We start from the raw sequence: 288,358 nt of genomic DNA on the forward strand, positions 1-288,358 counted from the left end.
TGGTGTTGCTCTGCTGCTGCTGCACTGCTGCTCTGGTGCTGGGAAAGCCTGGAGGAAAGGAGGCTCCAGGGAGAGCTCAGAGCCCTTCCAATGCCTAAAGGGGTTCCAGGAGAGCTGAAAGGGACTGGGGACAAGGGATGGAGGGACAGGACACAGGGAATGGCTTCCCACTGCCAGAGGGCAGGGATGGGTGGGAGATTGGGCAGGAATTCCTGGCTGTGAGGGTAGGCAGGCCCTGGCACAGGGTGCCCAGAGCAGCTGGGGCTGCCCCTGGATCCCTGAGTGTCCCAGGCTAGGTTGGTTTGGAGCACCCAGGGACAGTGGAAGGTGTCCCTGCCCATGGGGGTGGATTGGGATGATTTTTAAGGTCTCTTCCAACCCAAACCATTCTGGGATGATTCTGTGATGAATCCTGAGCTTCAGCCTGGCTGGGGCACTGCTAAATCCTGAAAAGAGCCAGAACAAGCTGCAGTTTTTAGGCCCAAGATGCTCAGGCACCATCTGAGCTGACCTCTCTGGTTTTCTGGGTTCCTGTGCCCATTTCCAGAAGGAGCATTTGGCCCTTTGAGTGTTTGCAGACACAAAACCCCACAGACCCTGGGCTACCCTTTATGGGAGGAGCTTTCCTCCTCCCTCCAGTAAAAACTTCTGGGAGATGGGCAGAGGGTGGAGGGGGCAGCAGAGACCCCAAGACTCCCTTTGGGACAAAATCTGGATCTCAGTGTACTGCTGGAAATCTCCCAATTTTTAACAAGGAGGGGGAATTTTCTCCTCTGCTTTACTTTCCTTGCAGCCAGAGAAGGTTGAGCATTAACTCTGTGCAGGGGGGAAGGGGAAGGTGAGAAAATTCAGCTCAAGGAAAATTCATCTCAAGGACCACTCAGCTCAAGATCTCCCTGGGATCTTTTAATTCCTCTTAGCCTTTCCCTTGTCTGAGGTAACCTTATTTTCCTGCTCATAATTCCAAGGTTTGCTCTATGTTTTAATTCTTCTCAGTCTTCACCTTGCCTGGTGCATCCTTATTTTCCTGCTCCTGATTCCAAGGTTTGCTGTGGATCAGGACCAAAGCACCAGCTCCTGGGACAACCACAGACTCCTCCTGGCATCAGTGCAGCAATCTCAGATACAAACCTCAGGAAAACTGGCTGAACAAGGAGGTTAAATAAACATGTGCAGACTTATTCATGTATCTTCCACTGCTTGCTCTGGGGAACAAGCAGAAAGAAATTAAGGAATTAGGAGTGACTTATCCACCAGGAAGGCTCTTTAGTCTTGTATCTGTATTCCTCATAGGTGCTGTTTTCATATTAATATGAAGACTGTATATACATAGGAAGCACATAGGAGATAGAAAGGGCATTGGATAAATTGGAGATAATTTAGCTTTTATATGTACACAAATATAAATACACACACCATTACCATTTGATTTATGCGGGTGTGTTTACACATACAGATCTTATATTTACATATTTATAGAAATGCTGAATGTATTGGGTCCTGTCAGAGACAGCTTTCAGATAAAGGAAACCCAGGGAGCCAAAAGGATGTAAAAAAGGAGCAAACAAATAGAAACTAATGATAAATCAATAGCCTCACCTTTCTCTTCTGTTACTAAAAGTAAATTACATTGCTGAACAAATACACTTTTTACCCCACAGGCTACTGTGGTCACAAACAGCCTTCCCTCTTGACTGGTTTCTATTTTTCAAGCAAAATAAAAAAAATCACAATTTCCCTTGGAAACTAAGCCAAGGGTATCACTTTGCCCCAAAATCCACTTTTCCACCTCATTATCCCCCTTGGAGCTGTGGTTTGATGCCCTGGAGGCAGAGCCCTGCCTTGGCAGGCTGTGATGGGAATTGGAGAGGGGATATCGTGGAATTGGGATTGGATCAGAGCAGCTTTCACCAAATCTTGCTTCCCAGTGGAACCAAAAGGTTTTGCCCAGGAAAGCGCACCCAGATCAAACATCACCCACTGCTCCTCCCCTCAGTGTGCTCATGGAAGAGGCTGGAGAATTGGAAAGAGGAAATGTTAGCCCTGAAGTGGAATTTCATGCCTTTTCTGAGATAATATTTCAGTTCCTGCTTCCCCCCCCCCCCGCCCCTTTTTTCCTGCTAATGGTTCTTGGTGTTTCTAAACTGAATCAAACATGAGCTTTAAACCCTGGATGGTCTCCTGAGGAGCAGGGTCTGGCACCCCAAGGATTTGGCAAAATAAATGTGAAATCCCTTAGTCTGTGCAGGTGAAACCCTCCCAAGTGCTGCTCAGACACTGCTTTTTGGAGTGGCTTCTCTTCTCCAGACAAGACAATGAGAGATGGTGTTTGGAGACAAAAATATCATGACAAGAGCAAAAGCCAGCCCTTGTTGGGGCTGCCTGTGCCCTCTCTGCAGCAGATGGTGCCTCTCGGCTCCCTTTGAATTGCTCTCAGTGCATTACTTGGTTTTCAATTTCATTCCCTATCCTAGGAGCAAGCTCAGCTTTATGTTTCCCTTTTAAGCTGATTGAAATAAAGTATTTGAACAAATGTCATGGGCACTTAGAAATCTCTCTTCTGTTTACTCTCCTTTGCTTTCACTCTGTCCACCCTCTGCAGCACTGGCTCTTAAAGCCTTGAGTGCTGTCTATTGAAATTAATGTGTCTTGCAGGCAGGAGACCGGACAAATTCATTAATTTTTTTGTATATTGGAAATGTGCCTTTATGAAGCCTCTGCTCATGTTTTCCTGGTGGTTGAATAGCTGAGCTTTACGAGCCCACAGCAAAGAGATGGTGGCTCCTTGAGAGCCATTAGGTCCATACCTCCGGGAGCGTGGTCTTCATCCAACAAACACTTAGAGTCAGTACAGAAAACAGGCCCCAAAAAGGGAGTTTTGTGTTCTTCCCAACTCCCTTCAAACATCCATCACTGCCTGTATAACTCCTGGAGTTCCAGGGGGGCAAATCCCGGGGTGATTTCCACTTCAGGGGGGGTGTTTCTGCTGTTCCAGCTCCCCTGAAGGCTGCACAGTGTCTGGAAAGCCTCTTCCTTCCTTCCTTCCTTCCTTCCTTCCTTCCTTCCTTCCTTCCTTCCTTCCTTCCTTCCTTCCTTCCTTCCTTCCTTCCTTCCTTCCTTCCTTCCTTCCTTCCTTCCTTCCTTCCTTCCTTCCTTCCTTCCTTCCTTCCTTCCTTCCTTCCTTCCTTCCTTCCTTCCTTCCTTCCTTCCTTCCTTCCTTCCTTCCTTCCTTCCTTCCTTCCTTCCTTCCTTCCTTCCTTCCTTCCTTCCTTCCTTCCTTCCTTCCTTCCTTCCTTCCTTCCCTCCTTCCTTCCTTCCTTCCCTCCTTACCTCCTTCCTTCCTTCCCTCCTTCCTTCCTGGCACCCATGGAGAATGTGTCATCACGTTTCTCCAAACAGAAAAGTCCATAAGTCTTTGGTTGAAACCTTTGGTTGATTCTCCAGGGCAATGGGAGCAGTTCCAGGAGTTATCCTCTTCCAAGAGGACCATCAGAGCTCTGAGGTCACTCCAAAGCCCATCCAACCTGGCCTTGGGCACTTCCAGAGATCCAATGGCAGCCACAGCTGCTCTGGGCACTCTGTGCCAGGGTTCTACCACTCTCTGAGTGAAGAATTTCTTCCTAACATCCAATCTGAACCCACTCTGTGTCATTGTGAAGCCATCCCCTCTTGTCCTGTCCCTGCAGGCCCCTGTCAAGAGTCTCTGTCTTTCTTGCAGGCTCCCTTCAGGCACAGGAAGATCACAATTAGGTTACCCCAAAATCTCTTTTCCAAGCTGACCCACTTCAATCCCCTCAGCCTTTCTTCACAGCAATCCCTCTAATCAATTTTGTGGCCTCCTCTGGGTCACTCCAACTGCTCCATGTCCTGCTCACGCTGGGGACCAGAGCTGGAGGCAGCCCTGTCTCACCAGAGGGAATCCCATCTGATTAGGGTTGGGATTATCACTTGCTGTGGGTGTGATGTCCTCAAGCCCCTCCGCAGCTGGAGCTCTGGACTCTGCCAGCCCCCTGGTTTCCCCTGGGAGTCGCCCACCCTGTGTTTGCAGGGCTCTGAGCACAGATGTGTTTATTTAACTGATTTTCATAGGTTCCTTCCACTGATGCAAAGAGAGAGAGAGAGAGCTGTGTACATTAAATGAAGGCAGTGTAAAAAAATCAATTTAACTCCCATCTGAGCTGCACAGAGAAGGGAATAAATTGGAAATGATTTTTTAGATGACAATTTGGATTGTTCCCACTGCCAGCTGGACCAGTTCCTTCTGCTGCGTGAACTGCAGGCCTGGATGGAAGTGCTGGAGGCTCAAACAGCTTCAGAGAACACAAAGACCAGCAAAAAATAGTTGGAAAGTGCACCCAGGAACGCTGGTTTCAGGCAGGAATGAGGAGCACTGGCTGTCCAAGCCCTTGGCTTGCAGGATGTAGCTACACATCAAATCCTTCCTTTGCCTTTGGAGCCCTGGGATGGGCCCATGGAGGGGAGGTTGGTGCTCAGCTGATGCCACTTTCCAGTCCTGGTCTGTTTGCTGCTTTAAGATGAACTTTCTTGGTTTCAAAAGCTCTTGAATGTGCTTTTTTTTTTCTGCTTCTGCTGCTGAAAAGATCAATGAAAACACCACTCTTTCATTTGAAAGAAATGGCTCATTTTAACAAAAGCTTTTGAATTCTTTTCTTTGCAGTTTATTGCAAAATGTCACGTGTGATTATTTGTAAGGGAAACAGGTGAGTGGCTAAAATGGATGCAGGGATCAGACTCAAAAACCTGGATGTGGCACCTGTGGCACCAGATCTGAGCTCTTGAACTACCAGGGGTGTCAGGAGGTGTCCCTGTCACCGTGGGATCCCATGGAGGAGCTGCTCCCCAGGGGCACATGAAAAGGAAGGAGTGGGTGAAGGGTTCCTCTTATGGAAACTTGGGACTGAATAAGAGAACCTGGGTGTCACCATCCCAGCAGAAGATGGAGGACAAGAAGAAGAAGAAGAAGAAGAAGAAGAAGAAGAAGAAGAAGAAGAAGAAGAAGAAGAGGAAGAGGACACGCCCAGATTCCTCCATCTTGCCTCTTGAACCCCCATTCTAAATCCCCAAAATTCTACATTTTCACCCTGTGACAAATTCACTGTCATTCTACCCAAACCCTTGTGGCTTGTAACTCTTCACACAAAGTTGGTAAATGTTTCCATGGCTAAAATGGAAGGCACAGGTGTCTTTGACTCCATGCCAAGGTCTCTGAGCCCCTGCCAGGGTCTGGAATCACCCCGGGCAGCCAGAGGAATGTCCTGGGTCCCGACACCTGGGCATTGTCCAAGGGCCAAAGGAGGTGAAAAGGTCAAAATAGAAGATGGGAAAGAAGATGGGACAGCAGCAGCTGGTGTTGGGGAAGGTGATCCTGTCCTGTGGAGTAGGACAGAGGTCCAACAGGACCATGGGCCAGGGAGGGCAGATCTGGGCTGTGGATGTGCACCCTGTAGCCCATCCTGCCCACTGCATGCCACAGTCATGGAGCCACCCATGTGGGCAAAGCCCTCCAAAGTCATCCAGTCCAAGCACTGACCCAGCAGGACTGTGTTCAGCACTAACCCACGTCCCCAGGGCCACATCTATACATCTTCTGAGCACCTCCAGGATTGGGGTCTCCACTCCACCACTGCCCTGTGCAGCTCTTCCACTGCCTGACCACCCTTTCCATGAAGAAATGTTCCCTAATCTCCAGTCTAAACCTCCCCTGGCCCAGCCTGAGGCCATTCCCTCTCCTCCTGTCCCTGTTCCCTGGGAGCAGAGCCCGATCCCCCCCTGCTGTCCCCTCCTGTCAGGAGTTGTGCAGAGCCACAAGGTCCCCCCTGAGCCTCCTTTTCTCCAGGCTGAGCCCCTTCCCAGCTCCTTCAGTGCCTCCTGATGCTCCCTTCCCTTCCCTGGCCACACTCCAACCCCTCAATTTCCTTTTTGTAGCCAAGGGAGGCCCTACTGCATCCAGGTCAGCCCTGCTGCACTGGGCACATCCCTGGGCCCACTTTCTCACTGCTCAGTGACCCTCAAGGCCCTGGTTTAAAACCAGCAGTTTTAGGCAGAGCTTGGTACCCTGGAGCTGATAAATGTTCAGAAATCCTCACTTGTGACACCCATAGTGTGAGTGACAAGAAAAGCCTGTGTTTGCAGTCACACTTCTTCAGTTCTGGGTGCTGGTTTTGCTTTCTGAGCATGCAGCATTTCCATTTTCAGCCTTCTCTTCAAAACCAAAGGCTTATTTTTTGCCTCACAGAAGTAAGGGGCCACTGGCCAGAGGAGAAACTTCACAGCTGCTTGGAAAAAGAAAGTGCTGAGCCCTGTAAGGCAGAGGGAGCAGCAGCCCCTCTGTGTTCAGGGATGGGTTTAATGCCTTGTGAGGGCTGCCCTAGAGCAGAGGCTGGACAGAGCTAAAGAATAAAGCAGGGATTTATCAAAAGGCCTCCATGGATCCACCTTGGGCAGCACCAGAGCCCAGCCAGGGCTGCACCCAAGATGACCCAAAATGGCCCCAAAATGCACGGCCGGGCACGGGGTCTCTCCCTGGGATCAGCTCTGCTCCATTTGCACCTTGCAGTTCATTGTCCCAGCCCAGCTTTAGCCCAGGCACTCCCACCCTGCTTGTTTTTCTCTCTCCAGCCCACGGGGTTTGTGCTCCTGGGCTGAGATTTGGATCATTTGTCCTTGGTGCCCAGCTGGAGCAGGAATTGTTTTGTCTCCCTGCTCTGTGCACAGAGCTCACCATCCCCTGATATGGAGCCCAGACCCACACACTAAAGCAGCACAGAATGTGAGAAATAGAAAAGCTGAACCTGAGGCATCAGGTTCAACTCAGCCCTCTCCCCTTGCAGGGCTCAGCTCTGCAGCCTCTGGGAACCTTTTTGCCCCCAGCTGCTGATTTTGGGGTGCCAGCTGCTCCTGGGGCTGCCAGGGAGGCTGCAGTGGGATGGGGTGACAGGGGGACTTCTCTGAGGAGATGCCAGAGGCTGCAGTTCCCTCCAGACCTGGGATGCCTTAGGACAGGAGATGCTTTAGTGCCAGAACGTTCAGCCCCAAGCTGAGGGTTAACTCTCTGCTGGCTGGGAGAGGGGAAGGGTTAAGCTTTCAAAACCAGAACATTTTATTTTTGCAAGCAGAACTTCACACTCTCCACCCAAACCAACATTGGAGACCAGGGTATATTTGAGCTTGTCAGCTCTGCTTTGCTCTCTGCTGTTAAAAACCCCAGTGCTCCCCGCCTGAAAAAATGTCCGAGGGAAATTGAAAAATAACATTTTCCCCTTCTCCCGCTGCCACACCTGCTTTCCTTCCACAGCAACTGGCATTGCTCCAGCGTCCTGACAATGTCTGAGCCAGTGGGTGCTGCTGGAGCTGGGTACAAGTGCCTGGGTGGGATCCTGGGAGCTCCTGGCTGCTGCATCATCCCACTGCAGCCTCCCTGGCTGCCCCAGGAGCAGCTGGCACCCCAAAATCAGCAGCTGGGCGCAAAAAGGTTCCCAAAAGCAGCAGAGCTGAGCCCTGCAAGGGGAAAGGGCTGAGCTGGACCTGCCCCACTCCAGCTGCAAAGGCTGAACCTGAGGCCTCAGGTTTTGGCTTTTATATTTTTCACATTCTGTGCTGCTTCAGTGTGTGGGTCTGGGCTCCATATCAGGGGATGGTGAGCTCTGTGCACAGAGCAGGGAGACAAAACAATTCCTGCTCCAGCTGGGCACCAAGGACAAATGAGCCAAATCTCAGCCCAGGAGCACAAACCCCGTGGGCTGGAGAGAGAAAAACAAGCAGGGTGGGAGTGCCTGGGCTAAAGCTGGGCTGGGACAATGAACTGCAAGGTGCAAATGGAGCAGAGCTGATCCCAGGGAGAGACCCCGTGCCCGGCCGTGCATTTTGGGACAGGGACTCCAACTCTGGGAGTTCTTCCTCTGTAAAGGGAGGGCACGAGGAAAAGGAAGGGAAGGGTGTAGCTCAGGTGTTATAAAGATTGAAACACTCAGACACGAGCCATAGGAGTCCCAAAAGCACTGGGATGTCATCACTGTGACCCCGAGAGCAGCACGGAGGGTGGCTGGGTGCAGTTGCAGTGGCTTCACCTACTCAGCAGCTTGAAAGCACGGAAAGAAGTTAAAAGCCCATTTTAACCCCCATTTTTTATCACCTCGTTAACAGCTGTGCTACAGGTGCTGCCTCCTCCCTGCTGCCTGCAGGGACAGCAGCTCCAGGTTGCCTTGGTTTTGTCACTTGGCTGACAAATCAGGGACACACAACCCACCTGAACATGCCCCTGATAGAGGTGGGGAGAGGCACTGCCAGCCTGAGCACCCAAACCTTGCTGGGTTCTGCCCACCCACCTGGCATCTCCTGCCAGCTCAGAGCCAGAGCAGAATCATGGAATGGTTGGGTTGGGAGGGACCTTAAAGCTCATTCCAACCCTCACCATGGGCAGAGACATCTTCCACTGTTCCAAGCCCTGTCCAGCCTGGCCTTGGGCACTGCCAGGGATCCATGGGCAGCCACAGCTGCTCTGGGCAAGCAGCATTCAGGCTGGAAAGGCTCTGAGCCATTCTGCTGGTGCTGGTGGCTCCTGTGCTCTCCAGCAGAGTTCCCTTACCGTGGGCACCAGCACCAGGCCCAGCCAGAGCTCTTCCCCACACCCTGGGGCTGAGTTCACCCAGGCAGGACCAAGGAAGGGCTTTGCCAGCCCAGGGACACAACATCACTCTGACAGCAGGGGCAGCAAAGGTGTCTTGGCAATTACCTCAGCCTGAGCCTGCAAGTCTGCTGGTTTTGTTCGTGCTCATCTGAAAGCCTTTGACACATTCGAGCTGCATGTTTCTTTTATGAATATGCAAATCAAAGCAGTGAAATTACAGATAATGATATGTAGTCAAAACTTTTCAGAAGTTAATGCATATTCCTTATTTTGCAGATTTCTATCACATTTGTATTTGCAAAATAGATGAGATAACAGCGCTCAAGAGAACAGCTTTGCTGTCACTGCAGCAGCCACACACCTTTCACATCCCTCTCTGGATTGCTGCCAGCTCCCTTCCCAGAGCCAGGGGCACCCCGGGATGCCCAGGCAGAGCTGAGCTGCCCCCTGGTTCCCAGGGCTGTGTGCTGGCCCCAGGCACTGCAGGTGTCCCGTGGCTCTGCTCTGTAGGAATGTGCCCCTTGGGATGGAGTGACAAAATCATCCTTTGTCCCCTCAAAAAGGAAATGAGCCCAGAAGTTTCTCTCCTTGATTAGGTGAAAAGACACCTCATAGGACCTGGGGGACTTCACCTCAAACTTAAGGATAGCCAACTGGACAGGAGCCAAAAAGTCCTGCCTGGGCCTTTTATTAGAAAAAGAAGAGAACAAGAAGCTCTTGCACCTGGATCAGTTTTTCTTTGTAAAGAGATTTGTTATTTTGCCTTTTATTAAAACCATTTGGTTTCTAGCACAGCAACAGAAGCCATCCTGCTGATTTTTTTGTCTCCAAAGGTAGCTGAGCTATCTGGGGTGAGAAACAGACCTCCAAGAGTTTAGGAGACCTGGCTGGAGGAGGCTCCTATGGCTCTGCTCTGGGGCTGTGATCCTGCTGTAGGGCTGGGGCAAAACCCTCTGCAGAAACCCAGACTGGGGTCAGCTCTCCCAGGCAGGGGGCACAGGGGCTGCCTGCATGGCGTGCCTGGCACTTTGGGGATCAGCCACAGTGGCCTGTGCACTCCAGAAGGGCTTCCATGGGAAAAAATTACTCATTTGCTCTTTTGTTGCTGTCTTGCTACAAGCCCAAGTTTAGATATGATAGTAACATGGTGCCAATGCCATTAAATACTTTGAAAATGAGGGTATCTTTCCACAAAGCAATTCAGTACTTTTCCAAAGTGAAGTTTTCAAAATAACACTGGTCTGGTGTGGTTTCTTCTTGTACACAAAATGTACAACCCCAAATATTTGGCTTTATTCTTGTTGTGGTTTAGCCCCAGCTGGTAACTTAGCACCACACAGCTGCTGCTTATTCCCCCACACCCCTGGGATGGGGAGGGGAACCAGAAAAAAAACCACCCAGGCGTTGAGATAAAAAGAGTTTAATAATTGAAATAAAGTAAAATAATAATGTAACAACAACAATTAAAATGGAAATAATAAAAACAGAGACAAGAATGAACCCCAAGAAAGACAAGTGATGCCCACTATAACCACTCACCAGCCCCTGACTGATGCCCAGCCCATTCCCCAGCAGGGATTGCCCCTCCTGGCCAGTCCCTCCCCAGTTTCTGTACTGGCCATGATGGTCTATGGTATGGAACATCCTTCTGGCCACTTGGGATCAGCTGTCCTGGCCATGCTCCCTCCTGGCTTCTCCTGCCCGCTGGCAGAGCATGAGACACTGCAGAGCCCTTGATTTAGGGCAAGCACTCCTAGCAACAACTAAAACATCAGTGTGTTATCAGCATTATTCTCATACCCAGCCCAAAACACAGCACTGACCAGCTCCTGAGAGGGAAATTAACTCCATCCCAGCTGGAGGCAGGACAATTCTGCTTTAGGAGGGATGTCAGAGCTGTATATGGGAAATACAGCATGCTCCTGCTTCCCTCCCCTTTGCTGCTGTTCCTCGATGTGCTCTGCTGCCAGGTGAGGTGCAGTGCTCACATCTGCCTGCTCCTCAGAACCTTCTGGAGTGCCCAGGGCAGACACAGCTCCCTGGGACCCGTGTGGGCTGCATGAGCCAGGTCCATCCATCCCTTCGTCATCAAATATTCCACGGTAATTCCATGGGGGCTGGCCTGCAGGAGCTGAGCTCCTGTCAGCCTCTTGCCCAGGCTCTCTGCACACTGCTGGGCCTCCTACAGACCTTGGGGGCTGCCTGCACCTCATCCTGCTCCCAGCTCTTTAATTAGAGCCACAGAGCCATCCTCACTTTCATCCTGTCTGCTGCATTCCCAGTACATCCCCTCCAGCAGAGGAATGAACTGGAGGGTTTCATGAGGTGCCATGAGGTCCCCATTGTGGGATTCACATTCTCTGAACCTGAGAGGAGCAGTGAGAGAAGCAGAGAGGAGAATGATCAAAACAATTCTTATCTCATTGGCTGCTCCTGTGTTGTGCCAAAGCAGAATGCAATGTGGAGGTTGTTTGCCCAGAGTGAGGGTGTTTGGTTTCCTTGGCCTGTCAGTGCAGACTGTGGGTCAGCAGGCACTCACGAGATTCTGGGCAGCTGGGTTGGGTGCTTGTGCAGATTCAGCTTAGATGTAGTGTAATATAACATAGAATAATATAGAATAAAGGAATTAATTAGCCTTCTGATATCAATGGAGTCAGATGCATCATTCCTCCCAGGCAAGAATATCACGGATAACCCACCCCCGTGGGTGACACAGGAGGGCACCTCTGCCCCTCCCAGCTCAGCTCGGCTGGGAACCTGACCCTTTACTGAGGGTTCTCAGAAAACAGTTCTTGTTCTGTTCTGCCCCAAATTAATGTCACCCCCTGGAGCAGCGTGTGTGGGTGAGCGCTCTGAGCAGAGCAGCCCGGCCGTGGCTCTGGAGCCTGCCTCCCTCCCTTCCCCCTCCTCCTCCTCCTCCTCCTCTTCTTGCAAACACCTACATCCTTCCTGTATTGTTTCAAACCGCAAGATAATGAACTGAGCAGCCGAGCTGGGAGTGCAAAGGTCTGCGGGGGGAGGCGGACCCTGCACCCCGGGCACTGCAAATATCACCGGAAACCTCTGACCCCTGCTTGCATAACCGGGCTGGGCTGCTCGCCCCCAGGGCAGGGCTGGCCCCAGCCCCTGAACCTGGCCAGCCTATTTTGGTCATCTGGCCCTCGCTGTGGGACCCGTGGTGTGGGGCTGCTCTGCTTCTGGGAGCTCCTCGCCGTGTTCTCACCAGCCTTTATTTTAGTAAAGAGGGTTTTTTTGAGTTTCTGAAAGTCTTGTCTCTCCCCCAGGTGTTGGTGGCCACCTCTGACCCAGCTCTGGAATGGTTTGGGTTGAAAGGAACACTAAAGCTCAGCTCGTTTCTCCCCCTGCCATGGGCAGGAACACCTTGCACCAGGCCAGGTTGTTCCAAGACCCATCCATCCTGGCCTTGGACACCTTTATGGATGGGACATTGGCAGTTTTCACGTGTTCTGCCACAGCATTTTGTCTCTGTGTTCCCTGCTCCCTCTCCATCCTCTGTGGAAGGAAGAGCATTAACAAGAGCCTCACAAACTCCTCAGGGTTTTCACAGAGACAAGGCCCAAACAGAAGAGCTAAATGCATCTCCCAGCCTTCATCCTGAGAGTGTTGCAGATGTGCACAGATGTGGTTCAGCACAGCTCTGCTCTCCCAGCCCCAACACTCTGCGGCCTGGACAGCCACCAGACAGGGGTGGTCATTGACAGGGATGGTCACTGACAGGGGTGGTCACTGACAGGGGTGGTCACTGACAGGGATGGTCACTGACAGGGATGGTCACTGACAGGGATGGTCATTGACAGGGATGGTCACTGACAGGGATGGTCATTGACAGGGGTGGTCACTGACAGGGGTGGCCACTGACAGGGATGGTCACTGACAGGGATGGTCATTGACAGGGGTGGTCACTGACAGGGGTGGTCACTGACAGGGGTGGCCACTGACAGGGGTGGTCACTGACAGGGGTGGTCACTGACAGGGATGGTCACTGACAGGGGTGGTCACTGACAGGGGTGGTCACTGACAGGGGTGGCCACTGACAGGGATGGTCACTGACAGGGATGGTCATTGACAGGGGTGGTCACTGACAGGGATGGTCACTGACAGGGGTGGTCACAGACAGGGGTGGACACTGACAGGGGTGGACACTGACAGGGGTGGTCACTGACAGGGGTGGCCACTGACAGGGATGGCCCCTCTTGTGCTTGGAGCACCCTGGGATAGAGGAAGGTGTCCCTGCCCACGGCAGGGATGGGATCAGCTGAGCTTTAAGGTCCTTCCAAGCCAAACCCTTCTGTGGTTGTGTGACATGGTTCTATTAATACACAACAAACCCTGCTGTGGTCGCTCCAGGTGCTCTGGGGTGTCTCCACATGCACTGCTGGGGTTTGGAAATGTACCTCTGCCCCACCATCAGCAAGGAAGGGACGTGGGGATAAAACATCTACTTGGGCTGTGCTGCCCAAAGCTCCTGTGACAGCCCTGTCCCACGTGTCCCCCAGCCCTGTCCTGCTGTGCATTCAGTGTCATGCTGGCAGTGGATGATACTCACTGCTGCTTCAAACCCCAGAGCAGATTTCATGCCTAAAACACCATAATTAGGAGGAATGGTGAAAAGCTGCAGGAACAGAAGGCTCTCGTGGCTCTCCAGGAACTGCCAGCTGAGCTTTGTATCATTCAGCTTCGAGGAAAACCTTCACTCCCATTGGGTTTTCACAGCCAAACTCTTCCCCTGTGCCTGGCAAAGTCAAACCAGCTCCCAGACAGGCAGCTGTTAATGGGATTTGGTCCTTGGAGGTTATCCCAGGGCAAACACTTAGGTGCTGATAAGACAAAGGGACTCCCAAGGAGCCTGGAGTGCCCCTGGAGCTCTCTGCAGCTGTGCAGGGTCAGGGCCATGGGCTGTCTCCAGGGGCAGTGCTGGGTGATGTCACCATCATATTTTCTGAAAAATCCTTTGCCCAAGATTCTTCTCCTGGGAAGCTGAGAAGCCTCAGAGAAAAATGAAAATAATAATTATCTCATTTGCTTCTCCTGTGTTTTGCTGCTTTGGAATGTGGTTGGAGATTGTTTATCCAATATGTGAATTGTTTTAACTTAATGACCAATCACAGCCAGCTGTGGCAGGACTCTGGAGAGTCACGAGTTTTTCATTGATATCTTGCTAAGCCTTCTGTCTGTACCCTTTCTCTATTCTTTAGTATAGTTTTAGTATAGCATTCTTTAATATAATATAATTATAATATAATACCATAAAATAATAAATTAGCCTTCTAAGAACATGGAGTCACATTCACCAATTCCTCCTTCATCCTGGGGACCCGAAAAGACCACAGGGTGATGCTGCTTTGGGACAGCCTGGCTGTGGGCCTGGCTGGACCCTGCAGTCCCCAGCAGCAGTGCTGAGCATAGATGTGGGGATGTGGTTCTCCTCTCAGCCTGGGTTATGGGGTGCTGTCCAGGAATGCCTTTAAACCATTTTTAACCCTGCTATGGTACCACCACCACACCAGCTCCCTCCTGGGGACACAGAATTCAGGGGGAGCTGTCAGCCCAGCTGCCAGTTTGACAAGACAAACTCCTTCTGCTCCCCAGACATACTGGTTCTCCTCAAGGGCTGTGCAGAAATGCCAAGGGGAGCTGCAGAACTCAGCCCTGGGCACTGAGGCCAAACAGCATCCCATGCCATGGGCTGCCCTCAGCGCTGGGATGAGCTGATGCTGAGCACTGCTCAGTTCCAGGACCCAGAACTGCCACGAAACCAAGCCCAGACACCCTCAAGCACCAGTGGGCTTTGCTGGGTTGAGTGTGGGTTGATCATGGGTTGACCCACTCTGTGACCAGGTGAATAAACCTGTGGCAGCAGCTCTCTGGCCACAGAGAGAAAACACAACTTGCCCAGGCACTGTCCTGGGGAAGACTGAGAGAAGATCAGAGAAAAGAATGAGAAACCATTCTTATTTCCACTTGCTGCACCTATTGTGCACATGTGGAATGTGTTATGGAGATTTGTTTGTCAAAGGGTGGTTTCTTAATTGGACACTGGTGATGGTGTTTGGATTCATTGACCAATTGGATCCATCTGTATTGGACTGTCTGTTGGGGGATGAGTTTCTTAATGCTATAGTAGTATAATATATTATAATAGTATAATAATTATACTATTATAATAATATATAATAGTATAATATGTAGAATATAATAATATATGTATGTATAGTGTCTGTATATATAATATAATATAATATAATATAATATAATATAATATAATATAATATAATATAATATAATATAATATAATATAATATAATATAATATAATATAATATAATATAATATAATATAATATAATATAATATAATATAATATAATATAATATAACAATTCATCAGCCTTCTGGAATCATGGAGTCAGTGCTAATTATTACGTGGCTGGGGGCCTGTGGTAAAATAATCCTGCCTGGTGGTTTGAAAACCAGAGTTAAACAACACCTCATCATGCTACAAGATAAATCTGGCTTGATGTAAGCCCTCCAGAAGCATTAAGGATCAGCTGTTCTTTCTGGGGCACTTTGATAAAACCCTCACTTGCTTTTGATGGTCCTGCAAAGGCTGAGAGAGCTGGAGTGGCTCAGCACAGAGCACAGAAGACTCTGGGGACACCATGGTGCAGCCTGGAAGAGGGCTTGGGGAAAAGAGGGAGAGCAGCTCCTTACACCAGCAGGGACAGGAGGAGTTTTAAACTACAGGAGGGGAGGTTTAGGTTAGCAGTTAGGAGGGAATTCTTTACTCACAGGGTGTTCAGTGGCACAGGATGGCTGCCCCTGGATCCCTGGCAGTGCCCAAGGCCAGGCTGGCAGGGCTGGGAGCACCCTGGGACAGGGGAAGGTGTCCCTGCCATGGCAGGGGTGGAATGGGATGGGCTTTAAGGTCCCTCCCAACCCAAACCATTCTCTGTGCTAAACCCTTCAGGAACACATCTTTCTGCTCTGACCTCCAGCAGAACCTGGCTATTCCCACCTCCAAAAGGAAACACTCCACAGCTCACTCCAGTGCAGCCAGGTGTCCCCAGGGAGAACATCCAGGCATGGAAGAAATGACCCATTTTGTGCTCACCACACCCTCACAGGGCTCCACTGATTGATTATTTGCATGGCTCTACCTGGAACATCCTGCAAAGCCCAGATCTCCAGGGTGCTGCTGTCTCTGCCAACCCAGAGACCCTCCCAAGGGGTTTTGGTCACTCCCCTGGGAAGCCAAATATTCCCCTGCCTTCCTGCACACAGGGATTTGTGTGACAGAGGAGCTGAAGAAAAGGGTGCAGTGGAGGTGTGTTATTATCTTTTCATGGGAAATTCCGAGATGAAAGAAAGAAATTTAAAGTTTATGTCTCATTCTGTATTCCTTTCATTTTGGGTTTTGAGAAAGAAGAAATTATTCATGTCTCCAGTTCCTGCCCTCGCTCTCTCTCGTTTCTCTCTTGCTCTTCCTCTGTGCCAAAAATGAGAATACAAAGGGATGGATGGCAAATGTTTATAGGGAAGAGGAGATGCACTCTCTCAGGTTTTTGAAACTCTATAGCTCTAAATAATGCCTGAAACTGTGTAAAAATGGCAACTTGAAAGGGAAAAAGTGAAGTGTTGAGACATTTCAGTGTACAGGAAAGAAAAGAAATCAATTCTTGGGCATTTCTTGCTTTAATGAATTCAGTGTTTTGAAGGGGTCAAAGGAAATGGAAAACAACATAAACCCATGAAACTTTTGATTGAGAGTTTGAATTGCTGGGGGTGGAGTGTGTCAAGAAATCAAACTTTTCTCATCTGTAAAATGGGAACCATGCATTTGTTTTGCAACATGACTTTTGATTGCTTTTCAATTATTCAAAATAAGATATTTAGCTGCTTTATATTTGGAGTCCAAACCTGGTGTAGATTTTGTGAGTGTTCCCAATGGAATTACTGAGTACTGAGAGAGGCCCTGAGTGCCTGTGGTGTTTTGGCAGAAATACCCTCAAAAATTTAGGGTGTTTTTGTGGCTGGGTTTTATTTCCCTCTGGTTTCCATGGAAGGAGACAGTCCCTGTGGGCACTGCTGCAGCTCCAGGAGGAAGCTGGGACTTGCCCACCTGGGTGACATCAGCAAGGGGGACAATCCATGAGAGAGGTGAAAGGAGGAACTCCCAGGAGATGAGATCTGAGGGTGGAAATGACCTTCAAATCCATCCTGCCCCACCTTTTTCCTTGGATAATTTTAGAAGCTGGAAGAGGCCCCCATGGGCCATTTCCAGAGTGTTGGTAGGAAAACTGGGGGAGTGCCTGTGGCCTTTTCCCCTCTGTATCCCACATTCACTGAGGTGAGTGGGAGATAGGATCAGCTTCCTGGAGGGTAGGACTACTCAAAAGACCAGCCACAATTAAAGCACTCAAATAAAACCCTAATTATAAAAACTCCTCTGCATAACTACTGAAATATTTGGTGTAAATTGCTTGAGAAATAAAATTAGTATCAACTGTGCTCCAAGCCAATAAATCTCCTTGCAGTGTAATGCTCCTACACTGAGATGGTATCTCGTGTTCTGACAGTCTGTGCACTCCAGAAAGAGAAAAAAAGGGTTCAATATGGTCTGAAATTCCTTCATCCTGTTTCTGTGCGCTCCAGAAAGAGGAAAAAAAGGGTTCAGTATGGTCTGAAATGCCTTTATCCTGTTTTTCTGCTAACTTCCTCCAAGCCAGTCTGTCTCCTGGAGAAATCCCAAATCCCTGGGACTTCTTCCAGGCCTCCTCTGGATTGTGGGAGCTACAAGCTCCTACTCAGGAGACAGAAATGATGACATGTTCCATGTGCCCAAGGGGATGGAGAGAGGCAGTCTGACTCTGGGTGTTCCTGCTGCACGGAGCCCAAAGGGGTGTTGGATGAAGCTGGCTGCAGTTGAGGTGGCCCAGGTGGCTCTCTCCAGCCAGCCTTCCCTGCTCCCCTTTGCTCCCATCAGATGCAGGGTGCATCCAGTGGTCCTGCTGCTCCCCATGGAGCTGAAGTGCAGGATTAAATCAGGGATGGAGGGATTAAATCAGGGGCTGTCTTGTGTTGGAAATGCAAGATGTGGCTGGGGCTGTGCATTCTGTCCCCATCTGTCAGAGCTGGGCAGTTCTCTGCTGTCCATGGGGCAGTTTTCTTTCTCTCTCCCACAGCCCATCCTCCCTCCAGGAGATCTCTGCTGTCCATGGCCACTGAGTGTCCCTGCAGGGCTGATCAAATTCCAGCATCCCATGGGGAGATGCTCCGCCCAGGGCAGGAGCCAAGCTTTCCTACCTGGATCCAATCTGCCCTGGGAACAGCCCAGCAGCCTTTGCCCACTGCATTCCCAGAGGAGCAGCTTTCTCCTGCCCTGCATTCCCAGAGGGAGAGCAGGCCCATCTCCAGCAGCCCTGGAGCTCCAGAGGAAAACTCCCCCCTTGTGCAGGATCCCTGCTCCAGCAGAACCACAGCTGGCACTGCAGGAGGGCTGAGCCCCCCTGGGATGGGACTGTGCCACCAGCCTGAGCCCCCCTGGGATGGGACTGTGCCACCACCCTGAGCCCCCCTGGGATGGGACTGTGCCACCACCCTGAGCCCCCCTGGGATGGGACTGTGCCACCACCCTGAGCCCCCCTGGGATGGGACTGTGCCACCACCCTGACACACAGGGGCCAGGGCCTGCTCTGACTCTGGCTGTGGTTTGTTTTTGTGCTATTGCATTTGTATTTTTAATTTCCCTAGTAAAGAACTGTTATTCCTGTTCCCATATCTTTGCCTGAGAGCCCCTTATCTTCAAAATCATAATAATCAGAGGGAGGGGGTTTGCATTTTCCATTTCAGGGTAAGTTCCTGCCTCCCTTAGCAGACACCTGTCTGTTCAAACCAAGGCAGGGAGCAAGAGCCACATCACCAGACGTGCCCACAGCAAGCTATGACCAGCCTGTGGGTGATCAGGAGGGAATCCAGAGGGGATTTATTGGTTTTGGCTGGGATTTTCTCAGAGACCAACAGGATTTTCAGCTTGTTTATTACTACAGGTGGCATTTTTAATTTCCCCCTTTGCCAGGAGCCACGGGAAGGGTTGAGGAGCTGGAGGAACCTGGTTGTGGAACAGTTGCTCACTTGAAGGGTGTCCTGATGGCAATGTGGACAGGGATGCTCAGCCATGGGCCAGGGAGGTGTAAGAGGAAGGTGAAGTCACACCAGACTCCAGCAGACCCTCTAGGACAGATGGATCCACATTTTCCATCTGCCTCCCCTCCACAAGCAGCAGCTCTGAGCGAGATGGATGGCCCAGGGCACACATGGCTCTCCTGGCTTTGCACAAGGCACTGACCTTTGGTCTGCATCCCATCTAAAATAAGTGTCATTTTATAGCCATGCCCACCTCCCGTGACCAAAAATTCATCTGGGAAGCAATGAAATGTGCATTAATTACACATTGAAGAGCAGTGGAAGTGTTACTCTCTCCCACAGACTTGCAGTACAAGAGGCTTCATTCACCATAAAATTTTAATGGGATCACAGGCTGAGGAATTGCATTTTGCCTCTGTAACTGAGTGCTGGCACTGACTTCAGGCAGCTGCAGGTCCCCACCTGGCTGGCCTTAAAGGCCATGAGGAGGGACAGCACTGCAGCATCTCCCAGTCCTTGCTGCTGTCTCTGGGTGAGGCTTCCTGTGTGTTCCCAGATTTTGGTGCCTCAGAGCCACAATGGGAGCATGAACACAGGGAGAAGAGCAAGGCAGGGTGGGGGCAGGAGCCTTGGAGGTGGGGAGGGGCAGGCTGAGCTCTGCTGAAGGCACTCAGCTGCACAAACACCTGAAACGAGCTCACCAGTCTCATCTGCACAAACACAACTCCTAAGCCCTGCTTTATCTGACCCCTGTCCCCACAATAATAATGGCAGAGCAACTGAAAGTTCTCTAATGTGCTTGCAGCTGTAATAAAGTAACCCCACTAGGAATAAAATGTCCAGCAATTACTGTGCCAGGTATTGTGCTGATTTATCAAATTGCAGTTGAAAGTCAAGAAGAGTTGAGGAGACAGTGATAAAACATCTGATCTCAGCTCTGACTCTCAATTACCCTCCTGGCCAGCACAGTATTTCATCCAGAGCAATTGTTATTCCTCTCTTCATCTTCAAAAATCATCACTCAAACTGGGAATTTTGCACTCCTCGTGTTCTGCCTGCACTCTGTGACGAGCTGCCAAGGGGATGCTGAGTTTTTGGGACTCAGGCTCACAAACCTCCTGCTGCAGGGTGGAGCACATGGAGTGAAAGCAAACTGCCTGTGCTTCATCCCCGAGAGACACAGGCTCCTTTTTGGGCTCTCCAGTCTGCAGAAGGATGGCAAAGGTGCCTCTTGTCATGTTTGCTTGGAGGGCAGAGCCCTTCCAGCCCCTGGGGACAGCAGTGGGCAGAGGGCAGGAGAAGCACAGCTGGTCCTGCTGAGGAGGTTCCCATCCCAGCCCTTGTTCCATGCAGCACAGAGCCCAGCTGGAGCACTGGGTGCACCTCAGGTGCCTGGATAAGGAGGATGTGGAACTGTTTGAGCAAGTCCAGAGGAGACCATGGAGTTGCTGGGGGCACTGGAGCACCTCCCCTGTGGAGAGAAGCTGAGAGAGCTGGGGCTGTTCACCCTGGAGAAGAGAAGGTTGTGTGGAGACCTCCCAGCACCTTCCCAGAGTGTGGAGGAGCTACAGGGAAGGGGAGAGTGACTCATCCTCAGGAACTGCAGGGACAGGACAAGGGGAACGGGATCAAACTGAAAGAGTGGAAATTTAGATGATATGTTAGGAAGGAATTCCTCCCTGTGAGGGTGGGCAGGCCCTGGCACAGGGTGCCCAGAGCAGCTGTGGCTGCCCCTGGATCCATGGCAGTGCCCAAGGCCAGGCTGGACAGGGCTTGGAGCAGCCTGGGACAGTGGGAGGTGTCCCTGCCATGCAGGGCTGGGATGAGATGGGCTGTAAAGTCCCTCCCAGCCCCAACCATTCAGTGATTCTATGATCCCATGCTTGTCTCTGTGGGCTGGGCCATGCCACGGGGGCAGTGTGCATGTTCTGGTGGCCCCACCTTGGCGAGGCACAGGAGGAGGAGGAGGAGGAGCTGGAGGTGCAGTGCAGCCTGTGCTGGGTCTGACACCCAAGCTGTGCCTGGCACTGCCAGCCTGAGGGTCCTGGTGCCCAGAGCCAGCTCCCAGGGCTACAGCTCATGTCCTTCACCAGGGACTCGCTCTGCATCCAGACTCCAGCACCTTTGGGAACAGGGACACTGTTCAGGTCTGCCCTGGGTGGGGACCAGGACCTCACCAAGGCTGGCACAAAGCTCCTGCCCCCAGCACGTGCTGCAGCTGTCAGGGACCTACCTGGGGTTTGTCCTTTCCTTTCCTTTGATCCTTCTCTCAGTATTGTTGGTCAGGGCTGTTTTCCATCCCATCACCTCAGCAATGATAACACAGATGTAGCAAAGTGTCCTCCCAGCCCTGCCGGGGCGTTGGTGCCCACACAGCTCAGGGTGGTGCCACAGGAGGATCCACAGGTGGGGAGCAGACTCTCTCCACACACCCTGGCCGTGTCCTGGTGGGGCAGTGGGATGTTGGTGGATATTCCCCATTTCTGTGGGAGCCACCTGGGGCAGTGCTTGAAGGGTTAACAGCAACGAGATGCTGCTGCTGAGCTTTGTTAAACCCCTTATTACACCCCGCAGCACTGCTAATTATGTGTTAATAAACCAAAGTCAATTAGCCAGGGCTCTCCCTGCTCCTGCCTCTTCACATCCCTGTCCATCACTAGCTCAAAGTCTGGGAATGCCTGCCTTGGTCCTGCCCCCTGCCCTGCAAACCCTGCCCCAAAGCTGTTCCAGAGCCCTTTGAGGACCCAGCCAGTGCTCTCTGACTTGAACCGGGAGCTCCACAGCCCATCCTGCCCCAGAACACCACCCTGCCTTGGGGCAGCTGGAGAGGAGGTGAAGGGGAGCCAATATCCTTCTTCAAATATGGAAAAAATTACCGCAGCAAGGAAAGCAATAAATTCTTCCCCACGTTCAAAAGCAAGGGATTTGCTTTGTAGGGAGAGAGATTTAGGTTATCTGCCTGGAATTTAAAGGTTTTTAAAGGGAGGTTAGGCACACGGGCAGGGTTTAGAGAGAGCTCACCCTGCCCTGAGGCTTCTGGAGACCCAGCTACTGAATTTTCCAGTGCTGTTAATTACAGACCAAGGGTTCAGAGCTCCCCCAGCCACACCAGCCCTGCCTGGCCCGGGGCCCCAGGTCCTGACCCTCCAGGCTGGGCTGAACCCTCTTGTTGAACTGGATGTGTCCTCCCAGCACTTAACAGGCAGGTAAAAATGGAGAACAGCTAATTGCAAAGGCAGAGAGTGACAGAACAAGTGGGAATGGATTTAAACTGAAAGAGAAGAAATTTAGGTTGGCTATTGGGAAGGATTTTTTCCTTGTGAGGGTAGGCAGGCCCTGGCACCGGGTGCCCAGAGAAGCTGTGGCTGCCCCTGGATCCCTGGCAGTGCCCAAGGCCAGGTTGAAGCACCCTGGGCTAGTGGAAGGTGTCCCTGCCCATGGAATGGGGTGGGATGGGATGAGCTTTAAGGTCCCTTCAACCCAAACCACTCTGTCTCTGTGATGGTGGATGGCAGGCTCAGCTCCCAGTCGCTTCCCTGGAGCAATTCCAGCTCCATGACAATTAGCCAACAGCTGGAATACCATTTAAGCACAGCTGCCATCATGCAAATTTAGAGATTAGTAGGGATTAAATTGTTTTGGAAAGCCCCACAATTTCTCATTAATGCTCTGGGCTCTCTAATAGCCAAGTGCCCTCCATTCCCCAGATGGCTCCACATGCCCAGGGCTGGAGATGGGTCACTGTGCCCTCCGTGGTGCCCCAGAGCAGCCACCAGCCCTTGGAGAGAAGCAGAGGCACCCTGCAGAAATGTAGGGAGGTGGCCAGAAAGCTGTCAAAATGTGGTTATTGCTTTGCACAGTTGCCCCAATTTAGGGGCAGCTTTCAGTGGCTCCCTGCACTGCTGCCCCACAAACCTCCTCAGGGGAGGCCCCCAAAGCGCTCCAAACCCACGGCCACAGTGACCCAAAGCTGCCAGAGCTGGGGTTGGACATCAGGGGGATGGACATCATGGGTGGCACCTTCCTTCAGAGGGGACAAACCACAGGCACCTGGTGGCACCAAAACCCCCTGCGTTGATCCCTTGCAGACCCTCTCCCAAGGCTGGAAACCTCCTCCCTGTGATTTCAGAGTCTCAGGGTCACTGACCTGCTGTCACCGACATGTTTCATGAAAAATCCTTTCCTTAGGATTTTTTCCTCCTGAGTTGCTGAGAGGCCTCAGGAACAAAATGCAAACAATTCCTCTCTGCTGCTGTGGGATGCACCAGGTGGATCTGGGATTGGTCTCACCTGGTTGTTTCTAATTAATGGCCAATCCCAGTCCAGCTGTCCAGACTGTCTCTGTCAGAGACAAACCTTTGTTATTCATTCCTTTTCTGTTCTTAGCTTAGCCTTCTGATGAAATCCTTTCTTCTGTTCTTTTAGTATAGTTTTTAATATAATATATATAATAAAATATTAAATCAGCCTTCTGAAACATGGAGTCAACTTTCTCATCTCTTCCCTCATCCTGGGACCCCTGTGAACACCGTCACAAACTGCCACACACACAAAAAATTAACATCTCAGAAGCTCTCCCTGGAGGAAATCCTCTCTCCTTGCCATGATAACTCCAGGAAGGTTTTTATAATATTCTATTTTTCCTCCTTATTTTAATCATTGCTTATTTATTATGAAATTAATTACTTTGATATTGCAGAATGAGAAGAGGGCAGCCAGGTGAGGATGTGGTGGGAGAGGAGAGAGGGTTGGAAGGCTGAGGAGGATGAGGCAGAGGCCACATCCAGGATGTCCCCCAGAAAAAGGAGAGACTGCTTCAGCTCTACTTTTCATATGTTTTATTATAAAGAAAGGTAAGATAAGCATTGTGAACCGAATGTGCCAGGTGCTGCCAAAGCAGCGCCCTCAAACAAAATAAAAAATAAAAAAAACCCCGAAAATGCACCTTATGAGAAACTGTAATTATGCTCTCTAATTTTTTCATAAATAGACAAAAATCATTGTCAGCAATTTTTTAAATAGATGGACATATGGCCAGAAAAAAATAATGATGCCATACAACATGGATATAAATTGTCCATTTCTTGCTGTACAAATAATAGAAACAAGTTTGGCAGGCTTTTTTTGTTGTTTTTTTATACACATCTCCCTTCTATGTATAACTAAAAAATGTGCTACAATAATATAAAATGCTTTTACTATAAAGTAAACTACTAATTTCTTTCACAAAAAAATCTTAAAGATGTCTTTAGCACAGCTCTAAAACACTTAGTAAACTACTTACAACTATCCAACAAATTATATTTTCATGATCTCTTTCACATTTGTCCTCTCATAGTTTGCCTTCTGCTCTCTCCCCCACCTACCTAGCAATAGTTTTTATTTATTTTTGTAATTTTTTTTTTTGCCAGACCGTCCAAGGCCTTTGCATGTACAATATTCACACAAACTTCACATTTTCTTGCACAAAGTTTAGTGCTGTTAGCAAGTCAAAAGAGTGCATCCTCCTACTGAGCTGGCCTAATGCTGCAGGACACCAGACCTGGGTTTATGCTGCGTCTAAAAGCAGTTCACTAGGAAAATAGTCCATAGCTAAGCTGATGGCAAGCAGGAAAACGGTGTCCTTAGTTTAACTTCATCATTTTTTTGTTGGTTTTGCGCTTATTTTATTATTTTTATTTGAATTTTCTCTCTTTATTGATTTTTTTGTTCTTTGTGATTTACGAGGTGGGGTATTTTTTTTGTTGTTGTTTTTTGGGGTGGGGGGGGGGTGGGAAACTTCCACAGAAAGTAGACTTATTTTTTTTTTAGAGTTCAAAAAGAAAAGGAAAAAAAAAAAAAAAAAAGAAAACTGCTCTTAGAGCCTGGAAACGAAGCCAGCGCCGAGGTGCGGCGGCAGCCGCGCCGCCCGTCCGACCCGCTCGTGCCTCCCACGGGGCTGGAGCATTGACCCTCTCAAGTGTCCTTCTTCTGAGCCTCCTCCCAAAGGGGTGCTGAGCCTTAGGTGAGGTAGAGTGCCTTGTCCCTTGGCAGCATGCTGTAAGAGAAAGCAGAGGCAGTGAGACAGCAGGGAAGGGGCTGGCACAGCTGGCACAGCTGGCACATGGTTTGTGCCCACGCCGTCACTTTCAGGGGGATGCCCTTTTCATTTTTGCCCTTTTTTCTTTCATATTGATGCCTGAAGTTTTTAGCTTTTATATTTTCCAGGTCCTGCATTAGTGTCTAACTCTGAACTCCATGTGGAGTGTCAGTAAGCTCTCTTCACATTTCGGTCAGACAGAACAATGCCAGATGGGAACCAAGGGCATCATTGCAGCCTCAGGCCCAAAAAGTATGAACAAAAGTGAACTGGGGATATTGGGAAGGATTTTTGGGGATTTTGGGGAAATGTGACTTCATTACCTGAAGCTGTAATTGGACAATTAACCCCTGATATGCAATTAGACCAAACTTATATCTGTGTGAAAAACTCATGACCATCATCCATCTTGGGTCTAGCCTCAGCCAGGCTCTTGCACTGCCCAAGGTGTGTCCTTTGAAGGCCTTCAATAAATACCTACTTTGTTCTTGTAACTCTGTCTAGCCTCTGTTCTAGGTAGCCTCTCCAAGGCATCACTGTTCTCTGTATTCCTTACACATGTATTGGTAACCTGCTGTGTTAGTGGCTAGTTTTCCCTGTAGTTTTCCAAGCCCTTTCCCTAGGTAGAAAGACAAAACATATTCCAAAGCTCCTGTCCTATCTTGGTTCCCCCTGGCAACCAAGGTGGAAAAACAGCTTTTCAGACACATTTTCATCAACAAAGTACCAATCCCATGTGAGGGAGGGGGAGACTTTGAAGGGGATTGACCCATGGGTGGGAATTGCATCACCACTTGTGCTCCTAATTGGTGCTTCTTGTCAATTGTGCTAATTAACCAAACATATAAAACTGCCTGCACCCCCATGGGGGTGGGTGTTTGTGGTCATTTTTCCATAACTGCCCTGAAGGCCTCCCACACAGACCAGCTTTCATATCTCCTGTTATACTAATATTATCTCAAATGTGAGTGTTGTTTCATGTGCAGGTTGGAAAAGGGCACAAAACACTGAGGGACCACAGCAGGATCATTCAGGTTGGAAAACTCCTCTAAGATCAAGTCCAACCATTCTCCCAGCACTGCCAAACCATGTCCCCAAGTGTCACATCCACATGGCTTTTAAAACCCCCCAGGGATGGTGTCTCCACCACTGCCCTGGGCAGCTCTTCCAACGCTTGACCACTCTTTCCCTGCAGATTTTTTTACAAATACCCAATCTTATGAGGGTACCCAATACTCTGGTGCAACTTGAGGCAGTTTCATCTTGTCCTGTCCCTTGTCACCTGGGAGTAGAGCCCAACCCTCACCTGGCTACACCCTCTATCAGGGGTGGCCCTGACCTAGCCCTAACCCTGGGGGGTAACCCTAACTCCAACCCTAAATTTCAGGCTGTAGAGAGTGAGGAGGTCCCCCTGAGAGTGAGAGTTGGATGCAATTTTATTTCTTCCTGAATTTCTGCTATAAGGGCTGCAACATCAGTTTCTTCCTCTGGCTTGGTGGGGCTGCAGGGCAGGGCCAGCTCTGGGGGGCCCTGCAGATCCCACCAGCAGGATGTTGGAATGCTCTGCCTGGGAACAGCCCCAGGGCCACCATCCCCTGCTTCACCACACCTGAGGCCGAGCCAAGGAGGTTTAGAGAGTTAATTTTGGATCAAATGAGCTCATTATCACACTACAGAAGGAGAGCCCAAAGATGGAGCCCAGACACTCTTTTTTTTTTGGGACATATTAGAGAGAGAAGGGGATGAAGTCCCCCTCCCCTGGCTCATGATCTGTGGAGGTTTTGCTCTGAGATTCAGGACTTTCAATGGGGTTTATCACCTGCACATACACAATGGAAACCTCACCAGCTCCATAAAGACATCTAGGCCTTAAAAAGTGTTAAAAGTTAAAGTTAAAAGTCTTGGGAGGCTCTGATGTGGGTGTGTTTGTGAGTGAAATAATAGGGAAGGGGCAGACAGCAGAGCAGGGCTGGTGTTGATAGAGCTGTCTTCTGATAGAGTCTAGAGCCCACCCTCTGCTAATCTCCACATTTTATAATCTGCATTTAAAATGCACAGTCTTCCCTCCTGCACTCAGAAAAGATTTAATGCCACTGAGCAGCAGCGAAGTATTCCAGTCCTAAAACTTCATTAATTTTACACAGCACGCTGCAGAGTATTTCCCAGTTCATTACAAAGTATTACCATAAATAATTGAACCCAAACTAAGTGCAGTTGTGATGGGTTGTCTTTGCCTTTTCATAGTGTTTGCTCATTTAGCTGCTGATTTGGAAAATTCCCCCCTTTGGAGAGGTTCAGTTCATTGTTGGAAGGAATTAGGGAGGTTATAAATGTCTGGGTCTAGTGGCTGTACATGGGTTTTTGTGCCTGGACAAGGTGTAATGGACAGTGCCCCATCTTTTAGCCTAAATCAGAGTGGGAAGAGGGGGGAAAAGTTGCTAAAGGATGACAAAAAGAACCTAATCCATGCCTTAAAGCAAGAGGAAATTCATAGAAAGATGAATCCAGTTCAGTGGTATCCCAAAAATACCTAAGTGTGAGGAGACAAAGGTAAATCATAGAATGTTTTAGGATGGAAAGGACACAACCCCCAGAGAAAGTTTTTTTTGGAGAGATTTGTAATCAGAGAACAAGGCAGGAAAAACAAGGGAGGTGCTTTGAGGAGTTAAAATTGAATTAGGGATTATGAAAGGTTTGCACGTGATTGTAAACCAAGCTGCACCTCTGGTGGAGGTGAGGCAGCTCCTTGGAGAAAACCACTGTGGAACAGAGGAATTCAGTGCCTGGGAAAGAGCAAGTGCCAGAATCAGGCTGTCAGGTGAGGGAGACAGGGGACTAGGAAAGGAGTTTGTGATGTGGTGGCAAAAAAGCATTGAAATTGTGTGCTGCAGTCACTTGTGGGAAGTGATAGTCAAACAGCAAGCAGGAGCTGAGAAATGCTCCCCCATGTCTTTGCTCACTATCTAGGACAGCTTGGGCTTCAGCCCAGAAAGAGCCAGGAAAATTGGATGGAAGTCAGTAAGCACAAAGTCATTAAGAATAGGAAGAGCAGGAGGGAAGGAACATTTAAAACTCTCTCTCCAGCACAGCTGAGTTATGAATTAAGGAGTGTCTGCTCACAGGATCCCAGAATTTGCAGGGCATGAGGGAAGAAGTATCATTTGATGGCATTTTAACTAGCAAGCATAGGCTGGGAAACAAAAATCCCTGCAGCAGTTCCCTTATTAGATAGAGAAGGACAGAGAGAAAGACAACCTTGTCAGTTTTTCAGAAGTTATCTGGATGACAAACACAAAAGAAAACGAGGCTTGGGAGGTTTTACCCCAGCTAACCCAGTGCCAACAGATGTTGGAAGATAAAAAAATATCAAGATTAGACATGAAATAAAATTCATAACCCACCAGGGCTGTCTGTGTGCTGGGGAGGTTGGGATGATCCTCTCTTCCAGGAATCTGGGGCTCTGCAGCTGAGTCACACCCCACCAAGGAACAATCCCTTCTCTTTCCAGACAGGTTTTGCTCCTCACAGGGCTGCTTTAATTGCCATTAAGCTGAATGTACCTCTGAGGTTGAAATGGGCCATTACATGGTCCAGAGACTTCCCAAATATACCTAGGGCAGCACTGATGGACCAAACCCATGGAGACAACATCCCTTCATCACTGCTGTGCCCAAGAACTGCTGAGGGTTGGACCCACCCAGCTAATGAAAGGTGCTGTGGAGGAGCCCAGTGACAACTTTGAATGTCACTTGGAAATCAGTGCAAAGTGCACTGGAGAAAGGAGAAGAATCAGGGAGATCATGGAATCCTAGAGTGGATTGGGTGGGAATGGGCCTTAAATCTCATCTCGTTCCCATGGACACCTTCCACTGTCCCAGGCTGCTCCAAGCCCTGGTCAGCCTGGCCTGGGACACTGCCAGGGGTCCAGGGGCAGCCACAGCTGCTCTGGGCACCTGTGCCAGGGCCCAACATCCCATCTAACCCTGCCCTGGCAGTGGGAAGCCATCCCCCCTTGCCCAGGGTGAGGAGATCCAGATCATCTCTTCTCTTGGCTTGTGAGCAGCCTTGAGGCACAGGAGCTGCAGCTGTCCCCCTGCAGAGGGGACACTGAGGCTGCAAACCCCAGGGCAGCAGAAGCAGGAGGGGAGGGCACTGCTGGCACACCAGGCTTTACAATAAATGAGAACAATCCAGCTTTGGGCCCTGGCTGCCAGCAGCTGCTGTGCCTTTGGTCACAGGAGATGGCTCCTTCCTCAGCAGACACTCTGACATTTTCAGTGCACTAAGCACTTTCTGCAGGACTGATCTCTATCCATCTGAGTTCCTTGCTATTATCTACTCTAGTAATTATCTGGAATCTCTGCATAATCTGTCTGGTTTTAGAATGGCTTCTTTTTTTCCAGGAAGCTGTGATAAACCCATGAAATTTGATATTTCTGCTGTGACAAAGGCATGAAATGCATGAGCTTTGATCATGAATTGCATGGGCCCTCTGCTTACAGTGTGGCACTCCAGCCAGATGTCACAGAGCTTGTTTTAGCAACAGAGGACTCGGTCCCCACAGCTGTGGGAACATTTCACCTGTTTCTGGAGTGCCCTGGGCTTTCTGCATGGGACCCAGGCAGTGGGATTTGCAGAGGGAATCAGATGTTTTCCCAGCTGATCCCTTAGAAGTGATGCTTATTTCTAGGGGAGTTCATTCCTGGGGTCTGCCCAGCACCAGAAATTGGGATCCATGTGCCACAGCCCTCCAAGCACCTTCAGCATTTTGCCCATGACATGTGAAGTGACTTTTACAATCAGGTCCTGGTCATGTTCCCTCTTCCAGGCTGTCTGCAGAGACTTCAGGAAGGAGCATGCAGAGGTCAGACCTATCCATGTCCCTGAGCCCCTGGGGCAGGCAGACAGCAGGGATATCCTAATGGATCAGGCAGTTATTTATTGTCCTGGAAGAAATAAATGTCTGTACACTCTGTGCCCAGCCCAGAAGTTGTGAGTGCTCTGCTGGCACAGACAGAGCTGTGCTCTGAAAAGCCTGGGAGCTGGTTATTATTTCTGGTGAAAGCACTGTGTTCCAGCACTTGAAGGAAATCAATACTCCAACCACATCCAGCCTCCTTCCCAGCCTGCTCCCACAGAGAACCCCAGGAATGTTCTAGAGAGCACAACAGAGCCTCCAAACCATTCGAGCTGAGCCAAGAGCAGGGGGCTGGGCTGAGGTTGGAAATGGCTTCCACACACTCTCTGTTCCCCAGCTTTAAGACTACCCTGATATTTTCATTTACTGGGGATTTCCAGAGGACCTTCATGCTGGCACATCCATCCCAGAGCTTGTAGGGCATAGGGAGAAGATGTGTGCAGATGTCAGTGGGGCTTCCCTGCACGGTGCAGGGGGACAGAGCATTGTGTGGCTCTGGGGAGGATGGAGGATTTGTACACCAACCCCAGGAATGGTAAGGGTCCTGCTGGTAGAGACAATTCCGGGAGGTTGTGGCCTCAGTGATAAGAGCAATTGCTTTAGGAACAGAAGAACATTGCTTATCATAGAACCACAGAATAGTCTGGGTTGGAAGGAGACTTAAAGCTCATCTCAATCCACCCCCTGCCATGGACAAGGACACTTTCCACTGTCCCAGGGTGCTCCAAGCCCTTTCCAGCCTGTCCTTGGGCACTGCCATGGATCCAGGGGCAGCCACAGCTGCTCTGGGCACCCTGTGCCAGGGCCTGCCCACCTTCATAGAGAAGAATTCCTTCCTCACATATGATCTAAATTTCTTCTCTTTCAGTTTAAAGCCATTCCCCCTTGTCCTATAACTATCTGCCTTTGCAATTAGTTCTCTCCAGCTTCTTAATAAGACTCTTTAAGAACTGGAAGGCCACATTGAGGCCTGCCCTTATGGACATGGCTGCTTTCAAACTTCCAGGAACTCTGCTGGGGGACTGCTCCAGAAAGAAATGTGTCTAATTCTCCCATGGAATGGAAATAAATAAAAAAAGGGGGAAAAAAGACAACTTTTCATATCCAATGAAGAATTTATCCATGATTTTTAAGCTACCTGCTTCCATAGCATCACTTCAGTGAGCCTACAGAGCTGAGGGAGCCTTGAGCTTCCCTGGGCACAACTGGCCACACATTTTAGGGCAGGCAGTGAGCTGTTGGGCACTGTCACTGTCACAGCCCAGGTGTGCACGAGCAATGAGCTGTTTTGTCTACTGGCCTGCAGTGGTTGACCCCACAGTCCCTGCTGGGGTAGTCGTTGTCCCACTCAGTGCTTCCTGGGGGGTTTGATGCACCAGGAGAACGGGGTCCAACACTGTTCTGAAACTCAGACGAAATATGGGAGAAGTCCTGCAGGGTGGAGAGGAAAAGGAGGGTTACAGGGGCATACAGAGCAGGAGAAGTGCAGATTTAATGATAGTGCACAATCACAGTTACAGGCATTGTCCCCAGAACCTGTCAGTTCAGAGCACAGGAGGAGCCCCAGGGCAGAGGGAGGTCCAAGTCCAGACATGGTGGCAGTGCAGCAGCACATCTGACATCCCTTTTCCCTGCTCTTTTTGTCAGGGCCCCCCTCCTCGGGGCTGGCAATAGCTGTGGAGGGCACACAGCCACAAAAGCCTTTGGGTTTTTTGCAGCCTGGCCACCAAAGCAGTGCCCAGTGCAGTGCTGAGTTCCCACCCCAGTGCTCAGGAACAAGGGACTGCCACACAGGCAACACTGTCCCCACGAGCTGCCACCACTGGCAACTCTGCAAAGACACTGAGGGGCTGCTCCAGCTGAAAGCTGATCAACTTTCCCCATTTTTTTGGGTGGATGTAATTAAATTTATATCCATTATGTATATAAACCAGATTCATGATAGTTACCTGGCAAAGAACTTGATTTTTTCCAAAATACCCAAATTAGGGCAATGGGGGGTATTTTTTATTTTTTTTTAATATGTTATTCACAAACTATGTGGAATGAAGTTTCACAAAATGCTGCCCTCAGCAACAGCTCCCTCCCCAATGAGTGAGTGTGAGGATCCCCTAAAACGCTCTCACCAAATCACAGAAGCCACTTTGGCTGTGCAGAGCTAGAGCCCAGTCCCTGTCCTGGAGAAATCAGGATCATTTAGGCTGCAGAAGACTCCAAGATCATTGAGGGCAGCCATTAACCCAGCACTGCCACCCCACCACTGAGCCCCATCCCCAGTGCCACATCTACACATTGTTTGAATGCTTTCAGGAATGGTGATTCCACCCCTTCTCCGGGCAGCTGTTCCACTGCCTGGTAACCCTTTCAACAAAGACATTTTGTTTCATTTTCAATCTAAGCATTCTCTGGCACAACTTGAGGCCATTTCTTCTTTGTGCTGTCCCTGTTTCCTGCAAGCAGAGCCCGACCTGGGGCTGTCCCCTCCTGTCAGGGAGTTGTGCAGAGCCACAATGTGAAAAATGGATATTTTATGATTGGCTTTTTGCAAATATTAAAATGAATATTATATGTGTTATGTTAGAAAGGTATGCTGCATTAATTCTTTTTGTAGTGTGTTAAATATAGTTTTAGGTTATAACAAAATCTTAAAATAGAAACTATGTATGTGGGATATTTTTTTAAAAGAAAAGGCTCGCACAGAGAGCAGCCACAGGACATCTGAATCTTTCAGAGAAAGAGAATTTATTGCTCCATTATCAGAAGAAATGAACTTCTTCCTGCCTCCTCAGTCCTGAAGACAGTCAGGATTCAGAGGAAGAAGCTGACACTGCCCAGACAGAATCCTGTGTTTGAATGGAATTTACTCATCATGGATGAGGTGTGTGAAAATGCAACAGGCTGTTGCTTTTAAGGGTTAATCCTTATTTTGCCCAGAAAAAGGTACCCAGACTGTCCATAACTCTTTGTTTTTATTGTCTGGTATTGTCCTAGTCCAAATTTTCCAAATTATTATTACTCTAATCGTATTACTATTTTAATAACCATTTTATTATCATTAAACATATAAAATTTTAAAAACCAAGTGATTGATGTTTTTCACACACAAGCTCCCTCCTGAGCCTCCTATTCTCCAGGCTGAGCCCCTTTCCCAGCTCCCTCCTCCCCTCCCTTGGGGCCACCCCCCCAGCCCAAGGGAGCCCCAGCACTGACCTGCTGGCCGGGCGGCGAGGCGTTCATGGGGGGCTGTACCTGTAGTGCCATGGGGGGGGACAGGAGGGGCTGCTGGGGGACCTGCTGCATGCTGAGGGGCTGGGGCAGGAGCGAGCTCTGCGGGTGGTGCAAGGACAGCTGCTGGTGGAGCGGGGGGCTGATCTGGAAGGCGGGCGGGGGGGAGGCACTGATGCTGGGCAGCAGGGGCTTGGAGGGCAGCGTGCGGGGCAGCCCCGCGTGGGGGTGCCCACGGTAGCTCTGCAGCTCTGATGGGGACAGGAAGGAGCCCAGGCCGGGATAGGGAGAGGATGCCTGAGGAGGCATGGGGTACATGGGCTGCTTGGGGGGGATCATCTTGGAAGGGGGGTTGCTCTGGGTGCTTTTCGTCTCCCCCTGGTCGGCAGAGCTCTGTGGAGAAACAGAGTGGGAGGTGGTGAGGAAGGGAAAGAGGAAACATTGATATGCATCCCCAGATATCCATCAGTGCAGATAGCCCCCCATGGATCCTGCCCCTCTCCTACCTGCCCCATGAACTGCCAGCCCTGCAGCAGCTGGGTGCTCACAGCCTGGGTGCAGCATCCATAGCTGGAAAATTAACCCCAGTAACTCAACTGTGCCTTTGGCAGAGCCTGGAGCATCCGGGGGAAGGAATCCAATGCTTCAGGTTTAGCTTTTCTATTTCTCACATTCTGTGCTGCTTTAGTGTGTGGGTCTGGGCTCCATATCAGGGGATGGTGAGCTCTGTGCTCAGAGCAGGGAGACAAAACAATTCCTGCTCCAGCTGGGCACCAAGGACAAATGAGCCAAATCTCAGCCCAGGAGCACAAACCCCGTGGGCTGGAGAGAGAAAAACAAGCAGGGTGGGACTGCCTGGGCTAAAGCTGGGCTGGGACAATGAACTGCAAGGTGCAAATGGAGCAGAGCTGATCCCAGGGAGAGACCCCGTGCCCGGCCGTGCATTTTGGGGCCATTTTGGGTCATCCTGGGTGCAGCCCTGGCTGGGCTCTGGTGCTGCCCAAGGTGCATCCATGGAGGCCTTTTGATAAATCCCTGCTTTATTCTTTAGCTCTGTCCAGCCTCTGCTCTAGGGCAGCCCTCACAAGGCATCAGCACGTGCAGAGGCAAACTGCCCCCCAGCAGCTCACTGCTCTGGGTGGCTGACAAACCCCTCCTGCCTCCAGCAGAGTACAAATGGGTCTATAAACCCTCTGCTTTCCCTATCCTGTGCATCCCTGGAGCCCTGGTGGGTCTATAATGAACAGGACAATCTTTTTGGCAGGAAGGAGAGAAGGACAAGGGTTTTGTCCTGTGATGAGCCCTGTGATGACAGTCCTGATCCTTTCTCACCCAGCAGCCAGGACCACACTGTGTTGCTTTGCTCAAAACCAAGTTTTGCAGAAGAGCCAATTGGAGAAATTGGGAAAAACCCCAAGCCATAGAGCACATGCCTCCATGACTTCCATGCCTTCCCTGGCTGCTGCCCCACACTGCTGAGAGGCACGTTCAAGACAAGACCCTCAGAGGCTTCCAGAGGAACCAACAAGAGTTTTAAATCCTCAGCAAGCCCTTCCCATCCCATTTTTCTGTCCTTGCTGCTGTTCTGTTGAGAAGTTGGCAGCTCCTGGTCTGCACAGGAGCTCTGAGCCTTTCCAGCTCCCCATCAGCACACGGATCCTGCAGCTGAGGGGTGGTTTGGGGATCACTTTATTTCCCAAGGCAGCTGGGTGTGATGATTAGGCCCTGAGGATGTGGTGTAGTACCAAGGAGTAGCTTTAAGGGGAACCACTCACTACCCAAGGGCAGCATTACCCCTGAGCCTGGAAGATTTTGAGCTCCACAGGAGCCCCCCCAAACTCCCAGGCAGCAAATGCTGTGTCCCCTCTCTGGAGGAGTGGAGGAGGGTGAGGTGTGAGGTCCCTTGGGATGGGCACCCCATCGAGGAGGCTGGGCCCATCACTGCTCCCCAGGGTGGTCTTGCAGCTCTGGGAGCTGCTGTCTGAGCCTGAAATGCCCTGAAATGTCACTGTGAGGCACTGGAACGGGCTCCTGGGTTAGGCCTGGCTGCAGTGTGGTAAGCACCCACGTGCCCACATCTCATCAACCCACAGTTATGGGGTTGATAAACTCCATAAAACTCTCTAAAAACTCCCTAAAACTCCCCTAAAAATCTGGTCTAGGCTGGAGAAGCAACACCTGGGGTTCTGAGCAGGTGAGACAGCCCAAGTGCATGGAGCAGGGTGCAGCAGCATGCTGCCACCAGTGAGCCCAGTACTGGGTGTCACCCTCCCCTGGGCCAGTCCCTGGTGCCACCTTGTCCTCCTGACCCCTTTGCTGCACTCACACCCCAAGAGCAGGCAAGGCACAGTGGGGACAAGCAGCAGGAGCCCCTTCTCCCCACACAGGGCCACTGATGAAACCTCCCTGCTGCTGAGCCCATCCAAAGTGGGGTCTCACTGCAGGGCTCTAAAGGCAGATGACAGCCCAGCTCCTGCCCTAACTGTGCCACAGAGCCCTTCTTCCAGCCCTTGGGAAGGTGCTAATGCTGGCATCAGCTCTGATCTCATAGTTAGACAGCATTTCTGATAAATGTGCTCCTCCCTGGAGGCTGCTGTGAGTTGTACCCTGTCTGTGAGCATGGCTGTACCTTGGAGACGAGGCTGGCCCGGTATGCAGCCAGGGCTTTCAGGTACTCCTTCTTGGCAGCTTCTGTTTTCCTCTTGTATGCCTGGAAGGACCAAGGGATGGAAAATCATTAGCAGAGGGAACAGGGGGCTGCTGGGCTTGGCTGCACCCCACCTGCTCAGCTGGAACCCCATTCAGTGGGGCTGTGTGCATGAAAAACTCAATTCTGCTGCAGAGGAAATGATACAAAACCAAGAAAATGAAGCCCCTGAATTGGACCATGCTGGGAGTTTTGATCTGATCCTGTGCTGGGATCTCTGGTCAGAGTGGTTTGTGTGTTTAGACAGGTAAGAGACACAGTCTGATTTTATAAGGTGAACACAGTGAACTCCCTTCCCAACAGGAAGCAGAGTAAAGAGTGATCCAGGCTCTTGGGAGAGCAAAACAAAAGCCCAAATCCTAAATGACAGGACTATCTTTAAAGTTCCTTCCAACTCAATCCATTCTACGATTCTGTGATGATGACCACCTTAAAAACATGTGAGACAGTCAGAATTCCTAAATTATCCATTTGTTTTCTTGGCTTTCCCAATATTAATCCTTTAGAGCTCAAAACCCCAGCTCTTCCCTGCAGTCTGGACAGCTGGGAACTGCTTTCTGATCTTACAAAAACTGAGATTTTTGCCTCGTCTTATCACTTGGTGAGCTGGAGCTTGCAGGGAAGCAGCAAGTACCAGGAGAGTTTGCTTCCCTAAGGAAAAAAAAAAAAGATTTGGAAGAGTGAATTATGGTTTATTTTTCCATTTTCCCCCATAATGAGAGATGCCTCTTGATCATGTCAGTGCTGGTCCCCTTCCTGCCTGGATCCTGGTTCTCCACATGGAGGTGAAGACCTTCACTAAATAATGGTGTGATCCAGTCTGCCCCCAGCAGTGAGTCCCCATGGGATTACACAGATTAAACATGCAAAGGAGTATTTTAAAACTGAATAAATATTTCAGGATAAAGGCAGGAACCCCCAGGAAAAATACCCCCCAACCTTCTTCTCCACTGGAAACCCAAAGCCTTCCTCAAGTGATGCACTGAAAGTTGATTTCAATTAGAACAGATTTACATGTATTTAATTCAGCTTTAAAACCAACAACAGCTTTCAGCAGCTGAAATGCTGAAGCCTGGTGGGCACATTCTCTGCTCAGGATGATTTAGGTTGGATACTGGGAAGAATTTCTCCATGGAAAGGGTTGCCCAGCCTTGGAGCAGGTTGCCCAGGGAGGTGGTGGAGTCACCATTCCTGGAGGTGTATGAAAGACCTACGGATGTGGCACTTGGGGACGTGGTTGCTGTGGCATTCACATTTTCTAAAAAATTCCTTCACCCAGTGTTTTTCTCCTGGGAAGCTGAGGAGCCTCAGAGAAAAGGAAAACAATTCTTATCCCATTTGCTTCTCCTGTGCTGTGCTCACATGTGCAATGTGTTTGGAGATTGTTCACCCACAGGTGATTGTTCCATTGCATTCTGTGTGAGTTGTTTTCACTCTTTGGCCAATCAGGGCCAAGCTGTGTCAGGGCTCTGGAGAGAGTCACCAGTTTTCATTGTTATCTTTTTAGCATTCAGTGAGTATTCTTTCTGTATTCTTGAGTATAGAATAGTATTCTTTAATAGAATAGAGTATCATAAAGTAATAAATGAGCCTTCTGAGAACATGGAGTCAGATTCATCATTCCTGCCTTCGTCTGGGGGGAACCCAAATACCATTGGTGGCCATGGCAGTGCTGGGCTGACAGTTGGACAGGATGATCCTGAAGGTATTTTCCAACCAAAACAATCCCACAATTCTATGATTAACTTATTCCCCCTGCAAAATTCCATGGCCATGGCAGACTCCCTCCCATGGCTGACCTCTGAAGGGAGAGTAACCTTCCAGCAGTTGAACTGAATGTGAGTTTAAAATCAGTACAGATAAATTCTATTAAAAATGGATTGAAAGCCTTATTTTCATTGCTAAATCACAGTGAGTCCTGTAATGAAACGTTTTGACTTGACACACTGGAGGTCTCAGATGGCAATTTTCTGAAATGGAGCATTTCTCTACGTTTGTCTTTGGCTTTATGGCATTCAGGAAATATTACATTTGCTCCATTCAGAACAAAATTACTTTTCAAAATGTCAGCCTGAAGAAGAGTTTGCCTGTGAAAAGTAACTATTTCTTCAAACAGTATCAGTTCCCTTAATAAAAGCTATTACCTTTCTCCACAATCTCCAGATCTTTTATTATAGACTCAAAGAGTGGTTTGAGTTGGAAGGGACCTTAAAGCTCCTCCAGTTCCATCCCCCTACCATGGGCAGGGACACCTTCCACTGGAGCAGGTTTGTGCCCATCACAGCACCACAGAATTTATTGTGTTCAGCTGCAGAGCTGGTGGATGCTCTTAAATGTGGTACCTGATGCCCTCACAGCAATGAAATAGGAATTCCTGTATCTCAGTGTTTAGGAGAGGCCACAGCTGGATGATGCCCTATGGAGAACATTTTAAATTATTTTTCCTCTACAACAGCAAAATAAGAGTGATTTTACCTTTTCTTTTCCCCAGTATGGTGGGAAAACAAAGTATTCAGAGCTATGCAGAGATAAATTTAATTATGGCTAGACTTGCCTGGAGCAAAACCTGCAATTTCTGGACAGTGAGAGGACAGGTAAATGAGACTTCGTAAAACTAAATGCAAATAAATAAATAACCAATAAAGTCTGTGCCTATCTTCATCCCCATCACTTGCTTTTCCTGCTGAAGTCTTTTTTTTTTATGCCCCTCTTCATCTGTCCCTGTCTCTTTTAGAGATCTGGTATTGGGAGGTGCTGCTGGGTGGGGTCTGGGGCAGGACTGGGCAGGGGCAGCCAGCGGCTCATTCTGCTGCAGGGAGGGGGGATTGCTCCAGGCAGGAGCCTCTGTGCTCCCTGGGCCAGCCCTGGCTCAGGCCTGGCCACCACAAGGGTGAGCTCAGGGATTGTGCTCTCTGATGTTTCTCTGGTGAACTGGAAGTTCTGGAAGATTCCTGGTGGATTATCTGGGTTTTGATCATAGAATCCCAGAATGGTTTGGGTTGAAGGCACAGTTTTGATCCACCCCTGCCATGGCAGGGACACCTTCCACTGTCCCACGGTGCTCCAAGCCCCATCCAGCCTGGCCTTGGACACTTCCAGAGATCCAGGGGCAGCCACAGCTGCTCTGGGTGACCTGTGCCACCACCCTCATTACAAAGAACCATCCCCAAGGGTCTCCTGTTGGGAATTTTGCAGTCCTGGCCTGCACCCACACAGGGCTCCATCAAGGACACTGAGCTGCCTGTCCCCAGGAATCACCACGCTGACGTGGGATCTGAACAAAGCTCCTCACAAATCCTCTGTGTAAAGGCAGCTCTAGTGTAGCATTTATAACCTTTAAAATTTTAATTTAAACATTGACAAAACCACGTTACTTTCTAATTAAATCCCATTTTCTCCCAGGGATTTTAATTTTGAAGTAATTTATCAGATTTAAGGATCCTCAAAACATTTTGCATGTTTTTCTTCCTAACCTGCCATGCCCACTGATTTATTTTCCTTATTCATTAGCAGGAGGATTCATTAGTCATTAAGTGAGTGGGTGGGTTGGAGGGAAGGAGGGGGGGAGGAAATAAAATTGGTTAGTGATTATGAAAACAAAAAAATCAGAGCTGTAAGAAGCATATGTCGGGATCGTAATCCTGACACCTCTGTGTCTCAGCAAAGCAGCCAGTAATTGTGCCATAATGAAATGTTCTTGTTTGATAACAAGGTAATTAGAGAAGACAATTAATGCAAACCCCGCTGACGCCCACGAGCGGCTCCGTGTCGCGCAGGCACTGAGTGACAGCCGGAGCTCTCCTCTGTCACCTCTGCATCCCAGCCCTCCTGCTCCAGCAGGAATCCTGCTTCCCAAGCCTGGGGAATGAGGGGAAGGGCTCAAACTCTCCCCCAAAGAATCGAGGGGTGCACTGAGCCCAAGTGGGAGGGTCTCTGCTACAATCCCTGGTGGGGTTTGGGGCGTTTTGCTTCATGAAAAAGGTGGAACGTCAGGAGAGGAGAGATGGGAAGTGCAGGAAAGGTGTCCAGGAGGAAAGCTGGGGGGGAAAGACCAAGAGGAGCCATCATGATGTAGCAAAGGAGGCACGGGGTGATGCTCTGCATGTAGGAAAAGAGGCAAAATAGGCTTAAATTGCACCAAGGGAAATATTGGGTAAGCACTGGGAAGCCTTGGGTGCAGTAAGGATAATTAAGCACGGGAAGACATTGCCTGGGGAGATGTGTAATCTCCACCACTGAGGGTTTAAGAACAGATTAGGAACACATCCATCAGGAATGGCTTAAATAGAGATGATCCTGACTTCAGGCATCACTATGGTCTGGCTGACCTCTTAAGTCTCTCCTTGCCCTTCTTTCTATGATTCCACAACTGGTTTTTTCTTCTCCTAAATGTGTAAATTTGGTTTTTATTCTGCTTGTAAGTCTGCAGGGTTTTTCTTGTAACTATTATACACTTTCCTGCATGATATGTTTTCAGATCACCTTAACTTATGGCTTATGCACAAGATGTCTCAAAGCACCTCCTCCCTTTCTCTCCACACATCCTTACCACAGCCACTGGAGAGGCAAATAGAAACATGGACAGGTTATCCTTACTTCTTCCCAGATCTTCCTTTCCTTCTTGCATCCCATTCTGTATGCTCTTCAAGACTTATTCTGTCCCTCCCACCATTAAAACCAACTAACTCAACCTGCTTTTAAAGAATAAAGCCTGTGGTGTGCTTTGTAACTCTTGAGGTCAACATCCCTGAGGGTACCTCCAGGGAAGACCCTGGCTGTGGGAGCTATTTGCATGGTTTCAGGAAAACTCCTGCTTTACCCTGGTGGAGACACGGTGCTGGGAAGCAATTCCTTTGGAGAGTAAATGGAAGAGCCTGCAATGAAGCAGGAGTTGCCATTGTTTAAAGATGAGAGAGATTCCTGCTCTCCACTGCCTCAACTTCATGGGGTGCTTGTGGCATTCACATTCTGTGGAAAAATCCCCTTGCCCAGGATTTTTCTCCCAGGAAGCTGAGAAGCCTCAGAGAAAAGGAAAACAATTCTGATCTCATTTGCTTCTCCTGTGCTGTGCTCACATGTGGAATGTGTTTGGAGATTGTTCACCCACAGGTGATTGTTCCATTGCATTCTGTGTGAGTTGTTTTCACTCTTTGGCCAATCAGGGCCAAGCTGTGTCAGGGCTCTGGAGAGAGTCACCAGTTTTCATTGTTATCTTTTTAGCATTCAGTGAGTATCCTTTCTGTATTCCTTAGTATAGTATAGCATTCTTTAATAGAATAGAGTATCATAAAGTAATAAATGAGCCTTCTGATAAGATGGAGTCAGATTCATCATTCCTGCCTTTGTCGGGGCACCCCACAAATACAACAGGGTAGAAGTCATCCCCCACTCCATGTGAGGGCACAAGAGTATTCCCAGGACAATCCACTGAAGATTCCAAAGGGAACAGGAGGTGACTAATCCAAACCTGAACCTCCAATGAAAACCACACACCGTTCGCCTTCCAAACCCCTGACCTTGCTCTCCAGGAAGGACAGTAACACTTGTGGAGCTGTTAAAAGCAGATCTGACCTTTCCCATGCTCCCCATCGTTACCCTGCTCTCCACCAGACCTCTCTTGAAGCCTTGTTTGGGGTTGGTGCTTTGATCCCTCTCTGGTGCATGGCTTTCCTCGATGTCCAGAAGATGCTGTAACCTCCTTCCAGGCCAGGGTAACTGCCTGGACCCTTCCAGCCCTCACTGCCAGGGCTTTGGGGCTGCAGGAGGAAAATGCATCCTGCTGTGGCTCTGGCTCTGACAGCTCGGTGCAAAGCTGGAGTTGGGCAGTTTGTAGCATGGCTGTTCCTGTAGGATCTCTCCCCTCTGGTGGCTCTTCCATGAAACAACTTTACAGCTGGTCCTCAATGCTTCTGTCCCACCACAGACCCTGCAGTGTCCTGTCAGCACCTGAGGGATCAGGTTCAATGAGCAGAGGGATCTGATTAAATGGGTGATCTATTACTTTCTGCTGAGCAATTCTTCTGCTGGGTAGTTTACCCCTGGAGTGTGATGATCCCTGGAGCTGTGTTGTTCTCCAGGCTGTACATTCGTGTCAGAAAATTCCATTTGTGTTTGGCCATGGAGTCACCCAGCATTACCAAACTGGTCCTGGTGAAGCATGAGCAAGAACTTATCTCTGGTACCTTTGTGTCCCAGACTCAAAAACTCAACTGAAAATGCTGGGTTTGCCCAATCTCTGCTCATTTCAGATGGGAAGCTCTGGGTCAGCCTGGGGATCACCCAGCAGATTGCTTGGGAGTTCCTTGGTTCCTCTGCTCTCAGTTCCCAGGGCCTATGGAAACACCTGCCCAGGGCTTTGACTTTGTGGCTGGATTTGCTGACAAAAAGAGTCTGGAGACTCCTGCAACTGCCACCTTGGCATTGATCTCTGTGGTCTCCACCACTGCTTGCCTCCAATCCAACCTCCTCCTCACCAAAATACTGCAGGGAACAGGGAGGTGCTTGGAGAGGGAAGAGCAGAAATTGGCAGAGGGGAGTGAATTCCCACCAGGGACTTCTCTGCAGTCTCCAGGCTTATCACCCCCAGGAGATCCCCCTGAGGGAGGCAGTCACCAGGGCTGCTGTCACCTGCTCTTGAGCAGATGTGGCCCATGGTGGCCCTGTGGAAACAGAGGAAGGGCTGTGGGTGGCACAGACTGGGACTGGGCTGTCCGTGCCAGGGGAAAATCCTCCTGGGGAATTAGCAGAGCTTGCTCCAATCTAGAGCTCAATTTCTTCTAATTTCTGTCAAATCAGGCAGCCCTTTTAAACCTTGCTGGGGAACGCTGCTTGAGATCTGCTAATAGAAAAAACTCCCACCGAGGCACAGGATTCTGGAGCTGGGACCTGGAGGATTCCTCTGACAGGTACCCCATTGGATGCTAATGGCTGAATTAGCATTTCACTCTGCAGCAAAGTCGGAGCTATCTCGGCAGGAACAGCTGCTAAACTATTTGCAAAGTTCAAAGAGGATGTATTCATTTTTAATTTTTTTTTTTTTCCTCGAGTCACATTCTTCAGATTCCCGTGTAAGCTCCTTAGGAAGGGCCACGGCAGCTGTTGAAGAATGAAGATTACAACGTCCTGCCAACGCAGCACTGGGGATATTTAGGGTATTGTTATTTATTCCTATTCTACAGCCACACTGGAAGGGGTTAAAATGGGGAAGAAAATGGTGCTTTGCCGAACAGGTGTCCTTGAGCAGTACCCAAGGACACGGAGATTGCTAATCCTGTATTCCACAGCATGATCAAATCACCAGGCAACAGATATAAATAAAAAAAGGCAGGAAATAAGGAAATTTAGATACAAGTGTGTCAGAGGGAAAATGAAGATTCATTGTGAAGAGGCTGAGAAGAGAAGAAGAAGAAGGAACAAAATGACAAAGCCACAAATGATAAACCAGTAAGAACAAAAGAAAGGGGGGAGAAAAAAGCCTCTCTGTGAAATGCATGTCTGTGACAGCAGCAGCCAAATCAAAGATGCTGCTAGATTATATGGTTTCTTGCATAATATGCATTCTGGTTCCCTTTCTGTGTTTGTCTTTCAGCTGGTGCACAGGGAAAAAAAAAACGTATCTGAAATGGGACGTGAGCAACCTTTATTTTCCTTGTTTCATCAGGAGGAGAAAGCAAATTTGCTTTGTGGGAGCAGCAGCACCTGCTCAATGGCAAATAAATAGCTCCAGCTTTGATATTACAGTGCATATAATCATTAGCAGCACAAATGGCAGAGGATTAACCCCCTGTGTGCTGGCCAGGACTACCTGGCAAAGGGCTGGCATGTCACTGCTGCCAGCAGAAAAGCTCCAGGAGGTGTCTGTGGAGAGGGGCTGGGGCTCTGGAGGGCCACAGGACCACCCTTCCCTGTCTGGCAAGGCTACAAGCCACCAGCACTGGCTTCCCTCAGCCCTTTGGCCCTGGCACGGGGGCCAGCCCAGCTCTGTGCACCCCAGATCTGTGTGCAGGATGGAGCTGGGCATGGATGGACACGGGGCAGGCACAGCAGGAACGTGTCAGGGGCTGCTCACACGTGGGGGAATCACAAAATGCTCTGAGTTTATGGAGCAGCTCCCCTGGAACCCCCTCCCTGCTGCTTTCCCACAAGGTGGGAACCAAAACACCCCCAGAACTGGGCCCACTGGAGGGCAGGGGGAAAGGTTTGTAAACCTTCTCTGAAGAGAAACCCCGGGGATGTAAAGAACTGCTCAGTGACACCTTGGGGCTGGGCTCTGCTCCTCTGGGGATCCAAGTGTGGGACCAGCTCCAGAGCAGATCCTACAGCCTCACATCCACCCCTTCTCGAGCCAGGGAGAGGGAAACTGTTCTCTAACTAAACCTTTGGTCATAATTTAGCCAAAATACCCAGATTTGGCTCTTGCTTGCCTGCTATGCCACCTCTGTGTTGGCTTTTCCCCAGGTTGCTTTCTGCAGTGAGGACATGAAGCCACAGTTGTCCACAAAGCTAGAAGCAGTGTCCTTGGTGAAACACTTCCCTTCTCCAGCTTTTCCACCCCTTCCCAGGGTACAATCCTGCCTGATGACGTGCTGGTGCAGCCATGTGGCAGGCTGGACCCCCAGGCTGCAGCAGGATTTTGGCCAGTGATGCTGGCTGTGCTGCTTGGACACCATCCCCTCTCCAGATGTGCCAGGAGAGCCCCTGGAATGCCTGCTTGCCTTCATCACAGGGAATGTGTGCACCACATCCTGCAGGAAACACCTACAGGACAGCCCAGGCACTTGTTTTCACTCGTTTAAAGGCATTTCAAAATTTTCTTTTCCTTTTCCCCTTTCCATTGCGCTGCCTCGTGAATCTAAAAAAAGCTTCACCAGGGGTGTTGGCAGAGGAAAGCAAACAGGGGCTAAATAAACTCTCCTCCAGCCAGACACTTCCCGAGCGAACGTGCCACATCACACAAACCAGCCCCGGGCTGCCAGAGCCAAAGAGAAATCGTGTCCCTGCAGCCAGAGTCCCGAGCTAACTGTTGTGGGAGAGAAGTATCCAGCTGGAGACAAAGCCAGGAAGTTAATATTTAAGCATTCAGACAAGGAACAAATGACTTAATTAAATCAATTACAGCGGGAGAAATGGAGCCACTTAGAAAGCGTGTGTAAAGAGACGGGAGGCTGCTGCGAGCTCATGAAAGAGAGGGAGGAGGGAGAGTTAGCAGGGAAGATAAACGGGCTGGTTTAATCCCTGCTGTTAATTAAGAGCTGAGCGTTTGCACTGAGCTGAGTCAGGGTGGCAGCAGCGCTCCCCGAGCTGTGCTGGTATTTGTTACCAGCTGCAGTAGAGGCTGAGATGCTGGGGGGATGCAGGCAGAGGAAAGGGGTGGCACAAAGCTTTTCCACACTCCTGAACCTCCCACACCCTGAAGCAAGAGCAGAAACCAAGCCCCTGTCCTGCAACTTGCCAGGGCTGGGGTCGCACTCCTGACCTTCCTCCCCTTTCAGATTTCTCTTTCTCTTTCAGATCCTGCCTGCACGATCCTACAGTGATCCCCCCGAAGAGGAGAAAAGGGAGCAGCAAAAGGGCTTTCATCCCTGGGGATCCTCTGCTCTTACTCCTGACTCAGTGTGGGGTGGAAATCAAGGTTCTATCCCAGCAGAACTTCAGTTAAATATTTTTTTCCCTCCCTGCTGCTCTCTCCCCAGATGAAGCTGCTCCCATGCTGGCCAGGGACACCCAGTGACACAAAGCTTTCTCACACTCCTGAACCTCCCACAGCCTGAAGCAACAGCAGAAACCAGGCCCCCATCCTGCAGCTTGCCAGGGCTGGGGTCCCCCTCCTGACCTTCTTCCCCTCTTCAGATGGGGAATTTCTGCCTGCATGATCCTACAGGGATCCCCCCAAAGAGGAGAAAAGGGAGCAGCAAAAGAGCTCTCATCCCTGGAGATCCCTGTGGAGTGGAAATCAAGGTTCTCTCCCAGCAGAACTTCCAGTTAAATGCTTTTTTCCTCCCTGCTGCTCTCTCCCCAGATGAAGCTGCTCCCATGCTGGCCAGGGACACCCAGCTGGAGCTGTGGCCAGGCTCCAGGAGAAGAGCTCCCAGCTAAAGCCTGTTTGGGTGCAGGACACATCACACACCGTGTCAGGTCTCACCCTGCCTGACAAACAGCCCTCCTTGTTCCCTGAGGTTCTCTCCATAGGAAATGAGCAATTACAGGCTTTTGTAACTGACTCAGCAGCAGGCAAAGAGGGAAAGCAGGACCTGGAATTCTCCACGTGAAGCAGACAAAGTGGCTGACAGCTTTGGGGCAGCAAGGTTTCCTCTGGGAGGCCACTTCAGACATCTCCTTCTGAAGCTTTTAAAGCCTGACTGCTGAGTTTGAAGCCAGCAGCACAGGGAGTTAATAGTGTTTAGCCTGTTGGCTGTCACTCCTTGTAAGTAAATAAGCAAATACAAACCCATCTCCCATCTCAAGCTGTAAAGCCCCACGTCAGGGAAAGGCCACTGATGGCTGTGCAGAGTATGAGCTTATCAAGAATAATTAGTTGTCATAAAAATTTGCTCTTCCCCATGCAACAACAGCAATTTTGCACAGTGGGCACTTCAGCACTGCTCCTAAAAACAGCTTTTCAGCTGCACTCCAGCCTGTGGAAGCCCCTGGCCATGCCCTGAACAGGCCTGCACTGTGGAAATACACACTTCAACAGCTGAAAGGCAAAAATAAATAACTCAGTAACTCACTTGCTTTTGTTCTTCTCCCAGGCTGTCCCACATGGATGCCACGATTTTCGACACGTCCCCGAAGGTGGCGTTGGGGTTTTGCCCTTTGATGGCTGCTTGTGTGTCTCTGAAAAACAGGGCATAGGCTGACACGGGCTTCTGGGGCTCATTGGGGTCCTTCTTCTTCTTCTTCTTTTGGCTTTTGGGCTTTTTGCCCAGGTCTGTCGAGGGTCTTTTCTCTCCAGTAGCCTGCAAAACCAAGAGATGAAGCTTAGCTAAGGTCTGATGCCAGCCCCTGCTACAGCTACTGAGCCAAGGAGATGAGAGGGAATGGGAAGTGGAGATGTCCCAGTGTGGAGAGGGGGGCAGCAGCTCTGGGGGTGTCTTTGTCCCCCAGGAGCCTCTTGGATCGTTGCACAAACTGCTGGTGGGTGCCTGAGCCTGCTTTGGTGCCTCATAGTGAAGGAAAACCTAAATACACCAGATGGTAGAGAATGAAAGCTCTGGCTGGATCTCTGCATCCTGGAGGGCAAAGAGCACACCAGCCCCTCCACCTGCAGCCCTGAGCTCAAGGCACCACCATCAGCTGCACAGGTTGTTGAATTACTTGGAAAGACACAGCTCTAAACATCAAGATCTTTGGAAAACAATGCCTCCAGCTGAGCTGGGGACAAACAGCCTCTTCTCCTGATGGATTGGTCAATTTGAGCATGTGCCTTGGCCATTTTGGTCAATTTGAGCATGTGCTTGGCAGTGCCAGGATTTAAGAGGCTTCCCTTCAGCTGGCAGAGGCCAGACATGGGGAGGAAAAGGGCAGCAGTGTTCCTGCTCTGCACTCTGTAGCTCTTGACTGATCATTAATTTCAGTACCAGCGCAGTGACATTTGTCAAACAGACAGTGACCATTAGTGAATGAACAGAGAGACCACAAAAATTGCATTTAATTTAAAATTGCCCAATTGGGCTTGAATGGGAGGCCTGGAGGTGAAAGGCCAGCTTATTAGGAGGAAAAAAAAAAATGCATGACAGGGCTTCAGCCCATTAGGAAGTGAGATGGTATTTTAACTAACTGTGACTCAGTGGAGTGCTGTGGGGAACCTGCTCCCACACAGCCACTGACCAAACCAAGGAGCTGGAACAGCAGCAGCACAACCTCAGCTGCATTTACAGCTCAGGCAGCACCAAAGAGCACATGGAATTTAAGGAAAACAGCAGCAGGGAGCAGAGCAGGATTTGGTATTCATGGGGTTTTCCAGGTGTGACACACCTGGGATGAGACAACAGCCTGGGTTTGGACCTCAGAAGGATTTTAACCAACCCAAACCATGTTCATGGCTGAAGTCAACCCCCAGGGAGCCAGTGCCTCACTGCCCAGAGCATCTGCAGCCCCAAGGGTCATCCCCATGGTCAAGGGGACCAGGGAGCCTGGCCAGGGGGATGAAGACTTGGCCACCTGCCCATGGTGGCCACTGGCATTGGACCTGCCCTGGAGAGGCAGCAGAAGGTCTGTTTGGTGGCAGATGTGGACTGGGGCAAGGATGTGGTCCCAAAACTTGGTGCCTTCTTAGATGTTGAACCCAGGAAGAGCTGAAACCTCATGGACACTGTGATTTTAATAACTGTGGAGAGTGGCCACTAATCCAGCTGGAATTTGGGCTGTACCCTCCTGTCCCTCCCATTCATGTGCACCCACCCCCAAGCCATGAAGCAGGTAAATACACCAGTGAGGCTCAGAGACCTCTGAAATTCAAAAGCTCCCTGGCCCAAAGGACCTGAAGGACTCATTTCTTTAACCTGTGACCTTCTAGCTCACAAGATTATTTTCTGCTTGTTAGATGTTGTTTTGCTGCAGAAAAGCCCTTAATGGTCAGGTGGAAAAGTGACTGATGGGTGAAGGCAGCAGCTGTGCAGACAGAGAAAGCAAACAGAAACCTGCAGGCCACAGCATGGGTCTGCTGCTTTCCTCACACTCAGCATCTCCTCCTCCCTCAAACATCACTCCCACCTGCCTGGAGGGTTTACAGGGCAGAACAATGAGAGGGATTGCCCTAAGGATAGGAAAAATTCTAATCTCTGCAAGCTGTCATCATCTGGACATCTCCAAATATCCTACCCCGTGGGCATCACTGGATCAGGAAAGCAAAAGATCCTACCCCAAAGCTGTGCCCTGCTCAGGGACTCCTGGGGGCTGACAGGAAAGCTGGGTGATGCAGGTGGAGGCAGAGAGACAGAAGCTGGTGTGTCACTACACTGAAACTCATTTTCTCCTGACATGAAAGATTTCAGCTCCCAGGTGCACAAAGCCTGGAGCTTTGTGACGCAGGCTTTGGGAGACGGCAGGCTGTGGGATCCAGCAGCACAACCCCTCCCACAGTGTTCCCTGAACATGGAATCACAGAGTTTGAAAAATTCCATTTGTTTTTAACCTCATGTATCCCTTCTTTTTACAGTTTTATCCACTGAAGCTGTGTTTCCACCCACACGAGCTCTCTGCTTTGAAATGCCCAATCTGAAGTGAAATCTGCCAATGGATGAAAAAACTACAGGATTGATGGGAATCCATTTTCCTGGATTTCCATGAAGAGAGAAAGGTTTTTGCTCAGTCCTATCATTTTCCTAGTTTTCCAGCCTGTGCACTGTTTGCTGCTCTGGTTTTACACTCAGACCCTGCCACAACATCTGTTTGGGTGGGACAAGGACCAGTGCCTTCAGGAGAGGGTTCTCCATGGAAGGCTTTAACCAAAGTCCCCAGGGAGCCCAGTAATTCACCTGCAGGCACAGAGGCACTCTGTTTGCAGTTTGCCCTCAGTAAATAACAGCCACAGATTCCTGGAACATGGCACATGTTGTTTGGCTTTGCTGGTGCACTTGGAGAGAGATGGACAAAAACCAAGGTGTGCCCAAATCCCCAGGAATTCCTCGGCTTTGTTGGTGCCACACTCAGCAGCAGTTGTGTTGGCTGTAAAGACCATTTGGGCCACTGCTGACTACTGAAAACACCACCTTGGTGAACTAAAAGGCAGAAGATTCTTTGAATTCCTGCTTGCTTTCCTTAGCACATCCAATAAGATCAGTTAAATCCCACCATGAGTTATTTTCCTTCCCTGTTTCAGTCTCCTCTAACCACCACCAGAAATCTAATTTAGCTCCAAGCATTTGCAGACTCTTAGCCCTGAAGCTGCTTTGCTCATTGTGATCTTCACCCCAGGAAATCCTGTGGCCTGATGGGACTGGTAAAACGTGGGGGCAGAAGAACAGCTCTGACCTCCAAACCTGCTGTGTGAGTGCCAGCCTGCCATGCAGGACTCACCCTAGGCTGGCAACAGTGTCCTCATCCTTGGGAAAGTCTCCCACTATAAATGTCAAAACAAGACTGTGTGGGTCCCAGCTGTGGGTTTCTCTGGGTCTGGACTGAAGGCACTTAAGACAGCAGTTCATGTTCAGACTCAGATATTTATTATTTCTTATCAGTGAAACAGACACACTACTGTGAGTTCAGCAGCTTTTCATTAGAAGGCACAAAATGGCCAACAGTCTCTTGTTCCAAGGTCTTTTAAGACTAAACTATCCAATTAAGAACGGACTCCTGGATTATTTCCCTTTTAACCCAATAACTGATCCCACAGAGCTGCAATGGGGACTTTTCTGCCCAATTACAAAATGTCACCCAAACCCATGGAGAAGGAGGAAGAAGAAGCATGAAGGAGAAGCCCAGGATGACACCCTGTGCCCTCCACTTTGCTTCCAGCCACAACACACTAAAAATCCCAAACCCTCAATTTCTCACCCAGTGACACACCTGCACTGCTCTCTACAATCCATTTCACACTTTTGTGGATTCCAGTCTGTCTTGAAGTCTGGGAAACTTTTTCCATGGATGAGGGTCAAAGTCAGCGCTGCCCTGGGGGTCAGGGCACCCCAGAGCAGACACAGAAATATTCCCAGTGCCCTGTGTTTCCACACAAGACCAGAAGTCTGTGGTTTTATTTAGCACAATTTACCCCTCCCTGAAAAGCGCCAAACGACCGCGCGTACCTTGTAATGCGACTCGGTCTCCTCTTCCTGAGTGGAGCTGGAGGGAGATGGCGTGGCAGACTTGCTTCCCGGGGGTGAGGGGGAGCCATGGGTGACCCCGCTCCGGATGCCCATCTGGGAGATGAGCTGGGACTGGCTGAGGGCACCCATGGGGCCGCCCAGCATGCCGGGCCGGTTGAGCAGCGGCACTTGGCGGTTGGACTCGTAGGACGCGGCGTCCGAGTGCACCATCTCCTGGATCTGAGAGAGGAGGGGATCATTGTCACTACAAAATTCATTCATTTATTTGCCATACTGTCAAATCACTTTTAGGCTGATTTATTGTTTAAATTGCTCCACATGGCTGGGAAAGTCTTCCTTGAGCTTGCTCCCAAACGAGGCGAGGGCTGAGCACTGTGCACCCCTTGCTGTGGCCATGAGCCCAACACAGAGGGGCTAAATCAGCTTGGTGTGGGGGGCTGTGTGCCCAGAAGGTGCCCCTGACTGCCTCAGGGACCAATGGTGGCTGGCACCTATCAGGGATCTGAAAAAAAGGTTCACAAAGAAGTGATTTATGGCAAAATGACCAGGAGAAGGGAAGCACTTCCAAGCCTCATCCAACCTGGCCTTGGACACTTCCAGGAATCCACGGGCAGCCACAGCTTCTCTGGGTGACCTGTGCCAGGGCCTCAGCACCTTCACAGAGAAGAATTTCTTTCTAACATCCCATCTAAACCTACCCTTCTATAAATTAAAATGACTCCCTCTTGTCCTGTCCCTCCATCTCTCGTCCCAAGTCCCTCTCCAGCTCTCCTGGAGCTCCTTAGGCACAGGAAGGGGCTCTAATGTTTCCCCAGAGGCTTCTCTCCCCAGGTGAACACCCCCAGCTCTCCCAGCCTGGCTCCAGACCAGAGGGGATCCAGCTTTTGGAGCACCTTCATGGCCTCCTCTGGACTCATTCCAGCATGTCCAGCACCTCTACACCAAGAAGCAAATGAGATGAGATGATGAGATGAGATGAGATGAGATGAGATGAGATGAGATGAGATGAGATGAGATGAGATGAGATGAGATGAGGACAAACCCTGCTGTTTTCTGCATAAAGACCCCATTCCCAGTTTGAATCATTTTCCCCATAAACCCCATTTTCCCCCAGGGTCCATCCTTGCTGATCTAGTAGAGCTTGGTTCCTGCACAGCCTCATCCAGCCATGGAGTGAGAGGGAGGCAAACCCTGCCTGAAACACTTGCCAGACTTTTCCCTTTTACATTGATCTGATTAATGCTAGCACAAGTTTAAAGACCTGAGCTCCTGATCAGCCCACTGAGGTGCAATCCCTTGTTATCAGGGAAGCTTTGCCAGCTCCATCAGCAGCACGCACAGAAGGAAACCCGGGGAAGACCTGTGAGGCCTCCAAAGGCTTCAGAGGACATAAATCCAAACACAAACCCAGATTTACTGCTGCAGGTCAGGAATCAAGAGCTTTACACCACACCTCTACACAGACAGAATGTTCTGCTCTCCTTAAGACTCTCCAGCAGAAGAGAAGCAGTGTCAGCAGAGCAGCTTTCCCTGGATCTGCCCTTTTCCTGTATTAATTGTGAAGGGAAGGGATTGAACTCACAGGAATTAAATATATTCCTGCATTTCAAGAGCACAAGTCAGACTGAGGCTGATTTAGGGGCCACACTGAATTGCTGCCCTTGGCTTTGGTGGTGTCAAGGAGGCAGCAGGGCCGGCTTTGCTTAGAGGCAGAGGGGCACAGAGCTTAATTATGCTTTGGTTAGGGGCACAGAGATTAACTATGGCAAGTGTTGTGTGCCCTTAAAACCTTATAATGTGCCCTTGAAGCCTTATTGTGTGTCTTACTGCAGAGCTCTGGCTATCCTGGTCATAAAGACATCGAGGATGATGCAGCCATGGAGACAGACACCAGGCTTGGCCAGCACAGGAGGCACCAGAGATGCAAATTTTGCATTTAAACCGAATTTGCAAAAGTCATGGGAATGGCCTGGGTGAGACAGGCAGTGACAGGGACTGTGCAACGTAGGGACACAGCTCCCATCTGCTGAGCAGCCAGCCATTCCCAAATTTCAGCCAAAAAAACGTACATTTGTCTTGGGTTTTGTCAGTTTAATCCAGACCTTTCATGTTGGAGAAGATCTGCCAGCTGCTAAGGAAAAGAATAATTTATTGTCCTTATTTTAAATTTAAATGAAGGGAAAGTTTAGAAGACGGGTGTTGGAGAAATGGGGCAGGCTATGAGATGTGGCTTAAAAAATTCTAAAATTTAAAATAGCTCGCTCACGTTTCAGCCACAGTAGTCTCCTGAGGAAATACTGTATTAAGACAATTTTTTTGAAACTTTTATTATGTGGTCAATGGACCACAACAGCTCTGTTTATCCATTAAATATGTAATCACACATTTTTCTTTGCAGTGCATGTTATTTATGCATCAGAGCAGAACAAGTCCAGGAGTGCAATTATGGATATGGGCCACATGCTGTAAATGCCTCTGAAAATTTGTAGAAAAAAACAGGAACCTGAGCCTGGCTCAGAGAGCCCCCCCAGAAGCCCCATGCTCACAACAATCCCATCAGAGAACCCTTTTAAGTAGCAGAGACACAGCATTTTTCCTGGGACATTCTTCTCCAAGGATATCTTGGCCCAGATGCCTCCTCCCAACTTCTTTACATCACTGAAGGGAGCCCAGAAGAAGGATGGGGACAGACCTTTATTCAGGTGATAGGACAAGGGACAATGGTTTTAGACTAAAAGAGGGCTGGTTTAGGTTAGATATAATGTAGGAGGTTTTTTCAATGGAGCTGGTAAAACACTGGCACAGGGTGCCCAGAGCAGCTGGGGCTGCCCTTGGATCCCTGGAAGTGTCCAAGCCAGCAGGGACAGGGCTTGGAGCAGCCTGGGACAGAGGATGGTGTCCCTGCCATGGCAGGGGTGGCACTGAATGGCCTTTAAAGATCCCTCCCAACCCAAAGCATTCTACTATTGTATGATATAAAAGTGGTTTTAATTGAATACTGTTGGTCCTTTTCTCCCTCTCCCACATCTCCATCTCTTCTCCACCAGTCCAGGAGGTTCTGCAGGACATGCACAGCTCCTCACATGCACCCTGCTGGCCAGGAACTGCCCCCACCATTTGGCACTCACTGCATTTCTCTCCATTTCCCGTTTTTTTCTTTTTTTTTAATGCAATTTTGGAAGCCAGGCTGCCACCTCCCCATCCTGGTGATGGCTCCTGGTGTCCCCAGGAGTGGTGGAAAAGCCACCTGAGTTTTCCAGCTGTGAAATATTTGGAGTGAAAATGAAGGTGAGTTGTTTGTGTGCAGCACTGGAGCTTCTTAGACAGGATTAAGGCTGAGGATGGCTCTCACTCAAGGCAGGGAAAGGGTTATTCCTGCTTCCCACTGTGGGATCCTGCTGACACTGAGCTATTTCAGGGGCACCCAAAGCAGGTGATCAATCCCCCCCAAAAAAAGACCCAAGGAAAGAGAGACCTCCAGGAGCAGGATTTTGAGATGATTCCCTGCAGCAAACAGCCTAATTAGGCAAGGAAATGATGAATGAAACTGTGATCACGGCAAACCAAAGTGAAAGGAGGTAATGAATGCTGTGTGGAAGAAAACAACCTGCTCCTGTGGGATGCAGTGCCAGCCCTGGGCTCAGTGGGGCTGTGCCATGCCTTTCCCTGCCCCAAAGCACTCAGCAGACCCACAGGTGGAAACACAGTGGAATTAAACACCCCCAAAAACGTGATCAGCTCCTTCCCCAGGAGCAGAGGCTGGGAGAGGCAGGTCAGATCCCCCTCCATCCCAGGAATTCAGCACTGCCAGCTCACCACGAGGTGCTGCAAAAGGCCCAGGATGGGTTTGCAGCCTGTGCTGGAAAGATGTTTTGCATCTCAGAGGAAACCCAGAGTGCAATGTGATGTAGTCATAGCTGAAGTAATTAAGTGCATCTTACTTAGCAGATTCCCAAAGGCTGTGCTAACTCAAAGACAGCTCCTTTTTCCCACAATATTTCAATTCTTTTAATGAATATGCATATCAGGCCCATAAATGCTCCAGCTAATCCAGAGAAGGAGAGAAAAACAGGCAGACAAAGAGCACATGGCCCATGTTCCCTGTTCTGGGGAGAAGGGGAATTCAGGAGTGACAAATGCCATGAGGAAGAGCCCAGCTGGGGACTGGGGTGCTCTGCTAACACAGGTCATGCCTCAAATGTGTCAAGACCGGCTTCAAGTGCACTGTTCCCCAGAATTCTGATGGAAAAAGCAGCTCTTGGGGCAGAGCCCCAGCCAGCAGGGCTCAGCTCCCAGGGCCTGGCAGGGATGGCTGTGCCATGGAATGGCCTCCTGCTAATTCCTGACTCCCAACTGCAGCCTCCAGGCAGGTCCCACCCCTAAAATCACCTTCTGCTTTCCATGGGGTTTTTCTCCTCCTCTGTGGGAAATGGATTTGTAAAGAATGCTTAAATTTTGATAGAAAGATTATATAGCATGTATTTGTATGTAAGCTTTGACATAAGAAATGTTAACTTAGAAATATTATAGAAAAAGGTATATATTGTTAAAAGAGAACTAGAACTAGAAATAAATTTTGAAAGATAGCTTTATAAATAAGATTAGATAATTTAGAGAAATATAATTGTAAATATAACTTTAATATAATTGAAATTATATTTATAAAATAGAACTATAATATTAAATAGTTAAAATATAAAAAATAAAATAAATTATTATATAATTATAAATATTAAAATAGTATAAATATTACAATTTATTATTTAACTATCATTATAAATATTGAAAGAGTATAAATATTATAAATTATTATATAATTATAATTACAAAATTTTACATTATAATATAATTATATAGTAGAAGGATTTATAAAAAGTAATTTAGATGTTAGATGATCAAAAGATCATAAAGCAAGAAATGCCTATAGTGTATTGTAATTAATATATAATGAGCTTCTGAGTGTGATGGTGTGAGTTATAACATCTGTATTGTCACACCCTTCACACGAGACTGAAAATAGAATAAAAGGTTTTTAAACACCTCTCAGTTGTCCCATCTCTGGGTCAGAAAAGGGCTTCACCAGACACTCCTCCTCCTCCTCCTCCTCCTCCTCCTCCTCCTCCTCTCCCCTTCCTTGCTCTCAGGCACACCCTGATCAAGCCCCGTGCTCAGGAGGCAGAAGCACAAGCGCAGAGGTTCTGTGTGACTCCCCGTGGTGTGCTCTGCCCTGGGAGCAGGGATGCCCCAAATTCCCCAACTCTGCTTGCCTGGCTGGGATCCGTGCCAAACCACGGGTGCTGTTACCCAAGGGGCAGCAAAAGGAGGAATCTGGCTGGAGTTTGGCACACAGCACTGCACTGCATCCCCCTGAGATAAAGAGGGACGTGCAAAAGACAGTGGCCAAGACGAGCAGGAGTGGGCAGGAGGGGCAGGAGGGGCATCGCTCCATGTGCCAGGCCCAGCACCTGGGCACCACCAGGCTTCCCTGTGGAGAAGGACCTTGGGGTGAGGGGCATGACCTGGGGATGGGCACTGGCAGCCCAGAAATCCAGCCCTGTCCTGGGCTCAGCCCCCAGCGTGGGCAGCAGCACAGGGGGTCCTGCCCCTCTGCCCCACTCAGGTGAGACCCCACCTGCAGAGCTGCCCAGCCTGGGGGCTCCCAGCTTCAGAAGGATGTGGAGCTGCTGGAGTGGGTCCAGAAGCCACAGAGATGCTCCAAGGGCTGCAGCATCTCTGTTATTGAGACAGGCTGGGGGTGCTCACCTGGAAAAGAGAAGGGTCCAGGGAGACCTGAGAGCTCTTTCCAGAGCCCCTCCATCTAAAGGAGGGTATCAGGAAGATGGAGAGAGGCTTTTTAGCAGGGCCTGTTGTGACAGGACAAAGGGTGATGGTTTTTAAACTAAAAGAGATGATTCAGAGTAGATAATACAGAATAAACTTTTTATGGTGAGGGTGTTAAACACTGGCACAGGGTGCCCAGAGCAGCTGTGGCTGCCCCTGGATCCTTGGGACTGTCCAAGGCCAGGTTGGATGGGGCTGGGAGCAGCCTGAGACAGTGGAAGGTGTCCCTGCATGGCAGGGGGTTGGAAGGGGATGTCTTTAGGCCCCTTCCAACCCAACTCATTCCATGATTCCATGACTCCCACCCTGTGGCATTCAGATTCTCTGCAAAAATCGCTTCACCCAGAATTTTTCTCCTGGGAAGCTGAGAAGCCTCAGAGAAGAGGAAAACAATTCTTATCTCATTTGCTTCTCCTGTGCTGTGCTCACATGTGCCATGTGTTTGGAGATTGTTCACCCACAGGTGATTGTTCCATTGCATTCTGCTGGGAGTTGTTTTCACTCTTTGGCCAGTCAGGGCCAAGCTGTGTCAGGACTCTGGAGAGAGTCACCAGTTTTCATTGTTATCTTTTTAGCCTTCTGTCTGTATCCTTTCTGTATTCTTTAGTGTAGTATAGAATTCTTTAATATAATATAGTATCATAAAGTAATAAATGAGCCTTCTGAGAACATGGAGTCAGATTCACCATTCCTGCCTTTGTTGGGGCATCCCTGCAAATACAATACCACCCTTCCCAGGGTCAGATAACACAGGTGGGCTGAGCTGTCAGAGCCTTCCTTACCCAGGGTCTTCCTCTCCAGGCGAGGCAAACAGCTACTCCAGGGGCAGCCACCAGGCTCATCCCCAGCACAGCTTCCCTCTCCTTGGTTTGTTCCCAAGAACAAGCCATTGTAATCACAGCCAGGGAGAGGAATTATCTGCTCAACAGCTTTGAAGCAAAGTTTTCCCAGCAGGCTTTTTCTGTATTGAAGTTTCAATGTAAGAGCATCACCATAGCTGAAATACTTAAAGATGATTTACTTAAAAAAAGAGAGAGAGAGAGCAGGAGAGAGAGGAGCTGATAAGAAAATATATCCCCAATTACCACCCCTCCTCTTCCCGATTTGTAACTGCTCCTAATAAACTTTCATGGTCTGTGTAAAATGCTTTAGTGCAGTGACAAATTTCTGCTGGAATTTGAGATGTCTTGTTCAGAGTAATAGCTATCTCACACAGGTGCCCAGCTGCTATTGTAAAATCAGTAAGCATTTAATTGAAACAAATGACTATAATAATAGTACATTATCCCTGCAGGCTCATAGCCATAACAGTTTTAATTATTGAGTTAAGAGTCAAACTAATTTATCCTTTAAAGTAACAGCCACATCTTTGGTTCCACTGATCATCCTATTATGAACACGAGGGGAACAGTTGGAAAGGATTTAAAAAGGAAGTAATTTATTTTGGAGGAGGTGGGGGGCATTTATCACATGGCAGAGGATTTCCCTGTGCACTGGCATTCCCAGCTGTGGTTGTCACTTCCCTCCTGGGTGTGTCCAGCTCCCAGAGGGACCAAGCACCCCTCTGCCAGCTCCTGGGGACCTGTACCCCCACCAGAATGCCATGGGGGGGGTGCTTTGCTGGCCCAGCAGCAGCACAGGAGCCCATGGGAACTGCTGGTGCCAGCTTAGGGGGTTTGGGCACACAGACATTTTTTGGATCTATTTTGAAATTACAGTTTGTCTTCATTGAACACAGTGGAAAAAAAAGGTTTTACAGCTTCAAGCTTGCAAACACGACCTGGAGGAGCATCTCTGAACTCAGAGCCAGGCAGCAAAGAGGAAGAATCCACATCCATGGCTTTAAAAAAGCACTTCTGAGGCACAGACACGCCCTGGGGCAGGTTTGAAGGCACAGCTTCCCCTGCCCTTGGTTTAATGAACCTTCCTACTTTTATTGTGGTGGCTGTGACATGGGGGAGCTAAAGCACCTCTGAGAACCCTCCACACAGGGAGGGGATGGGGAGAGGAGGGTGGCAAGGAGGTGGGGAACCCCTCCCTGTGGGGTTCAGAACCTGCCCAGGGGGGTGGATTCACTTGTCACATCCCCCTGTGGGTGATCCCTGGAGCAAGCCCAGAATGCAGCCTCTATGGAGCTCCATGGCCCAGCCTGGAGCTCACAGCCCTGGAGCTCACAGCCCATCCCTGGAGCTCACAGCCCATCCCTGGAGCTCACAGCCCTGGAGCTCACAGCCCTGGAGCTCACTGCCCATCCCTGGAGCTCACAGCCCAGCCCTGGAGCTCACAGCCCATCCCTGGAGCTCACTGCCCATCCCTGGAGCTCACAGCCCAGCCCTGGAGCTCACAGCCCATCCCTGGAGCTCACAGCCCAGCCTGGAGCTCACAGCCCATCCCTGGAGCTCACAGCCCATCCCTGGAGCTCACAGCCCTGGAGCTCCCAGCACTGTGGCTCACAGCCCTGGAGCTCACAGCCCAGCCTGGAGCTCACAGCCCATCCCTGGAGCTCACAGCCCAGCCCTGGAGCTCACAGCCCTGGAGCTCACTGCCCATCCCTGGAGCTCACAGCCCAGCCCTGGAGCTCACAGCCCAGCCCTGGAGCTCACAGCCCATCCCTGGAGCTCACAGCCCATCCCTGGAGCTCACAGCCCAGCCTGGAGCTCACAGCCCATCCCTGGAGCTCACAGCCCTGGAGCTCACAGTCCAGCCCTGGAGCTCACAGCCCTGGAGCTCACAGATCTGTGGCTCACAGCCCTGGAGCTCACAGCCCATCCCTGGAGCTCACATCCCTGGAGCTCACAGCCCTGGAGCTCACAGCCCATCCCTGGAGCTCACAGCCCATCCCTGGAGCTCACAGCCCATCCCTGGAGCTCACAGCCCATCCCTGGAGCTCACAGCCCAGCCTGGAGCTCACAGCCCAGCCTGGAGCTCACAGCCCATCCCTGGAGCTCACAGCCCAGCCCTGGAGCTCACAGCCCTGGAGCTCACTGCCCATCCCTGGAGCTCACAGCCCAGCCTGGAGCTCACAGCCCATCCCTGGAGCTCACAGCCCTGGAGCTCACAGCCCTGGAGCTCACAGCCCAGCCTGGAGCTCACAGCCCATCCCTGGAGCTCCCAGCCCATCCCTGGAGCTCACAGCCCATCCCTGGAGCTCACAGCCCTGGAGCTCACAGCCCAGCCCTGGAGCTCACAGCCCTGGAGCTCACAGCCCTGGAGCTCACAGCCCTGGAGCTCCCAGCCCATCCCTGGAGCTCACAGCCCATCCCTGGAGCTCACAGCCCTGGAGCTCACAGCCCAGCCCTGGAGCTCACAGCCCTGGAGCTCACAGCCCTGGAGCTCACAGCCCTGGAGCTCACAGCCCAGCCTGGAGCTCACAGCCCATCCCTGGAGCTCACAGCCCTGGAGCTCCCAGCACTGTGGCTCACAGCCCTGGAGCTCACAGCCCATCCCTGGAGCTCACAGCCCTGGAGCTCACAGCCCTGGAGCTCCCAGCCCAGCCCTGGAGCTCCCAGCCCAGCCCTGGAGCTCCCAGCCCAGCCCTGGCCAGGCTGGAGGGCTCTCACAGTTTCTCCTTCCCCAGAGCACTTGCAGAGCAGCATATCTTCCTGCCCTGGCCAAAGACACAGAGCTCTGCCCTCTCTGAAGTTCCCCACCCTGCTCACTGCTCTGGATGCTTTTTGCACATCTCCCTCAGCAGCACCCACCCAAAGCATCTCCCAGCTCTTTTCCAGAGCCACCATCTCTAAGGAGAGGAGTCCTCACCTTGAAAGACCTTTTTTGCTCCTGCAAAGGGGGCAATACTGTTTTCCCAAACACACTTTCTTCACTGGGGGCAGCTTACCAGGCCATGCCAAAAGCTCTGCATCTCTGCCCTGTGCCACCTTCCTGCTTCCTGCAGCATCTCCTGCCAGCTCCACTGGCAGTTATTTAATGTTTCCTTTGGCAGAAACATAAAATACCCTCCAGCAAGACAGAGTGACAACCAGCCCACCAGACCTGTGCAACACTGGGTTTGTAGTGCTCAACTTCCTCAAAGGATTTTGTGCTTCCAAGTCAAAAGTCTTGCAGATGTCTGGGTGTGTTATGCTAACACTGTTACCTCTATCACCCAAACCTGTAATCTCATCAAAAAAGATATCAAGTTAGTTTGACAAGATTTGTTTTCCATCAGCCCATGTTGATTGGCATTAATTATATTACCTTCCCTTAATTCTTTATTAATTGAGGCCTGGATCTGCCACTCCATTATTTTGCTGAGGATTGATGACAGACTGACAGGTCTGTAATTACCAGGGCTGTTCTGTTTCCCTTTTTAAATATTTGCACATTAGCTCTTTTCTAGTCCCCCAGAGCTTCCCCAATATTCCAGGAATTATTAAATACCAGCATTAGCAGAGCTCCTCAGTTATCAGAAGCCATGCACAGACAAGCTCAGCCTGATGGCTTACAGGGAACCTGAGCAGACAAATTTGAGAAAAGAAACTTTTCAGCTTGAAGTGCTTTAAATAAAACCCAGATATTTCCAATGAGTGTTGGCAGTTTCAAATGCAATGCTCTCAAACATGAAGCTTCACCTTAAAGCCACCCAGTGTCCCCAGACAGGGCTCCCAGGGCTTCTCCCAGTTGTGTTTATGTGGGAATGGACTGAGAGCAGCCCTGAGGAGGACGTGGGTGGATGAGAAGCTGAGCCTGACCTGTCCATGAGCACTGGCAGCCCAGAAGCACAACTGCATCCTGGGGTGATCCCACAGGGAGGGCAGCAGCACAGGGGGGAGTCCTGTCCCTCTGCTCTGGTGACCCCAGAGAAGGAAGGATGTGGAGCCTGAAGTGATCCAGGAGGCCACAGAGATGCTCCAAGGGCTGGAGGCTCGTGGCTCTGGAGCCAGGCTGGGAGAGCTGGGGGTGCTCACCTGGAGGAGAGAAGGATCCAGGGGGAGCTCAGAGCCCCTTGCTTGGCCCAAGGGGCTCCAGGAGAGCTGAGAGGGACTGGGGACAAGGGATGGAGGCACAGGACACAGGGAATGGCTTCTCACTGCCAGAGGGCAGGGATGGGTGGGACATTGGGAAGGAATTGCTGTGAGGGTGGGCAGGCCCTGGCACAGGGTGCCCAGAGCAGCTGGGGCTGCCCCTGGATCCCTGGCAGTGCCCAAGGCCAGGTTGGACAGGGCTTGGAGCAGCCTGGGACAGTGGCAGGTGTCCCTGCCCATGGCAGGGGCTGCAAGTGGACAGTTTTTAAGTCCCTTCTAAGCCCAACCATTGCAGGATCCAGTGATCTGGAGGAGCAGGGGTGCCCCTGGCACTGGGAGAGCAGCTGGGCTGTGCATGTGCCCCGTCAGTGCTCCTGCAGCTCCCAGCTGGAGAACTGTCTGTAAATAACATCTTCAATAAACTCCACGTTTTTTTAAAGTACATTATTTTACGGATAAAGAACAAGCCTGATAACTCAGTGAACATGTTTGCAAATAATCTATCCCATTAATTTCCAGCCTGTTTTCTGAACACATTATTTAGCAATTTTGCAAAACCCATTTGTAAGAGGAAGGGAATTGATACTCATCCAGGCAGAACACCATAACACCACCACCAAAAGCTGGGGCAGAATTCCCTGGAATGGGCACTGGGAGGTAATTAAACAGCAGCAGACCCTGACCCCCCTTTTTTTTATAGCCCATGGGGGGAATAAAATGTAATAAAATTGTCACAGCCCATTCTTGTCTATTGGAAAGACAGGGAGAAGCAGCTGTGGAGGGGAATGGAAGCAAAAGGGGCAGATGATAAAAACTTCATGGGTGAAGGTGAGGGGCTGAGGGGGCCAAGAGGGAGCTGAGAAGGGTCTGCACCAGCCCTGAAACCCATCCAGAATGATTTCCTTAATCTGGATTTCTGTGTCCCCACTCGAGGTGGATGGAGGAGCAGACAAACTGATCATGGAGTATTTTTGTTGCATTATTTGAGTGTAATGGTGAAGCAAAACCATCCCAAGCAAGGGGGAAATATCTTTCAGTGTCAGACCTGTTTATCCATCAGATTTTCTTTCATTTTTGTTGTTCACCTCTGCTTCCCAAAGACACTGGTGAAACATGGAGTCAGTGTTAAAACCTTCTGCAGTAAGTACCCCTATAACAGAACTTACTGCTTCCAAGGCTGGGGTGAGACTCCACAGGTGGTGTGGGGCTAGAGATGGTCCCTGGCCACAAGTTTGAGGTGCCCTTTTGCTCAGGAATGGGAATTTAGGATCCTGCTGAGCTGTGCACTCCATGGGACCATCACCTGCCCTGCAAAGCCATCCCACAGGTCAAGGACAGGATGTGAGACACAAATAAACTCCTGAGAAGCAGAGATCTGGTGTCATGTAAATAGCCTTAGGCATTAAAAAAGAAAAGGGAAAGGAGGAAAACACTAGAGAAAGAAAGCTTTCCCCATCTTCAGCTCAACAGACATTCTTTGGGGGGTTTGCTTTTCCTGGTGAGTTGCCACATCCTTGGTGTTATTAGATATTTAACATCCTGTGTTACAGCTCAGCCTCCTCACAAGACTTTGAACTGCTGGGATGGACTAAAGTTCTGCTCCAGGTGGGTTGGGGGCCAATGATTTAATTTAATTTCTGTGGAAGCAGCATGGGCAGGGCCAGAGTGTGCTCTGCTGGGTGTCCTTGCCAAGGCAGGATCACACCCAGCCCTTCCCCAGGGAGAGCACCCTGGCACACCCCTGGGCACCCCTTGGTGATCACCATGGAACTCTGCCCAGCCTGGCAGGGCAGCAAGAAGCTTCACTTTGGCTGCAGAAGATGCTGGATTCTGTAAATCCAGGTGTTTCCTTCTCAGGGGGATAAGAACTCCCATTGGCAAGAGCACCTCCAGCTGCCATGGGACCCATCTCCCCACAGCAGCACAAACACTCCCCCATCCCAACGCTGGCCCCCTCATCTCCCCCAGCATTTACTGCCTTCTCCCTGGGCTTGTGCAGCTGATTGAAGCCTTCCTGCACTCCCAGCTTCCCTTTGCTTTATGTCTCTCCTGGCTCTTTTCACACATTTTAGATATTGCATTCACATAAAGCAATAGACCCACAGGTAATGAGAGACGTCCACGTTTTATTGCATGGAGCATTAAAAAAAAGGAGAAGGAGAAGAAGGCAAAAAGAAGCAATTTTAGAACACAACAGGAAACTAGGAAGACTAGATAGAAAACTCATCCCAGTGGGATTAAACTCTGGGAATGAATTTTAATAGGATTTTTTTGATTGCAAAGTCTCACAGCCCGCTTTTCAAGCACCATAAGAAATGCTGCAGCATTAGAAAGAGTTGGGTCCCCAGTGCTGATCCCACACAAACCACAGCTCCTCTTCACATCTGCAAGGAGCTGCTCCCTTTTTGCCCCCACTCAGTTTCCCTCTGCAGCAGATATTGCTGGGATTATTGTGTTAGTTTGGGATAAGTGTTTCATAAGGGCCTCTTAATACCAGGAGTACCAGCGTGCAGGGAAGGAGCATGGCTCTGTGGCTGAATATGAGTTGGGAAACTGTGAGATTTTCAAAACCCAGCTCTGCTGGAGCAATTTGAGACAAAACTGAACCTCCAGCCCACCAGTTGTCCACCAGCACAGTGATGCTCCTGCCCTGCAGGAGGGAACCTCAGAACTGCAGGATGTGCCAGGACCTTGCTGCAACACACAAACTGCTGCCAGGAGGCACAGTCAGCTATCTCCCTGCCTTTAATTACAGCAAATGCTGAGCACTCTTAAATTAGGTGTGAAAAGCCCAAATGACTCTGTACATACAAAATTAATTGCAGGAGGGAAGAGGGAAAGGAAACTCCAGTTCTGACCCCACCACAAGAGCCAGATGCTGTAACTTCTGTTCTGACTCCTGACAATGGCAAACCCAGCTCATTTCTTAGCCAGCCAATGCAACTGCAGCTGCTCTTCCAAGTTACAGACAGGCCAAAATCTACATCAATGCAGAACTGAAGCCATACAGGTTTAGGAAGTGCTCCCTTAGGTTACAGCACAGCATTAACCTGAGCTGCTGCTCTGCCTGCCCTGTGCAGTGCAGTTTATTAGATTAAAGGAAGTGTATTAAGGGAGACCAGGGGAAGAATATTCAGTCCAGCAGCATCTCTGTCCTCTTGGGCTTCCTCACAATGGATAACAAACATCTCAGAGATTCATTTATTTCCTTCTAACACCCAGACAGGCACTCAGTTCCTGGAGGTGAGATATGCCATGTTAAATGAGGTTTGGGTCTGCCCAGGACTGGGTTGCCACAATAACAAGTGTTCCTGCTGCCAGTCCTCATTTAATCCTGGTAACAGCAGGGATTCCGGCCATCACAAACACTTCCTTCCCTCCCAAAACACATAACCCCAAGTGGTAAACCAAGAGTAAAGCATGACCACATTACAGGCTTGATTCTTTCCCCTGGGATTACACAGCAGCACTGGGGAGCTTGATCAATTGAGCCTTGAGGTTTAATCAATACGTGCCAACAACAACATTACTGCATTCCAGCCATGCTCTCCATTCATCACCTTAAGTAACTCCAGTCACCCAGAAGACAGAGGCACTAAAGCAGCAATTAAAGTCTTGGGGGAAGTTTGAGTGTGTGGTGGTGTTTGAGGGTCCCCAGGACGAGGGAAGAGATGAGAATCTTGACTCCATGTTTCAGAAGGCTGATTTATTATTTTATGATATATGTTATATTAAAAGAAAATGATATACTAAAGCTGTACTAAAGAATAGAAAGAAGGGAGACATCAGAAGTTTGAAAAAGAATTAATAATAAAATCTTGTGACTGACTAGAGAGTCTGACACAGCTGGACTGGGATTGGCCATTGTTAAGTAAAAACAATTTACATGAGATTAATTAAAGATGCACTTGCTACATTTTACAGTAGCAGATAATTATTGTTTACATTTCATTTCTGAGGCCTCTCAGCTTCTCAGGAGAAAAATCCTGGCAAAGGTATTTTTCAGAAAATATCACAGTGACACGAGCGCAGCCGGCGGCTCCTGGGACAGCCCTGGCTGTTCCCTGCTCCTGAAGGAGCTTCCACCTCCAGCTCAGGCACATCCCCCTCAGTGCCAGGCTGTTGATTAGATGGATATGGCAGGACTCAAATGCAACAGAAGACATTTCAATTAAAAAAAAAGTGATGGTTATTTTGTCTTGCACGTTGTGGCACCAAAACATTTTGGATGGCGCGCCACGCTCGGCGCCGCATTTGCATTTCCATCTGATCAGACACCGAGGACACGCGCCAGGCTCGTGTTTACATTCCAGATAAAGTCACAAATCCCAGCAATCTCATTAACCTGCTGCCCTGGAATTAAACAAAACCACCTGGAAAGGCAGTGCTTTCCTCCCCCACGTGCACCACAAGACACCTTTGGAGCTTCCCAGACAGGCTTTGAGCATGGGTGGCTGCACGGAGGTGTGAGGATTTGTGCTCCTTGGAATACTTCCCAAGTTTTTTCTGGCCAGGGAGTTTCAGCACAAGTGTTGAGGTTCTGCAAGAGCTAAACTGTGCCTGTCCATATGGACAGGCTTTGGGGACAGCCAGCAAGGTGAAGGGATGGCTTAGGGAGAGCACATGGAGGGGAAAGCACAAGAAATATTCACACTTTCTAGGGGCTGAGCATCAGCTGATGAGGAGCTCTGGCCTCTCTGCTGCTGAGGACATTGCTGTCCCCTCGTTACCCAAGGTCAAAGCCACGTTGTCAGTGCAGCCCCCAGCCCCTCACCCTGGATGTGGACAAATGGCAGCCCTGTCCCTATGGGCAAAAGGGCCAATGTCCCCCAGGAAAAAGCCCTTTATGGACTTGCCAAAAAGAGACAAAACCATCCCTGCTTGGCTCTGAAGAATGCAGCAATCTCAGCTCCAGCTCTGAGGTTTACACTTGTTATCTACACACATCCTCCTTTCTGAAACAAAACCCTAAAGCTGCTTATAGGAGACAACTGCCAAAAACTTCCATCACTGTCACAGACTTGTTTGCCAGGAGCAGACAATATTGCCCAAGTAGCCAGGAGTGGATCAGAGAGGATGTGCAGCAGCACACAGATCTGGGAGAAGCTCCAGCAGGATTCTGGAATCCTTGTAGGAAGGGATTTGATCTCATTGGTCTCAGCCTCCACAGCTGGAAATGGAAAAAAGGAATTGCTCCAGACCTGAGATGGGCAGGTACAAATGCTGTGTCATGATGGATGAGATTTGCAAAAATTAAGTCATTCCATCCTTGCAATTCTCTCTTCTTGAGATGCAGAAGGTGAAGAAGAGCCAAATATACTATCTTGGAAGAAAGGGTTACTTTTCAATCGAAAATTAATGCACTGAATTCTGAATTAACATGTGGGATAATTAAAACCATCTTTCCAATGAATTTATTATAGGATATACAAAGCTAATTATAAATTCTCTGTTGCTTAATCCCTTGCAGTTTGCTAATGCAGCGTTGAAATCTCTTTGGCCACACTTGTTTAAATTATTCATTAGACACAGCAACAGTTGTGAACTGTAATTTAAATTGGCATCTCATGAATATTCAATCAATACAATAAACACTGGAATGTTTTACTGCACACTGCTCGATAGTTTGTGCTGGAGCTTGTGTTGACACATTTTTATTAACTCTTTATAAAGGTGTTACCTATTTATGTCACTGATTACAATGAGAATTAAAAGTCCCACTCATAAATATTTGTGTCGTTTTCTTAAGAGAGACAATGTAATTAGGCAAAGCTTCAAAAGTCATAATTAATGTTGGGTGGCTCTTTCCCTCCTGGTTGCTCTGAGCACGTGGACTGGCAGGATTTCAAAGCCTGGCACGTGTGGCCACGTCACAGCTTTGGCACCACAGCCCTCCCAACTGCCCAGAACAAATCTGGGTGTGTGAAAAATGCCTAGTTTATGATTGGCTCTTAGCAAATATTTAAATGAATATTATATGTGTTGTGTTAGAAAGTTATGCTGTATTAATTTTCTTAAGTAGTGTGTTAAATATAGTTTTAGGTTATAACATAAGGTTAAAATAGGAACTATGCTATGTGGGATACATTTTTTAAGAGAGGACTCACACCAAGATAGCAGCAACAGGACACCTGAATCTTTCAGAGAAAGAGAATTTATTGCCCCATTATCAGGAGAAATGAACTTCTTCCTGCCTCCTCAGCCCTGAAGATGCTGTCAGTATTAAGAGGAAGAAGCTGACACTGCCCAGACAGAATCCTGTGTGTGAATGGAATTGATGCATCATGGATGAGGTGTATGAATATGTAACAGGCTGTTGCTTTTAAGGGTTAATCCTCTGTTAATGTGGGTTCTTTTTCAGGCTTGTGCTGCCCAGAAAGAGGTACCAGGACTGTCCATAACTCTTTGTTTCTATTGCCTCATATTGTCCTAATCCAAATTGTCCAAATTATTATTACTCTAATTTTATTGCTATTTTTATAACCATTTTATTATCATTAAACATTTAAAATTTTAAAAACAAGCGACTGGCATTTTTCACAGGTGGCACTGTGGGGTGGCCTGAGTCTGAGCTGGCACCCCAGCAGTGCCTGCCCTGCTCCCACTGCACAGGGGATGGAAACACAGGGATAACTGGAGATGTTGTGAATATTTGCTCTCTGCTCGCCAGCCTTTGGCCCATCAAAATGAGGAAATAATTGCAGCCACCATAAAATCCCTACATGTGGCAGCCTGATGGCTCTGCAGCACCTTATAGACTCTTAATGGGGCATTTTTAGCAGCAGCCCTAAAAAGCCATTCTCAAGAGGCTGAACAGTTCTGTGTGGGTTTCTATTTTAAGCCTGAACATTTTAATTTCAAAGTGAGATCCTGCTCTGACCAGAGACTGTAAAAATGACATCGTGGGACTCGGTGGCTGTGGCTTCTCAGCAGCACCACATAACACACCAGGTTAGCTTAGAAACTGAAATATTCCCTCCTCCTGCCAACGGGGGGAATATTCCCTCCTTGCAAACAGGGCTGGTGACATGAGCCCGAAGGTATCGGAGGTTCAGGCTCTCCCAGTGCTCCCAGCAGTGTGGTGAGCTCCAGGAAAACCCCCAGACTCAAATGTTCCCTCCTGTGCACTGATTCCACCCTCTCAGATCAGAGCTGCCAGCAGGGAAATGGCAGCAGCCACTGCCTTCTTTCCAGAAAAAACCAGGAATTTTCTTCTGGAGCGAACGCCGGCCAGGACTTTCTCTGGGACACACCAAACCCTGCTGCCTTGCTCAATATCGCTGTCCCTGAGTGCTGTGGAGTGGTCTCATTAGCACGAGGGTGAAGGAAGGACCACAGGCCAAGCAGTTGATCCCAGTAGGAGATGTGGCTGATGCTGCTGTGCCCAGGAGCTGCTGAGAGGAGCACAGGGAGAGGCACGGGAGGGTCCCCAGCAGCTCCCTCCAGACACCCCTGGCAGGGGATATCCCTGATCCCAGATATCCCTGCCTTGACCCCCGGCCCCTCCTGGATGCCAGGAGTGATTTTCCTCTGCCAGGAGGGTTGGCAAAGCTAATGAATATTCACAGAGTGTTTAAACACTAATTACCGATGGCTCAGCTGAATGAACAACTTGAAAACAGCAGAAGTTTAACGAAACAATGTTTTTGCAAAGTTGTTTCTGCATTTTTGTGGCTTGGGATCATTTGAAGGATTTCAGACCCAGTTTCACGGAAAGTGAGGTCCACAGGTGTTTTTTCTCCTCCAGCACTGTGTTTGGATGTTCCTAACCCTGAAATGCATTCATGGTACCTCCTGCAGACACTGAGAGGTATTTTACACACAGTTTTACTTCCACCACTGGAGACAGTGGGTTGTTGCTGACCACCCACGGCTCCACTGGCAGTACTTACACTGCCTAATTTACACTCCACCACTGATCCTACTAAAAGATTTCAGGCATGGAGGTGATTTTGTATCTGCTCCTTTCCCCATGTTATGCATCTGCCATCTCAAGGTTCTGTGCAGCATTTGCCTGCTGGAATCTGAATGTGACCCCTCGTGGGGAAGATTATTCCCTCCTCTATTCCCCTGAGTGCACGGCAGGAACCACCATCTCCTCTGTGATCTCTGCCTTCCATTTCCCCACCCCCTTGGAGGACAAAAGGCTGTTTTGGCATCTCTTAATTACGGCTTTGTGGCTGGCTGGCAGATCATCTGTTCACCTCAGCCTTTATTTCCAGTGACAGAAAGCATCCGACTGTTCCTCTCCTCTGTTGTGATCCCTCTTGTTCCAGATCAGCCGCCTGTGAGTCAGCTCAGGGCTCTGCACCCGCTGTACTTCCCCATAAATTAGTAAGTGATACCTTGGCTTCAGTTGCAAGGGTCTTTCAAGACTAATCTGTGCATTTTTTGTTGGTGTTTCTTCCAGCTGTTTCTCATGTACCACAGCTGGATCTCGTTTCAGCCCCGCCGTGGAACACAGACAATGCTGACACTTTGTACAGCTAATGCCTTTCCCTTTTTTGATCCATGAATAATTTTCTCTGCCACAGCAGCAGCAGCTCTCCCAGAATACCAAAAGCCACACACTCTGCTGTAACCATATCAATCCAGCTCTGACGTGAGTCGCTCCCAGTGATGTCAATGCATGATTCAGACATGTTTTCCTTTATGCTCCCAGACCCAGGGCTCCTTCTGCTTCCCTGAAATTGGGGAGCTGGCTGGGCTCCTACAGACTCTGCCATCACTCACCCAGCCTTGCAATCTACACTGGGAAAAGGCACTTTGCTCAGCTGGAAGCCCTGAGGATTGGGAGTGGGTAGATCCTTGTATCCAGCACCCTAAATGGGGTGGGTCATTCCTGTGTTCCCTCTGCATCTCCTCATCTCGTGGCCCAAGTGAGACTGATGGCTTTAAGAGCTGCCTCCATCCCAGAAGCAGAGTCTGCAGAGGCAGGAAGGACAGTCCATTGAAAGTAAAATCTGCCAGGTTTTAAATGTAGGAGAAAGTGGGAAGGAAACTCCCAGTCCAGGGATGAATTTTGCTCTTGAAATTTTAGTGAACACGAGTGTCAATGTTTGCCTCCAAAAGTCTCCCTCAGCTGGATGGGATTGATGCACAGCTCCAGGCACACCTGGCACACCCAGCTCACCCAGGAGGGCTGGCCTGCTGCACCATGGTATGGACGAGGCTCTTGGCTGTCCCAGCCCTTGAGAAACACGAGGTGAATTCAGGAAACCCCCTTGCTGCACAGCTGCAGGCTCGTGTCCTGCTGCTTTGCCTTTGCTGCAGGGAATGATGCACCAAGGACTGTCCCTCAGGTGACACCAGCAGGAATGCTGCCAAGATGTTTCAACTCTATTAATGGCAAAAGGCAGGGCAGAAATCAAGTCAGTGGATTCCAGGATGGGGAGGATGATGTCCCCTCCCAAGCAGGGACATGGACAAGGCAGAGGTGTTTCATGCATTCTTTGCCTCTGTCTTCAACACAGATTCAACACTGAGACCAAGGGGGTCTTGGTGCCTGGAGCTGGAGGATCAGGACTGTGAGAATGATCAGCTTCCAGCTGATCTGGAATTGTGCAGGATTGGCTGCTCCAGCTTAATCCCTACCAATCCATGGGGCCTGCTGAAATTCACGGGAGAATCCTCAAATTGCTGCTGATGTCATCACAAAACCTCTCTCACTGATTTTTGAGCACTCTTGGGAATCCAGAGAGATGCCAGCTGACTGGAAGCTGGCAAATGTCACCCTGATTTTCCATGATTCTATGAAGTTTCTTTCTTGTGTATCAGGTGAAGAGGCTGCAAATCAGAGCTATCCTCTGTCCCTTCAGCCCCTTCCCTCCTGCAACTCAGCCCCTGCTCATCCCACCCCACCACTGCCTTGCCCTCTGAGGACCAGGATTTCAGTCCCAGCTCCACCTGTTCCTTGCCATGTTCATGTCTACTCACATCTCTTCAGTGTGCTGCCAAGGCAAAATGTGAATTTTTTACTAACCTTCAGTTCCAACATGAAACTCTTCCTGGAAAAGTTACCATGTGTGCAAACAGAGCCACCCAAAATGTGGGTTAATGTGCCAGAGCTGGGTGGGGGTCTGGTCCTCCTCGAATCCCTGCAGGGACATTTGCTCCATCCCAGGGAAGGGATTTCAGACAGTTCAATGAATCACACTCCAGGAGAGCTTCTTACTGTGAAGGAAACCTGGGGGACTCATTCAGGCCCACCCTGGATACCACTCCACAAAGCTGGCTTATTTATGTGGTGTTTTACACCTCTGGAATGCTTCTAACAAAATACCCAGGCTCAGTACTTAGTATTTTTATAGTCTATAGTAAACACTGACAATGCCCTGCACTTGGGAGTCCTGACTTTGGCTGGAAAGCTGTTTATTCAGTGTGATTTTTTTTTTTCCTAAGGACTCTGTAAGCTGCTGTCTCTTAGAGATTTCTCATAACTAAGGAAGGGCCCTGTCTGTACTCAGTGCCTCTGGCCCAATTTCCACCAGGGCAGGGGATTTCTCCTTCTTTCCTCTCTATTTCTTGTTTTGGCACTGAAGAAATCCCCTAAATGCACAGTGACCAGGTGGCCTCAGTTCCCCATGGTGAAGAAACATCCTCAAGCACTAGGGGAGGTACAGGTTGGACAGCAGGAAGAATTTCTTCTCTGAAAGGGAGGTCAAGCATGAGAACAAGCTGTCCAGGGAAATGCTGGAATCACCATCCCTGCAAGTGTTCAAAACCAGATAGATGAGGGGCTTTGGGATGTGGGTTAGTGGTGGGCGTGGCAGTGTCAGGTTAATGATTGGACTCGATGATCTTAGGAGTCTTTTCCAACCCAAGTGATTCTATGATTATCTATATGTGGAAAATGGGAGGGACTTCCCAATTGCAGATTTCCATGGGCAGCTGCTACTCGTGAAAAAACTGACAGCCACAAGAGAACTGTTTTCTTCTTGTGGAGAAGTCTCCACGACATTAACAAGAGGAACTTCTCTCCCTAAGTGAACTGAAGAAAGACTATTCTAGAGGTAATAAAGTGACTGAAGTTTTAGGTTTTGTTTCTTTACCTTGTCAATGGGAAAGAAAAGGTTTTGAAGGAAGGAGAAGGGTTCTGAAGGTTTTGTTCTGATTCTTATTAATCTTTTAGTTACTGTTAAGACATTTTTATTTATACCCTTTTAAAGTTTTTGAGCCTGCTTTGCCTTTCTCCTAATCCTATCTCACAGGAGGAAGTGAGTGCACAGCAGCACTGAACCCACCACACTCTTTGGTGCATTGGCCAGGAAATCTCAAAATCTGCAAAATCTCAAATTGGCGAACTAAAACCACTACAGTGAAACACTTGCATTCCTATTCAGTGATAAACACAGGGAAAAAGGGAACTAGGAAAAGGTTTCTTAGAGGAAAGAGTAAGTCCAACCTTCCCTGTGTCCTGTAACTTTGGCTGCCAGCTTTGACAGGACTGACACGTCTGTGAGAGCTCCTAAGGTCTGCTTGCAACATGTATTGATTTTAATGATCCACGATTTTAAATTACTGTAGATGATGGACTACAAAGAAGCCATCTTGCTACAGCCATAATTGCAGTTATTCCTCTAATTTGTCCCTGGTGAACCTTCAGTGTGAGCTGTAACTGAGGGCCAGTTGTTATTATTCATGGTGTACATGGCATCTGAGTGTGCCAAGTGATTGATTGGGTGCTAAAAATGTCACTGGTTGTTTCCTCACACCTATTTATAGTGATCATGTGGCAACAACAACACAAGCACTGCAGGAGTGTAAATACAATGGAACATGATTAAAAATCACTGCAAGAACCCCAGTCCCAAATTGCAGTAACCTCCAGCCAGATCCACTTCCACCCATGCATCCTCCAAGCACAGCTGGATAACTGAGTCCAGCATCACCCAGGGAACACCACAGCAAAAAACACAACTGGTTGTAACAGCTAAAACCTTTGACCACTCATGGGCAAGAGTAAAAAATCAACATGAAATCCACGGGCACCAGCACTTCCAGAGCAGGGCAGAACTTCTCGGTGAATGGCTCAAATAAATCAGCATGGCTGAAATGCTGCTGACTGCACTAAAGTCATTGTACTGTTCATGACTTTTCTACTTCAGTGAGAAAGCAAAGCAAAAGGGAATGAAGCAAACTGTCACTCAGGAGAATTCCAGCTCCCATCAACCATTATGGATCAGGAAATCCAAATTGTCAAAGGGGCCTCAATTTAGTCCAGGATTTTTGAGGCGTAAGATGCAAAGCATAAAGTCAAAAGGCAGGATTGGCACAGAGAGAAATTCTTCTGTGCATGCCTGAAATCAGTGCACAACAGCCACGTGCACAGGCAGGCACACACAAACCAGCCCTGAGCACAGCTGTGTGTGATCCTGGCAGATCCAGGCTCTTTTCCACCAAATTCCTTGGAAATCCACATCAGGGAGGCTCTATCAGGTCTCATTTCACCAATGCTCTGAAACTATGAGAAGCCAGAGAAAAACCACGTTTAAAAAGTCCCACTTACTGGAATTGCTGGCAGAATTCCACACGGGAGCCCTTCCACAAGCAGATGAATTTTACAGATCTTGACTGTAAAACAAGGAGCCACGGGGTGAGCAGGGGAAATGTTCACCTCATGCTGCTCAGCAGTGGAACTGCTCTTGCACTTGGCATCAATAGAGTCTCCTCACCAGGGCAGAATGCTTTGTGCTGAACTTGGGCTCCCAGCCCTCCAGGAACTGCATTTCTGCCTTGTAAACCAGCACAGCCATGGCAGAACTACATAGAAAAGGACACTCAAAATCAGCCATACCCAGGTGGGACAGGGATGTCTAATCCACCCTGTGATGTTCTTGGAATGAGTTGTAGGGACTCCTGGCACAAGCAGGACTCCACCAATTCAGTCTTTGTTTTGCTGTAAGGATTTAACCTCTTTTTTTCTGTCTTGGTCTCTGCTCTTTGGGTTTAATTCTTAGGACAACTCTCAGATTCTCTGTAGATGCTGTAGAGCATCTCCTGGCCTCCGTGAGGGGGCTGAAATTCTGGTGGAACAGTCAGATGATGAACCCCCTGAAGAGGACAAAGCTGAGCAAGAAGTGCTGGGTCCTCTTGGCGAGCTGGTGGGATGGAGGCAATAAGGGGATCCATAAGCACAGATCTTTCTGTCCTTCAGCCTGCAGTGTGGAGGCCTTAAAATCAACCTTCTTCTTCACTTACAGCTGCCTGGCATCTAAGGCACCCAGGAGAGCCCTGGAGTAACTTCTCAGGCCATGAAGACATTTCTGTCACCAGCAAATATTTGCTGAATGTCCACAGAAGTTCTGATCTCCACAATGTGGTTTATTTCTGGATCTGTCACCTCCCACATCCCACAGAAGGGCCTTATTGTACCCTCAGCTCTGTTAGGGGAAAACAACCCCAAATGTATTTCCTTATGGGGCAGTTGTCAGGGCAGCGAGGCTGTGGTAGCCACAAATCCCACCACAGAATATCCTGAGCTGGAAGGGAGCCACAAGGATCACTGAAGTCCAGCTCCTGGCACTGCACAGGACAGCCCCAAGAATCCCACCCAGTGCCACCATGAGACATGAGCTTAAAAAGGAGCAGATTTCCCAACAGAGAGAATCAGCCAACACCACCAACCAAGCTGGCCTCAGCTGGCTGTGGAGGCTGAGCAGTGACCTGCCCCTGCCTCACCATGCTGGGTGAGGGGGCAGGCACCTCCACCTCAGCAAGGATTTCCAAGCCATGGAAATCAATGCAAAGCTCAACTTCAGTTACTGATCCCAGCTTTGGGTTGTGCAGGGGACAGCTGGGCAGGGACTGTGTCCCAGCTATCCCATTTTCTTCTCTCACCAGAACTGGATGTTGTTGGTTCAGCTCAACAGGAACACGAAAGTTGACAGGACTCATTTTGCAAGGGAAGTGATTTTCCTGCAGGTAAACGTGCCTCCTCCTCCCCCAGATTACTGCCAACTGCCTGCAGACTGCTGCTACAAAACACAGACTGAAATAATCTGAGAGCCTCTAGGAGAGACACAGAGAATTGATTTAGAACTGGAAATGTGCCATGAAAATCCCAACCAGCGTGAAACCTGGAACTGTGTGCAGGATTGTCTGCAGCACTGGGCAGAAACCCTCTGTGGTGGAGCAGGTGGGTTGGCAGTGGCAGATGGATGTGTTGCACCAAGAGCACAAAACTTGTGCTAACAACTAGAGCTGGGCTCTTCCAGAGACCCATCCTGCACGTGCTGATGCCTTGTGAGGGCTGCCCTAGAGCAGAGGCTGGACAGAGCTAAAGAATAAAGCAGGGATTTATCAAAAGGCCTCCATGGACCCACCTTGGGCAGCATCAGAGCCCAGCCAGGGCTGCACCCAAGATGAACCAAAATGGCCCCAAAATGCACGGCCGGGCACGGGGTCTCTCCCTGGGATCAGCTCTGCTCCATTTGCCCCTTGCAGTTCATTGTCCCAGCCCAGCTTTAGCCCAGGCACTCCCACCCTGCTTGTTTTTCTCTCTCCAGCCCACGGGGTTTGTGATCCTGGGCTGAGCTTTGGGTCATTTGTCCTTGGTGCCCAGCTGGAGCAGGAATTGTTTTGTCTCCCTGCTCTGTGCACAGAGCTCACCATCCCATAATATGAAGCTCAGCCCCACACACTAGAGCAGCACAGAATGTGAAAAATAGAAAAGCCAAAACCTGAGGCATCAGTGCAAGCCAGGCCCATGTGGAAAGTGCACCTTCAAAGAGGTGGTTCAGGAAGGCTGCTCTGTCCCAAGGGGTTGGCAGCAGTGGGAATTGGAGAAAAGGTATTGGGACAGACCTTCTCTCTATGTTAGAGAAGGTGATGTTGATGAGATTTATTAAAAATGTTTTGAGTAATAAGGAGTTATTAATACTATGAGGTTTGATTTGGGAATGCACCCCTACCCTGTTAGGGAAAAGAGGATCCAGGGTTTGGATGCACAGGGAAACAGCACATTGCTTGCACTTCTGTGTAACACTGGTGCCAGAGTTGATTCAGCCACTGGTTTTTAACAATATCCCCTGGCAAAACCAGGACATATAAGGTGCTCCCAGCAGCCCAAAGCAGAGATAGTCCCATTCCAGCACCTTCCCATTCCAGCACCTTCCCTGGAATGAGACACAATACAGGTGAGATGGGACCTGGTGCTCACAGCTTCAGATTAACTCCAGCCAGAAATCAGCTCTGGATTTATTGTGAATAACAACTACCTCCACCTCTCCTCCAACACACATTTTAACATCTGCTACAGCACCTCCCCATGTGTTTGGTAGATCCATAGGCATTTTCAAAATATCTTTTTGGCATTTTCATTTTCACCCTTAACTCAGCAAGTCACAGTGTTTATCCTTGCCTGTGTGGACAAAAGTATTCCCTTTTATTGCTCTGAAATTCCAAATCTCAATTCCCATGAAGTTTCCTGATGGAGCTGCTTTCACCTGTGTATTCCATGCCCTTTTATGCTTTCAATTACTTTATTTGCCTCCCTCTTAAACTGAGCATCTGCCCATAATAATTTCTGTTTCTATTCTTTGAGCCTCTTTTTGCTCCCTCTTGCCTGAGAGGGGATGACCAACACAGTACAGAGTGTACAGCTCTCCAAACCACCCCTCTCCCTGAGTTTCTCCTGTCCTCTATCCCTGCACAAGGTTTTCTGAGGTTCTTCCTGGCAGTCAATCCAGAGCACTGCAAGCTTTATGAATAGTGAATATTTTTCTCCTCAAGATGCATGAATTCCACATTTATCAACGCTGAACAAACTGCCTTTGCAATCTTGCAGTCCATTTCCCTCCTATGCTTACATCTCCATGAGTTTCCTTTCTCCTGTCCCAAATATGTCCAATTTCTTTGTGTCACCCTCCAGTTTCATCCCTCACTGCCTACATTCAGCATCATTAATGCAAAACCAAAAACAACAGAGCATCCAGGGTAATGACAAAACCTGGAGAGACCCCCACAAATCATGAGGTGCACGAGTCTTTAATCACTGCTTTTTCTAGTGTTTGCAAATAACAATCCATCAAGAGTGGAAGAGATTGGCAAAAACCACTTCTCCTCTACAGAAAATGTCCTGGTTCAGGGCAGACACTCCCTGACACTTTGCTAGTCCCTTTTTTGGTGGCAACATCTCAAAGTGCCCTGATTTCATCCACCTCTGCCTCAGGAGGAGCACAAGGAGAAGGAACATTCCTCCCAGTTTGCCACTTCCACTTCCATCAGCTCCACTTGCCCTGCTGCCCATTTCCACAGGGACCAGACAGGTGTCCATGGGGGGAACCAGGTCCAGCAGGTGGTGGGACAGGTGGGACATTCTGGTGGGACAGAACTGCCCACATTGGTCACTAATACCCACCTCTGGGCTCTTTAACTCCAAACTGGTACCCAGGCTTTGGACAAAAACAAACGCATGGGGGCCAGCCCTGGGAAAAGGGAGCAGATCCCACTCCCTCCAACAGCACCCTGGTGTCCCCCAGCTGCCTGCTGCAGGTTCCAGGACAGCTGGGTCCCTGGTGAGGAATGCCCAGAGCAGCAGGGATGAGTGAGAAGTACAGCTGAGATCGCTGTGGGTGGTGAAGGATTGCAGCAATACCCGGCTCCCTCCTGGTGCTGCCCTCAGCAGAGACCAAACAACTGCCACGGTGTAAACTGAAGGTTCCTAATGGGATCCTGCAGGGCTGGGAGACAAATGGAACAGCCAGGCAGAGCATTAAGGAATGTTTTCCTGCCAGCAGAGCCCGAGTGGAACACTCGGACATATAACATTACCAGCTGGCTCGCTGCCATGCATCAGATGCAGAAATATTTTTCTCTTTCTTTGACAAGCTGCATCTGTAGCAATCATTATAATTTCTCTCGACATTGCATCCCACACCTCTTCACAGAGGCAGGACTCAAGTAGCACTCTTCATTTAAATGATAACTTTGATTTCTCAGGGCTACGGGGATGTGAAGTGGTTTAGCCTGTACCACTCAGAAGCAGGGGCTGCCAGGGCTTTTCCCAGGGTGTGCTTCCCACACTCAGAGCTTTCAGTCCTCTGGGGTGGGGTCCGAACTTGGCAGCTGGACCTGGCCAGGTTCACACCCAAAAGGCAGGTAGAGATGGGGAGTGCTTGTTGAAGAAAGGGAAATCTGCCTCAGGATTGCTGTTTGTGCTCTCCCTCCTTCTGCACCATCACTCACACACAGCAAACCCACCGAGGCCACTGGCAGGGGAAAACTCCTCTGAAAGGCCTGGGATTACCATTTCTATTTACCAGCTGAGGAAACGTTACCTACCAATTAGGGACCATTCCTCCTGTCACTCCGGGCTCAGCCGAGTGGCTGATGTGGCTCTTTGATCTCCTCATTGCATAACAAAGCCTGTTACAGCCCATTATTTTTATTGTAAGCCCTTTCTGTTATTTGCCTCTAAAAACGGCTCCCATTGAAATAATACAAAGAGACTCACTCAACGTGCACACACCTACAGCAGTGAACAGTCATCATAACTTCTACAGCTGAAACAAAAGCCGTGGAAATTTCCATCCTTTTGTGCTCTCCTGCCCCAGGCAGGACAGGAATGGAAACAACCCCAGTCACTGCAAGGCCATTGGGGGCTGAAACTTCTGGAAAATGGAAAGCAAAGCACGTGTGGGATGGGGAGTGAACCTCAAAGTTCCACAGCCCCTCCTTGTGTGGGGCAGTGAGTGATTGTGGAGCAGGTTAGTGCACCCTGGTAACGTGCAAAGGGGAGGCCAGTGACAGCTGTGAGCTAAATATGATTGATCTAAGGGATAAGGGCAATTAAAGATGGGCTGCAACATTGATCAAAATGCACAAGATAGATGGCACAGAGTTGCCAGACACGCTACTTTGGTTTTTCTTGTGTCAGAGGTGACGCTGGTTAAAAAGTGGCAAAAAATTGTTCTGTTTACAGCTGCCTGATCACTTCAAGGAAGACTTTATGTCACATTCTGATGTGGGGTGTGAGCACACATGGGAATGTGAACACTTGATGGTGTGGCAGAGGTTAGGATGAGAATTAAAACCCTTCACTTGTCTTTTGGAGGCTCTTTGCATTGGCACTGACTCACAGCCACCCCATCTTGCTATTCCCATGGAAATGAGAAAAGAGGGGAGAAATGTGGGGCAGAAGGGACAGCAAACCAAGGGGGGCAGGTGGTGCAAGCTCCAGGAGGATGCAGGAGCTCCCTCTCCTTGGCAGAACCACCTTCCTGACATTAGGGCCCTGCTGTCAGCCCAGAGGTGGCACTGACAGCCCAGCTGTGTTGCCACAGTCAGGGAGCAGGGTGGGAGGCAGGAGAAGGTGCGGGGACACGTGCCTGGGGATTATTCCTGCCTGGAAATGCCTCTGTTTTCCTTTGTGTGACCCAAACAAAACCAAGTCCTGGGATGACCTGTGCCATTGGGTCACATGTACAAAATAAGGCACAAAGGCAGCATTTTGGGGAGGCTGAAGCAGCTTCTGGTTAATCAGCTGAGAGAGGGCTGAGTACATTCAGCAAGAGGCAAAGGAACCACAGAATGGCTGGGGCTGGAAAGGACCTTAAAGCTCATGTTTCACTCTCCTGACATGGGCAGGGACACTTTCCACCAGACAAGGTTGCTCCAAGCCTTCAAGGAAGGAGGAAGATCCTGCCTGCAGGTCTCACAGGAACCTTTTGCAGTTCCTGGCTGCTGCTGAAACCCATGTCCTGGTAAGCAGAGAGCCCCTGGAAACACATAGTTTTTCACTTTAGCTACTGCTCCCAAAGGGATTGGGATCCCTGAGGTTCAAACACACCTTAAATTGTTGCATCAAATAGAACCAATCTTAAGCAGAGATGACCTGGCATCATTTAGCTCATGCTGCAACTAAAGGCAAGACATTCCACAATGCCCCAGATTAGTCAGCATGAACAAGGGTAATCCCAACACTTTCTGACCATTATTTGCCTATTCAATTTGTTTATCTTTCCTCATGACTATTTTTGACATAATTTTCTGTGTTTTTATAAATTATGATATGGAGATGGTCCCACAGTGCACCAGAGCCCAAGTGGCTGCAGAAAAACTCATCCAGACATCAACCCCAGCTCCTGGGGCTGAGTTGGCAAATCCTCCACCAGGAAATGGAGAATTGCCCATGCTGGGACACTCTTTCCCCAAAACCACATCATTGATTCCACAGAAACTCTCTTCCAGATTTCAGTTTTGCAAAGAATGTTGCATGTTCTCATTTGCAGGATTTTTTTGATGGGGGCAAAATGGATTTTTAACCTCACCCAGGAAAATTGCTGAAGTGGGATTTTTTGCTAAGAAGGAGGAAGGAGTTTCACCCCAAAGGTGGACACGGCCTAAACCTAAAGGGTTAAAACTGGGCTAAGAACAGACATCCACCTGCATGTCTCTGCACTAGAGACAAACACACCTGAGATCAGAATCAGATCTTAAAAAAGATCCATGCCATCCCTTGAGCATATTTACTGGAGTTATTTGATATTGTTCTGCAAACCTCCTTCAAGCTGCATTCATCTCATCTGCTCCCGTAATTCAGAGATTTTATTTTCCACTATATTTTTAATTTATATCATGTTTTATTTATACCACTGTCTTTCATGAAACCCCAAATTTCAAAACTGACACAGGCATTACGCACATAAAATAGACTTCTTATTATCAACATGGCAGAGGAGACAAAAAAATGACAGGAATAAATCTCAGGTTTTATCCTGGCGAGACGTTCTGCAAAGTAAGTGACATTTCTCAGCAATACAAATCGTACATTAAAAGATAATTTCCAGAACATGATACCAGCTCTGGAGCACGGCACCATTGCACAAAGTAATATCTCAGCCGTGCTTTAGCAAGGCTGGGCTCGTGTTGTGTTTGGCACCACGACTGAGTCAGGCCTTGTGAGGAGACTTTGGAGTGATGAAGTTTAGTGCACACACCAGAGGCAGTTCTTTGGCGCCCTGTCAACACGGTGTAATTGATATTTTAATTACACTGCTGATACACAGGCGCTGCTCACAGAGAGCCTCCTCCTCCTCCTCCTCCTCCTCCTCCTCCTCCTCCTCCTCCTCCTCCTCCTCCTCCTCCTCCTCCTCCTCCTCCTCCTCCTCCTCCTCCTCCTCCTCCTCCTCCTCCTCCTCCTCCTCCTCCTCCTCCTCCTCCTCCTCCTCCTCCTCCCCGGCCTCACAAGACCTGATGCAATTGTCCTATTGCTATCTAAAAGTGTTGTATTATGATTTCAGGGTTTAACTCAGAACCTCAGATCCCTCCCCTGATAATTCCCTCCCAGGTGTGTCAGACACCTCTCCTTTCCCTTCCCTGACCCCTCCCAGCACTGTCTGTCAGTCCTGCCATTCCAGAAGGTGTCAGTGATTGGCAGATCCAAAGGATGCCCTCTACCCCTGGGGGGCATTGGGCCATCCAGGTGTCCTCTGTCCCTTGAGACCTCCCCTCCTGTACCTGGCTGGTGGCTCCCTACCCCTTCCCTCCCCTCTCCCCAGGGTTAAAAGGAACAGCACCCACGTGGGTCAGGAGTTCTGGTGGAGCTGGTGCTGGGTTCAGAGGCCTGAGGGACAGAACAAAGCTCTGGATCCAAACCCTCCATCAGAACCGACTCCTTTCCTTCCCCATCACCTTAAAGCTTCTCCACAGAGGGAAACCTGAGGAGCAGCCCCTCCACGGGAGGAAGCTCCATCCTGCAGCCACCTGAGCTCCTGCACACCTGGACTTGTCCCCACGTGCCCAGCTGGAGCCCCCAACCAGCCAAAAGTGTCCCTGGGGTGAAACACCACACACCCAGCCAGCCAAAAGTGTCCCTGGGGTGAAACACCACACACCCATGGCCAAAAGTGTCTCTGGGTGAAACACCACACACCCATGGCCAAAAGTGTCCCTGGGGTGAAACACCACACACCCAGCCAGCCCAAAGTGTCTCTGGGCTGAAACACCACACAGCCATGGCCAAAAGTGTCTATGGGGTGAAACACCACACACCCATGGCCAAAAGTGTCCCTGGGGTGAAACACCACACACCCAGCCAGCCAAAAGTGTCCCTGGGGTGAAACACCACACACCCATGGCCAAAAGTGTCCCTGGGGTGAAACACCACAGTGCTGCTGTTGGGTTCAGCACCAAGGGCCAGACAAGCTCCCATCTGGCTCTATTGGTATTATTCCAATATAAAAGTCTAAAAGTCTAAGCCCATATTAATAATAGGCTCCTTTAGGTCCTCAAAGGGGCTCTGAGGTCTTTTGGATCCTTCTCCTCTCCAGGCGAGCACTCCCAGCTCTCCCAGCCTGGCTCCAGAGCAGAGGGACTCCAGCTCCTGGGGCTGAGTTGGCAAATCCTCCACCAGGAAATAGGGAATTGCCCATGCTGGGACAATCTTTCCCCAAAGCCACATTCCAGACTCCAGAGAAACTCACTTCCAAATCTCTAGTTCATTTGCAAAGCATGTTACACAATCTCATTTGCAGGATTTTTTTTGATGGGGGCAAAATGGATTTTTAACCTCACCCAGGAAAATTGCTGAAGTGGGATTTTTTGCTAAGAAGGAGGAAGGAGTTTCACCCCAAAGGTGGACACGGCCTAAACCTAAAAACTGGGCTAAGAACAGACATCCACCTGCATGTCTGTGCACTAGAGACAAACACACCTGAGATCAGAATCAGATCTCAAAAAAGATCCATGCCATGCCTTGAACATATTTACTGGAGTTATTTGAGCTCCACGTGAGTTTACTTGAGCGCAGCTTTAAGTGCAGCCAGGGCTATCTGAAAGTGCTGTGAAAGCAAAGCAAATGGTGTCACCAGGGCTTAATGACAGCTGTGGCAGGTACAGGAGGGACAAGAGGGACTGTCCCACTCTGTGCTCTCCCTGAGGGTTGTAGGGCTGATCAGGGACTTTCCCTGCTGGGACCGTCCCCAGGGCACTGCTTATCAGAGAGTGACCAACTCAAGGAGAGGAAAGTTTAGGAGGGTGAATTTTCATGGAATAGTTAAAAGGGGGAGTGCAAACGGTGAAGAAGAAGAGCTGCTGGTTCATTGGGAGCAGCAGATGCACCTCGGGATGGGACCTGCTGGCTTCTGGCCCAGAGATGAGTAGGGGAGATAAGGACCCAGCTGGCAGCCTAAAAGCAAAGGGACACAGGCAGCAGAGACCATTCTGCAGCCAGGCTTGCACACATAGACACACGTTGGTTCACTGAGCAGGTGATGCCTCAGGTTTAGCTTTTCTATTTCTCACATTCTGTGCTGCTTTAGTGTGTGGGTCTGGGCTCCATATTATGGGATGGTGAGCTCTGTGCACAGAGCAGGGAGACAAAACAATTCCTGCTCCAGCTGGGCACCAAGGACAAATGATCCCAATCTCAGCCCAAGAGCACAAACCCCGTGGGCTGGAGAGAGAAAAACAAGCAGGGTGGGAGTGCCTGGGCTAAAGCTGGGCTGGGACAATGAACTGCAAGGTGCAAATGGAGCAGAGCTGATCCCAGGGAGAGACCCCGTGCCCGGCCGTGCATTTTGGGGCCATTTTGGTTCATCTTGGGTGCAGCCCTGGCTGGGCTCTGGTGCTGCCCAAGGTGGGTCCATGGAGGCCTTTTGATAAATCCCTGCTTTATTCTTTAGCTCTGTCCAGCCTCTGCTCTAGGGCAGCCCTCACAAGGCATCACAGGGCCCTTCCTGCAGGTAAGATGTGGTGCTGGGGGTGAGAGCACAGCTGAAGGCTCTCCTGCATCCCCCTGCTCTGGGACACAGACTCCTGGGATGGTTTGGGTTGGAAGGGATCTCCTGCTGAGGAGTTCTGCAGGGAGGTGGCTATGAGGGGTTTCCAGGAAAAAAGGCAGATTCCCATGTGAGATTCCCACCCTGGCAGGTGACAGTCACCCCCTGCCAGTTCAAGTGACACCTTGTCTTCTTCCTTTCCCTTGGCTGGGGAGAAATTCTTTCATTACCAAGCAAAGCCCACATCTGCTTTGCTTCTCAGCTGTCACAACAGTTCCCTTGTGTGAAAAGTGTATCATGACACCCAGGTTACTCAGATCTCAGAAATGGGATACCCACGAGTGAACCTAAAGTCCAACCACCCAACCAGCCAGGTTGCTCAGGTTCCCAGCCCTCCTGCACAGCCCAGTCCTCACGAGCTCTGCTGTTCTCTGAGCACTCACAGAGCCACGTCCTGAGAGCGACCCACACCCCCCCCCTTGGCAAGGGACCAGGCAGAAGCTGCCTCAGCCATGTGAAAAGAGGGGCTGCTGCTCCACAGGGAGCCTCTGCTGCCGTCCAGGATGACTGGGAAACTCAGGGAGGAGCTCTCCCACAGAGCAGGACCTGTGTTCATAGAATTGCAGAATTGTTTGGGCTGGAATGGGCCTTTAAAGCCCATCCAGTCCAACCCCCTGCCATGGGCAGGGACACCTGCCACTGTCCCAGGCTGCTCCAAGCTCCATCCAACCTGGCCTGGGACACTTCCAGGGATCCAGGGGCAGCCCCAGCTGCTCTGGGCACCCTGTGCCAGGGCCTGCCCACCCTCAGTGTAAAAAACTTCTTCCTTGTATCTAATTTAAACCAACTCTCAGCTTGAAATCTTTCCCACTTGTCCTATTGCTACAAGCCCAGACAGAAATTCATCCCCATATTTTTTATAGGCTCCTTTAGGCTCTGGAAGGAGCTCTGAGGTCTTTTGGCTCCTTCTCCAGGTGAGCACCCCCAGCTCTCCCAGCCTGGTTCCAGAGGGATTCCAGCCCTTGGAGCATCTCTGGTGCCTCCTCTGGACTCATTCCAGCAGCTCCAGCTCCTCCCTGTGCTGGGCCAGGGCTGGGGCAGCTCTGCAGGTGGGGTCTCACCTGGGCACAGGGGCACAGGGGCAGAGCCCCCCTGCCCTGCTGCCCACACTGGGGATCAGCCCAGGGCTTGGGGGTTTCTGGGCACACACACCTGTCCAGCTCTCACCCACCAGCACCCCCAAATCCTCCTCCCAGGGCTGTCTTTGATCTGTTCTTTCCCAGCCCCAGCAGTGGCTCCTGCTCTCCCTGGCTGTCCTGAGCACAGACAGCCCAGCCACCACACCTCAAACTTCAGAAAACAGCTCTCCACACCAGCCCCTTGCTCTGAGCAAGCGAGTTCTGAACACACACAAGAACAATTTACTCTTTGATTGGGGATCTTGTCTCCCAAGCTCCGACCTGGAGTGAAATTTTATGACCAAGCCCTCCAGCTCAGGGGGAGGCAAGGAGGGAAGGGGCTTCCAAGTGAAAATGCCAACAGATACTTAGAGCCAGAAGTGTGTGTGGGTGTTGCTAAATTAAGCTCACAAGTAGGTGGGGCAAATGCCTTAAACGAGTTTGTGAAGGTAAAATAATGTTCATTAAAAATAGAAAAACAACTGAAAAAATACCCTTTGTATTCAACTTCACACTCGTACATCATAATGTTCCAGTAAAAGCCCATTTTCCCTTGAGATAATAAAAGAATTGAATTTTTCCTTATCGGTCATCTATTTTTCTAGCTAAAGCTATTACTCCCTCTCAGTGGTTGCCAGGCAACAAGAAATATTAATAGCAGCTTTTATTAGCTTAGCTTTAGCAGTGGAGTACCAGAATGAGAAAATGGAAAACATAAATGTGTTACATAAATCTTTCAACCTTTCAGGGTTTGTGTTAGTCTCTGTTTTCATAATGATTTATTGAAGTGATGGTTCATTTATGAGAAAAAGGAGTGTGAAATAAGAAAACGGAACATTACCCTGAAGGACTGTTTGAAAATAAATAATTATAGAAGGTGAAGAAAAGCTGTTTAAAACCATTTTTCTGAGTTTTATAAAATTTAAAAAGACATATTTCTTTCATTTATTGCCTCTGAGAAAAACACTAGCAGGGAATTGCAAACAGGGCTCTGCTTAATACAAAGAACCCTTCATGTAGGGTTGTGTTATTACTGTTTTCCACCTCATGTTTGGGAGTTTAGTTTTTAAATACTAAACCATTAATAAACAGAAAGCCAAATTAGTTAAAACCTTGAAGCTCACAACACAAAATTGCCAGAGAAAACTCATCCAGGTCTGAAACAAGGGGAACTCAGGGAAGTTTTTGCTGCTGGTGACACGAGCAGTGCTCTTGTTGGTTTGTTTATTTATAAAGGCTCTTCTGAAGAACAGGAACTTGCTTTGAAGGGCAATGCTGCCTGTACACTGCACTTGGGTATGGATTATTTTAAATAACTTATTTTAGCAGGTAGTGACTCAAAATTATTGAAATATTGATGCATTGGAGGGATTTGCCCACAGCATGTAAACCACTCTGCCTGCTGGGATCGTGGATTTCCAGAGGCCTGCAGGGAAGGCTGGCACAGTTCCTTGGTTTTTGTGACAATATTTAATTGACGAGTAATTAAAATAACGAGTGTTTTACAATGAGGGTGGTAAAATCTGCCACAGGTTGCCCAGAGCAGCTGTGACTGCCCCATCCCTGAAGTGTCCCAGGCCAGTGTGGATGGGGTTTGGAGCAACCTGGGTCCTGGCCTTGCAATATTCCTGCAGGACTGTGGTGTTTGTGAGGGTCCTCAGGACAAGGTGAGAGATGAGAATTTGACTCCTTGCTCACAGAAGGCTGATTTATTATTTTATGATATTATATTAAAAGAATGCTACACTAAAACTATATTAAAGAAAGAGAAAGGATACATCAGAAGTCTAGAAAAGAATGATAAAGAAAACCCCATGACTCCTCAGAGCCTCGACCCAGCTGGACCATGACTGGTCATTAAATTAAAACAATTCACGTGGAACCAATCAAACATTCACCTGTAGGTAAAGGATGCCCAAGCCACATTCCAAAGCAGCAAACACAGGGGCAGCAATCAGATCATTGTTTTCATTCCTCTCTGAGGCTTCTCAGCTTCCCAGGAGAAAGTCCTGGGCAAAGAGGATTTTTCAGAAAATATCATGGTGCCACAGGACAACCTCACTCTAGGCTGCTGAGCACCAAGCTTGTCCTTGGAGCCTACAGCATCCCAGGAATGCCCATCCCAGCTCTGGCAGAGGGCTACATTTCCTTTCCATTTCTCACCTGGGACACAGGCAGCTGGGGTCCTGCTGGTTTATTTTACTGCTCTCCTCTCTGTTCCACACCAAAGCCCCGTTGTGTTGGGAAGCAGCTGTTCAAAGTCAACTGAAACCTTGGCAATTCAAACTGAAACCTCTGGAATTTCTGGGGGGCACTCACCTTTCTTCTACAATTCACCCCCATTCACCATTTCACTCTCACCTCTACCTAAACAGGCTCCCCAGCTCACTGGAAATGTGACATGTTACACCATGGATGTTCCTTTTTGCCTTGGAGGATTTTCAGTATTTTTCAAATAATTCCCTTCCACTCAACAAACTGAAACGAAACCTTTCAGGCTGTGGCTGAAGCCTTTCTGCCCTTGCACCAGCTGGCTGTGAGCATGAAAAGGCACCCCAGTGTGCTGAAGGAAACGTTAGTGCCTTTAGAGGAGTCACAAAAATCTCTCATCCTGAGAAGCAATGGGAAGAGGGAGACACAGGGAGAGGTGTCAGTCTCTCCAACCAACACCATACACCTGCAAAGCTCATGTTGGCTCACAGGAGCAGCCATGCCCAAAGGATGCAGCCACATGCCCAAAGGATGCAGCCACATGCCCAAAGGGGTGCTAGCCACATGCCCAAAGGATGCAGCCACATGCCCAAAGGGGTGCTAGCCACATGCCCAAAGGGATGCTGGGCACATGCCCTAAAGGATGCAGCCACATGCCCAAAGGGGTGCTAGCCACATGCCCAAAGAGATGCTAGCCACATGCCCAAAGGATGCAGCCACATGCCCAAGGGGTGCAGCCACATGCCCAAAGGGGTGCTAGCCACATGCCCAAAGAGATGCTAGCCACATGCCCAAAGGGGTGCTAGCCACATGCCCAAAGAGATGCTAGCCACATGCCCAAAGGATGCTAGCCACATGCCCAAAGGATGCAGCCACATGCCCAAAGGGGTGCTAGCCACATGCCCAAAGGGGTGCTAGCCACATGCCCAAAGGGATGCAGCCACATGCCCAAAGGATGCAGCCACATGCCCAAAGGATGCAGCCACATGCCCAAAGGGTGCAGCCACATGCCCAAAGGGATGCAGCCACATGCCCAAAGGATGCTAGCCACATGCCCAAAGGATGCTAGCCACATGCCCAAAGGGGTGCTAGCCACATGCCCAAAGGGTGCAGCCACATGCCCAAAGGGGTGCTAGCCACATGCCCAAAGGGTGCAGCCACATGCCCAAAGGATGCAGCCACATGCCCAAAGGGTGCAGCCACATGCCCAAAGGATGCAGCCACATGCCCAAAGGGGTGCTAGCCACATGCCCAAAGGATGCAGCCACATGCCCAAAGGGGTGCTAGCCACATGCCCAAAGGATGCAGCCACATGCCCAAAGGATGCAGCCACATGCCCAAAGGATGCAGCCACATGCCCAAAGGGGTGCTAGCCACATGCCCAAAGGGTGCAGCCACATGCCCAAAGGGTGCTAGCCACATGCCCAAAGGGTGCAGCCACATGCCCAAAGGGTGCAGCCACATGCCCAAAGGGGTGCTAGCCCCCTGCAGAAATGCATGGCTGTGCCCACACTGCCCCTGGCCAGGGCAGAGCAGGAGGAAGCAGGGTGGCTGTTTCTTGGTGCATCCTGTGGCCAGGCTTGGGGGAGCACAGTTTTGGGGTCCTGGAGCAGTGCTGGAGGGCTCTGGGCAGTGCTGTCCCCCCAGTCAGGGGCTCCTGGCTCCCCCCAGCCCAGCACAGTCCCACCTGATAAGCAGAGGCACCCCCAGCCCTCTTGGCTGCTATCCAATATTTATGGAAATATTTTTGTGCTGCATTGGAGATTCCTGGGCTCTGACCTTGATCGCCCTTTGTTTCTGTCAAAAATGTTCTGCCAAATCCACTCTGAAATCTCATTTATTCCCAGCAGCTCCTTAACCCAGAGCTCACCCACCTCCCCACTGATCCACAGCACATCTCTGCCCCCTCCCCTGCTTTCCCCACAGCCCCACATCCCAGCCCAGTGTGATCCCAGCCCAGCAGGACTCCCTGTGGATCCCTGGGAGGCTCAGCTGCTGCAGGGATGTTCACAGTGAGCAAAGTTATTCTCTTCCCAAGGAAAACATGTTTTTTTTCCCTCTTTGATTATTTTTCCCTAATTACTCCCATTTCTCAGTGACAGTCACACCTCTCCTATTTTCCCTCCCTCCTGCCATTCCTCCTCTTTCCCTTCCCTTCCCTTCCTTTTTTCCCCACAGGAAAAGAGAGATCACTAGAAAACTCCACTGCAGTAAGAATTTTCTGTTTGTTTCTTGTCATCAGCACAAAAAACCCCCCAAACTTTCCCCAAACAAGCCAGCTCTGCCTCCTCCCCAGCCCACCCCCACCCTTCCAGCAGTTCTTCACTCCTCACATCCTGTGCCAACTCTTTGCCTACTCTTGTCCATCCATCCCTGCTTCCCTGCTCTGCAGCTCCCTGTGCCCCATTCAGGGATTGAAAACTCCTTTAACTTCTAAAAACTCATGGGTGGGGGGAAAAAAGGGGGAAATGAAGTGACAGAAAGAGCAGTGAAGAGCCATGACATGGAAATGTGGAGCTGGTCCACGGGCAGATCCAAGTGGTGGTGTGTGTGTTTGTGAGGGTCCCCAGGATCAGGGAGGAGATGAGAATCTGACTCCAAGTTCTCAGAAGGTTGATTTATAATAATATGATATGATATGATATAATATGATATGATATAATATGATATGGTATAATATGATATAATATGATATGATATAATATAATATAATATAATATAATATAATATAATATAATATAATATAATATAATATAATATAATATAATATAATATAATATAATATAATATAATATAATATAATATAATATAATATATAAATTCTATACTAAAACTATACTAAGGAAAGAGAAAAGGATCCATCAGGAGGTTTAACAAGAATGATAAAGAAAAACCCATGATTCCTCAGAGCCTCAACACAGCTGGACCACGATTGGTCATTAAATTAAAACAATTCACATGCTGGGTAAACAATCACCAAATCACATTCCAAAGCAACAGAATAAAGAGAAGCTGAAGCTTCCCAGCTTCCCAGGAGAAGAAATCCTGCCAAAGGGATTTTTCACAAAATATCATGGTGACAGTGGTGTGGATGGTGCTCTGGGTGGTGCTGCTGCAGGGATGAGCAATCAGAAGGGATGCTGGATTTGGGGTTTCCAGGGTCTCCCTCTGGCAGCCCACGGGTGAGCTGGAGCCAGGAGCAGGGGCTGGCACACAGCAAATCCTCCTTCACCCCCAGCTCCTGTCCTGCCATGGGAATTTCTGTGCTGATTGACCTCCCTTGGGGCTGGTCACCTGCACATGGGAGCAGTAGGGTAACCCTTGAGAGGCACTGGGAGGTTTGATGCAGTCTGAGGGTAATGTAGGACATCCCAGCACAAGAGACACACCCAGGGGACAGCAACCTGCAGCTGGATTTTCTTTATTCTGAGCTTTCAGGAAAAAACACCAATCCTATGGCACTCGGTGAGTCCTGGCTCATGTCTTATCAGCAGTTAGAGATTTGTTCATTTCTTTATTTCTTTTTGACTTAAAAAAATCCTAAAGCTCAAGTTACATTTTTAGAGCAAAAGTCTGGCCAATGACTAAACATTTTACCATGAATTGCTTGTTGTTTCTCATTGTATTCAAACATACAGGCAGGACAAAGCTGTGTGTGCAAAAACCTGTGTGAGCTACAGCAGGGAGCAGCAGGGAGGAGAGAGGCTCCAGCTCCAGCATTTGTGTCAGCAGTGCTGGTCCTGGAACAAACCCAAACCCCCTGCATGCTGAGCCACCTCCTCTGAGCTCTGAGCAGGCAAGGCTCACTCCCAGACTGGCCTCCCATCACTGCCTGGGTGAAATCATCCCTCTTTTTCTGGAAGTGTTGGCAAACAAGGCCCAGAATGGTTTGGGTCAGAAGGGACATTAAAGATCATCTCATTCCACCCCCCTGCCATGGCAGGGACACCTGCCACTGTCCCAGGGTGCTCCAAGCCCTGTCCAGCCTGGCCTTGGACACCTCCAGGGGCAGCCACAGCTGCTCTGGGCACCCTGTGCCAGGGCCTGCCCATCCTCACAGGGAACAATCCCTTCCCAATATCCCATCCAGCCCTGCCCTGTGGCACTGGGAGCCTTTCCCTGTGTCCTGTCCCTCCATCCCTTGTCCCCAGCCCCTCTCCAGCTCTCCTGGAGCCCCTGTAGGCACTGGCAGGTGCTGTTAGGTGTTAACCAGCTGAGTTTACAGTGTGCTTTCTCTCCAGGACTCTTCTGTGCCCTGATGTGCACGTGCTGCTCCCTCAGCCCCCCCAGGAGCTGCAGGTGTGCTCTGGGATCAGCACTGCCATTGTGGGCTGCTGCTGATTCCCCACCAAAAGGCACAAAAGGTGTCACCCTTCAGTGGAAATGAGGCTGTGATGGGAGCATAAGGCAGGATTTAATTCTGACCTAAAACTGAGCACAGCTCCCTCCCTGACCCCTTTGCTGCTGGGACCTCTGCAGATGTATCATAGCTCCGAGGGCCTCCAAAACTGACCAGCTTCAGTTCACTCTCACCTGGGAAATTCAGGGTTCACTGGACTTCTTTTATTTTTGTGGGAAGGGGCAAACAAATCTTAATCTCTCTATTCTACATTTACAGCCCAGTAAGTCCTGTTCTTATCTTCTGTGGCTCAGCCCTGATTTATCATCACCGAGCTGCATTTGTAAAACAGTACCATAAAGTAAGAAAGAGAACATTTCCCAAGGACTACTCCAAAATAAATTATTTCAGACACAGAGAAGCTGCTTAATAAATCCCCCTCTTCTTTTTTTCTTTAGGTATTTTAGAAAGTGATTTATAAGTGCAATATCACCTCTCAAAAATGAGACAATCAACATGGGATAAAATTATCGTGTTATGAAAATAGGGGTCAGGCAAAGGGGCTGTGCTTTAAATTAAACCAGGGAAAAATATTTCATCTGAAATTGACTCTTTCTGTCTCAGAAATGAATGTTTTAATCACCCAAGAACCTAAAAGGTAACACAGAGCCCTCAGTAATATTTAATTCCATAGAAACATGCCTCTGTTCAATATTGATGGGCAGAACATGATATTTCTCTTAAACACACTAACAATGAAACTCAGAGACTCATCAGGACTTCAGAAAGCCTTGGGATTTTCCTAGACTAAGAGATAATATCCCATTTAAATATTTAAATGTCACTACCTTTCAGACCCTTATCTATTGAAGCAATCAACACCAAGCCTTCCCCAGCCAGGCAGGGCCAGGCTCCCAGCCAGGCTCTTTAAGTAAAATTAACTCTGTTTGATATCAATGGCATTCAAAATCAATGATCTTAGAGAGAAACCACGTCAAAAACCAACCACGGGGCTGAAGCTGCTGGAGAGGAAAATGGTATTAAACAGCAGCAGTATGAATTCAATATCACTGTCAAAACCAAGCCACAGCCTTTCCTCAGTGCTGCTGATGCAGAAGCACTGTGAGCTCTAATTAGCCCTGGAGTTTCTTCCCAGAGCTTCACTTTACTTCATTATCCCTGCCTTGTTTATCCCTGCACGAGTCATTTGAAACTTTGCAAGGTATCCCCTTCCCACGGCGTGAGGCACTTTGCCAGGGCAGGGAGGGATCCTGTTCCCCCTGGAATCAATAGCAGAGCTTCCCCTTCATCCCTGCTCCTCCTGCTGGTGCCACCCTGCCGTGGGACAGGGTGACAGGGAGGAAAAGAAAGGGCACTGGGGCTTTGGCTGGCCACCCTGCCACGGGGGATGGGGCACGTGTACTGTGCTTGGTTCAGGGAGTGATGCTGCTTTGGTTTTGCCTTTTTTCCTTCTGTATTCTCTAAACTCTTCACACATCTATGTCACCATGATGTTTTCTGAAAAACCCCTTCACCAGGATTTCTTCTCCTGGCAAGATGAGAAACCTCAGCTTCTCCCGGTTTTGCTGCTTTGGAATGTGATTTGGAGAATTGTTTACCCAGCATGTGAATTGTTTTAACTTAATGACCAATCCCAGTCCAGCTGTGTCAGGACTCACGAGTTTTTATTATTCATTCTTGTCTAGCTTCTGATATCTCATTTCTTCTATTCTTTAGTATAGTTTTAGTATAGCATATAATAGAATAGAATAGAATAGAATAGAATAGAATAGAATAGAATAGAATAGAATAGAATATAATACAATATAATATAATATAATATAATATAATATAATATAATATAATATAATATAATATAATATAATATAATATAATATAATATAATATAATATATTAGCCTTCTGAGAACTTGGAGTCAGATTCTCATCTCTCACCTCGTCCTGGGGACCCTCACAACACCACAACACATATATTCATAGCTCTGTAGCCCATTGTATTAGTGACTAGTTTTCCCAGTGCTTTTCCAAGGCCTTTCCCCAGGCAGAAAACCAAAACAAATTCCAGAGCTCCAAGCCCCAAGGGATACAGGACCCCAGTGCTGCCTTGGTTCTTCCTGGGAACCAAGGCTGAGAACAACTCTTGGAGATCCATTCCATGGACAGAGCACAGCCAGTGCCAAAGGGGGACTCCAGAGAAGGGGCTTGACCTGGGGGGGAGTTGCCTCACCACCTGTGCTCCTAATTGGTGCTTTTTGTCAATTATGCTAATTTCCTAAAACCTATAAAAATGTACTCACCCCTGGGGGGGTGGGCTTTTGTGGACATCTTTCCATACCTTAAAATAAAAATCCACTTTTATGTTCACAGAATTCCCAGAATGGCCAGGTTGGGAGAGACCTCCAAGATCATTGAGTCCAACCCAGCCCCAAGCCCTCAACTCAACCCTGGCACCCAGTGCCACATCCAGGCTTTGTTAAACACACCCAGGGATGGGGACTCCACCACCTCCCCAGGTAGCCATTCCACAACTTTATCACTCTTGCTGTGAAAACCTTTTCCTGATATCCAGCCTGTATTTCCCTTGGTGCAGCCTGAGGCTGTGTGCTCTGGTTGTGTCAGTGCTGCTGGAGAAACAGCCCAGTCCCAAATTATTACCTCCTTACTAAAATTATCTCGAGCTTCATTTCCAAACTGGTGGAAAAGGCAACAGGAGGATGTTCCACACAGGGAGGGAAAATCCCTTTGCCCTGATCCTGAGTGGTTGATGAGGCTCAGGAGGACACCAAAGGAAGCATGAAACTGCCACCATGAGCACAGTGACCACACTGACAGCCCAGCTCCTCCCACCCCTCATGGCAAACAGCTCATCACCGACAGTGATGGGCTCAGCTCACTGCTGGAAACACAGAGTGCTTGGGATGGAAGGCAGAGGGAGGGGAGAGGCACTGACCGTGGGCAGCTGGCTGGAGAGGAGGTGCCCATCCTGGCTCAGCATGTTGGACACCATGATGGCCGGCAGGTCCATGTTCTGGTAGGGATAGGCTGGGATCAGGCTGTTGGGAGGGAGGCTGTGGCACAGAGAGTGGTATCCAGTTTCATGGTCCACCAAGTGCAGGAGGGATGGGTCGGGGAGGTTGGGAGGTGTTATGGGAGGGATCTCGTAGTCCTCGTTGTTCTCACTCTGACTGCTGTACGTCTGAAACACCAAAGAGACAGTTTGCAACATGTCACTGACATGTATGAAAATTCAGAATTTTCTAATGTACATAGGCAGGTGGAGGAAAACACAAATATATTGAAATAACAGAAATATATTTCACAAATTCATTTAACAAATTTGCTTATTTAACAAATCTGCAAAAGTACAGAAGACAGTTTGCAACATGAATGTAACTTGCTAGGTAGAGACAACTTGTAAAAGAACACATATTTAGTTGCTTGGTAAAGGCCATAAATATAAGAAGACTCAGTAAAGCAAGACTTGGGTATTGTTGAAACCCATAAAGCAGAACCTTTTGCTTAAGGAGCTAGCAAGAACCAGGCTCCTGATTTTGGCCAGCACAAACTGACCTGAGAGAAAGCCAAACCTCCACTGTGCCTGCCCAGAAGAAAGGGTCAAGCAGAGAACATTGAGGAAGATGATGTTACTTCATCAAAGACACCCAGCCATGACCACCAGGAGGTGTGGCACCACCCAAGACTCTGGGCAGCGAATGGGTGAGCAGGGAGGTGTGGGCTTGGGTGATCAATGTGTATTTAAACCTGAAATTTGTCTCACCAGGCATGCATGTCCTTGGTGGAAATACCCCCATGTCCTTGGTGGAAATATCCCCATGTCCTTGGTGGAAATATCCCCATGTCCTTGGTGGAAATACCCCCATGTCCTTGGTGGAAATACCCCCATGTCCTTGGTGGAAATATCCCCATGTCCTTGGTGGAAATACCCCCATGTCCTTGGTGGAAATACCCCCATGTCCTTGGTGGAAATACCCCCATGTCCTTGGTGGAAATACCCCCATGTCCTTGGTGGAAATATCCCCCATCTGTCCCAGCTGGAATAAAACATACCTGCTTTACAATTTTTAATTGTAAAGTCCTTACTCCTCAAATCATCACTGCCTCACTGCTTCGGCAAAGAAACATGACTGTTTCTCTAAGAAATACAGATTCCAGTGGAAATGGGTTTGTTGTGATAAAAAGGCTCCTCCAGTCCTGCACACCAGGTTGTAATGAGGTAGGAGCCAGGGTGCAAGTGTGGCAGCACTGCTCCATCCATCAGGAGCACACCATGGAGCCCCTGGAGGCATCCCCTTGCTCCCCCCTCCCTCACTGCATCCCTGTTCATCTCTGAGTCCCAAAGACCTCAGCAGAAACCCCCACACCTGGATCAAAGCCATGGAAGGGCAGGGCTGCCTCCTGACCAGCTGCTGCCCTCCTAGGCCAAAGTCTCTCTCTGGGCACCCAGCTCAGCTCTCAACCTACTGCTGGCATTTTAAAGAGCTTTTCTGAGAATTAGAGCTGTAGAAATAACAATTACTTAGGATCAAAATTCACAGAATTATGAAAGATGTAACCCAAATTATGAAAATTTGGGTTACAAGGGGTGTTAAAGGCCTTAAAGCCCTTCCTGTACTCTCCCTGGGATGGCAGGGACACCTTCCACTGTCCCAGGCTGCTCCAAGCCCTGTCCAGCCTGGCCTTGGGCACTGCCAGGGATCCAGGGGCAGCCCCAGCTGCTCTGGGCACCCTGTGCCAGGGCCTTAGCACCCTCACAGTAAAGCATTTTCCCCTAATATCTAATCTAACCCTGCCCTCTGTCAGGTTAAAGCTGTTCTCTCTCATCCTAACTCCCTGAGAATCCTCAAAAACTCCAGCACAGGAGCTACAACCAGGGAGGGGGATTTAGAAACACAGCCATCACTTTTAAAAAACCCTTTAAAGAAAGCCTCTGTGACTCTACCACACATGGAGATTTGTCCTTCCTCACATCCCCTCCCAAATTTCATCTGGAAAAGCATTCCCTCACCTCCCTACTAACACCCTCGAGGTGACACAAACATGCAGAGATGCTGGAACTCTGTCTGCTCCCCATGTTTTCTCATGGCTTGTTTACTGCTAAGCATTCCCATTTATATAAAAACATGTTACTGCACCTGTGCAATCATTTTCATTTCAGACAAAACCAGTTTTTCTTCATAACATGTGATTCTATCCAAAATTATTAATTATCAACACAGAATGTAATGAGTCTCTGGCAGAGGAGGCTTATTTTAAACATCTACTGTTTCACCCATTATTATAGCATATGAAATTCTGATTAGCTATAGCATTACACACATGCTAAAGCTAAATTTCCCAGATCACCTCGTTTCATGGTTGGATTTGGACTTAATACTTGATTTAAGAGCAAAACCCCAGATGTTAAAAAACCAGTTAAGCACTGTAGGCTTTAATAATGCATTGTCCCAGAGCTCAGCCCCAGATTCGTGCTCTTCATCACCACACACTGTGGGGAGAAAGTCCTTAATGAAATAAAATAAAGCCTGTGTTTAGCTGGAGCACAGCAGCCAGTGGGAGAGGGATCTGTGGATTGGTGAAAGGGCACTGCCAGGGAGAACCATGGGGTGCCAGAGCAGGGGGCACTCCTGCCTCACCCCACAGCTGGGGCTGGAAGAGGCTCATCCTCTGCTGAGCTGAGCCCACACCTCTCACCTCCTGCTGCAGAATGGAACTGATAGAGCAGAAGGACAGGCTGACATCCAGGGGACCTGGACAAGCTGGCCTGTGGCCACAGGAACTTAACCAGGTTCAACAAGTCCAAGTCCAAGGAGCTGCTCCTGAGCCAGGGCAATCCAGGCAGTACAGACCAGGAGAGGCAAACACTGAGAACAGCCCTGTGAGAGAAGGAATGGTGGATTCTGCTGGAGGAAAGGCTGGACAGGAGCCAGCCCTGTGCCCTGGCAGCCAGAGCCCCCCCTGTGCCAGGCTCACCCCCCACGTGGGCAGCGAGGGGACCCTGCCTCTCTGCCCCCCTCAGCACAGCCCACCCTGGGGCTGCCTGCAGCTCTGGGGCTCCCACGGGAGAAGCACAGGGAACTCTTGGAGCTCCAGGAGGCCATGGAGATGCTCCAAGGGCTGGAGCCCCTCTGCTCTGGAGAACTGTGGTTTTCCAGCCTGGAGAAGGCTCCAGAGAGAGCTCAGAGCCCCTTCCAGTGCCTAAAGGGACTCCAGGAGCTGGAGAGACAGGAAGAAGGGCAGTGGCTTCCCACTGAAAGAGGGCAGGGGTAGATATTGGGAAGAAATCCTTTCCTGTGAGGGTGCTGAGGCCCTGGCCCAGGGTGCCCAGAGCAGCTGTGGCTGCCCCTGGATGCCTGGGAGTGTCCAAGGCCAGGCTGAACAGGATTTGAAACAATCTGGGATAGTGCCCATGGCAGGGAATTGGAATGAGGTGAACCTCTAGATCCCTTCCAACCCAAGCCATTTGATGATTCTGTGATTGAAGAGCAGGTTCTGCATATCTGAGCCAAACCTTTACATTTACCTGAGGTTCCCACTGGCTGTGGGGGAACAGGAGCACGACAGAAACACAAGAGAGAGCCTGAACCATGACAGCTCTCTACCCACTGTCACTGTTCAGGGGAAATTCAAGCCCAGCTCTTTTCCCAGGCAGCTTCTGTCATTGTTATGACACAGGGAAGGCAGTGGGCTGAGGGGATGTACTCAGGGCAGACAGACAGATCCCATTTAATACATCTCGTAGCTGGGTTTCCATTTGGGCTCTGCTCCTTGAGGTACACTGACTCTTTCCCAGTTATTTAAGAGGATTTCTCTCCATGCTTTACAGCAAGGGATTTAAATAAATCAGCTCACAGCAAACTTGTTCCTCCAACTGGTTTATTTTGGTATCAGGTATATAAGCAAGTGGCTTTGCTGCACTTAACTAAATTATGTAAAACCCACTCTAAGTTTCCTAAAGCTCTCTTCAAAACTACGAGTCCCCTGTGTTGCTGCAGAGCAGCTCACCCAAGGGCTTTGAGGTGGTTTTGTACAGGTGCCAAAGCCCCAGCACTCTGCTCACCCCCGGGCACGTTTCTGCCTCTGTTCTATTCAACCCAGGGGGGAAAAAAAAAAAGAGAGAAAAGAAAAAAAAGACCTGTTTAAATCACAAAGCTTTCTGTACAGCTACAGCATTTTGCAGACGTATCAAAATTACAATCAAAGCTGTACACAATCAAAATCAGATTAGACAATATCCAATCAACATAATCAGCGTTGGTGCCTGCCAGCTTTCACCCCCTGTGCTACCCAGAGCAGGCTGCCCTCACTCCAGTCTGCTTGAAATAGATGGTCAGAGAGGTAAGGGAGGGAGATGAGGCACAAGACACTCAGAAGGCTGGGAAAGGGGTGGTTTATTGTCACACACAGCACGTGTTGATGTGTCCACAGTGACACCTCTGTCCCCACAAGGAGCGGCCTCACACGGGTGCACAGAGCCATCCCTCAACCCCTCTGCAGCAACACCCAGCTCCTCTCCACCACCGTGTGGGCTCCGTGGCAGATTATATTTCCTATTCTTATGTTAATTTGAATTAAATTAAACAGCCAATTATAGGTTCTAAGGATACATTACAAATTAGATTAGCGGGCTGGTCTGAAGCCATTCATCCCACCAGGACTCCGAGCGTGGAGCAGCTCGTGCTGCTGAATGGCTGCCCATTTACTGTGCACAAAAAAGGATCCAGGATTTTCCACTGTCAAACAGATGACAGTTGTTGTGATTGCACATTATTCCTCTTCGAATTAAAACACTGAAATCAGCTGAAACAACAAGGCTCTTCTTGCAAACCCTCTCGTGGCTGGGGCTGCTGGGCGGATGCCAGGGGCTGCTGGGAGCAGGGGAGCCCTGCAGTGGGGTGGGGATACAGGATGGAGCCTGGCCCTGCCCCAGAGGGGACACTGCCCCTCCTCTGAGTGCCCCCCTTGCCCTCAGCCCCACAGGTATCCCTGAGCACCAGCTGTAGGGGCTGTATAGGATCAAACTGCCCTGTGCTGGGCCCCAGGGTTATCACAGAATCATAAAACAGTCTGGGAAGAGACCTAAAAGATCATCTCATTCCAAACCTCCTGCCATGGCAGGGACACCTTCCACTGTCCCAGGGTGCTCCCAGCCCCATCCAGCCTGGCCTTGGGCACTGCCAGGGATCCAGGGGCAGCCCCAGCTGCTCTGGGCACCCTGTGCCAGGGCCTCAGCACCTCATAAACCTGCTTCTGCCCCATGCTTGCACAGGATGGCATCATACCCGGTACCACCAACCTCCAACAGCAACAAAATTGTGTTTAAAACACTTTTTCCATCTTGAAATCCAAGTCTGAGCAGGGGTCGCTGCATCATCTCCATCCAACAGCAGATTCAGGGTCAGAAGACAGAGAACTGGAGGGGAGGTGATGGTGGGGGGCTGTGATGGGAGAGAGGCTCTGGTTCCTGGCAAGGTGACACCCAGGCCATGTCCAGGACACCCAGGCCATGTCCAGGACCAAGAGTAGTCAGAACTGGCTGCTCCCTCTCAGCTCACAGCACAGGGTGGGACATGATATTTGGAATGATTTGAGAGGAAAGGCAGAATTCCTGAAGCCCTGGCAAGAGCAGGGGCTGGCCTGCCCAGCCAGGCCCCACTGCTGAGCTGCCAAGAGCACCTGCAGCTCTTGGAGACACCCCAGCGTGGTCTCCTGCCAGTGCTGCTCCCCACCACAGGGACAACCTGCCCAGATCTCCCAGACTTGCTGCACTCCCTGCTGCTTTTCAGGAGAGGGAGGCAGAGATGGACAGCAGGCATGTCCAGGACCTGCAGGAGAGGGCTCTCAGGTGGGAGGCAGCTCTGGGGACATGTCTGTCCATGGCAGGTGGCTCCTCTGCTGCAAACACAGAGCACATCTGGGGCTTGTGGCCTGATGGGCACAGTGACCCTGCTCACCCTCTGCCATGGACCCAAAGCCACCCTTGATGCTGCTGCTGCTTCACCTTTTGCTCCTGTGCTGCACCTCCTCCTGGACTGTAAATGAAGCCAAACCCCAGCAAGCTCCCAGCAGCCATCCCAGAACAGAACCCCCTGAGCCTGGGGAGCATTCCCAGCACTGCAGCAAAGAGGAGGATGGGCCAAGGGACATCCAGGTGTGTGAATGCCACACAGCTCTTGGGGACCAGCTGTGAGCCAGCCAAGGGACATCCAGGTGTGTGAATGTCACACAGCTCTTGGGGACCAGCTGTGAGCCAGCCAAGGGACATCCAGGTGTGTGAATGTCACACAGCTCTTGGGGACCAGCTGTGAGCCAGCCAAGGGACATCCAGGTGTGTGAATGTCACACAGCTCTTGGGGACCAGCTGTGAGCCAGCCAAGGGACATCCAGGTGTGTGAATGTCACACAGCTCTTGGGGACCAGCTGTGAGCCAGCCAAAGCCATGGCAGAGCCATGTTCCAAAGGACACTGCAGATCCTCCTGCAGGTGACTCAGGAGGGAGGGACAAGTGCTGGGCATGTCTATAAATGATGCCTTCAGCTTCCTCCTGCCTTTCCCCTCCTGTCCTCCTTCCCAAACCACCCCACAGCCAGGCAGCACCATCTCTGCACTGCATGTTGGTGTGAACCACAGAGGACATGGCTTGACCAAGCACCAGGGAAACCTTTCTCCTCCTTGGCAGCATGGCAAATGTCCAGTGACCCCAATTCTCCACTGAGCCATGTTCTGTGTGATTATCCCTGAGGATCCAGGAGTTGCAGCCAAGCATTGATTCAGAGAAATGTTCTTCACAGTGAGAGGGATAAAGATTTGTAGTATTATTGCAGGTAAATATTTGCCCTGTCAAAAAGCATTCAACAGTAAATGTGAGCCTGAGAGAGAACATTTGTTCTTGGGAAGGTACAAGGAAGCAGGGAGGCTGCTGCAATCTATCCAGGTGACACAAACCACCCCGGACTCTGTGCCATCCCTCATCTAACTGGGCTCTTCCTGAAGCTAATGCAAAAGCTCAGTGACACTCCTGACACTTTAGAGATGGGTCTAAAGAGACCCAAACCAGCCTGGCAAGTCTGCAAGTGAGGAAAACATTGATATTTGTGAGGCAGCTGAGAGGTGCTGCAGCTTGGGCTCCTGGTGTGCACAAGGAGCACGGGGAGGTTTTGGGGGGCCCACCCCATCCCACGAGCTGTGATGACAATCTCCCCAGCCCACTCCCAGCAGGACCCCAGTCCCAGGGACAGCACTCTGCCACCAGCACCACACAGGGAGGGAGCTGCAGACAAGCAGCCAGGTGGTTTTGGGGGTATCTTGATTTATCCAAAGCTGGATGATGTGTCAGAGGGAGTCAGGAGACAGAGAAGCACACGGATGGATTTGCCATACACACACATTCCCTGTTCCCTACACACATCTCAAATGTGCCTCTGGGCACAGCAACTGCAAGGATCACCAGGCTGAGAGAACACCTTGAGAGCCACAGAAAGAGTCCAAACACAAGGAAAAAGGTAAAATCCAAGCTTCCTGAGGACCAGCTGCCCGTATTTCCTCAAAAGCCTTTGGTCTCCTCTCCCACTGCACCCATTACTCCCACAGGCACAATCCTATTTGCAGGAAGGGGATTTTGGTACATTTCTCCAGCACAGAAACCAGAGGGGTTTTCTGCTCATCTCATGGCACTGAAGCCACAGGGACAGAAATGTCAGCTGAGATGGCAGGAGAAAGTGGAAGTCCCTTGGGACATTGCAAACTCCAGAGAAATGCTCTGGGGCCAGCACAGAATGGATGGGTGCTTGCTGTGGGGTGGCCAGGGGAAGTTGTCCCTTCCATCACCCCTTCTGCAGGCAGGGATGGCAGAGGGCTCCTGTTCACACCTGGAATCCCCCAAATCTGGGGATTCTTGCCAAGAAGTGAAGCAGGGCTGATTTTCTGCATCAGCAGCTCTGGGTCTTAGGAATGGAAATTGATTTGCCTCATCCTCACACTCAGAGATCTGAGTGAATACCAGGGTCAATGAATTATGTGGGGAGAGGTGGATAAATACTGGAAAGAAGTATTTATTAACAGTCAGTCACATACAATCTACAAATTGTCTTTGAAGTGTTCCCAGCCCCTGCTACAGTAATTTTCACATGCTCAGGTTTTTTACTAGGGGAATGCTGTTGAAAAGGGAAAATGAGTTCTTGCCCGAACAGAAATGTGCCCTGGAAGTGTCTGCACAATATTCAGCAAGAAGCTGGGGGCACAGCAGAGCTGCAGGGAACCCGTGGGAAAGTGGGCTCTTCCTCCTGTGTGTTCTCCTCTTCCAGATCCAGAGTAGAGGGGTTTAAAATCATTGAATCACTGAATGGTTTGGGTTGGAAAGGACCTCAAAGTTCATCTTTTTCCAAACCCCCTGCCATGGCAGGGACACTTCCCACTGTCCCAGGCTGCTCCCAGCCCTGTCCAGCCTGGCCTTGGGCACTGCCAGGGATCCAGGGGCAGCCACAGCTGCTCTGGGCACCCTGTGCCAGGGTCTGCCCACCCTCACAGGGAGCAATTCCATCCCAATCTCCCATCCATCCCTGCCCTCTGCAGTGAGAAGCCATTCCCCCTTGACCTGTCCCTCCATCCCTTGTCCCCAGTCCCTCTCCAGCTCTCCTGGAGCTGCTTTAGGCCCTGGAAGGGGCTCTGAGCTCTCTCTGGAGCCTTCTCCTCTCCAGGTGAGCACCCCCAGCTCTCCCAGCCTGTCCCCAGAGCAAAGGACATTCTCTTCAAAAACCCCAAGCAAGTGCTGGTTGTCCCAAAGATCAAACCCCCCCCTCCCCACTCCGTGGGCACTGCTCTGATGCAGACTCTACACTGTAACTGCAGCCCAAACCCATTCCCAGCTCAATCCCAGCTCTTCTGGATGGCTTCACCTTTGAATCAGGAGCATGTTTATACCTTTAAACTTTCCATGAGTGGAACCTCTCCATCTCCTGTAGATCCCATGCAGTCCTGGAGCCACAGCTCTTCCCAAAGCCTGGATGGTTTCAACCAAATCTGACAGCTCAGAAAGGTCTCTCTTGCAGACATTTTACAAAAATGTCTGTTTCATAAAACCCTGTGTCCACAGAGGGTCCTAAACATCCTTGCTTGTCCTAATAACCTTGGGTGTCCTTGGGAAGTTGCCACAGTGGCAAAGGGAAGGCTGTGGTGTGTGGTGTGGTGCTCAGCAGGAGGGGGCTATGAAGGGAAAAATATCCACAGGGAGTAGAAAATCTCAGTTCACACCAAAATGAAATAAAAAATGTGGAGGCTTCATTCAATTCTGCATTTTGGGGGGTTATTTTACATGCTACTGAGGCCAGAAACAACATTGTCAGAACCCTCTGGCCTCAACCTGGCTGTTGTGTGGGTGGGAAATGAAGAATAAGGTACCAATTATTTATAATTATCTGAAGGATGGAAAATCCCTGAGATTCAGCCTGGCCATTCTGCTGCATCCCCTCCCTCTGCACCACAAGCTCACAGTCAGGTTTGATATTGTCCAAACTGCTCTTGACCTGCATCACCACTTCACCAAAAAAAGCTAAAAATAATGGAGTTCTATGAACAATTTACAGCAAAAGAAATCAGCCTTATTGTAGGCTTTTAAAAAGGCTCCCAACTCTCTCTCTCTCCTCCTCTATTTTTTTTTTTTAATCAGTATCTTATCCAGAACTGGAATCCTGTCAAGAATAGTGGATAGCAGGGAACTATAACTTCTTATTATGTGTATAGTGATTTTATGAATTCAGTGGGGAATGAAATGCAATTTTGTCAGACTTGTCTGTGTTCATAATGACCAAGTCAAATTAATCATCATGGATAATACTCCTGTGTCAGCCATTCAAGAGATTTTTTAATAGAATTTTTCTGATTCATGTCTTGCAGTACATCAGATCTGTAGTAATGCAGGCACTTCTAAAAATCAGTGCAATTATGGCTTCTTGTTGGCCTGTCATTTTCCTGGAATAAAAATGTCTCTGCAGAAGTCATATACTGTACATAAACCAAAATGGAAAACAAAAATATAGTTACAATTAGGCTTGATTTTTTCTAAAGATTTAATATCTTTTTGAGGCCATTATTTATAGGCAGTCCATAAAGCTCCAGAGCACGACGTGAAGATGGACGGGTTTATCACAACACAGACCAATTTTATCCTGCTTGTCATTCCTCCTTTGATTGCCCTGTGAGTTAGTGGCTTTTGCAGGCATGGAAATGACTATCCCATAGAACAAACAGGGGATAGGTAATGGGTTTGCAGTCAAATTATTGTGTTTATTAAAAATGTATCCAGGAAAGCCCACTCAGATCCCAAAGGGCTCTTGTTCAGGAAAATCTCTGGTTCAAGCAAAGGTTACGGTTTCCATAGAGGCAGATGTGGATGGAAGGGGCAGCAGTGCAGCAGGCAGGGGTGCAGAAAGGATTAGGAGTGCTGTGTTTATCCTCCTGAGGAAACAGAGACAGACAGAGCCCTAATTCCCTGGTGACACAGACAAAAATGAGTTTTGGTAGTAGATACCCCCAGGAATAAAGAGGAAGGAAAATGTAATCACCCATCTCAGCCTTTCCTGCCTGCATGGCAAGGCAGCAGCTGCCTCGTAGGAGAGAGCAGGGCAGGACCCTGCCAGCACCCCACGTGTCCCAGAGGCAGCTCCACGAGGGCCAGCTGTCCCTCCAGAGCCACCTCCCCATGCCACCAGGTGCCACCTCTGTATGGCAGCACAGAGACCTGCAACTGCTGGACACAGAGATCCTGGAATCACCGAGGGGTTTGGGCTGGGACAGACCTGAGAGCTCACCCAGCCCTGCTCCCTGCCACAGGCAGGGACACCCCCTGGTACCCCAGGCTGCTCCAAGCCCTGTCCAGATGGGACATGAAGGCTCAATTCCTGCTGACAGCGTTTGCAGAAGAATTCAGGGTTGGTTTACACAAACATCAGCAATACCCAGGGCTCTGCAAACCCTGGGTTGTGCTCCACGTGCAGGGCTGGGCTGGGGGGCACCTTTGGTGCACAGTTGCTCCAGGGTGACCCAGAGCAGCAGCTCAGCTCACCTGTGTTTCCCTTACCTCCCCAGGCTGCTGAGGGAGCTGTTTCCTTTCCCTGCCTGTTTCCTTTCCCTGCCTGTTTCCGTGGCTGTTCTTCCCCAGGCTCTCAGAGCCAACGTGGCAGTGCTCCAGGCAAAGCCAGGAGATGTGCAAGCTCTGCTCCACCTTGGCAAAGAGCAGCCTCTGTCATCTGCCTCACAATCAGCCTCCTTAAAATTGTTTATAATGATTTTTGCCTGGTTTTAAAATGTATTAAAGGCGCTGTACATCCAGTGAGGCAGCAGCCAATGGGATCCAAAATTAGACTGACTAGGCCAGACAAATCTAAACCCATTTTTTTCTTTCCTAGGATCTCTCCTGGAAGTGAACACAAGGAATATCATATTCTACTCAAGAACATCACACATTTCAGGGAATTATTTGAGTACAGGTTTTACATAATTGGCTTTTTTGTCTCATGGCATACTGAACTTGCATAATGAGCTCAGTGCACTCACAGCAATCCATTGTTGGGCTGGATGGATTTGGTGGAGGGTGCTGAGCCCGGGCTGTGTTACACAAGGGTGGATAATGCACTGTAAGCAGGTCAGGAGATAAGGCAGCCCAAAACCAGGCACAGGCAAGGAAGAATTAGCAAAAAGCACTCTAAGAAATTAATTCAACCTGGCTTCAGCTGAGCCAGAAGGACGCAGAGCAGGAAGGAAACTACACTCTGTACCCTTTCAGATTTTGTCTTGGAGTATTTCCCTTGTGCTCAAAACTGAAGGAGTGGAGTTTAGGGATTAAACAAATCCTTTGTGCCACACTTCACATGGATGATTTTTTTGCACCACATTTTCCAGAGTTTCATCTCAAAAGACACGTCCTACATGTGGCACGTGGCATTCACAGCCATGCTCTGCTCTGGGGTGTTGTGGGCTGCAGCAAGGCCCCTCAGCAAAGCCACAATGGCAACACAACCCATCTGTGGGGGTTCTTTCCTCACTCGGGGCCACCATTTGTGATGGTGTTCACAGGGGTCCCACGATGAAGGAAGAGACAAAGTTGACTCCATGTTCAGAAGGCTTGATTTGTTATTTTATGATATTTATTATATTAAAAACTATACTAAAAGAACAGAAGAAAGGATTTCAGCAGAAGGCTTAGCTAAGAATAGAAAAGGAATGAATAACAAAGGTTTGTCTCTGACTGAGACAGTCTGGACAGCTGGACTGGGATTGGCCATTAATGAGAAACAACCAGATGAGACCAATCCCAGATCCACCTGCTGCATCCCACAGCAGCAGAGAATCATTGTTTGCATTTTGTTCCTGAGGCCTCTCAGCAACTCAGGAGGAAAAATTCCTAAGGAAAGGATTTTTCATAAAACATGTCGGTGACACCCATCTGCAACCCAGACTTTTTTCCCCCCAGACATACCCTGTTTGGGTTTTTTCTCTCATCAGCAAAGAGGCATTTTCCAAAGAAGCCCTGCATGACCTTCACCACCCAGGGCACACCAGAAGTGCTGTGGGCAAGGCACCAGAGACACCACCAAGAGCACATCAGCAGTGCTGAGGATCCCATGCTGGAGGTAAAGGGACAGTCACAATTTTTTCCTAAATCCCCCATACTACCCCTTGCTTTGCTCCTTCCCACACAGAACCAAAGTCTTTAAGCCCAGGCTCTGTTTCTAGTGTGGGAACTCCACAGCACTCGGGATGTTGGTCCTGCTCATGGTCCCAGTCCTGTAACAGCAGAGCAAAGAGCAGGAACAGCTCTTGGTACCCTTTCCTTCCCAGTGTGAGTATCAGCCAGATGAAATCATCACCAACTGGGCCAGACCTGGTACTTTTGCTAAATCTCTTGTTATTTCCTGTTGCCAACACTTTTGAAGTACAAAGCATCATCACAAACCCACTCAGATTTGAGCTCTCACCCTTCCCAAGCCAGGCTTGGGACCCCAAAGCAAATTGACTAGAAAACTGTAGATATTAAAAAAATCCAAAAGCAATAAACCCCAGCAGAAGCAGTGCCCCCCTTGCCACCAGCCAGATCTGATGTGTGTGATTAGCACGAGGAAGGCAGGGATGTGGGGATGGCTTGCATAATGTGGTGCAATCTAGCACCTCCCCCAGGGTGCCCAGCTGCTGCAGAAGCAATTTCACAGCTCATCATCCATTATGAGATTAAAATAATTTTTTTTTTCATCCCGTGAAGTATTAATAAATTGTGCAGGCAGACCAGAGTTAGTGCCATTTACACAAATGGTACTGAATCACCCACCTAGTTATTTCTTAATGGATTGAGTATCTGTGTTCCTCCTTAGCCTGTAATTTAAAAACCTAAATACACAAACCTGTTTATTTGTCTCATCAGGCCCCTAGCCAGCACTTAGTAAGCCTGGGGACAGAGGGACAAAGGCAGAGCTGCTGCCTCCCCTGGACCTGCCCCAGCCCTTTACAAGGGAAACAAAACATCCACATCCATGGATGGGAAAAGGGAAATGCACCACAAGAAAAGCCCAAGCCCACCCTGAAATCCCTCCCTTCTGGGGGCAAAGCTCACTGAGGCATTGCTGATGCAGAGCAGGTTCTCTGGTACACGAGTGAAGATGTAAAGCTGCAGTCAGAGCACCACTAATGGCTCTTTGAACATCCCTGCTTTATTATGGTATCAGACGAAGAAGGCATGTTTAATGTTTAAACTTCCAACAACAAATGCCTTCAGCAAATATGTTTTATGTATTTATTCAGTGCTTCTTAAGTGCCTGTCACCTCAGCAGCTGAGGTGCTGCTTACCTTTTTTTGTTTTAACATTTATTTTATTGAAATTAAGAATGTACCACAGCTTTGTAAAACGCCACCTTCTTCCCTCCCTTCTCTACACTTTACCCCCAAGAACAGCTTGAAATTCTTCACCCACCCATCCACTGCCAAACATTTCAGGCTGCCAGGAAGTTGCTGAAATGGGGAAAGGAAATGAACTGAAATCACCAGGGTGATAAATCAGCTTCCCACGTTATCTCAAAGACCCTCAGCCCCCGAATCTGGCTCTGGCATGTGGGACATGTGCCAAAGCCAAACACTCCTGAGTCAGCTCTGCCAAAGCAAACCCTGAGGGGGGACAGACAGAGCATGGACCCAGTGGCAGTGATAGGGTGTGGGTGGCCAAGGGAGGTCTGTGACAGATTAACCACGGGGCTGGGATGTCTCACCCTGTGCAGATCCTAAATATGCACAACTCAGCACAGAATCACAGGGTCACAGAGTCACTGAGGTTGGAAAAGACCTCCGAGACCATCAAGCCCAACCTCGGGCTGCCCATAGCCCTTGAACCCAGTACTCCCAGTCCTCCCAGTCCTCCCAGTACTCCCAGTCCTCCCAGTACTCCCCGTCCACGTGATGTCAAGGTAAGAGCAGCTGGGGCTGCCCCTGAATCCCTGGCAGTGCCCAAGGCCAGGCTGAACAGGGCTTGGAGCAGCCTGGGATGGTGGAAGGTGTCCCTGTGCATGGCAGGGCTGGAACTTCAAGGTGAACTTCAATGTCCCTTCCCACCCAAAGCATTCCATGATAATCACACAGGATCTCTCTGTACCTCCTTTGCATTTGCTGAGAGCCACAATTATGACTCTTCCTTCACAACCACAGCTCCAAGAATTTTGTTCTTTCCCTCCCTTACCCAAAGCAGAAGCTGTCATGTCACAGGAGCACAAAGGTGCTGGGGCTGTTAGGGAAAGCAGGAAGCACCAAGAGACTCGTGACAGAGCTGTGAGAACTGGAACGTGGTGCATGGCCAAGTATCCAAATCCCCAGAGTAGGTGTGAAAATCTCAGCCCTAAGCCTCCAATATGTGAATTTTGGGAAACAAACAGATTTTATCTTTAACAATTTTAACAACTTTTTTTTTTTCTTTAATAAAGCCAGGCTTATATATGGTATCTAAAAAAAGGCAGGAACACACACATGGCTGGGAGAGGCTCATCTGTGCCCTCAATCAGACACTCATCAAATTCCTTCTAAGGCATTAAACAACCTGGACGAAATGAGCAGTGAGAGTAGGAATCATCCTTTCAAGAGGAAGGCAAAAAGGAAAACCACCACATTAATAATCAAAATAGCAATGTTTCCCTAAAGTGAGGACAGCTGTCCATCTAGGAGGTCAGCCAGGACATCAGTCTGCTGCTCACAGCCAGAAGCCTGCACCAAGGACCAACTCCAGCTCTGGCAGATCCAGAGGCCATGGGCAACATTTGTGCACACAGGGAATGGCTGTGCAGAGGAAACAAAGGTGCAGGAGGGCTCACATCCACACCAGCCCAACCCTCATCACACGACCAGAAGGCCCAGCCAAACACCCAAGGTCAGAAGAGAAACCCAGCCCCAGCTCCCCAGAGGCCAAACCACCTGAAACTCTCCATTCACTGAGCAGCTTCAGAGATGTTTCTGTTCTTTTCACTGGTTTAGAAACACCAGGTAGAACCTGAACTGATCTAAAAGACAGGGCAGGAGTGGAAGAGTCAAAATGAGAGGGAGAGATGCTGATGGAGAGGAGGGGGAGGCTCTGAGCACAACAGGGCTGCACATAACAAAGCCAAAACATCAACCCCATGGTAAAAATTCACATTTTCCTGGTGTACTCAAGGGCTGCAGCTGCTATCTGTCAAACCCAAGCCCACACAAGGCCTAGATATTTCCACAAACCTGGGATGACTCAGAGCCAAGTGCTTCTGTTGCCAGTTCTAGCACCAAACTGGGCACCTCGAGTCCCACTTGGTGTTACCAAAAAGCATCAGCCCAGTCTGACCCCAAAAACAACCAAAAATGGACACATTGTCTGCAAGCTAAGCTGCATCAGCTTTCACCAATTCTTCTGTCATCCCTATTCTTGATATCAAATAACAGGAATCTCTTTCCAGACCAAAACAGAGGGAGAAAGAAGTCAAAAATCAAGGATTGCATGGACAGAAGGGGAGGAAAGCAGGTGTCTCTAACAGAGATATTGCAGCACTCCTCCATGCACAAGTCTGGAAATCAGGACAGCAGAATTCCACTGCATGTTCCACTCGCTGTGTTTCAAAAATTAAACACCATCACATGAGCTGCTCAGAGCACTCCAGTTTCCTGCACTTTACAGAGCATCTTTCCTTTTTTATTTTTTAAATTGTTTTTGGATCTCCAGCATCTCTGAGCATGGTAAGATCCTTCCTCGAGTTGCATTCAAGTGCATTCAGTAACTTGCTCTCAGTACCAGTGTGGGTTCCCAGCCTTGCAGCACCTTGGCTTGTACCCAAAAAATGTGACCTGTTGCTCCATCTGCTTGCAGAAGTGATGGGCATTGTCCTGCAGCTGGATCCAGCCTGGAAACAAGCACCTTTTGGATATTTGCTTCCAAAATGCACTAGGAATTCATGAAGCCTGGGAAAGAAAGCTTCTCAGGAGAAAAGCAGCTCCCATGGGGAGCCTGAGCTCTCAGCACCATGTAGGTGTGTGGTTTTGTTTAGAAGTCATCTGGAATTCTTAAAATAAATTTGCTAAATTGTCTTCCAGAGACTGATGGCTTTTTTTTTTTTCTTTCTTTTTTCCCCCTCCTTAATAAACTTTCAGGGGTATCTTTATTGTTATGTCTAATTTTAGCGAAAACTAACATTTCCTGAGATTCAATTTCTCTCATAATTGTTGGAAGGAAACTAAACTGTCTGCTGTAAACATTCACTGTATTGTGTGAAAAGTATCTTTATTACAGCCCACTGGGAATACTGATAAAATTCCCAATCCTAGCCTTTCCTCACTTTTTTCTTCTTGGAGCTCACTCTTTTCTCTTACATACCCATTAGTGTCAGTTCAAACATTCTGCAGGCGAGATATGAGAACTTAAAATATATTATTTAACAATCAAGGGTGGAATAAAGACTTGTGAGCAGTGAGATCCTTTCTACCTTCCCTTTTGGTGCTTTCTATTATAGAAAATGAGGATGGCTATTCCATTTGTCTGCGTTCGTGCTCAGAGTTGATGTAAAAAATCTCATTAGTTTAGTCTGACATATATTCAATACAGTCTATGTACATATTTTTTTTCATTCTATTCTACAGCTGCAAAATGATACTAAATTTCATCAGATTGGAATGAAAACTGTGGTCTTGGAACATTTCCCTTTAAGGGCCTTATATTTATTCAGAATTCATGAATCATTTTCCAGTAATACAACTATAATTATTCTTAAAGTGTTATGTTTGAAGGTTTAATATGAAATACTTGCAAAAAGCTCTTTTTCACTTTGATAGTTTGTAATCTTCATGGTAATCAGATCAGTTAGCTCCTTCCCACAGCAGCCAGGAAAATACAATTTAATATGAATCTCATACTCTTCACTCATGTTTTAATTAAAGTAATAAAAGCCAAGTCATATTTTGCCCTTTACGGTGTACACAGATGTATAGACCTGAGCTAGACAGCCTCAGACCCAGCACTCTTGATGGCAGCTGATGGATTTGCTGCTTTGAGATAAGTTTAATTCAGGCTGGCTCAGAGGCTGCTGATTGTGGTGGCAGTGATGGGTGAGACCCAGCTCAGCCCCTGGCAGAACTGCCCAACAGGTGATGGAACGTGGGCCAAACGTGGAGCTCATGGAGCTGCTGTGACCACCATCACTCAGCTGGGTCCCGTGTCACAGCTCAGCTCCCTAGGAAAGCTGCCTGCCCTGATTTTTGGTTCCCACCATGGCTCTGACCAGCCTGGCCTGGTGTGTCACCTGAGAGGGAAGATCTGAACCTCCTCCCAAAGGAGCAGGAGCACAAGGACTGGTGGCATTCTCTCCCCAGCCAGCTTAGGTCCCTGATTTTTGGTTCTCACCATGGCTCTGACCAACGTGGTGTGTCACCTGAGAGGAAACATCCCAGCCTTCCCCAAACACCCAGTGCAAACACCTAAATAACTATTTAGTGCAATACAACATTCCCCAGAGGAGCAGGAGCACAAGGGCTGGTGGCATTCTCTCCCCAGCCAGCTCATGTCCCCTGCCCTGACTTTTGGTTCCCACCATGGCTGTGACCAGCCTGGCCTGGTGTGTCACCTGAGAGGGAGAGATCCCAGCCTTCCCCAGAGGAGCAGGAGCACAAGGGCTGGTGGCATTCTCTCCCAGCCAGCTCATGTCCCTGCTCTGCCCAGCCTCGTGAGCGAGGGGAGGTCGGAGTGAACCAGAGCCTGGCTCTGAGCAGAAGGAGCTGGATGGCTGCACTTGGGATCCACAGCCCTCATCATCCTCCAGGGCCTGCAGGGCCCTGACATCATGGAATCCTCCAGGGTGGAAAAGCCCTCCAATAACATCAAGTCCAACCTTTCATCACCACCTTTTCCCCAGCCCAGAGCACTGAGTGCCATGGCCAGGTGTTCCTTGGACACCTCCAGGGATGGGGACCCCAAACCTCCCTGGGCAGCCCCTGCCAATGTCTGAGCACCCTTTCAGTGAAGAAATTCCTCCTGATATCCACTCTAAATCTCCCATGGCACAGTATGAGGCCATTTCCTCTTGTTCTATTGATATTTGCCTGGAAGAAGAGCCCAACCCACACCTGGCTGTCCCCTCCTGTCAGGAGCTGTGCAGAGCCACAAGGTCCCCCTGAGCCTCCTTTTCTCCAGGCTGAGCCCCTCCCCAGCTCCCTCAGCCCCTCCTGGTGCTCCAGCCCCTTCCCAGCTCCGTTCCCATCTCTGGACACTCCAGCCCCTCAATGCCTTTCCATGGGGCCCAGAATGGGGCACAGCACTCGAGGTGCCCCAGCAGTGCCAGCACAGGGGACAATCACTGTCCTAGTCCTGCTGGCCACTCTGTTTTGGGTACAGATGCTCTGCTGATGGTCCTGCCCTCGTGGGGCTGGAATGGAGCCCAACCCTGCAGGTGCCCAGGGCAGCCTCAGAGCTGGCACAGAGAGAAGGGCTCATTCTGTCACCAGCCAAGGCAGCAGAGGGGCTTTCCTTTCTGCCCAGGCCTTCATCCAAATGATGAAGTGGAAAATAACATTTTCCTGCTGGAAGTAAGTGGCTCCTCAGTTAATCACTGTGTTGTGACAGCAGAGCCAAACACCAGCTCGGGATGGGTCTCTGATGAGGAGGGAAGAAGTAATCAATCAGCTGGGAAAGGAAATCCCAAGAGCAATGGGCTGGGTATTTTCTTCCACACTGCTGCAGCCCACAGAGCTGCATTTCCACAAACAAACAGAGTTTTCCAGAGCAACTCCCCAGAGGTCCATTAGAGAAGCAAACCACCCTGTGCAGGAGCCAAACCCAGCCCCCCAACAGGACACGGGCCTAGGAGAGTCGGGGGTAGGAGGGTTGGAACAGACGGACACGAGAGATCTCTGAAGGCAGGTCAGGAACTTGGGGTTTATTGCAAAGGGCCTGGGGGCAGGGACCTGCTGGGAGCTGCCAGCCACAGCTCAGAGCAGTAAAGAGAAGTAAAGAGAGTGGGAAAGAGGATGAGAGAGCGAGGTTCCTGTTACAATGCCATAAATCTTCTTCTGTGTTGAATATTCTAATTCTCACCAACCAATCTAATACAAGATACAAATCCTACAGCATTTACATACAGCCTGTAAGAATCATTACATCACCACACTGTGTTACATTTTAAACCCCAAAAACTCCTCTTTGGGCCCTTCTGCCAAGCCAGCAGGGTCTGCTCTGACCCTTGGAGCTGCCTGCAAGCAGAGGGTGTTGTTTGATCACAAGGGGATTGCCTTCAGCTGGCCATGCCATTGTTTTCCAGTTGTTCAGTAACTGAGGGATCTCAAAGCTGCTTTCATTTCAATCTCGCTTATATTTCCATATTCTCAAAATCTTTTGCCAGGCAATCATATTTATAAGGCTTTCCTGTTTCATCTTCCCCAAGACACAGGAGGAAATCCTTGCTGATCACAGCTCCCCGAGAGCGCTGGGGCTGTGCTGTCAGAGCTCAGCATCAGTCCCTGGCAGGCACAGGGCTCCTGTCACGCTGTGTCACAGCAGGAATTGGGGACACACACTGAGGAATCAGCTCAGCACAAGGAGCTGCAGGATCCAAAGGCACAAACAGCTTGTGGATGAAAGCTCTGGGATTGCCTTTGACTGCCACCACCCCAGGCCAGCCCAGGAGCAGCAGGAGTGGCCCTGGTGAGGGTTTAAAGCACACATAAGCACCATACCAACCTGAGAGCTGTGCTTTAAGGGGGGTCTGCTCTCTCCAGGGCTGCTCCAGGCTGTCCCCCATGCAGGTCTCCACCTTGCCCTGGGCCATGCTGACCATCAAGGACAGTGGCTCTCCTTACACCGTGTGCAGCCCCTTCACAGCAGTAAAAGCACACGGGAAATCCTTGATAAAGTGGCACTTTCTTGCCTAAAGCACATCACCTTCCTCTACCATTTGCTGCTCTTTTAGGAACCATTGGCTTTACAAGCCCAGCAGCATTGCTGGACAGCCAGGCCACTGTCCTCATGCCACAGGAGCCACCCTGCACTCCAGCAGATCCTGTTCAATCTGACTGGACCTCAGCTGTGCCCCACAGTGCTCTGAAGCTCTGAAGCTGTCCCAGCCACTCCATCTCCTTCACCCTCCAGCACACAGGGAGCACTCCTGGACTCTGGGATACACCTTTCCTGCAGCCCCACTGGTGGGCAGGGTGGAACTTGGGCACCAAGAACCAGCCATGTCCAATCCTCTATCAGAACTCATCTTGGTTCCAGTATTTTCTATGTGGAACCCTTCAGATCAAGATGCAGCAGCAGCAAAGGCTGTTTCTCAGGGGATGGACATGGTCCTGCTGCTCCTTCTCTGCCACCCCCAGGTTCCCACCACCTCCCCAGCCCTTGGGGTTCCACCACCTCCCCAGCTCTGCTGCCTCCAGCCCTGGGCCAATCTCCTGCACAGACTGGATTTTTATTATTAACTTTTAAATGTTTCACTGCTTACAGACCTTTTCACTGCAAAAGAAATCCCAGCTCTGGCTGAGGATCCTTAGGCATGTTTTGATTCCACATCTCACAGAACAAGGGCTGCAGCCAGATGTGCTGCTTAACACAGACACTCTTTTTTGGGTCAAAAACATTCTCTGAGCTGATTCATATCCCAGAAAACCTTGGAAAGACACAGGAAAGACAGGGAAAGGTAACTGCTGGGGCTGGCCAGAGCTGGCTATGGTCTCCAGGGGACCTTGGATGCTGTGGCCAGCCCTCAGGCTGTCAGGTGTGGTGTGTATCCTTTAGTGAGGATCTCCTGCTCCCTCCTTCCTTTGGCCCTAAACCTAAACCTCTCAGCAATCTCCTTGATGAAATATCTGCACTTGAAATCCAGCCACCACAACAGTTTCAGTGTTTCCCATCCCTACCAGGAGCTCTGTGCCACCTGACAGGTGACCTCAGCTGTTTGAGATGTTATTTCTTTTTCTCTTTTTCCCCTGAGTGAGTGCAGTAGAAGCAGACACCATCCATTTTGGTCTAGCAATGGCTCAACTGCATTAGTTTTTCACTCTGGGATGCTCGGTGGCTATTTTTCAAACACCCTATTGCTAAAAACTTAGGAGTCCCTTCAAGACCAAGGGTTGAAGATGATGTTCACTCTGCTTGTAATACAAAGGGAATTTTATTATTATTTTATTTAAACACTATAGCTGGCCTTGCACCAGCAGTAAACCCTCCTCTTGTTATGACTAAGCTACAGGAATCACTTCCTGACTGCACCTTTCAAAAATTTTGCTGTCACACAGGAGTTCATGCAAAATTCACAAGCCTGGATCATCAGCTGCAGTTGTGCTCAAGTCCCAAGCCCCTCCTGGAAGGGTTTCCATTAGCTGCTGATTATAATAAATGACATGTAACACTCTATTGTTCATTCTAAAATAGCACATGAGATTCTTCCTGAACTGTCTGCTGAGAAAGGCATTTAGGATCTATCAATGTCTCCCCTCTATTTTTTCCTTCTCCAGCACAACATATGAAATTATACAGTATTACTCAAAGAACAGCAGGGAGAGAGCAAAAATCTGTATCTTAGCATGGGGGCCTGCAGTGCACACTCCTAAACTCTGTGTAATCCTCTTTCAACTCTGAGTCTATACAAACCTCTCTCTTCCCTTCACCAGGGGTCTTTTATGCTCATAGATCTGTATGTTCCTGCAGGATTTGCAATGTATCCCTGTCAAGGGAGTGGGGAGTCAGCAGTTATTTACTTTCAGGTGTGCTCTGCCCCTGATGGGGCCAACTCCAGACTTCAAAAATACAGATTTTTTTCCAGATTGGAAGAGACCAACATTCTGCAGGGGCACAGGAGAGTAAAGTCCAAAGAGCACAAGGCAGCTGGAGATTGAGGAGCACCAGAGCTCTCCATGCCCCCCTTAAACAAGGAGCCTATATTGCCCCTTATTTAAACCCTCACTTACATGTGACTTCCTTTAACACTGGCCAACCTCTGATATCTGCTGTTCCTGTGATCAACAGTTCAAGACAAAAATCAACAGAGTGTGGAACCCCCAAACCTGCCTCCTCAGTTATTCACTCAGAGGGTGGTGAAACACTGGCACAGATTTCCCAGAGAAGCTGTGGATGTCCCATCCCAGGGAATGTCCAAGGTCAGCTTGGACAGGGCTCTGAGCAACCTGATCTCATTGGAGATGTCCCTGCTCCTTGCAGAGGGCTTGAATTAGGGGAGTTTCAAGGGTGCCTTCCATCCCAATCCATTCTGTGAATCTGTGAATGTTAAAACAAGTTTCTTCATGTGCAAAGATTAATTAGAAACACCAAAGTCATTCAGGGACTTGAGTGGAAATTGCACAAAGAATAACCTCACCATAGGCTCTGATTTTCTGTGCAGACCTTTCTATAAGACTCAAGAGAAGGAGACCCTAAGGAATTGTTCAGCCAGGTTTAATGATCTCCTGGGCTCTTCCTGCCTTTCTTCCCAAGCAATCCCAGGTTTGAGGCAGTGGCTGTGGTGACCATGGGCAACCTGCTGCACTTTATGGGACAAACAAAGTGCTGGAAGCTCCTCCAAATTCACACATCTGGTAGGCTAGGGTCCAACTGCCCTAAGGACATCTCACACCTGAGCATTGCATGGTGTTGCTGCACTGTCAGTGGGAGAGCAGCCCCACCACTGATGGATTGAAAACCACCTTGGTTCCAGCTCCTGATCTGGAGAGAGGAGCAAGAATGAGGGCAGGGTGACCCCACCTTCAGTTACCCTCACTGTGCCCAGGGCTGCAGGGCCACCTCAGTCACTGTGTTCTGCCTCCGTGGTCCCCAGCAGGGATGGGGAACCCCTGCACTCACGTGGGTCTGCCCCAGCCCCAGGTTTATTTTATCAAGTGTTGACATTTTGCTGTGATTCAGTCAAGACTGGTGGGAACAACACGTCTGCCAGTATTATGACAAGGTTTGAAGGCATGTTTTATAGCAGAGGCTGCCAAGAGGAGCTCTGTCTCGTCTGGAGCGTTAGCAGAACATGAGGAAGGTATCCATAGCTTCCCACACATCATTAATTTCTAATTATCCTATCTTTGCTTTCTGCATTATCACTTATTTACCAAACAAAGCTTTATTGGACCGCCCAGTTCCTTATAAGCAGCAGAGCCATTGTTATGTTAAAAGCAATGTTCTAAATGTTATTTATTATTTGATAAACCTCGTGTAACCCTGAATGAGGACATTAAACGGCAAGAACACTACTTCAAAATCCCATTTTAAATAAGTCACCAAGACAGCTGTGCCTTTATAAAACACATTAGAGTGGCACTCAGAGCACATATGGCTCAGGGATATATACAAATTATACAATTTCTGTCATTCGATCAAATAAGAGGGATGTTTTGACCCCAGAAATGAGTCAAATGTAAGTTGTAATTCCAGCCCCAGCAGAGGCCCTGGTGGTAATGGATCCTGACGGCTGATCAAAGAGCCCTGACCATTTGACCCACCAGATCAGTGACTCACTGTATCTATTATGGCTAACACAGACCCCAGCGTGGAGATATACGGAGGCAGGGAGGTAAAGGGCAATAGATACAGGAGATAAATGTTGATTTATCCACGTGCAGGCACAGGGGGACACCTGCAGATGGATCCCACGTGGGTGGGAAGGGATGGCCATGGCTCACCCCACACTCAGGTTCATACTGGAGCAGGGCTGCAGACAGATGCTGTGGATCTCTGTGCACATGATAAATATCATCTCTCACAGCTGCATCTCCCTCGGGGTGTCAGCAAAGCCCCTGTGCCCAGCAGGGCTCCCCGAGTCACACACAGCCAGGGAAAATCCACCTTCTGTTTTACACATATCCACAGCCCCCAGAAACACATCCCTGCCCATGGGTTTGCTTTCTTGGCAGTGTAAGAGTTAACAGCACATCCAGGAGTTACCCAGTCTCACCCTTGATGTCACCTGCAGCAGGTGTCTCACCAGGCTTGGGTGAAATCCTGCCTTTTTCTGTCATAGGATCCCAGAATGCATGGATGGGAAAGGACCTTAAAGCTCATCCCATTCCACCCTGCCACAGGCAGGGACACCTACCACTGTCCCAGGCTGCTCCAAGCCCCACCTGATGCCTTGTGAGGGCTGCCCTAGAGCAGAGACTGGACAGAGCTAAAGAATAAAGCAGGGATTTATCAAAAGGCCTCCATGGATCCACCTTGGGCAGCACCAGAGCCCAGCCAGGGCTGCACCCAAGATGAACCAAAATGGCCCCAAAATGCACGGCCGGGCACGGGGTCTCTCCCTGGGATCAGCTCTGCTCCATTTGCACCTTGCAGTTCATTGTCCCAGCCCAGCTTTAGCCCAGGCACTCCCACCCTGCTTGTTTTTCTCTCTCCAGCCCACGGGGTTTGTGCTCCTGGGCTGAGATTGGGATCATTTGTCCTTGGTGCCCAGCTGGAGCAGGAATTGTTTTGTCTCTCTACTCTGTGAAGAGAACTTACTCATCATATGAAGCCCAGACCCACACACTAAATCAGCACAGAATGTGAAAAATAGAAAAGCTAAAGCCTGAGGTATCCCCTCCAGCCTGGCCTTGGCCACTTCTAAGGGGCAGCCACAACTTCTCCAGGCACCCTGCTCTTTCAGTTGTAGAATCCTGGAATGGTTTGGGTTGGATCTTCAAGACCATTCAGTTCCTTACCTGCCATGGGCAGGGACAACTTCCACTCCCCCAGGCTGCTCAGTGCTGCTGTGCAAACCTGGCAGCCAAGACCTGGCATTTTTGATGGGCAGCATGAGCATGAGCCAGCAGGAGCAACACACAGGAACAGCTTTAGGAGGAGGAAATGAAGTGCAAAGAACTTTGTCAATTTAACTCTCCTACTTTCAATTGAACTCTCAAATTTTCAACACTTCATAGCAGTGGGGGTCGTGTCTCTGCCCTCACCTCCAAAAGCAAAGAGCTGCTTTTACAGTCTCCCTGGCCTGAACAAACCACAGTGCTGTTGAACAGCCTTTCCATGAGGAGTCACACAAATTGACTTGTTGGGACAAACAACAATGGGCTGGTTGCTCAGCTGGAATAAGCCATGCACTGAAATCTCCTGGGATTAGGCAGAGCACAGGATCCCAACTGTCCAGTGATAAATAATCAGCTCTTTCCTCCTTCAAGCTGCCTGTTGCCCTGCTTGCAGCCAGAGAGAATTATGGAGGGAGGGGAAATGCAGCAAACCCCCCCTAAGGCTGTCCATAATGCCCCTGCACTGACACAGTCACATCCCAAAGCCAGGGGACCCCAAGGCCATGCCAGGGCCTGGCAGTCCCCACAACCTCATCACATCACCCCCAGCTCCCTGACAAGGCAGCTCCTGCATTTCTTCTCCCAGCACGTGGGATGATGATCCCTTCTCACAGGGGATTCCCAGGCAGAGTTAATCCATGTTTTTAAGGCACCCATGGATTCCTCCTGCAAGTGCAAAAGTCTCAATGCCAAATAAAACCAACCTCATTCCTCAACCTTTCCCTTTCCTGATGCCACTCTCCTTATCACAAAGACCTTAAATATCTTTTCCCACTGATTTTGCAGGCGTTTTTATTTCTTTTGCCAGCACCGTTGCATTTTTACTGATCTTTCAGAGTGCTTCATATCTGTGTATTCCTTGGGATTTTTCACATTACTTAATTCCTTACCTTTGTTTGGGGAGGGGGATGGGAAAGAAAGAAGGAAAATTGTCAGGGGTGAGGAATGATGCTCTGCTGACTCCACAAGACACAAGAGATACCTCACTCATCTCGAGGGTCAAATGTCCACGATGGTTTGATCAGATGTCAGCTTGCATTTATACCCTGGCCTCTGCTGGAGGTTGAATTACATTTCACATTTGACTCACTTCTGGGGTCAAATGTCCCTCCTATTTGATGGAACAAGAGGAATTATTTTCCCCAAGCAGGTTGTGCTGGCGTGAGCTGTCAGTGCTCTCATTATGTTTTAGGCTCCTTTATTTCTGCAGTTTGTCCTCAGCTGAGTCCAACCCCTCTGGGATGATAAGAGCTGCAGCCGTGGCACAAAAGCCATCCCAACAAGGAAGATCAGGGGAAGGAAGAGGGCACCTGGCTTCCATGTTTTGGATGGTGTTTTGTGGGGGTTTTACACGGGCTTTGTTGGGGGGTTTTGTTTCTCCTTCCTCTCAAGCTGGCAGCTAGGCAGGGAATAATGAAGGAGAGGCAGGAGGACCCTGATCCTGGCTTTACCACACTCCTGCCATGAGAAACTGCAGAATCCCAGAAAAGGTTGGGTTGGGAGGGACCTTAAACCTCATCCCATCCCACCCCTGCCATGTCAGGGACACCTGCCACTGTCCCAGGCTGCTCCCAGCCCTGTCCAGCCTGGCCTTGGGCACTGCCAGGGATCCAGGGGCAGCCCCAGCTGCTCTGGGCACCCTGTGCCAGGGCCTGCCCACCCTCCCAGGGGAGAATTCCTGCCCAGTCTCCCACCCATCCCTGCCCTCTGGCAGTGGGAGCCATTCCCTGTGTCCTGTCCCTCCATCCCTTGTCCCCAGTCCCTCTCCAGCTCTCCTGGAGCCCCTTTAGCCCTGGCAGGGCTCTGAGCTCTCCCTGGAGCCTCCTCCCCTGGGCTGAACAGAACTTCCTTAGGATCAAAAACCAGGCAAGGGGCTGAGACAAAGCTGCTGTCAGGGAGCTGCAGGATCATGATGGAGATAAAATCCAACCCACCAGGCTCATCTGCTGCAGAGTGATGGCTCCAGCCCTGAGTCTGTACAATTTGCCTTTGCCTTGAAGGAACCCAAGGGCTGGATGTCCCTCATGGGCTGTAAAGGAATCTGGTGGCTCAGCAGCCTCCGAGGTGAGATTGTGAGACCCCTCCTGCTGTTTAATGTACTCCTTCAGGTTATAACAGGTTTAGCAAACAATAAAAACCATCTGGAAGGCCCATTTAAATAACAGAGTTGTGTCATTAGTGCTGAAGTCATGGCTGGGGCTGTAAAACCAGTAAACAAATGCTGATGTGCAGGTAAATAAAGAGAGATGGTGCACTGAGGAGGGTGAGGAGGAAGCTGCTCCTCATCCTCCTTGGCCAAAGCTCATGCTGGGTGTGAACCACATCTCTGCAGGGCATGAAGTGGGATCCTCACCTTCCCTCCTGTGGGAATCCACAAAATCAGAGGGTCTTGGGAAAGCTGCAAAAGGCAGGCTCAGAGACAGCAGAACTGTGGTTAGAGCTGAGCAGTGGCCATGAGATTGGTCAGCAGAAAAATTATGTAAGAAGTAGAAAAGCAAGGACAAATAGAACAATGGTCTGTGTATCAATGCTTGTCTAGAATAACTCCCTGAACTGCAGAAAAGTTCATCTAGTGAGATATTATGGAGTTCTAAGCTTGATAATGGAGCTCTGTGCATTGTGTTTAAGGCTCACAAGCAGGTGTTGGATTTGAAATAAGCAGGCATTGTTTAACCAAAGGTACCTGTGCTTACAGTGGTGGGATGGAACCACTGTCAGTGTGCTTCTGCTGTGTGTGATTGGTCAGAAAACTTATAAAGTGAGTTGTAACATTGAGTTCTTGGTCTGCTGCCTGGGATGTGAGCTGCTGGCATCTTCCCATTGTCATAGCCATGTACTGAGAGTGATGCTGGGAAATCAAACAGCTCAAGGCACGTTCCCAGCAGTCCTGTCCCATTTGTGATTTGTACAGAGACCCCAGCTGGCAACACCTCCCAGTTACACTCCTGCCACCCCAGATGAGGTTATGGGGGTCACTGCAGCCTCCCACGGAGCCCAGGTGCCCCTCTGCACCCTTGTGCTCCCAGCTCCCCTCTGACTGCCCCACACCAGCCCAGGGAGGGAACTGGGCATGCCAAACAAGGCAAACACCCCCAGTCATTGTCCATGATACTCTCTACAGTGCTTTTGCTGGTGGAGAAAGAGCAGCACAGCCCCTGTGCACCAGGCCATCCCCTCAGTGGGGGGTTCCTGCCCTCCTCTGCCAAGGGAAAGAACTTTCCTCCCTCTCCACCCTCCTCCAAAATGGGAACTAGCAAGTAAACAGAGAGCAAATGTAGAGTGAGCTCCTCTTGCCCAGGTTACAGGGATTTAAGCTGGTTTGGTTGATCCTTCTCCAGGATCAACTCAGGACACGACTCCTCTCCCTGCTTTCCTTTGGGAGCCAACCCTTCTCCCTGAGGAGCAGCAAACCATTCCCAGCCCCACAGCACCCCTGCTGACCTCCCTCTCACACCCACCTTGAGGGAAAAGTGAAAAAAGCTAAGCAGGAAACACCAATGGCTCATGCTGGCCATGGCTCTGCCCAAATCCAGCCTGGTGCTGCAGGCACATCATGGCCAGGGACTGTGGCTGCTCCCTGTGCCAGCACTGCCAGCCCTTCCCAGGGAAACCCTGGCTGCTGTTTGAACACTTTTGAGAGGGTATGAGCACACCTTCACCCCAGTTATTGCAATGGGATATGCTAACACAGCATGGAGGTGGGATTTTTTCAGTGAAATAAGGAAGGAATCACTCCAATTCAAAGAAATAATTCAAATGTGTGAACCCACAGATGCACCCTGCAGCAAAGATCACCCAAAAGAAGCTGTTGCTAAAATTCCTACTAGACCATCAAGCTGATATAAAAAGCCAAATTCCATCCTTGGGAGGTTTTAAAGGCAAAGTATCTACAACATCCTTCCAGCCTTGGGAGTTTTAAAAGCAAGGTATCTCCTGTGATCATCAGAGCATGAGGTTCTGCACAGCTGGGGCACAGGGCTGACCCCTGGATGGGCACTCAGGGTTCACCCCCTTCTTTCCCATATTTACTCACCCTCTGCCAATTCCTGGCTCTAAGGATCACCCCCACACTCTTGTTGGTTGAACACATATTTGTTTCTGCTGAATCACTCAGCAGCACAAGGTTTGCTGTTCCTTCCCCACCCTGGAATTCCTCCTCATGCAAGAACAGCCTGTCCCCACACCACCATGGGGACAGCTGCCAGTGCCAGCTGCCAGAGCAGGAACACCTCTCCTGAGCCATGAGCCAGTGCCCTGCCCTGCTCCAAGGAGGCAAACTGCAGGATTCCATCCCATTCCCAGTGTAACATGGACAGAGTTTAACCCCTGCTGCCATTGGAGCACCACAGTGATGTCCCAAACCCCAGGCACTCTGTGGGGCTGGGGTCAACAAAACAGCCCAACACAACCAAACATGGGGCGCTGGGATGTGTCAGCAAGGAGCTGCCACCTCCCCTCCCCAGGCTGCTGGGATGAGATGCTTTGTGCTGAGGGTGCAGCACCTCTAACCATGCCAGGCCACCCCTGAGGGTGCACAGGGGACCAGCTCTCATCTCCAGGTCAGGGGGACAGAAAAAGAAAGAAAGAAAGAAAAAGAAAGAAAAAGAAAGAAAAAGAAAAGCATGTGCTGAAGTTCTCCTGTCCCAGCAGGACCTAAATATGGACTTTACAGAATCACAGAACTGGGCTGGAAATCACCCTAAAGATCATGTTCCAGCCCATACACAGCTTTAGGACCCCACTCCATGTTTTTTCCATGTGTATCCAAGCCCAGAGAAGGCTCAGGCACCTGCAAGACATGAACACTTCTATTCTGGTCCCCCACACGTGGGTTTCTAGCTCCAAAACAGGAACCCTTGGATTCCTTTTTCTCCCCTGTTAATCTATTTAGCTACAGGAAATACTCCACATGAGGGAAGGAGACACCTGAACTGCACACAATACTTGGAAACTTCCCTGTGTCCAGAAGCACCAAATGCACCTTCATTTGGAGTGAGGGATGCTGAGACAAAGCTTTTCAGCAGAGCTTTTCAGCAGAGCCAGGCTGCAGTGGCAGGCAGCAGCACCAGGATGGAAATGCATCCCAACCCCTCCACCAAGTGCTGCATCTGGGCTCTGACCTCCTCCATGGACACTCCTGGTGTCCCAGGAGGGCAGAGTCACAGAGACCTCCTAGAATTTGTGCTTTAGTCCCCCAGAAATCTCACCCCAGCAAAACAACTCTTACCTGACTGGCCGATAGGAACTCCTGGGCGTTGTCGTTCATCCCCATGTACATGTTCTCCCCATCAAACTAGAAAGGCAAAAGAAAGAGTTAATGAAATGCCATCTGCACACCGTGCTGCTGTGCATCCCAAATACCTTCCTGGCTCTTCACATCAAGAGCCAGAATTCCCAAAGGAAAACCCTGGCTGCTGTTTGAACACTTTTGAGAGGGTATGAGCACACCTTCACCCCAGTTATTGCAATGGGATATGCTAACACAGCATGGAGGTGGGATTTTTCAGTGAAATAAGGAAGGGATCACTCCAATTCAAAGAAATAATTCAAATGTGTGAACCCACAGATGCACCCTGCAGCAAAGATCACCCAAAAGAAGCTGTTGCTAAAATTCCTACTAGACCATCGAGCTGATATAAAAAGCCAGCTTCCATCAGAGGAAATGTCCAGACTTGGGCAGGTCCCATTCAGTCCTCCTACAGACCTCAACACCAAAGCAAAGCTCCTGCAGCAATGCAGAATCACTCTGGAGCTGTGGAAGAGGTTTTACAGTGACTTCTGTGAGCCAGAGAGAAGTTTGAGAAGAGGATCCATGTTTACCCCTGAAAGAATTTTCTACCAAGGATCCATGTTTACCCCTGAAAGAATTTTCTACCAAGAGACCAAGAAAGAAAGGAAGATAACTAAGAGAAACCTGCAACTGCCTGTTCCAATGAGCACTTTGTCTTTCCTGACCAATGAGTAAAGTGTAAACTTAGGAGTTTTGTAAGAATGTATAAAAAGCAGGCATGCTATAATAAAACCAGGTTTGAAGCCTTCTGAAAATGGAGTGTTGCTTTGGATGGTGACCATCTCAACTATCCATGGAGCACTCAGGAGGTGTCTCTGCACAGCCTGGCACATCCTTCCCCTCTTCTCCTGCTCTTCCTGCTCTGCCAGGACTCTGCTCTGGGCAGCCCAAGCCCAGTCCATCCTCCTGTGTCCCCCAGCTCCTGCACACACCTGATTCCCAGCTGCTAATCCACTTATCAGGCCACAAAACCCCCACTAGAGTTGTAGCTCTCACTGTGGAGAGCTACAACTCTTCTCACTAATTAGCTGCAAGGGGAGCTTTTCACTGGCTCAGATTCCAAAGGAAGGAAAAAAGCCCTCCAGGATTGTCTGTGGCTCCAAGTACAGCTGGGGCAGGCCTCAAGGCTGAGTTCACAAATTAATTATGGCAATAAAAACGGGCTGAGCCATAAAACACTCCTGAGACGAGGGTGGAGGCACCAGCTGTGAGTGACACCTTGCACTTAACAAGGGGAAGAGCCAACCCTCCTGCCCTTACCAGCAGGATGATGAATTGGAGATTGTTCACCCCTCACCTGTCCTCCCACTCTCTGATACGAAGCTGGTTCCAGTTATGCCTTAACAGAAATTGGCCATATTAAGAGCAATAAAAGTGAAATCTAAATAAAACCAGGTGAAGATTTTCAGCCTAGACAATTAATTATGCTTCCATTTCTCAGAGTGCTGCAGGATTAGCTATTAAAGGCAGCAGAGTTAGTAAAGCCAAGTGGGGGTAACACGGCTCTGCTTGGCCTCAGACACCCTCTAATTGCCACACTGTCCTCTGGCACAGCAAACCAATTAAAAGCTGTAAAATTGGAGCAGCTATTGTGGCATTCATTAAGCAATACCAGCAGCAGCAGCTGCAGCAGGTGGAGAGGATTCCTGTGCAACTGCTGGATTCTGTGAGATCCACCAGTGAGGCACGAGCTGTGGGATGCAGAGAGCACTGGGACAAACACCTTCCCCAGAAGGCAGCTGGGTCCCATCCACTTTAACCTGGATTTCCCTCCACCTGGCAGGTGCTCACTGGCACAGCCAGCTCCTGGCAGCTGGAGCTTCCAGGAACACAGACCCAACCAGCCCTACAGCCTAAATACCCTCTGACCCACCTCAGTACCCTCTGACAGCCCCACCAACCCCAGCAGACACAGCTGGGCTGGCAGCAGAGGTGCCAGAGGTTGGTGGAGAATCACAGAATCTCCAGGGCTGGAAAAGCCCTCGAGGATCACTGAGTCCAACACTCTCCCAGCACTGCCAAGGCCACCACTCAGTGATGTCCCCAAGTGCCACATCCCCTCTCATGCATCCCTCCAGGGATGGTGACTTCAGCACTGCCCTGGGCTACCTGTTCCAGCACCTGGCCACCATTCCAGTGAAGAAATGTTCCCTAATATTCAATCTAAGCCTGCCCTGGTGCACTTGAGGCTGATTCCTCTCATTCTGCCCCGTGTTTCCCACAAGAAGACACCAACCCACACCTGGCCACCACCTTTTTCTCCAGGGAAAAAAAAAATTACCTTGAAAGTTACATTCAGCAAACCGAAACTATCCTTCAGTGGGGAGGCCCAGAGCAGGACAAACCCTCCCCTGTCTCCACATCCTTCTGATTTTCAGAATGTATTTTTTTATGGCTTTCTACTGTTCCCCTACCTCCATTCCACAATTCCTTCTGCCCTTGATGCCTTCATAACAACTGTAATGAATCCTGCCTTCAAAATTACTGTTTCTCTGATTTCCAGGCTGAGCAGCGAGCCTGAAAATCAGGACTCAAAATGCAATGGAAACTTTGGAATTTCCCCACTGCTGATTGGATTTTTTTTCCCTCTCCTCCAGGCTGTGAAGGTGCAAACAAATTTATTAGAATTTCTCCCATCAGGATATTTTTTCAATTAGATGTTTGCCAGTTATGCAGCAGCCAGGTAGAGCAGATAAGTAATGTTCTCTCCCTCTTCTCATTATTGTTTTGCTACAGAATGCACTTCAAAACAATCAACCCCAACACACCGGGTAGATTTATGATAGAAACAGAAATTTTAATATTTCCCTTAGGTTATAAATGCCTCCTCCCTTTTTTCCTTCACTCCAGCTCCTGTTCAAACCTGGATAGAGCCATTTATCACCCTCCTTACCCCAAAACCCAGCCTGCACTGAATGATGTGGCAGGGATCATTTTCAAGTCCTAATTCAAAAGAAACATCCACTTGTGCAGTTGTCTTAATCACTTTATCACTTTTGCTTGGTTGCAATTAGTTAATTTTATTATTCTTTGGTTAATAGGAGCAGCCTGTTAAACAAATCAGTGCCTGTGGCTGATTCTCTCCTGCATGGAATGAGCACGAGGCCAGGGAGGGAAGGGGAAAGAAAAGAGGAAAGTAGAAAGGGAAGGGGAAGAAAAAGGGGGAAGTGAAAGGGAAAGGGTGAGAGAGGAGGGAAAGTGCCCCAAATTCCACCAATTCTGGCAACAAAGTCAAATGGACACCACTGAACTGCCCTGGTGTGCAGGTGACAGGAGCTCCAGGCAGGATTCCATCTCGTGCCACAGGAGGTGGCTTTGCCTGGCACTGGGGGATGAGGACAGGGATGCTGCCAGCCCCATTCAGAGAGGGAGCTTCAAGGACATCAGGGTGATGGAGAGCAAGCCACAGCTGCACCCCTCCATGGGACAACCCACCGAGTATTTTGGGTCCAAGCAAAAGACAAAAGTGTGAGAAAACACCCTCTGAAATTCAGTTTTTCATGGAGAATTTAATTAAAAATATAATTCTTTTACTACAGCTCTTCCAGGGGAGCTGCAGCTGGCACTGTTCTATCAGCCCATACACGGATCTCAATTCAGATGTTGTTGTACAAAGCACTTTTAAAATCTTTACTGCTTTTCTAGACTCATTTTGGTTTGTTATTTTTGCTCCATAGCATTATTTTCAAACCTGTAAATGTGCCCAGAGGTCACAGGGGTCTCCTGTTAGCCAGATGAATATGAAAAGGAAAAACAAATGCAGGCAGCAGGCTGGGACAGACCCCAAAGTGCAGCAGCTGTGGGATCTCCAGCTCTGTGCAAACAGGGAGAACAAATGTTTGCTAACTGGGAAGGACCCAGTGGAAAGAAACACAACCTCCTGCCAAGATTCCAAGAAGGTGTTACTTTTTCCTGGATGGCACTGCCAGCTTGTACAATTTTATTATGAATCTCATCACATCATTTTTGTTTTGTGAGAGCCATGAACTGAGATGGAAACTTCAGCTCTGTAAGAAAATGTGGAATCACAGCTTGGTTTGAGTTGGAAGGGACCTTAAAGATCACCCAGTTCAACTCCCCTGACATGGGCAGGCCCACCTTCCACTAGACCAGAATAGTGGGCAAAATTCATACCAGTAATACCTTCTGTGATACCTGCAAGATCTGAAAAGCCTTCCAAACTTTTTATTTAATTTTATTATATGTGTGGTGGGTTTGGTGGTTCTTTTGGTTTGGTTTTTTTTTCCCTTGGAGGAGATGTACCTGAATTTTGACACACTTTTTTGGCAATACTAGACCACAGCACCTTAACTGCAAGTCCACTGAGGTTCTAGAGCTGGAAAATGTGACCTGTTGATACAAACCCAGCAGTAATTAAGAGCCATCACCATCAAGGAGCTACTGAATGACCAGTTCAGAACAAATTGGATGCCTCCAGTGGCTCCTACTGCTCAGAGCTATAAACACTTGCCTGTGGTTTGCCCCCTGTGCCAAGACACAGGAGATGGGCAGTGGGCTCCCTCTCATGACAACCTCATTTCCAAACTGGGTGCACTGGGAATGCCAAATTTCATTGGAAGTTCTTGGAATGCATCTGGGTTTGTTTCCCAGCAAGCTACAGCTCAGCCACCACCAGCACCAAGACAGAGTGACCTGATGACCTAGAGCAGAGGCTGGACAGAGCTAAAGAATAAAGCAGGGATTTATCAAAAGGCCTCCATGGACCCACCTGGGGCAGCACCAGAGCCCAGCCAGGGCTGCACCCAAGATGACCCAAAATGGCCCCAAAATGCACGGCCGGGCACGGGGTCTCTCCCTGGGATCAGCTCTGCTCCATTTGCACCTTGCAGTTCATTGTCCCAGCCCAGCTTTAGCCCAGGCACTCCCACCCTGCTTGTTTTTCTCTCTCCAGCCCACGGGGTTTGTGCTCTTGGGCTGAGATTGGGATCATTTGTCCTTGGTGCCCAGCTGGAGCAGGAATTGTTTTGTCTCCCTGCTCTGTGCACAGAGCTCACCATCCCATAATAGGAAGCCCAGACCCACACACTAAAGCAGCACAGAGTCTGAAAAATATAAAAGCTGAACCTGAGGCATCAGACCCAAAGAAATGCCATGCAAGGAATGCCTTTAGGATTTTAGTGAGTAAAAGTTAACCCAAGAAAACTTGTGTAACACAGGTAATTTGTATTTAATACTCCTCATAAAAACAAACAAACAAACAAACAAACAAACAAATTGCAGCCCATGTGTTGCTGGTCTTCACTCAGCTGCTTCCAATGGCAGCATTGGAATGCACCATTCCCATCATGGGCAATGGGCAATGCAATGGCACCATTCCCATCATGGGGAAACATAACTCTCCTTTAGAAAGTGTTACAGGAATAGTTTTATGCACAATTCATTTTTATCAGTGTTATTTAAGTGGCACATCCTGCTGTAAGCTCACTTTGGCCATGGTGTTTCCCAGCCCTGCATCCCCACGATGCTGCTCCTGCATACCAGGCTCAGGGATCCACAGCCAAGGATGCTGGTCCTGGTGAGGGTCTGTGGAAGAGGTTTTACAGTGACCTCTGTGAGCCAGAGAGAAGTTTGATAGGAGGATCCATGTTTACCCCTGAAAAATTTTTTTACCAAGGTTGTTTAATAGAGACCAAGAATTTTTTACCAAGGTCGTTGACGTAGAGACCAAGAAAGAAAGAAGGATAACTAAGAGAAACCTGCAACTGCCTGTTACAAAGAACACTTTGTTTGACTTTCCTGACCAATGGGCAGAGTGTAAACTTAGGAGTTCTGTAAGAGTGTATAAAAAGCAGGCATGCTATAATAAATATAGGTTTGGAGCCTTCTGAAAATGGAGTGTTGCTTTGGATTGTCTCTGTCCCAACTATGACAGGGATGCTCCCTGTACACATCTCTGGGATGTGAAATCCTCACCTCAGCCCTGCCCCTGCTCCGTGGCTGAGCTGCCACTGCAAATTCCTGCAGGAGTAATTCAGCATCCCACCTCTTCAGGGAATACACGCTGAGGTTAGCTTAATCTCTTTAACTGCAGTTCCCCCATTAAGGGCTTTACACAACCTCTGGCCCGCAGTGATCTACTTAGCATTATTTATTTGTGTGCTGAAATGCTTGGGTAGCCCCTGGGCTGATCCTGTCAGGGAGGGTCAGGAGTTCAGCAGGAGATTTACACTCCCCCAGGAGTGCCCTGCAGGGGCAGTCAGCGTGTCCATCCCCGATTTGTTTGGGGACAAATGGCAAGAACAGGGAGCACGACCCCACAGCAGGTGTCAGAGGCACAACACAAACCCAGCATCCACCCCAGCCACCGGGGCTTTGGGGGGCTGGGTTTCCTACAAACACTGAATTTTCTCACACATTACCCCAGGGGAAATCCAGCTTGATACAGTTGGAATCTTGAGGCTTAAAGCCTTACAGTAAAAGGTGGTTTGTTTGGTTTGTTTGTTTTAAGAACAATTTACAAGTAGGATAAAAACCTGGTAGGAGTTTTTTTCTCAATACACCAGGAGGAGGAAACCTGCAGAGTGGTGGGGCCAAGGTATCGTAGAGGATGTCAAGAAACTACAGCCAGGTGGGAAGGAAAGGAGTGACCTGCACCAGCCTGATGGACACTGATGGACTGAGTATTCAGAAATTCCTAAACTGGAGCATCTCCCTTGGAAAGACCCATCTGAGAAGCTCTCACACGGGGATGGCCAAAAGGAAAACATAAAACCAACCAAGGGAATCCTAAGGAACTCCCATGATCCACCTGCTCTAAAACAATGTGAGGGAACTTTGGGACCATCATGACAACACAGACCTTGAGGGGCTGGAGCTTGTCCAGGGAAGGGAACGGAGCTGGGGAGGGGCTGGAGCACCAGGAGGGAGTGAGGGAGCTGGGGAGGGGCTGGAGCACCAGGAGGGAGTGAGGGAGCTGGGGAGGGGCTCAGCCTGGAGAAAAGGAGGCTCAGGGGGGACCTTGTGGCTCTGCACAGCTCCTGAGAGGAGGGGACAGCCGGGTGTGGGTTGGGCTCTTCTTCCAGGGAACAGGAGGAGAGGGAACGGCCTCAGGGTGTGCCACATCAGGTTTAGATTGGAGATTAGGCAAAGTTTCTTCACTGAAAATGTTGTCCAGCTCTGGGACAGCTGCCCAGGGCATGGTGGAGCCACAATCCCTGGAGAGGTTTAAAAGACATGTGGATGTTGACTCTTGGGGACATGGGTTACAGGTGGCCTTGGCAGTGCTGAGTCAATGGCTGGGCCCAACAATCCAGAGTTCTTTCCCAACCTAAATGATTCAGTGATTTTAAAGGTCTGACCTTCTGTCTCTGTGCCCAAACAAACAGGAGTGGGAAGGGGAAGGTTCCAAACCAGCATGTCCAGCTCCCTCAGTGTGAGCCCATCACACTCCAACACACCCAGGAGACCCAGAGGGAGCCAAGATGAGGGACCTTGTGCCTCACAGCCCCCTTAGAGCTTGCTGAAGGGTCAGCAGGCCCCTAGGAAAGATGAGCTGATCTCTCTGGTTGAACTTCTCACAAGGCTCCTCAAAAACCAGCTCTAAACCCCAAAACCCAACATGGCATGGGACCCAGGGGAAGGATCTTTTTCTCACAGCCAGACACTCAGGAGGTTTTAGCAAGCAGAAGATCATGGTCCATGATCCATCTGCACTAAAACCTCTCCAGCTCACCATATAACTGATCTGGAAGGGCTCAGTTTATTAATGAGACAGAAATTATTCAGGCCAGCCAAAACTGAAAGCGACTTTGAATAGCTTTGCATTAGGACTCTCACTGCACTAAGTGGCACTGAGGAAATGGAAGATTAAATTTAATGTCAATAAATGCAAAGTAATGCACCAAAGAAAAGCAATCCAAACGACAGACATGACAATGAGCCTTAAAGTTGATGTTGCTGTCCAGAAGAGAAACTTTTCTAGAGAGTTCACTTCCAGTTTTTTTCCAGTCCTCAGCAGCTGCCAAAGATGCCATTCAGGTTTTGGAAGCAGTCAGGAAAAGAGCAAAGAGGGAAAGACCAAGTATTATTTTACCATCTGTACTGTCAGAAGGAGAGAGGGCAACTGCAAGGAGGATCCCAGGTGTGGGATGGCACATGTGGATGAGGAAGAAGAGGTGATGAAGGGATAGAAGGGTGTTAGATTGACTCAACGAAGACATATGTGAAAAACTGAAATGAGAGCAGGGCTCTAACAGCCTAAAATCAAGGAGACAGACCCTGAGATTATCAGCAAGTGAAATTAAACCCTTCCAGAGAAGTTCTTCATACTGGACCCAAAACCAAAACCAAAAGCCTGACCTGTGGGCTCCTGGAAGCGCTGTGGGCAGATATAATCTCATTTTTTAGCATGTGGGTGATCAAAGATCATTGTGGGACCTCCATCCCTGGAGACACTCAGAGCTCAGCTGGACCAGGCACTGCACAACCCCACGTGGGTGGCCCAGCTTTGCCTGGGGGGCTCAGGACACACAGATGTCCCTCAGGACTGGCAGTATTTGGGGTCTGGGGGCTTCTGTGATATGTGACCATGTGATACTTACACAGACCTCCACCCCAAAAGCATCTCCAGCCTCCCCTTTTATTCTCCTGCAATGCCACCACTATTCGAGTGACAGCATTCATTTATCTGAGAGACTGGCTGGCTTTCTGTCAACACTGCACACAATATTATTGTTATTACATTATTTGAGGGGGGATGAGGCCTTAAACTCATTTACCTGGATCTTTCAGAGCCTGCAGAGGAGTTCAAGCTCTTCACATACACACACAAAAAACCCCGTCCACTGAAAGCTACAGGGAGCAGCAGAATTTAGTCTCAAGACTGACATGGAAATAGATTAATTTTTTTTTCCCATCTCATATTCTAATTACAATTCTTCTCCCCCTACTATTTTCTGTTCTCATTACAGTCTTAAAATTGCTCTGCAAATTCTGTACCTTATTCTGCTCTTCCTACCATCTTTGTCATGGAAATGAGAAACAGAATGTATAAGCATGAAAATATTGCAGAGATCAAAATTCTGCTTAACCCTTTACTGTGCGACTCCAAAAAGAAGTGAAAGCAGCACAGAGCAGCCAATCCTCCATCCATCCATCCATCCATCCAGCCTCCTCCTCTTCTCCTCCCAGCTGCACTGAGGAGAAGGATGCTCAGAGAAAGGTGATTAATTTAAAGGCCAAAGTCACTCAGGGTTACACCTCGCGGTGCGTGGAGGAGGGGTTGGGGTTTCAGCTGAGCAGGTTTTGCTCCTGAGGGCAGATGTTGATCTAATACATTTTGACTGTGCTCAGATGATTGTGTTTAGCTTTTAGCCTGGTGTAATAATGCTGCTGGGGAGAGCTGGTGCATTGAGCTGCCCTGGTGCACGGAGTGCTCAGCACATCTCCATCCTTCTCCGTGGCACCGAGAGCTCACCAGAGCTGCAGCCAAAACCCAAATCCTTTCAGATTTCTCTCCAAATCTGGGCAAGGATGCTGAAATCAGGCTGCTGGGAGGTGGGCAGCACCCCCTGCTCTCAGCCACGAGCTCCCCAGCCCATTGCTGACCAGCTCAATGCTGTTTGTGTGCAGCGCTGCCGCTGCACGGCTCTGGCACGGACATCACTTCCTTCTCAAAACCAAACAACAACCTCATCTGGAGCTGTTCATCACAGCTGCTCAAGGAGTTTATCTGCAAAAAGAGTATAAATACCAGGAGGCTCTTGCTGAGCTGGTCCTTCAGCCATCAGCAGCTGAGTGAGAGGGAGAGCTGAGGAGCCTGGTGAGGGGAGGGAGGAGGGCACAGCGATGCAGCACACACCTGGCCTGGTGTGTGTGAAATAAATACAGTAAGTGCTAAGGAGCAACAACTGCACTGCCTGCCCCTCCAGCAACACTTGTAACACACAGGAAACCAAGAGAGACAGAAAACACACAAAGATCTAAAAGAAGCCGCAGAGACTCTGAGCTAGAACAGTCAAAGGCACCGAGAAACAATGTTTTCTGCAAGATAAAACCTCGGGGCTGAGATAAAAATAGAGCTGATACCTGTGTGCCTGGGAAGCAGCCACCAGCCTGGCTCTGCTCTGGGAGTCTTTTATGGAGGTGCTGATTTGCACAGCAGAACAGCAGCCAGAGGAAGCACTGCAGAGGGGCTCCACACAGCCCTGGCATAGCCCGGGAGGCCAGGGAGCAGCTGGGAACGAAGAAACCTTAAGCAGGGAAGCTTTCCCACCCTATAATTTGGTTCTCTTTGCCCAGGGAGTGATGCTGAGCCACACACCTGAGGTGAATTCCTGGATGGAATCAAAGCCATTCCCTGGGGAGTGAGGCAGCAGCTGCCAGCAGCAGCAGCAGGGGCTGGGTGACGCTGGGTTTGACGCACACGGAGCAGGAATGGGTTTGGAAAGCTCTGTTTGTCTTTTCTTGACTGCATGGTGAGTAAATAATGATGTGAGGAACAGAGCTGTCAGAGGAGCGAGCAGGGGATGCCTCAGTGCTGGGCACTTTTTAAAGACCATGCTTTTTGTTCCCAATCCCAATGCCTTGCTGGCAGCTGCACAGGTAAACAGCCTGGATCCCAAGGACCTCCAATAATTCCTAAAATCAGTTGATATTCACAAAGAAAAACAGGAGCTTTTATTCACCCCACAGCCCCTGCCCTTTCAGCACAGATTAAATATTACAAGGGAATTCTTTACTCAGAGGATGGTGAAGCCCTGGCACAGGGTGTCCAGAGCAGCTGGGGCTGCCCCTGGATCCCTGGAAGTGTCCAAGGCCAGGCTGGAGCAACCTGGGATAGTGGAAGGTGTCCCTGTCCATGGCAGGGGGTGGGATGAGATGAGCTTTCAGGTCCCTTCCAACTCAAACCTCTTTCCAAGCAAAAGGACATTTCTGCCCCCCAGATTCAAGATCTTGTCTATTTTCTTCTCTTGCAAAGCATAAGGGAAATGAATAATTGATTTTTCAAGACCATGGGGAACATTATGCAAAACCAGCTATTGGGAGGGAAAAAAAAATAAATCAGAGGTCTTCCATGCCAGTCATTTAGAAAATAGTTTCCAAGACACAGATATTTAGCACCAGCAAAAACCTGCTTTCTGTGATTCTGCACTCCACTTTGTATGCAAATATACTCTTGCAGTGGTGCTTAGAATGACTTGGGGAAAAAAATAGAAAAAAAGGGCTGACAAAGTAAAATCCATTTCACAATGTCTGGACATATTCCAGACCCAAAAATAATAAAACTAATGAAAAGGGAGGTCTTTAAAGACTAAACAAAACTCAGCCCTAAACCAAGGATAATAGGAAGGTGGTTTCTGAAATTGCAAGGTCAGGTTGGACAGGGCAACCTGCTCCAGAGGAACCACGTGTTTCCATGTCCCTGAGAAGGGCAGAGCCCTGGGAAGCAGGGATGGAATGGTGTGGCCAGCAGGAGCAGCAGGGATGGGATGGTGTGGCCAGCAGGAGCAGCAGGGATGGAATGGTGTGGCCAGCAGGAGCAGCAGGGATGGGATGGTGTGGCCAGCAGGAGCAGCAGGGATGGAATGGTGTGGCCAGCAGGAGCAGGACAGTGATTTTCCCCCTGTGCTCAGCACTGTTTGGGCAGCACCTCGAGTGCTGTGTCCAGTTCTGGGCCCCCCAATTTGGGAAGGACATGGAAGGGCTGGAGGGTGCCCAGAGAAGGGCAGCAAGGCTGGTGAGGGGTCTGGAACACAAACCCTGTGAGGAGCTGGGCTTGTTTATCCTGGAGAAGAGGAGCTCAGGGGAGACCTCACCCCTCTCTACAACTCCCTGACAGGAGGGTGCAGCCAGGGGGGTTGGGCTCTTCTCCCAGGCAACCAGCAACAGGACAGGAGGACACAGCATAAAGCTGTGCCAGGGGAGGTTTAGGCTGGACATCAGGAAAAAAGTCTTCCCTGAAAGAGTGACTGGGCACTGGAATTGTGTGCCCAGGGAGGTGGTGAGTCACCATCCCTGGGGGGGTTTAAAAAATGCCTGGATGTGGCACTCAGTGCCACGGTTTTGATGCTTTTTTGGGACTACCTAGAAACAGGTCCCAGACAAAGTTAAGGGAATAAAAAGCAGTTCTATTTATTGAAGGGCCTTCAGGTGCATTTTGGGCAGACAAACCCCCCCAGGTCCACCCAAAAAATGGATCACAAGTCACGGGTTCACACTTTTATAAGTTTGGTCCATTTGCATATTGGGCGTTAATCTTCCAATTACAGCTTCAGCTAATGAAGTCATTTACCCCAAGTTTGCTCCCCCAGCTCAGTTTTGTTTCCATCTCTGGGCCCTGAGGCAGTGAGGTGTCCTTGACTGCCAGCCTGGAGAGGAATTGTTGTGTGTGCCCAAGCTGGGAAAGCTGCAGCTCACCCTGTGTGTGGGGTTTAGAGCTATGCACTAAAGAATTGCAGGGCTACAAATAGATGGAAAATAGAAAAGCTCAAATCCTGAGGCATCAGTTTAGTTGGTGAGACAGTCTTAGGTCATGAGTTGAACTTGAGGATCTCAAAGATCTTTTCCAAGCTGGTTCATTCTGTGATCCTGGGATTCTGTGGGGCAGGACAGGGCTGGGCAGGTGCAGACCTGGGGATTCACAGGCTCCCATCACTGCTGGCAAGGCTGAGCTGGAGCTGCCCCAGCCCAGCTGCAAACACAGCCCCAGGCTGGAGCTTCACACCGTGCAGGAGACCCAGGGCAGGCAGGGGCAGGGTTTGTCAGCAGCTCAGGCTCAGCAGAGCCTCCCCAGGCAGCAGCACCACATCCTTGTGGCCCTGTTCCCTCAAGTGCTGAGCTGGGCTGCTCACACAAAGCTGCTGAGCTGTGTTTCTGGGGGCTGTGCACGTCACAGCCCCATCACCCCACTGCCCTGCCCTTAGTCCACCTGTCCCACCTAAATCTCCATTCCCAACCTCAACTGTTAAATATGAAAAAAACCCCAACCATCTCCCTCGAGCACTTCTAATTTCAGCTTCTCTTCCTTTTTTTGCTACCTGTCTGCTCACTTTATTCATCATTCCACCAGATTTTACTGCCCTCTAACATTTTCATTAGGGCTAAAGGTATTCTGTGCTTACTGCAGCCAAGCTGACCTCAGGTTCACTTGTTCAATATCTCCCTTAGTGCTGAAAACTGGCAACATCTTAAAAAGACAGTTAAAAACTCATTAAATTTAATGAAACTAAACAGAAAAAAGCACCTCTGATTATTATTATGCCCCTGCCTCACTGTAAATAATTGAATAAAGATATTATTATGACTATTATTATTACTATTATTAACCCTAACAAGAAGTTTAGAGCATGTTGATGAGAAAGAGAAAAGAGCAGCTTTGCTTGACTAATTAATGACTTAAATAAAAATAAACAAAGGGAGTCTTCCTGATTTTAGCAAAGTCCTGCCTTTTTCCAAGCAGTTAAAAGCAAGACTGACAGCTTTATAGATAGGGAAATGGGCAGATAAGATAAACACACACAATACAAACTTGTCCAAAGCTTTTACAGTCTTTCTCTGCACCACTTCCAGCTCATTAAATTACAGTATTACTATAGATTTGCAGCAAAATTATCTTTTATCTCGTCTTCTTTTAAAGCTATTTGGCATTTGCTGGTATTTTCTATTATAAATCTAATTGCAGATTCCAAACAGACAAGGGCTCATTAAGCCTTAATTATGCACATGTTGTTTTCAACAAACATTTTCATTTGGACTGCTGTGAGCTGTAATTGTTCTGAAGGCACTGCAGCCTCCCATTACCCACTTCCCTGGGATGGCAAAAGCTGCTTTCAAGTAGGTCAGGGCTGGGCTGGAAAATCCATTTGGAACCTGTGGAGTTTGGGTTGTGCTGCTCCTGTGGGAGGGTTGGCAGGGAGCTGGTGGGATGCCCAGGTAGGTGATGGCTCCCACCTGCACCCAGCCCTGGGGTGGGTTAACCATGGACTCATGGAATGCTTTGGCTTGGGAGGCCTTTAAATCATTTATTTCCAACAGCTCCACCTTGGGCAGGTGGAGGGAGCAGGGAGGAGCTCTGGGCATGAGGTGGGGTTTTGTCAGAATTCAGGCCATCCCTCTGGCTGTCCTGGATTACCAGGACCCCTGCCAGGGGGCTCAGAGACCCTGGCACAGAGCCCAGGACACCTGTGACTGATTATGACCCATGGAAAAAATTACCAACCTTATATGAGGATCTGCAAGCCATGAAAGTCTAAGTGGAATAATAATTAGTTTGTCACGGGGTGAAAAATAGATTTTTGGGGATTTAGAATGGGGGTTCAGGAGGCAAGATGGAGGAATCTGGGCATGTTCTGTCTTTTTCCTTCTTCTTGGCCTCCATCTTCTGCTGGGATGGTGGCACTTTTGGATTGGTTTAGAGAAGAAGCTCACTGTCTAACATAGGTGATAGGCATTGGGAAGTTATGGTAAATATTGTACATGTAGTTTTTAGTATAAAAAGATAACACCACCCCAGGGGCAGGCAGAGTGCCTCTGTCTGACCTGCTGAATGGACCTCGGCAGCCAGAGAAAGAATTTTATAGAAAAGAAACAATAAACAACCTTGAGAATGAGACCAGAAGAGTTCTGACTCCTTCTCTGACAGCCAGGCTGGGAAAAGAGACTTTCTAACTCATCTGGGGGTCACTGTGAGCAGCAGAAGCCCCGAGAGGGATTGGGATGGATGCCCACTCCTCATGGGCAGTAAAGGCAGAGGGGGGGTGTGCACAGCTTGCCTTTGGCTCCAGCTGGGGAGCAGGACTGGAGCTTGGGAGCTCCTGCTGGGAGCAGCTGCCAGGGCACAGCTGGATCCCCGTGGCTGGGAGAGTGAAAAACATGAGAGATGTGGCACGGGGCAGGGTGGCATGTGCCACTGTGGGATGTCCCAGTGTGTCCTGTCCCACTGTGGCATGTCCCAGGGTGGCACGGGCCAGGGTGGCATGTGCCACTGTGGGATGTCCCAGTGTGTCCTGTCCCACTGTGGCATGTCCCAGGGTGGCACGGGCCAGGGTGGCATGTCCCACTGTGGTATGTCTCAATGTGGCATGTCCTGGGGTGTCAGGTGCCACTGTGGGATGTCCCAGTGTGGGATGTCCCAGAGTGTCATGTGCCAGTGTGGCATGTCCCATGGTGGCATGTCTCATTGTGGCATGTGCCAGGGTGGCTTAGTGGGCCCGGTGGTACTCAGTGGATTTGATGACCTTGGAGGTCTTCTCCAGCCTTAAAGATTCCATGATTTGGGCACCTCTGAGGCTGCTGCCAGCTCAGCCCAGCATCTGCCCACAGCTGGGCTCCAGCCCAAGCCCAGCTCCTCAGGCAGCCACAGTCAGAGCATGGCCACAAGCACCACAGGACAAAAAGGTTTCAGCCCAGCCCACAGCAAATGAGGGTGGTGAGGAGCCCTCTGCACTCCTTGCTGAAGCCCTGGCTCTGTTGTCTTCTGTTTGCACTCTGAAATAAGTGACCCACAAGAAGAGCTGAGCTTTATTAGCAGCCCAGGCTTCCTCCCAACAGCACAAAATCTGCCTTTGCTCACACTCAGGAGTTACCAGAGCAGGAAGGAGCTCCAGGATGACAGCTTTGGGTCCTTCTAGCCCCAGCCACCCCTGTGGCTCCCAGGCTGGAGCGTCCAGGGCAGCAGAGTGTGGCTCTGCCCCACCCCACAGCTCCAGTGAGGAGCCGTCACATGCCAACCTCACCAGCCTCCTTTGAACCTCTTCAGGGCAGAAAAAGCTCCTAATAAACAATTTCCCATCTCATGAAGGATTAGGGCTCCAAAGGCAGGCTGGAGGTGTGGTTGCTGCAGGACCCAGGAGTTTGAAAGGTTTCAGCACCACTGGAAACAGCACAGTGTGAATACAGTCAGTGTTGCAACTTCTGCCCTGAATTCCTGCCAGCCAGGTATCCCACATTCTATCTCAGGACAACAGAGGTGGCCAGAAAAGGTCTTGCTTCATTAAGAAATTAGTGTCTCCCTTCTTCAGGTTTCTTTCTTTCTTCTCAGTGTAGGACATGACAAATCCTGTCCTGAAGACTCACGTTGCACTTTCAGAAGGAAAATGTGTCAGAGTAAGCACAAAAACTTATGGCCTTGCCTTTGAGAAAGAGAAGTTTTCAAGCAATAATTTGACCTAGAAAGGTTTTCTAGGTCATCTTGACTTGGCATGTATATGTCTGACCCACTAAATCTACCACAATAAAATTACAGAGATCGTTCCAGCCAGTCGGTGTCAAATCATTCATAAATTCAGATGCACTGCTTACCCAAGTGCTATTCATATATTCACAGGGAAGGTCTTGCCAGGCTCCTTCTGGGGAGAAGGATTTGCCCTGTTCTACGTTAGCTCACGCTGACAAAGGGAAAATGCAAAAGCTGCCCTGACAAGCTGAGCTCCCATCTCCCTCCCACGGCCCTCACCCTTGGATCATGGAGGATTTCTGGCTGTGCCACCCTTCCAGGGCTGGTGACACTCCCCAAAGTGCCTGCTGCCGTGGGGAGGGGACACCAAGGCCTGGCTGCTGCCACCTGGCTGGGTGCAGGCACTAATCAGCACAGCCACCCTAACAAGGAAGCATTAACCCCTGCTGAAATCCCTGTGCTCCAACGCTCTGTGCCTGCCTGAGAAAGCACAGAGGTGACACTGGAGCTGCCACCAGGATGGCCCTGAGGAGCCCAGCAGGGGCTGTACAAGAAGCTCATGTTCAGCCTGCCAGGACACACAGAGAGGAGCTGTGCTCAGTGGTGCTGGCTGCCAGTCACAATTACCAACACCAAAGGGTTTTCTTACATCCACTTTCTTAAATCCACTCTAATATTTATTAATTCTTACAAATAATCCAAGCAACGCCTGTTAAAGGAACAATTGTGAGGAGTATTATGGGATATTGCTGCCCACCCAGCCCATGGCTGTGTGGGCTGGTTGTCAGAGCAGTCACCTGCATGGCCTTCATCCCCTCTCCAGAGGAGAAAACATCACCTGAGGAGCCACGGGGACTCCAGGGCCAGGTCCTTGCCAGGAGCCTTCCCCACCATGGGGCACTTCCCACCAGCACACGTGAGGGATGCTGTGTATGCACTTGCTGGGGCTGGTTCTCATCCATGTAGGCACAGGTTTATCCTTGGGCTGGATCCTGGCCCCGAGCACACCTGCAGCCAACAGCTCCAAACAGGGGCTGCCTGCCTGAGGAGATGGGTGCCCAGCCCCACTGCCCACCTCCCAGGGGGTCCACCCTGTTTGTGCCACTGGGGTGAGCAACAGGGACTGCCCCATAACTGCTGTGTCCATGGCACTGTCCCACTGCCCCATAACTGTTGTGTCCATGGCACTGCCCCATAACTGCTCTGTCCATGGCACTGCCCATTGTCCCATAACTGCTGTGCCCATGGCACTGTCCCTGCCCCATAACTGCTGTGTCCATGGCACTGCCCATTGTCCCATAGCTGCTGTGCCCACGGCACTGTCCCATAACTGCTGCAGCTGTGCTCCACTGCCCCATAGCTGCTGTGCCCATGGCACTGCCCCTGCCCCATAACTGCTGTGCCCATGGCACTGTCCCATAACTGCTGCAGCTGTGCTCCACTGCCCCATAGCTGCTGTGCCCATGGCACTGCCCCACTGCCCCATAACTGCTGTGTCCATGGCACTGCCCCATAACTGCTGTGTCCATGCCCCACTGTCCCATAACTGCTGTGCCCATGGCACTGCCCCACTTTGTTAGCTTTGACATCTCATGAGATTATTTTGATCCCCATGTTTCCAGAGAAAAGGACTCTCTGCTCAGGTTTTCACCATGCCCAAGTCAGACACCTGAAAAAAAATCCCATTTACTAGCTAATGATTAGTATTCCACACTTTCTCCAACCATTTAGTGGGGGAAAGTGATTTCCACCAATACTCTGCATCCTGATTCAGAAAGTCACACCAAGATTTCAGGCCCTCCAGAGAATATGTTCCATTTTGTATTTCACCTGCACCTCTGTAAAGATAGCTTCTTCCCCCACTTCCAAAATTTTCCTAACTGTCAAGAGAAAGAATCCTCCTTGTTCTGACAGACAGCAGCAGGAATGATGCCAGTGCTGCATTTATGTGGTACAACAGCCCCAGACTCTGTTTTGGTTGAACTCCTTTACATCAATGAAGGTTTTCTTTATTCAAATTTGTATTATAGAGATTTAAACATCCTGGAGAGATGAAAACACTTAATTTGTTACTGCCTGGGTCTAATCTTTTGTTTCCCTCGGGTGCCCTGTAACCTGTCCCTCTGTGATCCTCTAATGCTCCACATGCAGCATCTTCTCCACCTGCTAATTACAGGCTCCATTGTGCCAGATAATTCAGCCCCAGCGAGGCTGCAGGGTGGTTCTGCATCTCCAGACTGTCTTTTGCTGCTTCCTCCAAAACCAGAGGAATTAATCACCTTCTCCAGTCGGTAAGTGGGATCAGACACTTGTGTGCTCATTGGAAAGGAAAACAACTTTGGTTGCTCTCAGCAAAACATAATGAATCTCCCAGAGAGCAGGAAGCTCATAGTTTATATTTCTTGGAAAAGAGTGTATTAATATATTAGGTCTAAAAATATATCTATAAATCTTTGCAAGTCAGAGCGGAAACAAGCGGCAACGTGGCTGGCTCTGAAGGAGCTGCAAGTGCTGACACAGATGAGCCCCCAGCAAACACTTTCTGTGCAAATCACATTCACCTTTGCTGCCTGCCAGGGCTGGAGTTTAATCCTGCTGGAGATATTTACTGCAGGCAGCCCAGAGACCATCATTTTGGTACATGATTTCCATCCATCCATCCATCCATCCATCCATCCATCCATCCATCCATCCATCCATCCATCCATCATCTCCTGGCTCTCAGAGCAGTCTGGGCCACAGCACCTGACAACCCCCTGACACCTGAGGGCATTTAATTATTCCTGAATTCAGAAATGAGGCTCCTTTTGCCCCTCCTAGGGTGTTTCTGCTCTCCCACCACTGCTAAGCCCCAGTCCCATCAGCCAGTGAAGAGGATGACAGCAATCACATCCCTCTGCCCTTCTCTGAGGCTTCCCAGCCAGGGTTTGTGATGATGTTGGGGGATAAGGATTCACACCATCCACCCCAAATATCCCATTAGGACCAGCATTTTATCACCAGCCTAAACTCCAGCTCATGTCACAGCAAGAGCATCTTTAGCTTTGCCTCTCCAAGCACAGCAGTCCCAAAGGAGCCTGTAAAATGTGACAGGCACAAAATCACCAGCAAAAACAGCTGCTCTGAAAAAGAGCTCAGGGTTGGCAAATGCCACATCTGGCCCTAAGAGAGACTTGGAGAGCAAACTGAAAATAGGGACAACTGTGGTAGGGTGAGGAAGGCTGGTGACAACAGAACAGAGCCAGAGGAGCTGTAAGAGACCACAATGGTCCCAGAGAGCATCCGGGGCTCACCCTCAGCCATGAGGGTTTTCAGAGAAACACTGTGTTGATGCTTTCCAAGGTTTCTTCTCAGAGTTCTCTGCAAAGAAAGTGTAAAGCTTTGAACCCACCTCCATTTGAGTTTCAGCCCATTTCAATGAAGGTGCATTTTCCACTGCCGTGGGTGCTCTCAACTGAAATTTCATTTCAGTACAGCTGCTCTGAGAGATTACTTAAGCCTACATTATTACCAGGCTGATCTCAGCTGTGTGAAGACTTCCCATACTAAGCTGAGCTTTGGTTTAACCAAACTGGGCTTTAGATGTGGGTGACACTGCACACAGACCTGAGGCTGCTAAAGGCCTTGACAAAACTAAGCCTGGGACTTGTTTTTGGAGAGGGAAATAATTAACCACACACCAGCAGAAGTATTTAACCAGGTCTCCTGTTGCTCAATATCTTTATTAATGACCTGAAAACTAGGCTGCAGACTGAAACAAAGTTTGCAGATGAAAAGAACATTATTTAGGTTAATTAAAAATGATGAAGTCTTGGGAATTTCTGAGCCACCTAACCAAGCAGAAGGGAACATCAGAGCAGGAGAAACCCTGCGCTGACAAATCCAAAACAGTCCATGCAGGAGGGAGGGGTCTGAAATCCTTCTAGACTTTAGCAGGGGGTAAATTCACTGAGCAGCAAGTGGTAAGAGCAACCATCGTGTCAGCTGCCCCACTCAAACCTGCACTGAGAGCATGGCAATATCCAAATGATAGAGAGCAAAAATAACAGGGCAGAAGAGAACACAGAAAATCCTGTAACGTTGTTACCCAGACTGTCAGCACACACTTGCTCCAGGTGCTGAATTCAGTTCTACTCCCCCCTTCTCAGCAGAGAGAGATGAGAAAACAAGGGAAGAAAGACAGGAAACCAAAGCCCCGGGGCGAGAGAGGACATTTGAAACACGGAGGTGTTTCATGGAGAAAAAAGGAAAAGGCTTTGTTTTCTCAAAAAAAGGATGGCAGAGACCTATGACAAATGTAAAATCATTAATTTGGGTAAATCATTCAATGCAGGGATGCAAGTCCCCAGCATAGGGGCTATTCCTGGGAAAGGGTGGCTTGAGGAGCTGGTGGGGGTCCCAGTGCCCCTGTGAAAAACTGCTCTGATCTTGCCCCAAATGGGCTCACTTAGAAACCATCAATGTCCCCACATGTGAAATCCAGATAACTGTGTTTATCTCCAGCACAGCCTCAATCCCCTCATGGTGCTCCAGAGGGGAGCAAAGCCTGGGAGTTCACTGGAAGGAGCATCCCCAGTCCTGCACTTCAGCCTCCTGTCTCCAGTTTTGTACTGCAGGTGCAGCTCCCACTGGGGGCTGGGTCAGAGCCACGAATCACAGTGAAACAAATCAGGGCTCTGTACACTGACAGCAGAATTTCAGGCTAAAAAAATGCTTATACATCTTGAAGCAGAAGGTAATACTTATAGGAAAGCAAAGAGGGACAAATTCACCTCTGGCTTTAGATTTCTCTCTATGAGCAGTTTCGCTATGCCAACCTAAACAACCAAAAAACCCCACGATGTTTTCAAGACAGTTTCATTTTGGAGCACTAAAATCACATTCTGAGCCAAGAGGCGTGAGAAACTCAAAAGCACCATGAAACCATCCCTGCTTCAGGTCGTTTTGGGGTCTTTGTTTCCGTGGTGGTTTCCTGAGCTTCAAGAAGACAAAGCTCTTTGTTCCCACCAAGTGATGGGGCACCTCACACGGGGGAGCAAAGCCTAACTAGGAGGGAGAGAACAGGATCCAGGTGCCCAACAGGGACACATGAAATCCCACCATGAGATGCAGGTTCCTGGTGCCCAGCACCATCTGCTTCCCCCATCCCAGGTGTGGGACAGAAGATGGAGCAGTGCAGGGTGATATCACAGAATCCCAGAATGGTTTGGGTTGGAAGGGACCTTAAAGCTCTTCTGGTTCCAGCCCTGCCATGGGCAGGGACACCTTCCACCATCCCAAGCTGCCCCAAGTCCTGTCCAACCTGGCCAATGGTCCTTGAGACCAAGGAGCTGCTGGGCCAAGGTGATTGTGCTTGCACCAACAATGCTCACACAGGTTCACTCAGCATGCCAGGGTGAGGAGCAGGAGCTGGGCCATGGCAAAGAGAGAGAATGCAAGGCAAAAATCCAGGGTTTAACTGGTTTGGCCAGGTTTCCTTGCACTCTTTCCTATGAGGACACTTTGAGGGTTTGGGTTTTTCAGCCTGGAGGAGAGAAGGTTCTGGGGAGAGCTCAGAGCCCTTCCAGTGCCTAAAGGGGCTCCAGGAGAGCTGAAAGGGACTGGGGACAAGGGATGGAGGGACAGGACACAGGGAATGGCTTCCACTGCCAGAGGGCAGGGATGGATGGGATATTGGGCAGGGATTCCTGGCTGTGAGGGTGGGCAGGCCCTGGCACAGGGTGCCCAGAGCAGCTGGGGCTGCCCCTGGATCCCTGGCAGTGTCCAAGGCCAGGCTGGATGGGGCTGGGAGCAGCCTGGGACAGTGGAAAGTGACCCTGCCCACGGCAGGGGATTAAAACAAGACCTTCAAGGTCTCTTCAAACCCAAACCATGCCAAGACTCTCCCAAACAGGACAGTTCTTCCAGCATCACCCAAACACCTCACACCAAACCAACCCATCCCAGTGGCACTTCCCAAATGTGATTCCAGCAAAACCAAGGGGCAGGAGGAAAGGAGCAGAACAGCCCAGTCCCACAGAGCCCAGGCTGCTGCTTGCAGGCTGTGCAGGCAAACCCTTCCCTGCACCCTGCAGTTGCAGCAGGCTCTTGCCAGCTCCACATTCAACTTTCCATCAAGCAGCAACTTGAGTATTTTTAACAGATTCTTCTGTTTGAAGCCTAAATTTGCAAAACCCAACAAAAACAATGGCAACCACAAAAAAACCCCAAACAATACAACAAAAAACCAAAAGTAACAAAGCACTAACACCCCAAGGAAGCAGCCTGGAGCTCAGAGACTGCTCAGCTCCTCAGCAGGTGAAAGCAAAGCCTGTGTTTCCAAAAAAACCCAAACCAGCCTCCTGTCATTCAACTGGTATTTGAAAGTGAATGAGCTGCCAACCAATCAACTCCCAGTCAGGAATCAAAGAACAGCATATCCAAACCTCAGGGCTGTGGCCAAGGGTGTCTTTGCAAGGCAGGAACACTGCAGCAGCAGCAGCAGCAGAGCCGTTTGCAGGAGTAAATGAGGTTATTTTGGCAGCAGGGCGGATGTAGCAGACAAGCCACTTTAACTGAATATGGTAAACAGAGATGGAGTGATTATAGGAAGAATGAACGTAATCGGGTTCCGAGTTGCTCTGAATTGCCTCGACTGACCACAATATCTGATAAAACCAATGGAAAAAGTTCTGGTTTCCTCTTGCATGTAATTGATTATCTTGCTGAGATCTACTGGTTTATACACACACACACTCACAGCCCTCTGAAATTCAGTTACTTGGTGGTGCTGCCAGAAATAACCCAAAGCAGGAGCAGTTACATGCTATTTATTTTTGTCTGGGGTCACAAACTCCAGAAGTGAGAAAGGATGCAAAGCCCTCTCCCAAAATAGGCACCTGGGAGGTTTGCCTTGAGGAGCTGAGGTGTAACTGCTCTGATCCCCCCTCAGCCAACTCTGCTCCTTGCTTGCTTCTGAGACAGGGAGGTGGGGAACACGCTGAGTGCCATTAATCAGATCTACCTCAGGGCTCTCTTCTTGACAGAGAAATGCTGGTTCTGATTTATTAAAAAAGATGGACAATTGTCTTTGGAATTTCCCCAGTGCCATGAGTGGGCAAATAAAAATGATGGAACAGCCCTGTGCCTGGAGAGGGATGTGGGACACGGTCAGGGTGAGCTGTGATTTGGGATGCAGAGGGGACAGCAGCAATGGGCCATCCTCTGTCCTGGCTATTAGATTCCTTTCACACAGCTGTCTCAGGCCAGAGTTTTGTGGCATTCCCATTCTCTGAAAAATCCCTTCACCCAGGATTTTCTCCTGGGAAGCTGAGAAGCCTCAGAGAAAAGGAAAACAATTCTGATCTCATTTGCTTCTCCTGTGCTGTGCTCACATGTGCAATGTGTTTGGAGATTGTTCACCCACAGGTGATTGTTCCATTGCATTCTGTGTGAGTTGTTTTCACTCTTTGGCCAGTCAGGGCCAAGCTGTGTCAGGGCTCTGGAGAGAGTCACCAGTTTTCATTGTCATCTTTTTAGCACTCAGTCAGTATCCTTTCTGTATTCTTTAGTGTAGTATAGCATTCTTTAATATAATATAGTATCATAAAGTAATAAATGAGCCTTCTGAGCACATGGAGTCAGATTCATCATTCCTGCCTTTGTTGGGACATTCCCTGCAAATACAATAGTTTTGCAAAGACCAGGTTGGATTTTCACAGCATCCCATGGCTGCTTCCACCTCCTGCCCCAGACAAACTCAGCATCTCTTGCCTTGGCTTCTGCCAGAAGTAATTGAAGAACAAAAACCAAATGAAAACAAGCAAAAGGAAACCCAAGGGGACCTGCAATCTCTTCTTGCTGTGTTGACAGTGAGTCCTGAAGAAAAATGTGCCAAAAAAGTCGGGCAGGGGGTGGCTGGGGCTCGGCAGGGCGCCGGGAAGCACGGCGAGCTCGCCTGCCGACAGCGGGAAGGAGCCAAATATCCACAAACAAGTTTCCTGTCTGAAATTAATTTACTTACTGAAACAGCACTCAGCAAAACCTGTGATTAATATTTTCCTCCCCAGGCTCCTAACATGACAAAACAATAATTAATGAAATATGAAACTGAACCCGAGTTACAGTAAGTGTAAAAATATTATTGTTTCTTTTATCTTCCCTTCTCTTTATCCCTCCCAGTGGTGGGGGACACCGAGCCCTGTGCTCTGCTTTCCAGGACAGTGCTCTGCACTGACAGAAGCATGGGGCTGATTTCTTGGCACCTGTCCCTGGTCACCTGGCACCCTGCTCGACAGGAAATCCAACTGGGAGCTCAGGAGGAGGGTGTAGGGACAGGTGTAGGGAAAGCAGCATGGTGGGGAGCGAGCCCGTTCCTTTTGGTCATCTCCATCCCACTGGGAGAGTGATCAAATGCAGTAAAGCAGGTAGAAGGCAGCTGGAAGATTCAAACCTAAATGCCAAGTGCTGTGTAATTTTGCCCAATGTTTTCAACACCCACCTTCCTTTATCTATTCCCAGCTATGGCACAGCACTCCCTGGCCCTGCTCGGGTCCCACGCTGCCTCCATTCCAAAAGCACTCACAGGCAAAGCAGCCTGTGGTTTTTAAGGGATCCATCACGGCTGGAATTAACCAGGAGAAGAGGGTTTTAAACACAGCTTTACCAGCACAAAAATTCCTCTCTAGAAAGCTGAGTGGGGACATGCTGGGAGAGGGTGCCAGCCCCAGGAGAGGGTGGTGGCAAGGTGCCCACAGCCACTCCTGCCATGATGGATGGCAAGGCTGGGATGCTTTGTCCTAAACCCATCCTTTGTCCTTCTCAAGGCAGGGACACCTTCCACTATCCCAGGTTGCTCCAAGTTCCATCCAGCCTGTCCTTGGACACTTCCAGGGATCCAGGGGCAGCCACAGCCTCTCTGGGCACCCTGGGCCAGGGCCTCACCTGACACTCTGTGTAAAGAACTTCCTTATATCTAATCTAAATCTCCCCTCTTTTAAATCTAAAAACCTCAATATAATGTAATCTAAATATAAGGTCACCTTGAATCCTGTTTACAGAGCAACTAACTATTTAAATAAAGCAATTGTTTAAGTCCTCCAGTGGAATTTCATTTTTGTCTGCATCTCTAAAGCACAAATTGATTGTGTTTCTATGATTAGAGTACAACTGTAACTGAAGTTGAGCTAAAGTACTGTAGAAATTAGACTGTACACACAAGCAAATGCACACACACAGACTTGGTGTTATACACTTGTATATTTATATGCACACACAGAGATAACACAAGAGCCCCACACATGTATGAATATGAATATTGAGCCTGGGGGCTCAATTTGCTGCCTTGGTGTCACCATCATATTTTCTGAAAAATCCCTTTGCCCAGGATTTTTCTTCTGGGAAGCTGAGAAGCCTCAGAGAAAAAGAAAAACAATTCTTATCTCATTTGCTTCTCCTGTGTTTTGCTGCTTTGGAATGTGTTAGGAGATTGTTTACCAACAGTGATTGTTTCATTGGTTTCATGGGAATTGTTTTGACTTAATGGCCAATCATGGTCAGGCTGTGTTGGGGCTCTGGAAGGAGTCATGAGTTGTCATTATTATCTTTAAGCCTTCTGTAAGTATCCTTTCTCTATTCTTTAATATAGCATTCTTTAATATAATATCAATCATAAAATAATAAATGAGCCTTCTGAGAACATGGAGTCAGATTCGTCATTTCCTCCCTTCGACGGAGGTCTCAGAAAACACCACACCTTGGTTCTGGAGCAGCCTGGCAGGCACAGGGCTGGGAAACCAGGAGCTGTGGGACTGGGTGGGTGCTGCCCTGAGCCTCCTGCCCCCCACTGCCCCCCCTCCCTGCAGCCACAGGCACCCAACTGTAAAACCACAAACCCCAGCTCGAAGGCAGCAGAGCAGAGCCCACCCGAGGGAGTCAGCTCCAAAACCAGGGCAAGGGGAACTGTTGGGGAAAATTGACTGAATCTGTACACGTCCCACAACCCCTCTTTTTTCTTTTTCCTCGTAGTGGTTTGGGACGAGCCCAGCCCAGTGTGAGTCACAGAAATAAAGCACCTGCTGCTGCAGGCTGGGCTCCCTGAGGGCTGTGCCAGGCAGGGGACCTGTCACTGTGATGCCTTGTACCTCCACTAATGACTCTGAGATCAATGGCACGGAAGATGAAGAAGAAAATGATTTAATTTTCAGATCAACGGATTACACAAGAACATGAAGTATTCCCTGGCAAACAAACGTGTTACCTTGATTCCTTCCATCCTTCAGCTGAGGGAGCAGCAGAATGCTGTTGCATTGCCCATTTTTCATTCCTGCACTCCTTCTTAGACCCTGGAATGTGGAAGACCCCACCAGACTTTTCTTTTACATAAAAGAGACACAAAGCTGGGTCACTTCCAACTCGGAATATCATGTGGATATTTCCCTTGTTGGTAGAGCACTTTGGTTGCCCTGATAAATAATTGCCCAGGTTTGCAAAACTCTCGGAGCACAAAGCAAGAGGAAGACTAAAAACTTTAAAAAATCAAACCCCAAAGCAATTAAATCTTGACATGTGGGTCACAGGCACAGTAATAAGCAAAGCTAAAGGTGAGATGGACACAGAAGAAGTGGAACTAGGGCAAGACTACACTGGAGCAGCAGGAGAAGGGCTGGGTGATGAGCTGGGGACAGGGCTTCACTCCCTGCCCCTCACAGGACCTGCTCTAACTCACCTGCACCATGGGGAGCAGCCAGGTGAGGAACACAGCTTCTCATCACCCTGAGCTTCTGCTCATTATCTGAGAGCTTTCTGGAAGCCTCATCCAGGAAGGGATTCAGTTGAAAACATCAGGTTCAGCACCCAACCCTTCCAGTCAGCACCGACTTCTACTCAGCATTGGGCTGGGAGATTTCTTGAGCTTGGTAATTCAAACCCACTTAAAAGAGTTTCCTCCATCCTCAAGAGCCTCGTGATTTACTGTAGCTCCTACTTGAACTCATACATGTCTTGTATTTCCAGACATTAGGTAATGAGGTTTTTGTGGTCCATAGAGCTTTCTCACTGATTCTCTGAGTTTGCAGCCAACAGCGATGACTGCACGCACCAACACTGAGAGAAAAGTTGTCAGGATTTTCCATCAGATACTCCAGAAACTGTCAGATCACACACAAACCTCACCCCAGTCTATCTTAACAGCCATGGTTAGAATGACCCAGGCACAACAGGCTGATGTTCTGGTGGACCCTAGCTGTGTGAACTGTGTTGGTCTCTCTGATCCCTAAATCTGACAGAGATGTGGCAGACCCCACCAAACCCCAGGAGGTGATGGGCTACCCAAAGTGCCTGTTGAAGGTCACAAGGAGCTGGGGAGAAGCATTTCACAGGATTCCTCTCCAGCAGCACAGCTCCTGTGTTGACAGGACCACTGCTTCTGTGTGGACTCACAAGGAAGAACAGGAACTCATCTATTCCACTTCCCCCCACAGCTGCTTCTTCTTAGAGAGCACCTAATTCTTGAGAAAAGCATGTGAACTCAGACCTTTCCTCGAGTCTAACAGGTGTCAAAAGAGGAGATCACAGACACAAAAATGCAGAGTGAGTGACACTTGCAAGTACCTGTTGATGCCCAAGGCTGGAATCCAGTTTGGCCATGCACAGGGAACACCTGGCTCCCACAGATTCCTTCACAAACCCCTGGAAACTGGAATCTGACACAGAGAGATAACTGGGCTGATTTGGTCGTGCTAAAATGGCACTGAACTTCCTGCATGAACCCATGGCATTGGAACCCAACAGGGAACAGGCCACTCCATCCCCCACACAGCTTGAGCGCCTTCATCTTTTTGCTGGGAATAGGAAGGATCTAGGTTTTGAAAGTATCAAAAAGTTATGCTTTGCTCAGGCCAGGAAGCAGAAGCAGAGCTCCCAATACATAGGAAGGAGCTTGGAATTAAAGGGGTTTCCTAGAGTGTGGTCTCAACAAACTCAAACCTCCATGGACAAAGGGGTTAATTTAGAGAATTATCATAGAATAATTTGGGCTGGAAAGCACCTTAAATATAATCTCATTCCAACCATGCCATGGACAGAGACACCTTCCACTAGACCAGGCTGTTCCAAGCCCAGTCCAGCCTGGCCTTGGACACTGCCAGGGATGAAACAAACACCCTTGAGGAACCACCAGGCCTCTCAGGTTTCTGTGGCTGAGATGACCCCCAAGGTGTCAGAAAGTCTCTTTTTTTCAGCCCTGCGACTGAAGAAGTCATCGAGATTCCTCAGTTCTGCTTTTCAAGGTTGTTTATTTTCTCTTATCTCTCACATTCTTTCTCTGCCCTGCTGAGATCTGTCCAGCAGGTCAGGTTGTGGCACAGTCCCTGCCCTTGGGGTGGTGTTAGCTTTTTATACTAAGAACTACGGGTACTTTATTTATAATAATTTTCCAATGCCTATCACCTATGTTACACAGTCTGTCTCTAAACCAATCCAAAAGTGTCACCATCACAGCAGAAGATGGAGAACAAGAAGAAGGAGAAGGACAAGGCACGCCCTGATTCCTCCATTTTGCCTCTTGAACCCCCATTCTAAATCCCCAAAATTCTACATTTTCACCCTGTGACAAATTCATTATCATTCTACTCAAACTCTTGTGGCCTGTAACTCCTCACACAAAGTTGGGAATTGTTTCCATGGGCTAAAATCGAAGGCACAGGTGTCTGACTCCATGCCAAGGTCTCTGAGCCCCTGCCAGGGTCTGGAATCACCCAGGGCAGCCAGAGCAATGCCCTGGGTTCTGACACAGGCCCACTGTGCCTCACCTTGCACTGACAGCTCTCCAGTGCTCCCTTTCAGCTGGGTTAAGCAGCTGTCACTCTTTCCTTTCCCTTCCTTACCTGTTTATTGAAAGCAAGTCTTTCCCCCTCTCTCTGCCGGAGCAGTGCCCAAGGCACGGCCGTTTGGTGACAATGGGGACGTGGTGTCTGTGCCACCCCAGCTGTGATGCTCTAACCAGTATGGCTCGTGGCAGGTGATAAATCAGATGCCCTTTAACTCCCCAGCTGAGCTCTGCACACACCACAGCACTGGAAGCACAAGCTACAACCAATATTTTTACTGACAGGTGATAAATCACATGCCCTTTAACTTGTGTGTACCAGTTGCAAATTTAGTTAATTAGAAATTCATGCTGCCTCCTTCCCACGTATTACTTCCTGCCCATGATTTACATGGGCTGTTGCTGTTGGAATGCTTGCTGGGATTAAGGCTCCTGGAAGCCAAGGGAGCACAGAAATTTGCTGCAGAGCACCACGACCTCTAGTGCTGCACAGCCTGGAGAAGTTATTGGCAGCAGGAAGAGGAGCAGCAATGAAGAGGGACCAAAATGTTTTCTGGACACTCGATGGGTCCCTGCCAGCACAATGGACAGGTGTGGCTGGCACATGAGTACCCCAGGCTGCCACTGGGAGCCTTCCCTGAAAACACAAAAAAGAGCAGAAAAGTCTTCCCCAAGCCAGTAGAATTCTGCATTTTCACGCATTGTGCTGCAAATAGATACAAAAGGCTCTTTTTAAACTGTCTCTGGAGGTTCCTGTCACCCCTGGGCAGCCCCTTGGAGCAGCACTGTGACACCCAGCAAGCCCCAGGGCTCTCCCATGGGATCAGGGAAGGAGTGCTGGCCAGTGCCCACCATGCTGGGAGCTGGTGAGGGAGACAGCCACTCACTCCAGCCATGCTGCCTTCCACCAGAATTTGCTATTCTCCCCATTTTGGCAAATTAAACCAACTCTCTTTTCCAACTATTTTGTCCCTATTTTTCTATGAACGCTTTCGTGCTACTGATAGTATTTTCAGCTGTGCTACAAAAGGGCATTTGTTAAAATATTCCATGACTGCAGAAGACTCATAACAGATTCAGAAACCCAGTGATAATCATAATAATTTTTTAGCACTTGTCTGCCAGACAGAATTATCAGCAAAAGCTGGGCCCTGTTATCTGCAGGAGCAGTATATGATACGTTCATTTCTTTTTTCTCCCCCCTCTATAAACTTCAATTATTAATGATGGAAATTTTTCCTTGCCTATTCTTCCCTTGGTGGGAAAAACAGCCATTACTGACATTTGCCAATTTAAATCTAATCCTCCTCATCTGCATATAGACGAGGCTCTGTTTGACTCTGCCTATTGATCCAGCCAGGAGAAGGGACTCCATAACTTAATCTGATGTCAAAGGCTGATGAGTCCTGTAGGAAATCGGTGCTGTAGATCTCCCTGCTATAAATATGTCACCAGAATTAACTGGAAGCACTAATAGGTCACTCAATGAGCTCCAAGGAGCACGCAGGGCACACTGAGGCTGCTGGCTGGCTGCTTGTGATTGATGACACCAAAAATTAGCCAGAACAGAGGGCTGTCAGCCAGCCCAGGGACAAGGGACTCGCTGACATGCTTTGTTCTCCTGCATTTGCTGGGTCCCAGCCTAGCCCTGTCACTTCTGAAACATTTAACACTCTTTACATGAAAAGGAAAAAAAATAATTCCTACTACAAGGCTAAAACAATAGAAAATAAGTAGGATCTCTTCCAACTCTTCCTTCCTGCAGTTTGTCCCGCTGCAGCACTGCCTTTGGTGAGCAAAGAGAGCCAAGAGAGAAATTCTGGTGTCTTATTGCAGAAAGAACCCCATGGAGGATGGCAGGGATGACATCAGGACCTGGAAATGCAGCTCTGCATGCTCTGGGGATCAAAGTGATCCCAGCTTGCTCACTCTGGGCTGGTTCCTGCACACCAGGCTCCAGCCAAAACACCCCAACCCAGGAAAATGCCTTTCCTGTTTAGCTGTGTCCCTTCTTCACTCACTCTTTATTATCATATAATTGTGGAAAGGTTGGGTTGGAAGAGACCTTAAAGATCACCTCATTCCACCCCCTGCCACGGGCAGGGACATCCTCCACTCTCCCAGGCTGCCCCAAGCCCCACTGGGCTGTCCCAGATGAAAACCCCACACCAGGGGTGGACAAGGATGGACCATGAGCTCCTCAGCACTGGGACTAATGGCAGAGAAAACTGAACTGGAGTCACTTTCTGGGGGATGGCTCAGGTGGTCCTGCTCTCACTGGCACCCTGAAAAGCAGCAGGTTTTGTCCCAGACACGTTCACATTGCTCATGGGGGTGCAGGGCAGGACCACGGGGCTCACACACAGAGCTGCCAACTTCTTCCCACATGAATGGGCCTCACACATGAATAAAGCCCTGGAGCAGCCTCTGACCCAGCCCTGATCTACTGCCCCTCCCTGTGCCTGAGGAGCAGCCTGGAACATTCTCCCCATCCAGCTAGAGCTTTGTTCTCTGGCCAAGAGGCAGCTTGGACCAGGCTGTCCTGATTTTCCTGCACTGAAGGGGACAGTGCCACGTGGTGTGTCACCAAGGAGGCAGGAGGGGAACCTGCCCTCCAAAGGCACACAGGATCCCACACGTCCTGGTGGAGTCACGAGGCTGATGCACCTCCACTCATCTTCACAAAACTGAAAAGCAACCAGAAGACCTCAGAGCCCACAGGGCTGCCATGTCCAAAGCCAGTGTGATGCTTCCAGCACTCCTGAGTGAGAAGGGCTCTTTTCCAGAGTTGTTTTTATGGCTATAAATTATTTATGCTGGATGCCTGCAAAACGATGATGCTGAATATATCACTTCTCCAGCCAGCTGAGGTCTTCAGAGGGGACCTTTCAGGACTTCTTCAGCTCGTGAGCTGAGCCTCCTTATGAAAAGCAAACAAACCCAAGACAGGTTCCAGAGAATATAAGATGAGAACATTTGTTCAGATTTAAAACCTGACCTGAAACAGAGTCAGCTGGAACAGTGAACACATCAAAACAGAATCCAGACTTGAACTTACTGTAATCTCACCCATTTTCATTGATTCACAGGATGGTTTGGGTTAGAAGAGACCTCAAAGTTCATCTGGTTGCCACTGGCAGGGACACCTCCCACTAGACCAAGTCGCTCCAAGCCCTGTTCAAGCTGGCTTTGAACAATTCCAGGGATGGGGCAGCCACAGCTGCTCTGGGCAACCTGTGCCAGGGCTAACATCTAATCTAAATCTCTCCTCTTTTAGTCTAAAACCCCTCCCCAGCCCTCTGGCAAAGCATCATCCCTAACACGAGGGGCGGGGTTATCCTCGGGCTGCAGTTAATGTGGGAGCCAGGTGTTCCCTAATCCCCGAGCACAGAGAATGTTATAATTGTGAGCACTGTAACGAGCACAGGTGCTTTTAGCAGGCAGAGAGCATTAACAGGCTCACCTCAAGCAGGGGAGCAGGCAGCGTTTCCAAACAGCAACTGGATTCATCCTCATTATTTACCTGAACAGATGTTCACTGTGATATGTCCTGAATCCTGGAGCTGGATATTTGTCAGCATTAACGGGATCTCCAGGAGCTAGTTTGCTTTAGGAGCTTGTTTCCTCATTCAGATTGTAAGCATCACTGTTTTGTGGTGTGTGTGTTGCCTCTTTGGCTCACGATTATCTTCCCAGGTTCTCCCTTTTCCCTGGGTCACTGAGTGCAGATCCATTCTAATTACTGTCATTTTAGCTTTTGTGCCGTCACACCGGGATCCGGGCTGCATAAATAATGCATGTGCTCTTTGTAGGCTTTGCTAACAGAGACAGAGCCCTGCTCATCTGCCACGGGCTCACCTGAGGCCCAGCCAGGGAGGATCCCCCATGCTCAGCACCGTGCCCCCCTCCCATGGCTTTTAGCATCATTTCATTCATCTCTGCTCAGACATTCAGGGATCATCTCATTCAGGGATGCCCTCCTTCCACTGCCACTCCTGGGCTGGAGGCTGATCTGCCTGCCCGAGGGGATGTTGTTATCCTAAGGTGGCTTGCAGGGCAGCAATCACTCCAAAGGTTTGTTAAATTAACAGGATCACAGCAAATGCCTCGTGCCCCATGGAAAGGCTTAAATCAGCACTGAAACCTGCCCAGCTGGGGGCTGCTGCCCTCTGAGTCCCACCCTGCACCAGAGCCACGTGGCACACACAGAAGAATCAAAGCTAATTGTGTTTGAGCCCTCAAACCCTCTGTCTTTGGGAAGCCACTGCCCTGCCCGATCTGACACTGCTGCTGCAGGTGGTTACAGGACGTGACAGAAGCACAGGATAACGATCTGCAAGTGATGACTTGGGCTGCTTGGGCTGTGTGGTGGCCAGAACAATGAAGGTGCTGCACCCTGGCCCCTCTCACAGGGTGCATCCTTCCCACTGAGAGAGAGAGAGAACATCAGAACGAAACCGCACACCGACAGTGTGGCTCTGCACCTCGGGCTGCTGGCACACAGCTCCTGCCAGGGCTCTCCCTGAACACCCCAGCGGGGTGCAGGGACTCCCATGTGCCCCAGGAATGGGCAAGGGCTGGCACAGGGAGCTTTGAACGAGGATGGTGACTTGTTTGTGAGTGAGGGGAGCAGAGCTGTGTCAGCCAGACACGGAGCTCTGCGGCTGTGAGGGACTCACCACAAGGTAGGGTGGTGAAATATTTGATGACCACGACATAATTTGATGGCCTTATGACTCCTAAATATCTTTCACTTTCTTGTTTTCTGTGATAAATAGTATTTCCATTTACAGAAATTCAAGGGGCCAGCAGATGCAGCCACTGCTGCCAGGGGTGGGAGGATGCCCCAGGTGGGACCTGCCCCAGCTGTCAGGGCTGACCCCACATCCCAGGCTGGCCAGGGGGAACAGCCGTGACCCAGCTCAGGGCACATGGCAACAACACCTCTGACCAAAACTGGCAGGGCTACGGAGTGGTAATCTGTGTCAGGAGTCTTCAAAGAAAGTTTAAAAATTACATTACATTACAAAGAAAGTTTAAAAATTACCTCATTTGCCAATTGACTTATTAATGAGACAACTACTATTTTTTCCACTCTCCTTTGCAGGAAGGGACTTTGCTTTCCCCTCTCCTGGTGCAGCCCAGGACAGCTGACAGGATGCAGAGCAAGGCTGAGGCTGCTTGTTCAAGCTGGCTCCGAGGTGCTTCGTGCAAAAACCCTCCAAGGAAGGAGCTTTCGTTTGCTCAGCTGTGCACAAGCCCCAGGGAAAGCAATAAATAACCAGGCCAAAGTGCCTGCAAACAGCCAGCAGGCTGCAAGGCACACAGACTGCTCCTCAACACCTCGAGGGGGTCACAGTGAAACCCAGCAGCACTGCCACCCAGCTGGTGGACAGCCAGGGGAACACTGGCACAGGGAGCTCGCCCAGGTGCCAGGCCTGGCCAGCTGTGCTGGCACAGGGAGCCAGTGGAGCTCAGCACATCCTTCAGCTGACATCTGAGCACAAGGACTCTGCCTTGCATCATGCAAACCTTCTAAGAACAAGCTGTTTCCAGAGGTCTCATAATTCACACATCTTATCTAAGGGACTTTGTCTTCATATCCTTATCAGAAATGTTCTCTGCTTATCTGATAAGGCTTGGCTATCAGGCATGGTTCTTTGTCAGGAGATGCCAATGACAGAGGGGGCTGGCATCTCTTTGGGCAAGAGCAGAGTCAGCACAGCTCACTGCCCCAGGGCTGAGCTGGCCTCAGCACAGGGCAGGACACAGAGGTCCCTGTGTGTTATGGACATATTTTCTGAAAAATACTTTTGTTAAGAGTTTTCTCTGGAGAAGCTGAGAGGTTTCAGAAATGAAATGTAAATAATAATTATTTGTTGCTGTGGAATGCAACAGGAGCATCTTTGATTGGTTTCATGTGGTTGTTTTTAATTAAGGACGAATCAAAGGTCTAGCTGGATTGAGGCTGGTCAGTCACAAGAATTTATTATTATTTTATTCTTTTTTTTGTTAGTTTTCTGATGAAATAATTTTCTTCTTTTCTTTTAGTATAGTTTAATATATCATTTTCTTTTAATATAATATATATAATAAAATAATAAATCAGCCTTCTGAAACATGGAGCCAAGATTCTCATCTCTTCCCTCATCCTGGGACCCCTGTGAACAGCACCACACCTGTGCTGTGGGCACATGCCCACCTGCAGAGGTGAGCTCCCTGCCTCTGCTCACCACCACCAAGCCATCCACCAGCTCCTCCCTGAGCCTGTTGCAATGCCAGCCACAAATTATGATCAACACTGAGCATGGCCCCAGCAGAACAATGCAGAAACCACAACCAAGTGCTGGAAATATTAAGCTGTGAGTCTGTGCTCCATCAGTTGCTGGCAATATGATTTTAAAATGAGAGAGAAGAGATTTGGATGACATATAAGGAAGAAATTCTTTACTCAGAGAGTGCTGGGGCCCTGACACAGGGTGCCCAGAGAAGCTGTGGCTGCCCCTGGACCCCTGGAAGTGTCCCAGGCCAGATTGGACAAGGCTTGGAGAATCCTGGGGTAGTGGAAGATGTCTTTGCCCATGGCAGCACGATGGAACCAGATGCTCTTCAAGGTTTCTTCAAGCTCAAGCCATTCAGTGATTCCCTGATTACCATATTCAAAGGTTTAGACAGGACTTTGGCATTTTTAATCCACGGTTTAGCAAGCTGGGAGTTGGGTATTGTGACTGTAAGACTCTGCAAGGAAGACAGAACTGAAAGCCAGCTGGAATTTCACTCCCCAAAAGCTGCTGACCCCCTTTCTCAAGGAGATCTAGGTTTGCAACCAGGTAAATATTTGTTGCATTTCCTTTGCTTCCAGTAAAGGGCATCATCTTATCATCATTTAATAGCAGAATATTGAAGAGAAGTGTCTCCCATTTTCCAACCTGATCTTCTGCCCTGCTCCAGCATTTCCCCTCCATACCCACATGCTAACTTCACCACGCAGTCACATCAGTCTCTTTCAGAGAATCCTGCACTGTGGGAGCTGCTGCAGCTGGTCAGGCCAATTAGCTCAATACCTTTTCTTTGGAAAGAACCCTTGTTTTGGAAAGGCTTAAAAAAAGCCCAAACTCCCCAAATAGGAAGGTGTCTGGATAATGACAAATTAAACCCACATTTTGCCTAGGACTGCTGAAACAACTCTGGGGAGCAGCTCTGACAAGCCCTTGCTGGGTTTTAGCAGTCCCTGGGCAGCACAGCCCAAGAGTGACAAGGAACAGGAACAGCAAGTCCAAAGGAACACAGAAATGAAGAGAAAAACCTGTGAAGCAGAAGTGTTCACTGTAACAGCCAAATCCAACCCCCAGACTCATGGATCAGTTCCTGCTTGTCCCTCTGAGCTGGGCACAGGTCTGTCTCTCCTTGGAACTAAGAGTGAGTGAACATTTATTTAACTCCTAGCAGAGATTTAGTTGTGGCAGGTATGTGGTGATTTAACCCCAGAGAACATCTCAGCACCGTGAAGCTGCCACCTCAGTGGGATGGGGAGGAGGATCAGAAAGAAGTAAAACCCATGGGTTGAGACAAGAACTGTTTCATAATTGAAATGAAGCTAAATTTAATAGTAATAATAATTGTAATGAACAGGAGAGAGAGAGGAAGGAATGAAACCCAAGAAAGACAAGTGGAGCCCAATACTGTCATTTGTCACCTGCTGGCCAGTGCCCAGTGCATCTGGTCCCTCCTGGCCAACTTCCTCCCAGCTTCTATAGTGGGCACGGTGGCCTGTGGTGTGGAATATCCCCCTGGCCAGTCTGGGTCACTTGTCCTGGCCGTTCTCCCTCGCTGGCAGAGCCTGGGAAACTGCAAAATCCTTAATTTAGGTAAGCACTGCTTAGCAACAACTAAAACATCAGTGTGTTATCAGCATTACAGGCACACTGAGCCCAAAACACAGCACTGTTTTGTGCTACTAAGAAGCAAATTAACTCTATCCCAGCCAAAACCAGGACACAGAGGAGTGGACAGTACCTTATGCCCATGTGGAGGTACTTGACTCCCACTGGCACTTGGGAATTCCAGTGCAGCTGAGCAGGCACTGCAGCCCTCACCCTGCAGCTCATGTTGTTGCCATCAGTGAGAGCTAAGAGCAAATCCAGGGTGTGCTACACCTGCACTGCTGCAGAAAGGCTTTTAGAGTGATTTAAAGTCCTCCCTGGAGGTCACATTCAGCCCTGGCACGTGCACGTGGATTTGGGGCACGCTCGCTTGCACCCGGGATGAACACAGCTGCTAATGGCAAAAGCTGGGAGCAGAAGAGTTACAAACAGGCCAGGGGAAAAAAAATGCAGCCTTTCTTCATGCAGGGAAAATAGAAAAAGAAAAAAAAAATAGAAAAGAAACCCAGCAGAAACGGTTCATCAGATAGTTATAAGTAGCTAGAAACAAAAACCACAGCCACTTCAAGCTTGTGCACTGTGAAATTCTGGGGCACTCACCTCCTGTTTTTGTTTCAATTAAGACAAAAGCAGATTTTATTTTCAGATCTGTATTAAAAATAAAACACCAAAGGCCAAGCTGCTGAGCCCACAGCCAGCCAGTGAGCTTTACTGGTCTCACTGGAGGCCAGAAGTTGCTGTGTGCAGCTCTTCCACAGCTCCTCAAAACCCCACTCAGTCTTGCATTTGGTGCAGCAAGGTCCCATCTCCACTGCCAGAGGAAACTCTCCACCCTCACACGGGTCTCATCTGGCTTTCTTCCCTTCATTCCTGATTCCACCATGTTCACACTGATTTTTCTCAATACAAAACTGGTCCAGAGGCATCAGGGTTTGTTCTTTCTTGGGAAGGGAACAGGATCATCCAACGTATTTACTTACAGAAAGAAACAGAAATGTGAAGGAGCAAGGTCCTACCTGCCCAACCTGCCACGTGCAATGCAGGGGAGAACCTCTGCTGCTTGCAGGTTCCAGGTTGGTTTTTAAATACTCAGCATCTCTGTCTAATACAAAATCACTTTGTAGACACTGTGCTTCACCTTTAGTTACAGCTGGGGAAGCCTCAGCCTGCTGGGGCAGAAAATCAGAGCTGGCAGGAAGAGCAGGCAGGAAGAAAAGGCAGGAGAGGGTTGGCCAAGAGCACAAAAGCAGCAATGTAATCAGTCTAACAGGAAATTAAGGCAGCTTCTCCTCCCAGCCCCACGAGTCTCCCTTCCCCACCAACAGCAGGTCCCACAGGGGTGCAAAGCAGCTCATTCCCTCAGCCCAGCTGCCAAACAGGTGATGCTGCAGCACAGCCCCTGTGCCACAGGCAGGCACCCAGGCTGGGGCTCAGCCTGTGCCCACCACGTGCCAGGGGCTGGCACCACACTGGAGCCTCCTCCTGGAAGGATCCAGGCAGGCCAGAGGTCAGGAGCTGCTCTGCTCATCAAAGCCCACTGGTTTTTAGGTTTTACAGTTTGGTGACACCAACAAAGACAGCAAGAGCTGGAACACACTGCATTTTGGGGCATTTGAAGACCATGTGGTGACCTCAGCTGCTGGGACATGCAGTGCAGTGGCACAGGTTGGCACATGCTGCTGGACACCCCAAATCATTGCAGGACACCTCGCTGCATCTGCCCCCTGCCCCTCTGGCCATGGCAGTCAGAGCTGACAGAATCCAGCTTCCACTTCTGGCAGAGGCAGGCATCTAACAAAGTTATCCTGAGCTACACCAAAACCCAGTTATATTCAAATTCCACACATTCAGACTCTCCATCCTGACCTTGGGTGATTTTTAAATCACCATGTCACCCTTTTTGTACCTCCCACCTGAAAAATAATGAGTGGCAGGGCAACAGAGCTTTCCTTCCTCCTCCCCATCAATATTTTATCACAGCAAACACCTGCCACCAAAACAAGCCCTGGGAGAAACAGGAGGTTCGTGGAACTGCCTCAACAGCAGCACAGACACCACAGGAAACAAAACAACCTGTGCACAGAGAGGAGCAGAGCCCACAGAGCAAATGTTTGTGTGCTCCAGGGACAGGACAAATTGTGCTCTTGCTTGCACAGAGGTGTGACTGCTCTGTCCCCCCTAGTTTCTGCAAAGGGCCATGCAGGCAGGGCAAAACCTTTCCCAAATATGCTCAGGTCTGGGGATTTCACTGTAGTCAAAGGCAGGAAAGTGATTCCCTGCATGGAGTCACCAGTTCACAGGTTTGACAGCAGGAATGTCCCTGTGAAAGCACTGGGATTCACATCCAGATGGTGTTGGGGACAAGGGACATCAAAGAATAAGAAACATGCGGAATTTTAGCATTCACATTTCCTGGGAAAATCCCTTCACCCAGGATTTTCTCCTGGGAAGCTGAGAAGCCTCAGAGAAAAGGAAAACAATACTGATCTCATTTGCTTCTCCTGTGCTGTGCTCACATGTGCAATGTGTTTGGAGATTGTTCACCCACAGGTGATTGTTCCATTGCATTCTGCTGGGAGTTGTTTTCACTCTTTGGCCAGTCAGGGCCAAGCTGTGTCAGGACTCTGGAGAGAGTCACCAGTTTGCATTGTTATCTTTTTAGCACTCAGTCAGTATCCTTTCTGTATTCTCTAGTATAGTATAGCATACTTTATATAATATAGTATCATAAAGTAATAAATGAGCCTTCTGAGCACATGGAGTCAGATTCACCATTCCTGCCTTCATTGGGACATTCCCAGCAAATACAACAGGGAACCCCTCACATTTTCCTGTGGAGGATTCAGACAGCTTGCAAGAGCTGATCAGGCTCCCCTGCCCAGGCACAAAGAAATCATCACCTTTCCTTTTTGTTTTAACCTTTGGAGAACAGAGCCAAGACCAAAATATACCTACTGCTCCCAGCTTCTCCATCCTGACTCCTGAGTTTCATCCCTGAGAGAAGCACTCCTGACACCAGCACTGCCAGGGTGACACCTCCAGGGAAGCACCATTGGTTTATTACAGAGCACGCAGGGATGGCAGCAATTGGAGGTTATTATTGCCACTGGAGATGTGATTTCAGGCTGTGAGAAAATTTTAGGCTGCACAAGCTTGAAATAACTCCCTAGGCCAAATTTACAACTGGTAACAGGCAGAACTATCATAGGGACTTGTCATTTTATTAAAGGCCAGCACGACCCCTTGACCTGCACAGGCTCTGGAGCTGCTGCCAGCCCAGGAACTGAAAGCAGAACTGTCAGAGAGGCCAGGCCCTTCTCACGGGATCAGTTTTGTCTCAGCACGGATTTTAAGGCACTAAACACCACGGTGGGATGGCTGTTCTCACAGCCACATCTCCCCTGAGGGGCACACCAAGATACTCTGAGGGCTGGAGCTCCTCTGCTCTTGAGCCAGGCTGGGAGAGCTGGGGGTGTTCACCTGCAGAAGACTCAGGGGAGACCTTAGAACCCCTTCCAGTGCCTGAAGGGGCTCCAGGAGAGCTGGAGAGAGACTGTGGACAAGGCATGGAGGGACAGGACACAGGGAATGGCTTCACAATGCCAGAGGGTCAACTTAGATAAAACAGAAAAGTTTATTACAATGAGGGTGGTACAACACTGGTTGCCTGGAGAGAACAAAGATGCCCCAGCCCTTGAACCCCAAGTGTTCAAGGCCAGACTGGATGGAGCTCCAAGCAGCCTGGTCTCGTGGAAGGTGCCCATGGCAGGGGGTTGGCCTAGGTGACCTTTAAAGGTCCCTTCCAAGCCCAACCATTGATTCTATGATGAAATGCACATCCCTGTACCTCGCTGGGGTGGGATCCTGCACAGGGCCTTATTTAGTGGCAATAATCCCTCCTGTCTCTGTGACTTTCTGGGGTGTTTGTGAGGGTCCCCAGGATGAGGTGAGAGATGAGAATTTGACTCCATGTTCTCAGAAGGCTGATCTATTATGTTATGTTATGTTATGTTATGTTATGTTATGTTATGTTATGTTATGTTATGTTATGTTATGTTATATTATGTTATGTTATATTATGTTATGTTATGTTATTCTATTATATTCTATTATGCTATACTAAAACTATACTAAAGAAAGAGAAAGGATACATCAGAAGGCTAGAAAAGAATGATAAAGAAAACCCCATGACTCCTCAGAGCCTCGTCACAGCTGGACCATGACTGGTCATTAAATTAAAACAATTCACGTGGAGCCAATCAAACATTCACCTGTTGGTAAACAATGTCCAAGCCACATTCCAAAGCAGCAAACACAGGAGCAGCAATCAGATCATTGTTTTCATTCCTCTCTGAGGCTTCTCAGCTTCCCAGGGGAAAATCCTGGGCAAAGAGGATTTTTCAGAAAATGTCATGGTGACACCTTTCCCATTCCAGCTATCCACCTGGATTGCCACCCCCTCCCAACTCTCAGCATATCTGGGGTATGCTGGAAAAAGCCCCAAACACCTCAATAAAGTTATACTGGAGGGTGTAACAAGCACCAGAGCATGTCCTGTAGATACACTGCACACTTAGCAGTGCTGGGAGGAGGCTGAAACACCACAGCATGTTTTGGGCAGAAACCTGTCCTTTCCTGGAAGCTGGAATTTGGCATCTCCCAGGACACAGCCTGGTCACTGGAGCCATTTCTGCTTCGTCCAGACCAGGGCTGACACACAGGGACACCCATGGCTCACGTGGGAGGCCCTTCTTGGGCCCACCATGGAGATGAGAAAAGTCCCTCTTGGTTTACAGTGTTTATTTCACATTCTCCATCAAAATAATTTCAAAGATGAAGTTGTGGTCATGGACTGCAGCAAGTTCATCTGCAGCAGGAATTGTCCTCATGGCTGTGACCCCACCCAGCCTCCCCTGGCTGCTGACAAGGACAGACCCTTCTCCCTGAGCTCCCTCTCCCCAGGCTGTGCAGGGTGGGGACAAGGCTAAATATTCCTGCACAGGAAATATTGAGAAATCCAGTCTCTTTGGTGAAGTGATCCTTGCTAAGCACAGAAACCACGGGGCCATGATTGATGCAGTGGCTCCCCTTATAAACAGCCAGGTTGTCACTGTCATATTTTCTGAAAAAATCCCTTTGCCAGGATTTCTTCTCCTGGAAGGTGAGAAGCCTCAGAGAAAAAGGAAAACAATAATTATCTGATTTGCTTCTCCTGTGTTTTGCTGCTTTGGAATGTGGTTGGAGATTGTTTATCTAATAGGTGATTGTTTGATTGGTTTAATGTGAATTGTTTTTACTTAATGACCAATCGTGGTCAGGCTGTGGCAGGACTCTGGAGAGTCACGAGTTTTTCATTAGTATCTTGTTAAACCTTCTGTCTGTATCCTTTCTCTATTCTTTAGTATAGTTTAGTATAGCATTATAATATAATATAATATAATTAATATAATGTAATGTAATGTAATGTAATGTAATGTAATATAATGTAATATAATGTAGTATAATATAATATAATATAATGTAGTATAATATAATATAATATAATATAATGTAGTATAATATAATATAATATAATATAATATAATATAATATAATATAATATAATATAATATAATATAATATAATATAATATAATATAATATAATATAATATAATATAATATAATATAATATAATATAATATAATATAATATAATATATACTCTTCTAAGAACATGGAGTCAGATTCATTCCTTCCTGCCATGGGGGACCCAGAAAATCCCAGACCAGCTCATGCAGACAATCCCACAAGCCAGGAGCAGAGCCCAGAGCAGCACATCCAGCTGCCTGCAGAGCCAAGGGTTAACAATCTTATCTGGGGTCACCAGAAGAAATTCCAAGTAAAACCCACAGCACGAAGATTTCCTGCTTTCTAACCCAGTGCCCTATTTATACCTCTCTTTCTTCACAATGCCAGTGACAGCTTTTTCCTCACTCACAGGCATGTTTCCTGCTTTCTGAATTGTGACTTTCATTTGTAGCTCATTTCCATAACCTCCGAAATAGAGTTTCAGTGGAAGTGTTAAATGTACTGATAAATTCTTCATGAATCTTAAAGTTATTGACAGAGAGAATGGGGGCAATTTACCCTGTACCAGTCAATTGAAAATTATATATTTCAAAACCCTCTAATGGGCTGCAGCAAGGTTTAACTCTGACTGATAAAGGAAGGAGGCCAATCACAGAGCCTGTTTCCAAAATGCAAAGTCCCCAGTGCGATGGCAAACAGGCTCATCAGTGCACAGTGACCTTCACAGCCTTCAATCTTCAGCACAGACTCTGTGATCACGTGCAGGGCAGCACCCAAACAGCCCCTGCTGGTCACCTCTCCATCCCTCTGGGCTCATCCCACAGCAGGGGCAGCAGGGACAGCCAGGGGCTTCTGCCCCCTCCACTGCTCTCCTCTGCTGCATCCACCAGAGAGGCCCCCAGTGTGAGAAGGATGTGGAGGTGCAGGAATGAGTTCAGAGGAAGCCACTGAGATGCTCTGAGGGCTGGAGCCCCTCTGCTCTGAGCCAGGCTGGGAGAGCTGGGGGTGCTCACCTGGATCCAGGGAGAGCTCAGAGCCCCTGGCAGGGCCTGAAGGGGCTCCAGGAGAGCTGGAGAGGGACTGGGGACAAGGGATGGAGGGACAGGACACAGGGAATGGCTCCCACTGCCAGAGGGCAGGGATGGATGGGAGATTGGGTAGGAATTCCTGGCTGTGAGGCTGGGCAGGCCCTGGCACAGCGTGCCCAGAGCAGCTGGGGCTGCCCCTGGATCCCTGGCAGTGCCCAAGGCCAGGCTGGGCAGGCAGGGTCACCTTCCACAACCTGGGCTAGAGGAAAGTGTCCCTGCCCGTGGTAGGGGTGGAACGAGGTGAGCCCCAAGGTCCTTTTGAACCCAAGCCATTCTGTGACTCTGTAACTCCTTTTGATCAGGCTGCACTTTGATTAACAAAGCATCTTCTGTGTGCACTTTGCCAGGAGCATGGCATGGCCCAGCTGCTGCCACTGCTCTGCCTTCTCTATTTTAAAAAGCAAAAGAGAAAGAGGGGGAGAAAAAAAAGAGAAAGAGAGAAAAACCAGTCTCATCTGATCCTTATCCCTGCCAGAGCAGGAGCATCTTCAAAACCACTGGCTGAACAAGTTGCACTAAATAATTAGGACACATGGGGGGACTAAAAGTAAAGAAAGACTGAAGCACAGATTTGCTGCAACGTTTCCACTTCACTGGAGTCAGAAACAAGACACAAGGTGCCTGCTCTGGAAAACCAGATGTGGTTGTGGCTGAACAAAACAGTATGGACAGGAGGCAAGCAGGGAAAGGAAACCCACAAAAGCCATGGTGACTTCTGTGGGAATCTGAAGGTCAGACATGCAGAGAGCAAAGCCAGGGTGCAGCTGCCTTGCAGGAGAGCTGGGGATGCTTGGGGTGTGAGGGCTCAGCCTGAGCTGGGGGGAAGGTAAGGAAAAAAAAAAGATTCCAGCTAGGAAACCCCATCAGCTTGCAGCCCTGGAACAGGGAAGAGAAACAAACCAGGGACTGAGGTGTTTGAAATGAGACCAGGTGCCAGAGCATCCTTTAGGAGCAGCCCAGGGCAGGCTGAGAGCTCGAGGGGACTGTGCCACCCCCTCCATCACTCTGAGCCTGGAGGCTCGTTCAGAATCCCCCTGGGACAGGGACAGCAAAAGCCACAAGCAGCAGGTCCCTGTGACCAGAAGAGGTGACACGTGTGGCATGTCCCTGGCACAGAGCAAGGGGCACAGACCCTGCTGCAGGCACCTGCCTGTCCCCATCCTTCCAGGGAGCCTTCAGAGGTGACAAACCTCTGAAGCCTCATCACGGCTGGGTGTCACTGAGACCAAACCAGTTAATTCCAAAATGGAGCTAAAAACATTGCTGTGAAACAGAGGGATGGGGGAACAGGACTGGACAGGGCAACAGCCACCCACAGAGCTGCTCCCAGCTCCTACAGAAACACACACAGCTCCCTGCCCCACATAAAATATTTGTGCATCCTACATAATTTAGAATCCTATTAAATAACTTGACTCCCCTATTTTTCATAGCAGCAAATTCCATGAATTTTGCATGGAATAAAAATTTAGCAATCATAGCAGTTGCTAATTTCTGTGCTGTGCTCAGAGCAGCCTTTCACTTCCCTGTAATGATTTTTAAACATTATCCTGCTGTTTCCTTTTTTCTATGCCTGGCATTGAAGAGCTCTGCGAACTATTTGAATTGCTCTGCTCTGAAAAAAAAAATCCTGTAGGGGAGGAAAAATTAAATTCAATCATCACTCTACCCTCTGTGAACTGTGAAAGTCTTGGGAACATGAAAAGGTGCTTTGGAAAGGATGTTAAGCATTCAAAAGATTAGACAGCAATGTGCAATTAAATGTGTTCCACAACCCTTTGTCAGAGTATCCAAAACCTTACTTCTGCATGAACTTCAAATCCTCCCACTGGGAGCTTGTTCAAGTGGTTTACTTTAAACCTGTACTTTAGATATTCCATACCTTTCACTTTTATAATTCTTCAGCATATGCTAACACTGGCAGAGTTAATAGTAACTGACTAATTTTAAACCCTGTGATTACTGGAGCTGATTTATATAGTAGCTTCACTTCACAATACTGCGAATCAGGCACGCAGTAATTGCCAAGTTCAATTTTAGCTCTGTCACACTGAAGCATTAGTTTTTATGCCTCAGCTGTTGCCTCCTCCATGCTATAGAGGTAAGTTGATAATGCAGTAGGTTTTGCTGTTAAATATCATAATATTGTGATACCCAGTGTCAGATTCTTGCAAGCTTTGTGAGCTATGCATCATCTATTAACTAAATACTTTTATTAAGGGAATGGTTTGAAAAGGCTCCTATTCTAATTTAGCTCAGAGCACTGGAAAGGGGGTGGGGGGGGATGCCATGATTTAATTCAGCACCAAAAGTGATTTGGTGGAGAGAAGCACTCATCATCATCATCATCATCAAGGGGCTGTGACAGGAAATGTGAAGGGATTAAACTAAAGCCAGTGAGCACAAACCTTCCAGCTGAGAATCCTCACCCTGACCTCAGGCCTGGCACGCGTAGGAGCAGTGCCAGGAGCTGTCTCACTCCTCCAAATCTGGAGCTCTAGGGCTGAGGGTCCATGTCCAACAGCAAGGGGCATCTTGACCAAAGAATGGGCATCCCAGGGAAACCTTCCTTGCCATCCCTGTGGATGCTCCTGGCAGGGCTCATGGAGCCTGCTGGGACCAGCAGAGAGGAAAAGATAGAGATGGGGACACCAGAGAAACTTTGCTTAGAAGAGATGAGGCTCCACAGCTCAGGGATGAGCTGCACTTGAAAGAAGAATTGAGGCTGTGCTGCTGCTGCCTCACAGCTGAACCAACACACACAGCTGGACATTACCAGTAATCCCTTAATAGCACTTAAATCCACCCATCTCGTGGGCTTCATGCTGGAAGATTTTCTTTGGTTGTTTTTGGTGGTTTTTTTTCATTATTAAAGTCTGCTCATGTCAAATTTACAAATGTGGTAAACTGGAACTGCTTTCCTTCCCATTCACACCTTCCTTGGTGCTCAGGATCAATGAAGGTGGGAACACGAGCTGGAGCCCCAAAGTATCAGAGAAGGCTTTAAGGACCAGACCCAGCCTGGGGGTGGATCTGGGCACCTCCTCTGTGCCAGGGGCACAGGAGTGGGGGCTCTGCTCTGGTCCATGTTGATCTTTGCAATCCTTTGTCTGGGAAGAGCACAATGCATCACAAGAGTCTCTGCCCAGCCAGGTGCTTGCTCCTGTCGGACAAGCTGCACTGATTTAACCCCTTCCTCCCCTCCACAGCTCCCCCATCCCCAGGCAGATGCAGAGACACCAATCCAAGCCAACACCCAGGTCTGGCCCCTGTGGGGGCTCCAGGGAGCCTCCTCTGATGCACCCCTCAGCAGCCACTTGGCCACTCTGGGGAAATTCCCTCTGTCAGCACCACCCTCCCCTCCTAAACCAGGGGTTTATGGGCACAGCACAGCTGGGCAACCCCTGATCTTCAGTGACAGCGTGGATCTCAGTCCAGCTCTGAAATTCATTGCTTGGGAACTCAGCAAAACCCACGGGGACAGTGGTGACCAGTCCAGTGGCCACCTCTCCATTAACCCTCTCACCACTGGAGCAGGGCAAGAGCCTGAAAATGGGTAAAAGTTCCTCTTTTACTATTTTTTCCCCACAGTTTTCCAATAGGAAAAGAACTAGACAAGATGCTGAACAGGGAGCATCCTGGCAGCCTGGAGAGCTGGAGCTCCATTCCATCGTGGCTCAGAGCAGTGCCCAGGGCTCCCATTGCACAGGCAGCATCCTCATCCCTGCAGCCCTTCATGTGGGAAGGTGGCACACTCACACAGAGAAAGAGGAAGGAAAAATGGGGGAATTCTGCCAAGTGTGTGGTCACTGGGAGGAAGGAATAGGATTGATGAATTTTTCAGCTTTGTTGATTTGGGTAAAACCAAAGCCACGAGTCTCAACATGCTCCAGGAACCCACTCCACAAATTAATCAACCACAGTGCCCAGGGATTCAGAGGTGGAATTGACTCTTTGATGTCTGAAGTCACATTTTTTGCCAGCCACCAGGGGTGTCTGTCCAGTCCCATTTGTTTCAGAGCCTCTTCCAAGGTCAGTGCTGCTGACTGATGCAAACCACTGGTGGCTGCAGCAGCCCCTGGGTGACACAGCTGATGGCATTGATGTTCCCAGAGGTCTTCTGGAGCTAAAGCTGAGCTTAAACCACATTTTCTCACCTGCATAACCCCTGTACTTCCTTGTGCTTACTTAATGACTGCCCAGAGTGCAAGCTCCTCATCAGAGCAGAGGGAGAGGCCTCAGCCCAGCTGCAATCTCACCAAGCCCACGGCTTGCAAGGACATGGATTTCCCTGGCAGCAGGACAGGGAGGAGCAGGCTGGTGTCAGACACCTCTCCCAGCACAGGGCAGGGCCCTGCTCTGCTCTGGGGTGCCATGTGTCACACACACTACTAATGTAGAACCCCCAGCACTGAGATTCTTCTGAAAAATAACCCTGGAGAGAAACCCCCTGGTAGCAGCATGATTTCTGTCCCTTACACACCCACACATCCACACTCTTTGTCCTCCTTGGCTATATCTTTTAGGAGCCATCCTTTCTTAGGTGGCCAGTAGGACATTTTTCAGCTGTGGCCTCAAAACTCTGCTGGCACCCATCATTGCAGTGGTGCCCAACAGCCCAGGTGAAAGTTTAACCAGAGCTTTGTACCCACAGGAGCCACAGAGGGAGCCAGCAGGGCTCACCTGTATCCTCTGCTCAGGCAGAGCTGGAGACTCCAGAGCCAGCACCACACATCTGCCTGCAAAGCAGCCAGGGAGCTTTGCATCCTCTGGGCACATCCTTGCCTGAAAAAACGGTTTGAGTTGGAAGGGACCTTAAATTCCACCCAGTTTCACTCCTCTACCACGGGCAGGGACCTTCCACTATCCCAGGCTGCTCCAAGCCCCAGCTTGGCCCTGAACATGTCCAGGGATGGGGCAGCCACAGCCTCTCTGGGCAACCTGTGCCAGTGTTTTACTGCAGGAAATGAATTTATAGAAAAGTTATAAGATCTGTAATTCATCTGTATGAATGATAACATCTGTATTGCATGAATTATAAGATCTGTATTGTCTCACCCTTCACATAAGACTGAAAATAGAATAAAAGTTTCTAAAATGCCTCTCAGTTGCCCCATCTCTGGGTCAGAAAAGGGCATAATCTGACATTTTACCACTGTCATTGTAAAAAAAAACAACCAAAACCCCTTCCTTATATCCAGTTTAATTTGGCCCTCTTTTAGTTTAAAACCATCACCTCTTGTCCTGTAGCAACAGGCCCTGCCTAAAAAGTTTGTTCCCATCTTTACTGGCTCCCTTTAGGAACTGAATATGGAAGAGCAGCAGCTTGCACAGCATTTTATCCCCCAAATTCATGGCTTCACACCAGCCAGGAGCTCTGTTTTGCTTTGGAACAGAAAAGGGGCATTGCCACAGCCAACACTGGGATGCTGCATCCTGGGGGAAGCTGTGGGACAAAGCTCCAGAGTCCAGAGCTGCCCCATCAGCACATCCCACCAGCTCTGCACAGAAAACACCTCCTGCTCTAATCCCTCCAGCAGCATACCAGAGTCATCCCCAGCCACATTTTATAGTTTGGAGATTGTGGCAGTCACATCTTCTGAAAATCCCCTTGCCCAGGATTTCCTCCTGGGAAGCTGAGAAGCCTCAGAGAAAAGGAAAACAATTCTGATCTCATTTTCTTCTCCTGTGCTGTGCTCACATGTGCAATGTGTTTGGAGATTGTTCACCCACAGGTGATTGTTCCATTGCATTCTGTGTGAGTTGTTTTCACTCTTTGGCCAGTCAGGGCCAAGCTGTGTCAGGGCTCTGGAGAGAGTCACCAGTTTTCATTATCATCTTTTTAGCACTCAGTCAGTATCCTTTCTCTATTCTTTAGTATAGTATAATATTCTTTAATATAATATAGTATCATAAAGTAATAAATGAGCCTTCAGAGAACATGGAGTCAGATTCATCATTCCTCCCTGCCACAAGGAACCCCACAAATACAATAGTAGGTAACAAACTGAATGCAACATTCAGCTTAAAATAAAAAAAAAAATAAAAATAAAAGCATTGACACCTTTACACAGAGAGATCTTGGCTTCTCTTTCTAATGCATTTAGCTGCTTTTTATGAAAACATCCTCATTATTTTCTGTGAAAAGAGGCAAGCAGGTGGTCCTGATTTCATGTGTCGTGTCCCTACCACGCTGTTATGTGACTAAACTGAACACTGAGGTCTGAGCAGCTGCTTGCAGTGGGCATGGGGACAGCAGAGCCCTCAGATGCTGTGCTCCTAATTCCTGCTGGGTCACACAGACTCATTTCAGAATGGTTTGGGATGGAAAGAACTTAAAACTCATCTCATCCCACCCCCTGCCATGGGCTGGGCCACCTTCCACTGTCCCAGGGTGCTCCAATCCCCACCCAGCCTGGCCGTGGGCACTTCCAGGGGTGCAGGGGCAGCCACATCATTGGGACTGCTGGAAATCCAAACTGTGCTGAGTTTCCAGCAGCCTCAGCTCACACCCTGTGTGTGCATCTGCAGCTCTGGGAGCTGCCTCTGGTGCTCGTGCAAGGCACCTCACACACCCCAGAGCTACTCCTGCAATTCCTGGCACACCCAGCACCACCAGGGAGCACTTTCCTACTGCTTCCTGTTTTCCCATCACAGGTAGGAAAAAAGAAAGCCAAGAAATCCCCCAAACTGCAAGTGTTTGTTGGTGTTCAGATGAGAAAATAAAAGATATTTCACCAAAGTCTGTTTACTCACATGCTGACACATGAGAAGCTTTATTTAAAGCACTGAAAGCTTCTTGGCCCCCTCCTCACGCTGCCCAGTGCCCCCAGTTTCAGCTGCAAATGTGAAACCAGTTTGTTGGGGTGAGATGCTGCATCACTGAGTGAGTGAAGGGAGGAGGGAAGACGAGGAGCATGAAGAATTACATCAAGAACTGGCCCCCAGAGGTCTCTGTGATGCACATCCCCACATCACACTGGCAGCTCCCAGCATGCAGCCCCACTGGGGTTTATTTGCTCCAGAGCTGGAATTCATTTTGCACTCAACTAATGTGAGCCCAAAGTGCTTTCAAACAATACTCCTCTAATAGAGACATTACAAAAGCCATTATTTTCCTGTTTGGAGTCAAACTAAGCAAATACAAAGGTGACTTTATTTTAAACAGACTACCATCATCTCAAACAACAGATACCAAATATTCTTTTCCAATATACGAGGAATTTAAGTTTCATTTTTGCTCTTCTTGAAGGAGTCAAGTATACCAGCTTGGCAGACACCAGCTTGTGCAGCAACACGATAAAGAAACTGGAAAACACTTCCCTCCAAATCCTCTTCCTTAATGAGACTTAAGAAAGGTCTGTTTAATAATACATTTAATTTCAAGCTCTCTTTCCTCCTACTTTCTAGAAAAGCATACATTCCAATGACACACTGAAAAAAAAAAAAATCTTTCTTTCGAAATGATTTCTAAATGGTTCCCAGTTATGTTTTTGAAAGTATTCCCAGTTGTCTGTGACATTATCAGGCTTCCTACCCACCCCAGCAGCGTCCCTAAGGACTGGGAGGGGGCTGTGTTTGCTGCTATCGCTGCAGAAATCCAAAGCAGCTCACAGGATTTGCTCCACAGGGAGCAAGCCTGATCCTGGTATCCTCCCTGCCACAACTCTGCTTGCTCAGCCCATCCCTGACTTCAGCCCTGTTTTAGAGCCTGCAGCTCCAGGTCACACTCAGCATCAGCCACCTGGCACCTTCACCTGCACCCAGGTGATTTCTAAATGTCACTTTTCCTAAGCAGCACAGAGACCTGCACTGCTCTCTGTTGTTCTAGGGCACGAAATAAAATGACGTGGACACTGGATTCTCCAAGGTAAAAAAGAGGGAAAATTTAATTTTGACTTTAACATTTATAGATTTCCAAAAGTGACAGTGGATTGGAGGGTGACAGTGCCACCTCTCCAATGACACTGGACAAGCCAACAGTCCATCAAATTTCTCTTCTTCCCTAAAAGAATGCAAAACAATAAGTTATTGTACATAAAAAATTTGTTATAAAAATGTAAACATAAAAAATCTTTAAAAAAACCTAAAAAAACCCCAGGGTGACAGCTCCCAAAGTTATCACATGCAGGGAAACAGAGCTGAGCTGGGCAGAGGGGGTGAATGCTGAGGTGACCAAGCCATGCCCTCTGGAACAGGCAGGCTCAGGGGAAGGCTCCAAGCAGGGCAGCAGTGGGAGCTCTTTCCCAAAACCACCCCCGTGGCTCTGCACAGAGCTCTTCCCCTGTGCCTTGCCCTGGATGCCACGGGCAGTGCAGAGCTCTGGCAGCAATGCCCTGCCCTGCTCCATAAAGCTCCTCCAGCTGGAGGCTCCACGCTGCACTCCTGCCCTCCCAGCAGATCTTCCTGCACCTCAGGCACTTCATCTGACCATGGAGAACACAAAGCAGGGAGGATTGTTCCTCCCAGCACCAGGACAGTCACCCAGGGCTGATGCTGAGCCTTGCTCCATCTGTATCCTCGGAACGGGGATCCTCTCCTGCAGCCCCAGCACCACACCCAGCACAGGCTGCTGCTGCCAGTCCCAGCACTGCTCCCCAGCCCAAATGGCAGCACTGCAGGGTTCAGTGCTCCTCTGAGAACCATCTCCTGGATGCTGGGACACCTGGCAGGAACACCCTCTGCAGTCCCACCATCCCTGCTCCCATGCTCTAGGATGCATGGAGGACCAGAAGGTCCAAGAGCTGCTGGAGGCTGCCAGAACATCCTCTTTACCTCCAGTTCCACTGCAGTGCCACCACAAACTGTGCCAGAACACCAGGACAGCTCTGGCTGGATGTAGCCCCTGAGCCCCAGTCCACAGCTGTGTCCATTCCATGCATTCCTAGTTTGAGAAATGGCATTTTTTGGGTGGGAACTCAGGTCCCACATGGCAACAGTGTCCTCCACAGGCAGGCTGGCTGTTGCAGAGCATCTCACAGCTGTGCAGCACTGCAGCAGGAGCTTCAGGCCAGACTCCCCCAGCCAAGGAGCCAGCCTGGGCATCCTCTAATTCTGTGGCAGTGAGGATTAACTGGACACTGCAACAGTTGTAGATGCACAGCAATCTAAAGCCTTCATCAGCCTTACAAAGGCTAATTCATTATCCTTTCTGCTCCAAAAACAAGCTCTGCCTTCATTTACACCTTCACCAGCTCAAAGGAAGCTTCAGAGGTAAAACCTGGACAAATTTTATCAATGAGTTCAAATCTTGAGCTAAATCACAAGGAGGAATGGATTTATCCTAATCCCCTCCAAACATTCATCAACATCACCTGCCAGCTCAGCAGGATTTAATCTCTTTTTAAGCTCTCAAAAGCAGTGGAGTGGATGGGGAAGAGGTTGGGCACACAGCAATGGTGGATCTCTCTCTCTCTTTTATTTTCTTTCTTTTTTGAGAGAATCCTGGCTGCCAAATCACACAAAGCAGCACTTGGAAATTCATTAGGATTTTGCTGATGTCACTTTCCAGGTAAATAACTGGTTTGGACAGAACACCACCTGGCTGAGGAGAAGAGGTGCCCAACCAGAGCCTTGGAGGAACACGGCGTCTCCATGAAGATGCTCCAGGAGCTCCAATTCCACCAGCAAGGCCAGGGACTGCTCAGGCAGGCTCTGCTCTGGACCGAGGGCAGGGGTGGGGTGGAGATGCACCAAGGGGTAGCAGAACCCTCCCACAGCATCTGCCAGCACCACTACAAAAAACACAAAATGTGCCCAAAACGCAGTTCTGCTCTGCGGGTACCTGTTGTGTTGTGATTTCAGGGTTTACCTCAGAACCTCGGATCCCTCCCCTGATAATTCCCTCCCAGGTGTATCAGACACCTCTCCTTTCCCTTCCCTGACCCCTCCCAGCACTGTCTGTCAGTCCTGCCATTCCAGAAGGTGTCAGTGATTAGCAGATCCAAAGGATGCCCTCTACCCCTGGGGGGCATTGGGCCATCCAGGTGTCCTCTGTCCCTTGAGACCTCCCCTCCTGTACCTGGCTGGTGGCTCCCTACCCCTTCCCTGCCCCTCTCCCCAGGGTTAAAAGGAGCAGCACCCACGTGGGTCAGGAGTTCTGCTGGAGCTGGTGCTGGGTTCAGAGGCTGTGGGCCAGAACAAAGCTCTGGATCCAAACCCTCCATCAGAACCGACTCCTTTCCTTCCCCATCACCTTAAAGCTTCTCCACAGAGGGAAACCTGAGGAGCAGCCCCTGCACGGGAGGAAGCTCCATCCTGCATCCACCTGAGCTCCTGCACACCTGGACTTGTCCCCACGTGCCCAGCTGCAGCACCCAGCCAGCCAAAAGTGTCCCTGGGGTGAAACACCACACACCCAGCCAGCCAAAAGTGTCTCTGGGGTGAAACACCACACACCCAGCCAGCCAAAAGTGTCCCTGGGGTGAAACACCACCCAGCCATGGCCAAAAGTGTCCCTGGGGTGAAACACCACATATCCATGGCCAAAAGTGTCCCTGGGGTGAAACACCACATATCCATGGCCAAAAGTGTCCCTGGGGTGAAACACCACACACCCATGGCCAAAAGTGTCTCTGGGGTGAAACACCACAGGGCCGCTGTTGGGTTCAGCACCAAGGCCAGACAAGCCCAGGCACGTCCCATCCGGCTATATCGGTTTATTCCAATAGGTACCGCGCCCACAAACAGCACCAGGAGCTCTCCTGCCCCCCCCAAAGCTGTGAGAGCAGCGATGCCGGCTCGGAGGGCCGGGCTGTGGCGGGCAGTGCCAGCCCAGCTGGGCTCAGCAGCCCAGGGACCCCTGGCACAGCGCGGGGCTGGCGGCAGCGGAGCCGGCGCGGGGGCGAATCCAGGCAGCGCCTCTGGGAGCCCCCGCCGGGAGCGATAGCGTGTGATTCGAGGTTTACATAACACCAGCGAGCGCTCTTGGCAGGAACAATTGGTATTAGCGAGGAAAAGGAAGCATCAGGAACAGCCGGCATAGCAAAGAGACACCTCTCGCAGCAGCCCCCGGGCTAGGAAGAAAATAAATAACAAATGCAAAAGAAGCAACACTTGGACAGCAGAGAGGGAGAGGGGAAGCCTCTGCAGGGGGAAACCAAGCCCGAATCGTGGCTGAGACGAGAAAGGAATGAAACTTTCTGTTGCCACCTCCTTCCCACCCCCGTGGGACCGAGCTTTGTGCTTCACCGAGGCGCTCCAGTCACGCCTGCCACGCTCAGTCATGACCGGGGGAAAGCTGAGCCTCACGGGGCTCCAGGGCTGTGAGGGATGAGCAGCTCCCACTGCCTCTGGGGCTCCGAGGAGCCCAGGGGGGTCCCAAAGGCATGGAGCTCAGTGGCCAGCCCACCCTGCAGAGCCTGGCCCCATCACTGCACCCAGCAACACACCATGCTCCAAAACCTTCAGTCACACAAACTTCTTCATTTTTAACTCAACTCAGCCTGGTGTTGCTGGGTTTCACTCTGGGAAGTTATGTTTATCACAGAATATTCTGAGTTGGAAGTGACCCAAAAGGATGATCAAAGTCCAGCTCCTGGCCTGGCATGAGTCCAGCTCCTGGCCTGGCATGGGACAGCCCCAAGAATCCCAACCCAAATCCAGAAAAGCCCCAGAGAAGGCTGGATCACCCTACTGGCCTCGTGAGTGGCTCCGCAATGGCCAAAGGGATGAGTTTCACGTGACTCAGCTTGCCCCTGTCCTACTGTATGTCCCACACTGCCACCAGAGAATGAGAGAATCCCAGAGGTGGGAAAACACCTCCAAGATCACTGAGTCCAGCACTGCCAAGGCCAGCATCAAACCATGTCCCCAGGCACCACACCTCTGTGATTTTGGGAGCACATGCCCTCACCCAGAGAGCAGCACAGCAACCACCAGCCCTGTCTCACAGCTCCTGAGGACATCTGGTCCCTCAGCACCGTGGCCTGGTGTCCCAGTGATGGGAAGAGCCCCAGCAGCTCTCCAGGAGCCTGTGGTTGCTGCAGCCTGCCTGCTGTGTGTGTGCTCAGCAAGGCAGCAGCCTGCTCTCCCGACCTTCTTGTGCCAAGCAGAGCGTCCCTTCCAAGCTGGCACTGTCCCCGTGCTCATGGCAGGATGACAGTGACCCAAGCTCCAGCCCCACATCCAGCACCAGGCTTTTCCTGCCTCTGAGCTAGCCAAGATTTCCAGCTCTGGCAGCAAATTGAGCTTCAGAACATCTGAAGACAATTCCTCAAAACAAGAGGATGTTAAAATCCACATTTCCCAGAGAATTCAGCAGTGTTTTCCTGGAAAGGGGAACTACCTGTGGCTTCACATGCAGCTTCTGGATAGCAGGACTTAAAATCAAACTTATCAGGAAAGTTTCCATGATAAGCTTGGATTTACCTGTGATACAGGGATCCTGGTTTAGAATCCAGTTTGGGTTGGAAGGGGCCTTAAAGATCATCTCCCTGCCATGCACAGCACAGGAAGGCGAAGGAGTGGGAAGAGAGGATGATAATTTTGTGCAAGGCTGCCCTTGATTCCAGCTCTTTGCTTATTTCCTCTCCAACTTGCACATTGTGACCTTTCCAGGCAAAAAATAAAATTAAAAAAAATATAATAAATAAATGAATAATATTAATGCATGCAGGGAAAGGATGCCAGAGTCAGATCTAGAGCCCGCAGTCCAGATCCCTGCTCCCAGGACATTTTCTAAATCTCAGTCAATACCACATGTTTTCCAAAGAATGAGGCATTTCACATTTTATTAATTCTAACTAAAGCCCTTTTTATTGCAAACTTTCTATTTAGCATTTGATTGCAGCCACCACCACTGAGACTCTCACTGTATTAGAGCAGAAAATCTATTGATATTTTTCTTTCCTGCCATCTCAATCCCAGAAGGTGCTATTGAAATTAGTGCAAATACACTTTCAGAGGTCCCTTCCAGCCTGAGTTACTTTATGATTTTTAACATGTATTTGTTTCTTTGGTGCTCTCACACAAATTTGGTACCCCACTTCCACAGGTGATTGAAGCTCCATATTTTTATTCCCACCAGGATTTGGTCTCTCCTAAAAAGAAGGCCAAATATGCCAAAAAACTCACTTAAAGGCCTGCAAGTTTATGAACTGAAAAGACCATTTCAATACTTTTCACCTTTTCAAAGCCCAGCTCTTAAATGGAAAACCCAACTTAATAGAGTGTTCAAAAAGCCACCATTCTGGTCTGATTTAAATCAAATGGTTAAATACTCCACATGTTTGGCACAGCCAGAGCTATCTGCTTTGCAAACAGATGGCCACCCACTATTAATTTGCAACCTTGACACAGAAATGCAGGTTGTCAATTAATTAAAAAACAAATGCCAGCAGTCTTCAGTTCACATTATGACCTGCAGCCTTTCCTCTTTATCTTAAATGAAGGAAAAAATAGATATATAAAGCTACCACCTACTAATGCAAACTCTTGGCACGGAATAAATGCTGGTCTCAGCTTGAACAGATTTATCAAGTTTAAACCACAGTGTCACCAACATCCGTCTGGGGTGGAGAGCCCAGACCATAATTCCAGTGTCAGTCCCTAAATATCCCTGGATTGAAGGCTGACCTCACTGTCTGGCTGCAGGGCTGGACCCATGGTGCTTGCTGGAAGGTTTTTCTTCCAGGACTGTTTGATCTTCAATCAACAATGCTTATCAGTGCTAAAGTCTGCCAGCCATTCCCAAAAGTTTGATATTTTTAACAGCACATTCTTCTTCTCCTTTGAACGCTATTTAGAGACAAGATAATGTGGCAGGGGAAAAGTTGCCTCCCCGGGTTGAGCATGAACAAACAGAGCAGGATCTGATGGGGGGGAATATTTTCCATTGCTACAAGCCCCAGTTTCTGTTCTTTGTGTCCCCTCCTCCCAGTACTTCTGCTTTTTCTTCTTCATATGATATTCCAATGCTTTTTTGGGCCATTGCATAAGCTGAAACAAACCAAGATGATTCAGCTGGAATTCACTAAGGTTTTCATACATTTCATTTCCATGCTGTCAAAGTTTCTTTTTGTTGAGGACTCCAGGGTACCCTGCCCCTCTTCTGACAATAGGGACAACAGATCTAATTCCCTAAAAATACATCATTTTTCCACTGCAGGCACAATGTTCTGAGATGGCTCCGTGTATAAACCCTCTCTGTTCAAAGAGGCACCCAAGAAAATAAAGAAACAGGGAATAGATCTATTATTTATTGACAAAAAAGAAATAAAAATCTTAGGGTTTAGTAACTGCAAGTGATGCAACAAAATCACAGAATGGTTTGGATTGGATCTCATGCCACCCCCTGCCATGGCAGGGACACCTGCCACTGTCCCAGGCTGCTCCAAGCCCTGTCCAGCCTGGCCTTGGGCACTGCCAGGGATCCAGGGGCAGCCACAGCTGCTCTGGGCACCCTGTGCCAGGGCCTGCCCAGCCTCCCATGGAACAATCCCTTCCCAATATCCCATCTAACACTGCCCCCATGAAGTCATTGTCCCTTGTCCTGTCTCTCTATCCCTTGTCCCCAGTCCCTGTACAGCTCTCCTGGAGCCCCTTTAGGCCCTGCAAGGGGCTCTGAGTTCTCCCTGGATCCTTCTCCTCTCCAGGTGAGCACCCCCAGCTCTCCCAGCCTGGCTCAGAGCAGAGGGGCTCCAGCCCTTGGAGGGTCTCCATGGACCCCTCTGGACTCACTCCAGCAGCTCCAGGTCCTTCTCATGTTGGGGGCCTTCAGCAGCCCACCCTGTGCCCTCCCACAGCACCACAGAGGGGATGGAATCAAGCAGCTCATCCTTGGCCGAGGGTTTGGCTCTCAGGGGAGAAGGGAGCTCAGCCTGCAGTGCTGGAACAGGGCTGAGCTCCACCAGCTCCACACGAGGCCAAGCTCTCCATGACACTCCCCTCCCATTCCCAGCATCATCCTTCACACTAAAACTGTTCCCTTGAGGGTTTTCAAAAGGCTTGAGAACTCCTAAAGAGCCTGCACAGCCCTACCACCTTCCCAGGGAGAGGTTCAGGGATAAACAATAAGGGTGGACCTGGCTGGAAAGGTGAAACTTCCTTCAGGGTATGAATGTGGAGATCCACAGCTTTGGAAGAGAGAAGCCTTTCAGATGTCCCAGGCTCTGCTTGCACTTCTCCACGGGTCTGGATCTCCTGCAATGGATACTCAGTGCTTAGGGTGGCTCAAATTGTTCCTAAAATAACCCCCACCTGTCTGGGGGACCCTGAACTGAGCTGCTGCTTCTGGAGAGGGAGAGCTTGGCCAGTTCCTACAGGGGATAAAAGGCAGAGCCATGACACATCTCTTATCTCCCAAACTTGGCCACTGGCAAGAGCAGAGATGCAGAGGAAGGTGATTGTTTTTTCTAGAGTGGAGAGGAAAAGCACCATGCACGTGCAGGCAGCTGGGAAGAAAGGGGATGGAGCCTCCCTGAGGAGCCCAGATGGGGATGGAAACTCTGACTCACCAGCAGGTTTTGTGGGAAGAGAAACCTGCTGATGTGATCCATCCAATGTGATAAAAAAGGGCTCCTGGCCACTGGGGGTGGAACGGGATCCATGGGGTCGTGGGGGAAACACCACCTGGGTGACAGTGAGGATGGTGGCACGTCACCAGAAGAGAGGGTGGCACGTGCCAGGGCTCGTCCTCCACCTCCCCTGAGCACCACAGTGCCAGGGCTGCCCCAGACCTTCTCCTCCAGGCTGGGGGGCTCTGCTGCCTGGAAGATGATGCTCATTGGGAATGAAGAGAAGAGGCTCAGAGTGGCAAGTTCTGCCACCAGCCCCACAGGTCCTTAAAATGTCACATCCCCTTTCCTAGCACCTGCTAAGTTATGAGACCCTTAGAAACAACCCAGGGAAAAAAGGCAGCATGGGAGCAAGGGGCTGAGTCCTCAAACCAACAGAAAAAATGAAATCTTCTACATTTTAAACACTGGCAAAACTCTCCTGTGCCCAGGTAGAGCCCAGAATTTGAGGTCAAGAAGCTGCCTGGGACCAAGGCTGGGCTGATTTCTGCAGATCAGGTTCCTCTGAAGCCACGTGCAGCAACCAACACAACCCAACAATCTCCCCACAAGAGCAATTCCTGGCTCAGGCCCCGTTTAACACTTCCCTCCCAGTTCCCTTCGCCACAGAGCCGAGCTGCAATCTCACAGTCGTCAGGAAGAGATTTAATTATATCTGCAGAGGTCAAGCAATCCATGCAAAAGATGGGGGAGGCGGGGAGAGGTTCTGTGGCACAAGGCAGAGATTCTGCCTGCAGCACCACAGCAGCCAGGGCCATTTTTCAGGGAAGAAATGGCATCCATCAGAACAAAACCTCCAGAGGGAAACAATAGGAAAAGGTGGGGGGGGGCAGATAATTAAGATATTTAAATCTGGTCATACAGCTGTAAAATCAGGTGATTAAATGCTGTTTTCTTTATTTCTTTTGTTATTATTTTTTAAAGAGTGGTGTGATCAGTGCTTGTTCCAGTAAGTTTTGTGGAGAGATTTCTTCCTGCTGAAGCTGAGCTGTGTATCCCCAATTACTATAATTATATATAATATATAATGCATAATATAATTTCTATCATATATTAGATAATAGATAATTTATGTACACCATAGAATATAGTATATGCCATCTATAATTTATGTGCAATATTACAGAACATACATTATGCATTATTTAATTATATTAAAACGAGTGTAAAATCACAAAGGTGGAACATTAGAGCTCAAACCTCCAATTAGGAATTAATAGTTTGAAAGCTCTACTCACACTAACACTTCAGCCTGACTTGAGGAATACTGAATAAGATCTCAAGAGGAGGCAGAGGTGCTGCTGCACGACAGTTCAGACAGAAGCCTCACACTCACCGGATGGAAAATTGTTGGGAAAAACACATTAGCAACACAATAACTTATTTTTAATGTGGAGCTGTTAGGAAAACACAATTATATGCTTCATTTATACTGCAAGATATAACCCAACTTATGGTAAAAGCATTTAGAGCTCGTTTTGTAAAAAAAAAAAACCAGAGGAATACAAAGGTAATAGGGAAAAATTGCACCTCGAGGGGAAAATGCTCCCCCCTCCTCCCAGTGGGGCCAGTCTGGGGTGGTGGAGCATCCTCACCTCCTGCTCCTTGCAGCCAGCAGGAAGGAGATGCAAAGTGAAGGCAGCATGAAAACAGAGATTTTTCTGCAAATGCTGCAGAAAGATCACAATGTTAACAACGACCCCCAGGAAAGGAGCTGGCACTGCCTGTCCCTACAAGGAGGAGAAGCTGGAAGAGCTCTGCAGGGTTCCAGGTGCTCTCCCACTGCCCTGGCACGAGGATCAGCCATGCACCCTCCCAAATATTGGATGCTCTGGTTTGTACAAGAAAATACAGTTTATTAACAGGATGTTTTCTCTGTTATGGGTGCACAAACTGATCCTGGTGCCTGCTGCAGGCTCAGAGGTCCAAGGCAGAGCTGATCATGGATTTACTCTGCACTTAGGGTGGTGTAACACCCACACCTCTGGAACACTGATTCTGGGGACAGTCATAAATAAATCAGAGAAACTTGTACAGTTTTGATCCTGATTTTTTTGTCTCTTGATGTCTCCTCTGCTACAAGGACTTCCAGGGATGAGGTCCTTGACAAGGTTATTCAGAAGCAGCCCAAACAAACATGTTGTTACACACAAGTCAGATCAGTCTTCAAAACATCTCCCATTGTTCCCAAAACAACCAGATTAAAGCCTCCCCTCCGTGCATGCAGAGAGAACAACAATTTCTATGAATGGATGGACATTCATTATTTAGCTCCCAATCCCTGACTTAAAGCCCAAGGCAAAAAAATGGAGCTTCAAACACTTTCTGCTGTGCAGCCCATCAAAGACCACTCTGGAGAAGGCAGGGTTGTCCCACTGAGTAACTCAACCACTTTTCAGAGGAAGCCCTTGCCCATATCCAGGGCCTAAAAGAAAAAAAATTTAAAAAATCTACATTTGCAAATCAACAGGAGCTGCCGTCCAAATGAGAATGAAATGGGCCTCAAATTAAAAATCTGCAGGACTTTGTTCTCCATCCAAAATCCTCCATCTCCAAAGAAAGATTTATGCTACTTCAAAACAGAGCTGGCTTCGGAAGTAGGAAGGGAAAGAATGTATTTTATCTTCCAGAATGGCAAAGCAGTGCTGGAACAAGGAAAAAGGGACCATGTTTATCACTTCTATGTACAATTTATTGTAAAAATCAAACCAGAACATTTCACAGAAATGTATTTGCTGCATCGACTCAGGCTCACACCAGCTCAGATCCCATTTCTGAAGGGTTCTTAAAAGAAGAGAGCATTGGTTGCAGACTAATACCCATCACATGACTAGTAGATTTTAATGGTGTGTTGGTAAAATAGCTTTTGTCAATTGATCAGCCCAAAAGGCAAGAGAGAGGCTGTGTTTGGAGAGGCAAAGCCACGGGATCCTACAAGGAAAATTCGGGAAGAGGTTTGATGGTGTTGATGAATCCTACAGAAATCCTGCAGGTTTAATAACAGGGCCCCCAGCACGGGGGTTCCCAAGGACCACAGGCACTCCCAGGGTCTCACAGCAGTGTGGATTTGGTATTCCCAGGCTGGGTCCTCCTCCTCCTCCTCAATCCCACTGGCTCCAAACCAGGCATCGTGCTAACCCAGTCTGACCGTTGCAGCAGCAGAAGCAAGCAGAAAGAATTTATATTTAAATGTATTTCTGCAGGAAGAATAGAGAAGATAATTCACTCCCCAAAGATGCCCCTGGGGAGCAGGATCACTCCTCCTGCACCCCTGCACACCCTGTATGAAAGAGCTCAGGGTATCGTGCTCTGGCAGGATTCCTGTCACAGGCGTCCCTTGCCAAGGCAATTTTGCTTGGGCTGAGAAGGAAACACTCCCTCCTGAGCTTCATGGACCCCCACACAGAATTCAGGATCTAGGAAAAAACCTCTGCATGCTGCTGGATCAGCCAGCACAGCAGATCCTGTCACTAAAGCTCTGCTAAGAGCAGAACAAGCCTTGGTGTTACTAAAAGGCACATTTTTTTTACTGTACCGTGGTTTACTTATTGTGAAATAGAGCTGCAGAATCTCCCTAGAGCTCAAGTTGGAGAAATCCCCACATTTTCTCAAAGCAATTGGAGGGTGGGAAAATGCCCCCCCAGGGAGCAACACCCCCTTAGGTGGTGCAGGAACACGCTGCTCTCCCCAAAACACCAGCACCACACATGAGCAGCTCAAAGCCTTGTGAAAGCTTTCCTGGCAAGCCAGCAGGAAGGGGAATGCAGCAGGTACCAATGCCCCAGGGAAATGGCCAGAGGGGACAGGAAAAGGGGTTTAGACCCAAATTTAAACAGGGAATCCAAACCAGAGGTGGGTGTTTCCTTAGCAGCACTCAGGTGGTTGATGACAGGGACGGGTGTCACAGTTTGGATGAGGGCTTCTCACACTTTCAGCTGAACCTCCCCAGTCCCTTGTGGCTACTGTGCAGACACCAGAGGTGTTCCTGCTGTCCCAGAGGTGGAGCACGTCCTGGATCCAGCCCACAGGATGGGGGGGGCAGTACTCCAGAGTGGGAAATGCTGGTTGCAACTTGTCCTCCCAGGTGGCTCCTCATCACCCCCACACCCTGGGCTGAGCATTCTGCAGCCCTAAAAATCCTGCCAAGGAGCATCAGGCTGTGAGCAGCAGCTCCCTGGGCACCAGGAAGTTTGGGGCTGGCTCCTCTCCCCAGCTGCCATGGCAGGCTGCTCCATGCAGGATCACCAGTAGCAGGGACTGGTTTACACAGGGAGCCCTTTTCCCCAGCTTTGATGCCAGCAGTACTGCTGATCCATCAGAACTGCTCACCAAACGCAGTCAGCAGCAAAAAGGGCTCATTCTCACCCTGCCTGATGGGGCAGGAAGGCTCTCATTATCCACTTGTGCATGTCCAGCCCCTCATCACCTTCTCCGTCCTTCCCAGTGGCCAGCCCTTCCAGGGAAAGCAGAGATACTGTGGAGATAAAGAAAAGGTGCAAATTTCCCCCTTCTAGGGAGGCCTGGGCTGAGCACACACTCCCATTTCATTATCCCTCTAAACATCCCTTGTCCTTTCAGAAATGGAAATGCTGATGTGCAATAGGCCCCTGCGTAGCTGCAGAGAGGAATTGTGGCTGACTGCAGCGTGCAGGCGAGATTGGAGACCTCCTGGTAACAATATCATGTCCAGTAAGTGCACAAAACAATTCCATTAACATTTCAGGCTGCTCTGGGCTAAGGCAGCTCATGGCAATGGCAGAGCTCTGCTGTGCTCCCAGCGAGTTATTTATGCACAGTGACACTGCACAGCCCAGCTTTGCTGCCTCCCCCTAAAGAAATAAATAAATAAAGGGGGGGAAAACCCAAAGCAAACAAAAATAACCTGAACAAAACAAGCCTTTTAAATTAAAGGGCTTTAGAGCATCTTAATGAACTCAGCGAAGCAGGAGGACAGCAAAGAGCCTGTAAGTGCTCCTTGCCCAGGTCCTTCCCAGAGATGGATTTTATCTGGGATATCTGCATGCCATGGTGGGAGAATTCTGATTTTTCCAGACCACCCTGCCCTCCTCTGCAGTTTTTTAAGTGGAAATGCTTTGAGGCAGACACTGTCTCAGCCCAGCCCTGGGCTGAGCCACCAGCACCGGACAGGAGCGATGGGGTTGGGATTGATGTGAGGTTCTGGAGTTTCCCAGAGAATCCCTTGTGGCTCCAGGAAGCAGGAGAACTCTTGCTCCATGGCAGGCACAAGAGAACAGCACACTGCTGGTGATCCTCAGCCAGATCCCACCCCGCACCTGCCGGAGTTCTCCGAAGGAAAAGCAGCAGGAGACAGCTCCTCCCGCGCCACTCGGGCCCCGGTTTGATGCTGAAGTTACAGCCGCTATACCTGCAGCCTGTCAAGGAAACTGAGTCAGCCCGTTCCATCCCTGGCTTCATCCCAGCGGCCTCCTGCCACGGACAAACGTGCACGGCTGTGCATAAGCAAATGTCATTTGATAACTCAGAAAAGAAAAGAAGTGGGGGAGGGGATGGAAAAAGCACCCAGCAAAGGGTAAGTCACTTCCTTTCTTCTGCCGCTGCTTTAAGCTCCTCGGTAGCAGTGACAACAGCAGCATCTGGTGGCAGTGGTCAGTACCTGGGGCGCTCCTCTGCGCTGTCCCATCCGCCCGGGCCAGCAGCAGCGCCCATCGCACCCGCTCGCCCGCCGGCCTCAGCTCGCTGCACCCCAGGAGAGGCGATTTCCCGCAGCCTCCCGGCCGCAGCGGCTGCGAGGAGCCGCGGATCAATTGCCAGCGCCTAATCCGGGACTAATCTCAGGGATTCAGGCCACGGATGAGCTGACGACGAGGGGCCCCGCGCCCCAAGGCTCGGGGGGACGCGGCACCACGCAGCCCCAAGGCTGAGACACTGCGAGCGCGGCCACCAGCCCCAGCTCCCGCACCAAACACTGCAAGGCAAAGTAAATCATGTTGGCATCCAACAACTTCTTGGTAAAAGCGAGTTCCGAAAGCCAGCAGGATTCGGGGGCAGCCGCAGTTGCCAGTGGCTCACGCTCACATGATCCCAGATTTCTGCTCTCACACACGACGGGCGGATGTTTCAGCAGGACAAATGTCCTGCTCCCAGGCGATCCGGCTCCCGTTAGTATTTTAGGAGCTTATTTAGTGTTTTAAGAGCAACGGCAATGATAATAAAACACTTTGAAGGCAGCAGTACGCAGATACAGGCGAAAACAACGAAAGTTGTTTCCTTTCAGTATAATCCGGCATCTCAAAATAAACGAGGACTATTAGGTTTGCTACAACTTAATAAAAAAGAGATAAATAACCCACTGACAGAGAAACAGTTAAATACATCTCTTGATACATTAAGATTAATTTGCCGCGTCCGGGAAGCCGCACGCATTTCCCTCTGCTTGTGTTTTAAGAGTTTGATCCCAAAGTATCGCAACAGTGAGGTGAGCCGAGAGCATCCTGAGCTGCTGTACCGACGCAGGAGAGCATTTTCTCCTTTTATTAACTTTTTTCGACGCAATTACCCGAATTTGGCTCGAAAGGCAGCAAGGATTACGTCTGGGATGATCCCCTTCCTCCAAAGAGATCTGGATCCCAGGGCTTTGTAGCTGAAACATCAGCGCTGTTTACCCACGGCGAGCAAGGCGACACTCGCAGAAAACTCCTTATCCCTGAAGTAGCATCTATCCCCTTCGCTTCGCTTTCTCCAGGATGAGGGAAATTTCCTAGAGCACCTCCGCGCTCTCAAATATCCCCTGCGCATCCCTCTCCTGTTACAAGTGCAGGCTGCTTCGCCTCGCAGCTGCAGCGAGCGGGGAAAATGTGAGTGATGGAGGACTCCCTGCTGGGGACCTGGGGGCACACGGACACCCCCAGCCCGGAGCTGGGTGCCCCCTCCGCGGGAGCGCAGCGGCGGGTGAGGGACGAAGGCCAGGGACGGGGCCGGACCCCGCTCGGGAGGAGCCGCGACCCGGCCCGGCGGCTCCGCAGCTCGTGAAGAAGGTGCAAAACAACAACACGGCGAAGAACAGCAGGAAAAAAGTACCCGACAACAACCGCAACAACAACCCCCCCAACGCGCGCATCGCCCCGGGCCGAGAGCTCCCGGAGCGGAGGAGGTTAAACCCAGCCCGCACGGACACACGGACACCGCACGGACACACGGACACCGCGCTCCGCTCCCGGCCCGCCCCGCCGAGCAGCGCCCGGGCTCGGGCTCCCCCCCGCCCGCTGCGGGCGGCCCGGCCACCCGACGGCTCCCCCCGCTCCGCTTCCAGACCACTTTCAAAATTCCCTCCCGCAGGAGCGGGCGCCGCCGGCACTTTCCTTCCCCGTGCCCGTGCCCGTGCCCGTGCCCGTCCCCGCGGAGCAGCGCGGGACGCGCAGAGCCCGGGGTCCCCCCGCGCCCCCGGTACCTTGTTGCAGTGATAATAATCCAGCGGGCCGAGGCAAGTGGGGTCCGCGCCGGGCAGCGAGCCCACGGCGGGGGGGGCGGAGGGGTAGAACCGAACGTCCATGCCGGGGCTGCGGGCGGCGGCAGGCGGGGGCTCCAGCGGGCATGGACCCGGCTGCGGCGGCGGCGGTGCCTCTGGCGCGGGGAGAGGGCGGGGAGAGGGCGGGCGGCGGCGCGGGGGGGCGGGCGGCGGCCCCCGGCCCGCCCCGCTCCGCACCGCCCCGCGCCGGGGCCGCTATTGTTCGCGGCGGGGCCGGGCGGCTCCTCCCGCGGCCGCCACCGCCGGGGGCTCGGGCACCGCGGGCAGCGCCGCCGAGGAGCCCCGTGCGCTCCCCGGCTCCCATCCCCGGCCGCCCCGGCGAGGGGAAGGCTGCCACAGCCGCCCGCCGGTTCCCGCTGCCCGCTGGGGACCCTGGCGCGTCTTCCGTGCCCCACGGCCCGCAGCGTGCCCGGTGTGCCCGCTCCCGAGGCGGCACGGTGCCCAGCAGCTTCGTTTCCCTCCGCACCTGGTGCCCACCCGCTGATGAAGGATGCTGTCCGGCGCGCTGATCCACCCTCACAGGAACCCCTAAGAGGTGCCCCGTTTAGAAGCCCTAACTGCGCCCTATTTCTGGGAGGCCCGTGCCTCTCCCAGCCTGGAGAGAACAGCCAGGCTCAACCTCTGCGCCTGGCGGTGCCTTCCTGCTCCCCAGGGCACGGACACCCCCATTGTCCCCCCACCTCGGCTTTCCACACATCCCATCCATGTATCTTTATAATTCCCGCTGCCGGAAGGCAGCTCCATCCATGACCACCCTCCCTGCCATCCCCTCCGGCTCCCACGGGCCGGGATTTTCAGGGCACGGCAGCATGGAAAACCCAAAGGTACCCGTGGGGAGGGAGGATGCTCAGAGGTGAGCAGGCTGGGCGCGCAGGGCTCCCCCTCCCTTCCCCGCTGCCGCAAGCTCCGCTCTCTCCTGCTCCCTTCCAGCGGCTCCCAACAGATCCCTCTGGAAAAGCAGCCCGTGGCAGAGAATGTTATGTACAGAGAGGTTTTGCAGTGGGTTATCCCATCCCCAGGCAGAGAAAAACGCTTGAAAGTTGCAACAACCCGTCCACAGGCTGGCAAAGAGCTGGGACAGCGCTGGTAGAGTCAGTTTGCTGGCAAATCTCCAAGAGAAATTGTCTCTTTTTTTTTTTTTTTTTTTTTTTTTTTTTTCCTTTTCTTAGAAAAAGCCCTTCTGACTGACTCCGAAGGCTTATTTCCAACATGCACCCTTCAGGACTCTCTGGAGCTGGAAAACTGAGCTAAATAAATGCTGAGTTTTCCTCCAGTGTCTTTCCTTGTAAGAGTGGGGCCAATTCCTGCCAAATTCAGGGAGCAGGAGGCGGGCTGGGGTTTCGAGGGAATGCCAGCTCCAGGAATCAAGTGATTATGTAAAAATCGCAGCTCTCATTTAAATTAAAAACAAGATTTCAGCTGTCGTGGTGGTGGAAAAAATCGATTTAAGGATAAAAATTGACTTGGGCACAAAAACTACTTCACATTTATTATTGTTTTTCAAACTGGGTGATTTTTTTCTGGAGAACCAGCATTGATCCTTTTGCATTTAGCAGCGAAGCAGGTTGGCTTCAGGAGTTCTCCACCAGGGAAGCTGCTCCAAGGGCTCCCAGTCAAAGGCATAATAGAGATGTCTAATATTTTGCATTAAAACTTTGAATATCTGAGCTCCACTGATCTGTGCCCTTCCTGATTTACACACCCCCTGAAAGGACTGGTTTTCCTGTCTCCCTGTTTCATCAAATACTGAACTGACATGTCACATTATTAGAGCTTCATTATTTTTGTAAAACCTTCCCAAGTAGAGTGACTGGTATATTACAAAGTATAAATAATTAAAATAATAGAGATGTCAAAATAATGGAACAAAGTGTATTTTATGATGCATTATTCTGGCTTGTTTATCCACAAAGTCAGTATTTAGTAAGCAGCCTCTGAGTCATTAGCAAGGTTTGACTGTATTATTATCTTTATTAATTATCATAATTATATTTCTTATATTGTGGAGTCATTGCTAGTGGCTTTGCAGTTAAGGTGGAATTGACTTTCCCACTGAAAGCAGGATTTAATTCAGTTGTTTCCTACAAAAATGAACACATTTCATCACCAAACATGCAGCACCTCCCTGGCTGATACAACCCAATTTATTTGCAGTGCCTGAGCCACCCCGTTGCTCCCTTTCAGACCCTCTCAAAGCTCATTTTGTCCCCATTGAAGCCCCGTTTTCTCAGATTTACACAGCTCAGCCCTGTCCAACTTTGCACATTCATCTGCCTCCGTTAGAGACCGATCTGAGACACCCAGCATCACAAAGAGTTATTGCTATTAATAGCCAGAATGCTTTTATATATATATATATTTATATATTTGTATATATATACACATATATGTGCCAAGGGAGGCTGGCAGAGGGAATGCTCCTCTTCAGAGCAATGTTCTCACAGCTTACCTCGTGTCTCCAGTGCTTCTCCTCCTCAGACTGAAGAAGACAACCTAGTGGAGTGAGCCTCACCCCTGGCCAGGGCCCGGATAGCCGTGGGTGCCTCCAGCCTCCCTCCAGGGCTCTCTGCCCGTGCCTCAGCAGCTCCTGCCCCTGCCCAGCCTCACCATGCCTCCAGGAAGCCCCCAGCTTGTGCCTGCTGCTGAATCCTCCTTCAGCCTGTTTTACCCTGTGTTTCAATGTGTTTTGTCCTGGTGGCACTTTGCTGTTGAGCAGATGTGGACCTGCCAGGGGATGCAGATTTGTGTGAACTCCTGCTCTCCTCCAGCCCCTCTCCACACAGGATCAACAGTGCACCATGGAGGTGGCCCCAGGGCTGGAGCTCCTCTGCTCTGGAGCCAGGCTGGGAGAGCTGGAGGTGTCAGCCTGGAGAAGAGAAGGCTTCAGCCAGACTTTAGAGCTCCTTCCAGTGCTGAAGGGAGCCTGTAAGAAAGATTGGGGCAGGCCTATTGTCAGGGCTTGCTGTGATACCACAACAGGTCAAGACTTTGGGTTTTGCCCAGGTGTGCGCAGGTGACAGGAGTGCTCTGGGATGGCTGAAGGGAGCCAGCAATAGCACTGGAGCTGCAGGATCCCCAAGAGGGCTGAGCCAAGCAGCCAAACAGGCTGCAAACACCAGGATCCTTTCCTTCCTTGTCCCAGAGACCCCCAAAACCCCAGAATGTTTGCAGTTGCTTTGGCTGGGCAGCTGAAAGAGGAGCTCCCAACATGACAACACACATTTCATGGCTAACATTAGCTCTGGAACAGAAAGAGCAGAGTGTGATTATCTCAGCAATCCCATTTAAGCCACATGGACTCCTCACAAAGAAGGGAAAACTCTACAGTGAGTATTTCTAAATATTAGGCTAAACCTGAACAATCATCATTTCAAAGGCACCTTTCAGAAGCAGGAAAAAGCCTCCAAATCTATCAGTTTCATTATTTGTTTCAAAGTGGTCCTCCTCCTCTCAACAAACCATCTAAAAAGCCTGCTGAACAATTTTTAAAATTATTTAGCACAGTGCAGTTTATTACTTTAAAATACTGATATCATTTCCCCCACTCTATTATGCAGCTATATTTTGACATTTTAGTCTTATCCCCAGTTTATGTCTGAGAATGATTTAATTCAGAGATACATTCCTCGTTCCCACTTGGAAGTAGAGGGATCTCTAAATATTCAGTAGTTTCAGTGGTCATAAAAAATGCTGAACAAATGGATAAAGCCAATTGCCAATAAACACAATGCAAATGTGTACATTTAAATGCAGTGAAATTGGATTAATTAAATCCACATTGCATCTGGATTTACATGTAATACAAAACAAAATTAAATGCAGCTCAAGAGCTTCCTGTGATTTTCAAATGGGGCTGATTGAAAACATCATCATTTACCTGTGTGGGCTCTGGGTCAGGAACTGTGCTGGTAAATAGAAACATTCACAATCTAGATAAGCTAGATCTGACCCACAAATCAAGGTTATGAATTTGGCATTCCATGTCGTTTAAAATCTAATGTAAAATTGCATCTCTCTGCTAACAAAACAGATGGTATTAGGCCTTCTTTTTGGCATTGGGTTTTGGTACCTGTCCAAAAAATCTTCTTGACATCCTTTAAATGCAGCTATTTAACCACCTGTCACTTTGCTTTAGATGCCCATTGAATTTCTGACAGGAAAAACATTATTTTGTCTACACGTTATTTCAGGACACAAGAAACGTAGCACATATACAGCAAAGTTTACACATTGTGTGAAAATCTCTTTGGAAAAAAATGAAGAGAGTTGTTGCTACTAAGGCAATTACTCCATAATTAATGTCATTGATAGGATAAAACATTCCAGAAACCCAAATACAACAAAACAAAACAAGCTCAAACATGACAGGGAAGTATTAAGGACACTCACAACATCGACTGACAATTTTCTTCTGCCTGAGTGAAAACATCTCACCTTTGGTCAAACACCAACCTGGCTGTGCATATGAGCAAATAATTTCCTCCCCCAAAAAATCTTCATTAGCAGGAATATGCTAAAGACAAAATGTCCCAATACTGTAAAATGTATCAGCAAGCTTCTTCTCGTGTTCAAGAGGATACAAATGCTTGATGCATCAAACCTTGGAGCCATTCTTCATAGAATCCTGGAATGGTTTGGGTTGGAAAAGACCTTTAAAAGCATCTCATTTCACCCCTGCCATGGGCAGGGACACCTTCCATCATCCCAGGTTGCTCCAAGCCCTATCCAGCCTTGCCTGGAACACTCCCAGGGATGGGGCAACCACAGATTCCTTGGGCAGCCTTCCTCCTGACCTTCAGGATCTTCTCACAAGTCACATGTATTCACTTCTGCTGCCCAGAGGTTTCAACACACGAGACAAGGGAGGACCTTGTCCTTAACCTCACCTCCTTAAACCCATACCCAGAGCCATTCCTGATTTTTCAAAGCCTCCCAGATGTGTAGAAAATGGATTTACTTGCCAGCAGCAGCCCTGGGAGGCAGCTGCAGGTGGCTTCTTTGAAACCCTGACCTTGGTCTCTGTGCTCACACGTGTCCTGAGTTTGCATTTGACTTTGGTCATTATTTGCCTGGGATCCTCATCTCCCAGGGAAGTGTAACAGCTTCCCTCCTTCCTTGTGCTGCTCCGTGGGACTGGAAATCTCTGAATGGTTTGTGCTTGTTGAAACCTGACCTGGCCTGGGATGATCCTCCAGATTTGGGGCAGCAAAATAAGGATGGCTGCAGAGGAGAGAGGAGTTTGCATTCTGGGGAGGAGGGAGGACCCAGGACTGTTTGGAGATGAAGGCTGGACCCATCTGGGGGAATTCTGGGAGAGCATTGCCCCAGCTCTCACTTTGGCACACTGAGCACTGGCACACCATGCTGCTGTTCAGAATTCCTCCAGGAAAACATAAACTTTCCACGGGGCCAAGGAAGGGAATGCAGTCCAGGAGCAGAAATGCATGCTGCACAGAGTTTGCAAGATCTTCCCCAAAGCCAGACAGAAGGATTGCAGGAACAGAGAGGTGAGTGAGCTCTGTCACCCTTTGGGGAAGGTGCCATGGGATAACTCAGGAGTTTGGGGCAAGAGCAACAATCCACCCAGATCCAGTCAAAGACTGTCCCTTCCCCAAGGCAGACATGCCCTCCTTGATCACCTGTTTCCCCGTGGAGGCGTTTTTACTTTGTGAGAAATCAGTAATTCACATGGGCCTCCCACTTCCTGCCCACGTGAAGGGGGTGGGAGCTGCACGCCACCCCAGATCCCATCCTCAGCCAGGCAGATTCAGAGCCACTGCATTTCCCAGGCGTGGGACACGTTGTGAACAAGGTTTCTGTTAACTAAGTGCTACAAAAAACATTCAAAATAATTTGTCAGGGTCTTGTGCCACTTGTATAATAGAGGAGATTAATCCCAGGTGCCACCCCAGCCATTGGCAAGAGAATTACTCCAGAGACGAATTTGGCTTCGTTTCTTTAATTTTACTGAGCAGTCGCTGAGAAGAAGTATTGCTTTTGATTTCAAGGATGTCAGACACTGTGACCAAGTTTAACAGTTTCTTCAGGTTCTTCCTCCAGAAGTGAAGGAGTCATTTCTTATCACCACGCTCTGCGTGAGCATCTCGGGCTCGCGCTCGGAAAGTGAAGCAATTGAATCATCCTGTAGGTTCATTTGGGGGGAAAGCCAAGCTCCCCTCCTCTACCCAGAGAATTAATCTTTCTCAGAACAGCTCTCAGACTCCTCAATGCAGGAGAGTGGCTTTTGTTTTATAAATGATGTCCTGAGCTTGTAAAAGTTGGGTTTTCTCTAAATGTACTCAATATTTCAACAGTGCAGGAAAGCTCCCGTGATCACCCTCAGCCCAGGGAGAAAATTGGCAGCTGATCTCCAAAATTAATTCTTTTTTTTTTTAAAGTTAGTTTTCCATGGCTCTGCTTTGCCAAGGTGACAAGAAAAAAAAAACCTATTGTGAGATTTGCCAATTGATCTAGGATTAAATGTCAAAATGCATTTTAGCTCAGTTTCATCGCTGTGGTTTTTTCTGGTGTTTCCAAGTCTCTGCTTTTGCTTTCACCCAACAAATCATCGCTGGGCATTTTGGGGCAGGGTGGGAATTTCCCAGGGTAACCTCTGAGCTGAAGTACAGCACATGTAGTACACTTTAAAAATGGTTTTGCATGTATTCCCACACATGAAGACAGGCTGCACCCCTGCTCAACAGCCCAGAATACACCGCCTCAAGAATCAAGGCTAAAATTACATCCCAGCTTCCACTTGCTCTCTCTATATATATTATACATTCCTAGTGACAGAAAGTTACCTTTTTAAAAACAAAAATGTTAATGAACCTGGAGATTATCAGAGGTTTTTAGCTCTTTCAGCCTGACCTGGGATGACTCCTGCTTCCTCTGATGGTTTGTCACCATCCTTGCAGGGCTAATGGAGTGAGGGAGAGGAGAGGCTGGGCTCAGGTCTGACATTAGGCATTTGTAATGGCATTGCTAAAGCATTTCAGAGCTGAAGCTTTGAACATGAAAAGGAACTCTGACTCCCCGGGCTTTTGGCAGCCTCCCTCCAGGGTTTCTGCTGCCCATGGAAATGCTGGTTGGTGTTATTAGCTGAGCTGCACAAATAATGGATTTTCATTTCAATGGCAGAACTAAAGACTCCAGCAATGCCAGGGAGGGTGTGGGGAATTATCACGGGTTAACCCCAAAATGTCCCCTGCCTGACACAGCACTTGCAGCTCAGTGTCAGGTTACTTCCTGCCTCTCTGTCATGAGATAATTACATTGCTGAGGAGACAAAGGCCTTCTTTCCTAGTGGAAACTGAAAATGGTTCATTTTTTAAATGTGATGTGAGATATTTTGAATATTCTCAATTTGTTTGCCGCACCTCTCTTTCTCTACAGAAAGAAGTTGCAAAATTAATACAAATCACAAGCTGGTTAACCTTGGTAGGTCCAGATTTCACTAGAAAGGTGCCTCTTCCCATCAGTGTTGCAGGATGAGCTTTTTCTTCTTCAGGCCCAGCTGAAGAGACCTCAGTGCCCAGCTCAGGGCAGCCTGGTGAAACACAACCCATACTCCTCCTCTCAGTTTCTGCTCCTGGTTTTCTTCCCCTACTCACTGCTGCTCCCTTACTGCCCTCTTCTCCATCCTGCCTTTTACTCCTGCCTCCTCTGCTTGGTCTACTAAGCTGCAGTTCCAGCTTCTCTATGTTATTATACAAGACCTCCCCCCCAAACAGAAGCAGCATCACCACTCCTGACAAAGTTTCTTTCTGAGTTTCCTAAATTCTGCATGTTTCTTAGGAAACTTGCACAACACTGATGTTGTACAGCTTCTTCCAAGATGGATTTTTGCTTTGATTCTTAATAAACTTCATCCCAGATTCTGCCTTTTAATCACTAATTTCCTCCACCTGGTTAAAAAAGGCAATAAGCCCATCCATGAGCAAGGCAAAGAGCCTGGAGTCAGCTGGGCTCTGCAGGCTGAGCCCCTCAGAGCCTCCTTTGGATCAAACCAAAATACAACTTTCAGAAAGCCAAACCCCACCACTCAGCAGCTCTTCTTCTGGCAACTTCACCTTCCAGAAGAGTCTGCTCTGACAGCATGGGCCATGATTCTGGGAGAAGTTAGGATGTGGGTGATGAAAATCAGAATTTTAGAGGGAGATTAACTTAAATGCAAATGAGCAATGGAGCTGGGGGTGTTCACCTGGAGAAGAGAGGGATCCACTGAGACCTCAGAGCCCTTCCAGTGCCTAAAGGGGCTCCAGGAGAGCTGAGAGGGTCTTTGGGCTGGACCTGGAGTGACAGGACACAGGGAATGGCTTCCCACTGACAGAGTTTAGGGTTAGATGGGATATTGGGAAGAATTCCTTCCCTGTGAGGGTGGGCAGGCCCTGGCACAGGGTGCCCAGAGCAGCTGTGGCTGCCCCTGGATCCCTGGCAGTGCCCAAGGCCAGGCTGGACAGGGCTGGGAGCAGCCTGGGACAGTGGGAGGTGTCCCTGCCATGGCAGGGGGATGGAACTGAATAATCTTTAGTGTCTCTTTCAACCCAAACCACTCTCTGATTCCCATCCTGATATTCCTGGGGGAATTTCAGGGGTTCCCACATTACAATGACACAACTGCCACTCACCATGTCACCAGGCAGGACATCAAGGGGGATGTGTCCCTCTCTCTCTGCATCCAAAAGTCTTTGGAGAAAGCAAGATTTTCACCCCATGGGATCACCTCAGCAAAATGCCAGTGAAACAAAGCACTGGCCATGAGCTGGGGAGAGGGATACTCTACAAAATAAATTTTAATCACTCCTTTTTCTTTTCTTTCTTTTTTTTTTTTTTTTTAATCTAAGCAGATTAAATCAAGTTAAATACAAAGAATAAAAAGTAGAAATCTTTTTCCTGTGGCTGAGGGCTGGCTGAGCCCCCTGGCTGGCTGGGCTGTGTCCTGGGCCAGGGCAGCCCCAGGCTGTGATGCAGAGAGAGCCCACATCTCCGGAAATTCACGTTTTCCCCTGCAAGGGGAGAGTCTCGAGATTTCAAACAACCCTCTGCCAGCTGACTGTGCAACTAAAGAAAACACTGATGTAATTCAATGAACAATGAGGAACCCAAACTTAGCACAATGATGGCTCTGGCTTTGTTTCCAGTTTCAGCAGCTCTGCACAACGTTGATTACATTCACAGGGGCCACGTTTGCAGAAACAAGGTCTGCAAGGCAGGGCATTCTTCACTTGTGGGAAGAACACTCCCCTGCTCCACGAGAATGCAGGCATGAGGAGACTTCAGCAAGGTGAATCCCACCTGCATGAATTCAATCAGTGTGAGCTCTGCTTTTTTCCCCTGCCCTTCCATCCTTGCCCTGAGCCAACTGGGTGAGTGCAAGGTGCTCCTGCCCATGGCAGAGGGTTGAACAAGATGGGCTTTAATGCCCCTTCCAGCCCAAACCATTTTGGGATTTCATGATTCTTCACAAATGCTGCCCCAAACAATGTCCAAAGGTTTCCCTCAGCACACAGGCTCTCACATTCCTCAGGGCAGAGAGCCCTGGGCAGGAGAAAATGCATCACTGGGGCATGTTCAGGAATAAACCACTTTGTTTCAGCAGTGCTGACTGTGGCTGCAGACCCTGGCCACTAAATCCAGGCTAAACAAGAAACTCTGTCTGAATTTAGGACAACTCATGTTTGGGGTTTTTTTCTTTGCAAAGAAATGTTGTTCTCTTTAGCTTTTAAATAGGGGCTAAAACTGATCATGTATCTTTAAATAACAATGGAATCCCTGCATGAATTTCTTTTCCCTGCCTGCTAAAACAGGGCTCCCAGTCTGGCCAGCTATGAATTGTGCTATTTCAGGTGCTTGTAGCAGTATTGAAGACATGGCATAAGAGGATGTGAGAATGATGGGAAAAAAAACCCCAATTTTAAAAAAAATATTCAAGTCCAGAGATTATTTTTCCCCTGCTAATTTTCCCTGTCTTTCTGCTGAATGCAAGTTTGACATCATTGGGAGAGGAAAACACAGTCACACTGTGGGCTCTGAGCCAGTGTCATGGACTAGGAGCAGGTTGCCTTGTGGAGATGAAGAATTTGTTTAGAGATGGGAAACAAAGACAGGGAAAAGAGGATGGTCTCACCTGAGCAAGAGGTGGTCAGTGGAACCCCACAGGGATGTGGGCTGGGGCCTGTGTGGCTTGAAAAGGAGATCAATTAAACACAACAAAGATGTTTGCACACAAGTCAAAGTGTCCAGGTATTTCCCTAGAGCAGCCTTGCTGCTGGAGGAGATGTTGTGGGACAGACAGACAGCCAAATAACGGAGCCAGATGCAGCAGCAGAGGGAATTCAGAGGCAAAAAATGCCACATACTGCAAATGAGAGCACAGCAACTCCAACCCTGAGACAGGCTGGGGCTGTTTGTGTCACCAAGACCTCAGTTCTCCAAAACCCTCATCAGCTCAGCAATCAGGGATGGTCAAAAATGTAACAGGAATGCCAGAGTTTGTGGGATGAGACATTGAACAGAAAAAGTCATTTTGCCAGTGCATAAATTCCTGCTGCACCATTTCATAAATATTGCAGGCAGCCCTAATGTTCCCTTTCAGAAAGGATGTTAGAGAACTGGAAAATTTATAGAGACAGGTTTAAAGCATCAGAGTTGTAAGCAGCTTCCACAGGAGCAGCTCCTAATAGGGTAGGTGGATACATAAGAATATTTGCTTGGAGATGAGACTGTTGAGGGAGTTCTGACACAGGCTCCTAAAATCATGAGCAGCATGGAGAAGGATGTTCAGGAACAACTATTTTATTAACTCTTGTAATGGAAAAAACAGTAGGCATCAAGAGCATTAAATTTTCTAAATTCAAGTAGTTGTCCACACCATAGGAAATTAAATTTTGACACCCATTGCCATGCTGGGGGAGCAAATGTGCAGCTGGGTTTAAAAGGGACAAGTTCTTGAAAGGAATTAGTTGCACATGACATCGGGAAGTCTCTATATCCAGATTTTCCTAAATCTAAGATAACACCCTTGTGAAATGTCATTCAATACAAGCTCTGTCTCTTTTCCAGTTTCCTGAAGCAGTCTTCATTGGAGATGGGATATTAGGCTAAATGGATAGCTAGAAAACATTTATGGCTTTAAACTAATGAAACCAATAGGAAGAATTTTGCTGATATGGGCCCTGACCTCAGAAAGTGATCACAAGGTGATCAACTTCAGCAAGCTCTGGCTTCAGTATGACAAGAAAACAGGTGCTGAGCAATGAATGGGGGAAAGTGCTATGAAAACTACAAATTGCATTGTTATCAGTGAGCGCTGTGGTTGTTCATTAATAACTGAGAAATGTTTGCACCAGAGCTGATCCAAAACCATATAAAGATACTTATGCTCTGGTTCACTAAGTAAGATCATGAAGCAGCATTGCAGGCACATGGATCAGGCCAAGCCCCCAGAACAGGGTTGTCCCTCCACAAATCACTCCTGCAAACACTGGCCCAAAGGTCTCTCCTGGGCAGGGCTGGGATATCCTGGGCTGGCTGGGAGCAGGGTTTGTGTGGCTTTGCAGAGTTCTGCCTTCACAGCCCTCCTGCTGCTGAGTGGAGTCAGAGCCTTGGCTGGGGACAGAGATGTCACCAAGGGTCAGGTTCTGCCCCAAACTGAGCCTGTCCCCTCTACATCAGCACATTTCCCAGAGCCACAGACTGGTTTGGTTTGGAAGAGACCTCAAAGCTCATCTCATTCCAACCCCCTGCCACAGACACCTTCCACTAGACCAGGGTGCTCAAAGCCTCCTCATGTGGCCTGGAGTTGGTACTTCTGTTTTACTCTGTCAATTAAAATACTCTATCTTAATTAAAAACCTGCAGACAAGGTCATTGCCCTTATTTATTGAGTGACAAGTGACAGGTTTTTGTTGGACCATTGAAGCAGGCCCTGCTCAGGGTGTAAGTTCTTTGTTCAGGGTGGCTCAGCCCTGCTCTGTGCTAATCCCAAGTGATCTGCCTCAGGAGGAAAGGGCTTGGGAAGCTCAGGCAAGGCAAGACCTCAGAAAGTCAAACCATTCATGAGCCTACAGGTCATTTCCTGACTGCAAGTGTTCACTATCAGAAAAAAAAAAATTAAAAAATAAAGACATCTAAATTACAGCTCTGCTATTAAGAGCAGTTTGTTGTTGCTTCCAGTCTCTGAGGCACAGAACAAGCAGGGAGAGAAGCAGAAGCTGCGTGAAGCTCTCTGGTTTTACATTTGCAGAGCTGTGGATCTGAGGCGAGACTTAAGCTGGGCATGTGGAGAGATGGAGAAATCTTTAGATTTGCATATACAATATTGAGATCATGAGAATGTCACATTTAAATGCAAAACTCACGTGTCTCATGAATAAATCATGAATGGTGGCAAGACTGATTTCTTCTTTTTTTTTTTTTTCCTCCCTCCAATTGTCATCCCCCCTCCCACTGATCTGCAAAGCAGACAATTCCTCCTTCCCTTCCCAAGGAAACACAGAGAGAGATGAGACTTGATAAGAAGCTGAAAAAGCTGAAAGCTCTTCCAAAACAAAAACATGTGCGTGTGTTTCTTGTTTATACTTGGCTAGGAAGTAAAGAAGCATCATTTCCTCTCTCTCTCTCTCTCTCTCTCTCTCTTTTTTTTTTCCCCCCTTCCTCTTTCTCAAGAGATACCTCAATGCCATGGCAACAGCCTTCAACCCTTCTCTTGTATGACACAAGCAGATTTGGAAAAGGTTAGCTGTGTGTTGTAATCAAACCCAGGCAGGTCAATCATGTAAAGAGATGACTTCCCATGCACCGTGGAATAATGAATGAATAGATCACACAGGTCTTCCTTCCTTCCCCTCCTTCTCTCCCTCACCATGTGAAGTGCCAGCAGATTAGCATTTTTGTCTCTGGTGAATAAAATTGAAGTGAGCAATTTCCAAAGGTTACTGGAAAACACGGAGCGTGGCGGGAGCGGAGATGAACTGATGGTTATAAACCCTAAACCCAAAAGTCACCCAAGTGGACAAGCCCCTCCTGGTGTCATTAAAGAGGTTTTATGTACAAAACACAGCAAATAAGACCCATCAATGCTGTGAAACATAACCCCCCTCTCAAACTAAACAGGGCTTGATGCCTGTGTATCGTTTTCAGTCTTGAGATATCAGCACCAATTTCACGCTTTGAAAGCAACAATTCAGGTCTCATTAACATCAGGCTGGGCCTGAGGTTGGGGTTCTGGATGGCACTTCTTAAAAATCAGACATTTAGGATTCATCTAAATGTTAGGAATGTATTGATTCTGGCAAAAATTTTCTTGAGAAAAGGTTTCTCTGATCAGCAGGGAAAATTTGGATGAAAGACAGGAGCACACAGCATGAATGATGTTGGGTGGAGACAGACACTGGAATATGGGACCAGGGGGCTCTTCATGTACAGTTCCACCCCTGACTCCTGTGCAAGCACCTCCACTTAGTAAATAAGCCCTTCAATGGCTCTGTGGCTTTACCCTTCATTTTCCACACCAGGTGCTGCAAGTCCTGGCATCCCACCCTCATGGATTTACCTCTCCTGAAAATGAAGTTCCATGGGAAAAGCTGCAGCCACAGGTCATACACCAGGTCCTTCACACATCTGCTCTGTCCATCACACGGGTCCAAGTTCCTGGTCAGACACCTGACCTAAGGTGTCCCGTAGTTTCTAAGGGATTATATGATTTTTCTGGGTCTGAGGGTTAGTCTTTGCCTACCTCAGCATTGCTAAACCCCAAAATACTGGTAAAGACCTTTGTGCTGCTTTGAAAATAAACTGGGGAGGTTGGGAGAAATGAACCCACACAAATGCCTTGAGAGAGATTTCAGGTCAGAGTTACAATTTAATAGAAAGATTACAATAAACACAGCAACACAAAAAACTGGCTTGAACTCACAAATTCCGAGTACAACCCTGTTGGGTTGGTCAGGGTGGTGGTCACAGCCCTATCAAGTGGTGATTGCAGTCCTGTTGAAATGAGTGATCCTGTGAAAGTTCTGCTCCTCCTCTGGATCCATCCAGTGGTGGTGGTGGTGTCTCCAGACCCCAAACATCCAGATTATACATGCACAAATTCAGGCAGGAATTTGGCATTTGGGCTGGACTGGGGGGCTCACAGTGGAATCATGGAATCCTGTGAGTAACAGGATATTTTTGGGAGTCCTTGATGGCCTCAGTGGTTGCAGCTGCCCATTGTTCTGGTGCCATGATGGCCCATTAGCAGAGAATTCCTCTGTCCTGGGGCTTCCCCAACTCCTATCAGAGCTGGGTTCTTTGAAAAAGAAACACTGCTCTGCCTCATGGGGTTTGCCTCTCCTTTCTTCTCCCATCTAACACCCAGCTCTGAGCCTGAGGGGTTGGGGTGGCACAGGAAAATGACCCATCATCAACAATTTGTCAGAAAATGGGTAGAGGGGAGTAGAATACACAGATTGGTTAGACCCCCATTGGCACTCTTCTCTTGTAACCACAACACCCTCTTGCCCTCCTGCAGGAACATTTTGGGGGCATCAGAAGGTTTGGTGGGGCAGAGCTGCTCCTCAGAACTACACAATATTCTTGGTGCACAGCATTCACCAGGACAACTTCCAGCAATGCAGGACTTTGCCAGCTTTTTACAAACCTGGTGTTGGCCACAGCTGTACTTGGAGTTAAAGAAAAGAGCTTCCAGTCTGGCTGAGAGTTTCCAGGACTATTTACCCCTTGGATTTGCAATATGGTGTTGCTAATGGCAGTTTGTAGCTGGAGACCAGTTGATGGAAATGCTTTAGCCATGGACAAGTGGCCCCAAGCCTTCCAGAGCTCAAGAAGCATTTGGAAAACACCCTCAGGCACTTGGTGGGATTCTTGGGGCTCTCCTCTGCAGGGCCAGGAGTTGGACTCACTGATCCTTGAGTGTCACTTCCAGGTCAGGCTGTTCCATGGTTCTAGGTGGGCAGGATGCCGTGGCAGTGACCTGTGGGGCTGCTCATGGCAGACTGTGGTTTGGCATGGTCCTGCTGCCATCCAAACAGGGCCAGGAGAACTCCAGAGAAACCTCTGCTGAAGTTTTTTGGCTGTTGAACAAGGCACAAGCAGCCCAGAGGCACTGGGTTTGTCTCTGGCTCTTTGCAGGCTCTAATTGCATCTTAGTGTCCATTAGGGAATGGAGAGACAGGGTGAGTGTGGTGCTGTTCACAGGGGTCCCAGGACAAGGGAAGAGATGAGAATCTTGACTCCATGTTTCAGAAGGCTGATTTATTATTTTATGATATATATTATATTATAAGAAAATGATATATTAAATTATACTAAAGAATAGAAGAAAGGATTTCATCAGAAGGCTTGAAAGGAAAGGAGTGAAATGATAATAAAATCTTGTGACTGAGCAGGGTCCCAACACAGCTGGACTGTGATTGGCCACTAATTAAAAACAATCCACATGAGACCAATCAAAGATGCACCTGTTGCATTCCTCAGCAGCAGATAATTATTGTTTACATTTCCTTTCTGAGGCCTCTCAGCTTCTCAGGAGAAAAATCCTAGCAAAAGGATTTTTTAGAAAATATGTCCATGACAGGTGAGGGAAAGTGGACACCCAGAACCACCTCTCTCTCCTTGGGTTAACACTTCCCTGATGATATTAAAGATGCAGAAAACTTTATATTTGATATTAATCCATATATACTACCCTGTAGGCCCAGCTTGTGGCTGGTGTGTGTACACATTGTCTGGGATGCTTTGCTTCATCCCCAAAACTAAGTAAAACAGCCAGAGCATAAACAGAACAGACCTTCCACCCTCTGGTTCCATCAGAACATGCACATTTAACTAAATCTGTGTTATAACCCACATTTTCATATGATTTTTGCTTCAGCACTCCCAGCTGGTGATGCTATTGACTCTTGTGTAACTATTCCAGGTCAGACCCATAAAAAAACCCAAAAATACCAGACAAGACAATTTCTTCTGAGCCCTTGGGCAGAGCTTTTTGGATGTTACCTGGAAGCACTCCCAGCCTTGACTCCAATACAAACTGTACTGAAAGACAGTGGAATTTATAAAGAAAAGTGCTCAAGGCCGCTTGTGAATCCTTTTTTAAACTCTTTTTGTCAGTGTGTCTGACCTGTTTAAGTCCAGTTTTTAAGTGCCAGTTTTTAAGACAAGGAGGCTTTAAGCACCTTAAAAATAGTCTTAGAACAAACCCAGCTACCAATTAAACCTAAGTTCACCTAAAGCTTTCTCACCCACCGGAAGTATCCCAGTTTTCCTACTTTTGATTGAATTTATAATTGTAAAGCTGGGTTTGATGTCTGAATGTTCATCACTATAGAAAGACAATGCTTAGAAGTGGAAACATAGAATGAAGAAGGGAGTTAGAAAAGTATGAGCTCTTATTTCAGGAGAAGGCCTTTTAGCTAATATGCTTTGTTCAGTCTGCAGAAGGAAAGGATCTACAAAAATGGCAATATTAACCAATGCTTGAAATCCATGATTTTATTTTGAAACAGCTTATCTTTCAGCACTGGATCCGAGTTCCGTGTCAGAAAAATTTTTATCATTTCCCTTCAGCAAAGGATAAGAATGGAGAGAGTAAGAGGGATTAGGATGAAACCACTGCAGGCTTGATAATGGCAGAGAGGTTTTTAAAGATTGACTTTGAAGTGAAAAATTAGGCAAACCTTTAGAAAAATATTTCTCCTTAATCAGAAACAGTGTATTTATGAGAGGCATCAAATGTAAACAACAGAAATAGCTGAATGCCAGAGTGAATGAATGTCATCTACCCCAGGAATCTGAAAGCTGACTTCATTTTCCTTCATTTGCATCCCAAAACTGGTGGAGGCAAAGTGGGGTTGCTTCCTTCTGAGCAAAGCTGGGCACCAACTGACCTGTGCTTGTGCTCCTGTCCCATCCCATTCCTGTTCATCTCCAGCAGCCACTGGCATCTCCTCCTGAGCATCTTTTTCAAATGGATTATTACAGGAAAACTTGATTTTAGCCCAACTGCCACAGCATGCCTCAAGTACCAACCAAAGCCAGGCCACAGGAGGAAGAGTTTCCTATCACTGAGCAAGGCTTCCAACCTGCATGGCATCATGTGGGCCCTGACTCTGAGGTCACTTCTGTCCCCCTGGTTTGGCCAGAAGCCATTTGGACACATCCTAATGCACTCATACAGCCTCAGCAGGGGTAAGGCTCTGGGCTGGGGATGGTGTGGCTGGACAGTGCCCAGGCACAAAGGGACTGGGGGCACTGATGGGCACAGGCTGGGCATGAGCCAGCAGTGAGCCCTGGGGGCCAGGAAGACCAAGGGCTCCTGGCCTGGATCAGGAATGGAGTGGCCAGCAGGAGCAGGGAGCTCATTCTGCCCCTGCCCTGGGCACTGGTGAGGGCACACCTGGAGTGCTGTGCCCAGCTCTGGCCCCTCAGGTTGGGAAGGACATGGAGGGGCTGGAGCCCATCCAGAGGGGACAACGAGGCTGGAGAGGGGCTGGGAGCACAAACCCTGTGAGGAACCCCTGAGGGAGCTGGGGGTGCTCAGCCTGGAGAAAAGGAGACTCAGGGCTGCCCTCATCACTCTCACAGCTCCTGAAAGGTGCCTGTGCTCAGCTGGGGCTGGGCTCTGTCTCCAGCAGCACTGACACAACCAGAGCACACAGCCTCAGGCTGCACCAGGGGAAATACAGGCTGGAGATTGGGAAAAAGCTCTTTACAGAAAGAGTGATAAAGTTGTGGAATGGCTGCCTGGGGAGGTGGTGGAGTCCCCATCCCTGGGTGTGTTTAACAAAGCCTGGATGTGGCACTGGGTGCCAGGGTTGAGTTGAGGGGTTGGGGCTGGGTTGGACTCGATGATCTTGAAGGTCTCTTCCAACCCAGTGATTCTGTGAATTTCTCTGACTGTTTTCCAGAGCTTTATGACTAGACACCTCAACCACATGGAATTTGGTTTTTTCTCTAATTAGATGTCCCAAATTCCTTAATCAGGAGAACTTTTTCTACTCTTGAATTACCTGCAAACAATACTAATTGTTCAGTAGTAGCCTGATGTGTGGCTGATGGCAACAACAGAGAGAGCTCTGCATGCTGGCTGCAGGAATTCTTCCAACCCAGACACTTCAGGGAATAAACATTCGTGGTATTCTTCAGGGGCCTCTTCTCTTCCAGGAGGGAGAAGGCCTTTCCCTTCCATGGCCTTTTTACTGGACAAGTTATCCCCTCAGCTCCCTGCTCCCAAACTTACTGTCCATCTCCGATTTTTTTTTTTTCTTTTTAAAATGACACATGGCAGCCTGATTTTCCCTTCTCAGGACCAGGTATTATCACCTGACCTGGAACCCAGAAGATGTAAAACAGTCCCAAAACAACAGATAATCAGCAGCTTGCACCTACCTGGCATCCAAGAGAAGGACTCACACACACACCTGACAAAACTGGAGAACTAACCCCTTTAATACTTTATATTTTATCCTTTATATTTTAGAGGATGGAGCTTTTTTAAAACACTGGGCAATAAAACACCTAATCCCCCACCAGGTGGACACTGCTAAAATCCTTGTTTTCAGGCCCTGCCTGGGACTGTACCCACCCAGTGCTCCCCAGCAGCAGCTGAGTCAGAGCTCACAGGTGAAAGTTTTGAGTAATCCACTCATAAAAGCCCCTAAATCTCGTTCTTGCTGTTTGCTTCCTATTCTTCTCTGTGCTTCATCATCCATGACCTCTTCACTTCAGTTTGGGGCTTTTAGGAACAGTTCTATGAGATGAATAGTTTAGTCCCTTGTAGATAATTAAAAAGATTTTTGTCATTTAAGCTGTGTTGCTTTCTCATTTTTAGCCTCACTTAGCACCAAGAGCTGCTCCCTGTGGCTAAAGGGAGCAGTGCTGGGCACAGGAAAACACTTCAATACTCTTAATTCTAAGGTTGTGATTAAATCATGGTGATTTCAGAAACCTATCATGAAAATCAATTTTGTACAGGATTGTTATCCTGAATAAGAGATGTAACAGGTATGACACAGGAGAAGATTTTGTTTCTAGCAATGTTATAAATAAATATAAATAGGTATTTTTATAGCTGAACATATGAATAAAACACAAATGAATATATAAAATAAATTAAATTAACAGATGTAAAGAAATAAATGGAATCCTTTGTTTCTAGCAATGTTGTCTCCTATGGTTAAATAACAAACACCTCTTGAACTGATCAGCCATGCTCTTAGCACAGTGTAGGAGTCCTCTTCCATTGAGGTTTGGCCTTTCCCATAGCTGAAACTAGATTTAATTTATTTTCCCAAATTTTAACATTCCAAATTGCTGTTCAGCTTTAGAAGTAATGATTATGTGGAAGCATAAGGTATTTTGAGACCTCTAACAGATGCTCTGCTGTTCTTTCACATCCACCTACAGCACTGAAGCCTCTTAGGCATTAATGAGCAGTGTCTCCAAAGGGGAATTATGAGCAGCCATGTGGGAAGGAAGCAATTTCCTAGGCTTGATCCCTCAATAAATGCAGAACTCATCCTGGGTATTTGCTCCTCCCTTTGGGTTGGCTTCATTCCCTTCTCATTTCCAAAGGATCACTGCATCAGAGATGGAGGAGAAGATCCAGACTGGAAGTATTGGTTTCAATATTAAAGTCCAGGACCCATGAGCAGGATTTCCAGCCCAATTAAGAGCCACAGGCACCAAAGCTGCCCCTGAGACTCATTCTCCAGTGAGCTCCCCCTTGCACTGGATGGAGATGTTTAGATGTTTGTGTTCTTCTCCAGTTCTTGGATTTGTTTAGCAAACTGCTTTTCCCATGGTTTCTCCAACCAAGACACCCTTGTGGGACCAGCACTGTCATGACTTGTGGGCACAGGAGAGTTAGAGCAGCTTTACTCACAGCTGAGATTGGAATGGAATGGAATGGAATGGAATGGAATGGAATGGAATGGAATGGAATGGAATGGAAGGCCATTCCTTCCTGTGGCCACTTCTGTGCAGCTCTCTGCAGTCACTGGTGAGGAATCTGGGTCCCTTCTCAGCACTCAACTGCATTTTAATTGAATTAAGCTCTGTCACAGCAATCCAGCCATCCTATCACCAAACTCCAGCCTTGCCCTGAAATAGCTCTCTGAGTGATTTACAAGTCATGCTCTCAAGTGAAAAGGACAAAAATTAATTTCTCCCTCATTTCCAGGCTGAAAAGTTTTGAAACTTGATTTTTTCAGCAATGATTTGCTACATTCAAAACTTGCCAGCAGTAAGGAGGCAGATGAAGAGTGGGACATGGCTATTCACCCAGAGGCAGGCCCTCTTTCCTTCCTTCAGCTCTTTCTGCTTCCTGAAGGACTGGAGAACGCCTCATTTTTAGCTTTTATTTGCACTTTTCCCATTGATTTTCAGCCCATCAATCTCTCCTGAGCAGCAGCTGCAGTAAACAAGGCCAGGTTGGTGAAGCAGCCTGCTCTAGTGGAAGGTGTCCCTCCCCAAGATGATTTTTTTAAGCTCCTGGAGTTTGGTGATAGGATGGCTGGATTGCTGTGGCAGAGCTTAATTCAATTAAAATGCAGTTGAGTGCTATAAGGAACCCAGATTCCTCTCCAGTGCCTGGGGAGCATTGCACAGGAGTAGCCACAGGAGGGAATGACACTTTTTTTAGATTCCCCAGACACCATTCTGTGATTCTGTGTAAAATCCTGGGGGAGCACAGGGTCAGCTCCCCCAGTTTCTGAGCAATTGCACCACAGGCAGCAGGCAGGACTGGAAACTCTTTCCTGTCAATTTAAAACCTCACCTCTGGGTTTCATTTTCACATGTGCCTTTACAAGAGTGGCTCAGCAGTAACTAAATCCCTGTGGGGTGAATGCTGGCTGGTCAGTGCTGCCCCAAAATCCCTCCCAGAGCAAAGCAGGGTCACTCTGCTCCTCTGCCCTGAGTGTCACCTCCCCAGTGAATGCCTGTCACCCCTCAGGGGTCACAGACAGTGTGGAAACCCAGGGCACTGGGAATATTTCTCTGTCTGCTCTGGGGTGCCCTGACCCCCAGGGGAGCTCTGACTTTGACCCTCATCCATGGAGAAAGTTTCCCAGACTTCAAGACAGACTGGAATCCACAGAAGTGTGAAATGGATTATAGAGAGCAGTGCAGGTGTGTCACTGGGTGAGAAATTGAGGGTTTGGGGTTTTTAGTGTGTTGTGGATGGAAGCAAGATGGAGGGCACAGGGTGTCATCCTGGGCTTCTTCTTCATGCTTCTTCTTCCTCCTTCTCCATGGGTTTGGGTGGCATTTTGTCATTGGGCAGAAAAGTCCCCATTGCAGCTCTGTGGGATCAGTTATTGGGTTAAAAGGGAAATAATCCAGTGTCAGTTCTTAAAGGGATAGTTGAGCTTTAAAAGACCTTGTACCAAGAGATTGTTGGCCACTTTGTGGTGCTTTTCCAGTTCCTGAGCCTGGTGTGGGCAGCATGCAAAACTTTAGATAAGGCAATAATAAACAAGAAGCAGAAGACTGAAATAACCCAGTGTGTCTCTCCTGACACAGAACCACCCCAGAGGGTCTCCCCGGACAGGGGAGCCCCCAGGGAGGGCCCAGCCTGAGGCTCAGAGATCAGGAAAGCAACAACTGGAACCCCAAGAGCCCTGAACAGAGAAACCAGCTCCTGAGGAAAAAGGGAAGCCCACTGCACGCTTGGTTGAGCTGGAGATGGAGTGCTTCATGTTGTTTCACACAAGTTTTCACCTCAGTGTGGGCAGCAGCAGATTTTAGCATGTTGTGGATGGAAGCAAGAAGGAGGGCACAGGGTGTCATCCTGGGTTTCTTCATCATGCTTCTTCTTCCTCCTTCTCCATGGGTTTGGGTGGCATTTTGTCATTGGGCAGAAAAGTCCCCATTGCAGCTCTGTGGGATCAGTTATTGGGTTAAAAGGGAAATAATCCAGCTGTCAGTTCTTAATTGGATAGTTTGGTCTTAAAAGACCTTGGAACAAGAGATTGTTGGCCATTTTGTGCCTTCCAATGAAAAGCTGCCCAACTCACAGTAGTGAGACTGTTTTACTGATAAGAAATAATAAACACCTGAGTGTGAACATGAACTGCTCTCTTAAGTGCCTTCAGTCCAGAGCCAGAGAAAGCAGCTGGGACCCCCACAAGTGTGTGACAGCTGTGAGGCACCAGAAGGCTTTGGGGGTGACCTCTCCCTGGGGATGTCCTTTCCCTCTGCTCAGAGGTGCTGTGACACCCCAAGACCATTGTCCCCTCAGCTGTGGGGTCTCTGCTGCCCTCAGGACCCCCTGGCAGTGGTGCTGGGTCACCCTCAGCCCCACACCACGGCAGCTCCATCAGCCTGGGGCAGATAAACCAACATCATCAGGCCACGTTTCCCTGCCAGCTGGAGAAAGTGCCCAGATTGGCCTCCCCCCTGCTCCCTGCAGAAAGGAGGCAGTTGGGATTTATCCCCTTTTTAGTGTCCTTTCTGCTGAGGAATTCAATCTGATTATCCCAGAGCTTTGGCCTTCCACTCCTAACCTGGATCCTTGGCCTCCTTCTTTGGTGAAAGGGTGCTTTTAGCTCTTGGGCCTGCTTTGAGCCCTCAGGGATAATCCCTCTGCAGCACTTGGCCAGCTGCCAGCAGGATTAAAATCTGCTGGGGTTATTTACTCTCCTGATGAAATGCAACATACCCAAGTATATCAGGTCTAATTAACACCCTGTCTGCAACATCTCTCCTTAGCTCCGATAATTATTAAAAAAAAAAAAGAAAAATAAAAAATCCACGCCACCCTGGCCATTAGAGAGGAAATGAATTTCAGTAGGGATTGAGGTTTTTTCCCCCGGTTTTATTACTGCAAATAGATCTCTTCCCAAACTTCATGCTGGCTCACTCCTCCTTCTCTGAGATGAATGCTTGCCAGGAGTTGTCTGACACTTTTTGGTTTTATTTAGGTTTGGCTGGAATGGGATGTGGGTGACGAGTGGAAACTCAGCCCACCCTGGGCCACAAAGGGAAGGTGGCACAGGCTTGGCAGGGGGGAGAGGGGGGCAATCCCAGGGAGGGCTCCTGAGGGCGTTTGGGAGGAGGGGAACCAAGTTCTGCCTGAGCACTGAACCTGGATATTACAGCATTTCCTGGACAAGGGCCTGCAGGGATGGGATCCACACTGCCAGAGGGCAGGGATGGTTGGGATACTGGGATGGAATTGCTCCCTGTGAGGGTGGGCACGCCCTGGCACAGGGTGCCCAGAGCAGCTGGGGCTGCCCCTGGATCCCTGGCAGTGCCCAAGGCCAGGCTGGACAGGGCTTGGAGCAGCCTGGGACAGTGGAAGGTGTCCCTGCCATGGCAGGGGGTTTGGAACAAGAAGAATTTTTAAGGTCCCTTCCAACCCAGCCCATTCTGGGATGATGCTGTGGGTACACCTGGCAAGGAGTAGTGACACAGAGTGGGGCACTGAAGTCAGGAGAAAGGAATTCCCTGCTAGCTGAGGAAAAAATCAGGTCTGAGGAGGTCTGGCAGATGTGGACACCAGGGCTGCCTTTGGCTTCCAGTCCTTCTCAGCAGGCCTTGCTGCACCCTTTGTGTGGGTGAAACAAGTCTGACACGGGGATCCTGGAAAAGGACTCCAAAGTTGCTTCACAAAGTCTGGAAAGCCTGTCTTAACTTTTCACTGTCACAGCTGGTGAAACACTAATATATTTTTAATTCAGAAGAGAATAACTCCAAATAAGCACTGCAGCCTCTCAGAAGCCCTCATCTGTGCTAGATTACGTCAAGGGCTCTTGAATTAAACAAATCTGAAGTTTCTAGGCCAAGCCATTTCTGAGCTGTGACATGAAAAAGCATTAGGAGATGCTTCAAACACTCTGAATTACACTTATTTTCCCTAAGACCCATGTCTCAGAAATGGATTGTCTGATATGGTGCAGGTTTTGCCAAAAACATTCCTCCCCTGGCTTTCCACCACATCTGTGCAGCCTGAGGATGTGTCCAGCCTTTTTGGAGGGCTCCAGCAGCAGGGCCAAGGCCAGACTTTGGGAAGCTCATTTGAGCAGGGAGAACAGGGAAAGCCAATCTTTAGGTAACCCTTTGCAGCCCCCCAGCACTGAGCCAGCAGCTTCTCATGCCCTGATTGCCCTGCCAGCTTTTCCCACTGCATTTTGGTAGTTATCACTTTGTCATATTGATAAATATCAGGGTGAATATCAGGGAAAGGCTCTTCCCCAGAGGGTGCTGGCACTGCCCAGGGAATGGGCACGGCCCCGAGGCTGCCAGAGCTCCAGGAGCTGCCAGGGATGCCCAGGGTGGGGTTGTTGGGGTGTCTGTGCAGGGCTGGGGCTGCCCTGGGTGATCCTGGGGGTCCCTCCCAACTCAGGATATTCCATTATTCTGTGAAATAATAACTGCAGGCACCAAAGTTTTCTCCTTTCAACCTGCTCCCCTCAGATTAAACAGAGGTTAAAATAATTCTATAAAGATTCTATGAAGGGAGGAGTGCATGGACTCAACCCTGCCCACAGGAAGATGTCACATCATCCAGACTGGCAGGTAATAGAGGATTATTTCTTTATACACATGGGTAGCTCTTCCTTCACTCTGCAATCCCTGAAGCCAAGGATGGGGTACAGATTCAAGCCAGGGCTGCATCAGATGGATGGAGAGAAGAATTCACCCTGTGTCTCTAAGATCTCCCCCCCTCGCCAGACAGAGGCAGAACTGGGCAAATTTCTTGTGCAAAACTTGTCTGATAACACTCATCCCTCTTGTTGAAAGAAACCAGAAGTGATGGCAGCACTTGGCTTCATGCAGGGCCCTGTCTTGGCAGCAGCAGTTGCTCCCCATCCTGCCTGGCTGCAGCAGGATTTGAGGCTACCCAGCATTTTGCTAAAGCAGGTACCTGTGTTGTTATAGAAGAAGAGGATGCTGCTGCTAAGATGCCTGAAGGAGAATCTGCACCCCCCATTTCTGATGAGCTCCCTCCAAGGGAGCCTTTAGGGAGGCAGGTGAAAGCAGACATCAGTTTATTATCCACGTTCCCTTGCATTTATATCTTTTCCATTAGTGAACTGCTGGAAGAGGCCCAAAATCTGATGCCACAGAGGAAAACAGTGACAAGCAGGGCAAAAGTCTTCCTGGGTTGATCCATCTCAGCACAAGGGAGGGCACATTCCAGATTTATCCCTTGTGCTAGGTGTGCTCCATGCCTTAGCACCAACTGTGATGGAGCTAGACTGATGCCTTGAAAAAATCAGCTGTTGGAGGCTGAGAAAGAGGAGGGATGATGCTCCAAAAGAGTTGTTTCTCTGCTGATGATTTTCAGCTCCTGTCTAATCCAGAATATATCAGAGACAGATGGGAAAGCAGGTGCTCAAAGAGGACCTGGAAGAGTCTCCCATGGCAGGAAGGGAGGATGAAGAGTCCCCTGCAGTGGCCCTGGGCTCATTTCTGGGTGCTCCATCCAGAGAGCTCCTGGTGTCCACCTGGAAGTGGTCTCCAGGCTGGGACAGATGCCCAGAGCCCTGGGGACACCAGCAGGTCCCTCAGAATGTTGTGCCAAGGTGGGGACCAAGGGAAGCCTGAAACGAGGAGGGGAGAAGCTGTGACTAAACTTGAAACATGCTTTTATGGACAAGGTCTCTCTGGTAGTCTTGCAGCTCCAGCTGGACTCACTGCAGGCAAATCCATTGCCAAGGAGTGCATGGAAGAGGTTTTGGGCTCTGTGTGGGAGATGGGTTTTGCTGAGAATTCCCTTGCACTAGAGGGGTGTGCCCGTGTCCCAAGGACACCCCTGTGTGTACCAGCAGCATCTCCCTCCTGCCCTGCAGCAAGATGAACCAGCCTTGGGAGCCTTGCCCACACTTCATCACCTCCCTGCCAACCCTGGAGCCCCCCATCCTCCTCTGCAGCTCCACAGCTCCTCCTCAAGCCTTGGAGTGCTGGGGGAAATCTGGGCTGGCATCCCTTAGCACCTCCAGAGGCAAGGGTGTGCCCAGGAGGAGAAAGAGGAGCCAAAGGTCACAATGAGGAAGAGGAGCTGGGCAGAAATGGTGGCCAGAGAGAGCAAGGGAAGGCTGAGACACCCCAGCACAACCCCCCTGTGCTTGGCTCAGGGTGACAAGCCCGTGCCAAGCTCTGGCAGGGCCCACACAGTTGGATGCCATGATTATTTAACTGAACTTCAGCCTGGCTATTTATGGACAGGAATCATGTCCAGGATCCAGGCTCCTCAAGGGTTTGAGTGCTCTTTGGGAATCTTCCAGGAAATGTCAGAAAATTCTGATTAGGCAAAATCAAGGGTTTTTTCCACAGTAACCTCCCAGGCTGTTCAGCTGTGGCATGTGAGGAACCTGTGATGGAAAGCAGAGACAGGCAGAGGCAGGGCAGAGCCTGCAGGAGAGAATCACAGAATCACAAGGTTGGAAGAGACCTTCTAGATCATCGAGTCCAACCCAGCCCCAACCCCTCAACTCAACCCTGGCACCCAGTGCCACATCCAGGCTTTGTTAAACACAGAGAGGAGATCCTCCTGGCCAGCAAGGACTCCAGCCTGGGAGCAGGGATCCTTCTTGCCCCCTGGGAACAGCTTCCACTGGACTCCATTGATGTTCAACCCCATTCCTGTTGCAGTGTTGTTGAGGGTCCCCAGGTCGAGGTGAGAGATGAGAATCTGACTCCATGTTTCAGAAGGCTGATTTATTATGTGATGATATTATATTATACTAAAAGAAAATGATATACTAAAACTATACTGAAGGAAGAGAAAGGAGACATCAGAAGGCTGGAAAAGAATGAATAATAAAAACCCATGACTGACCAGAGAGTCTGACACAGCTGGACTGGAATTGGTCATTAAATAAGAACAATTCACATGGAACCAATCAAAGATGCACCTGCTGGTAAGCAACCTCCAGACCACATTCCAAGCAATCAGATAATTATTGCTTACATTTCTATTCTGAGGCTTCTCAGTGTCTCAGGAGAAAAATCCTGGCAAAGGGATTTTTCAGAAAATATCATGGTGACACATCCCTGGGAGCAGCTGTCCACAAAAGCTCCATCAGGGAGTGCTGGGATCCTTTTTGCCCCCTGGGAACAGCTTCCACTGGACTCCATTGATGTTCAACCCCATCCCTGAAAGCAGTTGTCCATAAAAGCTCCATCAGGGAGGTGAGTTTGAGGATCACACCATTGGAGAACTTCTCCCAGCTCCCATTGCAGCTGCTGCAGAAGGCAAGGAGGAGAAAATGAAATATGAGAACAAACTAAAAAATCCAGCTTGCTGTAAATGTTAGGGAAAAGCTGCAGCTTGAGGAGGTGGTGCAAAATTCCCCTCCACTGCAGCCCTAAGGATTCAGAAATTGGGAGTTGTATCTCCCCAAACTGGGTCTCTGCCTTACAAAAACAATCCATGAGTATTTATCTGTATCTCAGTGTGAATAAAGAAAGGGAAGGGGCTTTAAATGTTCTGTCTGAATTTTGAAGACCATATTTTGAATCTTTTCTCTGCAATGCTGAGATTCAATTTTTTTTTTTTTTTTTTTTTTTTTTTTTTTTTTTTTTGGATTGGTGGCTGACACTGCTGGGCAGTGCCCAACTCCAGGAGCCACAGCTTCCAAAGGACTCCTGTGATGAAAAAACAGCAACACCAGGGGAGATTGTCAGCATTCACAGAACCAAACAAGGATTTAATTTGAGAGACAACTTCCAAATGAACTGTGAGCCAGGTGTATAAATAAGGTGCCTGTGAAAAACGTTGTGGAGGGGAAGGATTTGCTTTCTTCTTTGCCTATTAAATACTTCCCCTCAAATCCATCTGTCCCAAAATTAGGCAGGTGGGTGGTAGGGAGCTTGGCTGGGTTGGGATCTCAGTCCAGGCTGGACACCCATGCCTGCTGAGATACCTGCACCATCAGAAGGGAGTAGGAGCTGTCAGGGGCAACATCTCTTGGAGGTGGGATCTTGGAGGTGTCAGGGGCAACATCTCCTGGAGGTGGGATCTTGGAGCTCTGGGGCAACATCTCCTGGAGGTGGGATCATGGAGCTCTGGGGCAATATCTCTTGGAGGTGGGATCTTGGAGGTGTCAGGGGCAACATCTCCTGGAGGTGGGATCTTGGAGCTCTGGGGCAACATCTCCTGGATGTGGGATGTTCCACCATTAAGGAATCCTTGGCATCTATTTCAATTTCAAAGTCGGATGTAGGATGATCAGGGCCTGACATCTCTGCAGGCTGAGGTCTCTCCTGGAGACAGCCTCTCTGGATCTGCTCTCATTTCAGTCTCAGCTGGATCCAGCAAGGGAAAAGAGGCCAGCAGTGAGTGCTGTCTCCAGCCCTCCCTAGATGGGTGCCAAATCTCACAACTTCAGCCTCAAGCTGCAAATGCACCGTTCAGGGGGGCAGATATGAAGCTGTAATCATCTGGGATTTGCTTGTTGCCTATATGGTCACTTGGTCCCACAGTGGTTTGGCCTGGAAGGGATCTTAAAGTTCATCTCATTCCACCCCTGCCATGGTCAGGGACACCTTCCACTGGGAGGACCCTGTCCCAGGGTGCTACAAACCTTATCCAAACTGGCCTTGGACACTGCCAGGGATCCAGGGGCAACCACAGCTGTTCTGGGCACCCTGTGCCAGTGTTTTACCACTTTCACTGTAAAAAATATCCAGTTTAAATTGACCCTCTTTTAGTTTAAAAATCATTCTCCCTTGTCCTACTTCAACAGCTCCTTCCAAAGAGTCTGTTCCCCTCTTTCTTACAGAACCCCCACAAGTACTTCATCTTTTAATCCTGCTGAAATCAGTGGGAATGCCCCTCTGGAAAATTAGACCTGAAAGAATATTTTGCCTTGAATTTTAGCAGGGCAGTGCTGAAGGGCAGCCTACCAAGAGAGGCAGAACCCCGGGCTGCCAGAGCCCTGCCCAGTACCCACGAGAGCTGCTCTACCCCCTGCTCCTCCCCAGGTACAGATAATTACCTTCCCCTAATTGCCATCTCCTGGTCATTAGCTGTGTGAGCTATTTACCCCAAAACACGAAGGCAGGGTAGGAGTGCTTCATCCTAGGAGAGGGTTAATCTCCCGCTGGATGCAGGATGCCCTCATGGGAATGGAATGTGTAGTGTTGGTAAGTGGTTGTGCCCCAGAAGCCTTTGAGAGCCCACTGACTACTGCATGCTAACGATTGGTATTATTAAAGAACAATTGATGGCCTGTAACCAAACAACAGAAACTAATTACTGGAAAACTTTTATTGTCCTTTAATTACTGGGCCTCTTTGTCAATTAGCAGAAGAGAGAGGGAGAGAGAAGAGAGAGAGAGAGAGAGAGACTCGTTTTATAGCAACAATAAATTTTCCAAAACTACACTCATCAGTAGCTGCAGAAGCGAGTCTATTAACACACAATATTAAGGCCTGATATTTACTCTGGCTGCTAAATGTAGGTGCTTCTCTCCTGAAAAAGTGCAGAGCTCTAGGAATACTAATCAGGGGGTTCTTGCTCTGGCTCTGCTGATGCCTGGCATGGCAGCTCTCACTCCCAAGGAATTTTACCCCTTGACCAAAGGTTTATTTCTGCAAGGCTCCTCCAGCCAGCTGGCCCCGTGCCCACCACGGAGCATGGAAACTCAGGGAGGGTGAGGGTGGGAGGGAGACAGGGCTGGGCACTGCAGGGACAGAATCCAAGGAGAGCCAGCTCCTGCTTGTCCCTGCAATGTTCTGGAGCTGCAGGTATGTGTGGGACCCACCACCCCATTGGGGTTTGACTGCACAGACCCATCCTTATGTTCTGCTCCTTGGTCCTGGCCGTCCAGCACTATCCAAAAATACTTTATTCAACTTTTTTTTTTTTAATCTTTTCTCATCTGCTGCCAAATAAATTATTTCTGGGCATATTGTCACAAGTAGTTAACCTTCTCTGAGGAGCTTTGAACTACAGTTACCCCCCGAAATGAATCACCAATCTTTTTTCTGTCACTTGGCAAAGAGTGCTCACCAATATAATTTTTTCCTAGTCGACTTTCTCTCATTAACTAGTTCATGCCTCAGCCAAAGGAAGTGATTTGGGCACCACCACTCCTCCCATAGCATGTGAATCACCAGGGAACCAGTCCCCATCCCAAAAGGTCCTTCCAGGTTCCTTCTCCCACTGGGGAGATGTGGGAGCAGAGAGAGGCACCAGGCCCAACAGCACTTTTCTCAGGGATGAGATGCTTTGTGAGACACAGTCATTGCCAGAATCCTAAAAGCTTCAGCTGTAATGGCTTTCATTTGGGATGGACTTTCATTTGAGATGGACCTTTCTTCCCCTCAGCAAGGGGATCTGGATGTCTTTGAGAATTCAGGAACTTCACAAGGTTTTATGACATCTCTATGGGCAGAGGCAGGGACAGAGCTTATTGGAAGGAGTTAAATCCCTCCCTCGAGTACCTGCTTTTAGAAACACCTTGCAAAAGAGCAAAGTACCAACCTTTTTATCAGAAAACAAATATCATTCCCATTCCTGTCGGCAAACACGGCAGCCGCCGGGTTTTCCCGAACGTTGGCCGTGCCCACCCTGGCAGCCCCTGCTCCCTGTGCTCAGCACACCAACGGAGGGGATTCATGGCTGAGGCAGGATAAGCACTGGGGAAGTAGCTTAGAAATTTGTCACAGGCTGTCTTACTTTATGTTGCTTGAATAGACTCGGGGTTTGTGCTATCAGAGGGAATCCGGAGTAGCTCCCGCAGGTGACCTTAATAGTGACAGTAATCTGTGCTGGTTTGACACATCTATCCCTGTGTGATGATGCAGAGGAATAGCTAATCCTATAAAAAGCAAGCCAAGCTACATGGGATTTCTGGAGTTTACCCACAGGGCGTTTTTATTCTATTTATCTCCCAAATTTCCCTCCTTTCCCTCTTCAGCCAGCCCGGGCAGAGGAGAACGGCACACCTCTGTCCTCACAGGTGGTTTACAAACACTGTGTGCCTGGGGCTGCACACCCAGAGATCCTCTGGGGACAGGACAGAGCCATAAACTCCAGGATGAGGCCCTTGGCAGGGGTCCTGTGGGCTGTTATCACCGAGCAGGGCAGGATGTGGGATCAAAGCAGCACCTGCTGCAGAGCCAGGGAGTAACGGAGCCCAGGCACCACCCACGAGGACAGGTGGCTCTGCCTTCCCCCACCTTTATCCCTGTTTTCTTTCCTTCTCTATACCCTTTTTTCTTTCCCCCTTTTATTTTTTCTTTTCTGCTACTCACACAACCCCTTCTCTTCCTGCTTTCAACTTTTTTTCTCTCTCTGAAAAATATCGAGGGAAGGTGTAGTATGTCCTAATTTCCTGGTAGGGCTGATTTCAGAGCTCCTGTTCCTGAGAATTTCTGTGTTACACACACACCTGGTACTGATAGGGAGATGCACTGCATGGTAAGTGACCTTAAACAAGTAGGGAAGTCCTTACAGCAGCATGTATTCTTAGGAAATTGTACAAATAATGGTATCTAAAGTCAGGTTTCTGCCAGGAGAGGTGTTTCAGTTGAAAACTGTTGTGACAGATTCTTGAAAGCTGGGAGGAAAAGCAAGAAAAAGCACATATGGAGAGAGCCAAGGTTACACAGTCACTGAAATTGTGTTTTGCCTTCACCCACCTCATGGCCTTTTGCTCCCTGACTCCTTCTTCAAGGCCTGGGTCTTGTCAGTGCTTAGAGAAGGGGTCTCTGCTGGGAAAAAGCCTCGTTGCTCTGGGCAGATGCTGAAGCAGCCTGACAGAAAGAGCTGTAATGATAAAGCAGCCCCAAAGGCTGAGGCATCCCATCCCCAGGGCCATGGCTGTCTGTCTCAGAGAGCTGTCTGCAGGTCCTGGGGCTCCTGAGCAAATCTGGGCTTTCTCTGTCCTCTGGAGTTTGCTACTCCTGCCTTTCATCCAGGCTTTCCCAGGAATGCCTGTCTCCAGAGGCAGCAGAGGGGGAAGCTGAGGCACAGAGGTGCAGCTTTCTCCACAGCACCTTGGGGGATCCCATTCCAGCCCCTCCATCACTGGGAGTGGGCACTGCCCAGCTCAGCCCCTGAAGGTCTCATTTTCCACTCATGCTCCTCCCACGTGCTCATCCCAGACTTGTGGCCATGCCTTGTGCAGGAGTTACTGCTAGAGACAAGGATTTGGGAGACTTGGGACCTGTTTTCCCTCATTTCCTGAGGAAAGGGACACGAGCCAAGCTCTGTCCCCTGGCAGGGCACTCTAACCCTTGCTCATATGCCCCAGCTGGTGGGTCTGTGGGAGCAAACCTCTGCTTGTCTCCAGAAGCACAGCTGAGAGCCTGACCTGTGGTTTGAGCACAGGAAGAAGCACAAAGAGGCTCAAACCTCAGTTCTGAAACACCGTGGTTGGGTGGTGTTTGTTTTCAGTGCCCCTAAAACACAGAACTCACGCCAGGAGAGGCTGGAGAGACCATCCCTGTTGGGCAACAAGCAATTACAAAAACGAATCCCCTCCCTCTGGGGCTCTTCCTGAGGGGTTTTCTAGCAATTCTGGCACTGAGCACCAATATCAATCACATGCCCTGGGCTGGCCACCTCTGCTGGCAGCAGAGCTCAGCAGCAGAGGTGAGATCCGCACCCTCCCTGTCACACGTCCCCTGCTCTCACAGCAGGGACGTGTGAACTTCACAGCTCTCTCTGACCCACTTCAATGCAGGTGCTTTTCTCAGAGAGCAGGAGGAGTGATTTCCTCCCACAGAGCTGCCCTGGCTCTCCCTGGGAGAGGACAAAGCTGCCTTGGGGTCCATGTTCCCCTCTGGGAATGGCAGAGCTGAGGAGCCGTGTGAGACAGGCACGGGAAGCAAAGAGGCACCTGCTCCTCTCTGGGGCTGTTGTCAGGATGCTCCCCCCTCTTTGACATTTTAGAAACCCCATTTCTAAGAGAGACACACGTGATGGAGAGATATTTGGGTTTCACTTCTGAAACCCAGAGATTTTGTGCTTCATCGTGACTTTTCCTTGCAAATGAAGCAGGTCCCAAACCCAGGCTCGAAAACCAGAAAGAAAATAAGGAGGAGCTCCAATTAAAAGTGGAAACCTTGTGACAGTTTGGCTGGTTTCGTGGTTTGGGAACCTCAGAAGTTTTTAACAGTTGGGGCTGGCAATACTTTTAAAATACAGGGAATAACTTGCCTTTTTATAGAGTCTTTCATCTGGGGGATCCCAGCTGACTTCAGCAGCTAAACCCACAGCTATTACCACCATGACACGGCCACTTGGAAGGTGAGGCTGGCAGAGCCAGCCAGAGGTTCCCAAAGACCCTTTACCAAGGGAATGGGACCTTCTCCAACCCCACCTGACCAGGGCTTTTCAGAATCATTGCAAAATGCAAAATCCAGCAGAGATCCCAGCACCAGGGATGCTCAGGTGACACCAGGGACTTTGCAGCGTGGGTCTGTCTTCCACCTTGCTCCCTCAATGGCTGTTTCCAAACCAGTCTGTTGCTGTTTCACCTGGATGAAGGGGATATTTCACGTTTTTCTCAGGCAGGAAGCAGAATTCTAGCAGCAGGCTTGATTTTTAGGCAAGTCTGTCCTGTGTTGTCACTGAGTCAGAGTGGGAAAGCTGGGAGATGGTTTATATGCAGGGCTATGGATGGTGCATCTTCTGGAGATCATTTTCAACACAAACAAACACATTATTGTGCTATTATGCAATAATGAACACGATTTACTGGGTCTATTTATGCAAAATTAAATCATTAACTAATGAGACTACAATTTAATCTTAATTTTCACTGATGTTTTTAACTACAGGAAATTGCCAGAAACACACAAAATTCACCCTTTTCTATGGTTAAATGATTCAGAGCCTGGGTGGCTCCCCCATGCCAACCTGAGGGCAGTAGTTTAATGACACATTCTTTCTACCACATTTGAGGACATGAGAAATCTCTCCAGAAATCAGGAAGGCACAGGTGCTCACCACTTCTCACAAGAAACTGGTTTCAGGCCAGCTACCAAAGAACTCTTCAAAGAAATCCATCAAACCTGGGCAAGGAAGAGACACCCAGTGCCAACTCCCAGCACTGAAGAGTCCTGGTCTAGGGTCTGGAGCATTTTGAGATGCTGCTGACATTAATCCATCCAGCAGCAAGGTTCCCCATTTGAACCAGGCTGGTTTGCTCCTGGAATCCCATATGGAACACAGTGGTACAATAGACCTGCAGTATATAATTATCAGGCTGTATCTGCTTTCATATCACAGGTATTTTTAGATGTGTCAGTTTGAAATCTGGGATTTAGTGCACAGAGCCTAATGGATTGTTCTTTCTTTCCCCCTCTTTTAATGTCAACTCTCAATATGCATGAAGCAGACATAAAAGCACTTTTGTGCAGGTGCTGTGAGTCTCTCAGCACAGATGACAAGGGGAGATGGTTTTCTAGATTCATTGAGCTTCAGAGGAGACAGAGCTCGATGATCCAGCCTGAGCTCCTGCACAGACACAGCTGAGGTTCCCCCCACAGCCCCTCCAGGAGCCCAGCAGCTCTGCACATCCCAGGGAAGGCACAGTGGATCTCCTTCCTGCAGGGGTGGCTCCATCCTCCCATGTGGGGCCACACTCAGGGCCCAGAAAGGACGAGAGGGGGAAGTCACACTTCAATTCTGTGCAGCCCTTCAAGAGCTCCATTCTGCCCAGCTCAAATCTGGCAGCATCACAAAGGGAGCCAGAGCAGCCAGGTCCAGGCTCCTCTGAGAGGGGACCTGAAATCCTCCACCTGCCTGAGGCTGGATTTGGCCTCAGAGGCTGAAATGCTGATTTACTCCAGCCTGCAGGCACTTACTCCTGTCTGGAAGGCAAAATACTGGCTGGGACATGACTCAGGGCCAGGTGGGTCCATACCTGCTCCCACCTAAGGCAGAGAGGGTGTGCAGCATCCCCCTGGCAATGGGTGACCCCTGAGCCCTCAGAGGCTCCGTGGTGAGCTGCAGAAGGGGACAGGCTGGGGACAGCCCTCCCTATAGCTGAGGCCTCTCATGGTGGGATGCATGGAGGAGAAGGAGCTGAGGTGGTGTTTGATCAAGTGACCCCAATGGCAAAAAGGAAAAAACAGCTGGAGCATGTTATCCTCAGAGTTTTAATTTATCAAAGTGGCATTGCTACAGCATAGTTCTGGATGTGCTCTGCTGTTGGATTAGATTCTCTTCTGATTCAGAGATGGGGTAGCTGAGAGGTGTTTTAAAAACTTTTATTCTATTTTCAGCCTCACGAGAAGGGTGAGACAATACAGATTGTATAACTCACACCATCACAACCAGAAGCCAACTATTTCCTAATTACAAAACACTATAAGTGCTCTTGGCCTATCAGCTTTAGCTGCACCATGCTGTAAATGCCTTAAAGCCAATCATCTAAAATCCCCCCTCACGGGTCCTACTGCAAAGCATCTTTCATAGCTGTACCCACACAACACAGTCCCCACTAGGTACTGACCTCTGAGGGGTTTTTGGCAGCCACATGAGAAATCTCTTGTTTTGGAGCTGACCCTCTAACAGCCCAGCTGTCTGAGTTACTGGATTATATTACACTGGTTATATTTTACACCACTGCATCTGGCCCCTGGCCACAGCTCCAGAGAGGCCTGCAGGGCTCTACAAGCACAGAAACATGTCACTGGGCTCACAGAGGGGTGCAGACCCCATTAAGGTGGGGTGCAGTCAGGTTAACACACCCTTCCTCTCAGCAGAGCTCCACAAACATGACCCCAGGTTCATCCCAGGGATCCAGGGAGGCTCAGCATGGCTCACTCCCAAGGCCAGGCAACCAAAACCAGATCAATTCACCCTGACCCAACGTTGCCACCTGGTTATTTTGCTGCTGGTTTATTGTTTCTTAGTACAAACTTCAAGTAAGAATCACAGAGGCTTTTTTTAATCTGATTTTTTTTAAACTAACTCAGTGTCAGCACAGCATCAGAGTAAATAGAGGGGCAGCTCTGACTGCAATTGTAGTACCTGGCACACTGGCAATTTTTGATTGTGTGAATGATGCTCTGGGATTGTAGGAGAGGCATAACTGAGACAAAAAAGAAAATCCTTCTGCTTATTTAAGCTGTCACTACCATAGAACAGAAGCCCTTGTGGAAACCAGTAATTCATGGCAGCAGATTTTCAAAGTCCCCCTATTCAGGCATTTCAGCCCAAGGTAAACAACTCAGTTCTGGTAGTTAACCCCACCCTGTTTGAGGTTGAAATGAAGTATTTTGTTCCAGTATGAGGTATTTACTTAATAGCTGTTATCAAGTTATTAAGAGATCCCCCTTGCACCACCCGCAGTGGCGTGCTGGATGTGTCACCACGGGTCCCACAGCAGAGCCAGCCCTGCAGAGAGGAGTCACTGAGCAAACAAGTAAAGAACAAGGCAGTCAGAGAGAAGGGGGAGATGGGCGAGGGCAAAAATCTCTATTTTCATGAAGGCATCAGATTGTGAGGAAATAAATTCACAGAATTGTAGAATCACAGGTTGGTTTGGGTTGGAAGGGACCCATAAATACCATGGGCAGGGACATCCAGACTGCTCCAAGCCCCATCCAACCTGGCCTTGGACACTTCCAGGGATCCAGGGGCAGCCACAGCTTCTCTGGACAACCTCTGCCAGGGCCTAAGCACCCTCACAGAGAAGTAAAATCCATCTGGAGCAGGTTTTGTGTGCTGGACCAGCAGACAGCACTGAAGTGGATTTGACACTTCCCAGCTTTGACCCAAGGTGCTCTTGGGTGACACTGTGCCCCAGCACACCAGGAAAAAGCTTATCTGGGAGATGCTGGAGCTTAGGCACGGCAGACAGCCCCGTGAGGTCCTCCTGGGGTGTCCTCTGTGGTGGCAGGCAGGGACATGGCTGGGACAGTGCATTGCCCTGGGCAGTGGGTTTGGTGGGACCACGTGATTCAGCTGCTGTGGGGAAGGGAAGGCAGGTCCCAAACCCACCCCTCTGCCCCTGGGGTCTGCCCCAGCCCTGCCCCTCAGCCCTTAGAGCCCTCCAGGCTCCTGCTGGGGCTCCCAGGAGCAGAGATGTACCACCAGCTGTACCATGCTGTGGGTGATGCCAAGTGCATTCTTCAGGGGAGATAACAATAGCAGTTGGTCTATTTTTAATTCAGTTCCTTGACAGAACATTTAGCTGTTCCTCTTAGAGAAGAATTTTGTAATGGGTTCCTATCATGTCAATTTGGAAAGTGTTCCAGCCTCCCACTACTGAGAAGTGTAAAACTATTGGCAACATATGGCATCCCCGTGGAGCTATTTAATTGTACAAAGGGCTGCCAAAAGATAAAAAGGGACTGAGAGAAAAAAAACAACACAACAACCAACCAACACAACTACTACAGCTCTGTTCTTCCCCTTTCAGCATCTAACAGCAAAACAGCTTGTTACATTTCCTAAATCCTCTCTCAAACAAAGCTGGGCTGCTGCTTCCCTGCTTAATAAGCTGGGGACTCTCATGGTGTAACCAGGGATTTGACTCCAACCCAAGTTTCCAGTGGCTGAATTTTGATGCCAGTTGGGGGTGGAGGCTGCCCAGAGTGGGACCCTGCCCACAGCCCCAGGGCTTCTTGTAGGGCTCAGCCTTGGTCATGGGCAGTCTGTGGGGCAGGAGGAGCCATGGGCAAGGTGGGGGTGCCTGTGGAGCCTGGAGGGGGCAGGGGCAGTGCCAGGGCAGCTGAGGGTGCCCCCGATGTGTCTGCAGCTCAAACTGCACCCCAAGGACAACCTCCAGGGACTGCTTCTCAGGACCTGTGGATATGCTGTTGTTGAACTCACTGTCATACAAACAAAACACATCTCAAGGGTCCCAAGGAGCTACATCAATTTTATGGTGGTTTTTAGGAGGATTCGAAGGGTTTTCTTGAGAGCAGCTGGCAAAAATCAGCTTCTGAATGTCTGACTGACCTTCAGGCTCTGCCTCACTGGGTGTGGGCATGGCCTTGTTTCACCCCTGCACCCCATGCTGGGCAAAATTGGTTCTGGATTGAGGGTCTCTGCCCAAGACAGCCATCAGCACCATCCCTGGGTGTGTGGTACCTTCACCTGCACCAACACATCCCTGCTCCAGACCCAGGCACGTGCACAACACCCTTCCAGGGTGGAGACAAAGTAGAGCATGCAATAGAGCTCTCTTTATTTGCTTTTTCTGCCCAGGAGAAGCCTCCACACCTTGGGGACACTCTGGAGGTGTTAGGGTCTCACATCCACCAGCGATCCCTGGCCTGGGGAAACACCTCTCCAGCCCTATAGAAACTTCATGAACAGAGAGAACAAACCACCCTGGTGAAGGATGTGAGGGGGCTTGAGGCCAAAACAGCCTCCAGTGAAACAGGCAGCAAGAGAGCTTCTGGTGTCAGAGACTGGAAGGCTGCAAAAAAATTGTGGCACTGTTGAAATGCCAGTGAAGGGAAGGAAAAGCATGAAAACTCCAAGGAATCTCCATGATTCATGTTGAATGGTACAAACCCCACACAGCTGTGGCATGTCTGTGGCTAGAAAGGTCAAAGCCCCATCAGGGTTTTGTAAGGGGACACAAGAGGGGGTTGACTGAAAGAATAAGGAGGGGAAAAAAAAGCAAAACAACACACAAGGCAGGGAAGGTGTCAGCCAAGATCTCTTCAGATTCTTGAGACAGAAGAGGTGGAAGAGAAACCAAAAATATCCAGTCTGTCACTAAAACCTCCCCTGTGCTGGAAACCTGGAGAGGCACAGACTGCACAGCTCTGTGGGAGCAGCTCCAGGTTTTCATCCTCACTACACAGGCAGTGCTAGAGCAGGAAGATTGGATCACCTGGATCCTCCTCTTGGATGGGGAAAAACATGCATTCAAATGGATTTTCAGAAATACTTCTGACCCCATTTCTCATAGTCAATTTTACTAATGATTTTCTCATTTTGCAGGTGTTGGACTAAGGCTGTGATGAGTCCTCATCCCCATCCCTGCCAAGAGCAGCCCGAGGGTCTCTAGGGACAGTGCAGCTGTGACCATTCTTGTCCTGCCCTCCACTGCTGGCCCTCACTGGAGTGACTGGAAAACCCCACAGGGAACCCATCTCATCCCCATGGAATATCTAAACAGATCTTTTGCCTGCTTTCTGCTGTTCAGCCAGCATTTCCTGACAATAAAGGAAGGAACAGCCTGACAGACATATAAATACCTTGATGAGATGTAAGATCTGAATCCCAGAGTCTTTCCTCTCCTGAGCCTAAGTCACCAGGGTGATTTTGGAAAGTTCTCCTGTGATCCCAGCACACATGTGGGCCTTGGCCTCTGTGGGAGGAAGAAGCCTGAGTGCATTACTCCATGAAGGGCTGTTCAGCTCTCCACTGGATGCATTATTTATAGCAGGACCTGCAGTAAATTAGTGTGTGATGAGCTCTCAGATGGAGCCTTTGTGCTGGCTCAGTCCCACTAATGCAGCCTGTGGAAAATCCCACACAAAGGGAGCTCCAGCAACAGCAGCCACAGAACTTCCCCGTGCTCCTAAGATCATTCTCTGGTAATTTTTGCATTAATTGGAGCAAAAGGTGGCATTGTCAAGGCCAATCTAGTCTTTATTAGTGCATGTTGGATTTCATTAGTAAAAGATTTTATTGTGTGGCAAATAATCACATCTGGGAGGTCTGACAGGGAAAAATCACTACCTAAAATCACATTTTTGGGTAATCAGAGGAGTAACAAATGCTGAATTAACTCACTTTCTTTTCCTAAGTTGGGCTGGACCTCATTAGTAAAGGAATTATTTCACTGTGAAGGAAGTTAACAGCTCAGACAAAAACTAGAACTCTTTTCTTGACCAAATGCTTTTCAAGAACTCATCTCTGTCCTCACTCTCTTTTGCAGCAGACCTGGGGGAGCTCCAAAGACAGAGGTTTCTGAGGTTGTCCTAACAGCTTTGTGTCATGGCTTGGACTCAGCATTTGGGAAACCCACAATGGGACCTGCAGGATGTACCTGGCAGGACCCTCAGGACCATCAGCAGAGCTGGGCTTGGACTGGGCCCCCCAGAATAATTCTTCAGTGAGAGTCCCCCATATGGAAAACCAAGAGCTGGAGAATCTCTGGGCACCAGAGATGGTGAGTTCATGTGTTTCTCTATTTCTATGATCCTCCCCTGCCTTCCAGCCATCCCTTTCTGCTGCTCCCAGAGCCTCCCCTTTTCCCTGGAATGCCTGCTCCCATCCACCCCAGCCCCACACCCACTGGAATTCCCTCTTTCCTTGGTTTCACCCCAGCTCTGTGTGACACTGTCCCTCCTGGAACATCTCAGAAGTGTTGGGGACAACACAGTCCTGAGGGAACATGGGACTGGGTTGGACATGAGGTGCTGGATTAGCTCAAGGAAAAGCCAGAGCTGGGTTTGTGTGGTCCTGAACTCAGGGATATCATGTTTCCTCCTTTTTTATAAGAATGTTTTTTAAAATGGTTTCATCTCAGTATAAATTGGGAAAGTCTTTGGCATGTCAACACTTTTCACTGGAACGAGAAATGCTTTCCACTGGACACTAAAAATGAGTGGATCCTTGCTGTCTCACCCCAGACTTAATATTTCAGTGAAATAATGAATCTCATTGAAACCAAACCAACCAACCAAAAACAAAACCAAAAAAATGAACAACCCAAACCAGATGAGAAACACTCAAACAAAAGAGAGGATGAGAAAGGCTGATGCAGGATGTCCTATTTTGCTGCAGAATATCTTTGTGTGGAACAAATCTCTCCAGGCTCTCCTCTTAACACTGGCTCTCCTTAAAACTGCTTTTTCTTTTTTTGGTTGAGCTATTTAGAACCCATCCAGAGACACTGCACTTGTAGGCACCTGAGGAATCTTCAAGTAGAAGAAATGCAGAGGACAAATCTCAGCTTTTTGCAGAGAGGTGTTTTGTTTAGTCAGATCTAAATTGGAATGTCAGTAACCTGAGCTCTTTTAAATAAAAATCCAACCACAGGAACCACGTGTGCAGGGGAAAAGGTTGCTGATTTCTCAGAAAAGTTTCTTGTTTCGGTTCTTATTTAATTGTTGCCATTAGATTTTGCTGTTAGGTGAGCAGGGGAACAAGATTGTTCTTATTGTCACAAAATAAGAGCAGAAGAAGGGAATCTGACTACTTTTTCTTCAGCTACCCAGTAATGTTAAAAGTAGTGTTTAGAGTATTGCCTGGGGAGAGGGGCTGTGGTCATCTGCAGACCCTGGGAACAAAGGTTGTTCCAACAAATTTCTGGCAGATGAACCTGGTGCTGGAGAAGAGAATGCTCCAGGGACACCTTAGACCTGACAGATCCTCATGGGGCTCCAAGAGAACTGGAGAGGGACTTGGGAGAAGGGATGGAGGGACAGGACAAGGGGAAGGGCTCCCACTGCCAGAGGGCAGGGATGGATGGGATATTGAGGAGGAATTCCTCCCTGTGAGGGTGCTGAGGCCCTGGCCCAGGGTGCCCAGATCAGCTGTGGCTGCCCCTGGATCCCTGGCAGTGCCCAAGGCCAGGCTGGACAGGGCTTTGAGCAGCCTGGGATGGTGGAAGTTGTCCCTGCCATGGCAGGGGGTAGGATCTGAAAGACATAGAGGAAGGGTTGGATCAGCAAACTCCCTCAGAGTGCAGAGATTGCAAGACTAAAATGAAAGCTCCCAAAACTCAAGCGGAGTTGCAACTTGCAAATTTATTTTAAATAAAAAATCCCAGGTCACGCAGACAAAAAAAGAAAACAAGATGGATAAAATAAAAACCCAGAAAAAATAGTATTTTGCTTCAATTTTCAATAAAGAGGCTGCTACAGGACACAAGGGCACAGGGACGATCACTAATGGGCATGAGATTTATAAAAATGGAAATTTCAGCATCCAAGGTGAAAGCAAAACTGAAGGAGCTTTAATGCACTGAAGCCAGGGGGAACAAATAATCCAACCCAGACTCCTAAAAGAACTGGCACACGAAATCATGAGTCCACTCTCCAGGATTTTTAATACATAAGTCAAGCAGAAAAATGACAAGCCAGTTTTAAAAAAGAAATAAAGGATCCAGGCAACTAGAGACATCAACGGTATGCAAAGCTCAGAATAAATTTGCAAGGAAAGAATAATTAAAGACCCGAAGGTAAATGAAAAATCGGATCAAATATAACAAATAAAACACTTGGATGATCCTGACAAGGGAAGTAATAGAAGCAGAATGAAATGTAATAGTACAAAGTGCAGAGCTGTGCACTCTGGGAGTAATAACACGAATTTCTGCTTGGAGCTTGGGCCTCATCACTTGGAAATGGCAGAAGAGAGAAAGAGAGAAAGTTGTTTCCACTCCTCTGTCACAGGGGATGGGGAGCTGCCAGCATGGAGCAGCTCTGGAAAAGGCTTATCCCAGCTTTTCCCACTGGGAATGGGTGAGGGTGAGAACTGTCCCTGCCCAGGTGGGACCACAGCCAGGAGCTCTGCAGACCTCTCCCCCCCTTGAAGGGGCAGGGAAAGGCTCTGGAAGGGGCTGAGCTCATCTGCCCAGAGAGAGGGAGGCTTGGCTGGTGCAGGAGGGGCAAACAATGGCCAAAAAAGACCTGAGTGCAACGAGAGAAGGGGGAATAAACAGAGAGGAGGAAGGAAACTACTTAAGCTAAAGGACTGTCTTGGAACAAGAACAAATGCAGCATGCAGGCCATGAAAGCCTTCAGGGAGTTATGAGAAGATTTTTAATAGAAGAGCAGTAATGATCTGGAAAAGTCTCCTGAAGATGAGGGGAAGGATGAAACTAAACCCTGGCTTGGAGAAGAGATGGAGACATTCCTGGTGGGCTGTGTGGTGTGGGTGCTGGAGGTCTTTTCTCATCCTCTGGCTGGGGAGGGTGATGTGAGAAAAGGGGATGAGCAGGAGGTGACAGGTGTGGCTCAGCATTCCTGCAGCACAGCCAGACTTGCCTGGTTGCTTCTCCTGGAGGTGCAGCAATGATGGTCACCACAAAGTGCCTCTGGTATCTCTGAATGTTCAGCCTTTCACATGATTCTCTTAGGAAAATCACCTGGTTTGTGGGAACTTTATTATTCCTTTGCCACTGAAGTAATGTTTGGGTGTTAGTGTTGATGTTTGTACAGACAAAATAAAACTGAAAGTGAGAAAGTGGGGAAAATTAGAGTTACCAGCAGATTTTCATCTGGAAGAGACAAGAGAGACAGATTTGGGCAATATTAAGCTAGAAGGGGCAGAGCTGGGAAAGTCCATTCTAACCTCCACAAGCGCCTGCTTTCACCCCAGGTATTGGTGCTTGGCTGTGGTGTTTCTGAAAGGCTGCAGCAGAAGAGATTCCCCATCACATACTGGATAAAATGCTAGTTCTTTGTAGGAGGGCAGTGCTTTGAGATGGACATCAACCCAGGAGCTTTCTCTGTGTGAATATGAACTCATCTTTCTCCCATGCCCACGGCTCAGAGTCTGCTCCATTGACAAAGAGATTAAATCCTCACGGTGCTGAGCTGTGTCCAGCAGTGCAGGCTGGGCACAACCTCTCTGCAGGGCCCCTGGCAGCTCCTGGTGTTGAGAGGGTTAATTGTGCAGGGAGTTGGGAGACAGGCTCAGCTCTCACTTGCCCTTCCCTTGCTCTGGTGCACTTCCCACTGCAAACACACCTCTGAGGCATGTGCAGGGTTTGCTGATGTGCTGCTGGAGCAGGAGGCAGAGCAGAGCCTGGATTTTTAACTGTCCCTGGAATCACTGGTCACCTGAGGTGGGGACACATAGCTGGACAGGCAGAATGAACCCCCTGCAGTGCTCCTGTGGTCTGAAGGCACATCTACATTCCATCTGTTAGCTGCTGGCCTGTGAAATCAGAAAGTGCTGCTCTCCAGCATGGCTGGAGCCACCATTCAAATTCACTTGGATCACAGAGTAATTTTTCCACTCTGTTTAAGGTTTCTTTTGCAAGTGCCACTCCATGTCTCTTGATTTGATTTCCTTGTACCTTTTTTAATCCATTTTTAATAGGTTTCCAGATTTTTAATAGCTTTAGAGATTTCTTTTCTCCTTCATGTCTATGTTGTTGATTGTAAGACTGGCTTTTGGATGTCTCCTTTCTTTGATACCTCGCTTGCCTGGGTCGTCTTTGCACTTATCCTTTAAACACATTCCCAATGTACTTGGTTTACTTCATTGAGCATTTTTGAAAGCATTGCCTTTGCTTTTCCTCTCAACTCTGTTATCTGAATACATCTTAGGTAATTAATCAGCTCCCATTGATCTGAACATAAATTTCCAGATTTTTCAGACATTCATTACATGTGCTGAATAGAAGTGAGAGTGGCTGGATGAGAGAATTCATACCTGACAAACAGCCCATCCAGATCTGAGCTGTTCCTTCTCCTTGTGCTCTTCTCATTGAGTAGCTCAGGGCAGGGGGTGGGGGGAGTGATGTTTTTCAGACAGCTGTGAGTGAGAAGCAAAAGCTCAGAATATAAATTCACTCTCTTAAGGGCTCTTCTTTCCAGTTCCTCTGGATCAGCAGCCATTTCTGAATTGGATACAACCAGGATTAGCAGGTCCTGAGAGCTGCTGTTTCATTCCTGAGCCCACCTTCTGTTTAACACATCTGGATCTCAAAGCCTGGCCATGGGAAGCTGGACTGGGTGACCCTGAGCTCCTCTCTGCTTGCTGGGAGCACCAGTTACCTCCCCTCACCCTGAAACCCAGCCCAGGGCTCTTCAGCTGTGCCCTGAGAACTGAGGACAAGCAGTAAAAAACAACTTTAGGTCAAAATTAAAGGACACAGTCTCAAGCTATGGCAGGGAAGGTATAGGTTGGATATTAGGAAGAAATTTTTCAGCAAAAGAATAATAATAAAATTCTGGAATGCTCTTCCCAGGGAGGTGGTAGAATCACCATCTGTGGATGTGTTTAAAAACAGACTGGCCATGGCACTGGGTGCTATGGTCTGGTTGAGGTGTGAGGGCACAGGTTGGACTCAGTGATCTTGGAGATCTCTTCCAGCCTCGTTATTCTGTGATTCTGTGACATAGGTGGAGAGGCAGGAAATCATGCCATAGCTTTGTCTCCACTGTCCTGGGGGAGGAGGTTGCCGAGGGAGAAAGACGTGGATGTGATGCACTGTGAGGTGGTAGAAGTGCAGCCAGCCAGCAAAGCCCCAGAGCATTGACATGAGGGGCTCCAAGACCACCTGTTTAATCTCAGGGTGCCCTGGTGTGGGTTTTTCATTGAGTTATATCAAGCTGCACAACATTATCCTCCTTGCTACTGTAATCAGTACTCCTGGAGATGCAGGATTTGCTCAGAACTGGGTTAAAAAGCAGCCTCAGCCCTCACATGCCTGGACCAGCTGCTGCCACCTTTGCCCCAAGCACAATCACCCATCCCAATGACACTGAATTCAGAAAAGCCACTCCTCTGCCACTGGAACTTCGCAGAGCAGTTCCCAAGTAGTGAAGGCTTGTTAGGGGAACATTTCCTGCATATTTAAAGAGCTTTGAGCCCTATATGCACGTACCTCATTGGGCTTCACTGCCAAAAGTGCAATTAATGGGTTTTGTGCTGCAGTGCAGGGCAGGAATAGCACTGCCTCCCTCTTTGTGCTCTGTGTGATCTCCTGCTGTGAAGAAGGAGGGAAGTATTGGTAAGCAGGATGAAAAAAAGTATGAATTGCACATCTCAGTGAGTGGCCATGAAGGATGTAGGCCGTGGGTAGGGCATGGATCAGATAAACTCATCCTGCAACAACTCATCCTCATCTCCCTGGCAAATCACAGTGGAAGGTGTTTGTAATGCAAAGAGCTCAGGTTAATCAAATCCTCCCTCTCTGTGGATATATTTATGTGGTCACTCCTTAGTTTATCCCCACACTTTGGCTTCAGCTGGGAGATTTTCAGAGTAAGCTACAAACCAGCTGGAAAGAAGGGTGTTGAAACTACATCTGAATTAAAACCTAATTTCTTCTGCTAGGAAAACACAGTTGTGGGTCAGAGAGAGCAGAGGAAAACAGTTATGGGTCAGAGAGAGCAGAGGAAAACACTGTTATGGGTCAGAGAGAGCAGAGCAGTCCAGGATGGCCAGCACCATGTTTCTGAGGGATCATGTTTTCAATGCTTAGTTATTATTAACTATACCTCTTATTCATCCTGTCTCTTGATCCTTTTTCCCCAAGCATGGAATTTGCTCATGCAGTACAACTGTCTATCAGAAATCACTGTAGCAAACTGATTTCCAGTTGTCAGGTCCAAAGATATTTTTATTTTAGTCAAATAGTCTGTTCCACTAATTCAGTCAGCTCACCCACAAGTTTAACAACTGCTCCAAAGAATGTGCATGTGATTATGATTTGCTGGTATTCCTGCTTTTTGAGATGGGCTATGCCTGGTGTGTGCATGAGAATGATTTAATATTTAAAGGGACTGAAGAGGATTTGAAGAATCTTCAGAGCTGAAGAAGTTTGTGAAAAAATCTCCTTTCTGGTTTAAAATGGATTAGAAATATGGATTCTGTTTATTGCTGCAGACTCAGTTTTCCCAGTGTTCAATGCAGCCTAGGGAAAAATTTTATTTCATCATGCAGTATGGATCTAATCCTACAAGGTCTCAAATAACCAGGAAAAAGCCACTGAAAATAGCAGGATGGCTGCTGTGCATGGCAATAATATGTTTGTGCAGGCATTGGGGTGCAGAAAGTGGACTGTTCAACACAGAAAATCAAACCCCAGCTTGAGCTGGGGCTCAGGAGCTAAAGGCAGCTTGTGGGTGCTCTTGCCTCGTGCCCATCTCCAGCCCAGCCTCACATGGAGCCATCCCTGCCCTCTGCAGAGTGCCTGCTCTGCGTGCCCAGAGAGCTCCTGTCCCTCTGGACAGGGCTGTGGACACTGCACCATGGATGCCCATCTGTGTCTGGCACAGGAGAGGACATCTCTGCTGCTGCCTGGGTCCCACTGGGTCAGCACCCTGGCTCTTCTGGGCCCTGGGAGGGCCCCTGCTTTTGCTGGGCCCTTATGGGATGTGACCCTGCCCCTGTGCCCTGCCCTGGGTGCACCTCTGGGTGCTTTGTCCAGCCCTGGGGGCACCTCTGGGTGCTGTGCCCAGCCCTGGGTGCACCTCTGGGTGCTGTGCCCAGCCCTGGGGGCACCTCTGGGTGCTGTGCCCAGCTGTGGGGGCACCTCTGGGTGCTGTGTCCAGCTCTGGGGGCACCTCTGGGTGCTGTGCCCAGCTGTGGGGGCACCTCTGGGTGCTGTGCCCAGCTGTAGGGGCACCTCTGGGTGCTGTGCCCAGATCTGGGGGCACCTCTGGGTGCTGTGCCCAGCTGTGGGGGCACCTCTGGGTGCTGTGTCCAGCCCTGGGTGCACCTCTGGGTGCTGTGCCCAGCTCTGGGGGCACCTCTGGGTGCTGTGCCCAGCTGTGGGGGCACCTCTGGGTGCTGTGCCCAGCCCTGGGGACACCTCTGGGTGCTGTGCCCAGCTCTGGGGGCACCTCTGGGTGCTGTGCCCAGCTCTGGCTCCTCAGCACAGCAGGGCCAGGAGCTCCTGGAGCTGGGGCAGGGCCTGGAGCAGCTCGGTGCCCAGGAAAGGCTGAGGGAGCTGGGGCTGCTCAGCCTGGAGAGGAGCCCCAGGGAGAGGGGCCTCAGCCCTGCCTGGCCCTGGCTGGCCCTGGCTGTCTGTCCCTGTCCACCCCTGTCTGTCTGTCCCTGTCCATCCCTGTCTGTCCCTGTCCACCCCTGTCTGTCTGTCCCTGTGTGCCCCAGGCCCAGCCACGGCCCCAGAGCCCAGGCAGGGCTGAGCCCAGCCCAGTCTGTCCCTGTCTGTCCCTGTCTGTCTGTCCCTGTCCCTCCCCATGGCCCCAGAGCCCCGGGCAGGGCTGAGCCCAGCCCAGTCTGTCCCTGTCTGTCCCTGTCTGTCTGTCCCTGTCCCTCCCTGTGTGCCCCACAGCCCCAGAGCCCCGGGCAGGGCTGAGCCCAGCCCAGTCTGTCCCTGTCTGTCCCTGTCTGTCTGTCCCTGTCTGTCTGTCCCTGTCCCTCCCTGTGTGCCCCATGGCCCCAGAGCCCCGGGCAGGGCTGAGCCCAGCAATTCCCCTGCCCAGGAGGCAGAGCTGCTGCCCTGGGCAGAGCCAGCCCTGAGCAGAGCCCAGAGGGGCTCTGGGGGCTCCTCCCTGGGATATTCCAGAGCCACATGGACACTCTGCTGTGCCCTGGGCTCTGGGATGGCCCTGCCTGAGCAGGGAGGTGCCACCAGATGAGCCCACCATGGTCCCTTCCAGCCTGACCCACCCTGGGATTCTGTGCTGAAGGTGGAAGGAGCTGACATCCCTCTCCACCACACTGGGTCCCCCTGTCCATCCCTCAGGAACTCCCTTTTCCTCTGGCTCATGCAGACTCCTATTCCCTGGTCTCCATGTCCTCTAATCAGCTTAGCAAAAGCCCTCCACTGCATATGGTCAGATTGTAATTTTTGAATACTTCTAGCATGGGCAAATCAAACCCAATTTCCTGCAATACAAAGCCCTGCACTGCTCCCCAGTGAGGGCTATTTTCCTGCCAAATTGCATCTTTCAAACCACAGCCAATTCAGCTGTAGAGCTGCCAAGAAAAAAGGTCAGAAAGACTTAAAAAAAAAGAAGATATTTTCTTCTTTACTGTATTCAAAAGCAGATCTCCTAATTCTGCACAAACTTTCAAAACAAGGGAGAAATCACTGTGGGATAGGTGCTGATTATAGGCAATTTCAGCCAAAAGGACAACATTTTGCAAGCTTTTAAATAGGACCTGAAAATAGCAATTTCTAATGTGGCCAGTGCTGGAAACACTTTCCATCTACCCTGGTTCCTCTGAAGACCTACTCCAGTGAAGCCAGTGGAATTATACAGATTTGGGGCCTTCCTTAAAGGAGTTATCACTGCTGCTTGTACAATATTTCATATACATCCATTTTATTGAAGGATTTGACCATGAGCATTTGCTTAGCCACAGACTTCATGAGACAAAAACACAATAAATGGGGTGATGGGAAAATCATCTCTTCTCTTCTATACAGGAGAAAAAGACTGGACTGGGAGGTGATAGGAACAAACAATAAAATATGTAGAAAGAGCAGAGTAATGGAAGATTTTAAGTGCCCAGGCAGGGAGTGGAGGACATTAAGGAGAGAATGCTAGCTGGAAGGTTGTTTATGGAATGGGCATGAGATTGGATTTTAACTTGGTGCATGGAGCTGCTGAAAAGGAAGAGAGCTACAGGATGTGTATTAAGTGCTGCACTGTGAGGAAGGGGTTTGAAGACAAGCTGTACTCCCAGGAAAATGCTCTGCCAAACATCCATGTCCACCATGGCAGGCTTAGGGTAAGGGAAGGCTCTGAAGCAGGAAACTTGGAGAAGGAAACTTCTGACAGCTGCTCAAAGAGCCAGCACAGAAAGGCAGCACTGAGTTCAGGGTTGGAGGAAATCATATGTAAAGTTTTACATTCCAAATCCCCCAACACCCAAATCAAACACCCAAATCAAACACATCCCATGGGTGTGAAAGCAACCCAAGGGCAATCAGGGGTCAGGGCAGGTGAGGGAAGAGCCTCTTCTCCTACAGAAAATGTGAAATGTATTGTTGGCTGAGGTGAGGGGAAGAAAAGACTTGTGAAAACACTGGAGGCAGAGACAGCAGCAGACCAAGTGATGGAAGAATCCATGTGGAAAGGAGTGAGATACAAGATCCATGCTGCTGCCTGGGATTTGCTGCTGCACAGGAGGGATGTTCATGCAGGAATCACAAAATTCCCTCCTCACAATGGGTATGCATTTCCCAAAGGAAGGAGCCTGGGGGGTGGGATTAAAACATTAAAATGGTTCAGCACAGTGTGTCATCAGGTAATTAGTGCTGTTAGAGGAAGACAAGGAACCTGGATTGCTGAAGAACATTGCTGGGTCCCAGGGCCAGTGGCAAGAGGGAGGGAAGAACCTCTGGCTCTGGAAGAGGTTTTGGGGCAGTTCCCTCTGTGCTGGCTGCTGGTTTGGTACTAGCAGTGCACAGGGCTGATGGCTGCTGTCCTGAGCTCTTTTATGGAAGGTCAGGGTGGGAAACACCAGGAGCAGAAGTGGCACCTGAGACAGTGGTGGGCTTGGCAGTGCTGGATACTGGCTGAACTCAATGCTTTTGGAGGTCTCTTCCAGCCTGAAGGATTCTGTGAATTATCCCCCTGTGCAGGAGGGGATCTGACCTTAGGGCAGACATTACATGCTTGTGTCAGAGGTGGAAAACAGGGACTTCTCCCAGACAGTGGTGGACTGAGGTTTGAAAGTTTTCAAGTTTGGAAAGGTTTGGAGAAGTTTTTTTCAGGTTTGGAAAGTTTTGGGGATGTCTCCCCCAAGCTCCAGCAGGTCCAAGCTGGGGAGGTGACAGCAGTGGGTTTGCAGTGCTCTGGGGGCTGGGGATGAGCATCCAAGCACAGAGGTCTCTGGCAGTGTGACCCTCCAGGACCTTGCTTCATTCCATGTCTTCTTTGTTCCCTTTCTTAGCTCCCAAATGTTGTTTTCTCTTTGACAGCTTCTGCCCACCACACCAGGCAGATGTTCCCATTGCATTTCACATTGATGATGAGCTTTTATTGGGCAGTTACAGTCAATTTAGAACCCACTAATGGACACAAATAGTCCAGATTGTCCCTTCCAATCCCCATTACTTTGCCTTTTATTCACCAAATTCGTTCAGCCACTGCACTGCCCCATCATGGAACTCGTGGAATTTCCTCCCCAAGCTTTCAAGACTTGACCAGTTCACGTAGTTTCATATTTATCCACAAATTTTCTTTTCACTGCCCGTGCACTGAGATGAATGCTCAGGCATCCAGGCTATTAATAAATACACTTGATAACAATGGTCCTCATGTGAGCCATTAAGACACTGCAGTATTAATAGCCTTTCCTTTTGGAGAAAGACTATTTATTCTTCCCCTTTTCCTTTCTTCAGGCTGGAGCAGATCGAATTGTTCATTGTGAGTAATCTCCTTGGAGAGTATAGTTCTTCTTTCTCTATGAAAATCATTCATTAATTCATCCTGTGAACTTTATGCTGAGATTCTCAGCCTTTTGCTTTCACTCTTTGCTCCTCATTACTCACATGGTCTTGGTTCACCTCTGTGTTGTAGCACAGATGCTCCAGTGTGTCTGGATGCTGAGATGACTAAGCAAGGAATGACAGCTAGCCAGGAGCCAAAACTGTATTTCTTCTGTGATTGAATCAGCCTTTAGCAAAGACATAAAACTTGAGAGGCCCTTGAACTTTCTTGGAATGGCCAAGTTGTCATTTTGTCACAAGAAGCCAGCTTGATGACTCTGGTAGCAAATCCATGGGTGCTCTCAGCCTTCTCCATTTCCAAACCACAGCAACCAAGCCCTCTTGGACATGGAAGCCTCTTGGGCAATTTCCTTGTGTTTGCAAGCACATTTTTTGGGAGAGAGTCACCATGACACAAGAGTCAAGCGGTGCTGGGTGATGGTGACCTCAGGAACCAATTTTACCCTCTTCACCCCTATTTTTTACACTTTTTCCACTGGCCACTGCAGGGCTGAACTAGGAGCACGTTGACACCTCTGAGCATCCAAGCCCAGAAATCACTGTTCAAAAGTGAGCACCTGTTTCTGTGCACTGCCTTGCTGCTCCACAGCCACCCTTCCCAAACCAGACATGATCATGCTGTCTTCCTGCTCCTTGGGAAAGCCCATCTGCTACTTCTCACATTATCTCTGCTGATTATTCACCATATTTTATGGCAAAGGGCTGGATAAAATCTGTCCCCAGCACACAGAGAGACCTGAGAGCTCCAGATCTGCTGCAGTTCATTTTTTTACCCATGTAACTCAGAGCACCAGTTGGTAAGAATTCCTTTACAATTAATAAACTCCAATTTCCCAAACTGCCAAAAAAAGCAAGGTTAAGAGCATCTTCTCTTCGCTAGGACTGATGCTGTCTGAGCCCTCACAAGGGAAATTACTAATAAAGAGATAACCTTAATTAATAGCAGAGTAAGCACTGGACTTACAGGCTCAAATTCCTGCAGATTTTCAGCTTACATTCATATAAATTATTATTTGTCTTTGCACATGGATGGTGGTTTGGGATGATCAGCATCTTGAGGCAAGGAGCCTTTAGGCTCCCAAAGCTGACAGTTTAGGCCACAGCTCTCAGAAATAACAATGGACGTGGCAGTGTTGATTCAGCAGTAACTGAGCTCAGTGCTTGTGCCTCCAAATTATATTACAAGACAAGGCAGCACCTGTGGAAAAGAAAGGAAAATTTCCTAGAGATTCCAGTGGGATGTAACCTAAACATTTATTACCCAGCATCCTCCTGTGTAGATTCACCAATCAAAATCTGTCCCAACTCATTAGAAATGTGTATTGTCAAATTATTATTATCATTGTTATTATTTTTAGGAATTTGATTAAAAGACAGCACCTCCAAAATTTACAATTTAACCATAAACCAAGGAAACTAAAACAGGGGGTAGAGAGAGAGCAGGGAACACAACCAAACAGCCTGATTTTATTGGTCAATGTGATTGATGGTGCTTTTAATGCACCCAGGACCTGTGGGTGTCTGCCAGAGGAAAGGAAAGTCTTCAGCATGGATTTGCAGAATGATATTGAGGTGGTTTTAAGGATATTTCTGAAGATAATGACATAAAACAGAGAGGTCAAGTTAATTGTGGTTCTCAAGGTCTTCTTTTCTCTTGCCAGCTAAGGATGCTCACTGGGCTGGATATGTCCAAACTCTGCACCTCACAAAAAATGAGATGGACCTCAGGCAAGACCATCCAAGGCAGAAAGATGGGTGTGGTGTGTGGGTGTGGAAGGAAAGGCTGGGCAAAGCATGGCCAAAGTGGGCACCCCCGTGGATACCCCGTGGGAGGAGGCAGTGTCCTGAGCAATGCAAAGAAAGAGGAGTTGTGGGGCCAGGAGAAAATCCCAACAAGGAAACGTAAGCAGACAAGATTTGAAGGAGATGAACTTGTTCCACCCTGACAAGAGAGGGCTGTGATTCATCCACAACAATAAAGATGGTGTCCTGTGTCAGAAGGAGGAGGGGTTTGGGGTTGCTGAGTGGGTTTTTTTTTGGATCAGAGATGTTTATCAATAACCCCTTCTCATCAACCCCAGTCTCCAGCACAGCCATCCATAACTCTCAATCCCAGTCAGCCCTGGACCTCTCTGCACAAAAGGTTCTCATCCAGGCCAGAGAGTCATGTGAGAGACTTTTGAGAATTTTGAGAGATTTAAAATGTGGAATCCACTTTTCTCTGGGCTTAAAAATCCCATTTTTTGTAATAAAAAGACCTTATATAGTCCTTCTAACCTTGCACTTTTAGGGGCACCAAGCATAGCTGGATCATTTTAGAATAAGAAAAGCAAAGACAAGAGTGAACAGGAGCTGACTTACTATTTAAAGAATTTAATTTTCGTTTTGAGGAAAAGTGTAAGTCTAAATTTGCTGTTATGTAACAAACTGCATTTAAAAGCAATTGCTTTTGAAAATACACTATTGAACTTTGAAATTACTGTGATAATGCAGCTTTAGTCTGTGAATGCTCCACTCTGGGAGGAAGCACAACAGCAGCCTTTGATGAGGACATGAATTTGTTATGACAGGCTAATTTTACAAATCCAAGGCTGCCTTACGGCAGAATTATAAAGATATAGATTAAAAAAAACCAAAAGCCCAAGAAGCAAGAAATGTATCATGTTGCTGCTGAGAAAATGTTCTCACACAGTCAACTCCCACAGGTCAATTCAAGGTAGTATCCAGCCACCTCTGAGAGCCCAGGGAGCAAAATATTGTGAATATTGGGCATGTTTAGACTGATTGCTGACTTCAGCTGTTTGATCTGTGCCTATGTGTGTGTGTCTGGGAGGGCTGAGGTATGAACTGCCTCACTGGCCTGGTTTAGGGCAAGTTTGGGAGAAACCCTCCACAGGGGCCCTCCAGAAAGCAAACCCACACAGTCCCTCCCCCCAACCGGTTCAGGAAGGATTCCTCAGAGAGAAGAGGAAAGAACCTGTTTATTTAACAGGCACAGCACCCCCAGCACACAAAGTGAACAATACCAGATGAGAACACTCTGTCAGCGCTCTGAAAAAGATGACAAATTCAGAAAGTCTCTCCTGGGGTGGTGGCTCTGTTATCAGCCCCTGGCTCTGGGGCAGCTGCTGCAGCCACAAGGTGCAAACTCTCTCTCTTGGTGTTTGCCAGGTCCCAGTCCAGAGCAGGCTCGAGTGGTTCCAAAAAAGGGAAAGGAAAAACAGTCCAGGGAAAATTCGGATTGCTTGGCTAAACTGACTAATGAGCAGGAGCAGGGGCAAGAGCAAAGCCAAAAGCCAAAGCAGCACTATGTACTGCCCTGTCTCTGTGTCCCACCAGCCGTGGGGGAGCAGGCTGAAAACAAAACAAAACAAAACTTCACTTTTCAGAGCCAGTCTTGAAGGCACAGAACAAATATCCAGCACGAAGAGAGCAATGACTGGGGACACAAGCATGCTAACATCACCCTAGGACACTCATGTGAAGAGCCAAAGACAGATCTTGGGGAAAAAGCAATGAGGAAAAAACAAAATGAATCTCCCAGGCCTCTCTGCCCTCCAATAAAATGAGAAACAATGGAAATGCTGCCTGGAACCTTGGTGCAGCCCAGCTGTGCCTGAGCAGAGCTGACACAGGGAGTTAACATCAGGCCCTGGCAGAGGTCTCCTGGAAATAATCTCACTGCAGATAGCCCCACCAATTCTCCACAGGAAGGGCAGGAAGGATCTCCTGGATGGGGCTGCCAGAGATGTCTGCTGGAGATGGGGGAAATCAGGAGGTGCAGGAGAGCATTTGGAGCCACAGCTGGGAGATGCAGGGAGAAGGATGGATCCTGGAGGAATGGGGAGAGGGAAGATGAGGAATGGGCTGAGAGGTCTGTGCAGGAATGGAGGAGAAGCCTGGCACAGCTGGGGGTGTCCACCTTAACCAGAGTCATCAACAAATAGCAACAGCCTTCCAGTACCTGAAGGGAACCTACAGGAAAGCTGGAGAAGGACTTTTTGCCAGGGCAAGCAGTGATAGGACAAGGGAGAATGGTTTAGGGTGAAAGAGGGTAGATTCACCTTGGATATTGGGAAGGAATTGTTCCCTGTGAGGGTGGGCAGGCCCTGGCACAGGGTGCCCAGAGCAGCTGGGGCTGCCCCTGGATGCCTGGGAGTGTCCAAGGTCTGGGATAGTGGAAGGTGTCCCTGCCCATGGCTGGGGGTGGAACTGGATGAGCTTTGAAGCCCCTTCCATTCTAGGACACTATGAACTGTGGGAAGCTCATGGGAGGGAGGAGGAATCAAGTGGTGGGGCTCTTCTGGGATGCTGCTTGCTCCTGTGAAGCTCTTGTGACCAAGGACTCACCAAAACACCTCCCACAACGTTTGAGGAAGAGGCAAACAGAGCTTTGGGACTAAGGAAATCCTCTGTGGATAGATGCCAAATGCACTGAAGCCTTTGGCACAGATTTTGTGTGGTGCTGTACCAGCCAGTGGCCAAAGGAGCCCAGTTTGTGCTCCTGACAAACCCTGGAAGGCTCCAACACTGCCAGGGGAGCTCTTACAGCAGCTCACATCTCAGTGTCACTGTGTAAACCTCTGCAGCCTGTCACTGATGGATGGCTCTATGTGACAGGTGTCACCCATAAATCCCATTTAAATACATCCATTACCACACACTGTATCACTCACAATCACCCATGAAATGTCTCTTTGGAGTCCAGAAACAGACAGGGATGATTTAGGGCCATTTCACTGGTGAGATGGGATTAGCTGGATCTTGCAGCTGTTAGGATGTCAGGCCCAGCACTGGCCCCAGAAGGGATGAGGGAGAGCAGGCAGAGACAGCTCCAGCAGCCTTTCCCACTCAGCCTGGAGCTGCTCCAGTCAGAACTTAAAGTTGTCCACAGAGACTTCAAAACCCACTTCCCATGGGAATACATGCAAGAGTCCTGTAGGTACCTTAAGTTTTAGAGCCAATGAGACTTTTCTCTGGCTTTCTGTCATCATTTCCACCTTGGCAAGTGGGGTTCACAGAGCTTTACACACACGTACACACACATGTGCACACAGAGTTCTGCCTGAGACACAGACAGAGTGAGGTTTTTTTGCCACTCAGCAGGTGGGGTTTTTTCCTAGTTTCTTCTCCAAAAGGAACAGGCAGCTTGAGAGATCAACCTGCTCCAAAAAGAAAATTGGTGTCTCATTAAATTCAGAATAACATGGGAACATCTGCAAAATAAACAGGGCAATTTAGACAGGCAAATGCTTATTGGGAGACATCAGTGCTGGCTGCTGTTTCAGCCTGTGCCAGAGAGGAGCTGTGCTGACAGAAGGGGCTGGGACACACCCCAGATGAACAACACTTTTGGTATTGCTGAGTAAAAGTAGAAGAGGAGGGGTGCCCACAGATTTTGTGTCTGAGCAGTGTCTGCAGGAGCAGGTTCAAAGGAAGAAGGGCTGAGACAGTCCCAGTGCCATAGAGACACCAGAGGCTTCCTGGCCCCAATATTCTTGTTTCCATATGTTTCCAGTGCTTCTGCTCTGAGCACTCTGCTCCAGTCCCAACAGCAGAACTTCACTCCCCTGTAGGGACTTTTGTCATTACCCACAGAAATGTTCCATCCTTTTGGCCTTGATGGCCTTGATAAGAGCTCTGGAACTGGGATCAAGTGAGGAGCATTGGTATATGGGGGAGCAGTTGGGAATGAGGATTGGTTCCAAACAGCAGCAAGAGGCAGCCAGAGATGATCTGAGGTTCATGGGTGCAGCTCTGCCTTCATTTCCCAGAAAGGGCACGAGAAGGACGAGCCATCACCACTTCTCCCTGTCCGTGGTGCTGCTGGAGAGGGATCAGCTTGCTCAGCCAGGAGCAGGAGGAGATGAGAGGGAATGTCAGAGCAGGAGGAGAGGACGTGGGTGAAGCAAGGAGCTGCAGCACTGTCACTTTTAATGAGCTGGGTGATTATGTACTGGCAGCTGTTTGCAGATTAGAGACTGAGGACTTGGTCAAGGATAATTATCTCTCTCTGGAATTAAGAGATTTTTCTCTCTTCTGGCAGAGAAGGAAGTGCTGGGCAGTGCCCAGCATCCAGACCTGCAGCCCCAGGAGGGGAGGGCCGTGATATCTCTTTCCCCCACCCCAGCAAAGGAGGATTCCTGTCCTCAAAGCAGCCCAGAAGGATTGGATTACAATCCATGGATTAAACCGGTGTCCTAGGATGTCCTTAGCTCCTTACCCAGTGTGGAGTAACTGGCTTCCAGGCAGCTCCCTGCAGGATCCAGTGCTGGGTGTTTTCCAGCCTAATAAAATGTTCTGAAAAATGGATTTTGGCATGATCTGCTACAGAGGTCACACACCTGCAAGAGCCAGTAAGGGGAGAGGGCAAATATCAGCCTTTCCCAAACTGCATCCAAAGGCTGTTTCTTCATCTCCCCTGGGATGGAAAAATAAGCCTGCTCTCTGCAGCTAAAAACTGGTATTAACAACAATAACTGACTTTTCAAAATTCAATATTCAGCTGCAGAAAATATTTCTCAAAAGCAATGCCATTGCCTTCAGCTCTGCCAGCAACACAAACTGGCACTGAAATCATGGCTCACAGGGAGCACTGCAACCAGCTCTTGTTAAAATCCCAACCCGACCCCACAGGTGGTGGGGAACTGTGGAATATGATCTTCCCAGCCTACAAGTTTTAAGTTTATCAGCCCAAAAAAGTGACTAGAAGGGGTCTTTTAAATATGCTTTCATAGCAGCTTATGGGTGCTTGATGATCCATTTTCTGCTTTAATAAAGCAGGTTAAATTGATTATCAGGGAATGCCCAGGGTGGCTGCAGTTATTTTCCAGTGCTGAGGCTGCAGTGTGAAAGTGGCAGTGGTGGTGGGAATGTTACCTACATGTGACCTCTTTTATTCATCTCCTCCTGGTATAAAAACATAAATTATGCAAAGGTTGTAATGCTGATCTCCTCACAGAGGGGAGAACAGCCTGGGCCAACTATTAAAGCCTTCATACAAAAAAACCCCAAGTATTAATAGCCAAATGTACTGCACCTGGAAGTTTAAAACCTTCCTCAGGTTGGCTTGGAAAGGCTCGTGGTGAATCCAGGCTTGCTCCAAGTGACCTTGCTCTTGGTGCAGGAGGAACACAGGGATTTGGGAACAAGACAATGCCTGCTGGAATATCATTGTGGATGTACTGCATGGCACAGCTCTGGAAGGCAAAGCCCTTGGTGGCTTAAACTGAGAGTCAGGCAAGATGGTCAGATAGCCCAGAGTGGTGCCACCAGAGCTTCTGTGACAAGGGACAGTAGCCAGCAAAGTGATCTGTCCCTCTTCTCTCTCCTATGAGGCACCACTTCAACACAAAGCTCTTACATGATGGGAAATTTTTCCACTAAAAGCACAGGGGGTTCTTGGGATGGAGACCCTGAGGGATGGAATGGATCAGGCAGAACAGAGGGGAGCAGGTGGCTTGGTGGGAGCTTGTCCTTGTGTCCTCATCCTCCTGTGTCCCACAAGTGCCAAGTGCTCACCGGGAGCAGCGTGCTCCATAGGCAGCAGCAGCAGCAGCATTCCAGGCATCTGACTACAAACTGGGTTAAAAATTATTCTGCCATCAGAAAAATTAATGTCTCGGAAAAATAAACAGGATTTTCTGAAGTGAGTGGGATAATCATAAATTAGACTCAAAAGGCAAGTGTTTCTGTGAGCACTGTGTGACACACTGAGCCAGCCCTCAGGGATTTCTGCCTTCCATGTGCAGCAGCTCAGCTCCTGCCTGCCCTCACAGACCTGCACAGGACACGCCAGCCCTGCCAGGTGCAATTTCCCTGCATTTTAAAGGTGGACACCAGGCCCCAGTGCAGGTTGTGGACTCTCCTGCACATGGCAGAGCTGTGTTCAGCAGGTTTTGTTATTCCAGAGTCCAGAGCTTGCCTATCGGGTGCCCAAGGAGTGAGTTGAAGGTGTAAGAGGAGCAGTGCCCTGAATCAGGCACATGACACCTGGTCACACAAATTTACCTACTGGCAAAAACCCCAAAGAGCAGGGCTAGAAGGGACCCCACAAAGTGAATCCCAAACAATATCACCTTCATATTTGTTCTTTCTGACAGGAACCTAAAAAAACCCTATTTCTTTTCAAGTTCTGTAATGGACCCTCCTGTTCACCTCCTCTTCCCTCTCTCCCCAGCCCTGCTGGCTGATCCACTCCAGTGCATCACTAGCCTTGTGTTACTGTTATATTTTCTGGAAAAAATCCTTTCACCAGGATTTCTTCTCCTGGGAAGCTAAGAAGCTTCAGAGGAAAAGGAAAATAATATTACCTCATTGCTTCTCCTGTGTTTGCTGCTTTAAAATGTGGTTTGGAGACTGTTTACCAACAGGTGGTTGTTTGATTGGTTTCATGTGAACTGTTTTTTACTTAATGACCAATCACTGTCCAGCTGTGTCAGAAATCTGGAAGAAGACACGAGTTTTCAATTAATGTCTCATTAAGCCTTCTCCTTCTGAAAACATGGAGTCAAATTCATCAATTTGTCTTTTGTCTTAAGAACCCCAAAATTACCACATCCTTGGAGACAGAAGCCATTTTTCCTTAATTCCTGTCTGCATTCCTGACCCTTCCCAGCATGAGAGAAGCCCTGTGAATTCTGCTCTCTCCACCACCAGAGTTGTTCTGTTCCTCTTCACAGCTCTTCACTCGACTTACATTTCCTTGAGGAACATTTTCCCTATCTTTCCTCTCCTTAGACAGGTTTAATCAGCTGCAGGTTTGTGGCTCCCCAACAGCCCAGAAAACTGTAGAAAATAGTCTAAAAATAATAGGGAAAAACCATTTGTAAAAGCCCTTGCCTTGTTTGGGATCCATTCCCACACGGATGACAAGTTGTTGTGAGCACTGACGCGTAGGCGGAATTGGCAATGCCTGATGAAAATGCTTCTAATTACCACACTCAAGTTAGGATTTTGTAAAACAATAACATTTTGCTTGTCTGAAAGCTGAGTATTTATTATTCTCCAACTGTCAAATATTAGTCTGAGTACAAGCAACAGCCCTTGGATTTCTCTCAAAAGGCCTGGGTGATCTTTTGCTAGCAACAGGAGAAGGGATACAGGTGCAGAGCAAATAATCTCTGCTTTTACACTTTTCCCAGATTTTTTTTTTTTAATCTGCCCATTCCAGGGCTCCAATCTGAGCTCTCTTTCATGTCCCTTATCTTCTGGAGTTTTCTGGGCAGCAAAGGACACCTGGGGATCCACCAGCACTGGGAAACTCCTCTTGCTTTTCCCAGGTACACTCCTGTTGTACATCCCTTCTGCTTTATTTATTTTTTTACACCAGCACCAAAACTCTCCCCCCCTTGAAATCCACTGTTTCTTTAGTTCTTTCCAATTACCTCTCATTTGGTATAAAATACAGGACTAAGGGGTACTGGAAAAGCCAAACTTTGCTTTTTGTGGTCTGCAAAAAAGATATTTTGCCTCTTCTCCAACTTCAAAGGTCAGGGTGTCACCACTTTTCTCCCCAGTCTTTTGGAACTGATTGATTGGAAGAGGAACAGCCCCAAAACTTTGACAGATGGGTGAATGGAAGTGCTGAGCCTGTGTTGTCAGTGAGGGCCAGGGTCAATGTTGCAGCCTTATGGTATTGAAATCCTGGGATTTTTCCTTTTCTGGGGCAAACACACTCACCTGGAAGGGGCCTTTCCACACAGGTCAGGAAATGTGGGGGTGGGGATGCAGCAATCACAGCCCCAAGGCTGACAGAGCTCCAGGAGCATTTGGACAATGCTCTGTGACAGAAAGAGGGATTTTGGGGTGCCTGTGCAGGGCCAGGAGCTGGAGTGGATGATCCCTGTGGGTCCCTTTCCTCTGTGGATATTCCATGATTTTATCATAGGCCAGCCCAGACAGCCAAGAAGTTCAATTCCAGTCCCAAACTGGAGAATTTGACTTATTCCTTCCTTAGAGCAAATCAGATCTGAGATGACCCAGAAACATGGCAAGATGCAGTAAGAACACTGCCATGAGACAGTAAGAACACTGCCACTTAGGAGTTCTTCTCTTCCACAAATACATGGCTCCTGCTGGAAAATAATGAGAGAAAAATTAGCACAGGACATTATGCATGACAGTGTCTGATCTCAGAGAGGGAAGGGTTTGGGAGAATGAAGAGTTTACATTTGTGGGGCTGGCAAACCCACGTGATTTGCAAATTCCTCTTGTGTTCAGTTAAATAAGCTCATGGCCTCCTTGGTGCCTGACAAGAAATGCTCTGTCAGGGAGGCATGGGTGTGTTTTCTGCCTCTGTCACACACACATGGACACAAAGAAATGCTTGTTTGCAGCATTTTCTCTGCATTTTGGTGTATGACTTGTGGCTTGTAGAGAAGAAATAATTCTCTTCCTTCTATCCTTTCTACCAGGACAGCAAGAAAGTCTGGGAGACTGCATCTGCAGCCAGCATATACTGCAAAAGTGACCTAAATTACTATTAATTGTAGTGGCAGGACTAAATAGCTGTTCTCAGTGTGTTTACAACTGGTGAGACAAACAGTTTGTTCTCAAGATAATGACAAACCACTTATATTTGGTCTACAAAAGGACTGTTTGTTCCCTAAATACCTGCACCAGGAACTGTGTTTGTGAAGGAAAAACAAAATGTCTTCATGAGCAGTGCCCTGCCTGGAGCTGCCCTCTCTGGGATGCTCACCCAGCTCTAGTCAAAGCAAAAAAAAAAAATCCCCAGATTTAGTTTTCTGCCAAGGAATGGGGACTTGGGAGCAAGCCCTGATCAGGTCAGAGATGTAAACATGTAAATAGAAAAGGCACTTGGCTTGTTAGAGCTTTCTAACATTGCCACAAATTTCTCAAGGCCTGCTAGCCACCAAATCCATCCTGTATTTCTGCCTTGGAGTCTCTCACTGGTTTTGCTTTCAAACCAGAACAAGGACATTGAAGAACATGAGACATGGGCAGCAGGATGGTCTGTGAGAGAAACAGCTCCTGTTCCTGGATCTCACTGCTCCCAGCAAGGCTCTGCATTCCCCCTGTTCCACCCAGACACAGGAGGAGATTCTTCACCTGGATTCCCACATGGGATGATCCATGAGGACAATATTATCCATCACCAGGCAAAGCTGCTCTGCTGAGCTCTATAAATAAACAGCTTCCTCACAGCCTCATGCACCAGGCTGCTGGAGATTATTTCTGCCAGAGGTCTTCAGTGCTTCCTTAGCATCAATTTTGTTTTTGAGAGGATTCACCTTGAACAGGGGATGTTTTCTGGAGTATCTCATTCTGATCAGAGTGGTCCCCCCGACCTTATAATCTGCAGCTCTGTTAATGCCTTAATGGCACCTGGTTATCCTGACCCAGCAGGACAGTGCTGGATCCACGTGCCATCCAGGATTATGAATCTTCTGGGCTTCCTGGGAAAGCCTTGCTGCTGTTTGTAGAACAGTGGGTTTCCTTTCCTCCTTACTGCAAAGTACAGGCTTACAGACCCCTCACTAATGCCTGTAAAAAACCCCTCACCCCCTCAGTCAGGTCCAACTCTTTAGAACTTCTCTTTTGTTTCCTTTTTTTTTTTCCTCCTCTCTAAAATTGCCTCTTTTGCAGAAAAGAGCTTTGTTTTTCTCCATTCTGCTGGTCTGTCCATATTCATCCTTCACAAGGCTTTTCAGGCACATTCCTTTGAAACCAGCAAAAAATTTAGTCCAAATAAGCACCTTTTGCATTCTTAACAACACCTTCCTGGGAAAGAAGGGCTGAACTTATTCTTGCTGCTGCTCCTGCTTGGATTGGCTTTCCAAAGCAGGCTGCAGTGGCCCAGGTCACTGGAGTTTTCCAGCAGAGCTACTGCAGTATTAGGTCCCAAGCTGTAACCCTCTAATGAGCCCTCAATATGTATTTAGGACCCTTCCTTTCATTTCCTGTTTTCTGAAAGAATTTTGGGTACCTTGAATGTGAAAAATTTGCAAGTTCTTAGCTCTTACTGAGAAGAAATGCAAAGCACTGAGTAGGACCAGCTGAGTTGATAATTTCTCTCTCTGTCTTTATCATTTGTTTTCCCAGCCCTGTTTTCACTGTGGTCAAAAGAAAACCTTGAACCAGTTTGTTTTTTCTAAAAAGCAGAGACTTGCTGGCTTTGCAGACCACATTTACTTTGCACACTCAACTTTTCCAGTGTTTGCCCAAGCTTCCTGACACCCAGCAGCAGGAGCCAGGAGAAGTTTGGCTGAAGGAATCACTCCCAGGAGAGAAGAGCTGCAGGAATCACTCTCAGGGCTGGGCTGGCAATTGTGGTGTCAGATGTTCTGCAGGGCTTGGTTGGATCCCCCAGGACAGTGCAGTTGTGTGTGTTCAACAAACCCCTGTGACAGTCCCTGGGATTTTAGAACATCCCTACATTGCAGCATTTACACCTACAGGGAAATTGTGAATATCTCTGGCAGTCAGAGTCACACACACTCAGGGAAAAGTGCAAATGCACATTTTATGCAGAATTGTTACACCAGAATTTTTTGACTGTTGCAAAAGGAGTGAAGTCACATTTGGCAAAGATATTCACTGGTCATATGCAATTACAACCACTGAAAATGTAAAGGTTTTCTCTGCATTTTCCAGGACATATTTAAAAAATGCTTTGGAGAGGGATGGAGTGACAGGACACAGGGCAGTGGCTTCACACTGACAGAGAGCAGGAAAAGATGGGATATTGGTGAGGAACTGTTCCCTGGGAGGGTGGGCAGGCCCTGGCACAGGTGCCCAGAAAAGCTGTGGCTGCCCCTGGATCCCTGGCAGTGCCCCAGGCCAGGTTGGAATGTGAGGCTTGGAGCAGCCTGGGACAGTGGAAGGTGTCCCTGCCCATGGCAGAGGAGGGACTGAAATTATCTTTAAAGTGCCATCCAACCCAAACCATTCTGTGATTCTGGGATTCTGTGTCTCTGCCCCATCCTCCCCACTAATGGTGCTTCACTTGGCAGAAAACAGGTGGGATTAAACCTGAAATTTACAGTCAGAATCTGAACTGGGGAATCTGGTGTTTATGGAGCACAGGCCATCCTGCCCTCACTGCCTCCCAAGGCCCCTCAGCCTGAAATTCCCAGTCCCTGCTACATCGTGGGGCAGGTCAGACCCAAGTGCAGATAACATGGAGGGGCACAGTGCATCGTCTGCTGGCCAGGAGCAGGAGGAATTGATTTCTGACTAATAAAGAAAATTCATTACCCAGAGTGAATGAGTCAGAAGGAAAGGAAGGCTGGTGTAAAGAGGGAGGATGGACTCATGCACTCTGTTATTTCGGGCTTGTTTGGTTGCAGTGAAGGTCTGTCTGTGCAGCATCTCCATCTGCCCAGCCTTGGCCCAGGTCCTGTGGCATGATTTCAGCTCACAAACTGCTGCTGCTCTTCAGGGGGAGAGGCCTTTGGTGGAGGCAGGACTTCAGCACAATTTGTTCTCCCTTTGGCAAACTAACACCTTTTTAACATGCCCATCCCTCCCCAGGGCTGGGAGAAGGGGACATGGCAGTGGCCAAGCAGAGCCAGCACACACAGAGGAACCAAGGGACAGCCAGGAAGGGCTGAATCCTCAGGGACACAGCCATGCTGGTGACAAATTGTCAGGACCCAGGACATTCCTCTGGCTGCCCTGGGTGATTCCAGACCCTGGCAGGGGCTCAGAGACCTTGGCATGGAGTCAAAGACACCTGTGCCTTCCATTTTAGCCCATGGAAACAATTACCAACTTTGTGTGAGGAGTTACAAACCACAAGGGTTTGAGTAGAATGACACTGAATTTGTCACAGGGTGAAAATGTAGAATTTTGGGGATTTAGAATGGGGGTTCAAGAGGCAAGATGGAGGAATCTGGGTATGTCCTGTCCTTCTCCTTCTTCTTCTTGTCCTCCACCTTCTGCTGTGATGGTGACACTTCTGGATTGGTTTAGAGTAGAGACAGACTGTCTAACACAGGTGATAGGTATTGGAAAATTATTGTAAATAAAGTACCCGTAGTTCTTAGTATAAAAAGCCAACACCACCCCAAGGGCAGGGACTGTGCCACAGCCTGACCTGCTGGACAGATCTCAGCAGGGCAGAGAAATAATGTATTAAATAAAAGAAAATAATCAACCTTGAAAACCAGAGCTGAAGAATCCTGACTTTTTCTTTGGTCACGGGGCTGAGGGGAAAAAACTCTTTAATACCTCGGGAGCCATTTCAGCAACACAAAACCCAAGAACAAATTCCTGTTGCTCCTTGGCTCCAGAGCAAAGTAGCAAGGCAGGCTCAGAGATGCACTCAGATGAGAGCAGGTCCTGGTCCAAGGAGCTGCCACCATGCCTGGATTTGCCTCCTGGTGCAGCTTTACTTCCCCAACCACCTTACCAAGCTGGAGAACAAGAGCAGACTGCCAAGCCAGAGGGACAACAGACCAGGGCAAGGTTTGGGGTGTCCAGGAACAAGAGTAACCCTGGGATTTGTCTTGATCAGCTCTTGATGCTCCTTGCAGGCCTGCACTTTTCAGGGCAGCCTCTGTGGGAAGCAGGAGGAGCAGAAGGGACGTGTGGGAGGCAGAAGATGCTGCAATGACTGCCATGGGCTCTGTGGCAGCAGTGTGGGCATCACCTTGTCACCCAACATGGGGCACGTGTCTTGTCACCTCTGACCTGGGCAGGAGAGGTTCACTTCTGGCAAGAGGCCATGGGATTTTTTAACAGAAGCCTCCTTTCCTTTCCTTTCCACTGCAGGATCTCTCCTTGGAGGCATCTTCCCTGTCCCTCACTGCTGTTTGTGCCAGGACTGACAGCATCTTCCATGGCAGGGAATGATATCTCAGTCAGGAGCCTCCTTGTTTAGTCTTACAGCTGTCAATTAATCCCACATTTTTGCTATTCAAACTAGCTGTGGGTAGCAACATTTCCTGCTGCAGTGAAAATTTGTTGTGAATAAGAGCTGGAAGGGGAACTGCATTAATATTTGACAGCAGTTAGTGCTGAGGGAGGCTTTGCACTTCACAACCTGAGACCCAGAGGGGTTTCTCAAACCAGCAGTAGTTTAACAGCTTTTAACCACACTTTTGCCACATGCAGCCCAGCTGGGGATTGCTGCTGGCCCAGGCATGCTTGTGCCATCCCCAGCTCAGCTGAGCTTCCCATCTTGGGCTTGTCATGCAGAGTGGAGATTTTTTGGGGGCATTGGGAGAATAAAAGCAGCTGATCACAGAATCACAGAGTGGTTTGTGTGGGAAGGGATCTTAAAGATCATCTCACTCCCCTTTCTGCCATGGGCAGGGACACTTTCCACTATCCCAGATTGCTCCCAGCCCTGTCCAACCTGACCTTGGGCACTGCCAGGGATCCAGGGGCAGCCACAGCTGCTCTGGGCACCCTGTGCCAGGGCCTGCCCACCCTCCCAGGGAAGAATTTCCTCCCTAATATCCAACATAACCCCACCATCTGGCAGTGAGAGGCCATTCCCTGTGTCCTGTCCTTCCATGCCTTGTCCCAAGTCCCTCTCCAGCTCTCCTGGAGCCCCTTTAGGCACGGGAAGGAGCTCTAAGGCTTCCCCTTCACCTTCTCTCCAGGCTGAGCACGCCCAGCTCTCCCAGCCTGGCTCCATAGCAGTGCTTCTCCAGCCCTTGGATCATGTTTGTGGCCCCTTCTGGACTCCCTCCAATGGGTTCATGCCTTTCTTCTCTTGGGGGCCCCAGTGAACAAGCATTGCCCACCTCTGGTCCTGGTGGCCCAGCACAGACACCCACAGCCATCAGTACATCAACCCTGTCCTTCCACAGCTGCACCAGCCTTGCAGGTCCTTCCCCACTGACCTCCTGAACAGCCCGTGCCAGCAGACCTCCATGGCACAGGGATCCATGACAAAAGCCACCCAGCAGTACTGCAACCAGTAAATATCAGGGGAAAAAAATCTTTGTGGGGAAAAAAGAATGCTTTTTGTGGTCCAAAACAGAGCTGTTCATTTTATATTTTTCTTCATTTTTTACAATGTTTTCAATAAAACTACATTAACTTCAAATCATGAAAGGGACGTGTTTCATATTTTGCAGAGTTTGAGGATGGTTACATAACCATAATGAGCCTGAACACATTCTGTGTTTTTAGATGCAATTTTTTCACCCAAATTAGGCTTTCTCAAAAACTGCTCCCCAGTGGGGCTGCCAACACAGTAGTGTTAATGTTGAGAGAAAATGCACTAAATCCACATGCAAGCTCCATGAACAGGGTGGTGACATCCTGAACACCCCGAGGAACAAAGCCAAACCAGCACAAAGCCTGCACTTAGCAGGTCCTCAAGGCAGAAAACGTTGTAGGGTGGTTGTCCTGGCTTGTAAGATCTGTGTGCATTCTGTTCCCATCTGTCAGAGCTGGGCAGTTCTCTGCTGTTCCTGGGGCAGTTTGTTCTTTATCTCTCCCACAGCCCATCCTCCCTCCAGGAGATCTCTGCTGTCCATGGCCACTGAGTGTCCCTGCAGGGCTGATCAAATTCCACCATCCCATGGGGAGATGCTCTGCCCAGGGGAGGAGCCAAGCATTCCTACCTGGATCCAATCTGCCCTGGGAACAGCCCAGCAGCCTTTGCCCACTGCATTCCCAGAGGAGCAGCTTTCTCCTGCCCTGCATTCCCAGAGGGAGAGCAGGCCCATCTCCAGCAGCCCTGGAGCTGCAGAGGAAAACTCCCTCCTTGTGCAGGATCCCTGCTCCAGCAGAACCACAGCTGGCACTGCAGGAGGGCTGAGCCCCCCTGGGATGGGACTGTGCCACCACCCTGAGCCCCCCTGGGATGGGACTGTGCCACCACCCTGAGCCCCCCTGGGATGGGACTGTGCCACCACCCTGAGCCCCCCTGGGATGGGACTGTGCCACCACCCTGAGCCCCCTGGGATGGGACTGTGCCACCACCCTGAGCCCCCTGGGATGGGACTGTGCCACCACCCTGACACACAGGGGCCAGGGCCTGTCTGACTCTGGCAGTGGTTTGTTCTCTTTCTTTTTTTTGTACTATTGCATTTGTATTTTTACTTTTCTTAGTAAAGAACTGTTATTCCTACTCCCATATCTTTGCCTGAGAACTCCTTAACTTACAAATTATAATAATTCATGGGGAGGGGGTTTGTATTCTCCATTTCAGGGGACGCTCCTGCCTTCCTTACCAGACACCTGTCTGTTCAAACCAAGACAGAGATGCTTGCCCAAACTCCCTCCACTCCAGCAATACTCCAGTAACACTCCAGCAATACTCCAGCCCACTTTTCCATGGAAAACTCCCTCCCAGAGTTTCCTGTGGCTGTTATGGAGAAGCAGAGCTGGTGCTGCCTCCCCAGCCCTTGCCAGGCATCTCCAGCACCTGCACGCCCCCGAGGCGGGCGGCCCAGGGGGTGCAGACAGTGTGTGTGAACCCACTGCCCTCCCACATCCCTGCTCCCCTGGGCACAGATAACAGCCCCCAGGAATGACCTTGGGAGACAAGGCACAGATTTATTTGGTCTTTCAGCTGCTAGAGGCTGCTGGCTGCTGTGTGATCTTTGATAAACTCTGGGATGGGAGAGACGCGAGTTTGCACGGGTCCCTGCCAGCCGCTGACACAGATGCTGCCTGGCACGGCACCAGGGAGCTGTGACACTCTTCTGATCATATGTTTATCCACATGTCCCTCACATACTGATAGGCACAGCGATAGCCCCTGGGCCTGCCCTCACAAAGCACGAGCAGCTGAATGTCTGTGCTGCACGCAGAGTTTAGAAATGATGGCACAACGTTTTTTCAAAGGCCTCTCTGTGTGCTGTAGGAACTTTCCAGATGTTGCTGCCACCCAAGACATGGTGCTTCCAGAACAGGTTTTGTCTTGCTGTGAAAGAAATCATGTCTAGTCTATGCTTTGTGACTCCCTAGTCCAGATCTGCCCCACAGGATTTCTACCTGCTTGGCCAAACATTTTTTACCCAAACAGTCTTCAAGCCCTCCTGGCTGAGAGCTCTCAGTCCAAAGTAGCCCCATCATGGTGTTCCTTCTGTCCCGTGGCATGAAAACAAGACAGCAGCCACCTGTGGGTTCAGAGGGACTTCTCCCATCTCCCCAAGAGTGGTGGCACTGGCTGCAGTGAGCCCTCTGCCCTGTGACTCCACTCTGTCAAACTTTGGTCTCTCTTAGTGCTCTAACTCTGTATTTAATTTCCCATACCCCATCCATTTCCCATACCCTTTTGCAGACACAGCCCATCCCAGCAGGGCTGGAGCTGGGGAAGAGCTCCCAGGAGTGTTCAGGGCTGCAGCTCTGCTCTCCCCAGCCCTGGTGTGGTGCTCTCCCAGAGCAAACACGTGCTGTGGCTCTGTATCAGTTGCATGACCAGCTTCATTTTGTACTGCTTATGAATTATTGCTGGCCCCTGTGGCTCTTGTCAGCGCTTCCCCTGTCTCACAGAGACATTGATTCATACACCCATGAATGTTCCCAGGCTTAATTAAACTCCTGCTCCCTTCCTGACATTCTCCTTCAAGTGCACAAAGGTGGCTGATCAGCTCTGGGTGGGCTGGGGATGTGCCCACCTCCCCTGCTTTGTGCCTCCTCTGTGCTCAGACCCATCAAATTTCAGATGTCTCCTCCCCACCTTGACATGGATCCATCACTTTTCTTGCTCTGCAGTTCAGTGTGCTAAATTCTGTTCCCCTTGGCTCTCCTGTCCACCCAAGCCCAGGGCCTGTGTATGGCCCCGTTGTCCAGGCTGCAGCCACACAGGACTTTCATCCCTGGATAGGATTATTCTCCAGCTCTCTTCCTCCAGCCATAAAAAGCAGTATATCACCAGCAAACTTGAGATCAAAACTGACAAGCAAGCTTTTTAGATGAGCCTGTTCTTCTGTATGTAATTAATGTGTCTTGTTTTCTTCATTTATATTTTATTTATAGGCTTTTATGTATTGTGAGAACCTCCGAGAGGGTTTTCTTTTTATGAATTATGCTTTGTAAAACAGGAGAACTGATGTTGATGAAATAGTTATTATCAGCTAAAGACTGCACTCCCAGACTGTGCCTCCCTTCCAACTGGCAATCTGTCACTCTTCCAAACGGGACCGACAGACAGACAGCCAGGCAGCTCCCAGCAAGGAGCCAGGAGGAGGAGGAGGAGAGAGCAGGGATTGTGATGAAGGTGATTAAAAATAGAGAAGGATTCCTTCGCCACAAATCACGGCGAGAAGTTTCAGAGAAGAAAATAGCAAACCTAGAAGATATTGCCTAAGGGGGCTTTTACTGATCTTAGGCTGTGCTGCTCAGATCAGTTCGCTCCAGTGAGTGTCTGTACCAGTTTTTTTAGGATGGAAGAAATAATTGCCAGCATCGGGGCTGGAGGGAGGATTTTTTATTTTTAATTTAGTTTCCCTAAAAAGCCTTTCTTCATTTAAATCTTGGAAGCAGGAGCGTATCTGAGGGAGAAGCTGATTGAAAATGGATCATTCAGAGCTTAGCTCCCATCTTTGTGTTGATTAAGTGTTTACCAAGCTACTGCCCAAAAGGGAATTTCACTGTTTTTTATAATAAATCCCTGAAAACCAAGTTTCACTAGGACCACTGAGATGGCAATCAAAGCTTGAGTGCTGGAGTCAGGGAGTAGGAGCACAGAGGCTCCTGTACATTACTCACTCAAAGAAAACAGGAAACTACTCTACCAGTTCAGCAGCATCCTTCCTGCTAAATATGAGGATTAACTGGGACAAATGATCTCCCAATGAAAAATGAAGACTGCAAGAGGGATCCCTGCCCACCTGGGTGCTGGGAGCATGGACTGAGGCTGGGCTGTGCTAGGGGAGCTGTCTGGAGCCTTTGGGGTGAAAGTACAATGAAAAGAGTGGGTTCTACCCACCCTCCACAAGCATCCATGAAGTTCTCCACAGAATCAGAGAATCCCAGAATGGTTTGGGTAGGAAGGGACTTTAAAGACCATCAACTCCAACCTCCCACCCTCCACTATCCCAGGTTGCTCCAAGCCCCATCCATCCTGGCCTTGGACACTCCCAGGGATGGAGCATCCATGAGCAGCCCAAAGTGTCCCGAGGTGCAGCCAAGCTGTCCCAAAGCACTGAGGCAGCTCAAGGCAGGGAAATGGTGAGAGATCCCTGGGAACACCCCAGGGAAGATGTGTGTGCTGTGACTGAGCCTGAAACACCTCAGATTTTGGCACAGTTTTGTTTATTTGGTGTCCTTTACCACACATCTCCTGATGAGTGATTTGGATCTTCTGATAAGCTCCTGCAAGTTCTCCCTGTCACCATCACTGGCTTGAATAATGCTCTAAATGTCACTGCTGGGACAGGAAATGCAGCAGTTTTGATACCCTTGCTTCTGTCCTGATGATTCACGTTGACTTTTACATGACCAAGCAGAGGGGGGGAAGCTGCTGAGTGCATCACTGAGCCTGCAGAAATCTTCACAGTAACAGGATTCAAACCACAGAGCCCCCAGAACTTCCAGGAAACACTCTCAGAAGGGGAGAGGAGCTTGAGCAGGCTCTAGAGAGCTGCAGCCTCTCCCAGCTCTCTGGAGGATGAGCTCCATGCCCATCCTGGACTCCCCGTTCTGGAGGATGCTGATTGGAGGTACCTGATGTCAAGGACCATGAACACCAAGCTGTTCATGGGGATCATAAAAGGAAGTTTAGCATGTGGGATGTCATTTTTCCTTTTAGGATGTTTTTAATTTATCATTTTAGGAGCTGTACATGAGGGTAGGTAATCCCACTCTCTTCAAGAGGCAGAATCAGGGAGGTTAACTCATCACCTGGAGGTTGCTGACAAATTGTCCAGCCTCACCATTCTCATTACATAAAGTTTCCATTGTAAAAAAAATTATTTTCTATCTCCACTGCAGCTCATGGGCATTCATGGAAAAACCTGCAGCTCATGATGAACCCTTTATAAAAAATGTGAAGCAGAGTCACAAACCCCATATTTCCAGGTTGTGATGGAGCCTGGGAGGGACAAGGCTCTGCAGATTCCTGCCCTGAAGGCCATTATTGTATTTGCAGGGAAATGGCCCAACAAAGGCAGGAATGATGAATCTGACTCCATGTTCTCAGAAGGCTCATTTATTACTTTGTGATACTATATTATATTAAAGAATGCTATACTATGCTAAAGAATACAGAAAGGATACTGACTGAATGCTAAAAAGATAACAATGAAAACTCTCTCCAGAGCCCTGACACAGCTTGGCCCTGACTGGCCAAAGAGTGAAAACAACTCCCAGCAGAATGCAATGGAACAATCACCTGTGGGTGAACAATCTCCAAACACATGGCACATGTGAGCACAGCACAGGAGAAGCAAATGAGATAAGAATTGTTTTCCTTTTCTCTGAGGCTTCTCAGCTTCCCAGGAGAAAAACCCTGGGTGAAGGAATTTTTCAGAGAATGGGAATGCCACAGCCATGGCCTTGTGTTCCGAGCTGGGCCCTTGTCCTTGGTGCCAGTGCTGGCTGTGCCCCTGCTTTGAGGACGTTACTGCAGTGTTTGCTTGGCTTCCTGCATGCAGTGATGCTATTTTGGGTGGTTTCTGTGAGACAGGTTATTCCCACAGGCTTTACAACATCAGCAAAGCCTCTAATCAACCCAACTTACCAACTTCTTGGTGGAGTTCTGTGCTGTGTAAATACACAAAGATTTCACGTTAGATGTGTTGTGTGGGCACTGGAGAACACACCCCAAGGATCTCCATGCTTAGAAACTTTTCAAAACTTGACTGAATATGACCATGAGCAACTTCACTCAACTTTCAGGTGGGTCCTGCTCTGAGCTGTGAGTGGCACAGAAAACTTTCAGGAAGCCTTTCCAAACTGGATTATTTTGTAACATTTATTTGAGGTTACCCACAAACGAGTAATAGGTAGACAAAGGGATCCAAAGTTGGTTCCAAATATATTTTAGGAAATATTGTTGGAAATTGATGGACTTTCTACCCATGACCCTGTGAGAAAGAGTTCTTGTGACAAATCCTGTTGTGCACTGTTCACTGCCTTTCCAGTAAATTACTGGCAATGTTCCTGGGCTCCAGCACAAACTGAAGGAATGGTGGCAAAACCAGCCCTGCCAGACAGCAGAGCAGAAAGAGGCTCTGCAGCTGCTACTGATGCCTTGTAGTGGCTGCCTAGAACAGAGGCTAGACAAGATTAAGAGAATAAAAAGTGGGTATTTATTAAAGGTATTTAATAAAGTGGGTACTTATTAAAGGCCTTCAGACAAGTACACCCTGGACAGCCAAAAGCCTCCTTGGGCTACATCCAGGATGGACAATCATCACAACTTTTTCAGACAGTTATAAGTTTGGTCCATTTACATATCAGGTAAATGATATTTGGTCCATTTACATATACGGTATTATAAATTTGGTCCATTTACATATCATGATTAATCCTCTAATTACAGCTGCAGGTAATGAAGTCATTTACCCTCACTTTGCTCCCCACCCCACAACTCACTTTTATTTATACTTTTCAGGGCCTGAGGCAGAGTGTCCTTGAATTTCAGGCCCACAGGGATTGTTTGGTCAGACCAAAATGTGAAGACAGTTAGCTAACACTCTATAAGGAGTTTGGAGTTATACACTAAGGCAGAACTGGGTTTGAAAAATATAAAAGCTAAAATCCTAAGGCATCACTACCAGCAATGAGGGAACCATCCATCCACTGGTGCTTCTGATTATTCCCCAGCTGATTCTGTGACAAATGCATCTGTTCCCACAGCTGTGTCTGGGAGTCCAGGGCTAAGAATCACCTGGAGGTGTTGTGCTCCTGCTTTGCCATGCCCACATCTGTCCCACATCTGTGTGCACAGTACCTAACTTCACATGTTTGTGGGTACAGAATCCTGGGCTTCTGCTGTTCAGAAAATGGAAGTGCTCAGGGAGAGAAGGGTGAGCTCATGCAGCCCTCAGGAAAGCCTGGTGTTCAAAGGTTTTATGGAGCTAGATGCACAAGAAGGTTCCAAGCAGCTCCAATAGCTTAATGAGGCACAAACTCAAAATATAACTTCTCAAAATCCTAAAATTTCCCCCCACATGCTCACTGAGCTTGAGACTGAGGGTGCAGGGGAGACTCAGTGCCCAGCTGGAGGCCTTGGGGCTGCCTCCTCCCCTCAGCATGGAGACAGCCCCATGGCTTGGGTGCTGCCCTCGAAGGATGGACCTGAACACTCCGTGGAGAAGCCTTTATGATCCTGCAGTCATGGAGACACATCTTCAGAGGGTCTGCTAACCCTGCAGCCCTCTCCCCAGTGCCTCCTGGCCCTTCAGCAGCTCTGGTTTGCTCTTTGCTTGCCCCATGCACCCTTCGGGGCTGCAGAGGGCTCCTCATAAGGTGCCCAGCTCCTGTGCCACAGGGAGCAGCACTAAAATGTAATCATTGCATCACTGAGTCCTGCTGAATTTAGGGCCCTGTCTCCACTCCCAGCTCTATATTTAGCACGTTGAGCAATCCCAAACACACCAGTTCCTGAGCCATCTGCATCAGTTGCTCCAAAATAAAGCAGCTGAATGGCAAAGGGTGCTGTGCTCCAGCAAGAGGAGTGCTTTTGGCACATTGTGAAGAGTCCTCCTTCTTCTGCTCACTTCTTTATTTATTTTGCTCCAAAAGAAGGATCCAAAGATACAGAAAGCTTTGGTTCAGGCAGCAGCCCCAGCAATTGTGTTTGTCAATATGTGAAGAGTGTCTGAAAGTGATGTATTTGCAACATATATGGTCCATTGCCTGATTAACTCAGAATGAAAACCACCCAAGCTTCACACTGAAATCAGTTAGCAATACAATATCTCCAAAGATTGTGCAATTACTTTTATTTTTTTTTCTGAATGGCTGCCAATAACTGCAACTTTCACAGAAGATAAAGATCTTTTCTGCTTCATTATTTCTGAGATGGCACATTAGGATCAAATGTAGCATCCTATTAAATAAAACTCCAGGAACACTATATATAGCACCATGGCAAATGTGGCCTGCAAAGCAGCATTGATCAGATCAGCACAGCAGCCTGTTTGCATGTTGAACAGTTAAAATATTCCTGCTATTAAAATTTATCCTCTTCTTGGTAAACATGCATGTACACGTTGCATATTGTGCTCACACAGCTGCTGCTCCATGGGCACAGACTTCAGCACCTCCTCTAACCTGTGTCAGGGGCAGACACAGGTTGTGCTTTATTTATCTCATCCAAGGGACTCTTGAGATGCACTCTCAATTCTCATGGACCTACAGGTCCTACCCATCCAAACTCCCCAGCAGCTCAAGGCAGAGGTGAGGGCAGGGGTTGAGGTTTTTTGGTAGCTGGACAGGCTGAGGTCCTCCTGTCCTCAGGGGCATGTCAAGGACACAAAGGACTGTTACCTGAGGCTTTTTGCCTAAGAGGAATTGATATCACCTGAGGGCAGTGGGTGAAAGCCAAGGTTTGAGTGACAGCCTAATCTTTCTCAGGACAGTCATGGAACCACCTCCCTGTACAGAGCTCTCAGCTTTGACACCCAAACCTTGTTCTGGTACAAGACCAGAGCCCAAATCTGCCCTGGGTTTTGGCTGATGGGAGATCCCACTTCCATCAGGAGGGTAATACCCACATCAGGGGGTTCTTGGAACCACCCTGAGCTCACACAAGGCAGCAGCTGGAGGTGCTCTGATCCCTCGGTGCTGGAAGTCAGAGAGGAATCCTCCAGGAGATGAGAGAGCAGCTCTCTCTCATCCAGGGAGAGACAGCAGCTCATGCAGGGTGCAGGCCACTCTTCCAGGGTCCTGCTTCCCTGGCACAACCCAGGGAATGGCTCTGCCCAGGACAGACCCCTGTCCCTTGCTGGCCTCAGCTCCCAGCCCAGCAGAGCCCAGCCCGTGGCTGGCACTCTGGGATCCTTGCATTCACTTATCAAGGGGAAGGTTTAAAAATGCAGAAAACCCCTCTGAAATGATATTCCAGTGCATTCACAAATTAAGTGAAGGCACATTTGACTGGATGGGCATTTACATATAAATTGCTGTCTAATTGCACTAATTGCACACGTTCACAGATGCGCTATTGCACAGACAGGTTCTGCACATGGATATCAGGTGTCTGCTTTGTTTTGTAGCAAAGATGGCTTCAAATCAATATGAATTATTGCTTCCTCTCTTGCCAGACCACGGCTTAGATCAACCACTGTCCCAGTCAGGGTTAGGGAGACCTTTTGAAGTGATTTTCCAGCTCCTGTTCTGAGTCATCCTGATTTCATACCCTCAGGCTTGCAAGCTTTCCCTTCCTTTCCAGGTCATAAATACTTGTCTTGTCTCAGGGAAGCATTTGGTGCTGTTAGGTACTAAGGACACAGTGTAAAAATCAAATATCTTGGCATTTTACTTTTATATTGGAAACTGATCAAATAGTAAAAATGAATCTTGGATGAAGAAAATGTAAAAGATAGTAAGCAGAATTTAATGTATTTCAATAACATCTTTTTTGTAGACTCGTTACCTCTTTATTTACCCTTCAAGATATTTGCTTCTGTTTTATAGCACAATATGTATTGAAGAGAGACATAAACTGGGCAGGAAAATGCCATTGAAATGAGAAAATAGAAAGTTAATGGTGAAACTAGAGTAGGCTAAATTAATTTACTGATTATATGACCATATCCCATCAGTAAGACATGAATTATTTTGTTTACAGTCTTCAGGTTGTTGCCTGGCCCTGCTACCCTTCGCTGTTTTCAATTTAAACTGCAGTGATTGTAAAGAGAAGAGAAAATAAACCAAATGTTCCCATTCCACTTATAAATTTTATGTTTATAATCTTGTAGCCATCCATGGAAACCATGCCTGTTATTCAAGTGCCTCGCCTCCCCAAGCTGAGCATAATTATTACTGATACATCTGGATGTTTAACTACCTACTACAGACTCTTGAATTCCTTCCAGATATAAAATATCCATTAATACAGGAGTGGAGAAGAGTGGAGTCACAGGGGGAAGAAGAGAGGGGAGGGTTTATGTCTATTACTTCAATTCTCAGAGGATTTATGCCTTGCTTAGCACCACAGGGAGTAAAACACTATTACCTAAGCTGGTGTCATTCAGATAAAAGGATGTAATGTGCCTCTTTCCACTTTGTTTTGCAAAGAATCCTTCGTGCACAGTGGGACAGAGCCACTCTAGCTCGGTGTCCTCAGAAGATGGAGATACCCTCCCATGGTGCAGCCCTCCCCCAGCCCAGGGGCATCACTGAGTCATGTTCTTTAAAGCCCTTTGGGTTGGGCTTTCACTCAAAACCCACACAATTTTGTAGCCAATGGGTCCATCTGTAAAAACAGAGCTTGGGCTTTAATCCCACGCAATGTTTCTTGCTCTGGTGTCAGCTCTTGAGGGAAGTCCCAAAGGAGCAGGTGGGTCTGCTGGTGAGGAGCCCAGCAAGCACCAAAGCAGTTGGTGTGAAGAAAGAGGCTCAGCTTTGAGCAGTGTCAGCAAAGATGGTGGTCTCTGAGTAAAATGTGGGTGTCTTACCTGAGGGAAGAGCCAGCTTCCAGGAACATCCATAAATCCCTCCTCTGGGGGCTGCATCCTCAGGGGCACAGCATCCTCCCCCATGGCTCCTGAAGGCAGCACTGAAACACCATTTAGGAATTTTAGCTGTTTTGCAAAGATAGTTCTGCCACACAGCATTTCCTCACTGTATCAGCTCCATTAAGGCTCCAGCCCAGACTTATTGATTACTCTCTAATCTGTGCCCTATTAAATTCACACATCCATCTCACAATTACACACGTGGCATCAGTCACTCTCCAGCAATGCCCCATTAGTCCCTATTATGAAGAACACGGTGGTAGTTGTGTTGCTGCTGCCTCATTACCCTCAGGATGTACCTGATCCGTGGCACATGGGGCTGGCTCTGGTCCAGGGAGAAGCTTCCCCACAAAAAGCCAGGGCTGACTCCTCGCCTCACACCCGCCACTTGAGTCGTGGTTTTCAAATGTTCAGATGTGTGTGAGAAACACTTAGGTACAGAGAGTGTCAGATCCCTTTCTGTGAAACTATTATTTGCCTCCAGATAGAATGGGAAACAACTTGTCCCTGATCATAGCAGTTACTTATAAGCTGCCAGACTGGAGGGATAAGTGAGATAAATTAAACTGTGAGTGCTCGCTTTCCAAGAACAGCTCACTCTATTTGCTCAGGCGTTTAAGTACACACGCAGCTTTTAGCCTGTAATCAAAGCACAGAGCTCAAGCAAAACGATCATATTTAGTGCACCAGATCAAAGAGGGAGAGCTCAGAGTCATGTACCAGTGCAGTCCCTCCTGGTGCTCCAGCCCTCTGCCACAACCTCTGCACTCTGGACCCTGAGGACAGCTGCCCTTTGCTGCAAACAGGACATAACCACACTCAGTGACAGAACAGAACAACCAAAACCTCCTTCTTCACCCCCTCCACCTCTCACAGCCCCATAAAACCCCCATTCTGCAAATCCCCATTTGCAGAGGGTGCCACTGGTGTTGCTCTCTCTCCCGTGCCCCTTCCTCTGGTGGCACCACGAGCAGAGATTCTGCAGTGCCTCCCACAGCTCTGCAATCCCTCTCCCCACAAATGTGCTTGGAGTGCTCATGGCTGGCAGATGGAATTTCACATTCCACACATTCAGGGGACCAGATGAGCACAAGAGGCTGCGCAGGCTGCGCATTGTGCTTCCGATTCTTGTGGATTCCCTCTCACGGAGGAAGTGGCCCAGAATGGGAAGCCCCATCTGTCACTGAGATACTTGTTGAAATTGAATGTTCTGATTGGGTTTTTTAATATTTTTTTCCAAGATTGGAAGTGTTTTGGTCCCATCATCTCTGCCTTTAGCTCTGATCACACAGTGGAGGCACAGAAAAAACATAAGAATAAATGGTTTGCTACATTTACTGAAAAGGATGATATTTTGTTGCTAATGGGTAGAATTTTAAGATCTTCAATATAATCACATTGGAATGACCTGGAAAACTTTCATTTAGGACAGATTTATGCACTTTTGACTGGACCTCCTGGGGCTTTAATTTTTAACTCAGATTGTCAGATGCACCTCTGAAAGATACCCAAAGAAAAGCCAGGAATGATCTTAAGCTAAAAAAAAAAAAAAAAAAAAAAAAAAAAGAAGGAAGGAGGATGTGAAGCTGAGTGTTTAAACCCAAAGAGACTGAAGGTGCAGAAAGAGGATGGGAAGACAGGAGTGTCAGGAGACTGCTCTTAGCAAACAACAAAGCTAATGGGAACATTAAAAACATAATTAAGTCAAGTTTGGATCAAAACTGCACGCTGTGTGATCCCAAGTAATTTCTGAAGATGCTGTGGAGCCACAACTCCAATATCTGAGTTCATCCTGGATTAATTTTTTCCTTATTTTTGGTTTGGGTTTCAAATAGGGAAAATTACTGTGAGCAGAAGGACAACATCACAGCAAGGATTTGGTGAGGGTAAAATATCATCTGTGAACCAAATCTGGCCATCCCACCCAAACCCTTCCACCAGGCACTGCTTCATCCATTCAAGGGTGTGCTTCCCTTTCTGCAAGGTGTCCGTGGCCAGCCAACATCACACTTGGCTGACTTACAACTGAGAACTCACTTTGCAGTGATGGTGATGATGATCAGCATCTTCTCCTGACTCACCAGCATAAAACCAAAACCCCAGTGATGAGGAAAGGTTACCTCTGTGACACAGCAGCTTCTGAAAGCCAAGGCAAGGCTGTCACCACCCACCAGTGCGAGCAGTTCTGGGACAGTCCCCAGTGGTGAGAGGCTGCTGAGCTGTGTAGTCGCTGCTCTTGGTGGGCAGAGCTTGTTGTGCACCTCAGGCAGGCTGACCTCACAGCCTGGCAGAGCTCCTCCTGCAGACAGGACACTACTGCCACTGTGTGAGACCTGACAGTGCTGGCACCTCTGCCACCCTGTCCCTGCACTGCCTCTGCCATGCCCCCGCTCTGCTGGGCTCCTCAAGGTCCCTCTGCAGAGTCTGGCACTGCAGCCAGGGGTTGGTGCCATGCAGGACAGCCCTGCCCAGAACAGGAATGCCACTGGATGGAGAATCCCCTCCACCTCTTTGCTTCCTCTCTCCCAGTGCTTCCTGCATTGTGATTCCATTGAAATAGGGCTGGGCAGCATTCTTGTGCCCTAATCTGTGCGGAATGCAACTCCCCTTCTTCCTCGAATGTCCTACAATTTCCTTTTCTCTGAGGACTCACAGGCACCTTCTGTTCCCACAAGGATACTGGCATGGCCCTGCTGTCTGCTTTCCTCCTTTCTTTCCTCTTTTCCTTTGGAGCTGTGCCCTCACAGCTCAGCTGGAGGGACAATTCCCAAGGCACAGCCAGTGTGATCATTTCTGGTTCTGTCAGCACCAAGTGATCATGGCTCATGCTCCAGATGACTGGGTTTAAGATATCATGGGATTTAAAAACAGTAAAAAAAAGAAAGGCATTTCTTTCTTGGTGTCAGGCTGTCCAAGGATGATGTTTTCAGAACCCTCTGGGTGGGTGGAACTACAAAAAGAAGCGTGGGCTGATAACACCTGAGCAGCACTCTGGGAGTGAGCAGGACCCATCCCACCCTGAAAACCAAGAGCACTGCCTTCTGCCTGGCTCTTACATTCCATTTCCCTTAGCTTGGAAGGGCAAAATCAAGCAGGAGATCCCACACCCATGTGTGTTCTGCAGCTTGGAATTCACAGGAGGGTTGTTTTGGTTTGAGTGATGTTTGGTGGTGTATCATGAGTCCCCTGGGCACTGGTGAGGCTGCTCCTAATCCCAGGTGAGCTGATGTGGGTACCAGGATGGCACAGGTTGTTCCCATCAGGGTACCAGGATGGCACAGGATGTTCCCATCAGGGTACCAGGATGGCACAGGATGTCCCATCAGGGTACCAGGATGGCACAGGATGTCCCATCAGGGTACCAGGATGGCACAGGATGTTCCCATCAGGGTACCAGGATGGCACAGGCTGTCCCATCAGGGTACCAGGATGGCACAGGTTGTTCCCATCAGGGTACCAGGATGGCACAGGATGTTCCCATCAGGGTACCAGGATGGCACAGGATGTTCCCATCAGGGTACCAGGATGGCACAGGCTGTCCCATCAGGGTACCAGGATGGCACAGGGTGTTCCCATCAGGGTACCAGGATGGCACAGGTTGTTCCCATCAGGGTACCAGGATGGCACAGGATGTCCAGTCAGGGTACCAGGATGGCACAGGCTGTCCCATCAGGGTACCAGGATGGCACAGGGTGTCCCATCAGGGTACCAGGATGGCACAGGCTGTTCCATCAGGGTACCAGCATGGCATAGGATGTCCCATCAGGGTACCAGGATGGCACAGGCTGTTCCATCAGGGTACCAGGATGGCACAGGCTGTCCCATCAGGGTACCAGGATGTCCCAGGATGTCCCATCAGGGTACCAGGATGGCATAGGGTGTCCCATCAGGGTACCAGGATGGCACAGATTGTTCCCATCGGGGTACCAGGATGGCACAGGGTATTCCCATCCAGGTACCAAGATGGCACAGGCTGTCCCATCAGACCCATCCTGTCCAGTGAGAGCAGCAGGGTGAGTCCCTCCCCAGCTGCCTTAGCCTGTGTCCCCAGCCTGTGCAGGAGGAAATGAACCCCAGGCTGGGCTCGAGCCTGAGGAATCCCTGGTTTTCCAGGGAGGACTGACAAGTGCATCAGCTCTGGAAACTACTGATTGCAGACACTTGTGACTTTCCATTCAGGCAGGATTTCTGTGGCTGAAAGTCTGCTCTGTGAAGGTGCCTATTTCATATTCCTAATGCACCCACACCTATTTTTGATTAATACTTTCATCTCAATCCAATACTGAAACCCTCTATTAATATCTGAGGCCCTTGTGCACTGTTTGGGGCTGGTGTTAACTTATTAGCAGTTTCTAGTCAAGTGAAAATGGGTGTGTGGGAAGCAAGTATTGTATTACCAAATGACCTTTTACTCCGTGCCTGGGCTCAGCTCAGTGTCTCAGGCACTGCTGAGCAATGCTTCAAAAACCTCTGGCAGGGAAGAGGGATTATGGTCTGTTCTGCATTACTGGGGTGGTCCCACCTGGCCTGGAACACTTCCAGGGATGAGCAGACTGTGCTAGGGCCTCACCATCCTCACAGGGAAATATTTCTTGTGGCTATCAAGCCTGAATTTCCCCTCTTTCAGTTTGAACTCCTTGTCCTATCACTACAGTTGCTGATGAAAAGTCTTTCTTTGACTTCCTTGGAGGTCCCCTTCAGGTACTGGAGGGTGCTGTGAGGTCTCCTGAACAGCCCCAGCTGTCCCAGCCTGTCTTCATTTCTGTTGCTGTTGGCTTTCTCCCACACTTACAACCACCACTGCCCTCCACCACAACCCAGAAACATTTTTAATCTGCTTTATTGTGAAGTAGTTGACTTAATCACTCATTAAACACGTATTTCCTACTCTTAAAAATCTATTTTCTCCCTTTTAGATATGTTTATTCAATGATGGAATTCCTTCTTTCAAAGCTTCTGTGAAGAGAATGGTGGTGGTGGAGGGACATTTTAAAATAAAACCAAATCTGCTTCCTGGATTGAGGTGTTGATGCAATGGTCTTAAAATTCACATGTTGCCTCTGAGAGTTTGAGGTCTCTGCACAGGGAAGGAGGTTTCCTACCTCACCTGGCAGCTGATGTAGGGCAAGGAACTCAAGGTGTGCATCCAGCTCCACCTGCTCCTCTTGAGATTCCTCTGAAGCCTTGAGCTCACTCTCCCTCCTTTAAAGCTGTACTTGAGGGGTGGAACCAGATAACCTTCAAGGTCCCTGCCAACACAAACCATTCTGTAATTTCCAGGTTCTCCTAACTCTGTCACCATAAATGTTCGTGCTTTTGTGTTCACCTGGAGGAACCCTGGTGCCCTGAGCGTACCTGCACGGGCACTCCATGAGGTCCCAGGGCACTGAGGCAAACCAAATCCCTCCCAACACAAACCATTCTGTGATTCTGTGATTTCCAAGTTCTCCTAACTCTGTCACCATGAACATTCATGCCTTGGTGCTCACCTGGAGGAGCTCTGGTGCCTGGAGCATCTGGAAACCTGCACAGGCGCTTCACCCTTCACCCAGGCAAACCTTGGGATCAGCGTCCTTAGGAACAACCTCCAGTGCCCCTAAACCTGTGCAGGCCCCTGGGAGCAGCAGGGCTGCCTGGAGCACACCCACCCTCACAGCTGGGCTGTGCTTTGCACCTCAGCAAGTCCCTAATTTCCAGTTTCCAGGGAGAGACACGCGGGGATAACGAGCTGAAGTGAGGGAAGAGGACACTGATTTTCTGGGCTGTCTTCACTGCACATTTTCCACCCAGGAGCTGAGGCACGAGCAGCTCATCCCCATGGCTCGTGGCACATCTTCCTGACAAGGCTGCTGTGCCCCGGGATGAGCTGGATCTGCTGGGCATGGTCCTGCAGGAACAGGGATGGGGTGGCCACGCGAGGAGTCGTGAGGAGCACAGACGTGGGGAAACTTTGTCTCTCTGGAAAAAGCAAAGGCTGATTTTGATGCAAACACAGATTTTCAAGCTCCATGGAGGGATCTGTGTGTGGCTTATTAGTGACTTTTCCATTTGCAGCCAACACCAATGATACTTTCTTAAGTCTGTGTGGGCTACTGGCCTGCTTTATTATTTTCCATTGTCTTTTCTCACTCACATTTTTAAGTCTTTAGCTCCTTTTATGTACTTGAGAAAAGAGTCCCACACAAATGTCTCAGAGACTTGAAAAAGAAAAAAAAAATCAAACACCTATTGTCTTCAAAGGTGCCTTTTTGGGGATTTTTCTTGAGTTTTCTCACTAGTTTGGGGAAAAATGTCTTTGGCTTAGGAAGATTTAATAGAGGCAAGTCATGGTGCTGGGAGTTAATCCAAGACAACTCTTCATCCTTCCAGAGCCCCTTGTTGAGGTGATTTGTTCCATTGTACAGTCAGACAGGCACAGCACACTCCAAAGGGAGACTCTTTTCACTCCTTTTACTGAGGGAGTGAAATGGACTTTTTGGAGTGCTGGACCTCCTGGCTGGAGGGAGTTTTTAATTCTCTAGTGGGCCTTCAAAACACTCAAGTTGTCATCTGTGCCTTGTTCTTCTCTTTCCTGACCTCCTCATCTACTTCAGTCCAAGACTCTGCAGATTTTCCTTGTCACAGACTCTGGGCAAAAGTTGGGATGGGTGGCTCTAGATCAGGTCCCACCACTCACCCTTGAGCTTCAGATTCCCACACAATGTCAGGGCTCCTTGGCATGCAGATCACAGAACTGGCTCAAAAGCCAGAATCTCAGATATTGTGAATGTGAAGTTCACTTTGGGTTAGTTACAGCTTTATAAGTATTTTCAACTCTATTGTGGACTTCTTAATAAAAACCTTGATGATTACAGGACTTCTACAATTTGAAACCCAACCTTTTATGTGAGCAGTGTATTTTCTCCAATGAAGTTTTCATGCACAAGATACACCAAAACAGATCCTTAGACTCTGGAAAAACAATTTTTTACCATTAAAAATAATTTTTTTTAGTAATATTTTCCCTATGAGTGGAGCCAAGAAGAAAAAACTGATCCTTGCAAATTAAAAAGTCAGAAGAAGGCTAAAGAGAGTAGCAGGACTTAATTCTCTTATGAGTCACTCAGCACCTTCGTGGCAGTGAAGAGAGGGAAACCAACACCTTCCAAGGCTGTTCTGGTGTTATGATAATTGCACACAGTAGGATGGGAGGTTCAATTTTTTCTGCAATTTAATTGAATCTGACTTCTCCCTCCAGTCTATAACCTCATTTTAGTGGTTCCAATCCTATTCTTTCAGAGACTTTTTGTTTATGGAAGTTTTCCAGACCAGGGAGAAGCTGGGTGATCCCAGAGCAGGCAGGAGCTCAGGCTGGTGGCCAGCCACTGTCAGTGTCTTTATTCCAGGACACACTGGAAGGATGGTTTCTGTGAGCATTAAAAAATCTATGGAAATAACTGGAAAGAAAAAAAACCCAACCCAGACTTTCTGCTCCAGGTCATGACCTGCATAAAAAACTTTCTGTCTGTGTTTTACACTCAATAGGTAATTTCACACTGTCTGTCTCAGGCAGAGCTGTCTGATATGAGCTGTTACACCACTGCCTTCAGCTGCTGGAGGCTCTGAGTCTCACCCCACCTATAAGTCTGCAGATATTGATTGACTTCAGGATGATTTCTAATAATAACTGGAGAATAACCTCCATCCTGTGCCCAAAGTGTTGGAGCCAGATGATCTTTAAGGTCCCTTCTAGCCCAATCCATTCTGCAACTCTCCCACCTGTGGAGGCAGGACTGAAACTGTGCTGTGACTCTCAATTTGCCAGGGAGAAAAAGCTGCCAGAGAGGAGCCACTGTGGGCAGGGGGAGAAGGATGAGCTTTTGGTGGCAGGGACAGCTGGCAGAGAGCTGGCCAGTTCCAGTCCTTCCACCAAATTCCTGGAGGAATCTTGCTGGTCAGAGCTGCAGGTGACACACAGCCTGGGGAACTGGTGAGTACAGAGCTGGTCCCACACTGTCACTGCAGACACTGGTGTCACCTGGAAAACAGGGCCTGATCAAAAGGAACAGAAAGGAAATCATTTAAATCCAGCCTAATGCAAAGTTGCATTAGGGAAAAAAAAAAAAAAAGCCTGAGAAAGGGGAGCTCCAGGCAGGATCTACCCCCAGCCAAAGCTCTTTGAGGGATGGTGGAGCAATTGAATTTCTGCAGCAGCACATGGGGTGTCTCTGACAAGGAATGGAGGAGAGAGGGAGACAGGGAATGCCGTCTTTCCTCTCCTCCCAGCACTCCCTGAACTCCCAAACTGCAGAGCTCTGGCATCCATACATTAAGTCAGATGTTGGGAACAGCCAAATAAATCACAACAGAGCAAGAAAAATATCTTGAAATGAGACATTTATGGAAATCAAAGAAAAGAATAAAAATTAAGCTGGGATAGAAATGCCTGATACTAAAGAGCTTACATTTCTGCCAAGGAAAGGCAGAGCAAGAAAAGGCTGGAAGGTGAATGTGAACGTTTTCCACTCAGGAACAAGGCACACACTTTTGGGACAGATGACAGTTAACAGCACTGGGACAAATTCATAAAGGAAGAGGCCAGCCTTCCACTTTTGGTGTCTTTTTATGGGCCCTGAGATCCTTGGTAGCAGCCATGCAGGACCCCACAGGATTCTGCAGGAGCTGGGCAGAGGGAGCTGAGCTGGAATAGCTCAGGCTGCTGTCATGGAGATAACCACTGCCACCCACAGCAGCATGACTTGGGAAGGCTTCCAGCTTGGGAAGGTGGTGTGGGGGCTCCTCTTCCCGTGATTTACACCTTCCAGGCTGCCCAGACAGCTGATGGCAGAGAGATTCAAGGGGGTGCAAAGAATGGTGGGATCCTCCATCCAGCCCTCTCCCAGGATGTGAGTGCCTTGTCAGAGGGAAATGGGGCATTTATGGACCAACACTTCCCTCCCTTCCTCAGAAGAGAATAGACTGGGGCAGGAACAAGATGAAGAAAGAGAAGGGTAAAAGGAGAAGGGGAGAAAAGCAAGGACTGAAAGGGAGAGCAGGAGAGCAGCCAGCTCAGTGCCAGGGCAGCACGGCAGCAGCAGGCAGGGCACCAGTGACAGTGGCATCTCTTGGCCCGAGGTGCCAGCACGGACACGAGTGGCTTTGCAGAGCTGCCCGGGCTGGGGCAGCCCCAGGAGCTGTTCCCCATCACTCTGCCCGGGAGGTTCCCGTGCCAGCAGGGGCTGAATCAGCCTCCCACAGGCGGGCTGAGGGCGAGGTGGGCTGGGTGAGAACGGAGCCCTGTGAGGGAGGGGTTGTTGGGGCTGCAAATCACTCTTTCGAGTTTTCATTTCCTCGCAGCCACGGGCTGCCCTGCTCAGAAATGAAACTTAGAGAGACGTGCCAGTGCTTTCTGAGATGGAGAAAGCCACAATGACAGGTCATAGGATGCAGGACAGGGTGGCTGCTGGGTAGGGTGTGCTCAAAGCAGACACAGCTCTGGGCAGCATGCGGGGCTGGCTGAGCCCCCACTCTGCTCGGAAGGAGAGGGGAAATGTAGGTAAGAGATTTACAAGTGCAGAGAAGGGGTCCAGGAAGGCAGAGAGGTGATGAGAGAAGGGAAAGAGCTTCCCTCCTGCTGGCTTTGCAGAAAGCAGCGCTGGAGGGGATGAGCCTGTTCTCACTTTGGAGCTGTTATGGGCGTGGAGCAGCTTTCACAAGCCCTGGAGCATCCCTTGTGTACTTCTGTCTGTGCCTCAGGCTGCCGCCCTGGGCAAGTGCCTGTTTGCCCGTGCTCCAGCAGGGCGGACGAGTCATCTCCCATTCCTCACCAGGACACAGCTCTTGCTCTGCTTTGTTCCAAGGCAAGGAACAGCCTTAGCCCTGATAAAAATTGCATTGCAATGCTCCTTTTCCATAAGCAACTCCCGTGCATCAAAGGTTCTCTTCCTCACACAGCTGGAGCTGAACGTGGAGACCCTGAGGCAGAGCTGAGCCAGGCAGGGGTTCAGCCCAGACTGCCCTCACAGAATCTGCCTGGTTTCCACAATGGGAATGAGCAGGAAAAGAAAGCAGAGACTATCAGCTTCTACCTGGGGCTAGAGGGAGAAGTCAGTCAGGTTTGGCAGGATAACTCACTGCCCGTTGAGAGGATCTGGATGGAGCTGTGTCCTGTTGGGGTGGGGAAGAACTAAAGCTTCATGACTTCATCTACTAAGGAAGGACCATCGATGTTTCTCGTCAAGAACAGTGACTTCTTTTGTAATGCAAAGGAAATGTCTGTGTTCTGTGTTTGTACAGTGCTCCAACAACAGAGCATTTAAAACACAAACCAAAGTGAGCCCTGGAGACCTCAGACAGCCTGGACAGGAGCTCTTGCTCCCACCCACAAACCATTGGGATAAATCTGGGTGATCAGCTCACAGAAGCAATGGACTTGCTCATGTGAAGCAAGAGCATAAAAGTAGAAAACATGAATTAAAATCAAGTTGAAATGCCCATCCCATCCCAAAAACATCCGAAAGATCTCTGTGCTGCCCATCAAGTGTCATGGCCGCTGATGTCCACCAACTTTGAGCTGGTTTCCATCTCCCTTGCACCCACTTTCATTCAGAAAGAACAGAGGCTAAAATATTTGTCCAAATGATTTCAAGGGTTCTTTAGAGGATTAAACAAATCTAGTGTTCAGAAATGAGCATTTTAATTGTAGAGCCATGAGGCAGGCTGAGGTATGGAGTTCAGTGATGCTTCATAAATCCAGCCAATTTGTACAGTTAGCTTAAAACGAAAGTGGTAATTAAAAGCAAAGGAACAGCTAGTCCGTTACAGACTAAATGGTTAGATTAAATATTACCCTGGATCTGATTATTAATGTGCAGGAGAGCTGTTTAGTGGCTCGGTATTTGTTCAGCAGGTTTTATTAATAGCTCCACGGCAAACATTTCCCGTAACGCAGGATCCTCACACCAAAGCCGAGCGTGGAAACTTGCACGCTTCTCCTCCGCTGCTTTCACCCATAATTTCCACAGATTTTGTGCCTTTTTTTTGCTCTCGGGTTTAGTCAGTGTGACCCCTTGGCACGGCTGGGTTTTTCACTGCCCCATTCCCGCATGGCAGAGCCGCAAAACAACTGATTGAGATTTTCCCCCTGCGTCACGGGAAGGTCCCGCTCCCCGTGACGCACCATCCCTGACTGCAAGACAAAGTCACCTCAAGGTCGAGCTGCAGGTGCCCATCCCAGCCTGCCCTGGCCACCCACCACCACCAGGCAGGAGCTGTGCCCCCCAAGGTGTGAAACCCCAAGTGAGAAGCAGCACAAAGCTCCGGGCAAGGAGGAAGAGTGAGGAGGGCAGAGGGCTGCTTGCCTCCATGCAGCTTAGGTGAGTTCAGTTTCAGGAAGCTCAGACTCAGCATCTCAGATGTCAGTAGTTTCCACTGAGAGCTCAGGCCAAGTCAGTGAGGGATGCATATTAACAGGGGTAAAAAACGGTGCTCAGTTGATGGAAAAGTCCCATTAAACAGCAAACTGGCCCAGATGAATGCTCACAGCCCCCAGCCTGTGCTTCTCACGTAGAATGCCAGAACATGGCTTGCCCAAGGGAAGGCAGACAACTGATGTGGGTGGAAGGGCTTAGACCCCCTGGGTCCTGCAGAGCTGGGGTGTGCTGGTGGAGCACTCAGTGGCACTGGAGGAGCACCTGGTTCTTGCATCACCACAACCTAGAATGATAGAATCATCAAATTCTTCATTTCCTTCTTCTCCTTTTTCTTGGTCTTCAGCAGAGATTCCTTCTCCCTTTCTTTACTTCTAATACCACAGGGAAAGGAGCTGGAATTCTTCTTCCAGCACATATGTCTGGGGTTTTTTTCCTGTGAAACCTCTGAAAAACCAATGCTGACAACAACATTAATGCAGGATTCCAGGGATGAACTTTATTGATTTGTCATGGATGTGTGGGAAGAACACAGTGCAACCAGAGTGTCCCAGATTGAGACTGTGAGGTGTGCAATGGTTGGACTCCCACCACCTTTCTTTTTTTAAAGTAAAAAGCATCTCTTTGCTCGATTTGCCTTGTTATCAGTTGATGAGATTAATTCAGAGCCTACCTCTCACTGCTAGCCCTGCAGGAATCCAGGTTGCCTGCAATGTCAAGCAAGTCTAATAAATAATTTGGATGGAGTCAGTGCATTTAGTCAAACAAATAACTTCATTCAAAGGGCAGAATGGATTTTGTCAAAAGCCTTTTTTCATTATGTCAGGATGAAGAAAAAATTGTGCAGCCCTTTCACTCTGTCACCACAAAGGCATTTGTTCAAGCTTCTGGCTTTGCTTGATGTAAAAAATGTAGTTGTCAAGGCCCACACAGTGAATTGCTCTTCCCCACCCTGTCAGCATGAACCACCACTGCACAGGGATGGAGGGACACGAGTCCTGACACTCCCCAGAGACACTCCTTGGATGGGCTGTGTGTGAGAACAAACACTGGGTGGTCCATGAGGAAGAGGAAGCAGCATTCCAGCTCTCCTAGGCTTGTTTGTGTCCCTTCCCTGTGCCCCAGGTCACCTCCACCAGCATCCTGGGACATGTTCTGCAGCAGGATGCAACACCCTGAGAGCCCAGAAGAAATTCAGACATCCCAGAGTGTTCTGAAAAATCCCTTTCCTGTTCACTGAAATCACTTGGCTAATTTAAGCATGAACACATCAAACATACATGGGAGCAAAAACAGGGAAATGGGAAATGTGGGCATTTTAGGCATCTCTTCATTATATTTATTAGAAGTAATTAAACAAAAGACTAGAACCCAGGGGCAAAATGCTGGGTGCTAGAAGCTCATTGATTTACAGTCAAAATGAGAGACAAAGAGGGTGTTCAGAGCAGAGTCATGGGCTGTATCTCCTGAGAGTGCTCTCAGAGAAGATGGAGCCACCCACGGGCACCATCTCAGAATCACAGAATGGTTTGGGTTGGAAGGGACCTCGAAGATCATCTGGTTCCAAGCCCCTGCCAAGGGCAGGGACACCTTCCCCTTGCCCACTCTTGGAGTGATGTGTGCTACAGTTTTCCACAGCAATCTCCACATTCACTGCAATCCGTAGCCACACTCCCACCCTGGCATTCCAAACCAGCAGCCCCCACTGAGGTCTCCCAGTTTGGATGTTACAGGTGCCCAGCTAAGCTCTGTCAGTCACAGGAGTGGGGTGGTCACCATGCAGCTCCCCTAGCACAGAACTGTGAATCCACAGGGACATCACATCCACAGAAACCTCTCTACCTTCATGCCATGGACGCCTCCGACAGAAAAGATGCTCCACACACAGCAGCAGCCTAATCAGGCAGCTGACTCATAGCTGCTGGGGAAAAGAGAGAGAAGACATCAATACAAGAGGCTATTTTTGTATTTTGAGTGGTGCTCTGTTGCTGCAGGGGACACAGAGAGCTCTGTGAGGCTCATTCTTGTATTTCACCAGCTCAAGTTCATGTTATGCTGTTCTTCCACCTCACCTGAGCTCCAACACCTTCATCCCTCTCCATCCTCTCACTTCCCACACCCCAGAGTAGCCTCAGCCAGCTGTCCCTTTCCTCCCAGCTCAGGAGGAATGGGACATTCCTCTCCATCCTTCCTCAGACCATCTCTGGGTGTGGCTGCTGGGTCAGTGCTGAGCCCTCCACGCTGCAGGAGGTTGGAGCAGTGACATTGCAGAGGGGGCACGGCTGTGACTCCTGCACACCCAGCCTCCCAAAACAGCGTGGATGGGAGCACAGGCACACCCAGCCACCCAAAACAGCGTGGATGGGAGCACAGGCACACCCACCCTCCCAAAACAGCGTGGATGGGAGCACAGGCACACCCACCCTCCCAAAACAGCGTGGATGGGAGCACAGGGACTGCTCATCGGGCTGGGATCGTGGCATGTCACAGCCCTGTGGGAGCCCTGGGGGTGGCAGACCCACAGAGCCCCACATCCAGGCTGGGATCCATCCAGGAGAATGGCAAAGCAGGGTTTTATTCAGAGGTAGCAAAAGAATAATGAGTTCATTAGATACCAATTGATTGATAAAGAGGGATTTATTGAAAGGTCTAATGTGTGTAGCCAAAATTAGTTTGCCATGTAATTAACTAAAAATGACTTAAGCAATGCATTCTTAATTATTATCTTAGTACAGCCAACTTGTAAGAAATTTCAAGCATTTAATTGGCATTTGATAGAATAGCTATAGCAGCTAATTAGGTACCAAATTATGGAATGCGCTAATTGATATTTAATAAGTATGTCAATTGGTATCTAACTAGCCAATATGTTATAGCTATCTTGGAATGTGTCAATTAAGTGCCTAAAGATCTCTTTCAAGTAGATTATAAATGTAATCTATTAAGGATGTAATTTGCAACATTTTTTGATTATGGATTGTAACTTATTTGCTTCCTGAATATGTTATTGCTATTCACAGCTCATTCACACAATATCATGTGCAGTGTTTTGCCTACTCCAGCAACTTTGACAACTGGTATTTTCCTCAGCTCTGCTCCCCTCTTACTCTGGTGCAAAGAGATTTTCACTCTCTCCACAGATCCCAGAAGGGGACAGCTGAAAGGCACACCACCCAACAGCCATGGGTGAGTTTGTCAGCATTATCTTGGTTTAGTGGCACTAGAGTCTACCCACAGTGTTTTGGTTATTTCAAGGGGTGGCACAGTCCAAGCTCTTTGATGTGTGGTCCTGTTCAAAGAATTATTGAATGGTTTGGGTTGGAAAGGATATTAAAGCTCAGCCCTGCCATGGCAGGGACACCTCCCACCATCCCAGGCTGCTCCCAGCCCTGTCCAGCCTGGCCTTGGGCACTGCCAAGGATCCAGGGGCAGCCCCAGCTGCTCTGGGCACCCTGTGCCGGGGCCTGCCCACCCTCACAGAGAAGAATCTCTCCCTAAAATCTGATCTAAACCTACTCCTTTTCAGTTTAAAAAAAGTCCTCTGGAAAATTCAGAGGGATGCTTTTACAGTCAGAGCCATTGCACGGGTCTGAACCAGGGGGGAGTTTTTCTCTCCCAAGTTTGTTCATAAATATCATAAAAATTGCTGCTCTCAGGACAGGAACAAGAGGAGGGAGTGCAAGAGAAGCAGCTTAACCTAAAGGGTGAGATGTCCTCGGTGTCCCTTGGGGGGCTGGCATCACATTTGGGGTGTCAGGCTGGCTTGATTAGCTCCTAACAGGATTTGCCCATTCCTTGAACTCCCTAGTCAGGCTGAATCCCCCAGGAATTTCACCAAAGGGTTAATTTAAAGCACGGTGATGATGTGCTTGTTTTCTTTTGATTTCTTTGATACAAGTTACCATTTACAGCGAGCCTGGGGAGGTTTTTCCCTGAAGCAATGCTCCCGTTTCTTTGTGTCATGTGTGAGTACAAGGCTGGTGCAGTGAGAGGTGCAGCACACAACATTAGTGCCTCAGCGATCTGAGCACTTTATCTTCATGAGTAAAGTACCCAGCTGCTCTTGAATTCAACTGAAAAAAAAAAAAAAAATATGCTGCCACTCGTAAGAGCAATACATTTTCAGTTACTAATAACAACTGTTGTCATGGAAACAGCCGGTCCAGCATGAATGTAAGGATTTGCTTTCAGGTCAGTGCTGTATTAGTCAGCAGCCTTTCAAAACCACATCTCCCCAGCACACAAGTCTCCTGTCCAATTTACTCTTTGCAGCACTTTTTCTCCATTGTGAATTACTCCAAATTAATTACATTTTATGACAATTGTGCACGGCTCCTTTTCAACTCAGCTCGCTGTATAATTACTTGGAAATGGTTTATGGAGGCCAAAAGAAAATTTCATAACTGTATCCAGGTTTGGGAGTTCTGGTGGGGTTTTTTTCAAAAGAACAGTAAGACTAGAATAGGCTGAATTATCATTATGATCATTAATGATAATTGAGCATCAGGCACTTGGGATGTTTCCAGGTTCCTGGCCATTTCTGGGGGCTGTGGATTGGTGGAAGGGGCAGTGCAGGGGGTGCAGGCAGCTGGGGAGGGGTGTGAGGGAGTGCAGGTTTCCCCTGCTCTAAGGCTCATTTTGAGCTCCTGGCGTGGATGAAGGAAAAAGGAATCTGCCCCACTCCAGCCCTGGGGCTCCTTTCTGCAATTTCCATCAATCCCAAGGACAATCAGCTGGAAGAAGCTGATGTCCTTCAGCTCCCAGCTGGCCACATCACAGCCCCAAAAGGCTCCTTCCCCACCGGGCAAGCAATGGTGGGGTTTTCACCAGAGGAACTTCCAGGCTGGAATTGGGCTCCCAGGAACCACTTTGGGACCATTTCTCCTGGCTTTCCTAAGTGTCCAACACCTAGAGCTCCTGCTGGTGCCAGCAGGAGGAAGAGGGGTTTCACCTTTTTTGGACTCTGCTTTGCCTCTCCCCCCAGGGAGAAGCAGCCCCATCCCAAGTGTGGGCACACCAAGCCTGTGAGACCCTGCTCCTTCTCACGTACCTCTCCAAGCTCCCTCCCACACAGACACATCCCTGCTGCTTCCTCAGAGGAAGAGCAAAAACTTGCTTTAAATTTCCACCATTCTGGGACAACTGCTGGAAAAACATCCCCAGACAAAGGGGCTGATGCTACTCCCAGGCACAACTGGTGGCTGTGGGGCAGATTTTTCCTGCAGTGAGGAGCAGAGTTTGGTTCTTCTTCCTTCACAATCCTGGTCTTTCCAGCTCCTTTCCTTGCAGAATTGCTGCTGTCCCTGTCCTCATGCATTTCTCTTCTTGTTGGTGTTTTTACTTTTCTCCACATTTTTTCCTATCTACCACCATAGCCTGAAAATGAAATGAAATTATTGCAGGGATGGACAGACAGCCTTGGCTGGAGGGTGAAGTCCTTGCCTTGCTGTGGGGATAACTGCAAGGATGTGGGAAAAAGAAGAAAGGAATTTGTGGTTCAGGAAGGTTTCTGAAAAGAAAGGCAGAATACAGTTTTGGGAGGAAGGACTGATTTCAGAGAGCTGCAGATCTCAGCACCCTGTGGTGCTTTGGGACATTTTGGGTGCTTTCCCTGGTGGGGCTCCCCATGGTGGGGACACATCCCTGCCTTGGAGCCTCTCTGGAGAGCAGGTCCCAGCTCTGCATGGCAGGAGGGGAGAGACAAAGATGAAAGCCATCAAGAGGCTCAGTCAGAGCATTCCTGGCATGCAGTCAAACTTCTCCAAAGGCACAGCTGGAGTGGAGGGCAGGATTTTGAGTCAAAAGCTGCAGAGGGAGGATGGGCTCTGACTTTCAGGGTCTGGATGCTTCCAAGAGAGAGGGGACAAGAAGGGAGCTGATCTCAGAGCAAAGGGAGCTTGTTGAACACCTCTGTACCTGCACCTCATGGTGTGCCCTGCCTCCTTCCACCCAGCCCAGCAAGGCTGAACAGTGGGCACAGTTTGCATAACCTTGAATGCTACATCCAAAATCAGTCCTGATAATGATAATGGAAAGGGAAGGAGCCTGGCAGAGATTGCTGAAGAAATGTTTGATTTCTGCTTTCACTCCAGTCCCACTCAGCCACACACAGTCTCACTGTTTGCTCGTTAGCCTGGCCCTGAGTGATTTATTCATGGATGCTTCGAGGGGATGAGGGTCTCCAGAGCTGCTCCTGCATCCCTGGGCAGCACAGTGCACTGTCCCCAAAATCAGGCCCAGCACTTGGGGGCTTGGAGCAGCAGGCTCAGCTTTGCTTTGATTCTGTTCAAATGATCTGAACCACAAAAAGTCCTTCTGCTTTAAGGGGTCTGCTCTCAGCAATCATCCCCCCACTCTGAATGAATCACCCAAGGAAACGTGGGTGGCTGGAGCTGCCCAGAGATTTTAATGAGAGCATTTCAAGCTTGCACACAAAGCTTTTGCCCAAAGCTGAGATGCACATCCCACCTGGGAGGTCCCTGCCACCCTGCCCAGAGGCCATCACAGCCCCCAGCCCACCCAGAGCTCCACCTCCTGCTCCCCAGAGCTTCTCCTTTCTCTGCATGGCCAGTCCAAGCTTTTCAATTTGCCTGCTAGCTAAAATAAGTGAATGTAGGGTGAACATGATGGTTTCAATGCTCAGACTGTAACATTTCCTTCTCTGGGTCACTGTCAGAATCTCCAGCAGATGCTGTGGGTCTCTCTGTGCCCATTTATTAAGAGGAAATGAGCTGGGTCAGTGCCTGCTCACGAGATGCTCAGACACATCCACAGGATGGTGAAGGTTTAACCTGTAGCTTTCCCCCCTGGTGCATCAGCCTGGGCAGGAAAGAAGGTGCCAACCTAAACTTTGGGCTCTTTGTGCTGGTGGGTCCTGGTGTCCTGGCTCAGCACAGCTCCAAAACCACACTCAGCCTCCTCCGTGAGAGAACCATCAGAGAGCCAGCCAGCTGAAACTCCTGCAGCTTTGGGCTGCCCTGCAGGGGTGAGCTTGGCCATCTTTGGGGCAGTGCAAAATAAAAGTATCAAAAATGCTTTGGGAACATTTTGGGAAAGAAAAAAAAAAGGCATGGGAAATATTAGACATTATCTCATTCTGGAATTACAGAGGCCAGATCCAGAAGGCCATCAAGATAATTCTGAAGACTTCCCAAAGCTCTGGGTGAGATCCCCAGGGTGCTGGAGTACCCTGTAAACTGAAAAGAGCCATGTGCTTGTGGGACCAGTGGTGCTCCAAGGCAGCAGGGCAGGATCCTGGCTGATCTCACCCCCTCCAGGGATCACCTCCATGTTCACTGCCTGTTTGGGTCCCCACACCTCATTTCACTGGTGAAGAGAAACCTCTTCAGCCCCCTGGAACTTGCTGCAGCTTTGAAACCCCACTGCCAGGCCACAGAGTCACGGATAGAGACTGGCCCCAGGAGATATTTAATAAATAAAATTTGGAGACTTAGAAATCCCTGCTCATTCCTGTGTTACTTATTGTTTTCTCAGAGTACTCAGGCCAACCATACATGAAGCAATCTGATATAA

The 288,358-nt window shown here is 49.0% G+C and overlaps 1 protein-coding gene across 2 annotated transcripts; it reads right to left on the reverse strand.

The window, feature by feature from the left end:
- Positions 1 to 23,631: 23,631 nt before the first annotated feature.
- On the reverse strand, positions 23,632 to 191,949 carry TOX2 (TOX high mobility group box family member 2). Of its 2 annotated transcripts, none has more exons than XM_059862700.1 (9): positions 191,774 to 191,949; positions 125,288 to 125,353; positions 94,727 to 94,972; positions 50,482 to 50,721; positions 46,468 to 46,695; positions 35,660 to 35,740; positions 33,016 to 33,423; positions 31,106 to 31,236; positions 23,632 to 24,845 (listed from the first exon to the last, which is right to left on the reverse strand). In XM_059862700.1, exons 1-9 carry the CDS (start codon positions 191,873 to 191,875, stop codon positions 24,809 to 24,811), a joined length of 1,539 nt encoding a protein of 512 aa, XP_059718683.1. In that variant the 5' UTR covers positions 191,876 to 191,949; the 3' UTR covers positions 23,632 to 24,808. The 2 variants fall into 2 exon arrangements, with proteins under 2 accessions (XP_059718683.1, XP_059718684.1); XM_059862701.1 differs by lacking the exon at positions 191,774 to 191,949 and adding an exon at positions 147,911 to 147,978.
- Positions 191,950 to 288,358: the final 96,409 nt, after the last annotated feature.

Source organism: Haemorhous mexicanus, chromosome 18, assembly GCF_027477595.1.
Source record: "Haemorhous mexicanus isolate bHaeMex1 chromosome 18, bHaeMex1.pri, whole genome shotgun sequence".
In the NCBI taxonomy this organism is placed as follows: Eukaryota; Metazoa; Chordata; class Aves; order Passeriformes; family Fringillidae; genus Haemorhous; species Haemorhous mexicanus.

Bases quoted from the DNA above. Each gene is read 5' to 3' on its own strand.
- TOX2 (XM_059862700.1), bottom strand. From the start codon at position 191,875: ATGGACGTTCGGTTCTACCCCTCCGCCCCCCCCGCCGTGGGCTCGCTG. The intron at 94,973-125,287 runs GTAAGAGTTGTT...TTGGTGTTTCAG, and splicing joins AGTTCCTATCGGCCAGTCAG to ACGTACAGCAGTCAGAGTGA. The intron at 33,424-35,659 runs GTACAGCCATGC...GTTTCTCCACAG, and splicing joins GGGCCAGCCTCGTCTCCAAG to AGCTCTGCCGACCAGGGGGA.